The sequence below is a fragment of the Ammospiza nelsoni genome, chromosome Z (assembly GCF_027579445.1).
Source record: "Ammospiza nelsoni isolate bAmmNel1 chromosome Z, bAmmNel1.pri, whole genome shotgun sequence".
Classification (NCBI taxonomy): Eukaryota; Metazoa; Chordata; class Aves; order Passeriformes; family Passerellidae; genus Ammospiza; species Ammospiza nelsoni.
Window position 1 is genome coordinate 79,887,711 of NC_080669.1, and position 243,793 is coordinate 80,131,503.

Sequence of the window (243,793 nt, forward strand, 5' to 3'; positions counted from 1 at the left end):
AGGGAAAGGTAGGTCATGCTCTGATGGCTGGAGACAGCCCAGCCCAGCACAGGCTGGAGCGTCCCATTAGTACTGGGCTGAAAGGTGAGGCTCCAGCATCCCCACGTCCTAGGGTGTTGTGGACAACCAGCATTTCCACCCCCTGTGCTCACAGAGGGTGCTGGATCCATGCCACAGCTCCTTGCTGTGCTTCACAAACAGGCAGCCTCCCAGCTGGGAATGGATCCAGGGTGTCCCATGCTGCAGCACACACTTGTGGCTCCAAGTGCACAGGGAAATGTGCCAGCTCTCACCTCACAGAGCCCTGGGTTTGAGTGCCCCCATTCCTATGAACCTTAGAGCCCCAAGAAGGACATTCTCAGGATTTTACACTTTTTTGTGTGTGTGTGTCCTGTTTTGCAGGCAATGGGTGAGCTAAAGTATTTTTGCAGTTAGTGTAGTGTTAAATAATGTGATCAGGAAATGTACTTTCAGGGAAGGGGCAGGGGGGCAGCATGAGGAACATCTTTCCTTATTATTTTTGGGAAAAAATGTAATTATTGCCCCTTTGGCCTGTCTGCAAAAAGGGATTAATAATGTCCAGCCTCACAGCTGTCAAAGCCCTGATTAATTGAGCTTGCTGTACTGAAATCTCATCTGTTTGTCTTGTGTCAATGTGCAAATTGAAAACACAACACAATATATCTTGCCAGGCATCCTGTACCACTCAGCTTATCGGGCACCCTCCTCCCACCTCTCTGCTTCCAAACAGCCTGGAGGACTCGAGCCACTGCTCTGCAGCCATGTTCAACCTGGAGCTAGCCAGTGTCACCCCTGCTGTGGGCATGGTGGGGTTGAAAACTCAGAACACCCCCTGCTTTGCAGCCTGGTGGTTGCTCTTGCAGGATGATTCTTCTGCTCCCAAAGAAGAGTCACACGGGGGCATAAGTTTCAGAACTGGTTTGCCACCAAAGTTTGCTTTTGGCAGGACTTGGCCCCACATCAGGACATTTGCCATCCTCAGGGTGCGTGTGTGCCCACCACTCCTCCCAGGCACAGCTGCTTGCTTCTGTACATGGAAAGGGAGGGAATGTTGCAGGATGTGAGTTCATAAATTATGCCTTGCAGAAGCCTGTGGTAGGGTTAACATAAAATAATTTTTAGGCCACAACTTATCCATCCAAAAGTCAGAATGTGCCCGAGCATGACTGGCTGCACACCTGGGAGAGAAGCTGTGTCACACAGCCCTGGTCCCATCAGCCTGCAGGCTTCAGGAAAGAGTCTGAGGGTATCCCTGGTGGGATTATCCTTGCCATAATTCACAGAGTCACAGAACCATTAGGGTTGGAATGGACCTCTGGAGATCACCCAGTCCAAACCCCTGCCAAGACAGCATCCCCTGGAGCAGGTGACAAAGAAACACATCCAGGTGGATTTGAATGTCTCAGGGAGGAGACTCCAGGAGCTCCCTGCACAGCTGTTCTGCCATCCTCAACATAAAGAAGTTCTTCCTCAGGTTGAGGTGGAGCTTCTTGTGTTTCAGTTTATGGACACTGCTCCTTGTCCTGTCACTGGGCACCACTGAAAACTCTGTCACCATCCCCTTGTCACCCACCTTTGATATATTTATATGCACTTATGAGATCCCCTCAGTCTTTTCTCCAGACTAAACAGGCCCAGCTCCCACATTCTCTCCTCAGAAGAGAGATACTCCAGACCCCAAATCATCCTTGTGGCTTTCACTGGACCCTCTATGGTAGCTCCTTGTTTTCCTTGTGCTGAAGAGCCCAGAACAGGACACACCACTTCTGATGTGCCCTCACCAGGGCTGAGTAGAGAGGGGGATTTCTTTCCTCAGCCTGCAGGCTGCCCTCTTGCTGATCCATGCCAGGATATCATTGGTCTTCCTGGCCACAGGGACACACTGATAACTCATGGTCAACTTGTCACCCACCAGGACTCCCAGGTGCTTCTCCACAGAGCTGCTCTTCAGTAGCTCAGCCCTCAGCCTGTGCTGGTGCATTCCTCCCCAGGTGCAGGACCCTTCACTTGCCCTTGCTGAGCCTCATTTGGCTTCCCTCAGCTCAGCTTTCCAGCCCATGGAGATGTGCCTGAATGGCAGCACAGCCATCAGGTCTATCAGCCACACCCACCAATTTCTTATCATCAGCAAACTTGCTGAGGGTTCATTCTATCCCTTCATCCCGGTTGCTGAAAATTGGGAACTGACCCAAGCTGATGGAAAGCAAGGGCAGAGAAGCTGCTGCAGAAGTGTTTAGGAGTTACTCTGCCCTGCCCAGCACAGTCCAGCTGCAGGATGAGACTTTTGGCTGCAGCCTCAGCACCAGCTGGTGCCTTTGCTCAAACTTTGGGCCATGAGTTTGGTCTCAAAGCAAGACTTCCATCTTCCATTGTACTTCCACCAGTACCACTGAAGGGATGTGAGGTATTTTTGTCTGTGAGGCAGCGTGCCTGCCCCTTGGTGCTGAATAAATAAATTACTGTGATGGTAAAGGAGATCATTGTTAATCAGAGTGCATAAAGAGCCTGAGAACCCTCCAGGGGAATATGCTGCAATGCACTGAGTGCAAATCATAGGCATTTTTTTGCAGGGACATGATATTAAAGAGGAATAGAATTCTGTGCCAGTATTGTCTCTGAGAGAGAATCCACTGGGATCTGAGACCCCATCAGGATCTATCCCAGGATCTAATCCCTGCCCAGGAACAGGCCTGGAATCTGTTTGGGACTTCTCTGTCCTCTGCCTGGCATCCCATGCCCAGATTAATGAGAATTCCAAGGAACAAGCTGTGCTAAGCAAAGTTAAAACACTGTAGGGATGTGCCCCTGTCACTTCCCCAGTAAAGTAATTTCTGAACCACACTGGAATGGGATCCCCCCAAAAAGACCCTGCAGAGACTAAAGGCAGGTGAAAGACAATACTCTAATTAAATACCCTATCCCTGTGGCTTCAGCTGATGCTCACAGAATAAAAACAAGTGGGAAACTAGCAAGAACACTGTTTACTGTTTCTCATTGTATAATATGCCATGTTTTCCCAGCACGTTTCCAGGAGACGAGCGGCTGGGAGCCCAGGCTGGATGAAAAGGGAGAAAGAACAAGGTGTTAGGCAATAAATGCTGGGGAGGTGGGGGGAGTAAGGTGTCCCTTTGTAGCCACCACACAGCACCCTGTGGCATTCACCCTAGCAGGAGGAGAAGCTGTTCCCATATCCACCCTTACAGTGGCTGCTCTCAAAGGCACTGGGGTGTTTGGTGCTGCTGGTGCCTGAGCACAAACCATCTTCCCACCTCCCTCTTTTACAGAGATGTCAGGAGGGATGGAGCTGGGATGGCCAGGCTGTTTGCTCTCCCTCTGGGATTGTCTCCAATCCCTTTACAACTTACTGGACATGGTTTGGGCTTCCCCTACCTTGCAGCTGGACTGGGGTCTCCATGGAGGGTCCTCCTGGATCCTCTCCAGAGTGGATCTCTGTCGCTATAGGACATGAAAGAACACAAGCTCACACCACTGTTCTCAAGGTGAAGAAAAAAGGGAAGTTTATTTTCTGACTCCACCATTTATAGTTTTCCAAGAGTGACAGTGGATTGGAGGGTGACAGTGCCACCTCTCCAATGACACTGGACAAACTAACAGTCCATCAATTCTTTCTTCTTCTATAAAGGAATGCAAAACAATGAGTTATTTACAGAAAGTGTGTGAGAAAGTTCACTACAAGAATGTCAACATCAGAAGGCTTAGAAAATCTTAAAAAACTAGGGTGACGTCTCCTCATCAAGAGGCTGACCCAGCACCTCCAGATCAAGTGTGCACCTTTGCATTCCTCCTCTGCACAAGTTTTACCCTTCCTTGCTCAGCACAGCCTTGCTCAGCCCCAGCAAAGCTGGGACCCAGATCCCAGCAGCTCACAATCCCTGTCCTCCACAGCCTCAATCCCCATCACCTCTCATTTTAGCAGGGACACCCAATGGTTTTTTCCATCAGTCTCCTGTGGGGCCTGGTGAACAGGGTGGGCATGGGCTGCTGATGCTCTAAGTGATGGCTCAGGTGATGGAAAGCAGAGGATACGTCTTCCATCCACAGGCATCAGCAAGCTATGAGGGATTTCAAGGACTGGGGAAGGCAGGATTTTAGAATTTAGAACAACTTCAGCAAGCTGGAGGAACCATCTCAAAAAATCCAAGTTGAAGGGTGGAGTAGCTAATTCCCCAAGCCTCAGGGGGAGGCATTTTGCCCTGAAGGCAAAGGACCCATGTGGGCTGCTGCACCTGCACAACCTTGACATGGGGACAGGTGTGCCTGATCCACCCTGGGGAGATTAGTTTGGCAGCATCTGCAACAGGAAACCAAGGCATAGACAGGAGCCTGAAAGGAGCCTGGAAGGGGCTTACTCTGTGAGCAGGAAGGAAAGTGGTTTCTAGAGACTCCAGGGGACTTGAGGCTCCTCTTGGTCCCCAGCCCCTTTCAGGAAACTCCCCCTCATGTGTTGTTTGTGTGATCTGCTGGAGCCTGCACCACACTGAAGCCCATTAGACCTATTTTCTGCAGCTGAATAATTTTAATTTTCTAGTCAGTTACCTTTTAGGTCTTGCTTCCCACTTTTTTGTGTCTTAATTGTCTGTTCCATATATTGGTGCTTCTCTGGAATTCTCTCCTCCCTCCTGTGTGCCTGCCTACCTCCCCTACCCTCTCCCCCTCTCCTGCCTGTCTCCATTTGCCTAAACCCTGTAAGATTACTGCATCTGCCGCCCTCCAACTGCTCTGTGCCATCCCCACAGTGGCTGCAGCCATGTGGGTTGTTGTGCCAAGGAGCTTTGTCCTTCCTGGCAGGAGATGGACCCTGGGATCCAGGGTCAGGCCAGTTCTCCAGGCCCAGGCCCTTGCCTCATCAGTGCTGCTGCATCCCAGATGACAGCACAGGCATCCTGACTCCAATTTCTGTGATGATGGTGGGAGAAACAATGCCCAAACCGAATCACAGCTGTCTCACCCATCTAGGAGCAGACATAAGCTGTTGTAAATCTCCCCCAGTGGCTAAAGAACACCTGTCTTGTAGGCACATGGAACCCTGGAAAATGGCATTTTGTGCCTGCAAGCAAGCAGCACGCAGCACACCACGATGCCAGGGTGTGCTTGGGGAGCTGCACCAGGCATCTGAGCTAAACAAGAGTTGGGGGCTCAATAGCCAAAGTGCAGAGCCAAGTTCCCCCCAGGACAGAGCAGATGGAGGGGCATTGCCTGTCACTGCCAGGCTGGGGGACTCAGTGCTACAGTGCTCCCTCCTCCTGCCTCAGCTTGGTACATTTTCCCATCCCAAACCCAGCTGACACCATGTCCTGGAACTCAGAGCTCGTATACAGCACCCACAGCACATCCTGCATCCTCTCCACTCCCAGGGAGATGATTTTATCCTCACATATCCCCTGCCTCTTCTGTTTGCAGGCAGGTCACACCACTCACCTCCTGCTCCAGGGGCGAGAGGAGCATCCCCAGGTTTGGGCAGGAGCTCCAGTTTCAGTGCCCTGTCCTAACCTCAGTGTCCAGTCTCCTGCTAATTTCCATTCCTGTCGACCCATCTATGGGAAAGAAAAGAGGTCCCTGTCTTTGCTCGAGGTTCCTGAGCTGTGTGTATTGCCCTGCTGGGTAATGCTTCCCCTCCTTTCCTTTGAGGAATTTCTCACAGCACGGCTCAGTTTTTCTTTCTGCAGAGGCACAAAGTGAAGGAGATCAAACTTCAGGCACACACACTCCCAGAAATCCGTCTGCCAGCAAACCTGGGTGTGGAGCTGGCTGCATCCCTGGTACAGTAAATCAAAGGAAGCAGCTGAAACATAGCACAGTGCCGAGGTCAGGGGTGTCTTTGCTGTCGGAAAAATGGGACAAGAGGAAACAGCAATAATCAGATCACTCAAAAGCCTCGTTTACGCTTCACCTGGTTGCAGGGCTTCTTTCCCTGCAGCACGTAGGGAAAGAAACTGTCTCATGCTTGGCTGTCCCTGCTTGAGTGCCTGTAGCTGAGACCACAAGGGATGGGGAGTAGGGATGGGGAGCTGCAGGGAAACAGAGGTGCCAAAAGATGCAGGAGACAGAGACATCAGCAGCCCTAGGGGGCTGCCAGGGATGGCAGCTGGCAGCAGCAACCTGTTGTACCTGCAGAGAGCCTGTGGGAACAGAGAGGATGGGGAAATATGCTTCAGGTGTCTTCTGGAGGAAGTTCTATCCCAGAGATGCCAAGCTAGACATGGATCCTCGGGATCAGAGCCTGCCCCCTGGAGCCTGCCCTCTCTGAGCAGTCTGAGCTGTGTGCAATCACCAGGTCTGTTTTTCAGAGGAGAAAAGCAAGGTCTGACATCTCTCCACTGGTAATAAACAGGGGCTTATCTCTGCCTTGCACTTTGCTCTCAGCCAGGCCTTTGACACCCTTGTGCACGCAGCCTTATGACTCAAAATGTCACACGGATCTGTGGCAATTCTCATTTCAGCTGTGGAAGTGACACCTCCGGGGCCACAGGACTTGTCTGCACACAGCACCCAGGGCTTGCTCAGCCCTTCTGTTCGCCCAGGAGAGACGTGCAGCCGTGCTGCTCCTGATTAGATTTGTTTTCCTTGCTAATAAGGGACTGAGCAGCAATCTCTCACAGCAGCCTTGTGGTCGGCAGGGGTGCTGAAGAGCCAATGAGTCCATGGGTCAGCAGAGTGCAGCTGGGAGGAGATGTGGGGTGGGATGGCACTGTCTGCACTGTGATGGGTGCACAGCAGCACTGGGGATGGTCACTGTGCTGAGGTGACAGCGTGTGGGATGCTGTGGCTCTGTTTGCTCCTCTGAACGTTTCAAGAAATGAGGTGATGTATATGTGTGTGATAAGTGGAGCAAAACATTCAAACAACAGGTTCTGTAGGCTGGAGATGTGTGTTTGGGTGCAAAGAGATGTGGGTGCAAAGAGATGCTCTGGCAATGCATTTAGGCAGGAGGGCTGTATGGCTGTATGACAGGGAATGTGGGTGACAGCTCTGCATGCACAGTTGGTGTGGGATGTGGTGTGAAAGGCTTTTGTCTTGTGTCTGTTCATGCTTTGGGGGGTGTGTGTAGCAGTTGTGCCTTTGCACCCCTACACCAACACACGGGACAGACATTCCCCCCCAAAGCCCTCCCTTGGCAGACAGGTTGGGGTAAACCAGAGACATCACTGCTCAAATACTGAACGAGGTGACCTGTCTGCTAATCCTTAAAAATAAGTGGCATTTTATATTCAAGCACTGGCCTCATTTCTAAAACCCTATTAAAAAAAAAAAAAAAAAAAAAAAAAAGACAGCAAAAAGGCCAGGAGGAATCAAAAGGCGAAGCTGACAGGGAAGTGCAGCCCTCTGAAGAGGACACATCTCATCTGAGCACAGCACTTCAGACACAGCCCTGCTAAGCAGCAGACATCTGAGTGCTCTGGGTGTGTGATTTCTACCAGCTCCCACCACATTCCTGAGAGCAAGCCCCTGGCCCTAAGAACCTGCTCCTCTGGGTCTGGTGGGATGGGACAGGGGGCTGTTGGCAAGTCAAGGCTCTGCACCTCATCTCAGGCTCCTCTCCCCAGCCCAGTCAGATTCTGGTAGAATCCAGCTAAGCACAAAACACTTTAGGAGAGGCAGACAAATAAAACAACCCTAGCCTGGCATCCTGCACAGCTGGAGACCAAGGGGATGTCCCTGAACTGCTGGAGAGCAGAGTGAGTCACTCAGCATCCAACACCAAGCTGACTGGTGTCACACAAGCTGGCCACACATAGTGGGACCATATCCTGGATGTCAAGGCAGTGTTAGGAGAGAGCTCCCGGGGCACGGACTTACCTGATGGTGTGCCCTGACAGCCCCTCAAATTGTCTGATAGGGACCCTGCAGCTGCCACAGGTGACACATGCCTGTGGAGGACAGCATGTTTGTCTGCCAGCCAGAGGCACACACAGCAGTGCTGTGTTAGGCATGCATGGACGTGGGCAAGGAGGGGAGGAGGTGTAAGAAGGATCCATCCTTGCCAAGGCCAATATGGGGCACGGGTCTGTATCTGGGGTGATGGGACCATGGAGAAGAGCGGCATGCATGGGCGCCCTCCAGGCAGGAGCAGGGAGAAGGGCAAGATTAAGGGAAGGAGAAATTAAGTCCTTTGGGGTGATGGCTCATCCAATTCCTTTCAGCCTCCTCTGGTAGGGATGGATCACTCTCTAGGCTGTTGTTTTTTCAGTGTAGGCATTCAGTGTCACCCTGCCCTGCTGCCTCATTCCCCTGCCCATCCCACACAGAGGCAGTGTGGGGTCAGGGTGGTTAGGGCCACTTCTCATCCTCCCTCTGCCCTGCCAGATCCACAGGCACTGCCACAAACCCTGTGAAAAACACTCCCAGGCACATCCCTGACACTCCTGCAGTGCCATTTAAATATCCTGGGCAGGACGGCTTCTGATTGCTTTTATTATCAAGATAATCTATCCCTCTGATTTCAAGAGCCCTCCTGCAGGTGTGCCGTGATATCGCTGAAAGAGGAGCTGAATCCCCAGGCCGTGTTGGCGCTCTGGAACTCTCTCGGCATTCCTGCATTCCTGCGGTGTCCGCACGCCTGCCGGAGCGCTAATGTCACCCGGGAGCAGCCGCTATGCGCTGCGCATCGCAAAGAGGCAGCGTGGAAAACTCTGCCTCCCGCTTCCACCGAGCCTTGGATAATGAACTGCTCCGGCAGCCTCCCCGCAACCTCACAGGCTGCCTCCGAGCCGAAGGAGCCGGATATTTCCTAGTCAGGGAGGGCTGGCCACAAAGGAGCCCCACTTCCAAGTGTAAGCAGCTGCTTTCTGGTTTTCTGCCCTTTGCTCTTGGGATCCTGAGCACAGGTATCACGAGCAGTAGGTGTTGGCTCTCTGGGTTACTTTTTCCCCAAACATTGCTCAGACCTACAGTTCATATCACAAGGATAAGACGTATTTTTGGCCCAGAAGCCCCTTTTTAGCTTTTAAGGAAATAACACAAAGGGAAAGCCCAGAGTATGAATGCTGAAGCCAAACTTCCTGTCCCGAAGTCAGTCAAGGAGCTCTTTTCTCATCAAACCCAAGGAATGTGAGCTGGAATGGAGATAACCTGAAAAACAGGAAGTGAGAATGGTTTGCTCTGTACTATAATGCATACTAAAAGAAAGCTGCTGTGTCAAAATATGGGATCCCATTAGGGCAGGGCCACATTACCTGGGAGGAGGGTCTGAGGGACAGAAATAGCAAAAAGCAGGCTCTGTTGCCCCATAGGGTCAATTCAGAGGAGTCTGAGGTTCATTTTCAGAAATTAACTGAGCCAGTGCCCTTCCTTTCCTGCCCCTGAAAAACAGACGTTTTCACAGGAAGGAAACATTGATTCCGGACCCACTCTAGCAGCTCTCCTTTCAAACATGCTGCTGTTTTTCTCCAGTTCATCTGCAGGTGCCCTCAGCTGCAGTGTCCAGACCTGGACACAGCTCAGACAAAGCAGAATTGCAGATTTCAATGGCTTACATCCAACATCCAGCATTAATGCATCCCAGGAGGTGAGCTGCCCTTTTTGCTAAACCATCCCACTATTGACTCATGCTAAGTTAGTCATCCATCTGAACCCCCTGATCCCTGCCTGCCATCCTGCTGCCTCTCCAGGCTCTCCTGTCTATGCATTCATGCATTCATTTATCCCTCCCAAATGTGGTACCCTGTGCTCTCTGCACTAAATTTCATCTGGCTGATTCCAGACACTCTCTCCCATCCATCCCGGTTGTTTTGAATTCTGAGCCTGTACTCCAAAGTTCTTGCAGCACCCTCATTAATACACAGCCCTGGACTTATTTAGCAGATGCTGATATCAAAATGCATATGATTACTCCCAGTTAGCAAAGAAGTGTATCTATTTAGCCAGCAGGAACGTTTTTATTTATAAATGCCTTGAAAAATCCTTCAATTGCTATCACTCACACTGATAAAAATCCAGTGTAATAACTATTGACTCTAGCAAAGATACTTCAAATTTATTCTGGTAAGTATTTGAGAGCAGAGTTGGGCCCATTCTTGTCATCTACCCAGCAGCTGGCCATACCATCAGTCTGTGAAACACCCGCAGTAGGTGGGGTTATTTATCCTCACTCCCCAATGAGGGATAATTGTTATTCCTCTTTTTTTCTTTTTCTTGTTCCTGTCTAAACAGTTCACAGAAGAGCTGCCTAAAATGAAAAACAACAACAACAACAACAACAAAACAAACAAAAAAGCCCCACCACCAAATCAAACAACTTAATAACTTAAAAAAAAAAAAAAAAAAAAAAAAAAAAAGAACCCATAGCTCTAGAGGTGTCACTTGATAAATCGCAATCAGCTGCTGCTCAGAAAAATGAGGCTGGTGAAAGAGCTGAGCTCACTCTGGGCACGCTTGATGAGATAACACTCTCTAAGACAGCTCTTGCTATGTTGCAGCAGCTTTAAAATGTATTTCTTTTGATACAGAGCTATTTGTGGCCAACACGCCAGCAGTGCCTGAGCAATGTTTCTCAGTGTTCAGTGCCCTGCCTCGAGTCTGCAGAAGAGAGGATTTTGATGAAATGGAGGTGGTGGAAAGCAGAGAGGGAGAGGTGCTGGCTGAGGAGGGTTTGTGTGCTGGAGAAGCCCTCCTCAGCACCGAGGTTTGAAGGGTGAGGAGGGTTTGAAGCCCTCCTCAGCACCAGTGTCTGAGTGTTTGCTGAAGATGCAGCAGATGCACAGCTCAGGGAATTCCTGAGCAAGACAGAATTCCCGTGTAACTACAAACTTCTCTTTTCTATAAAGCTGCCCAGCCTTTCCTGCCATCCAGGTAAGCATCTGGCATCCATGGCCAGGTTGCTGAACATCCACTACTTATTGCTGGAAGTATTTCTTATTTACTCTGGAGCCTGGCTCCACTTTGCTTCATCCAGTGGATCCTTCTCCTTGCACCTTGCCCGCCTGGTTCATGTCTTGAATTTATGAGGAATTCCCTTACCGTCTCACATCCTTGAGTTTGACCAAACTCCTTGCAAACCACAGGTTTCCAGCCCATCACACTTATCTCACAGGCTGATGTTCCTGTAATTAGCAGCAGTAAAAAGGCCAGCACTCGGAACAGGATTAATTAGCCCAGTGGAGAGGATTCAAGAGGGAGCAGGCAGGAGCCAGGAAAATCATGGTGGGCACACACCATTGGATAATCCACCCAGGGAGCTGAAACTGAATAAGGGCTGGCTCAGCTGAGCATCTCATGGGACACCAAGGGGACAGGGGATGTGCAAAAGGAAAATCCAGGCTGTGGTGGTAAAATCACACTGTGGTTAGCCCACGGCAGGCAAAGACCAGAGAAACTGGGTGAGGTTCCAGTGATCCTGCATACACAGCACTCCCATCTCCACAGCCCCAGCTCCATGAGACCCAGCTGAGCACTGGTCTGTGTGCCAGGCCAGCCAAGGAGCATCTGTAGCCACCCATGCTCAGGTAAGGGATAGGGAGGCAGGAAGGGCAGAGCTGTGTCTGAGCAAGGCACCAATGGCAAACAACCTCCTCCCACCACCAGTGCATCCCAGCTCAGACAAACCCACTCCAGATCCCAGCCCCACACACCACCCAGGTCCCCTCACCCCATATTGGGGCAGGAGATCCGCATCATGCATCAACTGCTGGGAAATTAATGTCTCAGGGTAGGAAGGGGAAACCCAATTCTGCAGGCTGGGATGAGGGGGGCATTGACTTGTCCCCCTTGTCACTGCTTGCAAGAACAGGAATTGCACCCCTAAACTCCTACCCCACTGGCCTCTCATCCCCTTCTATCTCACTCACCTTTTTCTCCCTTTCTGATAGGTCCCAAGCACAGGAGGGAGGGGGTCTCCCCCTAGCATCCACTCCAGAGAGCTCTTTTCATTCTGCATTTAGAAGGGAAAGAAGAAAAGGCAGAGCAAACCTGTCTCGCACGTAATCTGCTGCACAAATGCCAGCTCTCAGCAATCGATTGCAAATGCTCCCGGAGGGCTGTTTTCATTTCATAATATTTATTGGGTTGCTTTATTGTCAGAATCATTACAGTTCAATGTACTGCATAGATTTTATGCCAGCTGCGTTTAGTTTGTCTTGTTTTTAGCACTCCACATGCCTTATGTGGGGCCATGGTTGCACCTGGGCTCGGACTGCTCCTCATGTAGAATCCTCTGTGCAGCATGGGGCAGGTTATTTCCTCTCCCTGTGCCTCTATTCCCTGCAGCCCCTGGATAAACTGTGGCTTCTGAGCTATCCATAAGCTCCCTGGGCAGGGATAGTCTCTGCATACACAGCATCTCTCAAAAATGAGTGCTGGTCTTGGTTGACCCATTGGATGTGAAGCAATCGAAGGAACAGAGCCCAAGCCATGACATGATAACAAAGGAACTGTGAGGGAGGAGGAGGGAATGAGGTTACAGAAGGAATTAGCAGCAGCATCAGATGTTATATATAACCTCTCCTGAGGGCAAGAGTCCTGGTGAGAGGGGCTAGGATGGCAATTGGGCCATTAAGTGGAGGAGTTGCTGCCCTCCTTGAGATGCAGATGCTCTGCAGATTCTCACTGGTGCAACCTCAGGGCCTGACTGTGTGCCGGTTGACAGTGTGTAGACAGGACCCAAGCAAAGCAGTGGGATGGAAAGCTCTCCCAGTCTCCATTTCATTGCCACCACTTCCTTTTTTGTCAACTGTCCTGGTTTAGGGCAAATGTGGGAGAGAATCTCCAAAGGGGGGCCCCTCCAGAAAGTAAACCCACACAGCCCCTCCCCCCAACTGGTTCCAGAAGGATTCCTCAGAGAGAAGTGGAAAGAACCTGTTTATTTGACAGGCACAGCAGCCCCCAGCACACAAAATGAACAATACCGGATGACACCACTCTTTCAGTGCTCTGAAAAAGATGACAGATTCAGAAAGTCTCTCTGGGGATGGTCGCTCTGTTCTCAGTCCCTCCGGTGCTGGGGCAGCTGCTGCCCAGAGTAGGCCCCGCTAGGCCACAAGGTGCAAACTCTCGGTGTTTGCCAGGCCCCAGCCTGGAGCAGGTTCGAGTAGGCCCAAAAAAAGAAAGGAGAAACAGTCCAGGAAGAAATTTAGACTGTTTAGCTAAACTAGCTAATGAGCAGAAGCAAGAGCAAGCAGAAACAAGAGCAAGAGCAAAGCAAAAAGCAAAAGCAGCACCATGTACTGCACCATCTGTGTGTCCTGCCAGCCGTGGGGGAGTGGCTGATAAGAAACCCAAACAAAGCTTTCACTCTTCAGAGCCAGTCTTGAAGGCACAGAACATAATATCCAGCATAAGCAGAACACATGAATGGGGATGCAAGCATCATAATGTCGCCCTAGTACATCAAGACTCCTGGCAATTAGGTGGTGAAGAGGAGGAGACCCAAAGGCTGCCCAGTATCCCCAGTTCTCCCCCAGGAACAGGGAGCCAGCATGGTGTGAGTGAGAGGAACTCTCTGCAGCAGGCAAGATGGTCTGCTTCCCCTGAAAAGAGGGACCCTCATCACACCTCATGAGCTCACAATGCAAGGAAATACCTGACCCCACAGGAGGAGTGCCTCCCAGACAAACGGCCCAAAACAAGCCCAAAAACACCTGCTTGCACACAAGCCACAGGAGAGCCTTGGCCAGAGCTGCTCCCAAGTGTCCAGGGGGCTTACTGAGGACAAAGGCTGGACCCAGCAGGGATGTCAGGAGCAGTGGAGAAGGATGGGATGCCAAGGCTTTTCCCAAGGAGAGAGCTACAAGGAGAAGCAGACGATTGACGAGGGATAACAGCATCCTTCCTGCAGCAGGTATTTAGTGCTCCTGCTCTGCAATAACCCATAATTTGAGCTGTAAAGGGATCTCTGGCACTAACTCAGATCCAATAAATGCCTAGGGGTGATCTGAGGTTCATCAGGCCCAAGAGAGCAGCACTGTGAGGAAACACCATGAGGAATCACCACAGGAGATCCCTGCCCTGCTCCCAAGCACAGAGACCCCATCCCAGTGCTGGGGGTGCCAGGGGTCCCCAGAACACAGCACAGGGCAGCTCCCACCCCAGCCAGGGGTTGCCTGTTGCTAACTTTGTGATTCTGTGTGTGCTGGGAGTTATTATGCTAGAGCTTTGGCTGCTCACTTGTGTCTCACTCTTTTCAATTACCACCTGCACGCTGCCTTCCCAATTGCCTGGCAGGCCTTGACTCACCTGCCTGCTGAACATAATTTGTTTTTAATATATGGCTCTGGCAAATTTTCTCTTCCTCCTGCCCTTTTTTTATTATTATTAAACAGAATTATATTTTTTTGTAACTCATGTTCGTAATTAATTCCTAAACACTCAATGTCTCACCAGAGCAAGGAGGGCTGAGCTGAGTATCCTCAGGGGAGCAGATACTCAGCGCCTACAATTAACCTGGTGTGCACATCCATCCCCAGAGACCAGTGCAACATCCAAGGATGAGCTCTCCCCGGAAGCATTCAGCCCTACCATGGCACAAAAACCTACTGTGGCTGCATAAAGCAGTTCAGCCTGGCTCCAGTAGCCCAGGGCTGCCAAATCTCTGCAGACAGAGAGAGCTGTCACTCCATCTCTGATGGGTTTCTCTAAATACTGCTGCACTCTTCCTTCTCTCTGTGGGCTTCTCTCTGGGGCTTGCAGCCCATCAGGATCTGGGGGCTAGTTTACTGAACCTTTCTGAACCCTTTCAGCTACTACAGCAGGTCTCTGTCTCCATCTGTACAGTGGGAATATGCTCTGGAGAGGCCCCTGAGGGCTGGTTTGAGGTCCCAAGAAGGACAGGGAAAGGAAGCATCAGTTGGGCTAGAACACATCCTGGAGTTTGTCACCAACTCCTGGATTTCTGGCAGCAGCAGCTCAGCTCCCCCAGGGCATGAGGGTATTTGTGGCCCCCATATTTGCACCCTTGCATTGGTGGGTGGTAGTTACAGCCACTTCTCTGTCCTCAGGGGTGAAGTCTCATCTGGAAAATTACAGCTCCTCACTGAGGAAGGAACCTGATCTGGCAGAATGTCCCACCAGGGTTTGACCAAGCAGGATAGGGCTGCCTCACTGCCCCCCAAGCAGCCCCTCACCCCCAAATCCCCACGTGATGCTCACAGCTGGGCCAGCACAGATGAGCCCTTCACACCTTCAGCCCATCCAGCTAAGCAGGCAAAGCTTGGGAACACAAACCCTGCCTTGGAAACTCTCTCTAAATCCCTCTGCACCACACCTGTGCCTCTGCCCCCACCAGGAGCTCTGTGATGATAAAGATGCTCCATTTGCAGCCAGGAGAACTATTTGAGCACCCGCAGGATCAGCAGCTGATTGACGCAGAAATTATTGCCCAAACCCACTGCTGTGCATGCCAGCCAGGACACAGCAGGGCTGTGCTGACCTCCCCCCTTACACCCACCAAATCTTTCATGTTTTCAAGTAGGTTCAATGGCCAGAGACCCCCAAAATACCTTCACACAGTTTCCCAGAGGGGCAGGAGAAAAAATGACAACAGAAATTCCCTTCAAAAAGCAAGTCAAGGAGGGAAACAGCTGCTCCCAATGACCTGATCCATCAAGCGAGCACTGGCCCCGTCATTTGCTTCCTAAAAGCTCCTGATCATCAGTGATTATCAACGCTGGCCATGTGCATTTTGATCAGGCACAATCAAAGCTGAGTGCAGCTGAAAGAGCCATAAAAGCCTGTGCAGAGCAATTGGTATGGAGCCCTGGCTGGAGGTCAGGCTGAGAGCTGGCTGCCCACGGGCTGAGTTCCTGCACTTACCAGCCAGCTTGCTTTGGAGCTGAATGTAAAAGAGGAGAAATTATGTGGGTATCCGTGGTGTTTCATTGAAAAGAGACTTAGAAGAGTCTTGGGAAATGGCCTCAGGCACCAGGCTTCCCTAGAGCACTGGGATATGGGACCTGCAGGAGGGGATAAAATGCATCCCCCAGGTGACAGGAGAGCCCACATTACACACACAAACTGTGGCAGGAGAGGCTCAGAAATGCTTTCTCATAAGCCATCACCACACTGCAGGCAGTCCCATTTTGCCTGGCCTGAACTGCAGTGTTTTTCTTCCAGTTGTTCTCTTTCTGGTGAAAATGTTTAGTTTTCCAGTCAGAAAGTTTTGGCTGGAGAAATGTGGGTCCAACTTTTACTCTAAATTTGCTGGTGCTTTTTGTGAGTGGTGGAGTTGGTGCACCTATGGGGAAATCCCCAGGGCAGCCACTGAGAAAATATCCCACCCTCTCAATTGCAGTTGCTGCCAGGACAGTATGGGCTGGAAAACAGTCCATGAAACATGGCCTGTTTTGGTCACTGGATTATTTGAGGCTAATGAGTTAATTTGCTCCATGTTTAAAGCCTTGTCAGTAAAGCCAAGTTAATGCAAGGAATAAAATTCGCTTGGAAAGGGAGATCTGCTTCCACAGCTCAGTAAAAGACCTGGCAAGTAATGTGGCAGAACGAGCCTGATGCTGCCTGGGCATCTATTCAGTGCAAACACTAATAAGATCATAGTAATTATAGATTCATAAAGAGATGAATATTGGGCAATTAAATAGGTAGTTTGAGGCATGCTGGTTGAAATGAGGTCTGTGTGGTGATTGTGGATTACAGGCTGCCCAGGAGGTGGGTGTCTGGCTGCAGCAAGGAGACACCCGGGCACAGTTGCTGCTTTGAAGCACAATTTGCTATTCCTGGTTTTGTGCCCTCAGTTTTGAGTGCCAGATTAGCCCTGCTTCAGCTGAGAGAAAGGTTAGGTTTGAAATGGAAACCTGCCCTGGTGCTGATGCAGGATTGAGACCATGGAAGAAAATTGACAGAGATTTGCTGCTTCTTAGGGAGGGCTCCCTGCATTTCAGGAGGTGTTTGGTGCAGCTCAGAGGTCTGATTTCCAGCACTTAATCTCCTCTTGTTAGAGCTTCCAGTTGTGCTAAAGACCATCCTGTTATTTCAAGATTCTCCACATCTGCTGCATTGCTGAGTGCTGAGAGGAGACAAGCAGAGCTGAAATGGGCAGGCAGAAGAGAAATGCCAGCAGGATTCAAGCTTTTCGTGCATTTTCACCGCATGGACACACAGTGCCATGTTGGATCAGAGCGCTGCAGCTCTGGCTCTCAGCCTCCCCTCTGCCCCACGCCGGCCTGTGGCCAAGCACTGTCCTCCCTCCAAGGAGGAGAAAAATTGTCGCCCAAGGTCGTGGAATGAGTCAACAAGGAGGTTATTTCAGGAATATTAACACATTCTTTAATTAGTGCGCTGTGCTTGTGCCCAGGAAGCTGCGAGTTGCCTCGAGTGAGGAAGAAGGGAGGTGCTGGCGATGGAGTGGTGAGGCCAGCAGGTCCTGCCCGGGGCTGTCACCTCCCCTTCACAGTGCCAGGCTCCCTGTCTTGGTGCCGGGCCCGGTGATGGGGGCACGCAGTGCCCGAGGGGTTAGCAGCGCCTGTAATTAGCAGTTAATGCATTTGACTTTCCTCCTCCGGGCTTGATTATTTCAGTGTGATTAACAGGACCTGTAGGATGCCACTGCAGACACAACATCGGCTGTTCCCTGCCTGCTCCGAGGCGTGGATGCCGAGGCAGGGCTGTCTCCTCTGTGTTTGGTGGAGGTCACCGCGCTGCGAGTGATCACGGCAGCCCCACGCTCCTGCCTGAGTTGAGCCAGCACTGCCCAGCAAGGTACGGGATGGTGAGACCTCCTGGCACCTGATTCCTGTGCCGTGATGCCCATTTAACTGGCAAATGCCCCCTAATGTCTTACCTAAACCTTCCCTGCTGAGCCTGCAGTTGGTTTTGTCTGTGCTCAGTGGAGCTGATCTCTGCTTATTCCAGTCCCCTCTGCAGCTCCTTTCTATGTGTCTAAACACATCTTCTCCCCTCTGCCTCCTCCTGGAGGCTCTGGATTAAGCTGTCTTTATTTTTGCAAATATTGCCAAATATTACTTCTGCTTGATGCAAAGAGCTGTAACAGGAAATGTGCAGGAGAGGGCTGAAAAGATGATTTCCAGCAAGGACAATCTCTCCATCTCTTCAGGAGATGTCCCCAGGATGCTGTGCTAAGCAGAGAGGGTGCCAGGACACCTGAGAGTGGAGTCTAACTTCTGGAATCCTCTTATTTGCAGTAAATTATCAGAATTCAGCTGTTGACCCAGAATCATTGGGAAATGTTAGGTTTGTCATTAACATGATTACAGCTCTAACAAAATGAGACAGAACGAGTGGACCTGGTCAGCATGTTGCCCAAGGCACCATGATATGCAAAGAGCTTTACACCTCTTCTGAAAGAAACAAATCTTTTCCTTTCTCTATGCATAGATCTGGCCCCAGGAGGAAGCTGGAACAAACTGAAATTTCAACCCTAGATGCATTTACCTCCACTCAGAGCTTCCCAAAGAACCTGCGTCTTATTGGATAATGGCTGCATTTTTCATGTTGGGTTCCTGTTTTTATCTGTGGAGATAGGTTATCTCCTGCCTAATGATATTAAAATCACAGCAGCACAGTAACATCCCCATGGGGGTCTCTAATGTGCCCTGCCTGGCTCCCACCATTGCTCCTTGATGCGTTGGTGATGACTTGAAGTGCAGGTGAATGTGAGCAGCCACTCATGTCATATGGCCCAAAGCTGTGGTGCCACTCCTCTGTGGTGCTTCAAACTTTTCATGGGGAAATGTAGGTCAGTATTTTTCCTGCAAGTTTTCCTGCTGAGAAACATAAGGGCAGCTTGAGGGGCCCACAGGAGGAGCCATGGCAATGGTCAGTGGGCTTTAATGCACCAGAAATCTGCGGGAAAATCTGTTAGGAAATGTGTAAAGGTCCCCAAAATAAATTGGTTCGAAATGTGGGGTTTTTTCAGGCTGTGTGGGAAATGATTTGATTGTGGCCAGGCTGGCTAACAGCAGCAGCAGGGCGTGAGGCGCAAGCTCAGAGAGAAAAGCCCTGGGAGGGCAATTCCAGCAGAACCTGGCGCTCCCAGGGTACCCAGGCCCCCCTGGCTGGCCTGCTGCCCCATCTCCTCTGCCCAGCACCCCCTACACATACCTGGAAATGGTGGATCCATGGATGCTGCAGGGCAGCTGGGTGTGGGCAGTGCCTGCAGCCGTGCAGGGACCGATCCCTCCCAGGGGCAGAGGCTGTGGGCAGAAACATGCTCTGTGGTCCCTGTGTGCTGCACCACCACCAGAGCCCTGCCCCAGCGGCCCAACAGCCTGTCCTGGTGCACACAGCCTCGTGAACAGCCATGGACTCCAGCCAGGATGGTCCAAAATTAAATTTGACTTTAAGGAAATTTGTCTGTTGGCGTGGATTGAGGTAATCCCAACAGTGGCACAGATGAGAGGTGGCTCTGGTACAGGCCAATAAGACCTCCAGGGAGGCAAGGCCTCTGCCTCTGCAAGCTGGGATATTCACCTGGTGTCCCCAGCCAGGGGATGTCTGGCTGGAGAGTCCCAAACACACCTGATCTGTGAGGAGAGAAAAGAGCCCACGACCCCACACCCCCTCTTCTCTGCCTATATACAGCAATCTGGGGCAGACCATCTCCAGTACATTTCCATCTATCTCCAATATATTTCCATCCATTTTGTGCTCCTTGGAATTGAGCTGGATGTTCCCAAAGCCCACAGCTTAGCAACACATCCCTGTCACTAAAGCTTTAATGCTGCTCTGCTTAAGGGCTGACACTCGGAAAGGATGTGGCCACAGAGTGCATCTTTCAGTGCCAGGCTTTGCAGTTTGACAAGCTGCCATACCTAATTGCTAATTAATTAAGATTTGCATATGCAGTTTAATTCAGCTGGCTGCAGCCCCTCCCTAACAGGACCCAGAGAGCCGAAAAACATCCCTGATGCACAACCAAAACATCTTGGCTCCTCTGCTCAATCAAGTGAAGTTATTTTAGTTCAGCCATTAGCAGGAGGTATTTCAGAAGCACCATGGAACACTGTAAATAAGTAATAAAACTTTGAAAAATCTAATCCATGGAAATATTTGAGATTTCAGGACTATTTCCTAACTTGTGCTGAGACAAAAATTTGAGCTCTTTTGCCTTCTTACTGGTACTGAGAAGCTCATAATTCTAAGGAAGAAGGAAGGGAAGAACAGTAGATTGGTTTGATAACTTCCAGTAGTTTCATGCTAGTCTCAATTTACTTGTTTGTCTGTCTAAATTTATTCCAGTGTTGAAATGGGACCATTTGGATTCATCTGCAGCTCTCTGGTTTGGAAATACATTGGCAGGCAGTTTCATTTTAATAGCCATTGTTGCTTTTGCCCCCAGAAATTTCTGAGCTGGGAAAGTTGGGTTTTTGTGACTGACTTTGTTCTGCAAATAGTTTTGGTTTTGCTGAAGCAGCATTCTGGGCAAATGAAACATTTGAAACTCCAGATATGTGGCGTGTAAGTGTATTTCGGTCTGTGAATACAGACATATTTTTATGTGTTTGCTCAATTGTGTTTATTTTAGGCAAGAAATTGAGGATTTAATATCAACTAGTTGCACAGAGCAAACTGGGAAGTTTCCGTTTTGGACGCTATGGTCTGATGGTGCTGCTAGCATTCCACACTCCCACCACTGTGGCTAAGCCTGGGAGATGCTGGAGGCCCTGAGCACCTCCAAAGGGCTCAGAAGGAGCCCCTTTTTTCCAGATGCAGCCCAGTGCCCTGGTCACTTCACCCAGACCATGTCACAACCAGCTTGGGACTACTGAAGAACGAGTTACTGGGTAGGTCCAAAAAAAAAACCGGCAAAACAAATGCAAGAAAAGGGCAGGCATCCATACATGATGCCCAGATGCTAAGCAACATCTTAGCAGACCCACAGGATGGCTGGGCCCTGGAACAGCTCCCCAGGGAAGGGGTCACAGCACCAAGTCTGACAGAGCTCAAGAAGTGTCTGGACAACACTCTCAGACACATGGTGAGGTTCTTGGGGTTGTCCTCTGCTAGGAGTTCTATTTCAGTGACTCCTTTTGGGTCCCTTCCAACTCAACGTATTCTATGATTCTAAACCCACCTGGAGATATTCTTCACCCTCCATAGGGATGTAGTGGTGGGAGGTGGCCTGTGGCTACAGAAAAGCATGGTCCACCCCATGTGTCCCATCTGGGTGGTTTGTGCTGCCACACTGACTCTGGTTGTCCCTTGCCTGTGAAGCCCAAGCCTATATCCAGTTTGATTTCCGGGGCAGTCATGATTTTTGGGAGCTCTGAATTTTACCTTCTTCAGCAGGAAAACCCCAAAGGTGACATGCACTCAAAAATGTGTTTTTGCCTGGATGGCTGCCTCTGCCCAGAGAACAGGTTGCTGCAGCTCAAAGATGCTCAGTGATCAGTGTAAGATGTTCCTGGGCTGGGTGAGCACAGTGGGAATGGGAACAGCTGGAGGGATTTGCTGCTCAATCTGAGGATTTCGAAATCTTCACAGAATTAGAAAATGCAGCAGAGAGCTGAGCTGAGGCTGGGATCCTTTCTACAGCCTGCTCAGACTGTTTGGTGAGCTTGGGGCTTGGTGTCTGCTTGGTTTTGCTCTTGTGTTGCAAGATTAAACCACCCAAAACTCCACCTGGCTGCTGGTGGAGAGAGCCACAGGCTTGACACACAACTGCTTGGGATAAAAAAGGCCCTCAGACTTAAGTGTAGAGCACCCCAAGATTTTTACAGTGCTGAGGCAGAAATTTATCTGGATACTGATCTTTCTGCAAAGGCCATTGTGGATATTAAAGTGAGCTGGGGAAAGGAGGAGAGAACCAATGTGCAGAGAAAGAGGCAGTGCTGGCTAGGGATGGGGTTTGATCTCATCAGGCTGTCTGGGCTGCAGTCAGTCCTGCAGGGGCCAAATGCAGCCCCCAGAGCTGGATGCAGGACTGGTCCTTTCCTCCGTTGTGACACTGCACAGGCAATTCTGAGATGCCCCCAGCCTGCATGACCAAGAGGCAAATAAAACTCTGAAAAAAACAAAAGCCTTTTATTTTTCTATCATGCTCCATTTCCAGCCTAAAAAGTGGGAAAAAAAAGTGCCTTTTTTCTGGGAATTTTCTGACCGGCTCTAGCTGCCTCCCCTGTTCAGCTGCAGCCAGCAACAGGCTTAGAAATACCAGGTTTAATTAAAACAATCTTTTATGTTCTGATGCAAGCCTTATTTCCTCTACCTGGTGAGAAATGGCTCTTGCCTCAATCAGCAATTGAAGTCTGAGATTGCTGCGCTGAGCAGAACAGCAGCCACTTTCTGTTAATTAAAGCTCAGCTCGGGCGCTGCCACCCGGTCCCAAGAACAGCTCCCAAAGATTGTCTCCAGCCTCACAGGACCAGCAAAGGGACACAGGTGTTAGCAGGATGCTTGAGGAAACCTGCTGGCTTCTGTCCCATTCTAGTGATTTACAAACCAAAATATATTTAATTTATTTGGTTGGGGGGTTTCCTATTCTGATAAGAGAGCTTTCACAGCTGTTTGGAGAGCCTGTGTGAAAGGGATGTCATTTCTAACTGCTCACTCTGATTTAGCATCATCAAGTTTTGCTCTCAAGCTGTATTTCTATTCCCCCCAGGACTTCTCCCAGCCCAATTTCTGGTTTCCCACTGGATGCCAGACACTTCTCACTGCGGTGTCTGGGAGGTCCATCTGCTCCAGATGGTTCCTGTGCTGCCCTCAGCTATGTGGGAGCTGAATTTGTGGGAGTAGGGCATTCCCCATGTTTGGTACGAGGAGGGGAAGGTAAGAATGTCTCCTGGCTGGCAGATGGCTCCACCATGCCAGCTGGAATTAAGGCTGAAATGATGGGATCACTAAAACGAGATTTACAATAGTGGAATAAAGTTACTGAAAGATGAGTACAACTCTATGCATTATTAAGAGTGCTTAACAATAAAGATCCTCACTGCATCAGCACCTCGTTTAGCTTCTTTCTTCTTCTCACCTAAGGCTGCAATCTCTATCAATGCAAGACCCAGTTTCTTTCTGTAAAACAACTTTTTCTCTTCACCAGTCTCCAGCGTGGGAAGTTGAAGATGGAAAGAGTCCTGATGTCTGTGTTGCCCCAGGTGAAAATATCCTCATCCTACTCTTTTCCCCCAGGAATTTGGCTGCCCATGCAATGACAGGAGGGTGAACCCTGCTCTTCCCAAAGGTCTTTTGCACCCCTTGACAAGGGGTCCTGGCTCCAGCTCATACCCTGCTGCAGCCCCCTGAAAACACTATTCATTATCATTGGTGATCCAGCTGTGAGGACAACTGAGAGCTTCCAGACTTAATGGTCATCTGCTAACAGGCCCAAGGACCTGGTGCTTATGCAGGCAAACCAAACAGTATTTCCCTCCAGGTGGTGGGAACCTGGATGAGCATCCCCTGACACCGCTGGCATTTTGGGAGGATTGCATAGGACTGCAGGGAAACCCTAGTTCAGTACTGAATTTGCTGGTTGGTGGATTTGCCCCTTTGAGGTTAATTCAGACCCAGAGCTGCTCCTGCCAGGCAGCTGTGAGTGTTGGCATGAGTGAGATGTGAGCACACAGCTTGCGTTTTTTCTGGCCTCAGGCCCTCCTCAGGGGCTTAATTTCCAGTTTCCAGCCCCAGACCGGTGGCTTTGTGCAAGACAGGTCAGAGGAGATGAACCAGTGTGCATGGGGCACACAAATAACCCATGCCCAGGTGGTGGGACTGGCAGAGCTGAGGTCAGTGCTGGCCACAGGGGTCACATCCATGGGGAACTCTCTGTTTTCACAGCCTCATCTACTCTTACCACAGGTGATCAGGCCGTGCAAACAGCAGGAGAAGAGGTGAGGAATTGTTTTCTATAAATATTTACAGCGTGTGGGGTGTCACTCCCCTCCAGCATGAGCAGAGAGCAGCTTCTCCAGCAGGTTTGGGTCAGCTGGAGTTTCCCACAGCTGAAGAGCCAACAGGATCCCACATCTCCCTCCCACCAGCTCTTTCTGTCCTCTCACCTTCTCCCCCTCCAGCCATGGGTTTGGCAGCTTCATTCTGTTTTTTCCACCCCAGTGCCCATGTCCAGGTGTGGCTCTGCAAAGCCATCACCACAGCCTGAACTCCGCTGTCACCCTGCAAGGCACAGGGCTCCCATAATCTCCCAGTTAATGCCATCCCACCTTGCTGCTCTCAAAAAGAGGGAAAAATGACAATGCAGAGTTCTGGGCATGATCTTGCAAGGTCATTCCACCGCATGGAGCCTCAGCTCTACTGGGATGCTGAATAAGGCAGCACGTCCTGCATTTGTCTACCCTGCTCTCTCCCAGAAGAATGGGGAAATTCTCAAGGCTTCTGGGTTTTGTTTTTGAAGAACGTACACTCATTCAGGGTGGGTTTGGGAAAAGCAGGCAGGAGCAAAGTTTTGCAGCTGCAGAGAGGGAAAGGATTTCATGCCATGTGCAAGGGCAGGCAGCCCTGTCTCCACTCCACAGTAGCCTGTCACTCCTTCAGGCCTCCATAACTCACCTTTGGGCTGAATTTGTTTCCTGACCAATTTTTGGCCAGCTTGGCCACACTGTTATCTACTCCTCACCTGTGGTAGTCTCTTAGGTCCTTGAGTGTGTCAGAGTCCACACACACCTCCATGAAAAGGGGTAGCTCAAGATGCCTCTCTGGTCCTCCACCTCTTCTAGAGTTAGCAAAAGCTTTTTCCCTTGACAGACCTTTCTCAGCAGAATTTTTCCTACTAGTTTTTTCCAAGCAGAGCCCTGCCTGCAGCAGGAGATCTCAGGTAGCTCTTGATATTTGCTGCCCAGAGATGCGTAGGATGTCTTTGCTTCAGCCCACACAGCTGAAGAACGAGTCTGGACTCTTCACTTTTCGGTCTTGAGGTTGTTTATTATCTATAAAATTTTCTTTCTGCCCAGCCGAGATCTGCTCAGCAGGGCAGCCACAGGCACTCTGACCAACCCAAGGTGGTGCTGTCTTTTTATACTACAAACTACATTTATCATATTTACACTTAATTCCCAATACCTATCACCTATGTTAGACAGTGCACCTCTACTCTAAACCAATCCCAAAGTGCCAACATCACTGCAGAAAATGGAGAACAAGAAGAAGAAGGAGAAAGGCTAGACATGCTCAAGTTCATCCATCTTGTCCCCATAACCCCCATACCAAAAATCCTAAAATCTACATTTTCACCCTATGAATATTTTATTATTACACTATTCAAACCTGTGTGACTTTCAGGTCCTCATACAAAGTTGGCAACTTGCTCCAGGGGTCAAAATCAAATCTCCAGGTGTTCTGGGCAGCATGCCAGGGTCTCTGAGCCCCCCAACAGGGTCCTTGGCAACTTTGGACACCTGGAGGGATGTGCTGAGTTCCGACAAGCAGACACACCCCATTCCCTGGAGCACCCAGGCAGCTCTGCAGTGCAGACCCTGCAGGGAGCCTCGGGGTGGCACTTCCCAAACCAACTCCATCTGCTCCAGGGAGAGCCTGCAGCAGCACCCACTGCTGTGCTCCCCCCTCTGCTGCACAGCCCAGAACACAGGCACCTCAGACATATCTGCAAGAAAGGCAACTGCAGAGGCACCTGCCAGCCCCAAATATACCTGGGAGGTTCAAGTTTGCCTCTGCACTCTCTGGAAATTCATTGAAGAGCTTCTCTACCCCTAAATGTCCCTCAGAGGTCCCCTTGCCGAGCACAGGCCAGGTCTACCCTACCTAGAGAGCTGGAGCTGCTGTCAGAGTTGACACTGAGCAAGATTTACTCCATCCTGCGTGAAAGGAAAGACCAAACCCTCACATCTGAGTTAATGAAACAGTCTGAGGAGACAATAGTTCCTAGCACTGCAAGAGCTTGCATTAGTGAGCCGGGGTTATGGAGAGCTCTGATCAATAAATATGTTGCCACAGCTTTTTGGAGCATCCATCACTTGTCAGGAAATGCATTTAGGCTAATACCTGCAGAGGGCATAAACCAGCCATAGGAATTAAAACCTGCCACATGCCAAATGGTAATGCACAATTTAATGATCACAGGATCTGATAAATAAGCAAAACTGTGAAATGAATAAATACACTCTGGCATCAACATCTGCAACCCAACCTGACCACATTTAGAGGCTCAAGATTAACCTGCAAGGTGCTTCTCTGGGCTCATCTATTTTCAGTATGTGGGCAGCAAAAGCAGCAGCCTGAAACCCTTTCCCAGGAGAGCACAGAGGACTTTCAGAACCAGTGTTTCTTGTCACCTCAAGCACTGGTGTGAGTAGGAGATGAGCAGGATTCCAGTGGAGGAAAAGCTGCAACCAAAGTCACAACAATGAGCTCTGCTCCATGGCTGTGCTGGGCAAAGCAATACAGGGAGGGACTGAAGCTGCAGCAAAGAAAGTTTAAGCTGGACAGCAGCAAAAATAGAGCAATTGGTCATTCCTGAGTCTCAGAGGTGAGAAGTGAGGGGGATTTTAGGAAGAGGGCAAGCTAAGGAGAGGTGACCATGGGACCAGAGGCTTCAGAGAGCCTCCCCTTGAGGTTTATCCTGTGCCTCTCCCAGCACTACCAGCACAGCCCAAGGCTCTTATGGCATAGCCTAGGAGCAGGTAGAATGAGACAGGAGGAAAGGAACAAGTCCTAAGTGAGAAAGAACCCTTAAGAGAGCAGACTGAGAGAAAGAAATGCTGCTCCTGTCCTGCTTCAGAGCCTTTCCAGGGGAGGGCTCGGTGTGGGAAAGGGAGGATAAGCAGCATGAAATTAAGAAAGGGAAATTCTCAGGTCTGTAGCAAGGAAAAAAAAACGTCCTGACAGGAAGATTTATGAGGCTGAGGAGAAGCTTTTTCCAAGGAAAGCCTGGGGCATTTGAAACTAGATTAAACAGTGGATCCAGGGATGCAAACAGGGAAAATATTTGTGCTGCAGGAGAGTTGGACTAGAGGGAGCTGAGTAAGGCAGTGCCCATAGCTGATTTATTCCTGATCTGTTGTGCTGTCTGTGCATGCTCTCCCACAACACCCATTGTCAGATTCTCCCTGGTCCTTGAGAACATGGAAGGTGGCCTCCCTGGCCAGCATGGATCATCACATATCCCTTTCTGCCAGCTTGAAGAGCAGCTCAAGCATCTCCTTGGGGCATCTTCAATCAGCTCAATCACAGCCCTACAATTCCCCTGACAAGGCATGGCATGTGCTCCTGGCCAGCAGCATTTCACCAGCACTTCAACCAGAGCTGTTATGGTGCAAGGAGATGTTGGGAGTAGATTTAGAATAGATATTAGGAAAAAAAAATCTTCACCGTGAGATTGGTTAGGCACTGAAAACTTGCTCAGGGAAGTTGTGGATGCTCCATCCCTGGAAATGTTCAAGGCCAGGTTGGATGATATTTCTACTATATACATTTCTACTATACATCCTCTGAGCAATCTGGTCAGTGGAAAGAGTTCCTGCCCATGGCAGGTGGGGTTGGAATGAGATGATCTTCAAGGTCCCTTGACAACTGAAACCATTCTCTGATTCTCTGATTTTATGAGACCAGGCCAGCTGGATTTTAGGCAACCCCAGGTCTCTAGGCCAGAGTCAGTGGTGGCAAAGGGCTACAGCAACACACAAACTTCACAGGGGCAAAAGGAAAAGGGCCACATGCCCTTTGGGGCTAGGGTTGGGCACCTGTCCCTCAAAACTGAGCTGAAGTCACCTCCTCAGTACAAGCCCCTGGACAGACACTGGAGGCTGTCATTCACCATGATCTGGACCACTTCTTTCTCCTGGGAGTCCCCATGTCAGGATCTGTCCTGCAGCTGCCCTGGGCATAGCAGGGGTGGACAAGGCCAGCACATGTGCCAGAGACCTTTTCTGAGCATTCCTCAGCTCACTGCAGGCCCTCACAAGCAGCTCTCACTACAATCCCAGCCAGCCTCCATTCCAGGCTCAGCCAGGAATGCCCAGGCACAGGATGTGGAGTGGGGAATCCAAGCCCACATGAACACAGATGCTGGAGCCACAGGGGACAGTGTAACAGCAGGCTGGGCAGTTCAGGCTCTCTAACACTTGTGCTGCTGCTGGTAGCAGCTCCCTTAGAGCTCTGAGGGAGCTCCTGGCCCAATAGAGAGCAGCAGCAGCAGGTTTCAGCTTTGGCTTTGCAGCCCACCAAAGCTTTGGAGCTATTCCCACCCAGTCCTTTCCTGCATCCTTCATCCCCTCTGCTTGACTCCACTAGTCATACCACGGCACAGTGAGCCTGTTCATGCAGCTGATCCATCCAAAATGAACCTGGCAGGCCCCACACCACCCAAAATAGGGGTTTTAGCCAGATCAGTGCCACTTCATGCAGTCACAAGAGCACTGGTGATGAGTACGCAATGGAGTAGAATTGGTTTTGGCACAAGGGCAGTACCTCACAATCCTTTCTCAGTTTCTGACATTGTCTCACTTTTTCCAACGTGGAAACAACCAACCCACATGGTCATTCAGCAAATCTGGGCTCCCTCACTGTCTCTGTAGAACACGAAGGAACACAAACCTGCCTTCCCTAATGAGCCCATGAAAACTAAGGTAGAAAAAACTGGAAGAAATGTCTCAATCTCTGTGCACAGCACATGTTTGAGCTGGGCTCTGTTAGCCAGACTCACTGTTACTCCTTGGCCACCTGCTTGCCTTCCCTCAGTGATGATGAGCCATTTTACAAACAGCCCCCCCACACACACACACTTTGCAATGTCACCTCCAATTCTCACAGCAGCCTCTCCCTGATTTGATTATATCACTGGCAGTTTGCTCCCTGATTAGCCCTCCTGCTGCCATCCCCAGAACAATCCCACTGCACAGTTCTGGGTGGTGAAGCTCCCCAGCCTGATCTCCATCAGGATGCTCTATAACAATCCCTACCCAGTCTGGGAGGGCAGGGCAGGAGCAGGCCCTGCCGAGGGACAATGCCATCAGGATGACACCCACATTTAGATTTCTGGGGGAGATTTGCTTTTTTCCTTCCAGTTCAACATAAGATCAATTTTTGGCTCCTGAGGATGTCAATCTACCTGAGAGATCAGGATGTCCACCCTTGGCCTCTCAACACAACTGCAGGTGAGCTGCAAAGACTGCAGCCCCTGTGCATGCCTCACTACCAAGTCCCCTTCCAGACTGTTCCACCTATGTGGAATAATTTGTGAAAGCCTCTTCTGACACCATGTAATCAAGCAGTGATATGTAAGAGGGAGCTCTCGTTCCTCACTCCTGTGTCATGACAGGTGACGAATTAGGAAAGATTATAACCCAGCACAGAATCAAATGAGAAAATTGCACCCTGTCTTTCCAGAACCCTCATCACTGCAAACACAGGGATGCTGCCTCCCCTCCCAGCTTCAGCCTGGAACAGCAGAGGGGAAGTGGGTCTGGAAACACCCTCACCAGGCATCGAGGCACATGTCCCTGCCACGAGATAAAAACTGGGCACTGAGCTCATGCATGCCCAAAGCACATGGCACAGCCAGCCCTGATGTGTAGCAGTGGGAGGGGAGGGCAGCAGCCCCAGTTCTCATGTGGAGCATGAGATGGAAGCAGCCACTCTGCTGCTGTGTTTGTCCTGTGTCAAGCCCATGCTGCTGAGGTACAAGGGTGTGGTGGTGTGTGCACCCTCTCCCTGTGCAGCCCCAGCATCCCAGCAGCAAAGGAATGAACAAATCTAGGGATACTCACGTTGTGTGCACAAATTCAGAACAGATGTTCCAGCAAGAACCCAAAAAAAAAAAAAAAAACGTAATTAAGAAATAGATAGAGGAATCCTGTTCCTTTTTACTTTGGTTTTTTTTTTCCCTGGAAAGTGCTCTCATGAGCCTGAAGGCCACGCCAGTGGCTTCCTGCAATGTCTCATCATGGAACGGGTGAAATATCCCCTTTTGGGACGAGTTATTCAAAACCTGGACTCTTTTGTTTGACATCTGCTGCAAGAGAAGCCAATGCAAGGAAAGGAAGAGATCTTCTGTTTCACCATCTTGCAATAATTCAGGACAATTGAAGGGACAAAAACCAGAAAACAACCCCAAAACCCGAAGGAGTGGGGGAAGAGAGAACAACTCACAAGAAGAAAAAGAATCAGCCATTCCTAAACGCAGAGCTGTGATGCAGCCAAACCAAACAGTAATGATTCATGGACCTGTCTTCACCCTTCATTTTTCCTATAATGAGCAAAGAAACCACAGAAATGTGGAGCAGAGGTCTCTCTCCACTCCCAAGGAATAGGGATCCATGACACTACGCTGCCCTTTGAGGGGTTTCATCGTGGTCCAGCTCCTGTGTGCTCAGCCCAGCCCCACCACCAGCCTCCTTGGCCATCTCACCTCACCTCAATTCATCCACTGTCCTTGCTGGGCTGGGTTCGCTCTCCCCCTGCACCAGGGAGGTGGAAGCAGGTACCACAGCCAGGTCTCTGCTCCTGCCTTTGGTGGGGCCAGCTGGACAACAAACACATGATGTTGTATCATCCCCAGCCAGCTCAGCCTGATGCCACTGAAGCCAGCAGGAGCCATCTCCTCTCCAGGCTAGAGCAGGGTTGGCCTGGCAGCTGATGCACACCTCATTTGGGAGCCCCAGCTGTGCACAGACAGGCAGCACCCTCACCCCAAAGCTAAAGAGCCACAGCTGGGGGTCCCCAGGGAGGGATGAGACCAAAGACCACAGCTCAGCCTTTGAACATCACAGAGATCCTGAAAACTATGGATGGACTTGTTCTATGCAAATAGCTGCAAGAGCTCACAACACTTCTTCCCCCATCCCAAAGGTGCAGGAGCCCTTGTGCTTCCTGCCTGCAGCTCAGCCAGGGAACAGGGGCTGCATTCTCACTCCCTGACCTGCACCACACTGAGCCCCCTGGGCCTGGCTGAACAGCTTTGAAGAGGCAACAGAGTACACCCTGAAAAGTAGGATGATTCCTCTGTCAATTCCTTCTTAACAATGGACAGTGCAGAGCAGCAGCATCTCATCCTCACCTTCTCCACCCCAGCCCAGCCTTGCATTTCCATACAAGCTCCCCCAGTCACCACGGTGGCCACCTACAGCCCAGGGCTTTCAGGAGAGGAGTACCCCCAAAGGCTCTGAAATTTTGAGATTTTGCCTTCCTCATTTCACCACTGTGTGGTGGCAGGGGCTGTCTACCACACCCCCACACTGTACCCTGCAGAGGAAGGATGATTCAGATGCCTCTGGGCCCATGCTCACTCTCTGATTTGCTTTGGGAGTGGCTCAGAGCCCTCCTTGAAGCCGTGAGTTGCTTCTCTCTTCCTCTCCAAAATGTTGGCAGCCCTCCAGGGCTTACCAGCAGGTGAGCAGCTCAGAGCTGAGTCAAATTCCAGGGCATCCTAAGAAAGACATTCAATCCAGGGACAGAAAGGTCTGTCTCCCAACACAGTTTAATCCCAGGGGTGTTACCTACAGCCCATCAACCCCCATTAGGAGGAATCACAGCAATGGGGCAGCAGAGAGCTCCTCTCCACAGACACAGGATATGACTATTCTCTGAGTGTGTTACCAAGGCAGGTTTGCTTTCAGCCTCTATCCTTTCTTCAAACATCTGCTGCAGTCTCCACACAGCAACAGAGAGCTGGCCTTGCCCCCCGTTCATTCAGCAGTCTGGGCCAGACACTGCCTGGATCTCACGAGGACTGGTCCTGCCAACTGGCCAACCATGTCCTCTCCTGCTCAAAGCAGCGCTCCAGTCACTGTAGCCCTTCAGGGATGTGAAAAAAATTCAATCAGATCCTGCAGCTCAATAACACTTTGCCTTGGACTTCAGCAGATGAGCGGCAGGGACCGGAGGGAGCAGTAAGAGATGCAGGAGAGCTGAAATGGAGTATTCCTCCTGGTTATATTTCATTTTCATGCTGTCTCTGCAGCTTCTCATTCAAGTCAGGGAGCAAAGAGACAAATTGCTGAAGACAAGCCACTTTACAAGGGTTTCTATTCCCATTTTGTGGCCCCTGGGGATTCTTCTTGCACTGCCCCCAAGCCTCCTGGAGAACGGCTTGACGTTTGCAAAGGTTGCTCACCTCCTCTGAGTGGAAATGCAAGTGTTTGTTCAGCTTCTCAGGGGGCTGGTTATCTTGTTAGATTTGTAAGAGCATTTAACAGGTTGCTTAGCTGCACGCCCTTGAAATATCTAAGGCAGCATTTTTCAAAAGTACCATCAGCACCATGCTGGGCTCAAGCTAATTATCCCCATCTCCCAGCAGGGCAATTGGCTCAGTCCAGCACACAGTGCTGACCCAGCCACAGGGCTGCCTCCACAGGCACATCTGGGCCTGCCTGTCTCAAACCTGGGCAGGCACCAGCTGGGCATTCCTGCTCCCCTCTCATTCCTCACCGTGCCCATATGTGGGGGTAGCAAGACAACCACTGTGCAGATGGACACCTGTCCAGACCAAGACTTCATGTCTCCTGGTGTTGAGGCTGTAACCCACAGGAATAGCCCCACAACATCCCAGGTTTCTAAGGATGTTCTTTGTGTCTCCATGCCATTCCCTCTGCCTAGGACAGAACTGGCATGTCAGAGTCCCTCAGGACCACAAGAGAGCTCATACTTCCCTGTCTGGCAAGCTCCATCCCACAGGTTTCCCTTGGGCCACCACAAAATTTTTCCTTTCCCTCTTTTCTCCTTTGTGCCCATCTTGGTGCCCCTTCTCCTTAATATCATCCACTGCAGTACTTTCTTACTCCTCATTACACTGATTTTTTGTCTGCAAAAGCCACCTCCTTGTACCTGTTATTATCCTGCCAGGCCTCCTCATCCTTTCCATGCTGAAGTCCCTGTCCCCTAACATCCAACCCTGCTGCTGGTCAAGCAGACCAGAGGATGGCAGAGTGGTCTTGTCAGGCTGGCCATGATAGTCCAGGAGGTGCAAGGAGCCATTGCCGAGCTGAGCTCTGTGCCTTCCCTCCCCACAGGGCCAAGGCCAGCAGACAGCTCTGGCAGGGCCCTCAGAGCAGCTGGGGAGCAGGAGAAATCCAGGAGACATTACAGCCATGTGGGACAGGAGCAGGTAATGTCCCCGGTGCAAGTCACACATCATTGCACCCTTGCTAGCAAGATCCAGCTCACTGCACCTCCCGTGCAATTCACAATCACTTAGCAAAGCCTCTGATGTCAAATTAGCCAAACATCAGTAAGCAGGGAATGGTCCTCACATTCATCCTGTTAACCGGTGGCTAATTATCTCACTGTGCCTCCCATGTGCTAATTGCAAACTAACTGCTTCCTGTGGCCCACCAGTACCATTCAAGCTTTAGGAAGGATCAAGGCAGCAGATCTGTTCCTCCAGTGCTTTTCATGCTTCTGTTCCTACCCTTGGAGTTCCAGTTGCAGTATCAAGGAGGTGGCCCCTCCCCATTTTTACTAATGGCACTAGATGTTCAGAGAGGAGTTTGCAGCTATTTAGCTCCATCAGGGGATCAGGGGATGGTGTCTGCACCCCTTTGCACAAGAGAGGGGTCTGATGCAAAACCAGGCTCAGGAGTTGGTGGCAGAGCTAAGGGGCTCCAGGCTGCAAGCAGCTGCCAAGCAGCGAGTGCAGGCAGCAAGGACCTCTTTGCCCAGTGGATTGCAGGTTACTGTTTACAGTACCTGAACACCCTGCCCTGTGCACAGCTGCTAATCACAAAGCCACAGAATGGCCTTAACTGGAAGGACCCTAAAGACCACCTCATTCCAACCCTGCCACAGGCAGGGACACTTTCCACTGCATCAGGTTGCTCAGAGCCCCATCCAACCTGACCTTGCACACTCCCAGGGATGGGGCATCCACAGCTTCTCTGGGCAACCTGTGCCAGTGCCTCACCATCCTCACAGCACCCTGGGGCACAGGGCTGGAAATGCATCTCAGCTCTGTCCTGGGTCTGGGAGGTGCTGGAAGGCAAACCTAGGGATATCTCACATGCTGTGCCAAACACCAGGGACAAAGCACTGCAAACGCTGCTATTAGCCAGAGATGTGAAACTTGCCTTCAGGACACTCCAAAATGCAGTTTCAGGCAATGCAGCGCAGGCCCACAAGAAGGGCAATGCTCCACAGCCTGACTTTTCTGTCCCATCTTGCCTCCCCACCACCTTGTGTTACCATGTTGTATCTGGTGACTGATGGACTCTCCTGGGCTCTCAAAGTCTGGAAGAGTAATTTCCCCACCTGGGCCAAGAGTAAGGGTCTCTCCAGGGTGTGCAAATGGTGACACACTGGAGGGAAGAAGCTCTGAGAGAAGGCAAAAAGGGAAGGGCTCCTGAGAGTATCCTTGATCACCAAGGATAATTAAGTGGGCTTCCTGCCAGATTCTCCAGATGTCTAATTAATACAGTAAGAGCACTGCTCATCAGGCTGATCCCAGGGCAGAAGGCTCCCCAGCTCAGTCTCAGCTTGCTTTTGTGATGGGGTGAAGGCAGCCACGGAGCTGCTGGGCCCACAGCTCTTTCTGCTGGCCTTTCTCCCCTTGCCTGATCTGGGTATCCAGCTGAGGAAGAGTGGGATACAAACCTCACCATGCAGGCCCCAAGGGAGCCACAGCAGAGCCGAGCCCAGTCCTTGGGAGGGTCCACACCTGCTCACTGCACTCACTCTGGTTTCCAAAGGAGCCCTGAGGACCAGCAGCATGTAGGAAACACTGCTGTGAGCAAACCAGTGCTGTCTCACAGAGAAATCTGGTAAATCTGCCAGTCAGGGTACAGCTTGCCATGAAAGCATCTCACCTCTCTGCTCTGGGACTGCTGCAAGTGCACAAGAGCACGAGCAGTGCTGGGGGAAAATCCCTGGCACAGCAGGCTGGTCATGGGGGACTGCCCAGGGCAGGAAAACAGGCTCAAATACTGCCAAGCTGCTGGAGAAGACAACTTGGCTGCTGCACAAGCAAAGACTAATAACAATAAAATTGAAAGAAGGTTCCATGCACGTTTCCTCCCCAGGTACCCAGCAATTTCTGCCACCTGGAGTGCCACTTCCCTCCAAAAGACCACCGAGACCTCAGGGATCCAGCTGGATGCGACATTCCTGACATTCCTCTTCTGACAGAGCAGCATTGCAAGGCTGACAGGGGTGTGTGCTGCACCCTGCTGCAGTGCAGGACCAGCCCACCCTCACTGCTGTGGGTCCAGAGAGAAAAACAGACCTCTCCTGAGGGAGGCAGTGAGGAATCACAGAATCCTTTAGGTCAGGAATGACCTCCAAGATCAATGAGAGCAACCTTTGACCAATCCCCACCTTGTCAGCTAGAGCACAGCACAAGCACCATGTCCATTGGTTTCTCAGACACCTCCAAGGATGGTAACTCCACAACTTCCCTGGGCAGTCTGTTCAAAGGATTGACAACCCTTTCCATGAATAAATTAATGAAAACAACACCATTGTCAATTTCTAGAAGAACAGCTCCAGGCTCCCTTCTTACTGTGGCTTCAGGAGATCTCTGAAAAAAAATAGCGTTTCTCAGCCATTTCCCTGTGTGATGCTGACATGATATTTTTGTTTCTAGGGAGAATTTTGCACAAAGCGCTTGGTCCCTGAGCTCACCAAAGAGGCCATGAAACTTTGCTCTGTCCTCTGAGCCAACAGTGCCCACAACCCACACATGAGGTGCCCATCACATACATGTATGGATGGCAAAATCCCCCTTGCCAGTCTTTCCTTGGGAAAAGGGAATGACATTGCTATGAGGACACTCATTAAAAAGAAACAAAACTAGAAAAAGAGCCAAAGAGATGAATCCTGTGCAGGAAACATAGGGACTGGATAAAAATAGCCTTTTGGAAGCTCAGCATGGGCACATTCCTCTTCATAGAAAAAGCCTTTTGAAAGGCCAGCTGGGTAAAACTGCAGAGCAAGGAAGGAAAGGGGGCAGATTTCACATATTGAAGGCTTGTTCAGCTAAGGAATTTTTAAAAAGCACAGCCTCCGGCAGGTTAAATGTAAATACACAATAAGACAGCCAGAAAGGAGCATGAAGATCAATTTGCCATTACCATAAAAATGAACAGTCCCTCCTTCAAGGGTGCCTCAGGGTCCCTGTTTCAGGTGCAGCAGAGTCTGCAGGACCATGAGCTCAGAACTCAGAGAATTCCAGAGACTCATGAGACTCATGAGAGTCACAGAATTCCAGAATGCTGGAAGGTCGCACAGAGGGGCCACCTGCTCCCACCACCCTGACCATCCTAGAGCACGTGGCACAGGATTGCATCCAGACAGCTCAAGAGTGCCACCAGTGAGGGGGACTCCACATCCTCTCTGGAAAATCTGTTCCAGTTACCTGCACAGTAAAGAAATTCCTCCTCACGTTCAGATGGAACTTCCCGTGCATCAGTTTCTGCCCATTGCCTCGTGTCCTGTTGGGCAAAACCACTGAGCAGGGCCTGGTCCATCCTCTGACACCCTTCAGATACTTTATGCACTGATGAGGACCCCTCTCAGTCATCTCTCCTCCAGGCTGAACAGGCCCAGCTCCCTCAGCCTTTCCCCATAGGAGAGATGCTCCATTCCCTCACAGCCCTCTGCTGGGTCCACTCCAGGAGCAGCCTCTCGTGTACTAAGAAGCCCAGATCTGGACACAGCACTCCAGATGAGTAGAGGGGCAGATTCACCTCCCCAGCCTGCTGCAATTCTCCTCCTAAAGCACCCCAGGACACCTTCGGCCCTCCTGGTCACCAGGGCACTGCTGGCCCATGGACAGCCTGGTGCCCAGCAGGTGACCCAGGCTCCTTGTCCTTCTGCTTTCCAGCTGTTGAGCCTCCATTCTGTGCTGGTGTAAGGGGTTATTCCTCCCATGATGCAGGAGAGGATGAACTGAGGACAATCCCACAGCAGAACAAAGCAGAGGACCATTATTATTCAAACACACTGCAAGCAGGTTTGGAAGGGTTCCCATCCCACAAGGTTTTTTATGGCTGATCTCCAAACAAACCTGAAGACAAGCAGCAAAACAACCCCTAAAGGTAGCAGAAGAGCAGGGAGGTTTTGAACCAGTTAGAAATGGACAAACAGGCTGGGATGCATGGCCAGTTTCTCAGCAGAGGGGCTCAGCCCTTGAGGCAGGGAGCACAGGCACCCGCCCTGCTCAGTCTGTGCATGAGTGAATTAAGGAAGGGTGTGGACACTGAGGTGACATCTTCTGCTAGCAGCACGTGTGTTCAAGGTAATCTGATTTCTAAAAGCTGCCAAAAGACCTGCCAAAACTGCTTATCAGTGAGATGACAAATGAGGTATGGGGTTGATTTACACAATGGAAATAAACTGTTTGGGGCACTGCCAAGTTCATGAGCTAGGTGCTGCTGTTCCAGAGCATGGTACCAGTTGTCAGGAAATAATAGCAAAATACCAACATCACCATGTAACAATGTACATCTGTATACATGGACAGTGTGTATGCTCCTGCTCTCCCAGATCCCCAGATGGAGACAATCCAAGGTCTGGGAAAGCTTCTAGAGGAACTGGTCAAGTGGAACACTGTTGCCTGGAAAAGAGATTTTGTACAGCCAGGAGAAACAGAGGTGCTTAAAGGCATGGAGAAGGTGCAGAGGGAGTACTTAAATTCTTCACTGTTTTTTGGTACAAGGAGTGGTCAGCAACAGAAGTTGCCATGCTTCAGCAAACCCAGAGTTTGTGGTAGGCTGAAATATTATTTGGGAGAGGGAGCAGGCTTTACTGGGCATGTGCTAGGCATGTGCTACTGGAGGAGCCCAGGCAGTGTGTTTGTCTTCCCTCCCAGATGGATCTGTGGTCCAGCCTGGATCTGATGTGTTCAGAATGGGCCACCCTTTAAAAGTGCCTCTCCTTCCTAGCAAAAATAACTGTACCCTGGAGGGCAGGGCAGGAGGAGTTTGGAGCAGACTCCAGCAATATATCCCTGCCTTCAGAGGGAAGGGATGCCTGATTTTCCCAGAGCTCACAGTCCCCCTGCTTGCCCTGGAGCAGACAGTGATAATGTGCTGAAAGCCCAGAATTCATGCCCTCCTCTTCAGGGATTTTACTCCTCACATCCCATGGGCATTCAAGAGGCTGCACAAACACCTCCCTGGCTCCATCCCAGCCAAACTGGGATCCCAGCATCCCCATCCCAGCATCTCCTCTGCATCCCCCAGCACACTGCAGCTGAGACCTGCTGCAGGCACCTGGCAAGTGCCCCATTTTTCCACCCCTGTGAGGTAGGCAAGGCTTTGGGTTTTGGAGGCAATGAGCTCATGGTGACAAGCTGAAGCAAGATTTCTGGCTGCAGCTAGCCCAAGCACTCAATTAAAATGAATCCACTCTCAGTTCCAGTGCTGGGCAGCTCACAGCAGCATGGTTGGTCATGCCTGTGAAGGAGCTTGTGCCAGTTTTGCCTGGACAGTAATGCCTGGATCAAAGGAGCTTGTGAAAGAAATTAAATACAGTGTAGATAGGTTCTCTGCGCCTGCCTGTTATAAATACACACCAAAAATGTTAGCTTTTAGGCTTAAATTCCACCTTCCAAATGAGCTATTATTTCAGCACAGCCAAGCAGTCAGACTGGATTCTTGCTTTTTTATTTTCATGATTAAAGACAATCTGACTCTGATGCAGTCCAGAGCTATTTTCTGTACCCAACCAGCCACAGCCCCTGTACCTCAGCCCTAATGTGGAACAGTGAGAGTTCTCAGCTATTGATCAGGGAGCCCATAACCTTTTTTGAAAAGTGGCCACTGTCCTCAGAGAGCAGCTGGGGCTTTGTCAGGACATCTGTGGTGCTGGAGGCACAGAGACCATTCTTTGCAGTGTGGCCAGGAATAGTGCTCATGCATTTTCCAGGCCAGCACATCTCTCCCAAATTAGGATTCCTCTCTTTCAGATTAGGTGTTTAAATTGACACCCCTGAGATGCTGCTTCTCAAAGAAGCAGGGTGATCATGAAGTTTGCTCTCTCAGGCCCAGGATGAGGCATTTCTGGGGTGGACCCCACTCTCTTTTCAGGGCAGGGAGCCCTGAGGAGACAGGACTGACAAACTGTCCCCTCCACCAGTCATCTGTCCTCGTGCTGCAGCTCCTGGCCCTGCTGTGCCCTGTTGCCAATCTGATGGTGAGGATGATGATGGTGAGGTTCAGCACTGTGCATTGCTGAGCTCCTTCCTGAGTCTCTGCTCAAATACCCTGCGAGCAGATGCCACTATGACCTGCAGAGAATCACCTGTTTTGACAAAATTCAGCCCTGAGGATCCAACCTTGCACATCACTTGAGCTCCAGCTTTCTCATCTTTTTTACCAGGAGCTAAATCCAGCTGTGACACAGACCAGAGATGCAGAATCAGACCCTGACAGCAGGCCATGTCCAAGCAGGGTATGCAGGAGGTTTCATCTGGACACAAGCCCCTGGCCCTGTGCTTCAAGGTCATTGCCAGGGCAAAGAGTTACTCACCACATCTTTTGGAGTAGAAATGCGAGAAGGGTCAGGACAGGTGACAAGAGCCCAAGTGCTGCAGAAAAACATCTTACAAGCCAGGCCCTGCACACAAGGTGCTGCAGGAGGCTGGTCTGCACCTGCCAACACTGACAGAAAGGGTAAGGTTGAGCAGGGCTTGGGGATGCCCTTGGGAAATGGTTTTACCCAGAAAATTCTTGAGAGGAGCTGCACTGGTCCACCCTGGGTCTCTATGAGTGGCATCCATGGAAAAGCACCACTGAGAGAAAAGCTGAGCCAAAGGCACATGGGGAGGCTGCAGAAAAACTAAACCTGCCCTGTTTTGAGGTAGACAAAAGAGCAATCAGGAAGGAGAAATATTCCTAGAGCCGCTCCAAAGCAGGCTGTAAATGCATCTGTTACTAATTCATCAACAGCAAGGTGCCACAAAGAGGGGAAAGCCCCTTTCCCAAAATTTCCAGGGATCAGGCACTGCAAATAAGTACCTCTCCCCAACTGGAGGGACTGCTGCTTCACTCCAGATACACAGTCCTGGAAGCAACAGCAGGATTCAGCCCTGCAGCCCATTTAATATCAAAAAGAAACATCTGTTCCTTTGATTAAAAAAAAAAGGCAAAAAAAAAAAAAAAAAAAAAAAAAAAAAAAAAAGCCAACCAAAAAAACCCCCAAACCAACAAAAAAAGAAACAAGCCTCAGATAACAGCCTGAGTGGCTTCTTGAAGATTTGGATTTCTTTCCCCTTTTTACAAATGGTAATTTCAGGCTGATGAAAGGAGAGTAACGTGACACATTGACTACACAAGCTGTCTGCACAGAGGGAAAACAGCTGATGCCCAGAAATGTAGGGTGCTGCTCCAAGCCTTCCCCACCTATTGATACCACACCATTGCCCTGGGCCTCAGTTTGCCCCTGTGAAAAAGGATTTTCATTTCTGAAAAAAACAGCGTCAGGCAAGGAGGTGGTTTGGCAGCTACTTTTTAATGTCCCTTCAGCTCTCAGAGGACATTTCACAAGGCAAAGCTTCCTTCTTGGCACTTTCTTAGCTTCAGGAAAAGCCTCTAGCCTCACCCCTTGGCAGGGATATTTCTCCTTTATCCTGCCCTTCAAGTCAGGGAGATGATTTTAGCAGAGACTGATCCTTAGGAGTCAGAGTGCAGCCCACCAATTCACTCTGACCACCCCGTGGTGCAGGGATTGCCAACAGCCCTCTATCCCCGTGTCCCTGTCCTGCTCCCAAGAGACACCCACCCTCTGCTACCAAAACTGAACATCACAAACGCTGCAGCTTGTTTTCATGTCCTTGGGCTGGTTTGTTTTTCCATGGGATATTTTTATTCTTGCCCTGATCCCAGTCATACTGGGGATTTAAAGTTTCAGCCAAAGCAATAAGAAGTAAAGAGCAAAGAAAGTGAATTGAGATCCAGAGCATTTCAATAAATTAAAAGGGAAAAAATTAAAGGATAAAAAAAAAAAAAAGAAGACATAGCCCAGCACAGAGGAAGCAAAGCAATCAGAGCAAAAGCTGTCAGCTTTGCCAGTTCCCCTTTGTTCGCAGATCAAATTCACTGCCTCTCTCCTCCAAAACCAACAACTCCTAAGTCTCCCTCATGCTCCCTAGGGAGGTGTTTTCTATATTGGAAACAAATCTATTTTGACACTCCTGATGCTGTTTTACCCAAATTGCCCTCTGTCAAGCTGCTTCTCTCGTTTCCCTTTTGTACCACACCACGCTCCTGGTTCAAGCCCAGTGCCAGGCAGTGCTGGCATCAACGCGGGCTTGCACTGATCCAGACAGAGGTTACTGCAAGGCTCCCTACCACCAGCGCCCTGTCCTACCCACCTCTCTGCCCTTGGGGAGAATCTCACCCAAGCCAAAGCTTATTTGGCAACTGAGTGCTGGATTCTGCACAGGGAAGGGTCTTGGTGCTGAATTCGAGCCAAAAATGTCTGCTCAAATGTCCTTTCAGTGCAGCACCCCAGGATTCAGGAAAACCTGACTCTTCCCTAATAGGGATGACCAGACAAGGGAAAGAAATTAAAAGGCTTTAGAAGCAAAAGGATGGAACAAGTCCTGAAAATTCATGTTGGCTGCAAACACCCTCAGGGCAATTTCACAATTAAGTGTCTGACTAATTCTTACAGGAGCCTTCCAGGCGGGAATTTCAGTCCTGCCCTGTGTACCTGAAAGGGATGATCTCCACCCTGGGAGGAAAGTCTTGAAGCATCCCTGCTGCAGCAGTGACCTCCCTGTGTTGAGACAAGAGGTTTGCAGGTCATCAGTAGGAATGGTCATGTAGGATTGTCCTCTGTATGCAGTTCAGGGATTTCAGAGATGTTCCTCGTGTACTTGAGGTGCCAGTGTTACTGAATTATGCATGCTCTGGGGGCTCAGGTAGGATCATGCCTGGCTAGGCTGTGAAAATTGAGCAAGATAAAGTCTGGCAGATTTTCCTGGCCCAGCTGAGGACACAACAGCAAGAACCCTTGTGATGGAGGCTCCCATCACCACCAGGCACTGACCAACCAACCTGTCCAGCAGACTGATTTCCCCACACGACATTTATCCTGTGCTAACCCACATAAATTAATTTGTTGGCTGTTTTTCACCTGAGTTGCTGTGCAATTTCTGATACACACACCAACAAAGCTTTTCTCCTGCACACAGACCCCCCTACGTCCCCAGATTGTTGTCTTTCTCAGGTGCTGAACTCATCCCCCAGAACCCTTCAGTAGAATTAGGATTCTTCTGACTTGTTGCAGGCCCAGCCATGCTGAGCCACTGCCCAGCCTGGTTTTCACTGTCCCAAAGCTATGGGGTTTTGACCCGGTTCCCCCCAGGCACAGTTTGCATCTGATCTGGTTTCACCAGGGTCCTGCATGGTGGGGATCACCCCCACCACCTCCTTTGGTCTTCTGTAGGGATCTGCTCAGCGCCAGTTAGGCTGAGGCAGAGACTGTAATGAGGAGAAAATTAAATCATGAAACACTAATAATTATCAGCATCCCAATTAGCTGACACTGATGGCAGCCAGCCATCAGGAGCTGGGGGAGGAGGGCCAGCATCCCTGCAGCTTCTGTGCCTCAATGGCCACAGAGCTCATCTTCACCCTGCACAGACCCATTCCTCTCTGAGGGCAGCCACGGGGGCACATGTGAGGACAACTTTCTCTCCTTTTCCTGGCTTTGAGACAGCATTTCACAGCTGCAATTGCTGGACTGGAGTTTGGAGACCCGCGACGCCTTGTCTGCTTGAGAGCTGTACTCTCCTGGTGAGTTGCTAACAGCTAAGGGATAAGGAGGAAGCAGAGGAGCCAGTTTAATATCATTTTCCTTGTTATTATCTCTCAGCTTTTCCCCAGCAATTTGCTCAAACTTGTGTAAAACTCCTTGCCAAACAAGCCCCTGCCCAAATAGACCTTCATGTCTGCAGGACTCTATTTATAACCAAGATCCCATTTAGCAGATAAGCCAAGGGAATTCAAGCAGGATTTAAGCTAAGCAGTTATCTGTGACCAGCGGCCACAGTGTGCATAGCGTCAGATTTACTGGGGATGGGAAGGGTGGAGGGGCAGGAGAGCAAACAGCCTCTGGAGCAGCCAGCCAGAACCCCCAGGGATGCAATCGCTGCTGGCACGGACACTGCTCACAGAGAATTTGTGAGCAGCCAAAAAGCAGTGAGCAAACCCCTTTCCCAGGGATCTGGAGAGATTTCTGCACACCCCAGGATCCTGCAGGTATCAGCACCACTTCTCCTCTCCTTCTCCAGCTTCACACCACCTTCCCAGGCGTGTATTGCTGGCAAGGGTTTCACTTGTCTTCCCAGATAGATATTACAGCCTAAGACGATGCACTTAACAGGGTTGTGAAATCTGCCATAAAGTTTACTGCCCTACATCAATATAATGCCCTGCAAAGTTAATATGGAGGTACCTATTTTATAACAAGGACAAATAAAAACAGATCCCATTAGCCCACGGCATTAGGAGCTGCATTTCTGATGGCCAGATGCTGCAATGAAATGGGTGGAGAATATTAATACAAGTATTATGGAGCTATGCACATGTACATACACACACATATATATATACACCTATATAAAAATGAGAAACTATTGAATTTGCTCAGATGTTCTGTAGTGTTTGGAGGGCTTCATTTCTACGCTGCAGGAGAGATTGGCTGCAGATCCAAAGCCATTTCTCTGCTATTACACCATGTCAATTTTTCACCATCTCAGAGGCCCTTGTCATAGAAAAAATTGATAAGTTTAAATTGATCCAAGATCAGAGTTAAACACCTGGACATAAATGTGGCAGAGAGTAAAAAGCAGAGAGGAACCAGTGACTTCCCATGCAAAGCAGTGGCATTGGGGTCAGACATTCAAGGTGGAGAATCTGAGAACACCTCTGGCCTCTCCAGGAAAGTAGATGGCTCCTAGAATTAGAAATTCCCTGCGTACCTGTGGGTATTTCCATGCTGAAGGGCAGTGAGATGGAGCACTGTGCCCCCTGGCTGTTCTGTACTGATGCCCGTGGGGTTCAGCTGGCAGACTGAGCATCCCTGGGATGAGATGGGGCTGCAAACCCAGCAGTGCCAAACTGGACCAGCTCTTGCAGTCCCAGACCCTCACCAACGCCCAGACAGGCTCCAGCCCAGCAAAACCAATATGCACACCCTCAGCTCCCCTCTGCCCCAAAGATTTTGACAGACATATTCCTAAATTCTCCATTTCCAGCCCCAGCATGTCCCTCTGGTTCAGTTTGGCTGCAGCTCTTGGGAGAACTAGTGAGTTTTCCCAGGATCTCTTCCAGTGCCTTCCCCAGAGGACAACAGCTGTCCCAACAGCCACCAGGAAGGGACTGGGTGACAATCATGGCACTGCTTCTCACCCCCAGAGAGTGGACACGAACACCTCAGCTTCCCAGTCCACCAATGTTTCTCTCAGCCCAGGTACACCCACAGCATCATCCCCATCCCAGGCCGATCTGTTCTCTCCCTCCAGACACCATCCCCTCAAATTGTTATGGATATCATATTGGTCCTATTGTAAAGTGCTGAAAGATGTGAAATAAAAGGTATTAAATGCAGTCAAAGAGTGGAAAGACTGTGTCAACTAGACTTGCAGGAGTGATAAGAGGTTTTGCTTGTTTTCCATCCACACGAAAGTCTGCACATGGTGCGGTCTGGAGAGCACAAAAAGGGGAACAAGGACCAAACCCTGACTGTGTCCACCCTGGCAAATATGAAAAGAAAGTCTCATGATGTGGTGAGCCCCCACTGGAAGCCCAAGAGATGGATAACATCAACCTGAAGCTGAATAAAACATTAAAATCCTCCGATAAGAAAACACTGTGAGGAATTACTTATACATCACCACCACCTGCTGGGTACCTCAGGAAGGAGCCTCAGACACGGCCACCCCCCCAGGCAAGGTCACCCCAAAAAGTATGAGGGACCCCACAAAAGCAGCTGCTTGCCTCTCTGGCAGGGATCTCAATGCAATCAGAGCAGTCTCACACCGGCAGTCTGCAAGCACCAGGGGACTAAAAGCATTTGTGAAGCCAATCTATTCTGTCAGTACAAGAGTCCCAGGCAAAATAACAGGCAGCTGGTGGAGGATGGGATTAATAAAGAGTTAAAAAAAGGTAAAATAATTAGGGTCCTGCTCGTGGGGCATATGGAGAATGGGGCTTGTCAGAGCAGCTTGCTCTAATTTTTCATGGAGATTACAAATTTTAGTGAAGAGAGATAATAGCATTGCTGTAACGTACTTAGGCTCTTGTAAGCCATTTGATCTGCCCCTGCCTGACACTCTGATTAATAAACCAGAGCGACAGCGAATCGACATACCACACGAGATGTGCAGGAAAGCAGCAAATGAGGACAGCCAAATGGGATTAAAGGAGGGAAACAGCCTCCAAGAGAGCGTCTCCTGGGGCATCCCCAACTGCCATCCCTCTCACATGCACATGGGATGCAGGAGAGGAGATGTGGCCCTCCTGGGACTGGGCTGCACTGACCATGTGGGCCCCTGGTTGGGGGCAGCAGCTCTGCAGGGATCGGTGCTGCCCCGTGGGATGTCCAGCTCAGTCCTTGGGCTGTTGGAGCTGAAAAGGCTTTGTGCAGCCCTGGATGTAAGGCAGGATCATGCCAGCACAGAGGCACGCTGTGTTTCTCCAGCCCCAGGGAATGTGCATTGCCAGGATTTGGGTCTGGGGAACCTGCCAAGGGAGACTCTCCCAGGAAGAGAGCTGTGGATCACACCCAGCAGATCTCCATCCCTGCTGTGCCCTCACAAATCCAAATGCTCCTGCCTCGAAGCATAACTAGAAGTGGTTGCTAATTAAGGGTTTACACTAAGGCCTCACCAGTGGGCTGCCCTCCTTCCTCGGGAAGTTACACAGAGCATGACAAAGTCATGAGAGATGATAAGGGGTTGATAAGGAGGAACTGGGGAGTGCTGTGCTGGAGGTCTGGGCTGTCCCATCTAAGTTCCGCTTCCCTTGCACCACTGGACTCCTCTCACCAGCAGCCCCAGAGAGCCACAACACCAGAGCTGCCCCCACCACCTCGGTCTTTATGCCCCAGGTTCTGGCTCCAAATCTGCCACACCAGTCCAAGCACCCTTCCCAGAGCACTGGAAAAATCCCAAAACCAAGCCCTGTCCTTCTGCAGCTCACATGGCCCCTCTGCTCCTGCCCTTTCTTTGGGGAAGGGCCAGGCACTTTGGGCAGAAATGCTTTTTCATCCAGAAAATGCCAGTTCATCAAAACACTTCCTAAGAAAAGGTCACTTCAAACAAATTTCTCTTTCCAAAAACCTTCTGGGGAAAAAAAAAAGAAGACATGTAACATTTCAGCTATCCTGTTTCAACAGCTTTAAATGAAAAATAAATATTTTCTCCCTCACCCCACCCAGGTGCCAAATGATTTCATTTGGAAATGCAAGATCGTTATCTTCCTTCAAAAAAAAAAAAATCAAATAAAAAAGGATGAAATCAAAAGAAAATCTCTGGAAAAAGTTAAAATTAAACACTCCACTGAGTCCAATGCAGCAAGTGGGAGTTGGGCTGCATTCTGCCAGGTTCCCTGGTGTGGCTTTCATCCCAGTTCGGGGCAGGACAGCATTCCCAAGCCTTAACAAGAATCCCAGGACAGTGGAGCTTCTTCTCATGACCCACACTAGCACAGGCTTTGCAGGACACGGTGACACAGCCAAACATCTCCCAACCCATGAGGTTGCCAGGAGCAGAGACCCCACACCTTGTGACATGCCAGAGCAGCAGAGTTTCGGGGGCAAAAAGTAGCAATGGGGCTGAGGGACCCCAAGGGGCTGGGTGTCTGTGGGATGCAGCCCAGCCCCAGCACTGGAATGGGAAGCAGGAGGCTGGTGCTTCCCTTACAGCCTCCCCACACGTGCTTGCAGTGCCCCGACAGCATCCCCAGCCCTCAGCTGTTACAGTTTAGGCTGCATGGGGAGCGGGAATGCCAGCAATCAGGCATCCAGAAGGGAATCCAGGCCCGATTCAATATTGAAAGAGGAAGGGCTTTGAAAGGAGTATGCTCATTTCCCTGTTTTGTCCTTTGCCAAGAAAACAGGAGGGATGGAGGAAGGGGCAAAGGGGTGGGGGGAACAGTGGAAAAAATGTCTTGGCTTGGCCCTCTCTGCCTTTTATCTCATGGGCAGCCTGCCGAGACAGGGTCTTCCCCCTGCTGAGCCCTCTGGCAGATCAAATGAAAGGAGAGAAGAGTTATAACCCCCCTGACTGTGGCCTCCTCCCTTCAAGGAAAAGGAGAGGAGGAAAAAGCAAATGGCCCCATGATGCCAACAGTTCACACCCCAGCTGGATGGGAAACATCATGAAAAGTCAGCTCCCCAGCATCCGTGGGGGGCCAGGAGACAATCTCCCCAGCCAGCAAAGGGAAGTCCAGAGAGATCCAGTCATGTCCCCATGGAGGGGAGAGCACTGCTCCACGGCCTTGAACCAAAGGGGAAGGTTACCAGTGGTCCTGGCAAGTATATAACCCACAAGGTTCCCACTGTGCCTGTTCCTCCATCATGCCAGACCTTTCAGAGCCAGCTTCAAGCAAATAGCCTAATTAAATGCCTTTATTCCAAGGACTCCCTCTGTGTGTTTGTGTTTTTGTGGATTAGCAGTTAATACAGTAAGAGGCTTTATTGTTACTAAATTGATTTCATCTTTTTTTTCCCCTTCCTTCTGGAGGCTTTTGTCCCATCTTCCCACTCCCCAGAGTGCTCTCCCTCATCACAGGTTTTCCCATGCTGATCCTCACCTGCACTTCCAGATGGCACTGACAAGGGTGTGGTGGTGAGGAGATCACAGCAGGAACCCCTCCATCAAGATCTGAGGGACTAATGACGTGGAAGGCATTCTTTTTTAGGGTAGACATGTAAGTAAGGGAGCACTGGCTGTGTTATTGTATAGGGCAGAAGAGACCCCTGCTGTTAACGGGGTGTTTGCCTTGACAGCAGGATGGACACAAGCATGATGAACACAAGAAAAAATCTCCAACCATCCCCAAACCAAGACCACCACATTTCCCAAGGCAAGGAGGTCACAGTTCCCCAGAGGTAAACATCAACTCCAGCCCCACCTGCAGACCCCTGAGGATTGCTTGGCAGGGTCTGTGCAATCCCACCATCTTCTCCTTCCCAGTGCAATTTAACTTCCCTACATTGTCATTAAATCATTAACTGCCTGTAGCATGTTGGCCCCGTGTATGACTGCAACATACCCATGTGGAATTAGGATCAAGGAATTCCAGACTTTGATAGCCCATCACCCACTATGTCCAGACTACTCCAAAAACTCACAGTGTTCACAGCTTCTTGCTGTGGTTAATTAGAAATCAGTAAATGCAGTCATTATGAAGTCTGGGACCTGGATACCCTTCTGGGCTTCCCAGGATGGGCACACACCTGGGCTTCACTTTCCTTCCTTTTTTTCCTTTGCCTCTTCCTCTTCCTTTTTACAGCCTGTCCGCTTCTTCCTGCTTTCCCTCCTTCTCACTTTCCTCCTTCCCTCCTGTTCTCCCCTTTCTCTCCATCCTTCTTGCCCCATGTTCCCTGTCCTTGCACACACCAGCAGAGCTGCCCTCTTCCCTTCCCCTCCCTGGGTAGCAGGAAACGAAGTCATAATTAAACTTGGCTGGGAGGAATGTGAATCAAAAGTCTGTTAAAAAAGAAAAGAAGCGAGGGTACCTGTGGGATTACGTGAGCCAGAAAAATGCAAAGCCGGCTTCCAGCCGCCCATAAAATAGATGCCGTCTCCTTTCCCATTGGCAGGGTTTGGCTGAACACAAAAGGCTAAGAAGAGGATTTTTATGGGAGTTATTTATAGCCTGGATGAATAGTGGTGTGTCTGTCAGAGTGTTTCTGCCTCTCAGCATGAGCCCAGGGTGCCAGCCTCGCTGGGTGAAGCCAGTGGGCTTGGGGATGGCACCTGCAAACGGGAGACCCAGGCAAACCTTCCTCCAGGGACAGAGGTGACGGCAAAAGAGGATAAATCAGGACAAGAAAGGATGGGAAGCAGAATCTGAGGGCAGATGTTGCTCTACCCCCAGCAGCTTCACGTTGGCCAATGTCACATGCACCTGCCTGGTGACAAGCAATGGGCTGTTCGGCCCACAAGCCACTACTCCAGGTGGATATCCCTGGGACATCCATTGTTTCCCCCTTCTCTAACCTCTTCACTTCTAGCCTGGCTGCTTTTCCTCTCCCCTGGTTTGATGGAGATATCTGACAAGCCTTCCCCCCCATTTGCACCAGGTGCCAGCTCAAAGATTCATCTCTTTGTGAACGAGATCAGTTTAAAATCATCCCAAACTCCATGAAAAGCTCAAAAGTTGGCAGTTCAAGAAGTACATTCATTAAATAAAGAGAGGGAGAATAAGAACAGGCAGAGAGGAGGGGGAAGAAAAAAAAGATTACCTTGCTGAATTAATCAGGCTTCTCTATAATGTTCAGCCTCAGATTTTATTTCCTGTAATAAGCCCATTAATACGGGTGTCTATAGCAGGGGGCTTTTAGCAGCAGGCACCATTAGTGTAACGAGGAAGGGCTAATAGAGTTTTATTGGAATTTTTACTCCGACATCACAGCCTTTTAAAACAGCTGTCTCAATAGGCATTATTATTCTGATTAACATTTAGACAGCACAAATCATAGTGATGCCCTTGGTGTCCCACAGGTTTTATCATAATCATTCCGAGTTCCTGATGTGTCGGCTAGTCTTTTCCAGGGCGGAGGGAATTTCAGACCCCAGCAGAGGCTGGGGGTCATTCCTTTTCTCCTGTGCCAATGCATCTGCTACTTCTGAGGTGACCTGACGGGCTGTGATGGAGCAGGGTCCTGCTGCTACTGAAGCGCAGTGGAAGCAGCTGGAACCAGACAGATACTTTTTGAGCATCTCTGATCCCTAGAGGAATTTGAAAGCGGGATGGGAAGGGTTAAAAAGCAAGCTGGCATCCTGGGGACCCATCCTGGCTTCGCTCTCACTCTGTTTCCTTCCTGTGTGAGAATTAAAAATTTGATTTTAAAAATTAAATTAAAACTAGGTATTTTTATTGTCTGAAATTAAATATTGAGTCAGCAGTCTGGGCGTGCTAACCCAGGGGTTTATTGCACAGCGCTGTTTGGGGGCAGCAGCCAGTCCCAGTGATGGGAAACCTTTTTCCTCATATCTGTGCCAGATGGGACAGAGCCATCCAAGCCAGAGGAACTCAAGGGTGTCACACTGAGGATATCCCAAGGATCCTATAAAAGCCCTTGCAGAGCTGTCACAGGGGCCCCCACTGCCTGGTCACAGCTGATGTGGTCTGGCCTCTGTGCGATTGATTGTGTTTGAGCCATGGGGAAACTGAGGCACAAGAGGGTGGCAGTGCCTTTTCCACAGGGACAGCACAGGCACCCAGGAGTCCTGTCTCCCTGCCCAAGCACAAAGCCATGAGGGAGTGGAGGACCTGCCCTGATATTGAGATAAATGCAGGCAAAATAAGTGAGGGATTAAACACTAGAAGCTAACAGGCTGCAAATGGACTTTTGGCTTTTATTTGTCGAGCTTTGTTTCCTGAGGGCAATTTATGAGGATATTTTGTGAGATTGAGCCTGTCACTATGTGTGGGGAGCAGCAGCTTGTTCATCTCTGCTCCTGAGGGGCTCAAATCACCTTAGGTACATTGAAGCAGGTGGTTTGGCTTGGAGCTGGGCAAGGGAGCCCCAGGGGCACCAAGGAGGCTGGAGATCTACTAATTACTCGCTTATTAACACCTAATTAGTATCTCTCCACTTCCTCCTCTCTCCCAAGGGCTCTGCTTCTGGCAGGAGTCACCTCATGCCCAGGCACACCGCAAGGGATGATTTCCCACCTCCGATCCATCCTGGCATTGCAATGTCTTGCTGCTCCTGGGGCTTTGTAGCAGACTTCTCAGCATCACTCATGATAATTAGCAAATATATAGAGATTTCTTCTCTGGAACATCAGGATGAAGGGAGATCCCTCCCCACGGGGCAGGCACAGATGTCTGTAGGCTTTCACAGCTGGCTCCAGCAGCAGTGGTGTGCCAGGAACAGCCAGGGTGCCCAATCCCAGCCATGCCAGATCCTGGGTGCTTGCAAGGGCTCCAGCTCCTTCTCCCAGCCTTGGCACTGCTGGTGGATAACTCCCTTTTGCAGGCAAAGATTACCTTCCCTTTGGCTGCCCCCATCCCAGGGCAGTCCCCTGCTCTCCCACCCACACCTGCTCCCCTCTGTCCCCAGACAGTTTTGTTTGGGTTGAATCCAGCTGGAATCTGGATGCTCCTGGTGTTTCTCTTGCTCCAAACAGAGGCTGCTGACTCTGGGATGGGTTTTCAGGATGGGAAAGGCTCAAACCTCACGCAATGACAGGACCCCACGGCCAAGAGCTGAAGCCCCAAGGTACCTCCCCAACACCAGGCATGCAGGAAATTTGGGGGGCCAGTGCTTACTGAGCACATGGATGTTGTAATGTGACAGTATAAAATTACATGTATTATCAGATGATTAACCAACTAAATTCCAGCCTTGGGGCTGCCATCCTGAAGTCCATGCAGAGCTTGCTAGGCAGCATCCAGACATCCCACTGTGTCCACCTGAGACCAGCAGCCATCCCACAACTCACGGTGCCCAAGGGCTCTGAAAACACCTTGCAGGAAGGACTCAGGGACCATCAGCAGAGGAAACATACCAGCTGTCTGAAACATGGGCAAAACACCACCAAAATTGTTTCCTGCTAGTCTGAACTCCTGCCAAGGAAGCTGCCAAACCCAGGGAAGGTGCACCACGTGGCCCAGGACACAGTGGGTGCTCTTTGCTGTCCCAGCTGCTCTTGCATGGCCAGCTAAGACAAGATCTAAAAGGGATCTGAGTTTTGATTTGCATTCTCCTGGCACACAAAATCTCCCCACTGCATGGAGCCTGCCTGCTTCAGGGCACCAGAGTGTTTAGCATCTGCTTAAAATTATTAATTGTTTTCATGGTAAGTGCCTGATGATGTCTTTTAAATAGAAATGTGAGGGATTTAGTTTTCTCTCCCTTTCTGTTTCCCACCTTCCTCTCCTTTCTTTCTCCCTCCTTTCCTCCATTTCTTTCTTTCATCCTTCCTCTCTTCCTCCCTAAAATTTTACTAATTTCTTCTAATTCCATTGCCAAAACCCCCAGTGGGTGACAGCAGGAATCCTTGCAACTCAAATTCTTCTGGAATCAGGGTTGCAGGCAGCAGCGGACAAGAAGAAACTCAACAATAAGGGCAAATCCAATAGTAAAACTGGAATGAAATGACAGCCATTAACCTGGTATCAGGAAGGACAGTAAAACTGCAGCATGGCAGGAGCCAGCAGGCCTCAACTCGTAACATTTCTTTCTGATTAAAACTCACTGGTCACAGATTACCTTCCTTTGCTCAATATTTTATTGTCTCACCTGCACTGGAAGGCAGGGGGAAGAGGAGGAGGGGTGGGCAGGACAGGATCTGCAGCCTGTCTGCAGCTCTGCAGCCTGCGGCAGGTGCCAAGGACATGGACACCCAACCAAAGGGCACAAACCTTCCCCTTGCCCTCCACCATGAAGTGCTCATGCCAAATGGTGCCTGTCCACCATGTGCCTCCCAGAATGGCACCCAGGGCTCAACCAAGGCCACAGGAGCAGTCAGTGTCAAAGCTGGGAGTGCTCTGAGTCTCCCAAACATGCACAATGTTGGACACAGCCACTGCTACAACCTGGGCAAGGACATTGGCTCATTTCAGTAGAGACAAAGCTTCCCAGGAGCTTTGGGGAAGTCACATCTCTTGGCAGATTGACCAATTTCTTTCAGTGGCATCAGAAAATGGGACAAAAATGAAAATAAATTCCTGGCCTCACCCCCACCAAGCATCTCTGTACATTTGGATCCCCAACTGGGTGTATCCCTTGCTCCTGGCAGAGCATAGCTTGTGCTAGCCTGGCACAGCAACATTCTGTCCCTTTCCTAATCCCTCACAGACCCATTAGCACACCACAGAGGGACCTATCCTATGGGACCCCAGTGGATTTTAACTCATTAATTCCATGCTTGAGTTCCTTTCACTCTCCCTACCCCCTGCCCTGTTCATTCTTCCAGAGCAGCTCAGGGCAGCGATTGCAGAGGATGTTTCTGCCCTCATGCTGGGAGATGGAGATGCAGGACAAGGATGACCCAGTCACAGAGATACTTCTCCCAGGATTTCCAGCAGCTCCCCTGGAGAAATGAAACAGCATCAAGGAACGTCCTTATGGAGAATCCCAATGGGCCTCAGCTCCCGGGTCCAGAACAACAGCTGGGTGCCCTGCAGGCCCTCCACTCCCTCATCCCTCACCAGCTGGACTTTTTTAATCTCCTGCAATAAATCACTTTTTAATTACAAGTGGACTGCAACTACCAAAATATAAAAGGCTTGGGGCTTTACAGCACACCAGCGATAGCTCCTATGAATTGCAATGCCTTTGAATCCCCAGCAGCTCCATTTGCACCACCCTGATGCCTCCCTGTGCCATGGAAAAGGCTCATTGCTCCCTTCCAGCCTTACACAACCCTGTGCACAAGCCAAAAGTATGAGGGCAAGAGGAGGCTGGAGCTGTTGTGAGGAAGTGGCGAGCTCAGCATAACCAGGGTCAAGCTCTTACACCTGGCACACTCCCTCCTCTTCTTCCTTCAACTGCTGCTTTCACCCTGTTTCAGATTTCAGAGGGGGATTTTGTTTTAACTAAAAAAAAAATCCACCGTCAAACTAATTCTCAGGCCATCTCTGAGATTTTTTAGCAGCAGATAAACTTGGGCAGCTGGTACCTGCAGCAGAGGGCACCGTGGCACGGGCACCAGCCCCCCTGAGCACACACTGCTCCCCAGCCTCCATCCTAAATCACAACACAACAAACAGGCTGTTCATTAGGTGCTGTTTAATTAAGCAATATGGATCCTGCCTCGATATTTACAATCCCACTTGCCCTGATTTATTGAAGAGAGTCCCGTTTTCAGAGACGGCGACTGTAAAGTTTAATACCGCTTGACTTAACTGCGAGTTTCATTTACGGCCGCGGGCCGAGGCGCAGCATCCCGGGGCTGGGAGCCGCCGGGCCATTAAATCACAGCTAACTGCCCGTGCCGGGAGATGACTAGCTTCGTTACAACCGGTTCAGCGGCTAATTACCCCGAGCTGGATTGCCACACTTAAGGCAATTTGTTGCCGCTTCCCCAGGACCCTGGAGAATAAGCGGGGAAGTTGGGAAGTTGGAGCAGAGGCACTTGTTGCAATGGAAAAGGCTCATGATCGGGATGGTGGCAGAGATCAAACGGACTCTGTTTGTCCCAGGAGGGGAGAAATCAGTTTTGCAAGAGGCCAGGCTCCCAGCTGGGCAGCCCCGATGCCCTGGTGAGGGGTGCTGTGTACAATGATGGCTTCAAGCTCAAGGGTCAGCCACCAGCTCCTCCCCAGAGCCCCAGAGCACCTGGGGAGGGCTGAGGTCAGGTGATGGCATTTGTGGGCTCTGGGATGAGGCAATCAGACAAAAAGATAAAACCAGCATGTAGGAGGGCATCCAGCATCACACAGGCAGGAGGCCCTTCCATCTGTCCCAGCCCCACGGGGAGCGATGCACGGATGGGGCACGGGGAACACGGCCCTCCCCAGGGACTGCCGTCTTGGAGGCGGGAGGAGAGCACTTCTCTCGTAGCAAGGTATTTCTAGACCCCAGGAGCACACTCACAAACTGGACAAGGAGAGGGGTCTCATTAGAGAGCTGTGAGAATGGCTCATTAATGACAAATAAAAACTATTTGTGAAGGTGTGAGGGTTCACAGTGCTTGGCATCCCCCCATATCAGCTGTGGTGGCATCACTGTCCATCACCTACCCCTGCAGAGTTCCAGGGCTTTCCTGGAGGGAAAGGGAGGAGAGCAAAGACAGAGGTGAATACAATATCCCCCAGCTCAGCCCAGGGTCCAGGCTGCCACTATCCCACCCCATGGGTGGGCACAGCAGCACCAGGAAGAGTTGCACCACCAGGTGAGTGATGAACCATTCCCTGGCTGCATCCCAGCAGCCCCGTACCTGTAGCAGGCAGCATGAGGGCTGCCATCAGCAGTCCCAGCCAGAGAGGATGAGGACGAACAGCTCCAGGGCTGACCAACTCAGCCAGCAGCCCCCGTGCAGCAAGGCTGCCAGGGCTCAGCCCTCTCCCAGGAGCTGGCTAGGCCTTGGGCTGCATGCATTCTTCCTCTGCTTCCCACTCCTCCAAAGCCTGCAGCGCTCAGAGACAGACTCAGAGCTCCCCCCAGGGAGGAAGAGGAGGCAGCGCAGAGGCAGGGACACAAGCAACAGGTACTGGGCTACCAGCACAAACCCTGAGCCCCGTGTTACCGCCCACCTGGGGTCTTCACCAGAGACCCCAAACCTCCCACCTAGGGCTGAGAGCCACGAAAGCACAGGCAGAGGCACTTTGCTTCAGGTTTTATTGTCCAGGGGGGTTGTGCCCCTCCACGGGGCAGAAGAAATCCCAGTCCCACCAGTGAGACTGGACTGGTAAGGAGGGTAAGCCCTTTAGTGGTGGTAGGAGCATGGGGGCAGAGACAGAGTCTGGGATGGTGAAAGAGACAAGGAGCACCACCTACACAAGAATGCCACAGGATTAGACCCTGAGTCCCCAAACAGGCAAAACCAGTCCCAAAACCCAGCCAAACTGTGACACGGTTCAGGAGAATCTGGGAGTTCAGAGGACTCACAACCGACATGAATTCCCAGACCTCAGTTGTCACCACTCCCAGCTGACTCGTGGCCTCACTGAGCACACCAAACGATAAAATCTGAAACCTCTACTCTTAGTGCGGCACTGTGAAGACCACCACTAAACCACGCCCCTAAGTGCCACATTTACTTTTTTTTTTTTTTTGTTAATACTTCCAGGCTACAGGGATTCCACCACTTCTGTGGGCAGCCTGTTCCCATGTCTGACCACCCTTTTGGTGAAGAAATATTCCCAGCATCCAATCTAAACCTCCCCTAGCACAACTTCAGGCTACTCCCTCTTGTCCTATCATTAGTTATCAGCGAGAAAAGACCAACCCCCACGTGGCTATGACCTCCTTTCAGGTAGTGCTGGGAAGCAATAACAACCCCTCTCACACTCACATCCGAGGACTGGGTGCTCTGCTGCTCCCATCACACCTACTCAGCCCTCTTCTTGTAGTGCACCTCGGGGAGGCTCCTCAGGCGCTCAGCTGCCTGCAGGGCACAGCACAAGGGACAGCCGGGGGCTGCTCGCAGGCACAGCCCTGGCACACAGCCCCCTGGGTGCCCCAATCCCCCTGAGCTGCACCCACCTGCTCCGGGGTGAGGTCCCTCTGCGCCTGTGCCAGCATCTCGTACCCCACCATGAACTTGCGGACGGTGGCGGAGCGCAGCAGAGGGGGGTAGTAGTGGGCATGGAGATGCCAGTGCCTGCAGTCCTCCGCCAGGTAGGAGCCTGTGGGGGCTCCTGCAGGGGGTAGATGTCGGAATTCAGGACATCTGGCTGTCCTGGATGGCCAGGATCCCTGCCAGGGGGCTCAGAGACCCTGGCACAGAAGCCCAAGACACCCGTGACTTTGATTATGACCCATGGAAAAAGTTAACAACTTTATATGAGGATCTGCAAGCCACAAAAGTATAAGTAGAATAATAATCAGTTTGTCATGGGGAGAAAAATAGATTTTTGGGGGTTTTTAGAATGGGGGTTCAGGGGGCAAGATGAAGGAATCTGGGTGTGCCCAGCCTTCCTCCTACTTCTTCTTGGCTTCCATCTTCTGCTGTGATGTTGGCACTTTTAGATCAGTTTAGAGTAGAAGCTCACTGTCTAACATAGGTGACAGGTATTAGAAAGTAATTCTAAATATTGTACATGTAGTTTTTAGTATAAAAAGATAACACCACCCTGGGGGAGGCAGAGTGCCTCTGTCTATCCTGCTGAGTGCACCTTGGCAGGTCAGGAGAGAGAATTTTATATATAAGAAACAATAAACAACTTTGAGACTGAGAACTGAAGAGTTCTGACTCCTTCTTTGACTGCCTGGCTGGGAAAAGAGACTTTCTAACGCATCTGAGGGTCACTCTGACCAGCAGAGATCCCGAGAGGTAGAGGCACTGCATGAGCCACAGGGAAGAGACAAGGATGGGGATGAGAGGCTTGCAGAGCCACGCCACTCACCGTGCCAGCCCATGGAGTAGGGGAAGGAAACTTCGAAGAGGTTGTCGTACTTGATGAGCAGCCTCTGCATGATGGAGGCCAGGCCTGCAGGAAAGTGACAGTGGTTCACACGCCGAGCTGGCCAGCAGCTTGTCAGGTGTGCAGTGGGGTCACCCACAGCACCGTCCCTGGGTGGACATCAGGGACAGGCAGGAGGGATGCACTTGGGAATTCTCACCCCTCCCCACTCACACAGGGAGCCAGAGCAATGCAGCAGAAGAAGCCTCCCACCAAAACAGGGAGCACTATGTGCTTCATCACCCCAAAAATACACAAGTGCCACGAGAAGTGCTAGTTCTTATCCTAACAACTAGTTCTTATCCTAACAAATCAGAGGTGCCATTCCCCTCCCCAGCTAAGCTCGGCAGCTCCACCCCAAGGACACAAGCCCTCCAGCACCAGCATGGCTGCCTCATGACAAAGGTCAAGCCCAAAGGATGTGGGATGGGGTACAACAAAGCTCAGGGCCACTCACTGTCCCTCTCACTGTCACTGAGGTCCTGGAGGCGACAGACATGGCGGCGAGGCAGCAGCAGGGTCTCGTAGGGCCAGGTGGCCCAGTATGGCACCACGACCAGCCAGTCTGCATTCTCCACCACCAGCCGCTCCTGCAGAATCACAGAATCAGCCAGGTTGGAAAAGACTTCTGAAATCACCAAGTCCAGCCTATGATCTAACATCACCTTATCAACTAAACCATGGCCCTGAATGCCACACCCAGTCTTTTTGACTCCACCACCTCCCTAGGCAGCCCATTCCAACGCCCAATCACTCTTTCAGTGAAGAATTTTTTCCTATGTCTAGCCTAAACTTCCCTGGCACAGCTTAAGACTGTGTCATCTTGTCCTGTCACTGCTTGCCTGGCAGAAGAGACTGACCCCTCACTGACTAAAACCTCCTTTCAGGGAGTAGCACAGAGTGATAAGGTCTCCCCTAAGCCTCCTTTTGTTCCAGGTTAAACACTCCCAGCTCCCTCAGCTGTTCTACATGTGGATTGTGTTCCAGATCTTTGACCAGATGAATCTGAGCATCTCAACATCCTGCCTAAATTGAGAACCCAGAACTAGACACAGCATTTAAGGTGGAGCCTCACAGTGCCAAGTACAGGGAAAGAATGGTTTCCCTGGTCCTGCTGGCCACACTATTCCTGATCCAGGCCAGGTGCCATTGGCCTTCTTGGCAACCTGGGCACACTGCTGGCTCATGTTCACCCAGCTCCAACCAGCACTCCCACATCCCTTTCTGCCTGGTCACTGTCCAGCCACTCTGTCCCCAGCCTGGGGGGTGTTACACACAGTGCTTGATGGGGACACACAAAGTCCCAACTCCCCAGGGCATTCCTAGGGCCCATCTCCTGGGGGCTGGGGAGCCCAGCCCAGCACACACCCAGTTCCCAGGGACGGGACACAGACAACATCCATGCCTTCACCTTTCGGCGAGCCTCCTGCTCAGCATACTCCAGCAACATAGGCACGCCGTGCTGGCTCAGGTGCTGGCGCTGGCTCCGGTCCTCCAGGCTCGCCTCGTTCGGGAGGAAACTGCTGGCCCACACCTGGGAGGGACATTGGGGCACAGGACTGAGGTGCTCATAGTCTCATAGTCCGCACTTGCAGGGGTATCCCTAGTCCTGCTGCTCATCTGGAGGTCCCTGCTGCCACCAGGTGGAGAGTCTGGCATGTGACAGGCACAAGGGAAAGTCCTCAGAGGGAGGGTGACAGGACAGACATAGGGGAATCCTCACTGTAAAAAGCTTCGGGACCAGGGTAGGGTGACTGCCGTTCACATCTGCCCCCAGGGTTTGTTGTAAGGTCACCACAGGGACCTGTAGTTTAGCCAGGTTAGAGGTGGGACAGCCTCACCTGGCAGTGGGGGTGCGGGTTGGAGCAGCCCATCATGGCTCCCTTGTTCTCGAAGATCTGTGAGAAGAGGAAGAGGTGCAGCCAGCAGGTCCCAGCCACAGGGCCCCCGCAGCAGGCTGTCCTGGTGTCCCCAGCACAGCAGGGAACCAACCTGCAGGAGGACAGAGCCTCACACCCAAGGGTGTGGAAAGGCTCAGCAGGGCTCAAAGGGCACAGAGGACACAAAGCAAAAGGCCCACACACAACTTGGATGCTCCCAACCCCAAGTACTGCCAGAGTATCTAGTGCTGGCCTCCCACCTTCACCCACCAAAGAGCAGCCCCCAGCAGCCCCACACCTGCACCCAGGGGTAGGAAGCACCCAGTTCCGTTGCCAGCTCTGCCCACGCATCGACGACAGCCCGGATCTCTGGCAGGGACATGAGGGGCAGCGTCAGGTCCGACCAGGGGTGGAAACACATCACCTTGCTACAGAGGAAACACACTTAGCTGTGACTGCAGGTGTCTCCAGAGACCCTCACAGCTTTGCTGGGCGCAGTGGGATGAGGAACAAGGGACAGGGCCAAAACCCCCAGAATGACCCCAAAACTGAACAGGTGCGTACAGTACAGGCACTGCATGAGGGGAGCAGACCCAGCCCAGCACCATTCCACAGCTTTTTGACAAATTGTGTCCCAAACCCGCTGGAGCCATGTAGGTACTTACCACACACCCCGGGCTGAGGCAGCTCGAAACAAGGGGTGATCATTGTCATCTGGGGAAGGACAGAGAGGGGACAGAGAGAAAGTGCTGAGGCAGAACCCAAGCCTCTCCAGGCTGCCTTGCAGCAGCACTAGGCCCCAAGTCGGGGGGTCCCCAGCAGCCTGCTCTGCTCCCCAAAGTTACCAGGCTCTGGAGCATCGGGCTGCAGTGCAGGGAAGTCATTTGGGAAGACGAAAGTACCCTCGTACTTGGGGTTCACCTGCCGGGGTGAGAGATGGCATGAAGGCAAGAGGGGGTGGCAGGGGCAGCCCGGGTCCCTGTGTCCTTGGTGGTACCTCGCCGTTGGCCCGGGCGGCCCCCGGGCAGAGGGGGTTGTTGGGGTCCCAGCGGGGCACATCCTCGGGGGGAGGCTTCTCAAGCTGACCCTGCCACGGGCGCTTTACCCGGTGGGCCGATACCAGCACCCAGTCGTCCCGCAGCGGGTTGTACCGAACGTGCTGGTGCTCTGTGGGCAGGGAGAGCAGTCACAGACCCCCCCCCGCAATGGGGGCACACGCACCCCGCCCGCCAGGCCTCCTCACGGGGCAAGCAGGACGGTCTGCCTTATACACGCCGCCTGATGCCCTCCCTCAGCTTCACCCCTCCCTCAGCTTCTCCCCTTCCTCCCTGTCCCAGCCCGGGAGCCCCGCTGCTCTGGGCAGGGAAGGTCCCCGCAGCTCCCGTCCTGGGGCCGTGCTGGGCCCCGCCGGGGGTCTGAGAGGAAGGACGGAGGAAGGCAACCCCATCCGTACCGCTGGCACGGAAGCTGTCGCCCGCCTCCGCAGCCCCTGCCAGCGATGCCTCCATGCCTCCCCACTCCCGGAAACCCAGCGGGCCCGGCCCCCTCAGGCTGCCGCCCCGCCCCGCCGCGCCGGCGCAGCCGCCCGGGCCGTGCGTGGCGTGGCCGCGACGGGGGCGGTCCCGGCCCGGGTCCCGCTCCCGGTGCCGGGGGCGGCGGAGCGCGGCATGGGCGCGGCGTGGGGGCGGCGGGCGCTGCGGGCCGGGCTGGCGCTGGGCGCGCTGGCGCTGGTGCTGCAGGGGCTGCGCGGGTGGCTGGCGGCCAAGCGGTACGAGTTCAGCCCCGCCGAGATCGCACAGCTTGCCCGGCACCACGCGGGTACCCGCCGGCCGTGGGGACGCGGAGGGGCGGCGGGGAGCGGGGCCGAGGAGGGATGGCGATGGGGATGGGGATAGGCAAGGGGTTGGCGAGGGAGAGAGAAGCCGGGGACATGGCGGGGAGCGGCGGCCTGGGCTGTAGGGGGGAGGCGTTGCGGGGACGAAGGACCGAGGAGAATTCGGTACAGGGGGATCGGGATCATGGGGGGAATGGGGAATGGGGCTGGGGTCAGGGAGAGGCAGGGAGCTGGACCTGGGCAGCGAGATGGGAGAGGGAGGGGATCGGTTCCGGGGAATAGCAACAGGAAAAGCGGTGTGGAAGATGGGACTGGAGCAAAGGGGAGCAGGGCAGCGGCATCATCCAACCTGGTTGGGGCTGAAGCTCCAGGTGGGTCAGGCCCGGAGCTTCAGACGAGGGCTGTCCCTGTCGGGCACAGGCAGTTTGGCCAGAGCTGCATGTCACCAGGTCAAGGACACTGTCACGTTATTTAGATTTCCCGTATTGCCCAGCACCTGGGTTGGGCTGTAGGACTGGAGCACCCGGTGCTGCTTATTCTCCGTCACCATCCAGGGAGGCGGTGGAGCTGGGTCAGCGGGAGCTGAGGGCTGGAGGGAGGAGATATCTTCCCAAGGCAGACCTCTCCAAGGGTGCACTGAAACCCTGTGGCTGTGCAAGGGATTCGGGCGTTGCTTGGGTGAGGTTTTTCTGCGCCAGGGACTTACAGTGGCCGTGGGTGTGCAGGGCTGGACCATGAGCTGGCTTTCTCCAAGATCATTGTGGAGTTGCGAAAGAGGCACCCAGGGCACATCCTGCCGGACGAGGACCTGCAGTGGGTGTTTGTGAATGCGGGTGGGTGGATGGGCTCCATGTGCCTGCTCCATGCCTCACTCACCGAGTACGTGCTGCTCTTCGGGACAGCTGTCGACACCGGGGGACACTCAGGTAAACAGGGGGACCGGGCTGCTGGCAGGGGAGTTCTCTCAGCTATTTCTACTCCATTCTTCAGGTGCAGCTGGCCATGGTGTGCCCAGCTCAGGGAGCCCACTGCTTCACTACTTGTATGGGGTGAATGATGCTGGCCAAACCCTCCCTGCAAGGGGACCAGCCCCCATAGTGTCCTGCAGCATCTGCAGGTCCCCGTGTGTGACATGCTGTGTGGCCAGGACTCTCCGTATCCAGCTGGCAGGCGATGGCAGACATCTCATCTCCCAGTGCTTTAGGAGGCAGCAAATGCCAAAGAAATTGGAAATAATGGGGCTTAAGGACACTGAGCAGCCCTGGCTGGTGGTGTATGGCTCTTCACACAGACAGTGAGGGTACCACAGCTGTTGGTGCTTCTTGGTGTATTGAGGCAGTGGGGTTGCCATCCTGACCCTCCTGCTCCGCGATTCAGACCTGGGCTCCTGTGCTGTCCCTGGCAGGGAGACTGAGGCAGTGTTGTCTGTCCTCCCACAGGTCGCTACTGGGCAGATATTTCTGACACTGTCATCTCGGGGACATTCCGGCAATGGAAGGAGGGGACCACCAAAAGTGAGATCTACTATCCAGGTAAGTGCAGCACTATGGTGACCTGTGGGCTGCATCCATGTCTTTGGGGCACAGCTGCTTGCTGTCATGAGGCCCTTCCTTTGAGCTGACAGAAGCCAAGAGCTCAGGGCAGAGCAGTTTGGGTCCCCAGTAGCACATCCCAGCATCTCAGTGGGTGGCAGGAAGAGAAAAGGGAGCATGGCTGGGGTGGGGTGGGCTCAACCCTGCAGGCTCTAATCCCATGTCTCACATTTGGGTGTGATGTGGGGCAGCCCCTGGGAGCTGTGCTGGTTGTGTGTTTTGGCAGGCGACACCATCGTGCACCTGGCGGGAGAGGCCACGTCAGTGCAGTGGAGTGCAGGCACCTGGATGGTGGAGTATGGCCGGGGCTTCATCCCCTCCACGCTCGCCTTCGCCCTGGCTGACACCCTCTTCAGCACTCAGGACTTCATCACCCTCTTCTACACCCTGCGTGTCTACGCAAAGGGGCTGCTCCTGGAAGCAAATGCCTTCTTCAGCACCTTTGGGTGCTGAGCCCGTCTCACCAGGGCACCCTGCTGAGCCCAGTTGGCTCCTTTCCTCCCAGCCATTCTCTCTTCCTCCCCGAGCCCAGGTTCTAGAAGAGGCAGCAGGAGATCCCCTGTGCCTTCCCCAAATTGTTCTGTCCTTTCCCCACAGGCCAACAGGGTGCCAGGACAGAGGGACCTTGGCAGTCCAGCAACACAGAACGTCAGTTCTCTTTACTACCTGCCTGTCCCTCCTTTCTATCGGAGTCACGTCCTGCTTTTCCATCCCTCGGGGCTGGAGTGGTCTTGCAGTGTACAAACACCCCTGTGTGCCCTCAGCATGCAGCAGGAGAGAAGCTGGAGCTGGCTGTCCCCGGGCCCCAAAAGATTTCCTCAGCTCCTGAGACATCAGGGGAACGATGCTGCCCTCAGGGCAGGGTGCACAGGGTAGGCCAGACCAGAGCACCCATTGCAGAGGTCGGCCAGTGAGTCCCCCTGTCTCTGGCAGCCTGCCGGGACTGCGGGCAGCGCAAAGTGCTGTGTCCAGCTGGCAGCGTCTCCCGTGGCTCCATCTCTGCTGATGAGGGTTGGCAGCACACAGTGTCACCCTGGCACAGGGCAGGATCTGCGCTGAGACCCCCTGGCAGTGGGGGGATGCCCGGCTTCTGTGTTGGAGAGCCCCCTGCTCCCCTGTGTGTCACCTGCCCTTGGGGATAGCTGGGGCTGGAAGAGGGTCACTTCCCCCCAGCCTGGCTTCTGTGCTGGAGGGCCCCCTGCTCCCCTGTGTGTCACCTGCCCTTGGGAGTGGCTGGGGCTGGAAGAGGGTCACTTCCCCACAGTGCTCTCCAGGCAGTGCCCCCCAAGGGGGAAACCCACCGTCTGTCGCCTTAATGGAGACCCCGTTCTGCGTGGCCTCTCGGCTATGCACGCACCTGGTGTCCTTGAGTGCCCAAATGTCTGCACTAGCTCAGGATGGGATCTCGCCCCTCAAAATGCTTCCCCTGGCTGTGAGACCCCCTGGGGACAGCCACTCTGCTCGGCTCCCGGCATGGGATCCCGGCTGCCAAGAGAGTGCTGTAATCCTCCAGCCAAACCCAGATGTGCACCCTGCTTGCACCCCTGTGGTCAGACCCGTGTGAGCTCACTGCTTGGTGGAGGGCTTTCACCTCCATTCTGCTGCCAAACACACGAGTGTGTTCCTGGCCACCCAGGCCTGTAGCATGTTGATTCTCCTGCTCCCCGGACTGTCCCTATTCTGCTGACCAGCAGCCCTGCACACGGGCTAGTTCTTAATTTGCTACCTGAAAAGAGATACCAGTAATAAAGTTGTTCATCCCACATACTTAGGTTTCTGGGTGAGTCTCTGTAGCATGCTGAGCCCTGGCAGAGTGAAGGCCAGCTCCAGCCTCAGCAGCAGTACTGCTGACGGCTGGGTGTCCCTGGGGAAGCTGGTTCATCACCCCATTCAAGGTCCCGGGAGCTGGGAATATATTGCTGGGCAGGATCAGCCCTGCCTCAGCTCCCGGGGATTGGCAGAAGATGGTGCTGTTACTCCTCTCGCCACCGCAGTCACTGGTGACCAAATGCCTGGGCTGGAGCCAGGTGCCTGCTTCCATGGGCAGTCCTGGAGCTCAGGGGGCTTCATCCTTTTGAGGGATAGTGGCAGTGCTGAGAATGGTTTGGACCCACACACAGTGGGTGGTTTTGAGAGGTTTGCACACACACACACAAGAGCTGCACATATATGGTGTCAGACACATCACGCATGTGTGTGTTCACAGATCGTGTGTGCATTATAGGTAGAACAATTTTCAGGTGGGGCTGGCACACATTTAAAAATGACATCACATTTATAAACAGGCATTTATCACACATTTATAAACAGGTATCTCCATACAGAGCAGCTGCAGGTGTGTGAGTGCTGGGGCACATGTGGGTAGGACATGTGTGTGCGTGGGTGTAGCCAGAAGAGTTTTGTTCCTCTGTGTGTGCGTGCCCATGCAGGTGACACGTGTGTGTCACACCTGTGCGTGTGCACAGCCTGCAGTACACATGTGTGCTCATGGATGGGCAGGCTGTGTTTTCGTGCGCGCGCGTGTGTGTGTGTGCACGCGCACACGCACAGGCAGGCTCTGTGTGTGCACATACGTGTTTTCCTGTGGCTACCAGGCCTCCCTGGCCCACCCCAGGCTGTTCCCCGGGGTTTGGCAGGGCCCCGTTGGGGCACACGAGCAGTCCCACCCGAGCTGGCCCGCGTGGCAAGGCGCTAACTCAGCAGCTCGTATCAATACCACTCCACTTACAGCGAAGGCCGCGTAATGAAAATCCAATGGGCACGCTGGTGGGAGTAAATAAGTATGCCATTAAAATAAGAAAATCAAAGCTCTGGACAGGTCTTTTCTCTTGCCCATTGATTTCTTTTATTACGGAAATATTGCTGCTAAATAACATTAGTGTGAACAATCTCAGCAGTGTTTTCTGTAGCGCCCGTGTCAATAACTCCACACCAGGCGGGGGATCCCCCCCAGCCTGGCTGCAGGGCCAGCAGCCCTGTCTGGGGGTTCCTTCCTCAGCATTCCCAGCTCAGCTGGGAAGAAAGAAACCATGACAAGCAGAGAAACCACATAGCACAGGGTAGCTCAGGCAAATGCCAGCAAGGTGGAGCTGGGCATAGACCCAGGAACCCTGGCTGCTCTGCTGCAGCAGGAGGGGTTGTCCCCATCGCAGCACAGAGCACTGAGTGCCAGACATTCATTAAAGGGTCACAGAAAGCATCCCTTTCATGTTTGCAACCTCTTAATCAGGTAAGTGTCTCCAATGACCAGCAAAGAAGGGATGAGTTCTGGACACAGCAAGTTCTGCAGGCTGTTAGTGCCTCTGCTTCTTCTTCCCGTGCATCTTTATCCATGCCCAAATCTATGCTGGCCTGACCCAGCTGCCTGCAGCATTTGGTTCTCATGGAGAAACTGAGGAAGAGGTTGGAAGCTCATCTTCAGTCACCCAGCTGCAGCACAGGGCCAGGGCTTGCCCCTTTCCCCCTTGGCTGCCTGGGGACACAGCATCCATCAAAATGCCCACAGGCAGCAGGTACTCCTTGGAAAGACAGAAGATGTGACCAGGACACACACAAAATACACACCCTTTGGTGTCCAGAGGCCACATGGGACCCCAGGACAACCCCAAGGGCCACCAAACCCTTATGGAGTGGCTGGAGATGGGCAAGGAGTGTCAGCCACGGGCACCTGCATCCTGGGTCTGACTCTACCCCCATCCCAGCTGAAGCAACCATGAGGGGCATCTCCCCAGAACTGTCACCAGGAGTAATGCAGATCGCTGCCCTCCTAACACCTTCCCCCTGCAACTTGCTTTATCTTGCTGTCCCTCCACATGCAGTGGGTATTGATCAGCCCTCAGGATCTATCTCTCGATTCCTCCTGCAGTATCTCTCTGCTCCAAGTATCTCTCACTCTGCTGTGCTGTCTGCTGTGCCCGTCTATACCCTCACTATCCATCTGTGCCGCCTCAGCTGCAGCTGTCAATAGCCATTTGGGGAATTTCTCTCCAGCTGGGACCATCACCAGACGCCATGGGTGCGAAATGCTGAGCAGTGGGGCAAAGGGGACATGGTCCTTCTTGCTTGCCCCAAGGAGAGCCTGACACTTCATGACACATGTGCAGAACCCCAGAGCTGCTGTCATCACTGTGGAGGTTCTAGAGAGGAGCTGAGTAGGACAGGTCCCTTGGTGGCCATGCCCAAGGCAATGGGACACACTGCACCCTCTGGAGACCTTGGTGCTGCCACTAGCTGGCCTGGGTGCTAAACTGACCCAAGTACCCCAACCCCTCTGCCTTGCAGAAGGGGAGCTTCCCCAAACACTTGGATTCCTGTTGGGCCATGGAGAAGTCATCACGTCTGTCTCACTCCACCCAGCCCAGCTTTCAGTGTGCAGGGGATAAGGCACAGCCCAAAGCAGAGGGTGCAGCACAGTGGGGTGCAAGGCAGCAGCACTGGGAAGGGAAGCTGGAACCATGGGGTCCTGTGTCATAAGTCCCAAGGGTCATCTGGCCCTGTGGATCATTCTGAAATAGGGCCAGGTCTCATCTTCCCAGCAGCAATTCAACAAGAGTGCCACACTGACCAGCACTCAGAGGGGCTGGCAAGCACCAGGAGGTCCCTGCCTCTGCCGCAGCGGGATGGGATGGGCCAGTGCAAGCTACAGCTGTCCAGCACTGAAATAGGATGGCCGACAGCTAATTTATCTCCTGTGCAAAGATAAACAGCGCCTGGGGGCCCTGTAGGGTCGGGAGCTGCCCTGCGCTCCCAGGGAACGGTCGTATTTTTCCAGGAGAGCCTCCCTGGTGAGTATGGTGCACTGTGTCACACGCACTGAGGCTGCAGGAGCTTAAGGAGCCCTGACAATCATCAGAGCCATGGCAGGACATGGGGTAGCTGCTCAGGAGATGCTCATAGGGAAACTGGAGAGCACAGAAGCAGCAGCTTTTCCCCACAGAGGGAAGTGGTGAAGGGGACAGAGCTGGGCCATGGAGCCTGAGAGCGAAGTCAGCTCCTGCCATCAGCATGGCCAGCGGCTGTTTTTCCTCAAGACTTCCTTTCCTTTCTTTGCTTCAAGGAAAAGGGAGGATTTGGCTCATGCTGGCTGCCCCTGGCCCTTGCAGCACACAGGTGGCCATGGAGGGGCCAGAGCCACCAGCCCTTGCCACCCAGCCTCCTGTCATCCCATGCCACCAAAACCCAGTGCAGCAGTAGGAAGTCTCAATGGCAAACTGCCCTGGCTGTGGGATGGAATCAAAGCCACTGTCCCTTGTGTCCCAGTGTTGCGGGGCAATGCTGGTCCCTAAGCTGCCCTGGCCAAAAAAAGCCCAACGAAGAGCAGGTGCCTCCTTTGCCTCCTGGCAGTTTCCTCCATAGAGAAAGCAGTCAGGAAAATCTGGCAGACAGGCAGGTGGAGGGAGAGTAAGGAAACAGTCAGGGGGTGCTGCCTGCTGGCAGCACCCACGGCAGAGAGATGCCATGCTCTCACCTTGTCCTACATCCTTGTGTGACATCTGCAGACACACTTGATGATACACTGGTGCCACAGTTTACCCCACTGCAAGCAGGGACACAGGGCAAGCCAGGAGCACTGAGCCACTCCAGTGACAGAGACACTTGGCCTTGTTCTACCCATGCCAGGAAGCCTCTTTGGGCATCCAGGCCACATTACAATCTGACCCCTTCAGCCAGGAGCCAGGCACCCACAGCACCTGCCACAAAGATCCCTTCAAAGTTCCAGGCTGGGGGTCATGGATCACACTGCTGTGATACCCCAGCCCTTGAGGATGGAGCTCAGGATTCAGCACTTGGAGCTTGCCCCGAACACCCCTTTGTGCCTGCACATGGATTAGTAGCATGAACACACACCCACCTTTCCCCAAAAAGCACGTGTGCACACTCCTGCCCCTCCTAACAGAGATTGCACACACCAACAGGTGAACACACGAAACACACACCCCCAAGTTCCCCACAGACACAGAGGGCATTTGTTATTGTCCTATAAGAAAAAACACACGTGTGTGCACACTGCAGGTGCTCAGCCTCTCTGACAGTGCACGCTGCTTCTCACTTGCATGTGCATGGTCACTGCTCCAGTGATGGACCCACATTCTCCCCACACACCACCAGGACATACACACCCCTTAAACCCCGGACACACTCCCGATGGTGTGTGGGGGCTCCCACACGTTTAATGCACTCACTTCTCCCACTGTGCACAGGCACAGGGGTGCTCAGACACCCTGCACACACACGTGTGGGGGAGGCTCATCCATCCCACTGCACACACGCAGGCAATGAGCAAATACACACACGCTCACCCTCTCCCAGCACACGCAGCTATCCACACACACACAGCCAGACCCTCTAAAAGGTGTGCGATGGGTGCAGCACCCTCTTACACACGTGTGCACAGACCCCTCACACACCCTCCCTCCTTCACGCTCCCTTCTCCTCACACGTCTATGTGTGCACAGCCTGCACACACCCCCCCCCCACTCCCCTCGTCCAGCACCCCCACATGGACACACACTGGGGGTCTCCCAGCCCGTTCCGCCCCCGGCCCGGTCCCGCTCCCTCCCGCCGGCTCTCGGCGGGCCGGTGCGGGGCGATCCCCCGGGGCTGCCGTAAGAAGCCCAGCCCTCCCCGGGTGACCGGGTGACTCCCTAGACGTGCGCTAGCAAATGGGAGCGGGGAGGGGTGTTGCTGTCTGACTGCCACTTGTTGCAAAAAAAAAAAAAAAAAAAAAAAAAAAAAAGGAAGAAAGAGAGAAAGAAAGAAAAGAGGGGAAAAATCCCACCCACCCTCATCTGCTGCGGAATAAAAGAAATATCGGCGGGCGCGGCGCCATGTGAGCGGCGGGCCGGGGCCGGGACCGGGCGGAGCAGCCGGCCGTGCCCCCGGGACGGCGGGGCGAGCCCCGGGCGGCGCTCGGAGCCGGCGGCATGGTGGAAAACCCCAGCCTGGCGGCCAAACCTGCCCTGGTGAGGAACGGAGCGGCCGGAGGGGCTCCGGAGACGCGGGGGTGCATGGCGGGAGCGGGGTAGGGACACCGCGTTGGACAGGGAGCGGGATCGGGGTTCCCGGTGGGAGCGGGAGGGGCGTCCCGGGAGGACAGGGCGCCCGGCGAGACCTTCCGGCGTGATCGGGACGGGGTCCCCGCGGGGACGGGGCGGTGGAGGCTCGGTAGGAGAGGGTTCCCCGTCGGGGCGGATGTCTCCGTTGGGACCGGGGGGAAAGGGCTCCTCGATAGGACGCGGTTCCCAGTGGAACTGGGGCGGGAGTCCCACCAGGACACGGGTCCCCAGCGGGATGGAGGAAGGAGGCTCCTCGGGTCGGACCCGTGTCCGGCAGGAGCGGGGACGGCGTCGCCGGGAGGAGCGGGGCTGTGGCACCGGAGGGCTGCGTTCCCCGCGGGGCAGGGTGCCGGGGTCCCGGCGGGGGACGAAGCCCCTCCGGCGGCGGGAGCGGCGACGGCTCCGCGGGCAACTTTCGGGCAAGGCCCCAGGGAGCGGCGGGGAGAGCGGGTGGGGTGGGGGATGCTTCCTCCCTTCCCTCCTCCTCCTCCGGCCCCGGCGGCAGCGCTGAGGCCGTGCCCTGTGCCCGCAGCCGGCCGCCCCGCCGCGGGGGCCGGGGCCGGCGGGGGGGCTGCGCTTGGCCGCCGTGATGGAGAGCCTGCAGCGGCAGCAGGCGGCCCGCCTGGCCCGCGGCCCCGACGGCGCTCCCCGACGGCCCCCGCGGGAGCCCGGCCCCGGTCCCGGGCCGCCGCCCGCCGCTCCCCGCCGCCGCCCGGCCCCCGGCCCGCGCCCGCCGCTCGCCGCTGCCGGGGAGGAGGAGGAGGACGAGGAGGACGAAGAGGAAGAGGAGGAAGACGGGGAGCCCCGCGAGCCACCGCCGCCACCGCACCACGAATGGACCTACGAGGAGCAGTTCAAGCAGGTAAGGAGGCATCGCTGCCCCGGCACCGGCTGCTCCCGGCAGGCATCCCCGGTGTCCCCCCAAACTCGCGTTCAGCTTTCCCTGAATGGACAATCCTTATGCCCCCCACTGCTCCCAAACCCTGTCTGTATCCCACCCTGAATGGGCAGCACCATGCCCCAGCCCGGACCCACCCTGAGTAGACATCCCCCATATCCCCATTAACCCCCAGACATTATTGCAATCCCACCCTAAATTAAACCCCACCAGTACTGTCCCCAAACCTCATCCTCCCCTAAGTGGGTACCCCCTGAATGCTCCTCATGTCCCCTATCCCTAAGCCCTGTCTCATCCTATAGGCATTGTCGTCATCCTGTCTGCTCCCCATCTCCCTGCTACCAAACCCCATTTCAGCCCTGCTTCATGACCCCACCTCGGTGTCCCCTGTGCCTGTCCCCAGGCCCTGCATCATGATAGGATGTCCTGTGTCCAGGCATCTCCCTGTGCCCACCCTGATCTGTGCTCCATCCTGCTGCTTTCTATAACGAGTAAAACAGCTGACCCCTGTCCACGGGGGTTTTACAGAGATGAAAAAGGGCAAGGGCTCTGGTGTGTGGTCACCCCAAGGAGCTGGCGAGCCGTGGAGCTGAGTTCTTGTGTCTCTGCAAGGGCTAGGGTGTATTACAGATGGAGAAAATAGCACATACACCCTGTCCCCTCATTCCTGGTGGGTGTAGGGGAGACCCTTCTGCAGCTGAGGACATGGGGAAAGGGCATCAGGAGCTCGTGTAAAGGATGGAGGAAAAGTCCCCCTGTATTTAATGCGTGTGGATCTCGTCTGAGCCGTGTTGTGCAAGCTCTGGTTTGCACACAGTGGGTGCCTCTGCATGCAGGGGTGTGGGCACGGAGTGCACAGCGCCAGGGCAGGTTTGTGCTCTCAGCTTCCTTGTGGGGGAGAGAGAGGCACAGTGGGTGACAGGGAAGATGTGGTGAGGGGGTAGAACACACAGAGATGTCCCCATAGAGCTGTTGTGTGGCTTTTTAGGACGGTACTGCTCAGGGACAGGAGGATGAGAGCACTTTGGTCTCATCCAGTTCTGGCAGGAGAGCAAGGGAACAGCAGCAGGGACCCAACTTTTGGCTGCTGCGGGGGTGTGCTGCTGCCTTTTCTGTTTCAAATTGCTCAACACCTTGTTATTTTGGGGGTCCGTGGCTCATCCCCTGCCTACAGGGCAGCCGGTAGAGGTGCAGACAGGGTACGGCAGCACATTGCCCCTGGCTGTGCCCGGGGATGCTGCCAGAGCCTGGCGCTGCCTTGGAGCAGCCCGGGGTGGGTGAGCTGCACAGGCCAAACAGCTCGTCCGGGAAGTGTTACATTACACCCCGCTGCACAGAAAAAGGCTGACTGTCCGGTTCCCGGGGTCAACCGGGAGGTGGGAAGCAGCTCCTCCCTCCCAGGGAGGCTAGGAAAGCATCCCCGGCATTTCTCGTCCTTCAGCCTCCCGCCCTGCCCCTGTCTGGGGCTGCCCAGCTCCTTGTGCAGGGCAGGAATGCTGTGAACAGTGGGAGAGAGGTGACAGGAGAGGTTGGGGTGCGGGATAAATCCTGCCACAGCTTCCCAGGGTGAGAGCTGGATCGTTCGTTGTTTACTCTCCTTGGGTTTTTTCAACCCTGATTGGAAAAGTGACGGACCTCTCATGTGGAGACCCACACCTGTGTTTCCCACCTTGTGGCGTGTCCCAGACAGCCCAGGGAACAACGGGATGTCCTTCTGTGGTTTGGAGCAGGTTGAGGTGCCAGCTTGCTTTGGGGTCTGCAGGGTGGCTGTCACTGCTCTCCCTCCCCTGGGATCATGCAGGAGGGGACATTCCCCTGCCGGGGAGGGACATGTCCCTGCTGGGTCCTCCACAGCTGCAGGGCTGTGCCTCACCCAGCCTGGGGAACAGGTTCTCCGCTCTCTGCAGGGACTCTGGGGAGGGTGGCTGTGCTTCAGCTTTTGGAGGTTTCCCAGGGGTTGGGCTGTGATACTGTGGGGGAGGTGAGGGGGCAGCGTGTGTCTGTCTGCTGGAAAGCTCTGGGGTAGTGGCAGTGTGTTTGGGAGGGTCCTGGAGCTGGAGAGGGACCCTTGGAGTAGCCAGAACTGTATTTTCCACCAGGACTCCCTGCTTGAAACTGCCCAAACCATCATGCTGTCATCCAGGGTGGGATTCAGGGCTTGTCCCTGCTCTCATCATCCTGGATGGGGGCACAGCTAAGTGAACAGAGACCACCAGATCCAGGCTGTTTGGCAGAAAGTGGGCAGAGAGAGACTTCCCCATCTCTCTGCAGTGGAGATGATGCCTTGATGGGGATAGGGTGGGAGGTTCGTGCAGGACCAGCCCGGGAAGTCCAGCATTTCCACACAATGCAGTGGTGCTAAAAATGGGAGCAGAGGACGAGGTGGTTGTGTCAAAACCCACCGGGTTAACAGGCAAATGCTGCTTTGCACACAGGAGCTTTTTGGGGAAATATCCCACATGTGTGCTGTAGTTTTATGTGCTTCCTGAGGTGCTGGTTGGGGAAGGGGGGCTGGTGGGACCTTTGCTCTGACTGGGAGCGCTGCTGCAGTGTTAGGAGGCTGAGAGACCCCCTCACCCCTGCCTCTTGCATCAGCCCCCGGCGCCGGTTTATGTACCTTGATAAGGACGCATGGGTAGAGACCTGGGCAAAGGTCTGGGAGGTCTCCACACCCAAGGCTGTCAGGCAGACCCAGCCCTGGGGTGGGGGGTACCAAGTGGGGTGTGATTATGCATTAGCCATGAACCCCAGCTTCCCCAAGGGCTGGGATGCCTCCAGGTTTTGATTCTGTAGTGCTGCATTATCTTTTACTTGGAGGGCACGGGTAAGAGCCTGGCATTTCTGGTGCCAAGCTCAGCTCCATGAATTCAGCTTTCCCCCTAGAGAAACCATGCGTATAGACAGGGATGGGTGCGCTGGTTTCCTCCAGTGATAGAAGAACAGCACCAGAACCTGGGGCTTTCTTCTCCATTCCCTGGGGTGGGAGGGACTCAAACATCTGGGCTTTGCATCCAGCTCTCTGTTAGTAGAGTGTTTGCTGGCAGGAGATGCCCTCCCTGCCAGGGCCCCTCTGGCATGTTCACACCCATCTGTGACTGGGGGGATCAGGATCCTCTGAAGCTCCTTCCCCCTTTCCCAGGAGCAGCTTCAGGAGGAGGTGAGCCCCAGCCCGCCCTTTAGGAACTCCAGTGACTGGTAGCCTCAGTGGTTAATTTGGGGGTGGCTGGTTTTGCCAGCAGCTGTTTGCCATTGTCCTTAGCCTAACCCTGGAGTGGCTGTTCCTCCTGCCTTGCTTGTCCCTGATGCCAGGAGTTGCCTCTTGCACCCACCCACCTGTCCTTAAGATGCATTTGGGGAGGGCTTGCCAGCTGTGATGTGTGCACTCACGTCTCAGAGCATGGAGGTGTGTGTGCCCCTGTAGACAAGCACCTCCTCGTGACACAGAGAGTCATCCCAAAATGAGTGGTGTGCACCCTCCTACCTCTGTCCCTATTGCTTTCTCCTGTGGTGTTGTCCCTGGGGATGGAGGAAATAGAGTCAGGAATGTTCCGGGAATGGAGGTGGCTGAAGAGGGGGACTCTGAGGAGAGGGTAGTGGTCTCCATGCTACAGTGCCCTCCTCACCGTCAGTGCATCTTCAACCTAAGGGCAGGACCAAGGGCTCCCAGGGCTAAATTAGAGGGTCCTGATTAATCTGCAGAGTCACCGAGGGAGAAATGGACACATTGCCCCATCCATGTCTGCCTGGAGACTTTTCTCCAGCAAACCTGTGAGCAGAGCTGTGCCCCTGATCTGGGACCACCTGCAGCGGGGAGGTGGCATCAGCAGCAAGGGTCAGTGTGCCAATCCCTGGAGCTCCAACAGCTCTGGCAACCCAGCAGCAGTGGAGGGCACAGGACAGGACAGGGGGGCTGCTGGGATGTGGCTGGAAGGGCACACAGAGGTGTTCTGGGGGTGTGTGTACCCACAGACCAACCTGAGTGTGTGCATCGCTATGAGTGCACGCTGTCATGTAAGTGCACCCCACATATAAGTGCGGGGGTACGTGTGTGTGTGTGGACCTACCTGTGCCCCTGTGTGTAGTGATCCTTGGGAGGCCCTGTGTGTCTGTATGGATGCACAGGAGCATGCAGAGTGTGTGAAAACCCATGGAAGTGCTGGACTGTGTTTATAGGTCTGTATGAGCACACAGGTGTGCATGGATCCATATGGCTGTGGTTCTGTGTGTGTGTGTGTGCCCACACGAGTCTGAACACACCCATGTACATCATGTACAGGCACATGTGGGGTGTCCCAGTGTGTTTAGGCATCTGCATGCCTGTACCAGTGACACAGTCTTGGAATTGCATGGACCCTTGAGGCAGAGTTTGAGGGCTAAGCCCCCTCCAAGGCTGCCTCTTGCCCAGCACACAGTGCTGAGCAGTGGTGCTGGTGCCAGGCACCTGCTCCCTTTGCTGCCCCTAGGGCACTTCCTGGCCCCACTGGAGCCTGTGGGATGCTCAGAGTCTCGGAGCTGTCACAACACTGTCTTCCAGATGAGGGTCCAAAGGGTTTGGGAATGGGGCTCCAAAGAGGAGGTGTAAAAACTAGTAGAGGGTGTGAGAATACCCTCACTGTGGAGGGGAGAGGAGCACCATCAGGAGCTCACACTTCCAGCTCCCTCCCCAGCTGCCTCCCTGAAAGCAGATGCCCGTTGAGTCTTTGGGGAAGATGCACCCCCCCATCAACTTGGGCCTCCAATAATCCACTAATTGGGTTAATAATGGAGGTAAATCTCCTGTGCTGCCGGCCAGCTGGGCAGGTCTGCAGCGGGGAGATCGGATCTCAGGTGGTGGAGTCTTGCCTCAAGGGGCTGGATGGATGGATGGATGGATGGATGGATGGATGGATGGATGGATGTGTGTGTGTGTGTGTGTGAAGAGTTTGTAGGGATACATAAGCGTGGATAGGATCTGTGCAGAGGGGGAGCACATACAGGGGCTGTGTGAGTGTGCTTGCTGGGGCTGTTTGTCCAGGGTGAGGGTGCACGAGGAGAGCATGCACACACGTGTGTGCATCTGCAGAGCAAGCTGCAGTGTGCATGAATGTGCAGAGGCTGAGCAGACTCTGTGTGGGGGCTCTGGAAATCTGTCCCCTGGGGCACAGGGCACCCACTTGAGTTGTCTCTGTTGGTGAGGCTGTGTTGTCCATCATGCTCCAGAGCTTACATCCCGTGTCTGTTGTGGAGAGCCTGGTTCAAACATGGCTTAAGGAAAGAGGCCATGAGGGTATACAGCTGATGGAAAAGTAAAAGGCAGCTGTAAAGCAGCAGTTTCCAGGCTTGATTTTGTAAATAACTAGGTTTCAGGCACCTTTTTTATAAACAGCAGGATTCTTAGACAGTCTTCTCATAACAGTCCTTGGCTGCTCTGGGAACAGATATGAAGGTTTTGAGAACTTTTCATATCACAGTGAGAACACTAATTTTGGTTTCAATAACAACCACGGGTATTGTAAACAAAAGGAGGGGTTAGAGTTTTCTCTGTAACCTATCGTGAGCTCGGATTTTGCAATATGCATGAAGTTAATTAACACTATTATAAAAGATTACTGATTTGATCAATAAATCGGAGTCGATGCTGATCAACAACAAGATGGGTCATCTCCCTTCGCTTTCAACAGTCTGTGGGAGGGCACGAGTGAGAACCAGGCCCCAATGCTCTTTCTGCTCAGGCACACAGCTCTTCCAGTAGCTGAAGTGAGGGCTGGGGTTGCTTTCACAGGGTGTGGTTTGCAGTGGCCACCAACCTTTCCTTCTGCATTGTCCCATCAAAGAAGTTGCAGGAAGGGGATGGGGCCAGAGGTGCATGGTGGGGAGAGGGATTGAACAGCCCATGCACATCCCAGGCATGCACACAGCCCCCCGTGGGTGCACCCCATACTCACACAGCCCCACAGCAGCTGTGTGCCTGCATGGACCTGGCGCTAGAGCATGCCCTGTGTGCTCACCCACACAAGTACCATGGGGGTGCCTGTGTGTGTCCCCTGGGGACACCTGGGGTGGTGCTGGTCATGGACAGGGTGCCATGGCTCCAGTCATCTAGTAAGGGATTCAAGGGATCGAAGGGTGTCTCACAACTCCAGTCACCCATGGAGGGATCAGGGGCGGGGAGGGGGACAGGAATGGAGGGGGAGGCAGACACGGAGAGGAAAGCCAGGATGGAGGGGGAGGCAGTGGCGGAGCAAGCGCCGATGGGTCAGGGAGGTTAACCCGAACAAATCCGCTCATTGACTCCCTGCCTGCTCAGCCATGAACGAGTAACAAGGGCTGACCGTGCGGGACAGCCAGGAGCTGGGAGCGGATGGGACAAGGGCCAGCCCCCAAATGGGATGAGGGGCCTTGAATGCTGCCCATGGTGACTCCACACAGCCGTGTGCTTCCTCTGCCTCCAGCCTGTGCGGGAGCCATGCCAGCACCCCCTGCCTCAGTTTCCCCTCCTGCAGAGTGTGTTGAGCAGAAGGCTTGCACAGAGCGCCCCACATCACACCGGGGCCAGGCTGTGGGTGGGGGGCTCTGTCCCAAGGCCAATGCCTGCCAGCCAAGCTTGCACGAGGCTGGGTTAATGTTTGCAGCAGGCGGGCAGCCCTCCCGGGAGCAGCAGCAAGGGGGGTTCTAATGACCTGCCGGATCCGCCGCATTATCAGCGCTGATTAAACCTGCCTGCTCTATAAAGCACCGTTAAATATTAAGCGTGATGACAGGCTTTGAGGGGAGCCACGGTGCTGGGAGAGGTCCCCACACAGAGGTGTCTGGCCTTGCTAGTGGGGTGGCTGCTGGGGCTGGTGGGATGTTGGGATGGGTGGGCACCCCTCGGGGCTGTGGGCTCAGGGGAGCAGCGTGCCCCACGAGCCAGTGCTGCCTTCCTTCCAATGCAGCTGGCCGTCCCAGCACGGCCGTCCCGTAACCATTAACTTATTAACAACTGGTGGAAGAGGAGAGTGGTGGCTTGCAAGGTCAGGGGGTGGTTTGTGCCTGGCGGGGAGTGAACTGCCCCCCAGCTCTGGCTGTGGGGATGGGGGAGGGAGCTGCAAACCCTTAGTTTGTTGTGTGTGCCCCATGGCAGGGAAGGCTGTAACTGTGGATACTGTTGGGATCCCTGAACCCCAGTGTGCTCAGAGCTGTGCCTCGCCTGGGAATGGCCAGATACTGTGATTATCTGCAGGGTAAACTGAGGCATGCCAGCAGGGCACAGGGGAGGACACACCAGTGTCTGGGTGCTCGGCTGTGCACCAGCCATCCTCCTCAGGAAGGATCTCAGAGGCAGCAGTCGAGCTCCGGAGAGGTGCAGTGACTCCAAAACAGTGCATCAGCAGTCAGCCACCCGTGGTGTGTGGCTGGAGGGTGCAGGGAGGTGAGCATTACCTGGGCGTGCTGCGTGAACAGTGGCCAGATGGAAAAATTAGCAGTGTGGCTAATCAATGTGGTAGATATTAAGCAGCTCAGGGCTGGGGGTTTTGCATGGTGGGGGGGAGCTGAGCGGGGTCTAGGATCGATACAGCTCATATTAAGTGGATTAAATCCTGGCTGCTGATCTGAGCCCTCGCTGCCAGCAGGAGGTGGCAGCTGAGCAGGGACTGTGGGGGTCCCGCTGAGATCATTTCTCTTGGCAGCAGGGCCCAGGGGGGACTGTGTGGGGACTCACCAGGGCAAGCTGAAGTGCCTGGTGGGTGGCTTAGCACCTCCTCACATCCTTCCTCTGTCTAGTGTGTCAGCTAGACTAAGGGGACCCAAGCTTCATATCTAGAAGCCCTCCTGGCTCCAGCAAAGTCATGTCCTGGGTGAATGAATGGTGTTTTACTTAATCGTGGGGGGGAGGAGGAGGAGGAAGCACAAGGCCTATTCACGTCCTGTTAATAAACCATGTTCGACCCACTGACCTTTAACCTGCCTGACAGGCCCCATTATCCCCATCCCTTAAAGAATATAGACGTCGCCATGGCAATGGGATGACAGGAGGGAGCAGGTCCCAGAGCTGCACCCAGTGTGGGGTGTGGGATGAGGACACACCGAGCCAGTCCTGCACCAGCACCCAGCCAGCAGGGCCAGGTGGAGCTGGGGTGCTGCTGCTGGAATCCCAAAGCCAGTGGGGTGGCCAAGCATGGATGGGTCCCCAAGGCTGGCAGAGCAGGGCTGCGCTGCACACTGTCGGGATATTGATCCCGGGGCTTGACAGTTTAATACGTCCGTTTATAGAGGAATATAGTTACATCGATGGCGTTAAATGAGTTACTAATTATATCAATACAAACACGATTAAAAGGGTCCTTGCTCATAGGTCACCACAAGCAGGAGCCGCTGGTTGTGTTGCACAACTGCCCCTGGGCAAGGCTCAGACCACTGCTTAAAGCGCATGGCAGGGGGATGCTCTGGGGCAGCATTTGCCCTGTGGGATCAGGGGTGCCCATCCATGTGGAGTGCCTGTCTGGGGTTGTACATCCCCTTCTGGAGTTCTGTGTTCCTGTTCAGGGCTCCATGTCCCCATCTGGGATTGTGGATGCACGTACAGGGTTTGTGTGTGCATATATGGGGTTGTGTATGTCTGTTTAGGGTTGTGCACGCATGTGTGGGGCTCTGTTTGCCCGTTTGGGGCTGTGCATGCATGTATGGGGCTCTGTTTGCCCATTTGGGGCTCTGCATGCCTGTATGGGGCTCTGTTTGCCCATTTGGAGCTGTGCATGCCCAGCTGGGATTTGTGTGTGCTGTCAGGGTTGTGCTTGCCTGTCTAGAGTCGTGTGTTCCGTTCTGGGGTTGTACATGCCCCTCTGGGGTTGTGAGTGCCTGTCCAGAATTGTGCATGTATATGTGGGGTTGTGAGTGCCTGTCTGGTGTTGTGTGTTCCATTCTTGGGTTGTGGGTGCACATACAGCAACGTGCACGTTCCATCTGGGCTGTGCATGCACATTTGGAGTGCGTGCCCATGATGTGTGTATGGGGTTGTGGATGCTCCTGTAGTTTGGAGTGTGTCCGTGGAAGTCTGGGCACATACCAGAGTGCTGCACCTGCCCGTGAGAGGCTGTGCACTTCCAGCCCTGGCTGTGTGTGCCTGTGTAGGGATTTGTGCCCCTGTGGGTTGTGTGTGCATTTGCATCACAGGCTTTTCCACACTCCCGTGATGTTCTATGTGTCCCTGCAGGGCTGTGCGCACCAATGCAAGGTTGTTCAGGATTGTGCATGCCCATTCCACTTTCTGTGTGGCACTAGGGGGATCTGTGTGGCACTAGGGGGTTGTGCTATGCTTATGTGGAGCTGTGCAATGCCCACAAGGGGCTGTGCACGCTCCTGTGGGGTCGAGTAGACCCACATAAGGCTGTGTATGCTTGTGGGGTTGTGCAAGCCCAGGTGTAGTTGTGTAGGGTTGTCTATGCTCCCGTGGGCTTGTGCACCCCCACATGGGATTGTGGCAGCCCATGTGGGGTTATGCACACCCACATGAGGCATGTGTCCATGCACAATGACTGTATGTGACCTGGGAGATCTCTTCTTCAGCCTGGGCATCCCCAAATCCCAAGGAACACCCCGTGCATCCCAGGCGTACCCAGGGGCCATGCCAGCTTGTCCCCAGTTACTCAGCTCCACTCTCCTCTCATCTCCACTTAAAAGCTGACCTTTGCTCCCCGTTTGATGTAATGTGTTTTTGCATCTCAGTGCCCCACAGATAAAAGGTTAGAGGTTAATAAACAGTGGAAAAATAGAACCTGGCCCTTGGAGGTCACACCTGTTTTGCGGGCTGGAGTCAGTAGCGGCCTGCTCTAGGGGGGAATCCTGCCTGCATCCATGGGAGGAGAAACACAAGTGGCACCCAGGGCAGAGGTGTGTGGGTGCTGAAGCCCATCCACTAGGTGACCCTCAGGAAGGCCATGGCTTCACCTTGCAGTGGGATGAGTGGTAGTTGCCAGTTCTGGGGGTTTGCCCCTGCCTTGACAAGCCAGATGTCACAGCGTTTGGTGTGGAGGCCTTCCAGAGGCAGGGACAGGCAGGAAAATGCAGGCAAAGCCTGGCTGACGCAGCCTTCCTGGGGCAGAAATCAAACCAGCCTCCTGGAGCTCTGCTCAGAGCCTGACCTAGTTACTGCAATCAATGCTTCAGGGACCTCCTGGAAAAGAGCAGGCGATGGAGAGCAAAGAAGGGAACACCGCGGTGAAGAGGGACACAGTACTGGCACCCAGGGGTCAGGGCATTCCAGGAGCACCCAGCTGCAAGGAGGGGATAGGTAAGTGGGATCCAGAGAGTGGAGAAGCAGTGCAGAAGGAACTCCATGGAGCAGGTGCTCAGCACCTGTGGGCAGGGTGAGAGTCTGGCAGGTGTACCCCTAGATAAAGTTAGGGACAGGCAGTTAGCACCGATCCGTCACTGACAAGGGACAGGCAGCTGGCACCTGAGTTAGACAGGGGACTGTGTTAGGTGTGTCTATTCAGTGGTGTGAACCATGGGGTCTGTAGAAGGATCCTCACATCCCTGTAGGTCCCCACATTCCCCCATCCCCACATCCCACATCTCCATGTCCTCAAAGTCTCTACAACCCACATCCCTACATTCCCGTGTCCCTGTATGTGTGTCCCCGTTGCATCCCTGCATCACCCCATCCCCGTGTCCCCTGAATCCCTGCAGACCCATATCCCTACATTCCCGCATCTCTGAATTCATGTGTCCCCATGGCATCCACCCCCATCCCCACATCCCCCTGTGCCTGCAGCCTGACGACCCTTAAGCACTGCTCCCTTTATCTGTCTGGTGAATAATGTTCTGTGTGGAGCGGGGGTGTGCTCCCTTCCTATTGTTTTTTAACAGCCTTTCCCAGCACAATTGTTTTTTAAACGACTCTATTTTGTGCCTGACTTTGTTTTCCAGCTTGCATTTCTTTGTATACGTTTTTGAAATCCATTCTGGACTGCTGAGTTTTGTTTCTTTTCAATGGCTTTAAATTCTTGCCGGGCTTGCTGGAAGGAATTGGTGTCTATAGTGTCTTCGATTGGTGCTAATTTTTCCTTCATGTGCTCTGACTTTTACTGCTGGGCCATCGATCTGGCAGGCTCCAATTTGTCATGGTCACTCAGGCGCTGTGCTGGAATCAGGCGAGCCTGGCTTTCACAGGGATCCAGCACTTGGTGTCTGTGGTGTAGGGGCTCCACTCACCTCCCCAGTGCTGTCCCTCAGCTCAGGCTGTGTCCGTGTGTCCAGACCATCCACCATAAGTGTCTTCACAGCCACACATGTTTGTGTCTGTGCAATCCTGGGCACATGGCAGCCCCAGCACTTGCAGCTCCCTTGATAGTGCCCAGGGGTACGGTCGAGCCAACTTTTCCTTCCCAGGGTGGAATCATCCCCCACTGCTCAGGTGGGCTTGTGTTCCTGTGAGGAATGAGGGGTGATGAGGATGCTGATACCATGCTGGGGCTTGGGAACACCAACACTTGGCAGTGGCAGAGCAGAGCTGAGCATCCTGATCCTGAGCTCCTGTCTGGGGCTTGGGGTTTGCTGATGCTTCTGGGCTGTGATTCTTGCGTCTAAGAGGGCAAGGGGCCGGACAGACTGAGGCACAGACCCAGCATCTCTGCAGCAAAGATTCAGAATAATCATTGGTCTGTGGGGAGCCCATGCCAGACCCGAGGCAGAGGGAGAGCCCACACCCAGGCAGAGGATGTGTCAGGGGATTCAAGGCACAGAAAGCCTCTTGTTGCTGGCAGGGCAGGCAGGTGGGGCCAGGGGTGATGCCAGGTTCTGGCACAGGCCGTGCTCAGCCCCAGGCACTGCTCCCCTCCCCATTCTCGCCTGCATGTGCTGGAAGCACTGATCCCTCTCTCTCTCCTGCCTCCAGCTCTATGAACTGGATGAGGACCCGAAACGCAAGGAATTCCTGGATGACCTCTTTGGCTTCATGCAGAAGAGAGGTAAAGGTGGGTGGCTGGGGTGGGTGCTGCTCCAGATCTCTGCAAATCCCTCAGGCAGGTGTTGTGGTGCTCCCCCTGGGCCTCCCCCACAACCCCAAGCTGGGGCATCTGTCCCAGATATCCCATTATGGATGCCCAGCAGGGATGCCCGCTGGAAACACCTGGTGGGGATGTCCATTAACATACCCCCTTGGTGACAGGCATTAGCAACACCCCTTAATGATGCCCATTAGCAGTTTTCAGGACGTTTTGGGGATGCCCGGTGGCAATGCCCTTGGCAGTGCCCTTTAGGGCTCCGTGTTAGCAGCGCCTGGTGAGGATGCCCACCATCAGCACCTCAGTGATTTGCGGAGCAGGGCGGCAATCCGCGTGGCGCCGGGCGCCCAGGGGTTAAGGGCTCGCCAGCCAACCCATCCTCATCGGAAATCTTTGCTATCGGCATGGGGAGCCGAGCCGGCTCCCGGGGACTCGATAAATGCTTTAACCTTCGCCCTCCCCGGCCGGGCCTGCGACAATTAAAAGTTGCCGAGCGCGGACGTGTGGCCGGCCGTATTAATTAGAGCCTTTTGCTGGTGTGTGGATTAATGAACAAGCCGCTCGATAGCCAGTAAACCCCAGGCAGAGGTTAATGCCGAGCTAATTAACAGGGAAGGGCTGAGGGGGGTGCAGGAGCTTTGGGGCTGGCTGTGCATGGGGTGAGGGAGGGCAGAGGGGGCAGTCACCTGCCTGCCCTGCACACTGGAAGGTTGGTGAGGGTGCCCACCTGGCTGTGGGGCTGCAGAGATTGACTTTTGGGTTGGCTGGGACACCACAAACCTGTTGCAGTCACGGGTGTGTAGTGAGTGGCTGGCACGGCCAGAGGGCTCACCCTGGGGCCAGCTGTAGGTTGTGGGTGGGCTGGGTGCTGCGCCATGGGTGCCCCCCTGGCCCTGGTGCAGAGCTGTGGGGAGTGAGTGGGAGCATCAGCACTGCCTCGGCCCCCCAGCATCCATCAGCTGCAAGATTCATGGGCTGTTCTGCAGCTTCATTATCTCTCTCTCCAGAGCTAATTAACTCCCTCGCTATTGGGGCCGGGGCTAATTAAGTAAGTGCCTGCTGGTGTGGGGAGGAGGGAGGGAGCCTAATGCTTCCTTGACAGTGCTGCTCCACATCCCTCTGTGTCTGGATGTCCCACTCCTGTGCCCTCCATCCCTTCTGTCCTGCGTCCCGTCTGAGTGGGTGCCATCCCCCTGGGCAGGACAGGCAGGGTGTGGGTGCACAGGTGCAGGTGTGCAGGGATTGGTGTCCATGAATCTTTTGGAGGAGACAGGGATTTTGGACTGGGGTACCAAAGAGAAAGGGGACAGAAGGGCTGAGGGGCAAGGAGAGCATCCCACGGGTCATCAAGAGCTGGGTAAGAAGCAGCACCTGAGAACCACTGCAGGTGCAGCTGGGGCACCCAGAGGTGCATGGGCAGGGGACTGTGACACCCAGGCTGTGTCCCCAAGCTCTCCAGGAGGGATTGACGTCCACAGAGTGAGCCCTGCTGAAAGGGACTGCATCCCACCTGCTGTCTGTTAGGACAGTACCAGCACTGACATTTGTCAGCAGAGTGGAAGATTTGTAGGGCTGAAGAATGGGTTGGGGGGCAGACCTTCTGAGGCAACCCCATGGCACAAGGGCACAGCTGGCCCTGGTGGCTCATGGAGGCCATGCCACCACCACCATCAGACACAGGCAGTGGGGCAGCTCATAGTCGTGCCCCAGCTTCTGTGGCACCTCAAAGGCAGTAATCAGGGACAGAAGGGAGCTATTTCTACATTTACTTCTACTATTTCTACATCTACTTACTGGGGTGTGCAGCCCCCCCCCCCCCCCATTTCACCACCAATCTGCGTGCCCTGCTGATAACACAGGGCTATTAATCAATCAAGGTGCTAATTGCAGCCCCACAATGGCTGCATCACCTCCCTGGGCTTTTGTGCCCTTCTCCCTGGCTAGGGCTGGGGCCATCACTCTGTGGGGATGCAGACAGGTGCCTTTGTCAATGGGACAGGCATCAGCCACACACTCCACACAGCCCTGAGATTAATGGTGAGGTACTTTTGTAAGCCACCAAGGCTGGAGATGGGAGAAATCCATGGGCCATTGGCTGGGGGCTGAGACCCTGAAAACTCACTGTTTGGGGGTGAGGAAGAGCCCTCAACCACCCCGGAGGTGATGGGTCTTGCGCCAGCAGCCCCGAGCAGAGCTGGTTAGGTGAGCTGCTGACAGCAGATGTCAAGTCAATATCTCTGCCTTTCTCCCAGGAGGATAAACTCCTCTCCCCCTTCCCGACCTGGTGAACAACACAGACACACACAAAAAAAAAGTTAAATGAACTCAGTAAAAGAATAAAAAGAGCTCATTTTTCAGGCTTATGTGAAGAAGCCAAGCCAATATCAGGGCCATAAATTAGGGATGCTGGAGGATGGCGGTGAATGACGGCTTCGTTTGAGGGGCGAAGCGCAGTGGTGACAGCCTCCCTGGGCCAAATGGATGGCTTTCCAATACTGCCTGTGCCCCGCCACCTCGCAGGAGGAATAAATAGGGGATGGAATGGCACAGGCTGGAACAGGGTGGGATGGGATGTGGTGCTTGTCCCTCCTCTGCCCAGCTTCCAGCAAATGCCCAGACCATCATCCTGAGGAGGCATGGAGCACAGCAGGGCTGTGAGGTTATTTGGGGGTGCTGAGGAAGTGGGGAGGGGTTTTTAGCCAGACTTGGTGGCTGTGGAGACCATGCTGTTCTATACTGGGCTCACAGAACCCCGGTGAACTGATGTTCCCTTGCCCCATAGCCTTGTAGAGGAGGGTGATGGTGGGGCACCAGGGGTCAGGGTCTCTGCTGAGGGCAGTTGAAGAGGATTTGGGGTCAGGTTTCTTGAAGCAGGACACTAAGGTCCTTTAAGCAGAGGAAACTTCTGGGGCCGTCTGTAGGGTTAAGAGGTTTTTCAGGAACTCTTTGAAAGAGTCTGGAGCTGGAAGAGAATACCTCTCCATGGAGAGATAGTGGGGTGAGTGCTCCCAGAAGGGTTGTGAGGATCATCCCTCCTCAGAAAGGTTATAGGATGGGTCCCTTTTTAAAGTGTAGAGGGAGTCTCTCTTTATGGGGCTCTGAAGGAGCATTACAGAGTGAATCACTCTAGGATGCTCTGAGAGATTTCATAGATTGGTGCTGTACAGATAGCTCTGAGAATTGTAGGGACACAACCTAAGGGTGTCTTTGCCCATCCCACTGAGGCTCCATATCCCACATGAGAGCATACCCAGCTGCACTGACAGCTCCATCAGAGGTGACCCTCTGCCAGCATGCTGGGGTCTCCCTTGCTCTTTGGCACAGTGCCACTCTCCCAGGCACCCTGAGGTCCTACCTGCACGCCAGGTGCCCATGGGTGCTCACCTGGGCATGGAGAGATGTGCCTCCCATTGTGGGTACCTGCAGTGGCAGTGGGGACAGGGTGGGGGCTGTGATCCCAGGCACAAAGGGCCCTGTGGGCAGCCCCCCACACCCTCTTGTGTCTCTGTGTGCCTCCTGAAGGAACACCAGTGAACCGCATCCCCATCATGGCCAAGCAAGTGCTGGACCTGTACACGCTGTACCAGCTGGTGACAGACAAGGGTGGCCTGGTTGAAGTCATCAACAAGAAGATCTGGCGGGAGATCACCAAGGGCCTCAACCTACCTACCTCCATCACCAGTGCTGCCTTCACCCTCCGCACACAGTGAGTGCCTGGCAGCATGGCAGGTGGGGAACACTGCTCCTGGGACACCCTCTGGCTCAGATGTCCCAGAGCCTTGGATGGGGTCGGACATGGAGTACCACAAAAGTGGTTGGAGGGCTCTGCTCCTTCCCAAGGGCTCTTTGCTTAGCACGGGGCTGGCTGGGAGGTGCACAGCCGTGGATCTCCCCCTGGCTCTCTCCCCGTGCAGATACATGAAGTACCTGTATCCCTACGAATGTGAGAAGCGGGCGCTCAGCTCTCCCGGAGAGCTCCAAGCTGCCATCGACAGCAACCGTCGGGAGGGGCGCAGGCAGACTTTTGGCACGGCACTCTTCAACTACTCGCCAGCCAGCACCCCAACCCTGCTGGGCACCCCCAAAATGCCTCTGCCAGCTCTTAGCATCTCCACTCACAGCTGTGGCCAGCTCAGCCAAGTGCACAGCGTTAAGAAAGGTGTGTGAGGATCCCGTCTTCCCAGAGATGGACACTGCTGCAGCAGCAGGGATGTTTCCCTGTCAGCTTTTGACCTTTTTGCTGGGGGAAAATAGGAACAGTGTTGTTCTTTTAGTCCCATTCAGGGTGCGAAACCAGCGTATTTTCCCTGGCTTTGGAGAAGGACCAAGCCCAGATTTTGGGAGTGGTGGCCTGGCCTGCCCCATTGCTGGTGGGGTGGAGTTGGCACCACTGGGGGTGGTGAGGTGGGGTGATGATGAGGGACCCACTGAGCTCTCTTGGTCATTGCAGAGGACGGAATGCTGGCAGCATCAGTGCCGGGGCGCATTGCTATCCCAGTGGGACTGGCCAGCCACCATCTCACAGCAGCCCAAGCAGCAGCTGCCTCACAGGCAGTGGTGCTGGAGCAGCTGCGGGAGAAGCTGGAGACAGGAGAGCCCCCAGAGAAGAAGGTGGCCCTGACAGCAGAGGAGCAGCAGCGGCTGGTGCAACACGCGCTCCAGCACAACCTCCTGGCCATGGCCTCCCAGTTCCCCATGAACATCAAGATCTCCAGCCGAGGTAAAGACATGCAACACCTCAGCCTTGGCCATCCCTTCCTCTGGCATCCGAGGTGGAGGCAGCAGCAGCCGCTGGAGAGGAGCATGGATGCCCATAGGGACTGCGTCCCGGCTTATCTGTCTCAGACAGGTTCTTGTTTCTGTTTCGCTTAACACTCATATTGGTATTTCCTTTCCCCAGATGACAGACAGGAGACCGCATTGAACCTGTCCACCAACAGCATTAGCAGTATCAACATGTCAATAGAAATAAATGGAGTTGTCTACACAGGTAAATAGAAGGGCCGCTTGGCCCGTGTAATTGCGGCCAGGAAATCCAATAACTTATAGCCACTGCCTGGCCAGCAAGTCCTTCCTTCAATCTGATGTCTTTACTATAAAATCCATCGTAATGAAGTGGCAGGGCTTGGGGAGAGGGGGCAGGAGGAGGAGGGGGTTGACAAGGATGGAAATTGGCCCAAAGCAGGTGCTAGCGATGAAGGGCTAAAGTGGGGGGGGAATAGATGGACAGACTCTGGCTGAGAAGTGACCCTGCACCTAAGGTCATTCCACACCCCAGGGTCCCAAAGGCAGGGCTTGGATTTGTGATCAGCCCAAAGCTTGTGTCCCCAGAGGGTCTCTGGCTGAGTGTGGGGCTTGGCTGATTGCAGAACATGGTGCACAGAAAGATGTTGGGGTGCTTTGGTGGAGCAGAGGATCCTTTGTGGTGCCAGTGTGCACCCCAGATCCCCATCCCATGCTCCCCAGATCTATGCCTGTCCTGCTGAGACACCCCACAATTAAAATCAATGGCTTTGCCTTCAGAATTTAAATATTTAATGAGCAGGAAAGGTCAAGGCTAAGCCTTATGTGGCGCTGCCAGCCAAGAGGGCCCTGGGCCACCCCACAGGCTGCCCCATGCAGGCAAGGATGACTGGGTTGGGGGAGACATCACAAGTGATGACAGGGAGCTGAAGCCCCCATGAGTCTTTGTCCCACCCTCCCCAGCCTGGGTGCTGGGAGCCAGGTGAGTTGATCCTCCAATCCTGGGCTTGCCCTAACCTGCTTGTTCTTGTCCCCCAGGTGTCCTGTTCGCCCGCCGGCCCTCAGCCACCCTGGCACCTGGTGGAGGGAGCACCCAGACCCGTCCAAACCCCATGCCTGCCCCAAACCCCCTGCTCCCAGCCTCCTCTCAAAGCCACACTCCCACTACCACCTCGCTGTAAGGCAGATGTGCCCCCACCCTGACAGCAGCTAGGGGTGCCCAGAGTCTGGGGGTCTGAGCTGTGGGACCCAGCTGGGCCACCAGGGTGGGATGGGGGACCCAAAGGTGCCTCTTGCTGCAATACTGAGCTGTGTCCATGCAAGGCTGTGAACACCCACGCGGGCCCTTTTGTCCCTTTTCCCCATGTGTGCCCTCTGACACACACACACACACACACACACGCACACACACATTCCTTCCCAAGGCACCACCCCCAGGTGACCTTCCCCTACATCTCCTGCTGCCCTGACGCCTGGGGGACCCCCAGGACCTGCATGCTGCATCCCCTACATCCTGCAGCCCCTAACCCATCTCGCTGCACGCACTGCTGCCCCTTTACACCCCTCAATGCATACACTGTATCCCCTGTACACACCCTTGGTGCCCACGCTGCCTCTCCCTACACACCCTCCATGCAAACACTGCAGGCACGATATGTGCAGCCCCTATAAATTGTAGCCCCTATACACTGCAGCCCCGATATTCATACTGCACCCCCTGCCCACTGCAGACACCCCTACCCAGTCCTCCTGTGCTGCCTGGGCTTGCTGTCCCTGCCCTGAGACACCCCAGGGTGGTGGCATCTCAGCCCCCCAGGTCCTCAGCTCAGGGGGATCACCCTGGGGGGGGCAAATAATGGGGATATTGGTGGGAATGGTGGGGGTGAAGCTTATTGGGGTGTGGCTGGGGTTGGGGGTTTATGTTGGGGAGGGCAGGGTTGCCCAGCAGAGCCCCCCCCACCACCAAAGAGACTGCTTGGGTGCCAGGGTCCCCAGATGGGTGACAGGGGGAGAAGATGGCACTCTGAACTACCTCGTTGGGGCTGGGCAGGCGCCTCCTCCTCCCGTGTGTGCCCCAGGGTGCCAAAGCAGGGGAGCATGGAGTGGTGCTCTCCTCTACCTCAGCGCGAGGGCTCGCGGCGCTGGCTGCTCCCCGCGCTCCCACCGCAGCCGTGACTCCGTCTGTCTATTAAAGGAAACAAACTCCTGAACCAAACTGGTGCTGACGGTTGTATGCAGGGCATGGTGCCACCCACTGAGCCACAGGGCCCAGTTTGGAGGTGCAGGAAACCCCAACATGCTGGGGTATCACCTGTGGTGCCTGAGGTTTCACAGCCCACTGTGAAACCTCAATTTTGGGGAGCTCTGAGTTGCAAACGGGTGCCCTATGCCCTATGCCCACCAGACATGGGCTGGATCAGACAGGGCACCAACTCCAGCTGTGCCAGCCAAGCTGTGGGGCTTGCCCCTATGAGCCCCCAGTGGCAGCTCACCCATGGGTGGGCATCCTGTTAGGCTGCTCTGTGCCAGGAAAGGAAATATGACACTGGAGCTGCTGAGACCATGTCCGTGGGGCTGTCGGGTTGGACCTGGTGAGATGCCAGCAGTGATGCACCAGCCTGGCACCTGAGCAGTGCCCACAGAGGACACTGGTGACCGTGGTGGAGCTGGGAGGTGCACATACATGTGGGTGGTCACTTGTGCTCCCTTGTACAAACTCAGTGGCATGTACACGCAGACTGTCACACTGAGGCTCGCACATGGGCTTCCACACGTGTGCAGACACCTGTAGATTTGAAGATGCACAGAGGACTCCCGTGGGGACAGAAACTCCTGTTTGAGTCCCCCACTGAGGCCAGACTCGGACCCCTGGGGACGCCCAGCTTCCCGGGGACAGCCGCAGTTCCTCAGGTACAGCCCCACCTCAGCCCCTCGAGGACAGCCCCCAGTCCTCCGGGAACAGCCCCAGCCCTTCGGGAGCAGCCACAACCCAGAGTCCCGCCGACATTCCCAGGGCAAGGGGGGACCCCAGCCCGGACCCCGAGCCCACTCGGGGAGCGGTGTTGCTGTCCAGGGTGCTGCAGCAGCGCTGCCGGCCCCAGACCCAGCCTCGGGACACGGGGGTGACACGGAGGGTCGGGGTGTCACGCTGGAAGGCCATGGGGGTGACACAGAACCCCTGCAGAGGAGGATGGTCTGGCGAGTCCATCCCCGTGTTCCGGCCACCGGGGATGGAGGAAGGTTCATGAACAACAAGGGGTGTGTGCGTGTGTGTGTGGGCTGTTTGTGAGTGTACCAAGCAGAGCTGGAGCGGGATTGATGCAGCCTTAATTGAGGTCTCGTGTCCCTTTGCACTGCTCTGAAGCGCTGGCCGCGGCTCATCGAGCAGCGCAGCCCCAGGGAGCCGGCAGGGCACATGCGGGCCCGCGTCCCCACTCATTACCGGGCTCAGAGGGTGATGTGCGCTTCCGTGCTCCCTGGGGAGCTCGGGGACACAGCTGCTGTCACCTGAGCAACCAGCCCTGATTGATGCCTGCTTCCCCGTATCCTGCAGGGACTGTAATTGAGCACGAGAGAGAAGGTGGAGGATGAGGGGACAACCCAGCCCAGCCGATGGAGCATTGAATCCAGCTGCAGCGCTGGGCCCGGGGCAAGTGGTTGAACCAGTGTGCCCCTGCAGGCTGCAGGGATGGGGATGTGGCCAAAGGCCTGCTCTCATTCCCAACGAGCAGGGAGCAGGCTGCATGTGCTGGGCTGTGGGCAATCAGTGCTGCAGCTGCAGCTCCCTTCTGTAGCTATGATATTTTCTGAAAAATATCATGATATTTTCTGAAAATATCTGATATTTTCTATGATATTTGCTGAAAAATCCTTTCCTTAGGATTTTTTTTTCTCCTGAGAAGCTGAGAAGCCTCAAGAACAAAATGTAAACAATAATTTTCTGCTGCTGTGGAATGTGATTGGTCTCATATAGTTGTTTCTAATTAATGGTCAATCACAGTCAGCTGGCTCGGCCTCTCTGTCCGAGACATAAGCTTTTGTTTTCATTCCATTCTTTTTCTATTCTTAGCTAGCCTTCTGATTAAATACTTTCTTCTATTCATTTAGTATAGTTTTAATATAATATATATCATAAAATAATAAATCAAGCCTTCTGAAACATAGAGTCAACATTCTTGTCTCTTCCCTCATCCTGGGACCCCTGCAAACACCGTCACAAGGTGTTGCAAAGGATGGAACTCTGGATGGAACTCAAAGGCTTGCAGACTGGATGGAACTCTGAAGGGTGGATGGGGACAGTCCCAAAGCCCATCCCAGTGCTGCCTGAGTGCCTCAGCTCAGGGTGCTGGGTGGTCTGGGACCCTCTAGGACAGGCATTTATGTGTTTGGGGCATTGGCCATCATGCTGGGCCCAGGCCACGGCAGGGCTGGTTCCCTCTGAGCACAGGCCATAGCTTAGAGAAGCAGAGGCCATGGCTGTGTGCCCAGCCCTGCCCCCCTGCAGCCCCCGGCCCTGTTGCAGCCCCCGGGCACTCCTGCTAATGAAGCCATTTCTGTTTGTCACCTTTGTGGAACAAAGCTCAGCTCCTCGCCCTCTGAAGAGAGAGAAGGCATCGATCCCTGGGAAGAAAAGGCAGCGCACACGAAGCCTCAGCCTTCTCCTGCTGCCTGAGCGCTCTGCACAGCTCCTGCGGGGGCTCTGGGGGGGCGTGAGGGCTGCTGGGGCACTGGGCCACCCCACAGCTCCCGCTTGCATCCTGTACCATGCTCAGTAGGAATGCACCTGTAAGGACAATGATTTTTCAGAGCACAGTGGGTTTAGCTTTCAGCAGAGGGCAATGGGAGGGTTCCCCAAAGCCATGCAGCCCACATTATCAGCGATGTTAGCAAAATACCTGCTGTTGGCTGATGGGTTTTATCTAAAGAGTGGCTTGGAACCTTGACATGGTGTTCCCTGGTGGCTGGGCTATGGCAGTGCAATACCCAGGCCCGTGTTCACCCTGGCACTGCTGAGGAAATTTGTACATGATGGGGCTGAGTCCTGGGATACAGAGAATGACATCAGAATGTGCTTTGAAAATTCACAGAGTCACAGAATCATCAGGGCTGCAAGGGACCCCTGGAGACCACCCCCCTGCCAAGGCAGGGTCACCTGGAGCAGGTGACACAGGAACACATCCAGGTGGGGTTGGAATATCTGCAGAGAGGGAAACTCTGCAACCTCCCTAGTCAGCCATTCCAGTGGTCTGTCACCCTCAGGATAATGAAGTCCTTCCTTCTGTTTTAGCTTATGGCTATTGCTCCTCATCCTGTCACAGGGCACCACTGGAAAGAGTCTGGCACCATTCCCTCTGACACCAGCCTTTGATACATTTATATACATTTATGAGATCCCCTCAGTCTTTTCTCCAGACTGAACAGGCCCAGCTCCCACAGTCTCTCCTCAGAAAAGAGATACTCCAGACCCCAGATCATCCTTGTGGCCTCTCTGGTATCTTTTTATTTTCCCTGTCCTGAGGAGCCCAGAAGGGGACAGGGCACTCTCGATGTGCCCTCACCAGGGCTGAGCAGAGGGGCAGGGTCACCTCCTTTGACCTGCTGCCCACAGTCTTCCCTAGGATACTTCTTGCTCTGTGGTTGGGAAACCCTCTGGACTTTTTCTGTGGCAGTTGCTGCTACTATGAATTAGTTTCATCCCTGTCAGAAATCCGTGTAATTGTGAGTGCCAGCATGGCTGGGGTTGGCTGCACCATTCATTAGTGCTTCTCTTCTTCACGAGTGTCACCTGTGGCAGTCGATAAGAGAAAGGTGAACGCGGGCAGACAGAGGCCTGGGGGAAAGCCGGCGGCAGCTTCCCGGATTTCAAAGGGCCTGCATCCACACGGATCGCTACATCAATTCCTTTTAATACATCCCAGCGCCTCTTTCCTGGAGGACCACGCAGGAATGAAGCGGCCATCGACTGCCCTCCCAGGCGGCGGGAGGGCTGCACGCCTCCCTCTGCAGTGCAAATCGCCATCGACCGCGCCGCGTCCGCCGAGAGGGCCCCGCTCCGCCAGACGCGGCCTCCCCTCCCGCCTCCATGGCAACCGCGGTCCTTAGCAACGCGCCGCCATGGCAACCGCCGGGAGCGCCGGAAGTGAGGCGCGGCCGCTTCCGCCCGGCACGAAGATGGCGGCGGGCGCTGCGGAGCTGCGGCGGCTGCAGTGGCGGCTGGAGGAGCTGGAGCAGCGCGTCGGCCTCGGCGGCGGGGGCTGCGCGCCGCGAAGGGTGCTCGGGGGGGAGCTGCGGAGGGCGGCCCGGGGCCGTTTGGGACGGGCCGGCGCGGCCTGGGGTGCTGCTGCCCGGCGGGGCCTGACAGGGCCGTCCCCTCCCTCTGTGCCTTTGCAGGTGGCGGACGAGCTGGTGAAGGTGCAGGTGGCGCTGAACAGTATCGCCGGGAAGAGGGAGAGGATCAAAATCCTTTTTAAGAAAAGTGAGCGGCTCTTGCGGAGCGGGAAGGATCGCAGAGGGCGGGACGGGGGAGCTCCAAAGCGTTTCGCTGCTATAAACAAAAGTACCATCCGCAATCTGCTTGTTTTGGGCCTTTATCTCAGTTTGTTTGGCACAGAAATAAGTAACTGGGAGAGGTTTTTGTGCTCGCGATCCTCCAGCTCAGCAGTCAGAGATGGGAAACGGGCAGCTGGAGGCTCTTATTTGCTCAATTTCCATCTGCCCATGTCAGTGCCGGGATCTGCTCTGGCTGAAGGGCAGTCCTTGAAGGCTCTTGGAGCATGAGCTTCTTGAATGAATTCCTGCACATTTGGACTTCTTGGACATGCTGAAGTAGCTCTGCCCTCTGTATGTAGTGGGAGCAATAAAGTTCACACTCAGTGGGCAGAACTGGGGAGCTGCCTCCAAACTGGGTGGTGCTTTATCGTGCAGAGCTGCATGCTGGCCAGGTTTTGCTCTGTGTTGTCACGGGAGGGGCAGGGAGGGTCGCTGTGGTCCAACTCTGCAGTGGCTGCTCAGTATCACAGAATAAATTGCATTTGTGGATGATTTTAAGGACCAGATGGGGGCCTGTTGGCTGGTTTTGTCCTGAGGATGGGAGAAAGCAGATTTCACTCACCTTTGATAATTGTTGTCCAGACAAAAAGCAAGATTTCCTGTTGTCCCTAAAGCAGTGTTTCCTGGCTTGAGCCATTTGTCAGTTCTTGGTCACAGAGCTCCAAAGTGACATAGAAATTAATTAATTTGGGAGAAAAAAAAAGGTGGCCCAGTGAGCAGTGTTTGCACAGTAATCTGATACGTAGAGGGAGGGGAAGCTGCTCTTGTGAATGCCATAACATCTCCCCTAATTTTTGTGTCCAAACCTGTTCATCCCTCCAGTTGAAGATGTAATAAAATACCTTGACCCCCAGTACATTGACAGGATGGCTGTTCCAGACACTATGAAGCTGCAGTTCATCTTGGCAGGTATGGCATGAAAAAATGAGAGTAAACAGGAGGCTTTTGTAGCACTGCAAAAAAAAAAAGTGTCCTTTACCTAAGATGGGTCAGGATGGATTTCTTTTCTTCAGTTGTAAAGATGTGGCACAGCATGCTCCAAGGAGGTGTCAGAGAGGGGTTTGTACAAGGATGTCTGCCACCCTCAGTTCTCCCTTGTGCACAGCCACACTGTATTTTTATCAGCTCTGATCTCTCCCGTATTGATCACTCACTGTAGCCCCAAATTAATCAAAGGCTGGTAAGAAAAGCTGGAGCTAGAATGGTTTCCTCACCCCACTTCCAGTATTCTCCAGGCTGGGACAAAATCAGAAGACATTTGGGTGTATTTTGACATTCCCTAGCCTTGTCCTTTCTTTACCTGAGGAATTCGATCAAGCTGCAATGGTGCAATCTGTGAATGGAATTCCATAGAGTCATGGAATGTTAAGGGGCTGGAAGGGAGGTTAAGGACCATCCAGTCCCAACCCACCCTGCCGTGGGCAGGGACACCTCCCCAGCTATCCCAGGTTGCTCAGAGCCCCATCCAGCCTGGCCCTGAGCACTGCCAGGGATGGAGCATCCACAGCCTCCTGGGCAACCTGTGCCAGTGCCTCACCACACTCACAGTAAAGAATTTCTTCCTAATACCCAGCCTAAATTTCCTCTGTTTCAATTTGTACCCATACTCCTTGTCCTCTCATTAAAACTTGGTGGAGATTCTCCGGCATGAAATTGGTGTGAATCAATACCCAGGGATGAGCAGCACAAAAATGTAAATAAAATCATGAACTAATTCCTTTCTGTAAAGGCAGATCAGCTGGAAAAATTACCACTATTTGTGAAGAGCCAGAGCAGTGTTTTGTGTTTACTGATGTTGCTCCTTGTCCCCCCCAACCAGAGGAACAGGCCATTCCTGCCCGTGCAGCCCTTCTGGAGCAGGTGAAGACCCTCCAGCCCATCCTGGACAGCCCCAGTATCCAAGGTATGCATGTTCTGCAAGCTGGAGCTGCAGATGCCACCTGCTGAGCTGTGGCCTGTCCTGCTTTCTTTGTTTTGTCTTCAGCCTGGGACTGGAGAAGAGGACAGCTTAGTGGGGTGAGAATAAACTGAGTGCAAACTTGGTCTGCCCCTTCCTCATGCTGCTCCAGCCTCCCTTGCAGGGACAAGGAGGTGATAGAGCTTGTGGAGCAGCCTAGGGAGAGCACCATGGCAGAGAGGGTGGAGCCTGGCAGGTCATTCCTTCCTGTGAGCTCTTTCACATCCAGCACATCTCTGCTCCTGGCAGGTGGTTTGCTCTGATGTAGTTCTTGATTAGCCCTCACTGTGGGTGGGCATCCCTGAGCTCATAGCGTAGTTAAGTAGGTTTTTTCAATCCTGTGTGACACTTGCACTCAGTGAGTGGAGTTCTGCCATGCTGTGCTCATGGAGGAGGACTGGGCTGTACTTTGGGAGCTGTTCCCATGTGCTGTAAAACAACCCAAAGTGATTTCTCCTCTGTGCTTCCAGCGGTTCCTGACCACGCAGCCAAACTGCAGCGGCTCTCACAGATCCACATACAGCAGCAGGTACCGTCAATATTCTTATCAGTACTGACTAGAAGGGCCTAGGAACCTTTTGCCAGTGGCTGTACTGACACTCCTGTATTTGTATTTGATTGAATTGCTCATTTATGGCATTTTTTGCAATCTGAATTTTCCAACTATGGTCTTAAAGAAGTTTTAAGTACTCCAAGGGGGAAAAGGAGCCAGGATTTCTGTGAATTGAGTCCAAGTTGGAAATTTGCCCACCATAACCCCACTCAAAACAGCTTTCAGTGACACCTAGTAAGTGACAGTAGGTTCAACCATCTTGAATTCCCCCTTTTACAGAGACACTGAAGTGAGGCATTGCTCTCCTCCAGTGTCCTACTCTCTGCAGTGTTGTTGACACTGTCACCCTGTCCCTTCACCCTTTCTCTCCCTGTATGAGCACTCTTGGAGCTGGCAGTGAGTAGCCTGGGCAGTTCCTAATGGTCTGTTTCAGCATTTTGCTGTGAGTTTCAGTTCTGGAGCAAGCAAATCCTGGATACTGAGGAGAGGCAGGCAGCAGTGCAAGCCTGGGGGCTTTGCTGCCTCATGGGACCAGTCCAGCTGCAGTGAGCACCCACAGCCAGGGCCTGAGCACTGAGTGCTGGCCTTGGATGAGTTTCCTGCCATGCTGTCATGGACTGGGAAGGGAGAAATGTCTTCACCTTATTTTTGCTCATGCACCGTGACTCCTTTGTTCGCAGGAGAAGCGTCACGATCTCACTGACAGCGTCAAGACACTCCTTGAGGATTACAACAAAATGGTATCCTTTGAACTTTGGGCTTGGAACACCTGAACTGACCCCTTCCCCTGGCTGATCCTGTTGCATCTCCAGCCGGGGGTTTAACAGCCTTTCTGATGTGGTGACACCTGTGTCCCTGTCTTGGCTGCGTAGGATCCCAGTGCTGAGGCACATCCCAAAGCCACAGTGGGTAGGGAAACTCTGTAGAAAGCCCTTGCATGGCAGTGGTATGTGGTGTTCACAAGTGCCTCCTGGACTCCTGTGGGTGTATGGTGCTGTGCAGTGGCTCAGCCACTGGGTGGATTGCATCCATATAGGCTTTCAGCAGCCTGGTGCCCTGTGCTCTCCCAGGGAGTCAGGGGTGTAATGGTGCTGTCAGGATGCTTTGACCTGGGTTTCTTCCTCGCAGTTTCCACATTACTTTCCTTAAGTATCATGTCCAGACCCTGCTTCTCTCCAAGCAGTTTGTGCAATGGAATGAAATCCTGACACGTCTGGAAGTGGCCAAGCAGGCAAAACCTGTGGCAGAGTGATGGCAGAGCTGAGAGCACAGCATGCCCAGGGCTCCTGTGGCACAGCTTGCATCCTGCTGGTCCCAGCCCCTTCCCGCTTGGCACGAGCATGCTGAAGTGACAAGGAAGGATCCTGGGGCACCCAGCTCTGTACAGAGCCTTGCCAGCCCCCAGTCAAAGCCACACTCTCCTTAATCTGCCACCGTTTGCAAATCTTGCACTTCTCTGAAATGCATGTTCGTTTTAACGTATTTCAAAAACGCGATTTCTGTGCTTCCTTGTGGGCTGTAGTAAAGTCCTGAAACACTAACTGCGTTGTCTGTCTCTCCCTGGGTGTGAGGAGTGCTCCTGGCACAGACTGGGGATTTTTCCCCAGGCAGTGATCTCTTGGCAGCCTCCAGGAGATGGCCAGTGGTTCCTTTCAGCCTTGGGCCAAGGGTGGGTAAATTCCTTCCAGTCCCACACTCTTGTAGACTGCCCCATACTCCTGTTCGTGTGAGTTGCCCATGCTCAGGGGAATCTGGTCTTGTGGATCTTTTCTGCCTTGAAGTTCTCCCATCTCTGTGCTGACAGAAGGAGTAGCTTTTGCCTTTATCCCGCCTCTGCTTTCCTGAGGCTGCTGCAAGAAAAGGCCCGTGCTGGCTCTTTCCCTTTCCAGTGAGAGGCACAAGCCATGCCTTGCTTGGTCTGGCTGTAACATGGAGTTTCCAAGGCCATGCTTTTGCAAGGGTCTCAAGCCCTTCAGGTTGGTGAGACACTGCCCAGCTGAGTGTGACTTGGGAGTCCTGCAGGAACGGGGCAGAATCCCCACAGGAATCCCTGAAGAGCTTGCCGGTCCCTGAACTCTCCCTGATCAGCAACCTCGCTGTTTTTTAAAAAAACCTGCTCCCTGCAGCTGCCTGGGGAGCTCAGGTAAGGGTGGGAGCTGGCGTTCGGCCTTCCGTGGGAGCGCACAGGGACTCTGCGTCCATCCCCGGTGCCAGGAGAGCGGGATGTGCCCGTGGGAGCGCACAGAGACACTGTGTCAGTGCCTGGTGCCGGGAGAGCGGGATGCGCCCGTGGGAGCACACAGGAATGCTGTGCCCGGTGCCGGGAGAGCGGGATGTGCCCGTGGGAGCACACAGGAATGCTGTGCCCGGTGCCGGGAGAGCGGGATGTGCCCGTGGGAGCACACAGGAATGCTGTGCCCGGTGCCGGGAGAGCGGGATGTGCCCGTGGGAGCACACAGGAATGCTGTGCCCGGTGCCGGGAGAGCGGGATGTGCCTGCGGGAGCGGGGAAGCCCCGGGGCCGCCCTGTGGGCGGGGCCGCCGTTTGCCCCGCCCACTACGGGCACACCCGGTCATGTGGCTGATGGGCGTGGCCCCGGTATCGAGCCCCCCCCCATCCGCCTCGCGCTTGCGCGCGCCCGGCGCCGGCCGCCATCTTGTGTCGAAGGGCGCGCTGAGGCGGCCGCAGGTGAGCGGGGGTTCCGCACCCCACACCGGGGCATCCCTCACTCCCACCCCGGCATTCCCGCATCCCACCGCGGCGGCCTGGCTCCCCACGGGCCCTCCGGCACCGATGCGGCGGTGGCCGTGTGGGGGTGAGGGCCTCGTGTACTCCCAGGGTTCGGAGCGGGGTCTCCGCGCTGCCGTGTCCCTGAGGAGGATGGGGTGCGGGGTGCAGGGTCTGGGTGCAGCGGGACTCAGGACCCTGCGGGAAACAAAGTACTGCGACCTTCTGCACCTTGAGCTGTGCGTGGGGACGTGGAGTGCCCTGCACAGGGTCAAGCAGACTTAGGTCAGGATGGCACCTGCCTTGGCTGAGGTGGCAGATGGGAGACTTGGCCTTTCTGTCTTTTACTCGAGGAAAGCTTTTTTTATTCCTGCAATCCTTGGCTTGCCATCTCTCTTGTGACACGCAGTGTTTTACCCTCAGCTGGGCTGGCCAGGTCCCCATGAGCTGTATTTGTACACGAGTGCACATAAACTCTGCTTGAATTTATCCTGAGCATTTTCTGGTGCAGCTGTGGCCAGCATCCCCAAGTTCTGTTCTTAGTCACCCCTTTTCACTTGTTTGTTCTGCATTCTCTTGAGATACAGCAGTGTTTTTCATGTCACCCTGCTTAGGCGCACAACACTAAAGCTGTTTTTTTCACAGCCTGCCTGCCAAGGCTCAGGCTGCCCTGTGGTAACATTCGTAGTGTAGGTATGTCCTTATGAGGACTGGGCTAATCTTTTGGTTATGCCTTTCCAGGATTCCCAATCCTGACAGTTCAGAGTGCCTTTCAAAGGAAAGACTGTAGCTAACTGTGGTGAGAGTTTCTTTACAGCTGGGTGTTCATGGGTCTGTTTTCCTTTTCAGTATTGCAGAATGGAGAACTATAAGAAGACCAAAATTGTGGAGAGACCTTGTCCTCTTCCTTTCACTGACCTGCCCGCTGATATTATTGAAATGAAGGTGAAGGACGGGAGCAAAATTAGGAATCTGATGGGCTATGCCATGAGCAAGATGGAGCAGGACTCGGTGAGGCAGATTCTATTCACTGGCTCAGGCAAGGCCGTCAGCAAGACCATCACCTGCGTGGAAATCATGAAACGAAGGCTGAAGGAGCTGCACCAGATCACCAAAGTGCTCTTCAGACAGATCGAAGAAATCTGGGAGCCCATTGTGCCTGAGGCAGGCCTCGATGCCTTGACAGTGAAGAGGAACATTCCTGCCATTTGTGTCCTGCTGAGCAAAGATGCCCTGGATCCCCAGGAGCCGGGGTACCAGGCCCCAGGATCTTTCGATGCCTTCTGGACTGAGGCACTGAAAGCAGAATCGCAGGGCCAGATGAAGAGGAAGCAGGGCGGAGGCCGGGGAGCTGCCAGCACGGGGAAGCACCCTCGCTCCACCGGGGGAGTGACGGGCGGGCCCTGAGGCGGCGGCTCCGCGTGGTTCAGGGGAGCTGCAGAAACCAGCCCGGGGCTGCGGCTGCACAGCTGTTGCTGAACACGGGGCTCACACAGGTCTGAGGGGAGGGCAGGAGGAGCGGACTGTTACAACTGGGCGTGATCCTGGCTGTCTGAAAATGGGTTTTGACAAGTTCCCTTGCCAGAGGCTGCCGGGCTGTACTTCTTAGGGGATCGCGGAAGATGGGAATTGCCTCTTCTTGAGCAAGAACTGTCGGTGTGCTGTCAGCACACCAACCAACAGTGAGGTTTCAGGTGCCTGGCCGTGCAGCAGCCTGGGCAGTGGGACAGACACGTGTCTGTGTGCCAGGTGCAGGTTGCTCTGACCAGTACAAAGGGGAGACAGGACCTGATGTGGAATCCCTGGGAAGCTGCCAGCACCGCCCTGGCTCATGAACATACAGACAGCAGGGCACAGGGCTGGGCCAGCCATTTCTGTGCCTGAAGAGTCCTGCTGAGCCTGTCGGGGGGGTGGAATGTAGGACTGCCAGGATGCAGCTCTGTGTGGCATCATGTCCAGGTACCTCCTTGGCTCAGCAGAGCTGGTGGTTGTGGATCTCTCTCCAAACAGGCAGCAGTCGACTCGTGTTGTAACCAGCCTGAAATCCTGTGGCTCTGCAGCTGTCCTGGGGTGGTGGTAATGGGAAGCTCCAAAGGATCCTGTTCGTTCCCCTTTCTGCTCCTTGATAATGCACAAAGATGGTTTTAAAATAAAGATGTTACTTCATGTAACTCGGAAATTTGTCATGTCTCACTCGTCCCACTGGAGGTCACCCTGTAAGCATTGGTGGTGGGGTTGCGGCTGCTGGCTGAAGCTCTGCTCTTCCGGCCCTCCTGCTGCACTGTTTGTTCCTTGTGTGACTGTAAATGGACCCTGATCCAAGGGGAGGTAATTATCCAAATACTAACGTCTTTTCGCATCCAAAATAGATCAAGGTTCTGTTTCTTTTCTGTGAAGTTTTTTGCTATTTTTTTTTCCGTCCTTTAATAAACTGGCTGGAACTGCAGCCTCAAAAAGACTCGTCCTAAACTCTGCTAAGTGAGGCAAAGGATGGACCATCTCTTGTGCAGTAGTTTCCGTCCTGGAGCAGGTCTGGTCAGTAATTCTGGGCTGGAGAGAAGGGCTGTTCCTGTGACGGGCTGGGCTCTCGCCTTGAGAGCTCACACGTGTCCTGAGCACTCCCTGTCCTGCGCTCTTCCCGTGTCGGTGTTTGCGCGGTGAGCTCCAGCTGGACACAGCACTCTGCACTGTCAGTTAAAGAGTAACAGCACAAATGTTGAGAAATTTTACCCAAGTGAGAGGTGCGGTGTGTTGCCCATGCAACCAGACAGGACTTGAGCAGCCTGCCTGGCGCACAGACACCTGCCTTGCATCCAAACGAGCGCCAGGAGCCAGGGCTGTGCCAGGCTTGCACGCCTCCTGCCCCTCTGGAGGGCTTGCTGCTTCCTGCCCCACTGCCCGGAGGGAGTCAGGGAACCGCTTGGACCTGTCTGCTGTGCAGGCAGATGTGAGTCCCGCGGATGGGGCAGAGTTAATCTGTTTTATCTTAGTGCCGTTCCCAGCTGCTGCTCCCTCACATCTAAGGAGGAGACCGCTTTTCTCGACTAATTAGCAGATTAGCCATAAATGCCAAGGAAGATGCTCGAGTGTCTGATCAGATGGCTTCTGACATTTCGGCTGGCAATGTGTCTATGTTTACTCAAAACACCCTCTTAGCAGAGAGTCGAGAGCCAGATCCTCAGGCAGCCTGTGTAACCCTCCCTCATGGCCGTGGCACGTTTAAAGCCACCTCATCAAAGCTGCGAAGTGATTGTTATTTTTGTTTCACTAGAAGTTATCTTCAGCTGACTTGGTGGCTCTCCCTTCAGAACTGAGCTTTACCCAACCATCAAACCCTTACTGGATTTGGGTCAGCACAGAGATGTCCCAGCTCCCTTACAGCTCTGCCCTTCACCCATCCTTCATCCGGCTGCCTCTTCTCCCACGGAGCCGCACCATGTGACACCATGCCTGCTGCCACAGACCCCGGTGTCACTGCTGTGCATCTGTGTCACCAGGCATGTGTGGCGCTGGAATGTGGTTTTTCAGAGCATTTGCAGGTGCTGATCCCTGCGGGTCTCCAGGAAGCTCCCCGAGGGCCCCTCCAGCCCCCCCTCCTGTGTCCCAGCCATCTCCTTTGGGTGCCACACCTGTGCCCTTCAGGAGGGGTGCCCCCCTTTGGGGTGAAGCCCCACACGAGGGCTTCTCTGGCTCCAATGCCCGTGTGGAAGCTGGCAGCTGTGCATGGGGTCAGGCTGCCCTGTACCTCAGTTTCCCCACTGACAGGACAGGGAGAAGCCGGCGATGCCAGTCATCTTGCTTCTTTTCCAGATACTGATTTTCCCTTAATGTCCTGTTGCCTCCTCTCCCTGGGCTATCATGGGGCCCAAGCCCACCCCTGCCTGACTGTAGCCCTTGTGACCTGGGAAGGAGCCCAGCCCTGCCCTGCCCTGGCAAGTCCATCCTCAGCATCCCCAAGCCCCGATGTGTGTGGGACCAGGTGCACGTGTGTGTGTGTGTATGTGTGTGTGTGTGTGTGTTTGTTTGTTTGTTTGTGTGTTCGTGTGTGTTTGTGTGCGTGTGTTTGTGTGCGTGTCTGTCTGTCTGTCTGTCTGTGTGTGTGTGTGCAGGGGCAGGCAGCAGCACGGAGAGCCAGCCCGTGGCCCCGGGCACGAAGGACAGGGCAGGCAGGCAGCACATGAGGGCAGTGCAGCGGGACGCGGGCAGGGCTGCACCAGCAGCGGTGGGAGGGCAGCACCGGGGCCAGTCCGGGCAGCACCGGTGGCACTAGCGGGGACAGTACCGGGGGCACTACCAGGGGCAGTTGTGCTCGCAGTACCAGGGCACTACTGTGGCAGTAGTGTTGGCAGTACCAGGGGCAATTGTGCTGGCAGTACCGGGGCAGTAGTGGGGGCAGGACCGAGGCAGTACCATTGGCAGTACCATTGGCAGTACCAGGGCAGTACCGGGGCAGTACCGCTGGCAGTACCGGGTTGTACAGCTGGCAGTACCGGGGCAGTACCGGGTTGTACAGCTGGCAGCATCGGGGCAGTACCGGCGCAGCACCGCTTCCAGTACCGGGGTCAGTACCGGGTTGTACAGCTGGCAGTACCGGGGTCAGTACCGGGGCAGTACCGGGTTGTACAGCTGGCAGTACCGGGGCAGTACCGGGGCAGTACCGGGGCAGTACCGGGCCGGGTCCCGGGCCGGGCCGGCAGAGCGCGCGCTACCCGGCGTTCTCCCCCCGCCGCTCACGTGGGAGCCGGGCGAGGGGGCGTGTCCCGAGGGAGGCGTTCGGCCAATGATGGGCGGCGGGCGGAGGGGCTGACCAATGGCGGGGCAGGGGCGGGGAGGCAGCAGGGCCCGCCCCCCGGTGCCGGCGGGAGGGCGCGGGCGGCGCGCGGGGCTGCGGCACCCACGGGCGGCCGCGGCGGGACCGCGCCGGCTCCGAGCGCTGCCGGGGCCGCCCCGGGGCCGCTCCGCGCCGGGACCCCGCGCCCCAGCCCGCTTCCAGCGGGACCCCCGCCCCGGCAGCGCCGCCCGCCCTCCCGCCGGCACCGGGGTCCGATCCCGGGGGAGAAGCGGAGGCAGGTGGGTAACGCCGGGGCTCCGCGGCGGGAGGCGGAGTTGGTGGGACCTGTTGCTGTCCGGTTCCGGGGGCTCCGTGGTTGTCCCGCTCCGCGGCGGGCGGGGGTCGGAGGCCCCGGGGGTCAGAGGCGCAGCCGGGGCTCTCTGCCCGACCCCGGTAAAGAGCACAACGGGGCTGCCCTGGCCCCCCGCCTGCTGCCACCCGGCCCGTTCTGGATGCGGGACCTGGCAGCGGCGTCCCGCCGGCAGGAAAATGAGTTGGAGGATGGAGAGGGGATCGGAGCGGGGCCAGGGCTGTCCGGAGTCACCCGGGAGTGCACGGGAAGGAGCGTCTGGGCCGGGATGAGGCGAAGGGTCTCCCACTGGGGACACCTCCAGCTTGGTGGCCCGTGCGGGGGATAAGGGGCAGAGCCAGGGCTGGAAATGTCCCCCAAAGAGCATGAGACCTGGGAGCCGCTGCAGGTCTCGAACTCCAGCGGAGCCCCGAGGGGGCTCTGGGGCAGCTGTCCCCTGGCACCGCCAGAGCCCGAGGGGGTCACAGAGCCTGTCCCTTCATGCCACGGTGACTGCGACTTTCTCTCTTCCAGGTGCTGGAGGCAGAACAGTGATCCCTGTGTCCTCACTGCCCTGCCGGAGGAGCGGAAGCCGAGAGAAAGCTTCCCTGTGGTGTGGTGCAGCTCGGGACACAGGTGTGAGTGCCCGAAGTGATGGGGTGACACTGTCCATCCCCGTCCCACCGCCAGCACCACGGCCATCCCCTTTGTCCCCTGCCAATGCCAGCAGTGGAGGCTGCACGCTCCATCACTGCCCTGGCATCCCGAGCGTGAGACCGGGCTGTGGGCGCTGCCGATCCCCGCGGGACCGCAGCCATGGCACCTGCTCTCTCCACCGGAGCCATCGTGGCAATTTCTTTTAACTGTGTCATTGCGCTGCTCATCCTCATCCTCTTCCTCATCCTCTGCAAAGCCTGCAGGACCCCCTCATGTCCCAAGAAGACCCCGGCTTCTGATGTGGATGAGTCAAGGAATGAAGAGAAGTACCTGCTGCAGCCCTGATCTGCCTGGGGACTGGGCTATCCAGCTGTGCCGAAGGAGCTGTGCCACACTGGATGCCTGTGCTGGGACTTGAGTGCTGGACCAGGCACGATGAAAGCTGAGGGGACACCCAGCTGCTTGCAGGGGCTGTGACAGGGGGCACAGTCTTTTGCCTTTGTGGTTTTGGTGTGTGAAGTTCCTGCGAGTGCCCACAGTGGTGATGGGGATAGAGAGACAACTGATGGGGATATGCTACAGGGACAGCCATGCCTGTCCCAGCAGCCAGTGAGCACAGCAGGAGCTCTGCCTTCAAGTGCACCCCTCATTTGGGAAGAGTTTGCGGGCCCTTCTCAGGTGCTCATGGCCTGGGAGAGTGGCAGCAAAGTCACAGGCCTGAGCAGCTGGGGGCCTGGAGAGGGGAGGCAGCAGGGCTGGCACAAGTGCAGGCTGGCAGGGTGTGCCCAGAGAAACCTGAGCAGCCCCAGCCCTGCTGGCAGAGCAGGGTGTCACCAGCCCAGATGCTTGGGGGTGGCCCTGGGTGCTGTGTGCCCTCAGCCTCAGGTGGGCATTTGGCAGATGTGTGCCCGAGCAGCGGGTTTAATGAGGCACAAGAGGGCCTGCATGGTCTGCCCGATCATCCCCGGCCTGTCTGTCAGTCCCCTCCGGCATCAGCACCAACGCTGCTAGGCAAACCACCCTCCTCCTCCTCGCTGGGTGCGTGTCCCTGCCCTCCCCCTGCCTGCTCCCAGCTGAGGTCAGCCGTGTCACTCGCCCTGCCCGTGGGCAGCAGACGTGCCCCTGCAGGCATCCCTGATCCTGCTGAGAGCAGCCTGGTGTGGCTTTTTCCTGGCGAGATGAGGGTGCCTGGACAAACAGCTCTGAAGGTTCTTTGACCCTGCCTGTTCCCTGGGGATCACAGTGGCTCTCTTGGGAGGGATACTGTCGTCTGGCTTGTCTGCAAGCCTGACAGCTGCATCCCCCTGCCCTGCCAGTGGGTGCTGTGGGTTTTGGAGGGCTCTGCCTTGCCTTTCCTAGAGCCGAGCAATAGCCACAGTCACCGCTGGCATGGCCACTGCAATAAGGGGACAGAAGGGTGGGGTGGGAGGGATGCCAGCCCGGGGTCCTGCAGAGGCTTGGCCAGGCCTGACAAGGCCTGCGGCTCCTCCCTGTGTGAGGTGTAGCAAACACATCCCTTTGCAGCCTTGTTTTTACTAGACTAATAAACAGATTGTAGGACCCACCTTGTGTCTCTGAGCTCTAGCCAGTGCCTGGAAAATTTGTGGGGAGTGGAACGTCCTGCCATCCTGGAGGGCTGAGGAGTGACTGTCCCGCGGCTGGGGACTGATGTGTCCAGAGGACTGTGGGTGGTTTGCTCGGGGATGGTGATAAGGAAGGGCTCATGTCCACATCTGTCTGTGGCTTTTAAATGCTGGGTGAAGCCTGACTGGGTATTTCCTGCCTGGGGCATGTGGGAGTCAGCAGAGAGCATTCCCCAACCTTTGTGCCCGAGGCTCACAGAGTTCCCAAGCTGTGGCCTCACTTTCCAAGGATGCTTGTGGGAGACAGGCCAGCTGAGCATATGGAGGACACCTGCCACCACACCTGTCTGGTGGCTTTGCTCCCCAGGCCTGGGAGCTGTGCACAGAGATCTGGTGGTGACAGCCACCACTCATCAGCATGCTGTGAGGCACTGCTGCTCCTGCTGCCACCGCAGCCACACAGCAGCTGATCCTCTGCTGCACACAGAGTGGTGGCAGGCTCTGCAAACCCACGGGCACTAGCTGGGCAGAGGCACCCCAGCCCCACGCTGAGGTCCCAGGGGAGAGGGGAGCTGTGAGCCTGGGGACGGGCAGCTGCTGCCATGTGCTGTCTGGAGGCATGGAATGTCTCTCACACAGTCCTGGGGCATCAGGCCCGGTTTCTAGGCACCCTCTGGCTTAGGTTGCCACCCCCCACCCCAAAATCCAGGAGTGCCATTCCATTTGACTTGCACAAATGCCTGGGGGGGTGTTTACAGCTCAGAGCTCAGTCTCTCTGGCCAGCACTCACACAGTGGGACTGGCTGCCATGAAGCTGCAGCCCTAAAGTTTTCCTAGGCCCCCACTCCTGCCCTCCATAGGGCTCTCAGCTGGTGCAAGCCCAGTCAAGGCTTGGAAAAGCCAAGGGCCTTGTGGCTCTGGAGGGCCAAGCATGGTGAGATTTGCCCAACCCAGACATGGGTGCTTACCACAGCTCTCCCAGCACCTCAGTTTATTTGTCCGGGCATAGAGGAAGTGTTCCTGCTGTGCAAAAAGTGGGCAGCAGGGGCCCGTGGCTTGCATGCCAAGCAGTCACCGATCAAAGCCCAGCTTGTTTGGTCAGAGACTGCCCACAGAGTCATCATTCCCCCCTCTCACTGCTCTTCTTTCTTCCCTGGCTGTCTCACCAGGCTAAGCAGCTTCTCCATTTTTGCTATTTCCTCCTCGGGACCTTTCTTCACCTCCTGGCCTTTCTTCTCCTGCAAAGAGACCAAGCAGGATAGAACTGTGAGCAGGGAGGAAAGCAGGGATGAGGAAGGGTGTCCAGCACAGGGACGGCTGCTGGCGTACTGTGTCTGAGCTCTCACCCCTCACTGGAGGCTGATCCACAGGGGGATGCACCTGCTTACCCTCATTTTTCAAGCCCAAGGTGCCATGAGATGTGTGAAAGCTCCTATGAGCTGGGAAAGGACACTAATGAAGTGTTTGGATGGGAATGATAGTGGATCTATTGATCCACAATGACTCAAAGCCTTTTCTACCTCTCTCTTCCTAGACCTTCTTAGCCCCACATTCCCCCAGCAGCTGTCCCAAGCATCCCAGGGACTCCCTGCCTGAGTGCTACAGCAAAATACCAGCATCTTGAGAAAAATCACATAGCACAAGGGAAAGAACCTGCTCAGTTCAGCCTTCGCTTGTCTGGGTGCAGCAGGAGCTTTCCAGGCCTGGCAGAGGATGATGTCCCTGCTGAAGGCACAAATTCCACTCAGTGCTTTGGGCAGAACATGTTTCTGCTGCGCTGTGGGCTGCAGCATTGCTCTCAGCAGAGTTCTGGCACTTTGGGAAAGTGATTAACCGGGCTTAGGCTCTCCAGGTTCTCATCACGTAAGACACAGCTGCAGCAGAGGAATTTTCCAAGCTACACTGAGCCCACCAAGCCCTCCCGCAGCTGAGCGTCTATGCCATGGGATTGCTCCAAAACAGCATCTCCACAGTCACCACTTCCATCATGCAGTGCTGCCTTTCAGTCCCAGCCTTCCCCTTTGCCAGCCTGCTGGATCTCGCCTTGCCTCTGGATTTGGTGGGACACCCCTGCTTTGGGGCTGGGGAGCTCCTCTGTGTGCAGCATGGCTCTAGGCACCCCAGGAAGCAGCTGCCCAGCATAGGTGAGCAGGAGGGCTGGCACAGCCTGGCAAGTGGGCTCAGGAGAGGTGGCAATGGGCCTACAGCACCGCAGCAGAGCAGAGGGAAGGGAACATCCCTGGCCACGCTTGGAGGCAGCCTGCAGGAAGCTGCTGTACAGGCTCTTCTTGGCATCCCCAAAGCACAGCCACTGCTCTCCGTGCTCTCAAAAGGCCAGGGGCAGCACTCAGCACCGAGGAAGGAGGCTGCCAGCTTTCCTCTCTCCCCACTTAGAGCTGATCGATTCTCCAGCCCCGCTAATGGCCGCGGGCGCAGCAATTACAAACACACACCCTCCCTTCAGCGCACAGCACCGGGAAAGTTCTTATCCCGCATGGATCTCGCTGCGTGTCTCCAACAAACGCGGGCACTGCTGAGTGATGACAAGGGGGAAAACACCAGGGAATCCCTCCCTGTGTCCTCCCTCCTCCCAGCCCAGCACAACCTCGGTGGGGCAGAGGTTTCCTAAGCTGCCAGAGGACACTGCTGAGATGAAAGCAGTCCTGAGGGGAGGATGGGGACAGGGATATTTGGAAACCCCTCTGCCCCCAAGAAGAGAGCCCCACTGCTGTTCTGAGCACTGGGATGAGCCCAGGTTCTTTCATTTACTGCGTCCATAGTCTCCATGGTGGGACAGTGCTGGATTGTGTTAATGCCAGCAGGTGAGCAGCACCCTTTGTGGCTCTGGTCTGGGCCACAGTGATGTTTGTAATGTCTGGACCAGTGATGTTTGTAATAATGGCCCACACCACAGCAGAGCATCTCTCTGAAAGAGAGCCTTGGCATAAACACAGCTGCTCGAGGTATTTCAGGACCTAGCTATTTCTGCAGAAAAGCTATTTTTCTGTCTGACAGCATTCAAACTCCTCCCTTTGGCACTCTGTGTCACATACAGCACCACACAAAGGTCCTCGAGACAGGCAAAAGAGGCACCTGCTTTGCTCAAATGGGAAGAGAAGATGCTGAAGACACCTGTCACCAATCCATCTCCATCCCAAGTCCTTTGACCTCTCTACTGGCAGGGTCAGGAACACACCCTGCCTGATGTCATGCAAGCCCATGGGAACTGTGTCTAAGCCTTGCTGAATTCACCAGCCTCAGGCAAGGCTCAGCTCCTGGTCACCAAACTGTCCCTAAAACTTTGACTTTCACACTGGCTCAGCTCCTTTGGTGCTTGTGAGCACGCTGTAACAAAGCCACATGCAGGCCTGTAATGAGCCGTAACTGAACCAGAGCCCTAATTTAACGCCACATAACCAAGCAAGCAAGATGACACAGGGAATGGAAATTACAATGTCCTTTTGGGGGCACTGGCATGGAAAGTTTCCCTTTATTCTGTCATCTGCTTCTCCCAGGGCACTTGTGCTTGTGAGCTGGCTAGGCCGCTGATGGCACCAGCACAGCACGGAGGGATCTGCTTGGATGCATGTGGCAGCTTCCTGCAAATCCAGGGACTCGGATTGCATCAGACCTCTGAGGAGCAGTCCTTCTTGGAGCAGAGCTATTTGATGTCCCAGGGCACACACGAGGTGGGGAAGTGTCACTTCCACACATGGCTGCCAAAAGGTTCTGCCTCCAGCAGCTGCCACAGCCAGGTGTGGAGAGGGCACTTGTGGGGCTGTGCCACCATGTGTGCAGCTGAGCCTGCCCTCCACCTACATCCCTGCTTACACCACATCCATAGGGCTCATCAGGAGCTGGGAATGAGCCAGGGCAGATCAATCTTCCCCTTGCAGCTGCTGGATGCAGAGCTGAGGTTACATGGGAGGTCTGTGCCTGAGCAGCTCATGGAAGGGGTACTGGAGCTGCTCAGAGCAGCATTTGCATTGACTTTACTGTTAGCTGCTTCCAGCTGGAGAGCAAAGTGTTCCTGTTGATATGTGACGAGGGACATGGCAGGAAAGCTCAGGGCAAGGCCAGGAAAGGTGCTGTGTGGGGATGGACTCTGCCCTGCTTACAGAATGTGACCTCAGGGAGGAGAGATGGGGAAGAGACCCCCTGTTTGTGTCCATGCTGCTGTATTTGTTGCCAGGTTTCTCACAGCCCTTATACTCCCTGTACCTCACATCTGAGGTCTTCCCTGGCTTGTCAAACAGGGAAACTGAGTCACAGAGCTCAGGCTTACAGGCAGTGTGGAGGACTTTTAATGGTCCTCTCAGCCCCAGGGTGAGCTGGCACTGGAAGTGAAGCAGGAGGTGACAGATGACTGAGGGAAGCCTCAGGGGGAAGGGTGGAGTGAGAACTAGGACAAAGATGAGGATGAGGCCTGGCTGTTTGAAGATTCCTTGACCCTTGGGAGCCTCAGCCCCACCCATCCCCACACTGGCACATGCTGAACTCCGCATTCAGGTTAAGGGACTCATTTAAACTGGAGTCTTGGCTAATGCCTTCATTCCCTAGTTGAACAGTATGCCACTGAGTTAATAAAACTCCCATAAAAGCTGTGATGCTGGCACTTCTCAGCTTCCATGTCTTTTTCCCATTGGTTGAATAATCATGAAACATCTGCTCCGAAGTCTTGATTAAACAAGGCCAAACATGTTTATATTTTAAAGCAGCAAGGAAGTCAGCCATGCTGACATGAGCATAGTCAGGAAAGTCCCACAACTTCCTTGGGAGCAGAGGTGACCCTTTACCCTGCTGAGCTTGGCCAAGGGGCACAGGCCTGTCTCTGCCCTGCTGCTGTCATGACACTGATGTCATTCCTTACACCATGGGATTTCTGGATACAGTCATGCTGGAACAGGACCTAGACATTTTATAAAGCAGCCCAGACATTTTCTAAATCAGCCCAGACCTAAGAACTGGCCTCCTGTGCACAAGGGTTTAAGCTTTTACAGAGTTGCTTTGAAGGGGGTGAGAAGCCTCAAGAAGACATTTAAAATTGCTTATTCTTATTATCCTCAGTGGGAAGGGGCACACAGCCTGCCAGCTGTTCAGAGGAGTACTTCTTTGAGAGAAGATCTTTTCTTGTTCCTTCTGCTCAGGTTAAGGTGACAGTTCCAGGGTAAGGGCTCCTCCACTACCAAAACACACTAGTGACTGGCCTGGTGAACTCAACAAATGAAAGCAAAGGTGATGCTTCCCTGGAGCATTTCTGTCAGGAAGGCCAGGGAAAGCCAAACTCCTTCACGAACACAGAAAAATTTTCCTCATCATCTCCCTGGGCTTCTAACAAAACATTAATGGGATCAACAGGAATATGATAAGAGCTGCAGCCCTGAAGCCTCCCAGATCTACTTCATCATGGTCCTATTGCAACCCAATGCTGCAAATGAAGCTGGATTTGTGCTGAGCTGGGGATGATGTCTGTGCCAGGACCACTTCTGGGCTCTCCAGAAGTCCATTTGCATGAACAGCAACATGCTTTTCTACCACAGAAAGCCTTGAGGTACACCCACAGCCTGATCTGACAGCATCGGTCCTGGCCCATGGAAGGATTAGCTGACAGACTGGAGATAAGGATTTAGGCTTATTCCACTACTGTTTGGAAATAAATGACACAGTAAACAGCTTTTTTGCAGGGAATGAAGCCAGCAGAAAAGCCCAGGAGATGGCTGGGTCATTCAGGTGACAGCAGCCACACAGGATCACTGGCCTCAAGGATGCTCTTACCTCCAGCTTCAGGTACAACCTGTGCAGCTCAGGGCAAGCACCCTCACCTTGCTCAAACTCACATCCTGACTCAGAGACTTTCCCTGGAATCTGCACTGGCCCATGCCAAAGCACAGCAGGGCACACGGGTCTCAGGGCCCCAGCTGCCTGCCTTTGCTTGTTGGAAGTCACCATTTAGATTGGGTCACAGTGCTGGGACCAGCCTGTGGCTCAGCAGCACACATCTGCCAGGAAAGGCATGGGAGCAAAGGTCAGGACATCCAGCAGGCAGGAAGTGCAAAATTGGATCAGACCTGGAAGCGGATGGGATTGTCACTAGAAATAAACCAGAAGGAATTGGGCAGGGCATGTGGGCAGGGGTCAGTTGTCCCCAGACAGTTGTGTACCTGCCCAGAGCACACCACAGAGCTGGCCTGTCCACAAACATCTATGGGAGAGGGGAGGGAATGCCTGATGGAAGCAGCAGCAGCAGCAGGGAGCTAAGAGCCTGGTCAGATCCATGGCCATCGGGGAGCACAGCCTGTGCATGGTCACTGCTGTGTGCCTGCCCTGCCAGGGGCTGGCTGGGACTCCCCCTCCTTGCTCACCCCCCCCTGCAGTGTCCTCTTGCCAAGCAGAAGTTGTGCACACAGCAGGAGCTGTTCCCTGAAGAACGTTCCCTGTTCTTGCTAACTCCAGAGCCTCGAGCAATGTCTCTTACAGACCACTAATTTAGGCACCTAAATTTAGCCATAAAAAGACCACATTTAGCATGAAAACTTCAGTGAACAAGGCCAAGCTGAGTGCAGATTTGTCTCATGGCAGTCCCCACAGCTCCTCTGAACTGGGCATTACAATGATTTGTTACCTCCTTCTGAATTTATCCCTGTACCAGCTGCAGAAACCCACCAAAACCATTTAAAACTCTCAGTCTTCTGTCTTTTCCATTGTCTGACACAAGTTCAGAAGAGGGGTGTTGTCAGGACCCACAGGTCATTAATCACCAAATAAATAGCTTTAAAGAGAAAGATAAGTTTTAAAGTAATCTTAATACGTTATGGGTCTGAAATGAGCTAATACCATAAACTCTACTCTGCACAGATGCTGTGACTAGGAAACATCAGCAACAGGGTCCCAGGAGGTCACACTGTGTTTTGTCAGCCTTGAGGACAATTTAGCTAAACTCTAACTGTGAGCTCTGGGTGTGTGAGATGAACAATAGCTTCTTTTGGGTGTCATCAGCCTTAGTCACTGAGATGAGCCAACATCTATAGACTCTACTCAAACAGAGCAGCCTGGTGAGAAAAAAAACTCTTCACAAGGTACATGGAAAAGATTTTCAGTCGTATCACTTAAGTGACTTGTACTAAGCACTGAGAAAAACCATTGTGTGCTCATCGTGCAAGGCAATTATCCTGTCCTGGCACACTGAGACCTCCTGAAGGAGTCAGAGTGGAATAAAACCCCTAAAAGCTTTTTCCTCAAGCCCAGGGAGTCCTGGTGGTGCAAACCATCACTGGGATAAGGACAGAGGGAATGGGATGCCCTTTCCTTCACCTCACTGTGGGGACAGGCAGCGCATCACCCACTCAAACCCTGCATCCAGCCCTACTGGATTCAGATTTTCTGAAGTGCCATTTGGCTCATCAGGATGGGATAAATTATTTCAAGTAGCTTTTAACATTTTGGGAAGCCCCAATTGTCAAAGCCTGTCTACATGCCAGGTGTTATAAAGGCCTGGGATGCAAAGGCTGGTGGAGGCATTAGTGCCCAGTGTTTAGCTGTGAGATCTCTCAGACCCAAGCAGTGGGGAGAAAGGAAATGAGATTTTAATTGAGATTATCCATAAAACCCACCAGACAGGCAATACCTAGTGTTCTACCTTGACTTCAAATATTGCTGGAATTCCAGTGACACCCAACACCAAACCTCAGGGTAACCTAGACAATCCAAAAGCTGAGCAGGTTTCCCTAACTTTGCACCTGCCATGAGGGGCCACATCTGCAGCACCTCTTCACCTGGGTTGGCAAACCTGACGTGAAAGGCTTGGGCACACACAGCACCCACAGGCACGTACAGCAAACCCATCTAGAGGGATAAACTCAAGGATATGCCCTGCAGAGTGCAGTGACCTCAGCATTCTTGAGCTGCAGCCCTTGATTCCTGCCAGGCAGCACAGCAGCACAGTCAGCACTCAGCATCTTTTTTTTTTTTTTTTTTTTTTTTTTTTTTTATTACTTCAGCTTTACTTTAGCATTTTGGCATGCCAGCTCAGTAAGCTGTTACTGATTAGAGTTTAATAAAAGCAATCAAACACAAATGTGAATATGCAGCTCCTGCAACTCTTGGGTGCTGCTTTTATATCATAGAGCACAGCATCTCCTGAGACAACATTTGCAGTTGTATGAACAGTATATTTTAAAAAGTTGGAGCTTTCTCAATGCCTTTTTCTCTGGCCACAATTGTTAACATATACATATCCACCTTAATCACCTTTTAATTGCCTTAAGAAAGTCCACTTGCTGTTTTCCTTTTAACACAGCACCTTCTTTAATTTTTTTAATACAGTTCATAAAAGCATTTGTATAGGAAATATATTCTTGGTTGCTACTTTCATGGGAGAATGTGAATATACTTCATTTTGGATAAGTACAAGTGCAGCGGAAACTGGATTTTGTTATTATTAGAAGTAAAAATAAATGTCCGTGCTCAAAGAAGCCTCATATGTAATAACATTAAATGCCAATGGCATGAAAGATGTATTATGACTGATACTCTTCTGCTTATGAAAAAACTCAGTCTGCAATTTAATGTCAAGCTACATTCCTCTCTTTCTCTTTCCCACTCACCATGACTGAACTCAGGGATGCTTCAGAAATTGCACTAGATATTTCAGCTATGTGAACAATTTTGTCATCTCAATAATGCATTCTCCTTGTGTATTTTTAATTTAACTCACAGAGTCACCTGAGGCTGACCTAGGAGGGGTTAGTTCACTAGTGCACTCTTGTCCATGGTGGGAACAGCTCCTCTTAAACTGCTTGTCCAGATGCTTGTCCAGTCCTTGGGGTGCCAGCACAAGAGGCCCCATGCAGTGGATTGTCCCACTCTGCTCCCAACACCTGCACAGCCATTTCTTTTGGAACCGCCCAGGAATGGTGCTGCCAACCTATTCTTGGAGATGTCTCCAAGATGTCTATTGGAGGAGCATGCCCCTCTTATGCCCACTGAAACCTTCTCCCTCAGTCTTTTCCTGCTGTCTTGTTACCTCAGAGCACTGCCTTCTTTACCCTGCCAGCCCAGGATCTCTTTGGCAATGCTCACCTCTCTCAGCTCCCTGATTCCAGCCTCTCAGCTGCTACTGAACCAGTCCTGGGTTGACTATATGATGCTGTTATCCCCAGTCGTCTTGTTCTGCTAATGCTGAAGTTTTGGACCTCTAAGACTTGTTCCAGAGAGTGAAGGGGGGAGAGAAGAAGGGCGCAGTTTGTTTTCAGACACTGCACTCCCTCCTCCTCATTCCTGATCCTGACTGTGCTATCTGAGGATGGACAGACAGTGGGAGAGAGCTCTCCTTTGCTTTTAGTTAGTTTTAGCTAGCTGAGGCAAAGAAGTTCCCTTGACTGTGTTTTTTTTTCCTTTTTCCCTTTTCTTTGGACCTGTTGAAACCTGCTCTGGCCTGAACACCCAGGGGAGCACCGGCAGCTGCAGCTGTGGCCCACCGGGCTGGGCCGGGCCTGCGACAATTCCAGCACTGAGGGACTGATCAGAGACTGAGTGAGCTGAGCTGCAACCCGGGGAGGGACTTTCTCAGTTTGTCATCTCTTTTGGAGCGGAAAGGGGTTTTATTGCTTAATATTGTTTAGGTTTTATTGTTTAATAAACAGGTTTTTTCCACTTTTCTCCAAGGAGGTATTTTCTCCCGGACTGGCTGCGGGGAGGGGCCGATTGAACCTGCTTTCCTAGAGAAGCCCCTTTGGGAATTCTCTCCCAAATTTGCTCTGAACCAGGACAACTGTCCTTGCTGTTCTCCTACTCCTCATGTGCCTCAACCCCAGTACCCAGAACTGGAGCAGAGGCCTTTGCAGTGCAAAGCAGTGCAGCAGGATCAGATCGTGTTTCCTGCTCACCCCCCCACTGCCTGTGCTCTCTGCTCAGGTAAGTGAGACCTTCCTCTGTTCACCTCCTCAGCCAGTTATTCCAACCTCCTTTCCCTCTGCTTCCCTCCATCCTCATCGAAGTGCATCCTGTTTACTTCAAACTGAGTCTTCCCATTTGCCTCAGATTAAATGGCTTGCACAGCTTCTCTCCACCTGCTGCACAGGAAACCGCCAGGCAAATGATGAATGCCACACAAACACTCCCAGGCCTGGGAAGCAGATACCCTGTTAGCCTGGGCAGTGTGGGACGTCACGCTAAATCACATCAGCCACGACTGAGCTACGCTGCAGCATGCAAATCAGGGCTTAAAAGAGGTCAGCCGGACGCAGGACAAGCACAGGAAATCCTGCCGCTAGAGCTGTTGTTCTTCCCTGGGATTTCACGCAGTTATGGCAGCTGAGAAATCCCTTCCTGCTCCACAGACAGACAGACAGCTGTATCCCACCACAGGGGGCTCCTGAGTGTTGCTGGTGTCAGTCCTCTCCTGGAGTGGGCTTGGCATAGTGCTGGTCCGTGTTTTCTGCTGCCTGTTGAGACATCTGCCCTCTGAGCCCACGTATCCTGCAGTGATGCTGGGGTTGCGTTACACACTCCCCATCCATGCACACTGACCCAGCTGCATTGGACTGTCCGTGAGGGTCTGAGCAAGGCTGTGCAGGGAACAGCATTCCTGCTCATTCGACTGCAAATGCAGGGCCCAAGCACTGCATCTCAGCCAGAAGCAGACAGGATAAAACAGTGCAGGAGAATTCCAGCAACATGCTGGGAAGCAGTTCAGGGAGTGCTCCCCTGGGGCACAGGCACACACAGAAGCACTCCTTTCCTTCTGGGAGACACTGCCAGCTGATATGGCCTGACCTGGCCAAAAGCTGCTCTGCAGGAAGGAGCCCAGGATGGACCTGGATCCCTGGCATGCAGTGATGGGGATGGCAGCAGGGCTGGAGGGGATGGGATGCTCCTGTCCCACCAGCACACACACATTACCACATGCACTGGTGATGTGTCCCTACCCATACCTCACCCTGAGCCTGCCACCCAGCAACAGGGGGTCTTCTGGGTCCTGTCTGGAGACAAAGATGAGGTACACCCTGAATAAAAAGCAAATCTGGATTCTGTGTTTGTGTAAGCTGTTCAAGCAGGAGACAGCCAGTTTTAACCACAATCCAGTCTTAAGACGCTGATCTGGCTCCAGCCCAAGTCTTTGTACTAAGTTCCTTGACATCCTGTTTAGAAAAGCATTATTAAAATCTAATTGCTTCATGCATATATTGCTGTTTTAATTATAACAGAAGCAGGAGAGAGAGATGTGAGCAGTAATCCATCTCTGATGCTAATACATTTTTGAAGAAGGGACTGGCCATGGGAAAAGCCAATCCAACATCATCTGTGGAAACCAGAGGGAGATATTCCTAGTGATTGTCCACACTGCCAACAGCACAGCCTCAGCGTGGCCAGGAGTGGCCTCCCTAAAGTCCTCTTTGCTTTGAGACACTGACTGGGATGCTGCACCTGAATTAATTTTACATGTTTGCTGCTGTGTCTCTGTTGTACCAAAATGTAATTACTTCAGAGCCATAGACCAGTTAAACCCATCTGCTCCGCTGGCTGCTGAAACTAATGGATATTCTTTGAAACAAAGTATTGCAAAATAGAGGCATGCTGGAAAGAAAATTATGGGGAAGTCATCAAGGTCCTTAAAGCAAGCACTTCCCAAAGTAATCTCTCCACTGCCAAGCGAGTCCCACAAGTACCAAGGACAGAAGAAGCTTAACCAGCAGCCGGCAGTTTCATCAAAACAGTGGCAAAATAAGCTATCTGACAAATAATTGCAGATGTAAGGACTAGAGGGGACCTGTTGTCAGAGGCTCACTGACATTGATGCACATCCTTAACACTCAGTGGATAGGCGCACTACAGAAAAATCCTTCACCAAAAAGGCTTGTCAAGCACTGGAGGAGGCTGCCCAGGGAAGTTGTGGTGTCACCAGTGCTGAAGGTATTTAAAAGGTATGCTGACACTCAGCGACATGGTTTAGTGATGGGCTTGGCAGTGCTGGTTAACAGCTGGAACTATGACACAAAGCTGGTCACCGTAGTGTCACTGAAAGCCTAAAAACACCAGCAAACACGGCCTGATCCTTGCCTCACTCTTTGTATTGCTGGAGCTGGGACAGGTGGACATGGCTGGGGCAGTGCTGCCAGGAAAACAGCCACCATTCCTCCTGGGGGCCCTTAAAGGAGGTATCCTTAAAAGAGGTATCCTCCTTAAGGGAGGGATCTCCTTGATGGAGATGGCAGAGGTCTTCTCACATCTGGATACCACTTCTGGCTGCAGATTCCAATGGCATAGTCAGATCATCATCTCAGGAGGGCTCACTTCTCCCCAGGCTCTCTGTTTCTATTCTGATCTGAGCCCAGGCACTGACTCTTGGTATCACCCTGGTGTGAGGAAATCCCTGAAAGTCAGATGTGTTGTCAGGCTGCAGGTCTGGGGGGAACTGGTAAGGACTGAACAAGAACCTGGTGATGTTTTCAGAGCACTCAAGGTGACAACCAGAGTTGTTCCTCTCCAACCAGAGTTGTTCCTCTCCACAAGCACAAAAGAGATGCCTAAACTTGCTTAGAGGAGTGGTGGAAGCAATTGCTTTGTAGAAATAATGTTGCCTCAGCCCTCCATACCCCACTGCTTCTCCCACAAAACAGTTAATCCTGTGGATCCTGCATGTAAAGTGCTGGGAGATGCAGTCAGCAATGCCAAGGTGTGGTGGTTTCTCCTGGCCCTTTGCTGATCCAGCTCTTCCCTTCCCTGTGAGGGAAGAGTCACCATCACTTGAGAGCTGGGTGAGACACAGCCCAGCAGGGGATGAGCCCATTTCACTGCTGCATGCCTGGCATCAAGTACAATCCTGGAAAGAGACGTTTTCACAGCTGGCAACCAAGCAGGAAATAAAAGGAAGACAGAAAGGAGGCACTTGTGCTCAGAAAATTAAATCCAAACTACAGTAATTATACTTGCATTGATGCCCTCTTTGCCATAAAGATGCATAACATCCTTAGGTAAGAGCTGAAACTATCCTGAAGGTGACAAGAAGGTAACTGGAGAAAGAGTGCCAGCTTCTCCCTAGCTTTTAAAATCCGTAAGAAGTCTGGATCATCATGAATGGTTGTTTGCAATTTAAATTCCCCAGCAACCACCTGTAAATGAGTCAGCAATCCAGCAACAGCAGCAGAGAACCTGCAACAGAGCTGATTTATTCCAGCAATCCATGATTTAACCATAAAGGAAGGCATTGTTTTCTATATGACAATCTGGGGTTTGTATTCTACTGTGGTGTACATAATATGAGACAAATTCTCACCTCACTCCATGATTAAATCATATCCTGTTGGAGGCATGGGATTACTGACTAAACTGGGCTCATTAGCATAATTCTGAGTCTTTGGATCACAGAAACTTGATTCATGTTCTGTACCTATGCAGGATCAAGCACAGTGGAGACCAGCCCTGGCAGATGTTGTTGGTACTTTGGTCTTCACTGAAACCACTTCCTCAGTTTCAGTTCATATCCCCATGTGGAGATCTGGTACAGAGCCTTTCAGAGCCCTTGTGACCTCCATGCTGCCAGGTCCTCCCAAGACTTTTTAAGTGAACTCTCTAGATCAGCTGAGGAATGAATAAGAAATTTGGAATGCCAATGAGGACACCAATCCATCCTCCCAAATAAGCCTGCAGACTGCTCTGAGATTTCATCCCAGTTTTTTTCACTGAGAACTGCTCTTTTGTGGTGATTTTTCAGATGGTTACTTTTCCTGTTTCTGGCATAATTTCTGCACTCTCTGCACTCTCCTGGTTTAGCTCAGACATGCACTTGCCATTTGGCTTGGCACCAGAAAACAAATACAGAACCACAGAAGGTTCCCTGAGGAGAGACAGGTAAAGCCAAGGATGGCTACAGAGGCTGAGGGTGAGAACAACACTCAGCCCCTGTATAATCCATGGTGTAAGAGCAGCTGTCAGTCTAGCAAACAGCCCAAATGTTTGATATTTCCTGTCACACAACAGACAAGAGCTTGTGTGGATTTTCTGCAACACAGGCTGGCAGTTCCAAGCCAGAAGGTGCTAATTAAGAAACACTAGGTGAGTGTTAATGAAAGAAATTTTGAGAGGTGAGAGAAAGCAAAGAGGATGAACCCTTCTCACCTCCTGTCCCTGGTACTGTGTGCCATGTTCTTGGTCACTGAAAAAAAGGGAAAGGAGCTTTCCAGGAAGGAAAGAAATAAGGAGATGACAGCTGTGCTGGATTGGTGTGTCTGTTCTCTGCCCTGGGGATGAAAAACAGGCTCTGAAAGGTCTTCATTTTCAGCTAATGGTTTCACCTACAGAAATAGAGGCAGAAGGCAGTTTAAGGGGTGAACAGAGGTGCTGATATACCAGACTGAGTCCAGCAGAGACTACCAAGAGTGTTGATGGCTGGAGGCTTTGCACTGAACAGATTCTAAGAGTGCTGGGCTTGCTCAGCCCACAGCAGATGCAGTTCTGGGTGACCTAACAGGCACCTGCCGGCACCCAAGTGGAGGATATTAAGAAGACAGAAATGGACTCTCTGTAGGAGTGCACAGCAGGAGAATGAGTCACAACAGCCATAAACTGAAACAGGGAAAGATTCAACGTAACATAAAAAGTTTTTCTCCACTCTGACACTTAGTCATTGGAACAAGACTCCTGAGTGGCTGTGAGATCTCCAGCCTTGGAGTTTTTCAAGAGAAGTCTAAGCTCTGAGCAACCTTGTCTGATCTCAGGGCTGTACTTGCTCTGAGCTGGAGGCTGGACTAGAAGTGTCCCAACAGCACCTCCAGCCTGAAGGTGCCTGTGGCTTTGCAATCCCAGGATGTTCTTCATCACCAAGTGTAAACTGGAAGATGAGTCTTTCAGCTCTACCCTACTCTGCTATCATGTTCTTATTGCAGACAGCATTTCTAAGCAAATATCCTCTTAAACCTTGTATGGCTCATAATGTCAGGAGCAGTGCAGACCAACACAGCCCTCAATTCCCAGCTCCTAGAGAACACTGGCACAGAGGGAGCCAGGTCCCCAGCACCCTGCTCCCAGGGTATCTAGATGCTGTGGAAGCTACACACCAATTTGAATGTTGGTGTCAAAGAGGTAAAGAGAAGAGAAAGGTCCTTCAGTGAAAAATGACAACCAGGAAGCTCTGGAGAAAACCCATGGAGAGCAGAAGCCTGAGGCAGATGGTGACAGGACCAAGGAGGAAGCTGGACTAGGAGTCTGTGAGAGCTGGCACCACAGGGGTGAGATTGTTTCCCCATGCCTACCCACAAATTGAAAAGCTGATATAAGAGGGGAGCTTATATAATCCCAGACACAATGGACAGGTATATGTTATCCCACTATGCTTAAATGAGTGGCAGAAAAAACAATAACATGTGTTTAGTGCCAATAAATTTCCACTGTTACTGTAGCACCTTGTTGTTGCTGAGGGCTTGCAGTTTGATTGTTTAACACACAGGCTAAAAACCAAGCTATAATCAACAAAAGTGAGGAGTTGAGGAGTCTGTAAATGCAGCTACGTGGCCTGTTCTGAGCTGTCATTACCCCTTTGTAAAAGCTGTGAATCTCTCTCTGTAATGCTGCCTGACAATTCCCCCATCATGTCAGTTAAGATCAAAAGGTGGAAGTAGATTTTATATCTTTTTAAACCCAGAAATAATGATTATGATTCACACAGCTTCAGTCAGTAACCTGAACACAACAATGACTCTTCCTGGAGCTAAAACAGAGCTTTCACTAAAAGACAAGGTGTTTTGACCTGAAGGAGTGTGAGGGATGCAGACAAGCTAGTGCCATGCTAAATAGGTGTGCTCAAGCCCTTGTTTAATTTGGTCAGCTGCCAAATCCCATTATATCTCTGTCTGCTGATTTTAAAGAGCTTTCCTTCATTGCAAATCCCTCCCCACATAGGTGCCTTTAGGATGAAATCAAATTACATTTTGTTAAAATATATTTAGATATCACATAGAATTGCATTACATACTATATATTATAGAATATTTGATATATGCATACAATATAGAATATAATTGCATTACATATACAATCTTAAATTACATATTTTAAATTATAAGTTATAAAGCTTAATTTACTGGCAATGTCCTCAAAACCTCCTTGAAATTATGTTTCCTAGGCCTTAGGTCAACCATCTTTGTCTTTCAAGACTTACTTCCCATTTCTACTTCCCATCAATCAGTCAATCAATGTGTCAATCAATCAATCAATCAGTCAATCCCCTCCACTGCAGAGTCAGCCCTGGATGTGTGCAGAGACCCCTTCCTAGTTACATTTACAGTTCTGCTGTTCCCAGCTCTCTTTAACAGAACCCACACAGGTGTTTTGCAGTGCAGGGTGATTATTTCCAGAGAAAGTCCATGTTCAACCATTCTTTGAGGCATAAGTAGTATCTTGACAAGAGTTCACCACAGGTCTGAGCCAAACAGCAATTGTTAAGTAAGGCTGAAAGCCCACGGAGTACCACGTGTAAAAGGGAGCGTGGTGGTGTTGAAGAGATCTCATGTTGATAGACAAGTGATTCTTTCTGAGGCAGGGGAAACAGGTCAATTGCAATGTTTAAAGTTTCCCCTGAGTCCTTCAACCACATCACATAATGTGTGGCATTTCTGTAGCACCTCCCAGCCCAATCCACACAAGCCTTTCCAAAACCTGGGGTTACTCACTCAGGGAGAGGCAGGGGCAAGGTGCACTCAGGGGTTTCACTAAAGCCTGCATAAAGCCAAAAGCACAGGCTGTGAAGCACAGGCACAAAGCTGTACCTCTCCAGTGAACCCCTAGGGAGAAGATACGGATTGGAAATACCAATTGCCTTGTCTTGTTAACCCCTGCTCAGCCTGCCACCACCACTGAGGATTTCAGAGATAAGGGAACTGAGGACTGGAGCTCTCTCTACCAAGCCATATCTCTTTTTTCCATTGCAGGTAAGCACTGGTGGTGCCCCATTTCCTTACTGCTTTTCTAAGTCAGAGCTCAGACTAACCTCGACTTGACACGCAGGTCTGATTGCAGGAAACTTTGCCTACCACACAGGTATCTGAAAAATCATGGCTGGCAGCACATCCCTGGCTATGAGCAGGGTAAAAGCACTCTCAATTCTCAAAAATGAAATTTCCCCACACAGCAAGGCACAAGCAACTTGGAGTTTTCCCTGTCACTGCAGAAGGGATGGCAGATCCTTCTGCAAGTCTTTACACCCCACAGCCAGTCAGGATTTCCATCCCAAGGCACTGCACTTCAGGTCCAAGCTACTCCAGGCTCTCCTGGCTGCAGAATCAGGACCCACACTCTTCTCTTTTGCTGGTGCTTTAAGCTGGAAAACCCCATGAGGTTGAGCTGAGTGACACAGCACCTCCACAGCCCTGCCTTTGGCCTCATGGCAGCAGATAAGAAGAGGTTTGTCAGGGTGGGCTTCCATTTCACTTGTGCTGCCTAACTTTTTCAGCCCTCAGGTTGCAGGAGTCATTTGGGCTGCAGTGTTTTCACAGCACAGGTTTTTATGCACAGCTTTCCTTCTTGAGCAGGAAGTTCTAATTGAAACCAAATCCATCAGCTTTTTGCTCAGCTCTGTTACAAACTCAAACCAAGAGGCAAACCCTGGCATGCTCTTGTTGTTGTTGTTGTTGTTATTGACATGAAATAAACAAAACCATTAATTTCCTGCACTCCCACTGAATATCCATTGGTTGGTCAGGCCAGATAAAAGGAGAGCCTTTGAGTTCATTGCCCTGGCTGAGCATGTTGCTTCAGTGCAGATCAAAGCAGGAAAACTTATCCTGGAGAGGGATGAGCCTCCTCCAGTCTCACAGCTGCATTTGCAAAGTTGTTCCTGGTCAGTTTGCTGTCTAACTGTTTTGGCATCTTACTTCTGACAGCAAGCCTATATAATCATCAAAAAGTCAGATGTGGCAAAAAAATAAGAAAGCAGTAACTGAGCAGTGCTGATATTCATGCTCCCTCCTGTGCTTCTGGGAAGGATCCTTTCCCCTCTCCTCAGGATATAAGAGCCAACACCAGTAACCACGTGGGGAGATTTCTGGTCTAGTTGAGCAGGGTTAGTGTGTATCCAGACAGCACAGGCTTGCAGGGAAAGACAATGACTTTTATTAACTCAAATAATACATATCTGGAGAATAAAATACCAGCTTTAGGGCAAAAGCGCTTCTTTTTCCTTCCCAGGAATAATTATTTCCATAATAGAAGGTGCTATCTGTACCCACATACTTTGTTTTGATTACTGTGTTTGAGAGCATCCTGACCACAGCAGCCCCAGCCCCCTGGGAAGGGCAGCAGTTACTACACCTGATCAACCTAACAGCCTTAATCTGATACATTTCCTGGGGGAATTTCAGGAGATGATAGGGATCAGGAAGCTGAAAAAGGTAAATGCAACAACTAGTCAGCAAAGAAAACCTTTCCGTTTAATCTCACTTTTCAGAAGATGAAAAGAACAAGTCAACAACCTATGAGTGCCTGAAATGCATAATTCCTAACATGAATTTACACCAAAGAAGTCATGCTGCACCAATCTGATTTCTTTTTGCAACAGCAGAACACACCTTGTGGACTGGAAAGGCACGGAAGTCATTAACCATGACCTCGGGAAGACTTCGCCATTGTCTCCCTTGATATTCTGATCCTGAACTGAGACAATAGATCTACATAAAGTGAGTAGAAACTGGTAAGACCCAGCTGAATATTTGTACCCAGAGCTGTCAGCACTGTGATGTGTGTAACTCTCACAGCTCTGGTGGGGATCTGGTCAGAGTTTCTGTTAGTGCTTGGATAGTGGGACAGACGGGAAGGCTGCAGGTGTCCAGGAAGGCAGGACTGGAATTTGAAATTACTTTGCTGGATCAGAGATATGATCTGGAAAACCTGCATGTGAATTAGCAAGGACACACACAAGATACTTGAAGTGAGCAGGAACAATCCCTAGCACAAATACAGGATTATGGGGATGGAGTGTTCTGCCATCAGGGTTGGAGTTAGAGAGATAATCACCTGGATGGGACCTGGCTGTTTTATTGTTTCACTCTTGTGAAACAGTAAAACAGCCAGCTCAGCCACTGCAGAGGAATGGGAGCATCACGGGCAGGCATGTGAAGGGATCTCTTTTTGCTGGGGAGGGCAGCACCCACAGGACATGGTGCAGCAAGGGCACAGCTCATGGAAGGTGCTCTGGGGGATAACAAGATTTCAGCCCAACAGGTGGGAGATCGGAAAACACGACATTATCCTGGCAGAACAGGTCTCTGCACTGACCAGACCCTGTGAGGGGTGAGGAGGTCAGGCACACCTTAGATTGAGAGCAGTGGGATCACTGGCAGCTCCCTGGTGAGATACGGGAGTAGAGGCAACCAGGGGATGTTTACCCTAAGACGGCCTCATGCAGTCCTGGCATCCCTTCTCGCAAAATCAGTCAGTGAATTGGAGCATAACAGTTTCCCTCCAGGAGAACCTCAGAGCTGCTTTGATTGTAGCCATCACAGCATCTTACACAGCCAGCAGGACTGTAAGTCAGACCCTCTTCTCCTCTGCTTCACAAGGCTCTTCCTTTTCTCCACAGGATAAAAATAATCCTCCTGTGTCAGTTCCATCTCTGTGAGCAGTGAGACATTTTATTCATCGGCAATCCCTTCCCTTCTCTCATTTAAACAATTCTGCATTGACCCCATCAAATCAATTTGTGCAAGAGGCATTTATTTGCCCTGCCTGCAGGTGTAGGTGTCTCCGTTTCTTTTCTTTTGGAGAAGGCAGGGAGGTGGCCCAAGCATGAGCTGGGGAGAGGCTCAGGAAGGGCTGGAAGCAGCACGATGGTTTCGATCAGGGCGTGCAGGGGCAGGAAGGGCTTCAGATGGATGCTCCCTGAGTCACAAAACCCACAGGTGAAGTCTGCAAGCAAAGGGCTTTTTACAGCAAAGCATTTGGGGTGTGTTTTACAATGGCACAGACACAATCTCCCAGGCAGGGAGCTGCCCTCTGTGTCTCCACAGGCAGCCTCAGCCCTTTCCAGCCCAGGCTGGCTGTTTGGGGAAGGCTGTGTCAGGCTCTGGCAGAGGCTCAGGAGGAGTTGCAGGAATGTGCCAGATATCAAGCTGTTCCTTTGGCTCTCATAGCCGCATTTCTTCCTATTCCATGTCATGACAAATTTCCTGCATTTGTCACTGTAGCAAATACCACCAGGCTCTGCAGCAACGCTGTCCCAGAGCTCCCAGTCAATGCCCAGGGACAAGGTATCACAGAACCACAGAACCTTTAGAGGTTGGAAAGGACCTCAAAAACCATCCAGTCTCAACCCCCACCCTTCCATGGGCAAGTACACATCCCACTAGATGGGGCTGCTCAAGGCATTATACAACCTGGCTTTGAACACTGCCTAGGTTGTGGCATCTGCAGCCTCCCTGAGCAACCTGTCCTGTGGTCTAACCAATCTCACAGGAAAAGAATTCTTCCTAATAACTAACCTAAATTTCCCCTCTCAATTTGTATCTATTCTCCTTGTAGAGCTCCAAGAAGAGTAAAAGCCCACCTTCTCCAAGCTCTGGGACATTACTGGATTCTGTAAGGCAAGGCAAAAACATGATGGGAAAGTGTCTTGCAAATGAAGACCAGTGTCCTGTTCTCCATCCCTGCTGAGTGAGTTTTTAGGTGCTCAAAACACTACACAACCATGAGCTGGAGAGAATCAGTTACATTTCTCCACCTTAACTGCATGACCAGTGGATGCCATGGCAAACAGAGGCCAAACCTACACTGTGGAGGTAGAGAGCCAACAAGGAGCTGCTGACCTACATTCCAGGATGTTGTGTGCTTTTTTGGCCAGGTCCCCCATGGGGTGCCTGCTCCTTCCCACTTGTACTATGATCCAGCTTCTCATCCCTTTGCTCATACCACTGCCATCAATTCCCTCTGCCCCTGGCTCCACTTCCTAATTTTCTTAAATTTTTCAGTGACTTGGCTGGCTCAGCTTGGAACCTTGGGCTCAACAGTCTGTGACATTGTGCAGAAAGATGGCAGGAGAGCCTTCCAGGATCTGGGCCCTGGTGGGACAGGGCTGTCCATCACTGCATCCCAACTGCAGCTCCATTTCTAAGGTATGACCGTATTGGATGTGTCAGCAGGAGGGAAGAGGCTGTAGGAGAGTAGATCCATGGTACCTATGGAAAATGTCACTTGGCTGCTGTGGCTCCAAGGGAGATGAGTGTCCTCATCCAACATGGAGAGGAGCTGTGTCTCATCCAAGGACATACAGAGGCCAGGACCATGGTTGGGTCTCTGAGGCCCCAGGCATTGCTTTGCACTTTGTTCTCATGAGAAGCCATCACCTTGTCCTTCAAACTCCCCCTGTGGCTCAGGGGCTGAGTCAACAAGCTTTCCTCCTTCATTCCCCTGTGCAGAGCCAGTGCCCAGGAATAGCTGCACTCCTGAGAGCGGCTTGGGGCTCTCTGGCATGAAATCAGCTCACCCTCAGATGACCTGGAGGATAAGCACACGTGTTATCTCCTTCATCAGGCCACTCTAATCAGCTCTGGCAGACGGGCTGAACACTGAACTGTCTCTGCAGAGCAGGTTGATGGCTGGCAGTCCTGCACTCACACCCAGGCATTGCTGGAAGAATAAGAGCCTCCCAAAAAGCCTCCGCTGCTGGCTCTGCCAAAGCCATGCTTAGAAAACAGCTTGTTGCCCTAGGGGTCCCTCTGCCCTCTGCCCCCAGTATTGGGGCTGTTATTCAAGCAAAGAACTGGTGATTTCTCAGGATACCCCAATTTCCAGGATGAAATTTAAGTCATCTGCAGAGAAACAAATACACAGAGGACAAATAAAGAAACAGGAAGAACAGGTGAGCCAAGCAGCTCCTGTGAGGCTGAGCAGTGCCTCACTTGCCATAATATTGCCCTGTGCTTTCTGCCAAGGCATCGAAGAAAGATGAGGCCCTGGCTCAAAGAGCACCTGTGCAAGCTGAACAGGCTTATTCAGACAATTGCAGATCTAACCAAAATGAAAGTCCTTTGAAAACATAAGGCAAGGCTCCTTCTCATGCATTAGGCATTTCCCAGGACAGGCAGCAATGGGCTCTTCAGGCTGCAGAGGAGCAAAGTCCAGACTGGTGGGACTTGGGGAGCTCTAGGATGGCAGACACCAAAGAACAGACACAATCTGTGCACAAAGGAAGAGGATGCAAAGCCTGCAGATAAAACAGTGCTTGTAGCAGCGCAACAGCACCAATGTGGAAGGAAATAAAAGGGAAGGTATAAACAAGGCACAACTAGAAACACCAATTTTGCTCAGCCAAATTGAGATCTCAGTTACTAAGGACAGCAAATCCAAGGACACACACCAGATTTATGCCCAGGCAGTCTTGACTATTACTGATCACAATACCAAATCCCCCTAGTATTTTTCTCCAAACCACTAGTATTGCAAAATGGAGCACTCTCACATCACTTTCAAACATAGGCAACTCTTTTTATTATACAGACCTTCAAAGAAAAAACTAAAAAGTCAAAGCCAGTCTTCTTGTCTTTGTCAGTATCCCCTTGACAGCACACAGCACCTCACAGAATGAGACTTGCACTTTAGAAATTATTCATAAGTACTATGGATTTTTTTGTAAAATGGGACCTTTTCTTGCTTCAGTTGCCAGTGTTTCCATTTAACGTACTAAACACATTTCACCCTGACCACTGGGAATTTACTTAAAATAACTTGTAAATATGCTGATGTTCTCTCTCCAACAACTGCCAAACACAGCAGCCACAGAAAGGGACATTACATAACAAAAAAAGGTTGAAGATGTGGCCAGCAACAGCAAAAGCAAGAAAAATTCCAGCTCTTGACCTTGGGGTTCAACAATGCTTCTGCTACATGGAGCTGTCTTCTCCCTTCACATACATTGATGTAACCCAGAAGTTATTTCACCAAAAGTAAAGAAAACAGATTTAATGAGAGTATTCAAGTCCTGTTGAACTACCCCTGCTAGTTTGGGTTAGCTCTCCAAGCATGCTGAGTATCTGAGGCTGCCACACCTCTGTTCAGGATCCAGAACCCTTTGTAACTGTGGAGCAACACTCTTGGACACCTGGATTTGTGCACAGTGACTATGCCCAGGGTGTCCAGGTAAATATCCAAAGGCTTCCATTTTGCCCAGGAACTGTAGCCTGCTGGCACATGGACCATCTCATTACCCAAGTAACAGCTTCCCAGGCTTAGACAGTCCTTTCATTTTATCTCAGGCTGTGCTAAACTGGGAGGAACCTGATGTGGGACAGTGGAGGGAAAAGAGACCCTATGGGGATGCAAAGGTCTTCCTGCTAATGGTTTTCCTAGCACAGTGTCAGGGCAGGAACCCGTGGAGGGCAAGGAGAAGGCAGAAGGGGCACGGTAGCCTGTTTGCTGTGCTCCCTTTGGTGGTTGCTGATTTACTGCTATGAGTCACAGGTCTGTGCAGCAAAACAGCCTCAGGCCACAGGCAGAGCTGCTCACACCCTGGTGAGCTCCACACCAGTGGCACAGCTCCTGCTGGTTCCTGCATGCCTTGAACCCAGGGACTGCCACAGCAACCACCTCCAGACCTTCCTGCTCCAAGGCAGCCTCAGAGCCACCTGGGTGTACACGTCTCCAACCTCCTCTTCTGAAGGCCTCAGCAGTGGGTTAATTCCCACACCAAAGAATAAACACCTGTGCATATATCCCTACATGGCCTACAAAAGTGGCACAGAAAGCTGTGCACAGTCAGACACAGGATTTCACAAGTCCCTGGGTGCACCCCGTGTTCCCCAGCTCTCCGCCTAACAGTACAGAGAGCAGCTACCTGCAACTAGGCTAAATAACAGGGGAGAGACTGAAAAGAAACCAAAAAGCATTTTCAGATTTCAGAGTAAGCCATCAAGCTGCAGGTCAGTTTTTATGAGACCCAAGCTCATTTGTAATGTGCTTCCTTATCCAGAGGCCAAACTGGCTCTGGAGGAGGCAATCCTCATGAAGGCAGGGCACAGCAGCAAACCAAATTCCTCCAGCACTGCTTGTGCTTTGTGCTTCTGGGTCACTGAGCAATTAGCCAGTTCTGAAGAGACACTGAGAAAATTGGCCATGGCTGGAGCAGCACAGAAGGCTTTGAGAGAGAAGCATTTGCATGAAAACAGAGGGACTAAGAATTACACTGCTAGGAGAGCAGAACTTGACCTGTTTGGAGAGGAGAGACAAGTGCTTTTCCCTCATACAGAATGAGAACTGCTGGGATAGGAAGTACAGGGACAAAAATGCTTCCCTCAGTACTAAACAGATCACCAATCCAGGACTGACGTGACCTTGGAGAATGGATCTAATCCATAGCTTCCTTCCTTAAATACAGTCAGATGTGCAGACAGACTGCACATGTTGTGACAGAAGGAGGGAGCTCAAGTTTGTATTTCTGTATTTACATGCTGGTTGGTTGATCCCTTACACCTCCCACAGCTACAGAAAAACACTAAGGACAGAAAAAATCTCCTGATCCTTTACTCCTTCAAGTTACTCCCTTTCACCCAAAGTGGTAGAAAAACAAGGCTACAAGCAGTTCATGACGAAGCATCCCACTCTCTGTTCAGTGTGTTCCAGGGCTAGAACCTGCTCTGGACATCAGTGGCATCTCAGAGAAACTGGGAACAGGCATGAAACCAGGGTCCCTTCCTGAGACCACCTCTGTGCAGTGGGTGCTGCTGGGGAGTGTGAAGAAGGAAGAAATGTCAGGCCTCAGGAGATCTCTGTGCTGGGATACAGTGTTGGGGAGGGGGATTGAAGAGGTTGAAGAGGAGATTTCAATCACTCTCCTGTTGTCTCCTTTAAAACTTGTGTAAAGACACTTACACCAACTTTCTCCAAATCCCCTTCCCTCTTTCATCTCCTTAAAACCCCAAAATCCTCCCATGGTCCATCACAACTCCCAAATCTCTCCCAGATCCTGCCATCAGCTATGGCCAAAAAGCCACAGTGCTTCAGGAAACAAAACTCAATGCTCCTTCCTTGGCTGAACAGCCTTGGGCAGGATCTGGCCAAGGGCAAACTTGTCAGGGCTGCAAAGATGCAAGGAGTCAGAGTCCAGAGGTGACACTGGCTGGTGTGATAAGGCACAGAGAGAGCAGAGCAGCTGCCCAGCACGTGCACATGGATGTGAAGGCTCAGAGCCACCCCACACCCCTTGCTATCCCCACATTACAAGCTGGTCACAGGCACACAGCATCAGACCCACAGGTGTGTGCCTGCAGCTCCTGAACATGCATAGTCCTGGCACTGTGTCCTGGTGTGGGCAAGCAGCTGTGTTCCCCTTCCCACTCCTCTCCTGCCCAGCTAGACCCAATCAATTAGGATTTACTGCTGGGAAGAAATTCAGCTGTTACCAAGAAACAGAAAAAGAGATGCTTTGCATGTGAAGAAACCAGTAGCAGGAACAGAGATTAACTTCCTAAATAATCCAAGATAAATATCCAAGACAAGCATCAGGCCAAGAAGTTGTCTGCCTCCCTGGCATTCATCCTGGGTACTGGCCAAGAAATTTGCCTTAGCCTCAGCAAATTCTGAACGGCAACTTTTATTTGATCTGCTTTCTCTTCTATTCCTCTGCTGTGCTCTCCTAAAATTTCTAAAAAACATTGCACACTGTTTTTTTCACTATCTTCTGTTTACTTTTGGCATTGGCAGAGGTTAAGCCAGGCTACTTTCGCAGTTTTAAAAAATAAACCAAACATTCTTCTGACTGTGATGACAAAATGCTTTAATTTCTTCCAACCCTCGAACGAAACCCGGAAGGCTCACTAATTAAACAGCTCTGCCCCAAACTGATTCTTCTTACAGCAATGCTTCCCTTGGGTGAACTCAACCACCAAGGTCGTTACAAATTAGAAATGATACTTTATTAGTTAAACAATTCCTGCCTGACATCCGCTGCAATATTTAAAGAGCGCTTGTAGTCTAAAAGTGGCTTGGATGACAGCAGAGAGTCACTTGTTCCTACTGCTGCATCTCAAAATACTGCAGGCATTTCTGTCCCCCACTTCTGAGCAGAAGCACCCAAACTAGTTTCACCTCACGGAAATAAATACAGCTTGGGGCAAGGGGATCTCTGTGTCCTGCCCCAGAGACTTCAATCTGTGGGGGTAGGGCAATATCCAGGACTCAATTCCCCATGGCACAGGCACACGGACACCCACTGTGTTTGACATCTCTTGTACCCCTGTGCTCTCTGTGTGCTCTTGACACAAGTGCCTGATGGGTGGCACAGACTCTGTCCCCAGCTTCCTCTCAACAAGAAATACACCTTTTCCCATGAGCCACTATGAGTTTAGGATGCCAAAACTCACAAGGAATTTTAGACCTTTTTTAAAGATTTTACTATGTGTCTTGGTGAAAGTTACTTCTGAAAACACCACCTGAGCGCTTTTGAGAAGTCTCCCCCTTGGCATATTTGTTCTGCCAAGTGTTCATAAATGAGACTGTGCTAATATAGCTGACAGCAAAACTCAGACTATTAAATAACACTTCTTAAAGATCCCCAAGTGTTTTACGAACATGAATTAATTAAGCTGCAGGCCAACCCTGCAAATTATTTAAAGAGAACTTGAACCTTCCTTCCTTGCTCAAGGACATGAAGAGAGGAAGGGGCCAAGGTTTGATGAGAACCAAAGCATCCTTATCATTCCCATTTCCACTTATCCACCACACCAGCTTTAACAGCCAAAACCCAATAAACTCAAAATGGCTGAAATTTCACCAGGATTACATTAATTCAGTCACTTTTGTAAGCTCTATCTTGCAATAGCTAAGGAATATGCAGAACATGAAGCAGACAGCACTGTGTCTATTTTTAGGGGAAGTTTAGGGTTTGGAATGATGTGGCTAATTAGAGTTCTCCCAAAACAGGTTGATTTGTCTGAGAGTTTTACTTGTCAAAAGCAATTGTCCCAGCTGTTTGAGAAGGCAATCCCCTGTGGCACCAGTGTGAAACAGAGGGGTAGTGGGACCTGGATGGGCCCCTGACTGCCCTGTCCCTTTGGCATCCTGGGTTCTGCCAGAACAGCCTGGGGTACCCAGGTACCGAGCCAGGCATGGACAGGTTTTTCTATGCAAGGGGGCAGCTGGGATGTCAGGACTCCTCTGCACAGTTTAGTTTTGGACCCTCTTAACTTACAAAAAGCTCTGGAAGTCCTGTGACTGTCAGCTCCAGCCTGGGGAATCCCAGAAAAGAGGGAAAAGTTGAGTAATTTTACAGAGGAAAGCTGGTTGCAGAGTGTAAGGGTGTAAAGAGCACACTGATCTGATCTTTGGAGGAACCTGGATCAATACTCTGGGAATGTATCTGACTTCATACCATGAGATGATATTCTTGCAAACACAGCTGGAGGCTTTCTGCTAAGGACACAAAGGCCGGTGCTGGCAAAGGAAGGAGATAGACAGGAGCACACACTGGATGGCACAGCCTGTTCTGACAGGGCTTGATGTCCCTCTGCTAAAACATTCTCTTCCATCAGCTAAATATCCTCACCACTTGTTCACTTATGGCACTGAGCAGGCTAGGCCAGATCCTTCACTTTGCCACCACACTGCATGTCATCTGTTTTAAATCCTTGTACCTTTCAGGGTGGCTGCAGTCAAGAAACCCCCACACACAACCAGTTGTGCCTGAATATCCCTCCTTCCTCTCCACATGTGTGGGAAAGTTTTAGTTCAGTGTTCAGTGTCCTTCCAACCTAACCAGGCCAGCAGAAGACAGATAGTTTAATAACATCAGAGCAACAGAGCCCATTTCCACCCCATTTATATCTTGTGTGGGATGTAGTTACATGTTGGTTTACAGTCAGCAGCAAGCACTGGAGTTACTCCTAAACTCACAGTTTAGATTGCTTTGTCAACAACATGCAATTTGCCTTTAAAGAAGGTCAGCAAAGAGAAATGACAACATCCATAACTGCGTGGAAGGCAGCTGCTGGCCACCAGGAGCAGAAGGAGACATTTGAATTCACACCTGAAGGATGGGATGCCATCCAGAGGGACCCAGACAAGCTCGAGGGGTGGCTAATGGGAACATTATAAAGTTCCAGGCCCTGTGGAAGGTGCTGCACCTCGATCAGGACAGCCCCTGGTACCAGCCCAGGCTGGGCATGAGCAGCCCCAGAGCAGCCGTGCCCAGAAGGACTTGGGGGTGCTGTGGGTGAGAGGCTGCACATGGCCCAGCCATGGCACTCCCAGCCCAGAGAGCCAAACGTGTCCTGGGCTGCACCCAGAGCCCCGTGGGCAGCAGGGCAGGGAGGGGATTCTGCCCCTCTGCTCTGCTCTGCTGAGAGTTCTCAGGAGTTCTGAGCAACCTGGTCTAGTGGAAGGTATCCCTGCCCAGGACAGGGGTTTGGAACTAGATGTGTTTCATGTGTTCTCCCAGCCCAAACCCTTCTGTGACTCTGGCCCACAGTGCAGTATTGCTGGGGGCTGATCAGTCCACAGCTGGGATAAAAAAGAGAGCAGCCTCACTTGTGTGTGTGTGACTCCTCTTCCCTGCTCAAGTCCTGTACAGGCAGGGTCCATGGCAGACACACTGTTCATCCATGTCCAGGAAGGACTCATAAATCACCAAGGAAACTTATCCTGAGCCAAACTAATGACAACACAGAGAGCTTCGACAGTCTCAGTCTCAAGTTTTGCAGGAAATAGAAAAGTGTGAAGCATATCAGAGATTCTTCTCCACAGCTTCCACAACTCAGCCTCAGACAAAGTGCCATGTTACTGTTTTCTATGCCCTCTCTGCACCGGGAAGATTCACATTTCCAGTGGCAGCCAGCTGCAGGAACCTTTTAAAAATAATTTTCAAGACTCTGGAGTGACACTAGTGTGATTAGTTCCTGGCCAAAGACCCTGCCTAATACAGTAGATAAGTACAGTATATAAAACATTTGGGAGCACATAAATAAAAGATGATCCTCTTGAGAGATTGCTTTCTTGGATCAGTTCTAAAAAGCCTGAAACTGAAATACTTCACTTAACACAAGACAACTGGATATGAGAATTGCAAGGGCGTAAAAGGACATTGCATTTACAGCCATTCAACTCATAGCTGGATGAAGACCAGAAAGAAAATCCAGTAATAGGTCCACGTAAGAGATGCTATCATCCTTCACAATTGGCCCTCATGGATGGGTGAAAAAACACTTCACCAACCCAGAGAGGCAAATGTATCTCCTTGCTGTCACTTGGGACAAGGATCCCAAGTCTCCTTACATGTTAGATACTGCTTGCTCATTTACAGGAAAGTTGACATGGTGGTCAGGGACAGGCTCTGATGCAGGAGCACAAGGAAACAGGCAGCATGGTTTGTGTGGGAGGGCTTGGGCAAGAGTTGGGTTCTCCTTTACTTGATTTCAAGGAGTTTTGCAAATAAAACCCAAAACTCATAAAATGTGTGAGCTTTGGGAAACAAATGAACATCTGCAGAGCTTCTGGACCAGAGCTTGTCTGGACCATGGTGATGACTGGAGGCAGCAAACCCCCTTCCCACCAGTCCCCACTCCTTACCAGAAGCAAACTGAGTCCTCTTGCTCAAACAGGAACAGACACAAGGATTTAACATCTCAGACATCCTACCCAAAAAGCTTGAGGTAATTGCGAGAACCTTTCTAAAGAGAGGAGCTTTGCCAACAGCCTTGCATGGAAGGAGAGGGTCCAGTGACAAGGCCTGCAGAGGCCTTCTGTGGCTGGGGGAATGCAGCTCACCCTTACCTTGGGCTTCTTGCGCAGGTTGGGAGAGAGCTTCAAGCAGGTGATGAGGCCTCGTTCATCTCCAACAATGATTACAGGGTCAGCAGGATTAAACTGCACGTGTGTTGTTTTATTTTTCTTCTGGGTCACCACTAGCTGGGAGCAGAGAGGCTCAAGCTTATTAACGTTCAGATCAAACACATGGGCCTGGGGAAAAAGAAAAGCAAAGAACACAAGAGGGATTAATTAGGCAAGAGCATCTCTCGGTGACAGAATGATGGCTGGAGAAATCAGAAAGAAAAGGTCCTGTTGAAAAAACGTCCCAGCCACAGCACACAATTACCATCTGTGCTCAGGGTCTTCTTTAAGTAACCAGTGTGCAGAAGTCAGCTGCTGCTTTGAGAACTGTCCCTCTCCTGCAGGGGCTCACAGACAAGGACCACTTCCCTGCTGTGGGTGCAAGCCTTGGCAAGGCTCCAGCTGATCTGGGCTGGAGAAGGCTCAGAGCCAGCACTGCTAACCCCACAGACCTTAATCTCCCTTCTCAGTGTGAGTAATGAGACAAACAGGCATTAAATCAGAGTCTAACACAGATTGATGCCCAAAATGGGGAATGCTGTCAGAAATTGTCATTACTGCTTATTACAGAACTCACTAACATTTTCAACTTAATAATAACAATGATAAAGGCACAAACCAGTAAGTAACGGGGAAGTGATGGGGACAGCCATAGTATGATTAGAGTGTACCCTGGGGTAATGCTAGCTTGGCAGCTCACTCTACACCTCACTCAGACACTACACCTGCACACATGTCCTTCTCCCACAGCATCAGGAAAAGTGCCAGGAAATTAGCAAACAGGAAAGGTGAGGATGGAGGGAGAGGGGCCCCAGGACCCACTCAGGCAGGAGCCCACTGGCAGGGACTTCAGACCTCTGGCCCAGTGGCACAGACTTGCCACATCCCCAGCTGCACAATAATGCACATTTCATTGTGCAGAGGAAAGAGTGGCAGTTGCTTGAGAGAATGAATTAACTTAACATTATCTCCCAATAATTGCAATTAGCTCCAGTTACTGATACAGGCTGCAGAGGCTAATAAAACATGATGTGCCTCTCTCGCCCAGGGCTGAGGTGAGCCATTTCCAGCCTCCTGAATTTCCACCTGATATCCACCACGAACACTTTCAGCCTTGTTTCTCTTCCCTTTTCTGTCTTCAGAAAAATTAGGAAGCAAATGCTTTATGCTAACAAGTACAGTGGGAATATAGAGGAAATTAGAACTGAACTACTTGTAAACCTCCTTCCAGCTGTGTCTTGTTTACCAGCACTTACAAGACAAAGGAAACATGTAATTTCAACAGTATGCCATGCTGACAATTTGAATCTAGGAATTATCTGAAATCAGACAATGCTGCTCTACAAAAGCTTATTCCAAAGAGTGTGGAAGGTATCAAATCACTACATGTACTTTCCCATTATGCACCAATGAGTCAGTGAATTTTATCTGAATCCATTTATAGCATAGAGCTGGGCCAAGTGCAAGCACATGTCCCAGGCAGTTCATGAGCTGCTGTGTCTTCACAGGAGTAAAAGTCTAGGAATTTGTGATGTCCTTGGTCTGAGCAGGAGAACAAAAGTCTTACAGTTGCAAAAAAATAAGAGAAGGAACACTGCCTCCAGACTGAAGTAAAATAAAATGGGAAAGTGCTTGAAGAGTGGACAGGGTTGTCAAGACATATTTTGAAGAAATCCATGACAGCAGAAGGGAATAAAAAGCATCAGCCACAGACAAGGATTTGCAGTTTGGAGAGCCCTTCCCTAGTCAGCAGAAGCATAGGTGAAAGCACAGCAGCATTTTTATCTGTTCAAATTACTAGATGCCAGCATTACATTGTGAATTTTGACCTGACACTTGAGGTCTCAAAGTCCAGCAGAGGTAACTTCAATTTCCTGCCTCTCAACATAAATCAAGGTGGCTCTTCTGGCTTGTATTTTACACCTGCTGTCTTACTTTCTCAGAAAATAAACAAGCACTCTTTCAAGCATATCAGTATCCCACAAGCCACACTCATTAAAGATCTGATTTCTTGCCTTCATAGAATACATTCTATTAATTTAGTAATCTAAGAGCCTGGGAAATGCTCACTGATTGAGTAGCACCATTTAATCTAGGGGAAAAAAAAAAGTGGCAGGGAATTAGTGGCTAGGTTTCTTCTTGGCAGCCAGGTCTGCACTGCTCTCTGTAAGGCTGTCAATACTCCCCTCACACATCCTGCCCAGCCCTGCACTGGAGAAAGATGGCATGGCCAAAGGCTCAGTGCTGGAGTGCTGAGCAATTTAAATTACTCTGGGTGAGGCTGTTTCTCAAAAATGTCACGAACAGCCCAGACAAGCACAATGCCTGGGACAAGAACTTGAAACCATCAGCAATGTGGAGAAGGTCAAAAGCAAACAAGTTTATGAATGTTCCTACTATAAAGCTCCTCTTTTATGAGCTTCTAAACAAATGGGCTTGTTTTCCTTTGCCAAGGGAATTGTGGAAAAGAACAAACTATTTCAGTCTTCAGCTGGAAACATCAGCCTCCTATCAGACACACCAGATGGAGGGCTGGGCCACGGGCACTGAGGAGGAGTTCAGAGGCTCTGACTTAAACACTCACAGCTACTCTTAGGAGAAAGGGAAATAGTGTCAGAGCAGCACTGCTTCTGATGCTTTGGGATTAGCCTAAAAGAAGCACAGGGCTTCCCACAACACTTGAGGCAGGTTAACAGTGCTGCAAAGCAGCAGAGCTACATGTGGCCAGCGCCATCTGTAGAGCTGCCTTTTTGCCCAAAGAATGGAGACTGAAAACCTGCAGCTCTCATTGAGACTCAGTCCCCTAGTCTGAGAGTCCCTAGACCCTGCTCTGCTGGCTCAGGCCCTGAAATTAAGGATTATGGAGTGGGATCCGGCTGGATCTCCCATCACAGAGAATTACTAACAACACACAGTTTTCTCTCCATCCCACTGTCAGGGTGGCCCCCGCCCCAAGACCACTGCCTGCACACAGAGATGGCCTCTCAGGTCTTGCCAGATGAGCCCTCTTAGAGTCTGTGACCCAGAGAAGAGCAACCATGACCCACAAGTGCTACCCAACCCCAGGTGACTCAAGTATTAAACTCATGGGGAGCCAGGATGACCAGAGTCAGAACTATGTCCAAGCCCTCCTTCATGGAGCACAGGTTCCAGGGCAGGCACCCATCCAGCAGCACACAGACAAGAACTGATACTCAGACACTGTCAGGCAGCTGGTACAAAAGGGCATTTTTATAAAATGTCACTTGTGTCATTATCCTTTCAGAGTTTACAAACCAGTGAGAGTCCTCCTCTTTTCTGCCAGCTCTGCATGCCTCTTCTCATGCTGTCAAGGCTGGTCCCTCCCTGCAGGTGCTGAGACCTGGGGCCATCACATTTGCTCACCCACATTTGCTCATTCAGGAGCAATTTAGAAACTAAAGAGTGAAGGTCTCAAACCTCTGGTTTTCAGACCTCAAAAATGTTTCCATTTTGGTGTACATCAGCAGGGAAGGAGGCAAAAGCCTCCTGACAAGCTCATTTCAATACCTTCTGCAGATTTCGTAGAAACAAGTGAGGAGTCTGGAGCGCCTGCTGCTTGCAGACCACAGCAGACACTTTATGTTTTTTCTGCTAATGAGCTAAAAAACCAGTGAGTAAGGGCATTTCAGTTCTTTTTTACAGATTACTTAGGAACAATATGTGGTCACTTGCTTAAAGGAACATAAATCAGACTCCAAGAACAGGAAACATGGAAAAAGACACAAAGAGAGACGTAAAAAAATAGGAAAATGTCTGAAATAGGAAAGTGCAAGAATTCCCTTCTGTTTCACCCATAACTACAGGAGAATAAAACTCTGGACAGTACCAATTACTGTGACAGTAATTTTATTCATGATCCCTGTAAACCTCCGTGCCTGTTCCAAGAAAGCACAGGAGAAGATGCAGCATCTTCCAAATGAAGCCCAAGCTGCTGAGTTAAGCAGCTCCTTGCAGCATGGGGATTTATGAGCGGGTATCAACCACAATCAAAAGAAACCTGGACCCACAGTACTGAAGTGCTGGACAGGCTGGTAGTAGATAACCCAGGCAGATGTTCAAAGCAAATTTCTTGATGGAAGGGCAGCAATTCTGCTAATTCCCTGAAAACAAGCACTGAGCCCATCTTCCTCTGAGGTGGGACCAAGTGAATTCTGCAGTTTCTGATGCTTTTTATTCAATTAGAACAATTTTAAACACAGTATCATCAGCCATCACAGTAACAACTGAGTTCCTCTTCGTGCTTGATGTACAGGCAATAATGGATCTAAGTCTATTGTGTCACTGTTGCAGGAAATGTTTGACATAAAAGAGCTGCTTTGATGCTTGACTTTCAAACAGCCAGAGAAGAAATCCAGCTCAGTCTTATCCAGACCAACAGCTTCTCTGTCTATAAGTCATGTTAATGCATTCCACCTCCTAAAATCCAGCTGTTCCCCACTAAAGCTCCACACAGCTCCTCTGCAAGCATGGCACAGTGCATGTCCAAGGCAAGTACCACAGCTCCAGCACCAAACAACATTCAGAATTTTGGACTTACTTTTCCCCACCTGCTCTACCAACTGCACTTACAGCTTGAAACCATCCCGGGCTCTCATCTGCTTGGCACCTCTGGGGTGACTTGAGCCCCTTTTGTTCCCTGCCCTGAGGCAACAGGAAGGCAAATGCAAGGGGATGTGGGGGGAAGCAGAACCCTTGGCAGAACTTCTCTGCCAGCAGAACAAAATACTTAATTTTTGTGGCTCATGAAGAAGGGAGCTGAAGGGCTACTTTGACTGACACTGTCTTTATTTGGTCCTCAAACCCCTACTGAATCTACCATGGCTGGAGCTTTTATTCCAGTCTTGTAAACCTTCCTTCCCCAGCAGTGGGCTAGCATGTTCAAAAACATCCTGATGGCATCCAGAACCAAGACTGGGGGGAAATATATATATGTGTGTAAGAACAAGGCAGATATGTCTGGTAACTTGGCAACAAAGAATAAAATCAGTGTAAGAGCAAAAGGTGGGGGATAATTTAATACCATGCTGCCCTTTAGCAGTTGACATCTCTTTTAGAGCTTGGCTTTCACTGTCCTTTTGATCGATTTACCTCATTTTCTTGACTGAATCATGATCCCTCATCCATTCGCCAGCTCCACAGATGATTTGTTTCAAACTCTCAGGTAATACATTTAACAAGTGGGCAGGCCACCCCCAGACTCTGTCTAGCACCATGGCAGCTACTGGAGCATGCCAAAGGCATGGGGCAGGCAGGGCAGCCCAGCTTGCTCTACACTGGAGACCTTTGTTTGTTTGATTCTAGATTCTATAATGCCACTGTAACAAGAACAGGTTGCAATACAGTTAATTTTCCCGAGCAGGACATTTTTCATTTACAAATGAATGTTGCAAGACAGTTCTTGGTCCCTCTGACACACAGGGCAGTCTGGGTCCTGGCAGGAGTAAAGGAGACCTGACTCAGAATCTAACATTCATTGCCTTCTGCAATGACAACACAGGAATCCTAAACCTCAGTGGTCCTGATCATAAAATTCATGGCCTTTCTTGGCACTTTCATGCTACTGGTGAAAAAACAGGCTCCAGCTCTGTTACAGGTATGTTCAGAGGCAGCTTTCTGCTTGGAGGATGAGGAGGCATGTATGAAATCCACCTCTTGGGCTGAGCCAGCCAGGAGCCAGCTGCATGTTCTGAGGTATGGGAGAGGGCTGAGCACATCTCTCTGTCCTGCAGCATCCCAGCCCGATGCTTCAGGGCACATGACACAGCAGGGAAAAGAATGCCTGTCACCTGATTTAACTGCATCTCTTATCCTTTCCTCATTCAGCAAGAACTGGGTCATTCCCAATTTGACATGGTAGGGAAACAGCATCAGCCTTAGGTGATTTGACCCAGCTCCCACAAGTCAGTAAGAAATCAAAGCCTAAGCATGTAGAAGGGCTGCTATTCATTCAGGCAAGCTGAGGACCATTTGGCCTCTTCTGGAAACCCCAAGACATTGTTTTGCAAGAAAGTGCTTGTTTATCCAAGCTAAATTCCTTGTCAGTCACCAGTTCTGCCAGCCTGGCTCCCCCTGCATGCCTCAGTGAATAGGATAAAGCAGTGTTCCTGAAGTTAACCTATAAGCAAGGGCTGCATCCCCTTCCTCTGACCTACCAGCCCTGTTACTTTTAACAACAGCATTTGATTGGTTTAATGTGATACAGCTTTAGTGAAACCTTACTAGACTGCCTGCTCCTTGATCTACCAGTGCTCACAAACAGAACAGCCAATGCTTCATCCTGGGATCTTTCTGGGTACCTTGTTTAGGCTGGCTAATCTCTTCTGCACTGTCACAGCACTGAATACTGGGCAAAGAGTCTTTCTTTCCACTCCCCTGACACTGCCCTATTCTTACATCCACCACAAGTACCTAATAAAGAACAGGGAGATGGTTTCAACCAGTCCTTTAAGTGCCCCGGGGCACATCTCCCAAGGCTGAGCTGCCTGAATACACACCCCAGCTGTGCCAGTCCCCCTGTGCCCTCCCTGCTGTGACCCACAGTCATTCAATCCCTGATGGCAGGCTGAAGCTTCATCTCTTCTCATGCTGGCAGGGTCTGGCCATGCCAGTGAGAGTCAGCACTGCAGGCTGGGGCAAGGGCAGGCAGTGGCACAGGAAAGGGCAGCACCACGTCTGCTGGGAGAGGCACTCACTGGTCTCTGCCCCCTGCACCCCATGGCAGGCCAGCAAAACTGCTCTCAGGGCAGACACTGAACTGCCATGGTTTGGAGGCTGGCATTTAAAATGAACCTGCACAGATTGCAGGTCATTATCAAATGCCAAGCAATAAAGATCAAGGTTCAGGAGCTGCTATCTCCGTACAGAAGGATTTGACAGACAGCTGGAGGCTCTCAGTGGCCAAAACAACAAAAATCCAAACTTGCAAATTCAAACCTAAGTGAGAAGTCATTCCTAGCAGTGAATTAAATAATTAATTAAGAACAGAGAGGGGCAGCTTTATAAACTCTTGCAGATTCTCCTGATGGACTCTGAGCCCCCAGTAGGTCTTTATGCAAAGTCTAACAGATTAATCAACACACAAAATCTTTTGAGATGCTGTCGAAGTAATTTTTTTGATTTAAACACCCATGAAGCAGAAAAAGGCAAACTTGGCTCCTGTGTGCCTGAGTGAACTAGTTAATCTCAGCGGATCAGTTTTGTCAAAATGCCATATTTCATAATCTGAAAGAGCAATGACTTTAGTAATGAAAAATTGGCCTCTGAGCCTCTCTGCAAAAAAACAATTCCTGTAAAGCCATCAACAAAAAGGGGTTTAAATTTGACTTTGTGCTGAAACCAACTACAATGCTGAAAAAGTCACCTCACCTGCACTCAGCAGCTAATGGATGTGAGTGAGCAGTAGTGTCCTGAGATGCCTGATGCTTATTTTGAGGCTTGGAGACCACTAGGGCACACCATGATGGGAGGGGGGCTGCATCAGTATAGGAGTGAGGGCTCAGAGCCTGCCATAGTAAACCAAAGTCTTCCAAACCAGCTTTATTCCCTAAAAATAGCTGCTAGTGGAGAGAAATGCTGATGTACAAAGAGTCTGGTGGCAGAGGGAGGAGAATGGGGAACAGTCTAATTGGCACAAAGTGAAGGCAGCATTAATTTTGGGACTCTGACCATCTATCTCATTGAGCACTGACATGCTACCAGCCCTTGTTCTAAAGCTGACTCTCCAGCAGTCCACATCAATCTCAAAGGTTCAGCAGGGAATAAGAATGAGCCTTTTAGGTTTTGCAGCAGAAGAAAATGAACAGTTTTACAAGAAACAGCCACTTATGCTGCAAATACAATTTCAAGGCCATTTTAAGAAAGCTCCCACCTGCTTCAGCCTACTCAAAGGTCTTTTGGGTGATGGCAAAGAGACTTATGCTCATTCAGTGTCTTTACACCCCTGCAATTGCCCTGGTCACAGTGCTGAGGGCCAGGAAAGACCCTGTCCCAGCCCTGCAGAACTAATGGTAGCCCCACAAGGTATGGATAATCCCCCTGGGCTACTGCAGAAGGGGAGGATGAAAGATTCAAATGCAGCAAGGGCATTTGTAGTCGTGTTCACTGCCCTGACATCTGGGCAAAAGTATCAGCAGATGAGAGACCTGCTGGCACTCCTGATTCATGTCCTACAAGGAGAGGCAGGACTAAGTCAATAATACCCAGGGAAAGATTTGCAAGCCTGAAAGGTTTAACAAGCCTCTTGTCTGCAAAACCATTCATGCTTTGAAGATAGAGTTTGACTTTTGCTTCAAGTCCACGCTAAATGGGCAGCAAGTTTCTGCAAATTGCTCTGTGTACACTCACACATGTGCCAGCACTAAGCAAATGCTTCTCTCTTCACTGAGGAAGGATGGCAGCAAGACCAGCTGGCAGAATAACCTTGGCATGTTATCCCGTGAGTTAGATTCAACAGAAAGCTGGTCTTCAAGGCTCCACATTCAAAACAGTTGTACAAACAGTAAAAGAGGTTTATATAAGCAGGAAAGAGCACACTTGCTTCCTGAGCAGCAGCACAAACCATTAACTAACTTCCTGAAGGTTTGGGTTGTTTAAAGTATTTCACATCTTGAAAGGTCAACAGTTTCACTAACGGGGAAAAACCCTGGAGCAAATGTCTGACCAGTTTTCTCTGCAGAGTGAACACTGGGATGGCATTTATCTTGAGGCTATCAATATTTACTACAGATGGTTATAACAGGACCCTCCTCTTGCTGCACTAGTAATGAATTATACAGCCCACAAAAACAAGACAGTGTACAAGCCTGTGGCAAAACCCCTGGGATCCTCCTTTTCACACAGGACATTTCATAGGGTCATAGGATTAGAAGGTAATTCAGGTTGAAAGAGACTCACAGAAGTCCCTAACCTTCTGTTAAAGAAGATTCAACCCTGAGGACACATTTGGTTTTAAGGGGTCTGTCCAATCTGGTCTTGAAGCCTTTCACAGGCAGAACTGCACAGCCTGTCTGAGCAAGCTATTTCACCACCTGACTGCCTTCAGAGCTAAAGCTTTTTCCATATATCCAGCCCAAACCCCTCATTTCAACTCACTTCAGCTGTTGTGTGTCATCATCAGTTCATGTGCTGCTGTGAAGATCTTGGCTCAAACTTCTCAGTGACCTCCTTGAAGGTTCTGGCAGGCTGCTGAGCTCCTTCTCCAGGCTGAAAAAGCCCAGCTTGACCACACCATCACACCCATTGCTTAGGGCAGCTATGGCCCACAGCCTGGGATCCAGCCAGGGGCACACTTGTGATATGAATCTTTGGCTTTTTTAAGAGGTGTAACTATTCATGCATGAATTCTGCACTCACAGAAGTGTAGAAAATGTCAACATCATTTCCTTCTTTAATGAAAGTAAAGTAAAAGAAGACCAAGAGAAAATTTCAGGAATGAATCCCAGTTTTACATGTTTCAATTATTTTTTTATACTTTAAATGTAAGTTTAAGATGGACTTACAGCAAACTCCCAAAAGCAAATACTTCTAAATGCTGTAAGATTGAATTAAATCCCTTCAATTTCTCTGCCCTCTGTCCTTACAATAAGCTGACCAGTATCTCCACATTTCCTGTACCCTAAATGGAAATGTCCAGATATTCAAATCCACCACCATTTTTTTTTTATTTCCAAAGTGAGTCTCTCAGCCCAGCTAGTCTTTTTCTTCCTGACAGGCTTTTACCATCTCCAGCATAAGGTGTTCTCTTTTATGAATCTCTGTTTATGATCTTTCTGAAATAAAATGATCAGCAAGCAGAGCAGGAAACTAAGGAAATTAACCAGAACATGATGGAGAGCAATAGTAGCAGTCATTATCCACTGCACCAGCAGTGGAATGTGCACACTTGGGTTATTTATGAAGAGCAGTGCTGTCCAAAGCAGATGCCCAGCTGCCAACAAACACATTTTATCATAATGACCCTGATATTTACAGCTTTTATTAAATCCCTACCTCCTGGATTCATGGGGATTGAGAGATTTTTATATACTAAAATGCCCCAATTTCCAAGTCAATCTTAAGAGGCTCGTACATGTTTTGGACATATAGCATGAGCTCCAATAAGGAAAAGTGTATTACAGAATGTACCAGGTATCTCTTGAAGACTGCAATTAGGGCCTGATTTTAAAACCACCTCCAGGCAACCTTCAAATTTTGCAGGCATGATTATGTGCAGATGCCAAGACAGAGGCTGTTCACAAACAGGAGGGCTTTAATGTTTTATTTTCTGGCTTCATGTTCTGTATTTTTCTGTTCTGGAGAATCATAGAACATCTTGTTAATGCAGATTTTTTTCCCCAGCATTAATGGAGCCTGCCCTTTGCAAAGCACTGAGTTATTCACAAGTGCACTCTGCTACAAAGTGGAATATGTCCAGAATAGAAAAAGCTGTAAACAACTATTTATTCCACTTCCACTGCAGATCTAGAAGGTTCTGTTCAACCATAGCAACTAAGCTACGTTTCAGACACACCCTCCTGCAGCCAGCATGGTTGGTGGCTAACACAGAGACCCAATATTCCTGTCAGCATCAGCCTGGCCAGCCTGCTGCAGTAGGAAACCAGCTCCTGCCTGGACCTCTCCTGCTAGCCAGCCCAGTTTTGGGCTGCTCCTGGTTGCTGGCCACTCTCCTCAGAGTTTGGGGTACAAGGCATAAAGCAGAATTAGATCCTGTTAAATTAGGTTCTGTTCAGGATTACTGAATTAGATCCAAGGATAGCCAAGTGAGGTACCCTAGTGCAGTGCAGCCAACTCAAACAGGCTTTTGCCTTATCCGCAGCCTCACACAGACTCCAGGTCCATGGAAGCTGTGGCTGATGTGGCTAGGACAAGCCGAGGGTGGGATGGGAAGACCCCACAGTGCCAGCTCTTGCCAGGACCACAACAGTTTCTCCGCAGTAGGTAAAGCTCTGAGAAAGAGCCCAAGTGGCACGAGGCATCTCTAGAGATGAACTCACTGCCAAAACTTGACCATGTAACTATGAAATCCAAGTACTCACAGAGTTTACCCTCCATCTGTTCATGCTGCCCAGCACATATCTCTGCCTGCAGACATCTCCACCCTTTTCCCCACAGGCACCAGGCCTCAGCTGGGATTCCCACAGCTCTCAGCCCTGCTTACCCTAGCACTCAACCAAAACTGTGACTGCCAGCAGAACTCTTGCACACACAATGTCACTTGTGGAAAACAAGCCTGAGGATGTGACTGATGCACTGAACACATTCACTGCCTCCATGCAGGCCCTTCATTTGGTGTATGGGAGACTGGGGACAGACAGATTCACAAAAGAAGGACCCAATCCTGACCCTGGCTGGGAAGGAAGAGCATCAACATTCCCTAGGCTGTGGCATCCTGAGCTTTCCAGGGACTCAGTGAAGAGATTTCTATTGCTTAGGAGAGACAAATTCACAGCCTGAGCCAGTGTATCAGTGAAATTATTTTCTTGCTATAATATAAAGGTTAAACTACAATAAAGTGGCCAAGGCATCAATTCAATGATAGGGACACATAAAGGCTATCCTTTTGCTGGAGCAATTCTGGCCAAACTGCACAGTCTTTCTAATTTATAGCAGCTAAACATAAAGAACATGGTATTAGAGCAATGCACTCTTACAGTATTCAACAAGTATTGATGGATAGCTGCATTTTCTGGCTACTTGCCAAGCCCAAATTAACCATCTGAGCTACTGCAAGACATGGCTAGAGGCAAAAATAAAACTGCCATCATGCCAGTATTAGGACTGATCTACAGAGTTCATTACCAAACTATTACTCTTAGAGACAGCCTCACATGGTGGAAAAATGTTGATTTTATCTAACTGGAACAAAGTTCTATGGGCTGACCCTGGGCATATTACTATAAATGATTTTTAAATATCTGTGTAAGTATATTACCACTTTATTCTATTGTTGCTCTACACCTTTAAAGCTCACAATCAATGCCCTGATGTCAGCTTGTATAGGGGAGTTCTCATCTGGAACATTATCTCCCCATCTCCAGGGACGTACTGGGGATTTAATACTGAGGGAATTCAGTGTTTTAGTCATGCATAACCATGTGCAAGCTGCACACCTGCACTCACATGGTTAACAGGAAAGCAGGGAAGGACTTGTATGAATTTGAAACACCCACTTTGAGAAGGACTGAGAGATTAATGCCCAGGGATGTGTGTGTCAAAGGCAGGAAAGCATAGGAAAGGGTGGGTTCCTACTGGTGGCTCCCTGATACGCCTGGCCAGGACTGGGCTGGCTCCTTCCCATGCTCAGCTCTAATCTCCTTTGATTTTCTCTCAGCTCAAATCAGAGCAGTGTTGCTCCCAGCCTCTCACCTGGCCATCAATGGTGACTGCAGCAAACACCGTGGAGGAGTAAGGAGACCACGCAACATCCCCTACAGCAGTAGCCAGGTCATAGACAAACAGTGGAGTCCTATAAAAAAAGACACAGAGAGAAGAATTCATGTAAACACATGCCACTGTGGAAGTGTAACACTGAGTCAGGAACACCTGGCTGTTGCAGAAGTGGGAGATGGGGTATTTCTCTATGTCAGATATCAGCCAGGGCTGAGCCAAAGGCAAAGCTGAGCACCAATACAAATGGGTCAGGATTTCACCTGCTGCAATGAGAAGAGAGGCAGCATCTTTCTTTCTTTCTTTCTTTCTGAAAGCATTTTGAAAACTTCTTCCCAACACACACAGCAAGATGGAGTCTCTCTGGTTAATATTAATAATCATATGGGAAAAAATTATCTGTACTTCCTCAACAACATTGAATATTAATAATTATATGGGAAAAAATTATTTGGACTTCTGACAACAACATTGAATATTAGAGCAGTATTGGCAACAGGAAATATGTGACTCTGACTGATTTACAACAAAATCAATTTCCTGATTGAAACCAGACATTCCTTAACCACTAACCCTGAACTTCAGTCCATATTTTAAAATGTTCCAAATCTGGCTTTTTTTTCTTCTCTGGCTCTTAGGAGGTTTCTGGTCCCTGAAGCTAGAAACCACTCCCTGACATCTCTCTGTAGCATTTCTCTGCCACAGTAGGTCCTGCCTGAAGGAAGCTAGAGCTGAAGTAAAGCAGTCAGGCTCTGGACTGACTGTGTTGCTTGGCAAGTTACTGGAGCAGCCGATGCTATATCTTATATCTCATACCTGGGGGTACAAATCTGAGTATAAAAAATAAAAAACAATTAGCATTATTAACACATCAACACCTGGGAAGGAAACTGAGGCTAAAGTATGAACAGGGTCAATGTGTGCTGCTGGCATGTCAGGCTGGACCTCCTCACCCACACCAGGACCCAGCAGGACCTACTTGATGGTGTGATCCCAGATCTTGACTGTCCAGTCAGAGCTGCAGGAAATGAAGACTTTCACATGGAAGGGATTCCAGCTGACTGTGTCCACAGCCATGTGATGGGCTTCAAACACATCCAGAAACTGGTTTGAATAATTTTTTGAACACTGCAATGGAAAGAACTACTCAGTAATCAGAGCTAGACCTCCTGAAGCTTAAATTCATGTTGGAAGATGCCTCTGATTACTTGTACAGCCTCTCAGGATCTTCTGGGCTGGCTGGGAAGCGGTGGCTGTACCCAGAGGTGCTACAGAAAATCAATAATTTAGCACATGCTGTTTCACCCCACTTGCAGGCAACATCCTGGTCCTCCCTGCAACACACAGAGATAGAAACTGAAGTTGTTTGGTTGGATTTAAACAACCAGGCCCCTGAGACCATTCTCCACTGTGGGAGCTATATTGCCTTCCTGCCAGCCTGGGCTCCTGCTGTGCTTCTCCTGCATAAAAGGTTCACAAGAAAGGCAGGGGAGAACGTCCCTGTGCTGCTCAGGAGCACTGTGTGCTCACAGTACTGTGCTCTGCTCAGAAGCACAAATCCTCACAGCGTTGTGTGCATTTGAAGTGCCACAGTTAAAGCCTCCAGGAACAGTGCTCTCAGCACAAGAATGTCTTACCAGTCCCTTTGACTGTAAATACTTTGGAAAGATGCTGTCAGTCCTCTCCTGTCACCACCCTGGACAGCCTGCTCAGAGAGCCTGCCCCATTGTACGACTCTGCAGCTCCTTCTGTTCTCACACTTCCCAGAGCAGTGTGAGAACCACAGAGGCTGTCCAGGGCTCAGGCATGTCCCTGCCAGCCCAGGGGACCCCACTGAATGGCAGCCAACAGCAGCCAGTGAGCTAGACAATGCCTACACAGACACACAAGGGTCAGACCAGCAGCATCACAGCTGTGGGTGCTGCTGAATTGCAAAATGAAGGTTGTCTTTAAGAGCTGGAAAAGGAAAACATTTGGGACCCTTGGAAAAGTCACTTTGCGTGTGAGCTTATGAAGCAGGGAGAAGTTACAATCTAATTGGCTGCAAGGGGACTTGATCCAGATCCTGTTAGTTCTGTGCACATGGAAATTTGAGGTTATCTTCCCCAAACCTCCTTCCCTCCAAGCACGTCAGAGGCTTTCTTTACTAGCAACAGAGACTCCATCTCACATGAAACATCCTTTTGCTTGTGTTCCCACACAAGCTGTATTCACACAGCAGCTTGGAGTTAGTTTCAGGATTTTCTGTTAGTTTCCTCACTACTGTCACAGCAATGACTTTTCATTACTCCCTACTGAATGCACAGTATCTGCACAAGCAGCAGATTGCTGAAGTGTTATGTGACTTTAACCCTTGCAAACCAAAGATCTAACTAATCTTAAGGCTTAACTGTTTATCACAAGTGACTCTTACTGTCTGGGTACTGTTCACTGATGCAGGCTGTTCACTGGAATAAGGCTGCTAAACCATTCCACAGTAGCAGCTCCTACATCCCTGAGAGCCTTGTTGTGAAAGGAAATGGAAACAAGAAAGTGGCTCCTATCCCATTGAGATTTACTGACAGCGTCTATAGCTTGCTAATAGTTTATTGCACTGTGTTGCTGCCCCTGTATTTAATTGTGGGACAGAAATCTCCTTTAATGCCATGTTTTGTAACATTACTTCATAATTCTTAATGTTCAGCCATCAGGAAAATCAGTACTTGGCTTGTTTTGAAAGTCACTGCTGGAAACAGACAGGATGGGTCACAAGTAATTAACACAAGAGAGAAGCTCCTTTGTCCATCTGTCCTTTCAAGTGTGTGGATTGAATGTCCCTAATACCTGAGAACTTTGAAGAGTGAGATGTTAACCAGATTTGTCTGCCTCCAACAGAACTGTAATGGTCAGTGTCCTGTTTTCAAAGGCTTGTGGGGGCTAAGCCCTTGATCAGTGCAGCTCTCTGGGCACTGGTACAGGAGATCCATCCTGCTCTGGGATGTGCTGATCTACAGAACTGCCTTTGCAATCTCCACCACAGGAAAGGGATATGAATTTTTTTCTATGAAATCAGCAGCAAAAAGATTTGTGTAGGGCAAACTCCCACCTGTGTCCCTTGTGAGAAATGAACTTGCATGTGTGCTTTAGCCTAAAGGCATCCACTGTGCTCTGGCAGTGCCTGCCAGCCCCACACCACATTAACCACAACCCTTATCATTATCTCTGAGTGCAAGACAGGGCTGCTTTCTTCCCAAGATGCATTTTGAAGAAACACCACAAACTTGAGAAAAAGCTCAGAAAAGTAGTATGACTTTAACGAATAAAAAACAGTTTCTGAGCTAACTAGAACTGCTGGCAAAGTCTTTCCCTACTGTTCAGTTCAAGAACCCTACAATTATTAGATATGTCAGTATGAAAACAGAGCCACTGGAATATGTGACACCCAAGTCCTGACAGGAGAGCTTTGAAGAGGATGACTAGATTCAGAGAGAATGAATTTGTGCAGCCTCTCTGATCTTCTAGAGCACTGCTCAAATTTGCTGGGAGTGTTTTTCTCCTACTTAAATGATGGCAGATGTGTTTGAACGGTAAACAGTATTTTTACGATGAGACAGAAATGCAAAAATATGTCTGTGGCAATACAGGAAACCAGTCAAAGATGACTCTTGACAAGGCTACAAAACATGGGGGAGGAATGCTGTGAGAAAAGGAGAACTCTGAGGACACAAAACTTATGAATAATCTTCATCAACAGCACTTCAGTTTACGCTAGACGGTAGTCTGACACAAAACTCTCCCACATACCTGGTGAATTGGTGGTTATTACTGTCCTTATAAGGCAGAGTTTCTTCAGTTCACTAACAGGAACACAGAGAATCTACGCAATACAGAGATCCAAGAGCAATTTTTTTTCAGAGAAGATTTGTATCCGGCAACAGAAAGGCAGTACTGCCCAACACTGGCACTTTCTCAGGACATCCAGATGCTCTTTAGAAACCAGACACAAATGTGTCCCATGTTGTGGTGGACAGGCTGTCACCAGCTACACCAGATGCTCTCCTGGTTTTAGCTCAGTGACTGCTTGTACAGATCTGTAACAGAAATGCTGAGTTTTGCAGGAAGGCTCACAAGTAGAAACCAAGGCACGTGAATGCATAGGGAAGAACAGTAGGAAATTATAAGAGAAAGAACCTATGGTAATTGATGAAAAATTCAGTGTGTTTGGGGACTAGACAACCAGACAGAACACAGACAGAAGCCCCAAAGATAAGGTGGTGAGAAGAGGAAGAACAGAACTTAAATCACAAAATATTCAGACAATGAAAACAACTTTGCCTAATACAAAGCAAGGCTAAACACTGAGGCAAATTATTTCTCTATTACTAAAGGGTCACTGGAAGTCAGAGCCTGTTCAGAAAACAGTTTGTCATCCAGTTTTAGGGAAATCTCAAGTGATGTGATAAGGATTCAACAACCACCATCCTTTGTCAATATTATTATTATTATTATTATTATTATTATTATTATTATTATTATTATTATTATTATTATTATTATTAATAATAATAATAATAATAATAATAATAATAATAGTTCTGTCCCAAACAGAAAGACACAAATGTTCTGGTACGTAGTATAAGAGAATGAGTATGAGTGAAATTAATTTTGTTTAAAATTAGAATAACCTTTTCTTCTAGTCAGTCTTGCACTAGGTTTTATTATATTCATTTGTTACTCTCAAGAAAACTGCCTAACACTGAAAAAAAAACCCAAAGCCTTTCTTATATGAGTGTATTCAAATTTCTTCACAATTTTTCTATTGAAAGTCTGTTTATTGGAAGTTATTCCGACCAGAGTCTTAGAGTCACAATGTTTCAACACGAATCTCAGAGACCATACTTTGTGATGTCAAGCTGAACAATTCCTAAATAGCAAGTAAGATATGCAAGAAAGCATTCAGAATTGCGTTACAGAATCATATTAATTCAGAAACAGTTTCTCCTCTACAAAAAAGGGCAATAGATTAGTCTGTGTGTAATTTAGATAATGATTTCTTGGCTTCAGAAACACTATTAACAAAGCCATTTTCAGAACTTCACCACAATTGTTCTGCAGCTAAAGAATTAACATATTATCACACTATTGGTGGGCATGCCTGCTTTCTGGGGAAATAAAAAAAAAGTTTCTCCGGAATTCACTTTCCAAGTTATTTAATAAATAATCTAAAATTTAGCCTGTGGGGAGAGCAGCCCGTGTTTGATCCCTGACTCAGACAGCACGTGAGCAGTCTGTCCATCTCACTCCAGATGCAAGAGCAGCACAGAGATCTGAGCAGCTCACTCCTGCTCAGGGCAGCCACAGGACCTGAGAGCTGCTCAGGCTGCTGTGGGACGGCCCCTGCTCCCCATATCCAAGTGGAGCAAGGCTGCAGGAGGCAGTCCATGGGCAGCTCCAGTAAGGGGCTCAGATGTGCAGTGTTTCAGTAAAGTACGTGATGAAGGTGTGTGGTATTCCTTGAAAACTGTCTGGAGCAGCAGCTGACCCCAAAACTTCTGAAACTGCTTGTAGCAAGCTCTTGGGGGATGCTAAGGGTGAACTCTTCCCCATGTTTTTTGTAGATACTGTGAAAGCCTGTTCAGGCTACACACAAGATTTCTCTTCCCTGTGGTGACCCTGACTGTCAGATTGAAGGTAGGCTCTTCCTGCCTGTGGGAACAGCAAGGTTTTACAGGGATGGGTTGCACAACGTGAGAATGGTCACTTTTCACTGAGGCTCACCAATGCAAGAATGTTGCTTAGCAGTAACCCTGACAATAAAAGGGAAGATATGTATCAGTATCTCTCCACATTTGTCCATACAAGAATGCTAAAATGGCTGCATGGCTTCATGGCTGGGATCACTTCTTATGTTAAAACACCATCCTACTTCTAGTTTCACTGAAAATTATCTAAGGCAGAAATAACTACAGCTTTTTCAATGCCAAATTGTCTCCTGACCAGTGCTCCTCCATGAAGAGTTTAATTTCCTGCGTAACTCAGCCAGGACGCAATCCTGAATATTTCTCCTGAGGGCCCCCATCTCACACTGACACCCACTGCCACACTCACCTACATCCATCACTCACCCAAACACAGAGGAATTTAAAACCTGTGGTTCCTTCCTACCTTTTGATCAGACTAAACACAACAGTACCCACCAATTTAGAGTTCAATACCCAGGGTACCAACTCTTTTGGGTGACCAGACTACTCAGAACATCTGCACATGACTGTATGGACGTTTTGTGTTCTGAAACCAACAAAAAAACAGTGCACCTACCCACTGCCCACTGCCAACAGCTCAGCTGCCCACTCCTCCCACCTCCCTTCTGTACCTATCTTGTCCAAAGCAAGTGAGCACTGCTCAGAAATCCTCCCTAGAAACTGCCTGGCAGAGGGAGAGATTTCAATCAGCATCATCACTGTGCAAAGGATACATATTTGTTAAACATATCTTGCCTAAATTATTGATACTGATTTCACGATATGATTTCCTTTGGGTAGTTAATCTGTTACAGGTTCATTTTGCAGGTGGGATACGGGGGAAGGAGTTCAGATCATCCTTAGGGATGGCTGGATGCATCTGCTCTGCAGGTCAGCTTCCTGCTGATTGTCCACCCCCCCACGATGAAGGGCTGTGGCTACAGACTTAACAGAGCCCCAGAGCCAGCTCAGAGGAATGCTGTGCAAATAACAGCTGTATTAGGAAGGCACTACTGGCTTTATGTTCAAGGCTAAATACAGCAGAACTCAAAACTTCCTATTTTTAACCCAATTTCTCAAGAAAACACGATGCCTGTGTCCTTCTGTGTGCTCATCTCTCTTCACAAACAACTTTTGCCCTCACTGGCATTTTCAGCCAAAGCTGGCTGCATGTGGGATGTGGTAACATTAAGGTCTTACACATTCTGTGAAAAGCAATGGCCAGAGAGGACAAAACACCTGGGCAGTGTCCCCAGTGTGGGAAGGGCAAGCACAGTGTGGCTGCTGCTCTCAGCACACGGCTGGAGCTGGCTGGCTCACAGCTCCTGCCTGGCACTGGGAACCAAGGCACCAGCAGGGCACTGCAGGGAGGTGGTCAGCAGGAAACAAGGGTTATAGCTGGAGGTGGGATCACTGAGCTGGGAACAGCGTGGGACGATCAGGAGGAAGGTTTGGATACGTAGCGATGGACTGGAGGTTCCTACCAAGAAGAAAGCAAGAAGAAAGTGGGACTGGGAAAGGATCTAGAAAGATCTTAGATGCCTTTTCCAACCTAAATGATTCTATAATTCTATGTGATTGTGGAAGGGAAGGGCTGTAGGATGCTAATCCGTAGGAAATATGGCTTCATTAGCCTGGCTGCTCCCAGGATATCAAGTCTAAAAAGGAAAAGAGCTGATATTTTTCCTGCCATTTCCCCACAGTCATGGGGACAGAGGATCAACGCCTTTTAACTTCTGCACTGATCCTACTTAGCACTTCACTTGCACAGCTGCAGTCTGCCAAGCATTTTCTGGAATGCAGTTTGCATGAAAAAAATTTCTGCAAAATAGGGTCTTAATTGGGTCTGTTCAGAGAGCTCCCTGTGACCCTCTGCAGTGCTGCTCTGCTCTCAGGCTCACCACAGGCATCCCAGGGCAGGACCAGGCTCTGAAGCTGTACTTTGTTATCACCTGAGCAAACAGTTCAGATGATGAGCCTCAAAGACACACATGGGTCAGAGGATGTAAAACAAAGCATAAAGAAATATTTTTTACCTTATAGATCTTGCCCTCTTCAGTACCAACGAGAAACAAATAGTCTATCTTTTTGTGAAAATCAAAGGATATCCCACTGCCTGTTAACAAAAAAAAAAGGTCTGTCACATAGAGAATTGGTTCAGCTGGCCAAAACATGCTTCCTGCCTATGGTAAACACACACTGCCTGTGTTTTCAGAAGTGATTTCTTAGCCAGAAGCTCCCAAAATAAATCAGACACCCCTTCTGCTAAGCTTTCCAAGCTGTGCGTGTCCCCAAGACCTGCAATTTGAACAGCTACCCCAGAGATATGTAAAAGGGTACTGAAAGAACCAAAAGGTTACCAGAAACCACTTTAGCCTAGGATTAATTTTACTAAGAGTCAAAAATACCTGGTGCAAACATAAATATTCTAAGGATCTGGCCACCTCCTGCTGGGGAAGAATAGATCTTTTCTATTTGTTTAGTATTCACAAAAATGTAAGTGGTTTCCTATGCATAAAAGAGCCGAGTGAGAAAATACCCCACCATACCTTCCAGTACTCTTTTTTCCCTTAATTCAGAATCCATTTAGCAGGCTCACTTCAGTAAAGCCAATAACAAAGGATGTGATTTGGGAAGAAATCCTCTGCTAGGGACAGAAGGATCCTGTTAATGTCAAAAGCCCTGAATTGTGCAACATTGTGAACTATGTTTAAAACAGGTGTCAACCACAAACAGGATGTGACTCATTGAGATTTTGTGGCTTCTGCTCCTGAGGCAGATGCATCACCATCCAAGAAAGCCATTTCACATGTTGGTGAAAGAAAATTTCAGCAGGGTTCTTGAACAGAAGATGGGATGTCTGTTGAGTGCCAGAGCTCCTTGAGGCTGTCCCTCCCAGCAGGGATACCCACAGCAACCATCAGATGAGAAACAGGAACGAGCAGACAAGGCTCAGAAGCACACAGTTACAGAAACTTTCTGCACAGGCAGTCGTCTCAAGCATTATGTCTTTAACATTAACAAAATGTAGTTCTCAAAGGAATTGTTAGGGTAATTTCAACTCTCTAATACCATCTGCATTTTTAACATTCAAATAGATTGTTTAATATTCAAGACAAGTCTTTGAAAATCCATTTCCCAGTAACAGTAACAAATAATCCCAAAGCCCTGAGAGTTCTGCAGTGTGCTGCTTTAGCTGGTTTCTTGCAACCTATTGTGGCACTGCAAAGCTTCCCACAGCCTGTTCAGCAGTTACTAGCCTAGAAACACAGCAATCCTTAAAAACAGAGCAAGGCTCTCCTCCAAACAGAGGTCCCATCTTCTCAGCCAAAAGCAGGTGTAGAAGGATGATAAGAGGATTCCTCAAGGACTTCCTCGGGCTTAGGACCTCCAGAGCTGACTCATCTCAGCTGTCTCAAGCGCAGGATGATCAGGATGAGAGGATTCAGCCTGGAAGGACTGCACTGACTCCACTTTGTATAGAGGAGCCTAACATAGTAGCTCAGAATAGACACTGTTTTTACAGAGCCCAAACTCGAGGAGACACATCCCAAAGCTGGCTGGGTGAACTGTGCACCCAGTAAAGGGCAGAGGTTGCTTTTCACCTTGATTTTGCCAGTCCAGATCAATGCCTGACAAAAAGAACAAAACTGAGTTTTGACACAAACAGGTATGTGCTTTATCCACACAGAGATAGCCCAATAAAATGGACATTTCTTGAATTAATGTTCAATTCATCTTTTTATGTACGTAAAGGCCAAATGTAACCTGCAAAACTTGACTCAGTGGCCATTGCTCCAGACAGACTTTGCCCTAGTGCATGATGAAAGCAAGGAGGCGTAACCCTCCTTTAGCTCCTTTCCATCTCAACACCCTGTTCCCAATTCAATTTCCCAGAATGACTGATGAGAGACTTTGTGTCAGTAATTAATCAGCATGGCAAGGACTTGGGCTCTTACCAAGCGTTTGCAGCTGCAGCCCCTCTGGCCCCTGCATCGTTGTTTCATCTGCTGACAGCTTGATGACATCCATGTGAACCAGCTCACTCTGCAGGCAGAGGAGATTCGACATGAATAGCATGCTTTGCAGCAACAATACAGAGACATTCAGTACTTTGAAATGGCAGATTTTATGGAGGAATTTTAAAAAGCTGCCCAGAAGTTGCTTAATGTTTCACATTTGGCAGTTTGTAACATGGTGCTTTCCACAAAACCTTCAGGAAACTGATGCTTTGGTACACTGGAACTGAGAGCCACTGGTACATTACCTTGACATGTGCACTTGACCTGGAAAATTTTGAATTTCAGGGTCAGTGTTTTTTAGTGAAAGTTGGCACAGTTAGCTTAAATGATAGTGTTTAGTTAAATCACCCTGTGTGATTTAAGATGGATATTTCATATTCGCAGGGAGCTAACAAAAGCCCCACATTAATGAATAGCAACTTCTCATCTTTCCAGTTCTGGCTTCTTAACATCTTATCCCCAGAGCAGCCTCATTTCAAAATACTCTCAATTTCATGGGCTCTGAGATGCCAGCAACATCTAGTAAGCAGTTTGCTCGAAGAGAAAACTGCCCCATGTTTCTGTTCTCAGCAGAGTTTTAAAGAACTATCATGACACTGCTTTGCAAGGTGGTGAACACAGGGCCAAAAGGTTGGGTCCCAAAGAGTTTACAGTCAAGGTGGGAGACCAAAGACAGATGTAAATAGACATAATGTAGGTAAATATAAAGAAGCTACTGGAGGGAAAGTTACATTCTCAGACTGGCTTTGGGAGTTGGAATACCACTGCAGAATGGAGTTAGTTGTGACTGTAAAAACACCCTGGGGCTCCAGAGGTCTCTGCCAACCCCAACCATTCTGTGATTCCCTGATTATGTGATAAAAAGAACAAAAACTAATGATTAGTGAGCAGTATGGGCTGTGGACTGGATGGTATAATATGCAAATATCCCACTGAAGCACCACTACTTAGCTCAGTGAATTAAACTGTAGTTGAAGCTTCTCTTAGCCCAGAGCAGCACTCAGGTGGAAAAAGAATTCTGCCTGGCAAAGTCAATCCCAGGAATTTCCATGCTGAGGAACGTGGGAGATCTTCTTCAGTACTGCAGTTGAGAGAGGACAATGTTCTAGAAAGCATTTCTATCATACTCTGGGGGTACAAAGTTACAGAAGATTCAGAAAAGGTCAAAACTCCAAAATGTTCTTCCTTCTCACTAATTCTCACTGCTACACACCCACATGTGCTGGCCTATTGATGGTAGTAAATTTTTCTCCAAGAAAGCAGCAAGAAGCAGGACAGACTCCTAAAGAGTTCCACCTTAGCAGCTCTTACAGCACATTTCAGTGGGTAAAGGCAGGAGAGATGCTAAGAAAGTGGCCACACGTGCTGGTGTACATGCGCATGAACTGGAAAGAGCAGCGCCCAGAGGGATCAGGAGCACAGCATGTTCCACTGCATGCCCAAGTAGGAGTGCTGGTGGGTTGTTGGGAGAGCAGACAGGACAAGCTAAGCAGGCACTTACCTCTGCTCAGGCTCCCAGGTCTGCCTGCTCTCCAGAAAGCATGTGCCCTGTCCTAGACATGAGTCTGGTCTGAAGAGCAGCTTTGGAGCTGCCTGCAGCAGGTCACATTGATACACCCAGTGGAACAGATGTGTGATTTGTGCAGGCCCAGAGATGTGCTAGCACACTATCTCTGTGTTCTGGTAGAAGGGTAAACCTCAAGGGACCTTCTTTCTAATCACACACCTTTCTGCAGCCTTCCTCTGAAGGTTTCTCCCAGTACCTTCACCTGGCAGAGGCCCCTGTGGACAATTCCTGCAGCCCCTCTCCTTCACAAAGGACCCTGCTTGTGCAGACTTCCCTGCTGTGCTGGTTTTATCTTGTACCCAGCTTCACAGCATAAAAAACACTTCTGTTCCTGGGGCTCTTTGTCACCAGAGCCATTCACATATACCTCTGGGTAAACATGCTGCTGACAATTTGGCTTTCCAGGAATACCAAGCAATAATATGTTGCTTCTGCCTAATAATTGCAGAGCACTTTGTAAGCATTAGTGAATCAGGCCTTACAGCTGCTGCTTTCCCCTTACTTCTTATTAGCCTTAAGTGATGAAGCAGGCCCAGAGCTGTTCAGTAATTTAGCTGTAGGTGACACAGGAGGGGGTGAACTATGACTACTAATCAAATATGGGATTGCTGAGCATCAGACTGAGAAGCAGTATCATGCTGCATCCCAAACAATTCTTTGAAATGGCTGAGACGTTTCTCCCTTTTGATAGGAAATGTGTATACCACAAGGAGGGGGGGCAGAGAATCATCCAGCAGAAGTCCTGCATCCTTCCTTGATGTTTTACACCTTCATGAGGACCCAAAGTCAAGACAGTCGAAGTACACAGAACTTATGTGCTTTTTCATGAAATTTGTCCGAAGTGATTGTGCCCATTTCTAACAGAAACAACCACTATGGTCAAGGCAGATCAACTGTCCCTGGCTAACATTTGACAACTCTTCTATCCAAATCTTGAGTGCGGTTTGCCAAATATTTGTCTGGAAGAAATAATGAAATTATTCACTTTGTGCTCTCAGCTTTGGAAGTGTCAAACAGCTAACAGTGTTTGAAAGAGCTTTATTTCTGGATAGCCCTCTCAAAAAGATTAGCAAAGCACTCTTTCATTTATTCCCTGTTTGCACCATGGTTTTGTAGAATAGAAAACCTCTGGAGTGTTTTCAGTTTTACTCCAAATGAAACCCAGAAAAAGCTCTTGTGAAACTGGAATTCAAGCAGATTGTCCATTTCTCCTTTGTGTATAAAAAACCCCACAGATTATAAAAAAGCATTATTTTCATCGTGGTTTTTGTTTTCTCTGTTGAATATCTGTCCCCCGCAAAAATGTCCAAAGCAGACAGCACCTAAAACATTGCTGTTTTCCACCCCTGCCTACTAAGTAAATACTAGTTCTGGCAATTTCAGAAGTAATTTAATCAAAAAAACCCCTAAAAACCCAAGACTTTTCACATGGGTAAGGCAAAGTTCATTACAGTAATGTAAGGAATAAGTAGAAATTACAGTGGGCTAAGTGGATGCAGATCTTAGAAGTCATACTAAGGATACATAGAAGGAAATATCTATGTGCTCAAGGGATAGCAAAACTACAGATTATTAAGTGGAAACAGTTATGCACTGGTGCAAAAGACCCTCTGCTGGGTGAGCTGCTATCAGAATCCATCTGCAAACACTTAAGTCATCCCAGTTGTGGCATTTCTATTAAGTAAGAGACTTCAGCCAGGGTTCCCTGCCTCCTAAGGGGGCCATGTTGAGCACACTCAGTTACTGGGGCTCAGTTGCTAAGTGTACCCTGCCAAATCACCTCATCTAGATGTGTCTGGCTGCAGGCATGTACTGCCCACTTCAACCCAAATCTTTTGGGCATTCCTATTCAGGGGATAACACAGGACCTGAGTGCTGAGACACTCTTAGTATGTCCCTGTCTAGGGAGCTCTTTTGGGAGAAGGACTTGGGATACATTTGCAGAAGGGATTTTTGATTCTGAAGCTGCATGTATGAACATGGAAAAGTCTATAAAAAATAACTTCATAAGCTGTGCCATCTGCCTGTGCTTACACTGTTCTTTAGGAGATGGTCCTGTTCCTGAACTGGACATGAGGCTAAGATTTACATGTAATGCTAGAAATTAATCCCTGCCATGGCAGCAAGGCCTAAAAATTTCAAAACTGGAAAGCTTTGGTAAAACAGATTGAAAAATTAGCATCCTAGGATGTAAAGAAATTTCTTCTTTTGTTGGGAAATAATGGGACAGCTGCTTCAAACTCATATTTAGGGCAATGCAATTATTTTTTAGCGAGATTTGAAATCTTTAAATGTAAAATGAAATAACCAACAGAAAAACCCACACATTGGGATTCAGAGACATGAATCTAAGGGTCATTTGGGGACATTAATTCTAGGTTTCTATCAACATATTTCAACATACTCCAAAAGGAAAAGTGAACAAAGGCAGGGCATGCAAACTAGTTTTAAAAAGTTGTATTGGATGTGTATTGGAGTAGGCAATGTCATGGCAGGGAGAAGCCCTCTGCCTGTCTGATAGCAAGCTGCCATCCCACTGCAAATGCAAACTTTGTACTACTCACTCTGTCCCACATGGGGAGAAATTTAAATTGACCCTCTCCCAATTCAAATTGCAATCTGTAGGGGAGCATTTTGGGGATGAGAATCTGGAAGCTGTGAAAAAAAGCAGATTATTCTGTTCTGTGTCTAGTTGACCCTTCTGGGACAAAGAAAGTGTGAGAACAAGGACCAGGCTTGAATCCCTGCTGCTGCCAAGCAGGAAAATGAGCTCTCATTTTCAGGCCCATGGGGTGCTACAGGTGCAGGCAGGATGAAGGTTAGGTCCTGACAATGAGTAGGCTGACCCTGCTTCATTTCAGAGTTTAATGTGCAGCCCCAGATCCAGCTGTGACTGCACCAGCTGCTATTGCTAACATTTCTTTTCAAGCTCATTAGAAATAAAAATAATACTAATGAATCACTGAACTTTTGAGAAAATTAGGTATAATTTCACTGGAAAAAGAAATTGCCACCTACTGTTTACCTTAATTAAAGTCCATGAAACAATCCGCCCATCCGAGGAGACAGAGAAGAAGTTGCGGTTGCTGTCCATGTCATCCTTCTGCCACTTGACCTTAAAACAAAAAGAAAGAAGAAGACAGTCCCAGTCAGCACAAGGTATTCAGCATTAGCAGGACAGAGTCCCATGGCCTAAGCAAAGTCTTCTGAAATCCTTCCTAAAGAGCAGCTGGTTTGCATCCTGGAGGCTCACTGGTGTGAACACTTATCTCCACCAGCAGGAGCAGAACTGTCCTGAGCACTCTGGTCAGTCACTTTCCTGCAGGATGCTCCAGCACAGGAGTAAAGCCCCTCTGTACCCACCCACGGCCACTAGAGCACTGCCATCAAGGACAGGCCTTATGAGGTGTCTGAGCTGTGCACCAGACCTCTACACTGTGGCATAGCACCATCCCAGAGACCCCTGAGACATCTCCAAACAGCACCAGTGGAGCCACACCAAGGCCCCCAAGCACCAGCCTTGCCTTTCACATTTGACTAATTACATTATTCATTACATTACTGCAGTGCCATATGGCTGCCCTTCAGCCAGACAGCCTCAAACTAGCTTTCTGCCCCTGTGTGGGGTGCAGGCAAGACCTTGCAAGCAACATGTGACAAGGGTCCTTGGGGCACTTCTGTTTCAGGGAGATGAAAACTTCTCCATTAAATCTGAAATCCTCCCTACACCTTCAGAGTATCTGTCTGCCTCGTAAGGAGATTTGCCTTTCGACTGTGACAGCTCAGCAGGAGAGATAAGAACTCAGATAAATGGCTTACAGTTTAGAAGAGACATTTCAGTTAGACCAAAAGCATTAAGAACACTCGATTTTCAGATCTGGGAATTCAATCAGACTGAAGGGAAAAGAATGACTTGTCACTGGGTCTGTCAGCACACACTCCTGTTGGCATCTGTCAGATCAGGATGGGGACAAGCACTTTAGAAGGTTCTGAGAAGCTTTTCAAAGGTATATCTGTTCCTGTCCAAGCAGTGGAGCAGATGAAGTTCCCTAAACATCATCCCATAAACATGATAAATGGGTTTGATCATCCCAGAACTTACCAAATACTCTATCCATGACCACTTATATAACTCATACCTAGTTCAGAAAACAAACAGCCTTCTCAATACTTTAATTACACAGACTGGGTATTCGCGTGACAGGTCCTTGTGAATAACTGTTAATTCTCTTTTGTAAAATTGTTTATACTGTGAAGTTCTGTGGAGCATGAAAATTAAGCAAGAGACTCAGCAGAGAGCAGTTAACCCTCCACTGAACGTTTCCTTCCTTTTCTGAGGAAGGAAAAATAGAATGTAAAAGGAATCCATCTGAGAATACCTCAAAATGCCAGTTTCATGCCTATAAGACACAACTGAAGAGCTTTGAGTGGCATATACCTTTGAATATCCCTGCACAGGTGAAATTGTAAGTCTCTGTGTGGAACTACTTCTGTTATATGGCATTAAAGGAATAACATAATTCAAAATGACCCAGAATAAAATGATTAATGATTAAAAGGCAGGTTCAACAGGACAAGGATTGCCAAGGCTGACCCACTGTGGACAAAATGGGCTGGGTGTATCTGTTCCAAGAACATCTCCCTGTGAGCATGAGCTACTGCTGACAGTGATAGTCACCAGCAGCTGCTTCAGATGAAGGAGGTGGTGTAGTGAGAAGTTTTAATTCAAGGTGAGAAATGCAGAGCTCAGGGACACTGGTTACAAAGACGTCCAATCTGCCTCGTGCTGAGCGCAGAAAAAACATCATATTTTGAATCAAAAGTTTTTTAAATGTCACTCTAAAATGGTCTGACAGTAAGATGTTTTTATGTGTGTGTTCTCCTCTAACTCATGTTCTTTCTGTCCAGCTTACTGTCCCAAATATTTGGGGAAAACTTTGCAGACCATGAGAGCACTGGTAAATGCACGGATGAAGGTTCAGCAGCTGTAGTCCATCCCCACCATTCTGTGCATCCCCCACCGTTCTGTGCAGACACAACTTCTGAGTCCTGATGTGAACACCGAGTGTTGCAAGAACCTCGTCCAGAGGTGACCAAACAGCATAAGAGCTATCATAAGTTCATGGGGGGTTTTCCCAAGCTAATTCCTTTCAGCATTCCCAAAGCAAAGAGGTTTTACCCCAGGGTTTGCCTACTCCAAATAACCTCTCTCTGATGGAGATCTATTCAAGTTTTCTCCTCTTAGTTAGGTGTCTAATCCATTACATGGGTAGGTGGGGTCACCAGCCCCAAAAATCAAGTAGGCTGAATTGCTTGGGGTACTCTTCCTCCTCTATTCAGATCAGTCACCAGTACTTGAGTTGGGTAGTTTTTGTAGACAGCTTGAAAAACAGCCTCTCAGGGACACCAGGCTCTGCCCTCAGATGACTATTAGCTGCTCTCAGTGATGGTAGCTTGAATTTCAGAAAACAGAAATTGGCATTTAATCCTTTCAATTTTCATTCAACACCTCTGACACCTTAATCGTGTTTGTGATCCCTTTCCTCCTGATCTCTGAATCCCACAAATGCTTATTAGAGTAATTAGACCTCATGATACTGCAATCAAATCGGGCATCTGCTCAGAACTGGCCTTTTCCTTGCTCCCAGAGGCTTGTCAACATGGCACAACCTCCCACCATTAGCAGCATCCGTGCTGAGAGGGGTGGAGCATTTGAGGAGAAAACCAAGCAACTGTCTGCACAGTGGCATGAAGTTAATTTTTGCCCTGAAGCATGTGATAATCAGCCAGGGATTTTGGCTGTGTGAAACTATTTAGAGCAAAAGTTCAACTATGATACAATCAGAGTAAAGAAGCACATGAAAAAGAAAAGTGTGTAAACAGCAGAGAGGAGACAAGCAAGCAAAAAGCAGCAAGCATTTTCTGTCCCTGATCATGATGAGAACTGTAACAAAAACAAGCAATTTTTTCAGTGATCTTTAACCTGACTATTATTGCAGTGCAAAATTAGTGGGTGAAACTCATTGCTGTAAGAACAGCCTACCACTTTTTCTTTTGATTTCTTAAAGCTCATTTATTTATAAAGAAGTTGAGACAATTCAAAACGGTATTTAATACACAGAAATATAAATATTAATAACTCATGTTCATTACTATGTACAGCAGGTTAGCAGGGTGATAATCCATTCATTTCCAGCAAGAGAATACTATCACTTTTATGTGTGGCAGCTGGTAATGGCTCCTGCCCAGCAGGAGATTAGACCATTTATCCAATCTGATTTGAAAACACCCATGTTTCTGATGCCGTTCCCATGAAATATATAATGCTTGATCCGTTTTCATGGGACACAGGCTGTAAGTCACTTGCACTGACACAATACAATTGGTCAAAATCACCCTGGCCCAGAGTCTGGAGTGTGGTGCAGGCACCAGCTACTGCAAACACAGATCTGGCTGGCCCTTGGCTCGCCAAAACTCAGGAATGGGGTGCCACATCCAACACATGCACATTAACTGATGAGCAATTCCTTCCCTTTCCTTCCCTATAATTATCCTTCAAGGACGCCTTTGTCAGCATTGCAGTACCACAGCCCTGCTGATACCTGCCCTAAGTGAAATAAGGCAGATTTTTTGTAATTTAGGGCCTAGAAAAAACTAATAAAATCTGCCCCAGCTAGAGAAGAGGAAAGACAAGGGCATTATCAATCCCCCCTGCACCCCCAATTCACCCTGACATGAACTAGCCAAGTAAGACATTCAAATAACTTTGGCATGCAAACATCTCCTTGGGATGCTGAGGAATGTTCATGCTATTTTGACCTGGGGACAAATTCATTCCAGTGCCAACCTGGCTATCAGTAAACTCCTAGGCAAAGTCATCATGGCAATGCAGGGTTTGGAGTGACCCAAAAAGCATATTTATTCTCTTCTGAGGTGAAATCAGACACTCCCCTGCCACTGGTGACAATTCACATAGGTTGCTCTCACAAGTCTCCAACAACAGGTACCCAACAACCTCCCTGTAGATACAGCTGTGCTTAATTGCGCTTATCAGAAGATTTCCTCTACCAAGAGTCAAGCCAATTACTCCTTACTATCTCCCCAGTGGATGCAAAGAACAACAGCTTATTCCCCTTTCTGTAACAGTCTTCAAAAGGGCAAGAAAAGTTTGTGCCACTGTTCCCTTTTCCCCTCTTTCCAACTCAAATCAACTGCCCCAACTGTTGCGTCCAGGTCCTGTCTTCAGGACCCAAGCTTTCACCACTCTTGTTCTTCCTCTTCAGCCTGGCTCTGCTGCTGCAAACACATGGCACAGAACTACCCTGAGTTACAACCTCCTCTCTCTCATATTCTTGCTAATTAATTAGAATGACACATATCTTTATACAAGAGTATTCCATTGCTGATCACGGGTGGTGATCTGCCATGCTTCCCCTCGGGCACCCTGCTGCCTAACCAGCAATCTCCTATTTCGTATCTGTGCATTTAATTTCCCCTCTCTAAATGCAGTATTTGCTCTTGTCTTTATTGAATTTCATCACATTGATTTTGGGCCTTTCTTCCAATTTATCAAGATCATTTTGAACATAATCATGTCCCGCAAAGTACCTTGTCCTCCCAGGGGCGCTTCCCTATTCTGTAATTTGAGTTGTTAATGAAAGTATTGATCAAAAAAAGACCAGAAGTGACAGCTGGAGAGTCTCACTTGTAGCATTTTCAGAGTCTGACAGTGAGCTCTGTATAACTGCTCTTTAAGCACACTGCCTGAGCCACCTGAGCAGCCTCTTTATGGCCATTTTACCTAATTCACATTTCTCTGCTTTGGTTATATGTATGTCACTGTGTAAGCCTGGATCAAAAGCTTTAGTCAAGTCAAGATGGATTGAGATGATAACCTTGATTGCCTCTCCCTTATTCATGAGGCCCGTTTCTGTGGAAAAAAAGGAAAAGAAATTGGCTTGATAATCTATTCTGGACAAATCCATGTCAGCTTCTCTGAATCACCTTATTAGCCAGACATTTAACAGTAGTGTTGCCATTTATTCAAGTGCTTTTCCAGTCTTTGAAATTGGTCTGACTGGTCAGTAATTCCCTGGGTCCAATCCTATCATTTTCCTCCAGACATTTTTCCACTCCTGGCCCTTTGAGCACTTTCCTCCTTTCCCTGGCCCTGCTGGTGCTACAGGCCAGCGTGCAGCTATTATTAACTGCTGTGCTATTATCCACACTTCTCAACCCCCTGTGGCTGCCCAGGGATGCCTCTAGCTGGGTGAATCGTCCAGACACTGTTTTCTGGGCTCTGGTACTCTGTCTGTGCCACTTTCCCTCCTGCATTTAAGGACAGGCCCTTTTAAGAAGGAATCTGCGGATACCTTTCAGCAAGATATTGGCTCTACAGCATCACTGAAAAGTGTATGGGGACTGATGACAGTAGGCTATCATACTTCAGTCTGCCTGTGTCACAGGTACATGAATGAGTGTGAGTCCATAGGTGACAGCAGAGTGGTGCTCCCCTCATCCATGCTGCAGAGCACACGCCAACCCTGGTCAGGGTATTCACTCAGATCACATGCTGTAAGTGGGCTTGCATATAAACTCCAGCCTCTGCCTAAAACACAGGACAGATGTGGTCCAAAAACTCTCTGAAATGCATATAATGGCAAGAAATTGGTCTGGTTATTTCTTTCAGTGCTCCAGGGTATGTTTAATCTGATTTTGCTGATGAGCAAGAACTTATCTAAATTCTCTTTAATATGCTCTTTCCTTATTCTGACCTGTGCTTTTATCCTCTTGTTATATTAAGCAGACAATCTCAGACACTCACTATAAGATTAAACAATACAGCATCAAATATTTCATCCTTATTCATAACGCTCAGTAGTAGCTGAAAGCTTGCATTAGTAATAAGTCTGTTTCTTCATTCCTTTAACTACTTAGATGCTTCCCAAATGCTTCCCTTTCCCTTTTATGACCCAGAATAACCACAGCTAACTTAACTCATTCACTTCTTTTTATTAATTCATGTTTGTGCTTTTCCCTAATACTCTGCTTTAGACATGTCTTTGTTTCTGTGCCTCAAGCATTTTTTTGTAAGTCGCTGTTGAATTGTAGATGCAGATGTAAAGGCCCTACTCAGAGACTCTGCCATTCTGCCCAGCCCAGCAGCTCAGGGATTTCACTCATCTGCCTCCTTAGCTGAAGAGAGACACAGACCTGCAGAAGTCCATGTGAGCACCAGAGAAGCACAAGTGCTTCCCAGCCCTGCTGGGCTCTTCCAGCCACCCTCTTTTGCCCACATCTTGGTCGCACAAGGTAAGCAGTGGGATAGGACCCTTCTCCTTGTATTCACACAGGCTAAAGACTTTTACTCCAGGCTTCCCACAGGCAAACATCTGCTCCTTGAGCAAGGGAACCAGCCTCAGTTCTCTCTTGCTGTGCCTGACCTGGCAGCCAAGCACAGACACAAACCCCCTGTCCAAACCACATTTCCTGTGTCAGAAGCACAAGCCTGGGCCAAAGCAAAGTGCCAGAAAAGCTCTGGGGCACTCTCGAGGTGGACAAGCTGAACATGTGCTGGGATTTAGCAAAAGCACAAACTCTCATGGATGCAGTTTGGCTGCATCTATTGCACAATGGCTCAGCTCACCAGCTGGCAGGTGAAAACCTTATGGATTCTTGCAGAGAGAGTTGGACAGACCAAACTCCAACTGGGAATACCCATCTGAACCTGGGCACCCTAGTCCACTGGGCACCTTTGCTCTGTGTAGTGGACACTTTCTCCATTTTGCAGCTAGCCTGCCTTTTATTCTGCCTCAGCATCATGCTGAGGGCTCATGCTGAAGTGAGGATCTACAATAAATTGCTCCACAGGTCACATCTTCGGAAGCCAGTTTGATTTGCCCTGTGCTCTAGTAAAATATTCTCCTGGACTACCTTACAGCAGTTTCTGATTTGAACCAAGAAGCAGTTCTATTTCTTCATGCTGTCACCCTCAAATGTGTTTCTTGTTGGTTCCTGACAGCAACTTTCAGCAAAACAGCATCCAGAAACATCAAGTCATTACCAGCAGAGAAGAAATCTTTCACTTTCCTTTTCTGTCAATGACAAATCACATTTTTTTTGTTTATTCTCCTCTCTGGGTCACTTATCTGTGCTGTTTGCCAAGGGATCTGCTGGTGTGAAAGTCTGCCTCTACACTCAGCTTATCCAGAGTCCACCGACTTTTTGTTTTGCTAAAGCAAATAGTTTGTCCTTCCTTGCTGCTGAGACAAAGCAATGCATCTACAACAAAGTTCCCAAATGTCCTCCATCAAGGACATTGCCAGCTATTCTGCATTTGTTGCTTATCATGTCTGACACAATAAGAGGACCTTAACACCTTCGAGAGGATCCCCTTCCAGCAACCACAAGCAAAGCCAAGGCCAGGCACCCTGAGGAGTGTAAGCAAAATGCAAGGCTGCTCTCCTGCAATCAGTTACAAGGGACACCCCAAAATTAATCACTTGGCCATCTAGAAAGCAGAGTACTTAACTCACAAGGAAAGTAACTCCAGCATCAGTTTCTACATATCAAGAGACTGGAAGAGCAAGGCTTGGAGGTGAGGAACAGTGCAGTGCCTGGAGCCCTTCCTCAGTGCCAACTTGGACAGCAGTATAAGTTATCCTGTGTAGAGGTGGGAGGAAGGAAGACAGAAAACTTCATTCTTCACCATGGTTATTTGAGGTAAAAGCAAAAACTGAGCTTAGTCCAGATTACTCATTTTGACTCAAGGCAGTAATGAAGATTTTAAAGGGCTGTGATAACTGAGTGCAGCCTGGTCAAAGGTCAAAGCAGCCCAGTCAGACTCTATGGCTAAGCCTATATTTGGTGAAGAAAGAGCTCATGGGTCCTGCTTGCATTTGGAGCATATGATATGACTGTGGAGAAGATTTAGCTGTGCTCTGGTTCTCTGCAGATATGGAGCTCCTGCCAAAGGTAAATGTGGGCAGGCAGGCAGGAACCTTAGTAGGGTTCCAGCTGGTCCTTCAGTGAGGGGCACCAGAACCATGAAATCACCAGCTGGAGCCAGCATGGCAGTGTGCAGCATGAAGGGCTCCTGTCCTGTGATGCACCCTGAGCAAAAGAGATTGCTGCTCTCTATCTGCACTTTTTGTCATTCCTGTCTATTACCTGGGAAACAGACAGCATTTCTGCTGTGGAATGTATAGCAAGAATGAAAGATCTCAAAAAAATTTTTTAAAAGGTGTGATTTGGTCAACAATGTCATAGAAGGTATTACTGCTTGATTTTTTTTTCCTCAGAAACCCTGCTGTGAAAGCACAGTCCCTGTCCACACCTGCACCCCTGGGCTCTAGAAAAATACTGGTATAAACACAGTGAATCCAGCCACAACAAAAGAGGAGAAGCCATCCCAGAGGTGAAGAATCAGGCCTGCCATGTGGTGAGAGCTGGGCTGTCACTGTCACACTCCAGAGTCTTTGCACATCCAGGAACTTCACGGTAAAAAGAGTCCTTGAGTTGGGGTCACCCCTCTGCCACTGCCTGAGATATCTCCATGGGGAGGATGCTGGAGACTGTTTTGAGGCAAACATGACTTTTTAGCCCAGGAGGCTAATGCTGGCAAGAGAACAAAATCAGATATCCCAGAAAGGCTCTGGGCCTCTCCCTCCTAGAATCCATTTATTGTTTAAAGGAAGGTAGGTCCCACATTGAGCTACCAGTAAAACAGAAGGCTGTATTGAGGCTGCCTTTCTTTCAGTGACATATAAAAAAAATAAACTGTAACTAGATATTTAACAAAACTAACTCTAAGGAGCACAGGCAGATATATCTGACTCTGTAAGGCCTGATGAAATTCCATCTAGGGTACTTAAGGGAGCAGCTGAAGCAATCTCTGAATTTTATAGCAATTAGCTACGAAAACTAGAAGAGAGGAGATGTCCTGGGGGACAGGAACAGAGAAAAATGCCCCCAGGAAACACAAAACAAACCTGTCTTGAAGGATAGGTTAAAGGACAGTGGATGAGTCAGCCTAATGCTGAACTTTGAGAACTGGAACAAAGTGTTAAGTCATCTGTACATATGTACAGGATAAGAAAATGAGAATCAGTGAATATGGTCTCCTCAAAAAAAGACTTTGTCAAATAGAATTTATTTCCTTCTTATCATGGTAACAAGTCTAAAAGAAAGAGTTGATTTGTTATCTTTAATTTTGTAAGGCTTTTGGCATACTCCCTGTGATGTCTTCAGAAGAAAGATAAGAAATTACTGTGAAGTGGCTGAGTGCTTGAAAATAAATTCCCAAGAATTTAGACAGCAATGTCTTGACCAGATGGGAGAACATCTCTAGATGGTTCCGATGAGGGACTATCCTTGTTCCTTTTAACGTTTTTAGCTTTATTCTTTAAACTTTGTCTAGCCTCTGCTCTAGATAGCCTCTCCAAGGCATCAGGCTCAGTTTTATACAATATTTTCATTAGTAAGTTGCGTACTGAATTGCAAAATACACAGGACATTTGCAGATGACGCAGTTGAAAGACATTGAATTCCATTAGGATAAGGACTCTAAGTTATCTTGAAAAGCTGGAGACGTAATCTGAAAATAATAAGGTGATGTGATAAAGACAAGGGCAGTGGGACTGACAGGAGCAGGAAAGCATTAAATGTGTAGAAATTAGGGAATTTCTGGATAAGTGACTGTAGTGGAGGAAAGCATCAGTGGCTGGTGAGGGAACCAGCAAAGTGATATTGCTGGAGTGGCACAGAAATATTTTTACTTGTATTAAGAAGTGCATACCATGTAAGACACAGGAGGCAATGACTCCAGTCTGTTAGTACTGGTGAAGACAGCTAGACTGCCCTGTGTCATTGTGAAGAAAATACTTCAAGAATGATAACACAATGTCTGTGAAGCCACGATGGGAAGAGGACACTCAAGGCCTCTGCCACTTCTCATTTCTGTCATTCACAGTTTCCCAGTTGCAGAAAGGAAAGTTCAGTTTTATTTTAAATCCAGTCTCACCTCTCACATGTTTACTGTGTGTCATGTTCAATCACATTGTGACTGTTTTGTTCCCTGCAATAGATGAGACTGCTTTGTATAGCAAACAAGTCTTTCGAATGTGAGTAAAAGCTGATGGGGAGAGATAAATGAAAATTACTTGTTACTTAAAAATAAATCCATTGAAAAATGTTCCTATCTTAAAATCTGGGTTTTCTTTTAAATGCAAATGTTTCAGCTATGACAGGAATCTGCAGATAAGGGAGCTGCTAAGCAAAGGAGGGTTTTCAGTGCTGTTTAGTCTTTTGTAGAAAAATTTGTTGACATTTTACCATTAAATCATGCAACAAGACAGAACGGATCAGTTCAATTTGCTGAGGAAGTAAACTTGCCTCCATGACAGAAGCCATTGAAAAGGTAAGGTCTATAAGGAATAACTCCTTCTGAGGTGAGTCAGTAATATTTAAATATTTGGCTGTAGTGTTTGCCTTAGAGAGGAAATGGTTTAGACATCTGACGAATATCAAATAGTTCAAAGATTCCAATGTCTCTCAGTCAGTTTAGGCTTCCTGCATTTCTCTTACATCTTTAATGAGCAGTGCTGACCTAAAGGACTCCCTGCCATCCTATCTGTAGCAGAGGCAGGGATCTACTCAGATAACTGTATGTTTGTGATGATGAACACAGCAGTTAGGAGAGTCAGGGGGGCTGACAGCCTTGGTGACAGTAAATAGGTACTGAAACAAAGTCAGGTGCTTCATCTACAAGAAATCAGGCAGCAACCAAGGCAGCCAGCTTGGCAGGATCATATGTCACCCAGCAAAGATGCAGGAGGAAGAATTCTTTAAGAATACCTACGATAATGAAAAGCATCTCAAAACCCTCTGGAATAGAAGACACAGCCCAGCACTGCCTGGATGCTCCAGGAGCAGCCCTGGAGCTGCACCAGCTGTCAGGCACCCTTGTCATGGGCATGAGGCTGGATGATGACTTTATTTATGGGTACCACTAAATGCTGGGCCTATCTGGTGGAATATAGCTGTTCTGGCTACAGGCAATACAGGAACTCCCCATCCAATGATTTTGCAAATTATTTCTCTCCTTCTAGCAGCATATGTCTATTTACAAGTTTTACTACAAGCATTCTCAGGGTTGTTTCCTCCAAAGTTCTTGAAAGTTTCCTGATAGCTGAGGGAAAACAACTAGATGAGCTCAACAGCAATGAGGAAACACTCTAAAATAAACCCCCACACATTTAGTCCCATAAAAACTGCTCTTTAGAAAACCACTCCTCTCCTACACCTTGATGGGATCTTCCTGGGATTCAGAGGACCAGGCTCCATCTCTTCAGTACAAGTGAACTCAAGGGTGCAAGGTCAGCCAAGAGGAGCAAGGAATTGGGCCTAATGCATCAGACCATTCACAAATTTGGGGTGCAGAAAAAGGGTAGCAAAACCTGTCCTACCAAAGAGCATATGTGGTGGTGGTGGGAGGGAGGGACTCAGCAGAAAGCAGAGAGCATGGACATAGGAGTGCCACTGAAGCAGGGCAAAGGCCCAGCCTGAGGCTGAGCATTACTCATGCTTCAGAGACTCAGATTTATCTGAAGGAAGCAGAGCTCAGTTATAAATAGCACTGGATAAGGCTGGTCCTACTTTCAGTTTGTTTTCTTCCTGCTGGGATTTGGATGCTGAGTTTTGTACAGTGTTTCACCAGGAATCTATGTGCTTGTTTCCCTCACAGCACAGCCCAGTGAATTTATTAGGCTGGTATACTAACAGAGGAGGGAGGAAGCAGACATTAGACTGTCACCTGCTTGTCCTGTCAGTGGCTGTGTTCCCATGTCAGGCACAGTATGCAGCTGAGCAATGCATGCCAGAGGCCAACAAAGCTCCAGGGCACCTCACCAGCTGCAATTCACAGCTCTTGGTTTCAATTCTGACTGTGCTCATGGTGCAAGATTCCCAGTTTACAATAGACAAAATACGAAGTTTCCCACTCTCTGTGCAGGAAAAGCAGATACACAGGGCTGGCAGGTTCATACCCAAACCCCCAAGCTGCCTGATGTTGCTACATCAAAGAGAGTGTCTGCAATGCCTAACAGAAGATTCCCATCACCACAGGATCAAGTGGATTGCAGCAGGGATGGGGAGAGACTCTCCTGGGGCCAGCTGGATGCTGAGAGGCCCAGACACAACATCAAGCTGTGGCTATCAAAGTGGGAGAAGGGTGGGATTCATGCCAGCCCCAGCTCCCTGTATCTCACTGTGTATCAATGTGACCTTGCCCGCAGCATCCCTGCCCAACTCGCCTCCAACTCTGCCATTATCATTCCCTTGCTTTTATTTTATCCTCTTCAGAGCAGCATTCTGTTGTTTCACAGGCTGTGTAAGAGCCATTATAGACCCATCAGTGTATTTATATCTACACTATAAAGCAGCAGAGCAGAATTCAAAGACCCAAGCAACCAAACAAATGCATTACTACCTCTCTGGTATTTTAAACCTCAGGCTAACATCTTCTAACATCCCAAGGCATAAAGGGACTTCTAAATTTTATAAGTGAAATTTTCTCTACAAATTATCCCCAGTGCAACTAACAGGCAAAGAAAGTTTCTTGTATGTTGCTTGGAGAGACCAGGAAAGAAATAATCAACCTGAAAACCTACAGAAGGATGGTTTGGATCTTAAGTAAAGGGAAGAGGGTAAGAGTAGCATGAGATAAGAATCTATTTAGCAAGAAACAGTGAGAGTAGAAGGTAGAAAATAAGTTCAGCATCTGAATGAAGTACAGAGGGAAATGCAGCATCAAAGCAAAAAGAGCTCATTTTTAGACCAACATTACATGATCTGCAATGGACACTTTGCTAGACAATTTCTAACCCAAAAGAATCCATGCCCAAGGCACAATTTAAAAATAACCATGAATAATTTCTGAATCTCCAGAAGACACAGATACCATCTCAAAAAGTACAATGCTGAAGTTATACTTATACTATCAGAGATTTTGTTCCTTATTGTCAAAGACATTTAGGAATAAGCATTTGGATGTTTACATCTCCTCACCTACAGTGGCTTAAAAAATATCCAACAGTTCTGGACAAGGTATAAGCACACAGGAAAAATTTTATCCAGCATTTCTCCCACCGGACTACCTTGCAATTTCCACCACTTCTACCATGCATAAATGACCCCAGAGCTTCCAGATGAATTTCTGTGGCTCAGCACAGCCTTTCCAAAAAGTGGTAGAAGTTAACTCTGTGGGAGACAGGATTTCCTCCATTAGGGCTGTGCCTGTAGTGAGCTCTCACAGCAACTGAGGACAACCAGAAAGCTGCTGATCTTGACCCTGATTTCTACAGCAAGCACAGCCCTTCCCCTACAGCTCCCTCTAGGAGAGCACAGGGACACAGCTGATGCCAGTCAGTCACTAAATGCCTCATGGTGCTGCAGTGAGGAGCCCAGTGTCAGGTGCTCAGCAGACAGGACAGCTGCTGCTGCAACAGCCTCTTACTGGACACAGAATTCAGTGTAGGATTGCAGCTAAGGACTGCAGGAGTGAAAATTACTTTCAGCAAGGGAGTCTCAGACAGACTGAGATCTCTGGACCCTAAATGCATGCTCTCTGGTCCATGGATGCTCCTCCTACTGCTTCCTACTTCTGTGCAAGTGCAGAATGAGTGACGTCTCTGGTCTCTTCTACTTCTGGGGTGTTAGAAGCTAATTCAGCTTTCTGTCCTATTTGCACTGGGCCAGGTATGCAAGGCACAGATGGTGGTACAAAAAAGCTGGAGCTGAGGAGGAAGGTCCTCCATGCAAACACTGAACTGACCCAATATGAGAAACACAGCTGTCTTGCATTACTGAAGAGGTTTGATGCTAAATGACCCTCACAATAAGGTTTGTGCTCCATTTTGCTTTCAGGCTACATTATTTCTCCTTTCTTGGGTTCAGATTCCTTGGCTTCCAGGTCTTTTTTGCTTTCCTTTCTTCTCCAGATTTGTGTTTCTCCTCTGTAGTTATCCCCTAGGACTATCATCATAGGGTTGAATGAGATTTTTTTTTCACTGAACTCTCCTCAGCAAGCACCTATTTTGTGCTTCTTAGTGAAGGCAACAGGAGGGGTGTTGAGGCTGTTCTGATACAGCTGATCTTTATTCTGGCCTTGATAGCAACGCTCTGTCTTATATTTTTCTTGTATTTCCTTTGCATTAAAAAATTTGTGTGCCTGAAGCCAAAGGAACAAAATATTATGTGAAGCAGTAACATCTCAGAGGCAATGCGAGCAGCAAAATCTATTTGTCTGACTGCAGATGACAGATTTAGGAGAATGCTCACCATCAGAATGAAACAATGTGCTGGTGTGACACAGGATTATGAACAAAATCCTTTCTTTTTTTTTCTCCTAAGTGCAGAAAGTATGGTCAGCTTTTCATAAAGATCTTTCTTTGTGGAGTTGTGTTTGGAAGCACTGAATGGGGTAAAGAACGCAGGCTATGCTTACTTTAAAGGGATTTTCATTTACTTCTATCAACAAAACAAGAATTCAGTGATGGCTTCACAAACTACAAAAGTTCAGTGTAGATTTATTTAAGAACTTAGATTGGAACAGAGAAAATAGATAAATAGAAGGGATCACACAATTATGTGACAAAGTCCAGTGAGCAATTTCAGGTGTGTTTTGTCAGGTTGACACTTGAGATGGCACTTCCACAAGTTCTGCTAGAAAACTATTCTGCAAGCTGACACTCCTTTTAGTTTCCTTTGGCAGTTTGCAGGCTATTACCATCTTGCCTTGACTTCTTTGTCCAAACCATGAGCACCACATCTAACCTGACTGGGATTTGGTGAAGAATTAGCCTGCAATAGCCAGCCCTTTCTCTTCCCATGTACAAATACAGGGCAGATAATAATTCCCTCAGGAGGCCATCTGAAGCTCCATGGTATCAGCTCCCCAGGGAGGCCAGATCAGCTTCAGTAAATCAGCACTGAACAAAGCTGTGTTTCTAACCAGTAAGGTCTCCACAGCAATCCAAACCACACTGTCCACACAGGCATGCTTGTGACAGCCAATATTTGCTTGAAGCACAACTAAAAGAAATGTTCCATTTGCAGATCCTAGGGTCAACACTCTGCAGTGGGAATTTTGTCAGTAATTCTGATAGTGAGCAAGTAAAATAAAAAATTGTTTTCAACCCTCTGCAGCAGGATTGGCTCTGCGCTAGTCTCAGCAGAAATAACATCCTTTTGGCTTGTTGTGAAAGTAAAATAGAAGCTCACAGTGAAAACAAATATGTCAAATGAGATGTGCTTTAGGAAGGAGATTGAACAACAGAAACAAACCCTGACACATAGTTTCAGTTATCAATTCCTGATTCTGAACTACTCGAGCTTCCAAATAGTTCAAACCTAAAATATTTGCTATATCCTGTGAAAAAGGTAACAGAAAAATCACTCCTCTCAGCTGTAAATAAACCCTAAACATAAACTTTTTAAAACAAAGGAGAAAGGAAAAAAATTAAAGCTAGAAAAAGGAGAGGCTCGGTGCTGAGAGCCCCTCCCAGCAAGGTATCCCTTCTTCCCACAGAACACAGCTCCGGTGGCTGCCAAAGTCTAGCCCAGTAGTTCCACATGGGCCAACCTCATTAACCTCCAGAGCCAAGCCCTGGGACTGAGCCATTGCTTCAAAAACATACACTGCTCAGGGACTTGCTTTGTAGGTCTACTCAGAGATGATGGGAGTGTGAGGATTTTGATGCCTAACTGAGAACTATTGTTATTAAAGAGGAGTTTAGGTTAATGCCACACAGGTTTTTTTTCCCAGAACATGACAGGTCTGATACAGTTTTTAAGGAGGTCACTCCTTTTAAGCTGGTGTTTGCATTCAAAGCTAGAGGCCTGAATTCACCGATGTGGGAGACAATTTCTACTTCTATGATCCTGTGACACCTGAGTTTTGATAGTAGTAGTTACATTGCACTGCAGGCATATCCATTCATATGCCTATGTACCTGTTTATTCCTCTCTGTTTATTCCTCTCTGAGGATTTGGATCCTCACCAATTAGTATTAAGCAATTAGAAATGTAAAATTTAAAACAGGCTAGAATTTTCCATTACTTACAATGCAGTAGCACTTAACACATGGGAGATAATTGACAGATCTATAAGAAACCACTGCTATGTTCTTTTAAAAAATAGGGAGTGGTAAAAGGTAGACAAACTCTTTCTTAGGTAACAGAAGTAGAAAATTTGTATTATTTTATTTTGCTCTTAACAATGGGAACATTACATCAGCTGTGTTTTATGCAAACGTACTTAGACATTACTAAGTCACCGAAAATGAAACAGCACAAGAAAAGATCTGTCAGTCTGCTTTACCCACTTCCCATTTTGTTTCCATTGTGAAAGGGCTGCATTGTTTCAAAAGAAAAAAGCCAGGCAGTCCAGAGAACAAAGGCTCTTAATTGTTCAGGATAACATTGTTACTTTTCTACTTTGTTCACTTTTCCTACAAAAAAGGGGGATTTTTTTGAGGTCTAGTATCTAGACAAAGACTGGCCCTCAGACTAGTGGGGTGGTGGTGGGGGAGAATAGGGAATCTTTGAGCTAAATATGAGAAAAAAGGCATCACTTTCTAGAATCATTTGATGCTGAATGAGGAATAACAATCCAATGTCTCAACCTAACAGATAGTCTATGCTGCTTTTCATCACACAGAATGGAGTGCAAATCTTTTCTAAACCTTTTGGCTGATATTGACAAATGCTTACACTTCAGATCTTTCAACAGAGGCACAAGCTCTTTGGATTGCTTTATAATCACCTAACTACTAACTTTGCTTGCTAGTTTTGTAGAAGCTAAAAATTCTAAAGTTTAGTAAAATATTGGTACTTTAATCAAGAAGCACAGAATGGTTTGGGTTGGAAAGTTGGAATGTTCTGTTCCAACCTCCTTGCCATGGACAGGGACACCTTCCACTAGAACAGGTTGCTCAGAGAATTTTTCTTATTGCCAAAGAAAACTAACAATTATGATTCTCAGCACTCAACCTGTGGAAATAAAAAAGCAGGTACTTCTTTACTCACCTATCCATATCCATGGAGTAGTTTCTTTCCTTTTCAGAGCTATCTTCCTAGAGTGTCTAATGATTGTTACCACTGCTGCCAAGTGGTACATGAAAACCTACCCCTACAAACCCCACACAGAATGCCTCCACTGCTGCATGTACCTACTCCTGGTCTGGGAACCTGCTGCTAATAACACCCCTTCAGCACACAGTCCTTTCCTACATCATCTGGGGCACAAGGGATCTGGGATTTTTGTGTCTCTAATGTAACAGCTGCAACTTCCCACAGCATGCTGCAGCAAGACCATAAAAAACTTCACATAGGACTTACTATTTTGCTAGGCTTATTTACTAGAAGCCTAAATGGCAATGGGAAAAGCTCAGAAGTTTTCTTTTGTGTGTGTGTGTGTGTGTGTGTCTGTGTCTGTGTGTGTGTGTGTGTCTCTGTGTGTGTGTCTCTGTGTGTGTGTGTGCGCGCACCCAGGCTACTTTGTTAACCTCTTATAGAAGAGCTATAAATATCTGCTAGAGGAAAAGCTTTGGGCAGACAGGCAAGAAATATAAAATTCATGTCTTCTCTGAAATGTTACATTTGCACAAACTCTCTGTTTCTAGCAAGCAGAGGTCTTGCTCTTGGAATATTCCACATTCATCTGTAGTCCCATCAGGTTCTCTTGATCTCCTGGAATTTACTGGAAGATGGAGCCATGTCTGGGACACAATCCATGCAAGGCATGTGCCGAAGTTCAAGGAACACTGGCATGAGAGTGTATCAGTCAGCCTAAGTCAGGTGACAGCCACAGTCACTGCAGTAACATCTTTAGCCCAGGCTAACAAACAAAACACATTCCCCTGTCTCAAACACACCATGCTGAAACTTGTGCTGCCACACTTCTACTGCTAAGAACAAGATCAAAACACATGTACCAGTGCTTCAATCTGAGCTCAGATTACCTTGCAGACACAGACAGTTAGCTGGATGTAGCAACATATTTACCCTGAGCCTTCACAGCACTACCCATCTTTGTGATGGATGCCAGAGTGGCAGTAGTTTAAGAACATTACCTGCACACCATAGTTATGAATTCACTAGAGTACTTCAAGGTCAACCAAAAATCACCTACACGGTAGCATGTCTTGAATCCTGGTGGCAGCCAGCTCCGCAGGCAGCTGCCCCTGAACTTACTGCACCCAACAGAGCTCTCTTTTAGGCTGATATACTTCTTTGACTTGTTTTACTTGTTTTTATGCACTGCTCATCCTGTGGTGTTCTGTTTGGAACACAAATAGTGCGGCATGCTGGTACATACAGAAGATAAAAGTTCTTCTCCAAAGAGAAGTCAACTATAATAATGAAAACTAAGGAGAAATAATTGTTTACAGCAAACTTTTGCTCACATGTTCAGTGTCTGCTGAGGACCAAGGATTCATGCAGTCGCTTTGCCTTTTGCATATTTAAACATTGAAATACAACTTGAATATTGAAATACAAGCTTGAAATACAACTTAATCAATCACAGGGACTAAAACAGCACCTTTCCCCTTGCAGGACTTTCCCTGCTGTGCCCAAGCTCCATGCAACTCAAAGCCCAGTCACAGGGCAGGAAAAGCACCCTTACCTGCCACACTGGCTCTGTGTGCTTTCCTGACTTAGCACTGCTCTTGTAGCTGGGTTCGGGGCTTGCCCTCTTCAGGTTGTAGACAGCCACGTTGCCATCGTAGAGGCCTACTACAAGGAGGTGGGGGTGGTCCCCGTGGAAGTCCAGGCACATGACACCGCTCTCAGTGCTGAAGGAGTACTCGGGGAAGGAGGGGTTCTTCAGCGTGTACAGCAGCAGCATGCCGTGGCCCTGCTTCATGAAGTCATCTAAACAAGGAGAACCCAGATCAGTTTCCAGGACCCTCAGCTACTGAAATGCAGAAACAGACAGCTCTCACCTGTGCCTGACACCTACCTGAATGCAAAGTTACCAGCCACAGGACCACATGGTCATTTTGATATGCCCACATCTGAACAGCCTTGCCACCCCCAGGACATAGGCACAATGTATTTATACAGAAGAACTACTATTTTGGTGTGCTTTTTTTCCTAGGAGAGAGAGCTGTGAAGCCCTGGAGGAGAAGTATGGAGGAAAGGAAGAATTTTGTGGACACTTCTTTCCTTGGGCTAGGATTACACTTCTTTCTGTGGGCTAGGACTTCACTACACTGCAGACATAAAGGCTGAACCAAGGATAGCACCATTTCAATTTCTGTATTGGCAATATTTGATATTTCAGTCTCCACTACTTTTTCAAAGAAAAACATTTCATTAATGCATCTGTAAAGCATTTTATCAATTGCCATTACTCATGAATGTAAAAGTCACTAGAGCTTTATTTTCTATTTATGTCCAACATCTCCCTGCTTGGCACAGAAGCTCTTTTTTTGCCTAGACTTTCCAATCTTTTTTCTATTTACTTTCACCTTTTCTTTGTGCTGCCTGAAATTAGCTCTCCCTTTTCTCAGTAGGATCATCTTTCTTTTGTGTTTTTTTGTTATCATGCCCTGACTGTCTCTGCAATTCTTAGGGTATTTCGATCATGTAAAAAAACAATTTCCAAATTCTCTGAAAGGGAAAGAAAAGCTGTTGATGTAGATAAGCTCTCCAGAAACAAAGAAGGAACTTTGCTAATCTATGAAAACAATGCTGCCTCTGAGAGCTTTCTAGCCATCCAGTGCTTTTTATTACTGCCAATGCCTTCAGGCACACAGTATATGGGAAATAAATGTACTGCTTTCTGTGCTTCAAGTACTCACTAGACATTCTGTTTCCAGAACAGTCCTCTCCTTTTAAAACTGCTTCCTACCTTTCTTAACATTTTGTCCAACCTGCAGGATCAGGTTTTGGTAAATGTGTACTCCAGTGATAACACTAACTTTAGAGTTTGTAGCAAACTGATTCCAAGTCAGCATGCAGGTACAGACATTGTGTACTCCATGTTTAGCAGGGCCACATAAAAGCATTCAAAGAACCCGTAAAGAAACACACATTAACAAAACTATTACTGCTGCTTTGTACTAGATTATCAAAATAGAATATTTTCACAGGTCTCTCTGTACTGGGGGTAGAAGAGGAAAATGGCTTCTTTATTTTGCAGAAAGGCAAGATTCCAAAACTGGCATGAAACATATCTGACCCCAAATAATATTTCTAACTTTTTTTTAAAATAAAGGGGAACATTCTTCTTGGAATTCTTGCTGAAAAGGAAGTGAACTTATTTTCTCCATCCAAGATTTTCCAGTTCTTTTAATCACAGAATTGTCTTTGTTTTTAGCCAAATAATGTCATTTAACTGATATTTAGTTGAGGTCCATGCATGATGAGGACGAATCTGTGCTCTCCTCAGAAGCAAAAACAGTTGGGAAGGCTGTGGAAACGACCACCAGGAGTGACTCAGAGCAGAATGAAGTCAAATTGGTTGGAAAGCCTTCAAATTTAACCTATTTCATGCTCTTATTTCTCTTGGAGTGGGCTGACCAGCCAGGCATATTCCCAAAAGGTCTGTAGGGTACATTAATTTTCTATGTGTTAGCACTGTGCTGAGGAGCCTCAGAGAGCTGCCTCCATGCTCCGTGCACAGACAGCAGAGGAGACACCTCTACATGGGGTGATTCAGCCAGAGATCTAAGTGGGGTTTTGGAAGTGGTTCTCTTCCCAGTGACCTGACAGGAACAGAGTCCACCCACATTGCTCAGTGAGAGGTGATAGAGCAGGCCTTCATCAGGTGAAATGGCTCAGCAGCTTCAGCAATTCCACCTGAGGGTTAGTCTGGCAGGAGGAAACCAAAGCCTTGGGAAGAAGCTCTGGCAGAGTGAAATGCAGGGTCCACTTTGCAGCTCATGACACCCAAATGTAGGTCTGTGAATGCTGGCTGTGCTCTCAGAGTCCAAGCTCTGCTACCATCAGTACCACCAGCACCTTAAAGGGGAGTTTTGTGTGAATGCTGCTTTAGTCTCCAGGCTCCACTGACTGCAGTGGCTGCTACAGAATGCTAAACCCAGCTTAACCTAAGAGCTGAATCCTACTCATATTGTCTCCTTTATGTTATCAAATACCAGGAATGTGGGTTAAATCACAGATGTGTGGATACCACACATAAGGCTGAATAATATGATTGCTAAAGTACAGCCTATTCTTGATGAAAGGTAATGTGATGAGAATAACCCACAATTAACACTGAAGCATGACACATAAACCTCAGCAAAACACTAACCTGCTGAGCATAGGCATATCAATCCATTCCAATGTACGGTGAATTCTCATTCAGAGTACTCACCTGTGACATACCAACATATTCTTTAATGAATAGTTTTTAAAAAGGGCTTATTTCATTAGTGATATTCAGTGTTCCAGAATGGCAAGCACAGCACATACCCACAGCAACGCGTCTGTGCTATAGCTTTGAAGAGTAGCATTTTCAAGGAAAAGGTTTTTAGGTTTTCAGAAAAAACAAGCAGAGTACTGCACTTTGCCCCAAAACACTGGGGAAACAGGCTCTCAGGATGAAGGGTGAATCAATGCTAGAAGATCACAGAGCACAGCCAAAAGGTGCAAAAGGCACAGACCAAGATCTGGTAATGGTGAACCACTGTTGGAAGTGAAGGCAGCAGCTTCAGACCTGAGACAGCTGCTCTGCACCTCATGGACTGGAAGAATAGAGAATATCTGCCCCATGCAGATCCACTAAGTGCAACATGGTGTTTGGTTTTTTTTTTCCTGAGATTCAAGGGCTGGAGATATTAGAGATATTGGACAGTTTTTCTGATAATCAGAGCCAACAGAACTTGTTCTTTACAGGAAGACACAAAGCAGCACAGCAAGAAGAAGAGAATGAACAGACTCTTGCTGCCATGAGGAGCCCTCAGTGTTCACCTGAGCAGAGGCTAAATTTTAGACCCTGACATGTAACAAGTGTATGTAGGAAGACAAGTTTTGCTAAGGAAAGATGCAGATAGTGTGATTACTGGTCTCAACATGGAGAACTGAGCCTGTAAAATCACATGCAAACAGAAATAGGTTTCAAACCAACTATGACCACTGTCTAAAATATGCTTCTGAATATGCCTTTAAAGCTGAACAGATTCACCCCAAATCCTTTTCAGAAAAATACTGTAGTGGTAGAAAAGTACCCCAGAATATCATTGTGATATCACCAAATAGTTTATGCAAAGTAATAATCTGAAAAGCATTTGAATCTTTTATTCTGATGCTTACTAAGTAGCAGCCATGAGACATACATGGTCTTCTTCCATTTCCTCCAAAATACTTAGGCTGAACAGGTCTTCTTCCATTTCCTCCAAAATGCTTAGGGCTGAACAACTATGCTCAAAGCAACATTGTCCTCAAGGTAGAAAGCACAATGCTTCAGGTAAATCCTGCAGCCACATAATAAACATCAATGCGGGGACCCTCCACAGGCATGAGTTAAAGTCAGTATTTTTACTACAGAAGGAGCCAGTGCTACAGTTTTTTGAGTGATAAACTGGCAAATTACTTTCTCTTTAAAGGATTTAAAACGCAAAAAACTGTAGCCTTATATCTTAGATCCTGTGATCCTGTGATGGTTTTCTAAAAATCAAGTCTGCAAGCTGTCTCACTGACATGGCTTGGGCCTAGATATCATCAACCTAAAAAGAACTGCTGGTACCTAAAATCTGTCTTGTGTCCTCCAAGAGACCATCTGGGAAGGAAAAAAAAAAAGCAAAATGAAGCAAATTTGTGAACAGATTATTATTTCTGAGCATCACAGCTACACAAGCACTTCTACTCTCCCAGATACACTCATGCTTTGAGCTGGCTAGCTAGGGCTCTGTCCTTTAGGACTGGTTTGCTGAGAAGCCAAGGGAAGAGGCTGGCTGTGCTCTACATCTGGTGAGATAATCTCCTCTTTGGAGGTGAGATCAATTTCACAAAATTGTTGGTAGCCAAAGATATATCTCAGCTATTTATTTGTCTTTCCAATATTTAATGTGTAGACGACAAAAAAATAAACCAGCAAATTTTCCCTAGGAAATTGGAAATCTTCAAAACCCTGAGTGCAATCTAAGAATATTCCTGTACTTCCATCTGCATGGCATAGACGTGATGACTGAGCAAGTCTCAAATTAGTGAATTTTCAATACAATTTATTTTTCATCAGTGAGCAAATCCTGTGCAGCAGAGCACCGAGCACAGGCTAATCTAACCCACTGTGAAACAAGTTGAATGACCTTGCACTGCTCTAGCAAGACTCTCTCCTGGCTTATTTTAAAAAGCTGTGCCAATTCCACACTTTGCTGCAGTCGCAGAATTGGTGTGCTGTAAGAAAGGAAACAGCTGGCACTTCAGCCTTAACTGTATGCCAGTAGTTCCAAAAAATCAGGAAAGAACAAATCTTTCCAAGAGCTCAGAGAGTTTAGGCATGGGCTGAATGTGTTTTCAAAACTCTTCAGGAATAACAATAACATCGCAAAGTTTTATAGCACTTGAGAGTGCTTTAACCTTGTATATGCAGCATTCCTTTTTACAGAATGAGAAAGGGCAGCAGAGGGGACTGCCAAAGACACTGCAGCAAGCTAGAACAGGGAACAGAGCTGGGACTTCAGAGGGCTCTGCTCAAGCAGCTGATCATCCCAGGATCCCTGAGAAATTTAAACTAGGATCGTTGGTGCTCAATCTGTTCCTATTCCTTTAAATGCTCAGAGCACTCGGGTACACTTTACTTGTGTACAACACAATGCTGTGTTGATATATCCCACATCACTATGGATCAGGCTGTGAACCATATTGTGGGCAATGAAAATATGAATATTGGTCTTTCAAAACAGTCCCTTCCCAGAAAAGAAAATGTTTTGAGAACTCATTACTTTGTAACTCAAGGCCAGAAAGCCTGGCCTCCTCTTTTTCACAGATCCAAAAATGTTACTGGCATATCCTGTTTTGAGCCTGATAACTTGGTTTTGGCAAGTAAATGCATACTTCATATGAAGATCTCAAAAAACAGAGCAGCCACTGTTTCCTTTTGTAGTTTGTTTCAACATTTAATCACTTTGAGTGATTAAAAAGCTGCATCTAATTCCTTACTTCACTTACCTGGCTCGCCACTGCTAATTCCTATTATGCCTACCTTGACTGGATAAAGGGCTTCCTTCATATCTGGTGCTTCTCTTAATTAAGATACTTTAAAAACTGAACACTAGCCACATTTTAGCATACTTTTGATAACCATCACAGCCTGAACTTAAAAAATCCCATTTATTTATTTTCACCAGCACAGCACAGTGCTGCTTCGCAAAAAGTCAGGAACCAACATAAACTTTGCCACATCCAGTGAAGGGCACTGCCTCCACAGCTGAAAAGAGAAAGCCACTTCTCAGCAGACATGGAGAAGAGTAGAATATTAAGAAATTTTCCACAAACAAGTGGAGGATATCACATGGCTAGGATTTGTGCGAGCAATCATATTATTCAGCCTTATGTGTGGTATTCACACATTTTGAGTCCAAATTTCAACTGGATGTTGTTCTCTCTCCACATTTGGGGCATGCTCTCCAACTCTTGAATCAACCTGGGGCTCCTTCTGAACTACCTACAATTTTTCTGCATGCTTTGAAAAATGTTGGCTCTGGAATCAAACATAATATTCCAGTATTAGTCTCACTAATGTTTAAATAATATTTCTACTGCTACTCAGTATTCCCTGTTTGCACACCGGAATCATGTTCAGCGTCCTTGCCAAGTTACCACACTGGGGACTCAAATTTCTCACTTGTACACAAAAGTGGGGTTTTCCTCCTTTTTTTTTTAAGAGTTGCTGCCTTCTAAAACACAACACTCCTTTTTGTCTAGAGAGGTATTATATTATGTTTGACTGCACTAAAGTGCATTTGCTTTGAATAATTCTGGTTTACCACAACATTAATCACTCTGTATGACAGCTTGGTTCCCAGCATGATTTACAACTTCACCTGCTTTTTCATCAGTCACACATTTCATCTGCTGTGAGTTTATATTCCCACCCACAGGACCAATGAAAACCATGCCTAGATCCAGGGCTACTACAGCACCCCCTCTGAGACACTGCCTCAGATGATAATTCCACCAGCATTTACTTTCTGACATTCCTCAGTGGAAGCTGAATGCTCCTGTTGAGACCACCTGCATAGGCCTGAACTCCGTGAGCACAGGCATTTCCTATCACAGGGAAATATGTACCTTCCAATTAGCAGTGTTGGTACTGCAAGATCTGCAAACGCGGAGCAAGTCCACCAGAGCAGACGAGGCAAGTGATAGGTCTTTTTGGCTTATGCTGATTTAGATGCTTGAATGTCAAATTTAACATTCTGCTTGACACCTTTCACCGGCTGCTTGGCAAATCCCTATTACTCCTGATCCATTTAACATTTTTAGCTGGGGCTCTTAGGAACTTGCAGCTTGGATAAGACAGGTACAAAACCAGAATTTCAAAGTCTTCTGGATATTTTAGGGAAGACAAAATTGACAGATGACAAAGCAAGTTGTAATTTATACATGGCCCAAGGCCTTGTTGCAGTCCTAATATGTGCTGTGGGCTCTGCACATCTCAGAGGCAAGACACACTTCAGAAGCAGAGATGGGTAGATAGAGATAGCCTTTCTTACTCTAAAATACAGTCTGGCAGAGTAACACAAGAGAAAACACAGTCAACCAGGCCAACAAAAATGAGTACTTAGGAACCACTGGAACCATCCACTGTTTGTCAGAGCCTGTGAAAGCACAGGCTCAAAAGCAAACAAAAACAGGGGAGAAGGGGATGAAAAGATGTAGCAGTTCCCTGAAAAAAGCAGAAGGATCTGGCTTTCATCTGAGCTCCCCTGAGAGTGAGGTGAGCAGGTGAGCAGTGCAAAAAGAAGGAATATGAAACTTGGCTGAGTTTGCAATGCTCTGTATAAAACCAGTTTTCTCATTCTGATCAGACAGGCTTTTTCATCATGGGTCTAGCACACCCTATAATTCTTCCTTAAATTTTCTTCTTTAAATAAATGCTCATAAGAGCATGATTTTACAATGTAAATAATAGTGGTGCAGCTGCCTGTATGTTATGAAAGCTAACATCAGGTTGAAGATTCTGGCCCTCTGCTCTGCTGCCATGAGACCCTGCCTGGAGGGCTGCATCAAGCTCTGCCGTCCTCAGCACATCGGATCCCAGCCTGTTGGAGCAAGTTCAGAGAAGGCCACCAAAATGATCAAAAGCAGGGAGCACCTCTCCTCTGAGGAAAGGCTGAGGCAGCTTTTGTCTCTGCAGAGCACCCTACAGCTGGGAAGCCGGATGGGTGCTAATCCTCTCCTTACACACCGGGCAGCATTTGCCATCATCACCTCAACTTTTGCTCCTGCCTTTCTTGTTTCCATTGATATAAGCTCCGATTTTGATTGTATTTCACTCTTTATACCTGAGGCTCTGTTTCCTCTATCCCTGTCCTGTGAAACTAGCACATTTGATTGCAACCAATTAAATATTTAAGAGTGCCATCAAGTGGCCAAGTGAGGGGCTTCCAGGTGGCACGCAACGATTAGAAATCCCCAGGATCGTGCCACAAATGGATATCTACAAATGTGCTGCCTCGGGATAATCACACCAGCCTGCAAACAAGCTAGGCTGCCAGCACTTTAGTATTCCTGACCAGAACAGCTCTGAGGGGGATGCATACACTGCAGGAGATGCTTATGTATTCCATAATTAAGAGACAGGAAAGTTAGTGTTTTATGGCAGCACTGTGGTCTCTTGGAAGCAGACAGATGATGCCTGATGAGATGGACATGTGCAGCTCAGGCCATTGAGGAGACAATGAGAAATGATACAGCAGCTCTGAGAACATTTTTGAAGACATTTGGCAGAAGACCCAGATTTGAGAGAGGAGCAAGGAAGAAGCAGAGTCATACATATGGGCATGCAGTCAATTTTGCACTAGCATGCACCATGAAAATTAAGAATAGTCATTATAAATCCAACACCTGCCCCTAACCTGTTTGCAGAAGTAGTTAACATCAAATGTTCAGGGAAAAGTATAAAAACAGGACATAAAACCAGTGATATTTCTTCTAGAGGACTGCCCAGGCCCCTACTAATTTGTAGTTAAGCATCTCCCAGGTCCCTAATGGATCACTTCCCATTTTTCAGTGCAGCCAGCTACTGAACATTAAATTTGGTCAATATTCTTCAGCATTCCTCTTTGTATAAGGCTGAGATATAAGCCAGATATTCACTTCTTTGTCAAAAATTGTGGGGGGTTTTGCTTCCTTTTATTTTTAGCATATGAAATATTATGTATCATAGCAGGTATGTTGTATAATTGGGGGTTAGCATAAATTGATTTTAAGAGCTACTAAAAGTAGATTTCAGAGAAAAAATAGTAAAAAAAAAAAAAGAAAAAAGAAAGAAAGAAAACAGAAATACCTAAACATTTGTTAGTCTCAAACAGAATCATAGAATCATGGAATGGCTTGAGTTGGAAGGGACCTTAAAGATCATCTTGTTCCAACTCCCCTGACATGGGCAGGGGCACCTTCCACTAGACCATCTTGCTCCAAGCCTCATCCAACCTGGCCTAGAACATTTACAAGGACATGGCATCCACAGCTTCTCTGGGCAACCTGTGCCAGTGCCTCAGCACCTTCAGAGTAAAGAATCTCTTCCCAATATTTAATTTACATTTATGCTCTTTCAGTTTAAAGTCATCCACCCTTGTCCTGTCATTATATGTTCTTGTAAATAGTCCTTGGAGGCTCCCTTCAGATACTGGAAGGCAAGAAAAAACTCTGAAGCCCTCTCCTTTCCAGGCTGAACAGCCCAAATTATCTCAGCCTTTTTTCATAGGAGAGATCTTCCATCCTTCTGATCACCTTGGTGGCTCCTCTGTGCTGGCTCCAGCAGGTCCCTGTGGTTCCTGTGCTGGGAGCCCAGGGCTGGATGCAGGGCTCCAGGTGGGTCTCAGCAGAGCAGAGCAGAGGGGCAGAATCCCCTCCCTGCCCTGCTGCCCACGGGGCTCTGGGTGCAGCCCAGGACACGTTTGGCTCTCTGGGCTGGGAGTGCCATGGCTGGGCCATGTGCAGCCTCTCACCCACAGCACCCCCAAGCCCTTCTGGGCACGGCTGCTCTGGGGCTGCTCATGCCCAGCCTGGGCCGGTACCAGGGATGTCCCATCCCAGGTGCAGCACCAGCACTTGGCCTTGAACTTTATGATGTTCCCATGGACCCACTCCTTGAGCTTGTCTCTGAATGGCATCCCATCCTTCAGGTGTCAAAGCACCACTCAGCTTGGTGCTGCCATCAAACTTGCTGTGAGTGCACTGGATTCCTCTATATATGCCCTTAATGAAGATATTAAACAACACTGGTGCCTGTACGGATCCATGAAGGACTCCACTCATCCAACCAACCAACTCTGGATGTGATTATCCAACCAACTCTCTGGATGTGATTATCCAACCAACGCCTCACCCCCCAACAGTCCATCCATCAAATCAATCTCTCTCCAATTTATACAGAAGGATGTTGTGGGTGACTGTGTCAAAGGCTGTACAAAAGTCCAGATAAATGGCATCTGTAACCCTTTCCTTGTCCATCCCTGCCATCACTGCATCACAAAAGGCCTCTGGTTTGTCAGGCAGGATTTACCCTTGGTAAAGCCATGCTGGCTGCCTCAATTCACCCCCCTGTCCTCCATGTGCCTTAGCAGAGTTTCTAGGAGGAAAGCAGATCCCACGATCTTCCCAGGCACAGAGGGGAGGCTGGCAGGTCAGTAGCTCCTGGAGTCTTTCTTTCTACCACTTCTCCAGAGAGATACAATGGCTTCCCTTTTCCAGTACCTGGGACTTCATTTTCCTGATACAACCTTTCAAATATTGAGAGTGGCTTGGCAACCACATAATTTCATTGGGTCTCAAAACTTATGTACATTAAGATTCCTCAGGTGGGGGATCTGATCTTCTGTTACAGTGGGAGGGACTTTGCTCCCCCAGTCCCCATGCTGATGTTTGTCCACTTGAGAGGTGTAGAAGAGAGGTTGCCATTAAACACTGAGGGGAAAAAAGCTGCTGAGTGCCTCAGCCTTTTCCTCATTTGTTGTTATCAGTTTTCCATAATTTTTTTATTGGGGGGGTTGCACCTCATTTGACCTTCCTTTTCTGGTTAATGTACCTATAGAAGCTTTTTTGTGTCCCTTGCCAGGTTTAGTTCCAGCTTCACCTTGTCCTTCCTCACCCTAAAATTGCCTAAATAAGATAAGTTTGCACTGTATACTGCAACAAAGCAGTAGCTTTCAATCCTTTGACCAAGTCGGGGGAAAAAGATGGCAAGGTTGGGGGAAAAGAATAGTTGAGGCAAAAGGACAGAGGGTCCTTCACAGTGAAATTTTCAAAGAACAACAAACTGCTACTAGGGAATGGAACTGGTCCAAAAGTTTCATATAAAGCATCAAGTATCTATGCAAAACATAGGGCAAATTTTGGCTTACACTTATATATGATGGATAAAGGATGAAAAAGAAAGAAAAAAAATCACAGAACCACAGGATACCTGAGATTTTAAGGCACCTCTAGTCCAATTCTTAAAGCAGTGTCAGTCAGAGCTCGGTGTCCAGGATTGTGTTGTCACATTTTTAAAATCAGCCTCTCTAGACTGTGGAAATACTGCTCTTCTGCTCAACCACTCCCAAAGTAAAGAAGTCCTATATTACATTTTAAGGGACTTTTATCTATGTCTGTTCACTTCAATTGACTTTGGCCTTTCATTTGATACCACTGAGAAGAGTCCATCGCTGTTTCTGTCATTCCCCTCCACCAGGTGTTTATCCACATAAGAAACTTCCACCTTTCTCTAGAGACAGCCAACATTGTAGAGCTGCAGCTCTGAGATACCTAAACCAGATCTGGCTCTGGCCAACACATGGATCTGCTGCGGGAGTTAAAGGGCAATTTATGTCCCCATTATCTCCCATCTCTACCAGCCAGGTTGCTGTTGGACAACCAGCATCTCTGCAGCACAGGAAGAAGCCTGGGACTCCACAGCATCTAGAAAGCATGTTCTGCTCCATAAAATTCCTCTCCTGTTCAGTGGGAGCCAAGGTAGGGATCAGTATCAGCATCTTGAGAATCTACTGTGCCGGCTTCTCTTTTGAGGACTCACCAAACAACACAAGAGCTGATACAACTGTCCCTCCATGAAAACCTCTTACACAGTAGTGGAAACCACTTCATCACACACTACTTGATGGGAGAAACTGGAGAATCCCAGCCAGCTATCTCATACCTGGAGGAATCTGATAAGAATAACTCAGGACTGAAAGATTTTGCAATACCTGCCGCCTTTCTTTTATTGCAGGTGAGCCTTTTTCCCAAGAGCAGTCACTTGCTAAATATCATCAATTATTTAAATCCAGAATGATAATGTTGAAAAATTGAGGATGCATAGATTGTACAGTCATACAAACAGAGTGAGCCTCAAGTTCTTCACACAGCAAAGTTGTGTTCTGCTTGTCTCACAGCCAGGAAAACAGAAGTGTAAGGATCAAACAACTCAAATCTACTTACATGATTCACCACTTTGATCCTTCACTGATACAGTTAAGCATCTCTGAATACCTTTTTTTCCTACCTTCCCTAGTTGACTTCATTTTACCCTAAAAAATATTCAGTTTTATCATCTCTCACATATGCTACAGCAAAGTGATACCCATGAGAACACACAATGAAAATATTTTAAAACACACACACACACACACACACACACACACACACACACACACACACACACATACACAAAATTAGTTGTTTTCAATTGATCTGATGGCAAAAGATTCCAAAAAATGCAAATTTGATCTGCCCTTATTTTTCAATGGCCAGAATTTTCAAAGTATTCCTGTCAGAATCTTATCCTGAAGTGGCCTATTGTATGAATCAGTGGAGGTTGGCATCCAAGTATTTCTGGTTATATTCTACACTTTGGCAGCCTCATAAGTATTACCAAGCATGAAGAGAAGAACTGAAAAAGTATGATTGAGTTCCCTAAGCATGGACAAACAAGGAAGATTTTACATTGCAAAAATTGTGGTTTTGCTTTACAGCAGGAAGAAACCAAAGGTAAGCTAAGAAGCGTCTGAACTTCTTACAAGTTTCAACTAATGAAAACATTAAATTAGATAGATTTCCTTCAGGTTTTTACTAATGCATTCTGCTGAAAAATGATCCACACTCATCCTCAGGACAAAAGACAGAAAAGTCTTTGGAGAAAAAGTCTTTAATGGGGTCTTTTACATTTTCTTTGTACCATTCTGCCCTAGGAATAATGACAAGCCATCTAACTTCAGGAGCTTACAAAGTAACTTACATATTGCTAGAATTAATGATGGAATGTGTTCAATGCAGATTTGTAAATTCCAAGACTAAAGAAGATAGTTGTGATGAATAAATCCTTTATTTGTTCCTATGCTTAATCACTTCCACCATTAAAAATTCATTTCCAGCTTTCTGAGATCTCTGAATTCTACTTCCAGTTGCTAGATTCTGTCCTAGATGAAAAAGTAAGATGAAAGAGTTCTTTTCTATAAGATATCTCCTTCCTTTCCCTTCAAGTAATTAATGGACAGTAATCAAATCACTACTTAATCTTCTCCTTAACAAGCCAAGTTGAATTGTTTAAGAATTTAACTGTAAGGCAGAGTTTTCAAACATAAGTCATAATGTGCTTCATCTCTGAACCATTTTCAATTTTAACACCCATTTTGAAGACTGAACTGTTAATAGCTGGATACAACATTCCAGGGGAGATCTCATCAGCATCATACACAGAAGTAGCACCTGTTCCCCCTGCTACTCTCAAGTATGAGAATGCATGGGATATTCCATGTCAGACCCCCTTACACGTATTTCTGCAACTGCTTTTCCAGGTTTAGCTGGAAGTTTTCTTTCTCAGAGTGTACATCAAGATAGGAATATATTTTCAGGTCCAGTTTCATGACTGACACAAACCAATCTAACTATGGGCAGCTGCTAAAAATGCTGATCTCTCTTTCCCTCTGCCATTTTTTATTTCCCCCCTCTGTTCTCACCCCAGTGGCCCTGTGGTTGTTGACCTGGTTGAAAAATAATAATTTTAAATGACACTGCCATCTTTGGGTACTGATAGCGACATTACACTTATGTAACACTCAATCTATATAACTAGTAATTCCTAAAATAAATCTAAGAAGTACTAGGTCTTTAAAGCTGCCTGGTGACCCAGCTGTCTGATTGAATGCTAGCCAGCAAAGACAAGCCAGCAAAGCTTTCTGAGTTGGAAAGCTTCCTGCTCTTCACATGGGATGGTTGGGAAAAGTTAGGGGCTGTCCAGAACAGAATCACAGTGTGATGGCACAGGTCTGGGGAAGTGGCAATCAGGATTGAATAACATATTTGAAAAAAAGTGTCTCTTGAGTCACTTCCCTTCTGTGGGAATTCCGGGAATAGAGCCTGCTGTTTCTAGGACTGCTCTACAGGATGTGAGATGAATGTTGATCTCAGTATTTGCTCTTTGCTGTGAGCCCCTTGGCATAGTTTTTTCATCATTAAGAAGTAAAGCAGCATTGCATGACCTCATCTGGAAAGACAGAGACTCTCAAGGCAGAAAGGAACCTCAGACATGACAGCAATGAAGACCATGTAAGTAACTAAAGCAGGCAGGCAGAAATCCTGCCCACTCTGCAATCCCAGGTCACTGTGAAGGAGCTGTCACATCCATTGGCTCCAAAGTCAGTCTAAACAGCAAAGAGATAACTGCAGCTCCTGGATGGAAGAGAAAGGCAATTAGAAAATAGCTCTGCTGAGAGAAGTGCAACACAAGTTACCCAACACATAAGTATTTCCACCTTAACCATTCCTGTAAAGTATGTTTGCTCTAGAGGAGGGCCGGAGCTTCTCGTTGGTTTCCTTGTATTCTGTAACAGCTAGATAACATAGCTAGAGCAGAAAGGGCTTCAAATTAACAGTAGAAAGCTGACCCCTGGTGTTGGGAACAGGGATTCTGATAGAAGACAGCAAGGGAGGGAGGCTGCTGTGCTCCTGAGCACTGCCTCGCAGTCTGTGTAGCTCTCCAATAAGATTAATTCACGAGCATTCCTTCAGATGAATGAATAAAACCAGCTGATGAATGAAAGCAACAGGCTACAGTGCTTGGCAGGAGTGTTGCTGTTTTCATTTCTACACTTTCATATCAGTTCCTCCTCCACAAAGCAACTAATCAACCAATGCTGTACAGCAGAAAATTAATGGTTTCCTTTAGGGAGCTGCCTCACGATGCCAGAGAGTACAATGGAATTGTTTGTAAATATTTGGTTAGAAAAAGCAAGTAAAAATGGTATGAACACATGCAAGAATTAACACTGTGTGACTATCCAGTGGGATATTTATAGTACAGAGGTGATGCCAGCAACCATTAACACAGGGGGTACTCTGCTCATACAATATCAGGATTCAGACAGATCCAATCTGTAGACAGCTGATTAACAGCAGCTACCACAGTTTTCAAAGGATACACTGGGTGTTTTCTTCTACTCCATCTCTGCACAGCACACAAAAGGGAGAGCGATGAAGCATCTTCAGAGTCTGTATGTAAACCCTCAGCCCTAAATTTTCCAGTCAAAACAGGGGATAGTACTTAAGGTCAGAAAGAACCCTCCTTTCTTGATACTCAGTCCTTTTAAAATTTCCCAAGGGGTAGCAAAAAACTTGATGAGTCATTAGCCCACGCATGCTCCTCTGTGAATGCTTTAATGCAACAGAACCCTATTTTGAAGAGGACTTCCAGGACTCTCTCTCCTAATAGAGGGAAATCAGTAGGGCTGTGATGAGCTTCAAGCTGCTGTACATGCACATCCATACAAGGAATTAAAATAACTCTGCAGAAGAGCCACGGAGAAGGAAGCTGTTCTCCAGGAAAATGCATTCTTACATGCCTACCTGGCTGGAGTGGGAAATCCCTCATCTAATTCCCAGTCCAAGGTGTCTCCCTGTACTTCTGAATTTCAGCTTTGGAGCTATAACAAGCCCTCAGGCAAGGTGTGCCAGGTGCACCTGTGCAGGTTTTTGCTCCAGCAAGTGAGTCTGAGAATGGTGAGACAAGCTGCTTAAGAGGAGATGAGGCCCTATCCTCTTGAGCTTTAAGACACTGATTTTAAGTGTCACACATTTATCAGAAGCCATTAAACAGACTTAAACCTCTCCAGATAAAATTAGAGGCCCATTTCAGCCAGATCTTATATAATTCTTAAAACTCACACTTACTGTATGAAACTAACACTGCAATAGCCAAAATCAAATCAACATGCTGATAAAAAGATATTTTCAACAAACAAGGAGAAATTTTATCTTGTAATGCAGAAGACAGACACCATCAAACACCTTCCAAATGAACAGAAATTAGATATAATTTCATAGCCATAACATTCTAGTAAACCTAGGCATGAAATCAGAATACAATCCGGCAGTATTTTATAAACGTTGCCCAAATGACCTCTCCTACTCCAACACAGAAAATACCCGTAAGAAGTGGTATTACCCTCATCTTCCCCACTGGCAGAAAGCTTTCACTGCCCAGTTGTCTCAGACATGTGGTTTTCCAAATTCCTGACCTGGAGCTGTTTGCTGAAACTTCTTTCCGCTGCCAAACTTTTTTCCACTTCATCTGGAAGCCACATTCTGCCCTTTCTCTTAACTAATCCTGCAGTTATGTAAATATGTGTGCTAAGTAAAAGTCAAAATGCATGATTAATCATGCAAACACCACCCAGTGCATCTTGGAGAAAAGCTGATGATTCAAGAAATTATAGAATTTAAATTGGGAAAACAATAGCTTGTTAAAATATGAATCAGCCACTGCTCAACATAGAGCAGGGTCCCAACTGACTGTCATTAGCAAATTAATTGAGATTTCATTTTGGTGGCATCCACCTTGGAAGTCCAGTTGAATGAATTTATACACTGCACCACAACTCAAGAAATAGAATTACAGTCTTAATATTCAGGCTGGGACTTCATGCTGTCAGTTGTAACACCATATGCAAGAAATGATAAGAATTTGTTTCAAAGAAGAAAAGGAAATTGCAATTTTCAGAGCATGCTGTGAAGCCTGGAAGGATTAGAGGCTGTCAGAGATCCTGCAGTACAAGGGGTGTTTAGGAAGAAGCTAAACTCTGATGCCTTTAAAATATGGAAGATCCCACTGGGGCTTGGGGTTTCAGTGCAAATCTTGAAAACTCTTCTGCAAATCTGAAATGTATTTCAAACTTGCCTTTGCAAAACTTAATTAACTTTTCTCAGTGGGAATTCAAATTTGGAAAATTACATTAAAAGCCATAAATAATTCAGCCACAAGAGCAATTTAATCTCATTACAGACAAACTGAGGAGCTTTAAAAGAAGCAAATGAAAAGCAAGGAGCAACAAACTAGCAAAGGTAGACCAGACCCACGACTTACGGGAGACTTCCTTTTGTACTCTAGGGATCAGAGGGGAGTAGTGAACCAGTCTCTCAAGATACATGACATACAAAAGTTGCAAGTCCCAAACCCACTGGGATTTACAAAGACCCAAGCCCACTGGGATTTTACTAAGGTCACAGAACCCTATTTTTTTGAGAATCACTGCCTCTACCTTCATGAAGTGACACTGCTTAGAGGGTCATGCAAGGAGAGACAAAAGTTGCAACAGGGCTGGCAATTTCCTGAAATCCAGTGCGCTGCAATAGCAGGAAGTTTTCTTTTCAAGTCTCAGCTTTATTATTTAAACAAAATTCTGCTTCTGCTTTGTTTCAGACCAAAGCACTGCTAGCCCTCATGGCAATAAAGGAAGGCTTTAAAACAAACAGATTCCACCCTGAAATTATAAAGGGCAAATAAAAAGAAATAAAGTCTTTCAATTAATCACTAATCTCATAATGCCATGTCATCTCTGAATGATCAGACCTGGCAATACCATGCCACACTCAGGGAAAAATGTCCTAGCTACCAAACAAAATTTACCTACTCCCTGAGAGACAAACTCCCAATGCTTTTCAGTATTACCTTTTCCACTTGAAGTTCTTCCTGTTTTCTCACTTTCATATGTTAAATAACTCTGCTGAAGACATCATAAATCCTTATGTAATTTGCAAAACAATCTTAAATATATTATTTTTATCATAGACAAGAAGATTCCATCACTCCCCATGTCTTTAATCTCCGTCCCAGTGACTGTTTTAAGGGCATCTATGAAAAGAAACAACTTGTAGTTAATTACTTGTAAAGTTACTACATAAAAATATAAAGATATTTTGCCTATAGTGGTTTGTAACAAAAGCTATTTACATACACAGTCTTGCTTTTTAGGGTAGCTAATGTGTCCAGTTTAGCAAGGGGCAGATCAAGGCATATAGAGAAGATGCACAGGGGATATTTTGCATGCTTTATTATATGCGTTCTTATTGATTATTTTCTGCACTTTAACATGACACTGGAGTGTTACTGACAAAAGTCTTGCTGAAGTCGAGGTAGACAATATTCACTGCTCTTCCCTCATCTATTCAGGTAGCTGTTTCATCACAGAAGGCAACCAGGTTGATCAAGCATTATTTATCCTTTGTGAATCCATGCTGACCACTTGTGACCACCTTCTTGTCAACCATGGGGTAAGAGATGGCCTCCAAAATGAGGAGCTCCACCATCTTTCCAGGACCGAGGTGAGGATGACTGGCTGATGGTTCACTGGGTCCTCTTACTTGGCCCTTCTAAAAACTGGGGTGACATTTACTTTCTTCCAATCCCCAGGCACCTTTCATGATTGCCATGACCTGCCAAAGATGATGGTGAGCAGCCTCACTACAGTGTCCCTCGGTTCCCTCAATGCCTGTTGATGGATTCCATCAGGGCCCAGGGATCTGTGCATGCCAAGATCGCCTACGTGTTCTCGAACATGATCAAAGGAAAGCCTTGCTTCCAGCATTCCTTTACACTGATTTTTTTGGGTCAGAGATCCCTGAGGGCTGTTGTAGCCAATGAAGACCAATGCAAGAAGGTGTTCATTAACTCTGCCTTGCCTGAATTCTCTCTTACCAACTTCCCCTCCTCCGTTAAGTAACAGGCCCACATTATCCTTTGTTTTCCTTTTGTTACTGATGTGTTTGAAGAAGACCTTCTTGTTCCTGACATCCTTGGCTAAAATTAATTCCAGATTGGCTTTGGCCCTCCTTGTCTCATTTTTACTTGTTCTGTTAACATTTCTATATTCAGTCCAAGTGGTCCATCCCCACTTCCATCTCCTGTGTGTTTCCTGCTTATGCCTAATTAATGACAGGACCTCTTTAATGATCCATGCAGGGCCTCTCATCTGCTTTGCCTGATTTCTTGCTCATCGGGACGCATTGTTCTTAAGCCTGAGAAGAAGTGATCTTTGAATATTAACCAACTCTCTCAGACTCATCTTCCCTGCAGGATCTGTTTCCATGTAATTCTTCCAAGAAGACTCCTGAAATCCCCATTCTACTCCCAGGGAGCCACTTGCCAAATTGCAGCCACCACACAGGGATTCACCACTGAAGTACATCCTTAGCTTGAAAGACTCTGAATGCAACTGAACAATGCAGATCACCCAGTCGTATCTAAGCCTGCAACAATAACCTTTTAAAAAATCATAACAGAATTCTGTACAAATTATTTATATGATCAAGTTTTTCAACAGCAATGCTTCACTACAAAGGCTGCACTCCTGTAGTCAGGATAGATTAACAATAGTTCTATCTTCTTAGCAAGGATTGAAAAACTTTTGAGCTTCAATAGCTGATTAACCACAGGAAAGTATGCACTCACTGATAAATAAACCTTATAGAGCCAACAGCATTTCTTATCTGTGTGGCTGATTTCACAAGCATGGTTGCATCTCACAAACAGAGAAAATGGAGAAACCTCTCAAGGTCACTGGATCCAGAGCCTTTTCTTGGGAGGCAACCAGAACAAATCCGTAGCATACCAAACCCTCCCTTGAACCAATGCATCTGCCTACACAAGCCCTAAATAGATCTTATGCCTCCTGACATTCATCAGCCCTGATTCACTTATGGAGCACTATGGAGGCCAAACTAATCAATTAATTTTGTTTTCCCTTACATGGACTCTCTGGAATTCTTCTGAAGAAAGTGACATACAAATCTGAACTACTGTGAGGTAAAAAAAAAAAAAAAATTAATTATTATTTTTTGTGAATCTACCCAAGTTACCAAACCTCATAACCTCATCCTCAAAGTTCTAATGCAAAGAGTAAAATAAAGGCTTAACCTTTGGTCTTACTACTGTTATCTCTCAGATACAAGTCAAAGCACTCAGATTAAGATATCTACTTTATACCCCATATCAAGGTTTCAACTATGAAATATAGAGCAAACAGAAGGAAACCAAGCCTTTTTAACTACAAAGTGAAATGGAGAAGTATTTAAGTATCTGGCAGGAGTAAATACATTACAGTTAAGTAACACTGGCTTGTGTTTTATCCAGATTTTGTTTTGCTATTTATTGACCTAAGCATTGGATTATCAGGAAAACAGGTCAAGTGTCAGGGTTCCATGCAGGTAAGAGATAGGGAGCTGATACCCAAGCACAATAACGCAGCCAGCAGTACAGAGGCTCTGTGGGAAGTCAGGATTCATTCCACTGTTCTGGAGAAGATATGATGGTGAAGATGGTCAGGACCACTATAGCATCAGGGCCTGGCAAAATTTTGACTACTTAGACTAGAGTGTGAGAAATAGAATTCATTCAAGAACATTTGCTACAGAAAAGTCAAGCTGTGGTGAAAATGTAACCTTAGTATTTGGAGGGAATGCAAAATAAAAACATATAGTGTTTATGTGATAGAATGCAGGCATAACAACAACTGTGTGTGGGGAAACAAATATTTTAAATGAAGCAAACATGATCCTTTTAAGAAAGAGTACTTAGAACTGTTTTGCCTGTCCTCAATACCTGTAGACTGTCTTCTCCTAGTGAGTCAAGGGGTGTCTCAATATGGATGGTTAGAAAATCTTTTGGCAGATTTTCATCACAAGACCATCCCCTTGGCATTGACGACAGAGAGCTAACCTGTCTATCCTTGAATGCTGCTGTCCAAATGCTAAGAAAAGAATTCCCACAATAGCTTAAGTGGAGCCATTTCCAGAGACAAAGCTAAGAAAGGAAAGGGGTCAGACTAGTTTTATTGAACAGATAAGACTCTACGGTACACAAGTGTTTAGCCTCCTGTGGATAAAAATGCACTAATCAAACTAACTAGTCTACACAGAGAGGTGGGTGGGTGGAATTTAATGGCCTGCAATGCACTGGAGACACAACAGGATGTCTCAGCAGCTCCTTTGATGCCCAGGCTCTAGAAAATTTGTAAATACATTTTTTCCCAAACACATCAATGGAGCTCTTTACTATCTCTAGCATAACAAAATGCTACACCAAAAGTTAATATTGTGAGTTAATTGAAAATTATATGTATTAAAATGTTAAGGTTCAGAAAAACCAAGCAAAGCTCACAGAAGTTATATTACAAATCAGTAATTAAGTCCCCATATTAAATTCATCTTTCATGTGATATACTTGATGCATTATGGTTATTAGGTTATATTTATTAACAGAGTTGATAGTGTAATAGGTCCTTTCTCTCCCTGAATATGTGATAAGCGATATTCAGTATTTGGAAAACAGATTCTAAAGTGTTATTTTCAGTGTAATTATGTTTAATCGACCACAATTGGTGATCTCAATAAACTGGATGTACGATGGCTTAAATTTCTAACACTGATTCCACTAGGGAGGTTTTTCAAAGACTGTCAGACCATGGGGGAGGATATAGATGTTTTGCAAATGAACTCTGAAATTTCAAATGGCATACAGTACAGAAAGAAGCCCATAAAAAGGTTAGAAGAGTGAATAAATCAGACTTCTGAAAAATATAAAATATCAGGGACACAAGATTTCACTACTTTAAATCTTTAAATGAAGAAATTGTATCTTCAACAGACCAAAACTTCAGAGGACAAATATCAAATCTTTAAAATTTCCACATTTTACATTTTCCAGAAGATGGTAATTTACCACATGCCAAAATTAATTGTTCTCAATTGCTCATCTGCTATTAAGATCCACACATTGTCTGGCCTGATTCATGTAGCTCCAGCTTTTCTTTGATCTTGTTACATCGTTTGTCTGCCAGATTAAAGATCCCTTTGTTACATGATCTGCTTTCCCAATACATGGAGTTAACAGACCACAATCCAAAGACTTAATAAGCTTTCCTTTGACAAGCTGAACAAACCTAATTCCTTAAATTTGTTTCCCAGGTCAGTTGCCCCGCTCTTAGATCATTCTTTCTTTTTTGAACCCTTCCCAGTTTGTCACCCTTCTCCTGGGCATGTCACCAGTGATGAGCTTGCCTTCCCAGGGTAATCATTTCAGCATTAAATTAAACACTTCACTTAAAATTTCTCTCAGCTCCTCAATTCCTTTGCAACTCTTCCTCTCCACAGATCCAAGGAACTCTGATGAAGTTCAGTATTGGAGTTTCTACACAAAACTTTTAAAAAATGATTGCTCCTGAAAATATGGCTTCCCTCTGTATGTGTACACAGCTTGACTTTTTTTGAACACCGTAACATAGAGTGATGCCTTGTATTCTCCTACAAATGGGAACTAAATTGCTCCTAGAATGGTTGCTCCATTTCTTGACACCTCACAGACATTTGTCTCCTCAAAACTTTTTGTCAGCAGTGATTTCATGGATAAAATAATAGAATAGCATTAGACCTCGTTACTAAGGGCTTTTGATATGCTTGCCTAAGAGGCATCTGATTGCTACATTTTATTTCCTATTTTATTCCCCAGCAGCCTCTTCTAATTAATACAATGTATTAATGCAAAATTCCTTCCAGCTTTTAAAAATCACATAGTACAAATAGCACTCTTAAATTAGTACATAGCAAGCCCAAGTCCTCCAGGGTGTTCCTGTTTGATTGTGGGCATACTCAGTGCCCATACAAATGTTCTACAGCAATTCACAAATAAAACTTACAAATTCCCTTTTAATTCTTCTTTCTCGTTATTCTACTGATACTTTTTTTCTGTATTGTAATATCCTCCTACAGTAGCAACTTAAATATAATCAGTTAAAACCACTGGTGCCTATAAAATCACTATGTTTTATTTCTGTGATTTTATTCTTTTTTTCCTCAACATAATTTCACTACTGATATTTAGAGATCACTAATTGATATTTCGATATCACTTGTCCCAACTACCATTAATAACTGGTATCACAAGCATTTGAAAAAGGGGACAGTCTTTCAATTTACGGTACAAATACCAAAATATCAATAAAAATTACATTCATAACTAAAAGGAAACACTCAGACACTATGGTGGTACAATGCAGTTCTCAACCTGTAACCAAAAGCAGAGAGGGAGCCTCGTGGATCTTTTACCACTGAAGATGCATTTATCAACTTGCATGCTGGGAACATGACTGAATAAAAAAAATTCTAGTTTTTCCAAAGGCTGGAATCTGTTACAGCATACAAAATGCCAAACAGCAAACAGAATCCAGACTGCAACATGAACTTCTCTTTGAGTGAGATGTGTGGGCCACATTAATTTCTATCAGTCTTTTGTAGCATTTTACTCAGAAAACTTCAATAGCTTCACTGTGGGGTCTAAAAGTCTGACAGTCAGTGCTGCACCTGGTCCAGCACACAGGCCATTATGTGACTGGGGACAAGCCACCCCTCCTCTCCAGAGCACTCCCCTCACATGAATTGCATGTACACACAGCCTCATACTAGGCAAAGAATTTCATCCAAGCAATATAAAATGTTTTTTCTCTGTCTGGCAAGGTCTTAAATCTCTATTCCCAATATAAAAACAAGCTATGTAGCTTAGAGAAAGATTAGTAGGGATTTCTGCTCCCAGTAGTCTTCTCTGCCTGTTCTGGGAACATAATTTAAATACATAAACATATTGGAAGAGACTTTCTGAGAGCTGCTTCAAAGATGTGAATTTTTTAGGCAGTATTCAATCCACTTGGTGCTTTTACTTGAAGCTCTTCGGTCATTCATCAGAAATACCAAATTTAACTGCAGCTTGTTATATAAATCCTTTCCAGACTATGTTCCACATTCTGCATCACAACCTTTAAATCTACCACTGCAGAGAAGAAAACACAAGCAAACATCTGGCACATTTTGTAACACTGAGCCTTCTTAAGCCCACAGCTTGTACTGTTAAATCAAAGTTTTCAGGCTTTCTAATGTTCTGCTTCTCAAACATACATTTCTGTCCTTGTCACAAGGCTTGCCTGTCATCTACAGGGGTGTGCTGTCAATGATGACAGGAATTATAGGGCATGCAATCATCATTAGGTGGACTAAGTTTAGACCTCAAACCATGTTTTAAATAAAGAATTATCTTGCATGAAGACAGACTAATAACTTTCTAAAATTATTTTCAGTTCTATTTTTTTATTATTTTCTAATGTATCAAAGAGCTGGACTCCCTAAATATCCTTTTTGGACAAAATGTCCAGTCTGCAGATAGATAATTACATCATGCAGTGGGTGAACACTGGCTGATGCATAGAACACAAAGGGTTATGGTAAATGGGATTACCTCAGGCTGACACCTGGTCTGTGGTGGGGTGCTTCATCTTGGGCCCTGTGCTCCTCAGTGTCTGCACAAACAACTTGGACATAGGTTCTCAAAGGACTGTTAAGCAAGTTTGTCCATGATAGTAAATTGGAAGGAGCTGATGTTTCCCTCAAAGGCAGAGAGGCTGTGCTGAGAGACCTTGACAGACTAGAGAAATGTGCAATCAGCAACTGTATGAAGTTTAACGGAGACAAGTGATGGAGTCTCCTTCTGAGATGGGGCAACTCTGGTTGTACAGACAGACAGGGGAATGAGGGGTGGAAAGCAGTGCCAGGGAAAGGGACCCTGGGGATCCTGGTTGATGAGAAGCTGGACATGAGTCAGCAGTGCCCTGGCAGCCAGAAGGGACATCCCTGTCCTGGGGACACCAGGCCAGCTGGGCAAGGGAGCAAATTGTCCTGCTCTGGGTGCAGCTTTGGGTGCCACAATAAAAGAAGGATATAAATTCACTAGAGAGCATCCAAAGGAGGGCAGCAAGGATGATGAAGGCCTTGAGAGGAAGCCATGTGAGGAGGGGCTGGGGTCACGTGGTCTGTTCAGCCTGGAGGGCAGACCTCATTGTAGTTACAACTTCCTCATGGGGGGAGAGGAGGGACAGGCACTGTCCCTGTCACTCTGTGAGCAGTGACAGGACCTGAGAGAATGGCTGAAGTTGTGCCAGGGAGGTTTAGGTTGGATATCAGCAAAAGGTTCTTTACCCAGAGAGTGGCTGGGCACTGGAATAGGTCACAGCATCAAGCCTGACAGAGCTCAAGAAACATTTGGAAACACTCACAAGCACATGGTGGTGTTCTTGGGGATCATCCTATGTAGAGACAGGAGTTGGGTTTCCATGATCCTTGTGGGTCCCTTCCATTTCAGGACATTTTATGATTCTATGGTTCTCAATTGTTATTTCCATAATTTGACTGAGATCTCATAGAAAACTTGAAGGATTTCTCTCCATTTCAGGAACAGCTAACAAGTAGTTAACATTAATTAATGATCACAGACCTTATCTGTATGCAGTGGGCTTCTCTCACTGTAGGACTCCAATCCTGCTGAATTATTCTCACCTATTATTTGGATCCCTAGACCTAAGGAGAGGGTAAATGTCTTGTCAAAACTACCATCCCTCTTGTCAGGACAACTGATAGAATAACTGTACTAGCAAAAGTATGAATGCAATCATTCAGCATCCAGTTAAGTATATACTAAGATTTGATTTAAACTTAGATGGCATTGAATCAGCAGAAAACACTCTAACTGAATTTAAAAAATCTCACTGCCAGAGCCTATATCTTGGCTGTTTAGAGCATTAGCATGTGCCACCCTTTGGGAAAACACTCTCAGAGATCAAGGAGTGAATAAGAGCTGGGAGACATTTAGATACATTTTTCTTAGAGCGCAAGAGCTCTCAATCCTGATACTCAAAAATTTGGGTGAGGGAGCCAAGGCTTAGCCATCATCATCACAATAATCTCTTCCTTGTCTCCTCAACATTTAGCATTTTCCACCCCATTTTACACTGCCTGATGATCAACTCTGGAGGCCAAGGAAGAGATGGACCTGTTGGAGTGAGTTCAGAGGAGACCACAGGCATGATCAGAGGGCTGGAGCATCCCCACTATGAAGACAGGCTGAGAGAGCTGGGGTTGCTCAACCTGGAAAAGAGAAGGCTCTGGGAAGATCTCAATGTGGCCTTCCAGTACTTAAAGCAGGCTTATAAAAGAGATGGAGATACCTTTTTACATAGGCAGATAGTGATAGAACAAGGGATAACCTTCTTAAACTGAGAGTTTTGACTCGATATTAGGAATAAATTCTTTACTGTGAAGAAGGTGAGATGCTGGGACAACCTGTTGTCCCATCCCTGGAAGTGTTCAAGGACTGGTTTGATATCCTAAGCAACACGATCTAGTGAGTGGCATTCTTGCCAGTGGCAGGGGGATTTGAACTGAACACTCTTTAACATTCCTTCCAACCCAAACCACACCATGATTCTCAAATTTGTATTTGGCTGAAAGATATTTTGCTAGAAAACAAAATACTTGCCTAGAATAAATCTCGGGGGCTTGAAACAGGCTGTGTACAAACCTAAGTGGTGTAACATGAAGCTCATCTTTGTTTTTATTCAATCTTTTGAGTGAGTAGTGGATTGGGAATTCACTACTAATTATTTTTTCCACTATTTGTTTTCTAGATAAAGGGAAATAAGGCATCATGAAGAAAAAGAGGAGGCAAATAGCATATCTCTATGCATATCTCCTCTCAGTCCCTGCAGAATGACTTTTCCCTCTGTGAGTGTGCTAGTTTTACTTTTCATTTTCTTGATTCTAATCTCTAATTAAAGTGCCTGATTCTGAAAATGCCTATAAAGTAGAGAGGCAAACAGGAAAAGGCAGTACCTTGCTGTAAAGGCCATTTGGTTTATTTTCTCCTCTCACTGAAGCATCCTAAGCATGTCCTATTTGGGAATACCCTTGGGACATACCCATGGGAATACCCATTTGGGAATACCCAAATTCCTATTTGGGAATGCAGTGACCAACCATCCATCAGCCTCACTCAGTGCAAGGCAATACATAAAAGAATATCCATGGTCATTGGGCAGTTCATTTGAGAAACGGGAAAATACAAGACTGCCTAGTAAGTATGCCCAATCTCCCTGTATTTACTTGTCTCTATGTTTTAGGAGAGTGCAACCAGAGCTGCTCCATCTTCTGTGTTCCACACTTACTCTTCAGCTTTGGGGAGCCTCAGGACATCTACTAAGAGACAGCTCACCTCCATGAAAGCTCTGGTCTGGATTTGACACCAATTTAGTTTGATCACAAAGTTGCAGCAACTCTTGCTTTGGATGCAGTCACATCAGTGCAGGGACCCTGTGCCAGCACTGCTTATGCTGATTTTACACTAGAAAGTTAGAACAGTATATGTATCTTTATGTGCTTTTCTTCTGTCTACATAGAGCCCTACTTCAGACTGTGAAGAACTGAGTAGACATCTTTGCCAAATACCTCAGATTGCCAGTGCTTTGTGTTTGAGTCTGTACTCTTCAAACATCCTTGAGTGGAAAGTTACGTCCATTAAATCCAAAGAAACTGTGGGATAAAATACATTGGCCATAGAGAAAATGTTATTCCCGACTCAGCTCATGTGCTGACAGTTGGAGCTGCACATAAAAAGCCACCTCTGAAGCCTGTCAGAGGCACAATTGCTTTTGGAACATGAATTGAGGTGATGGCAAAGACCTGAGCTTGTATTCATAGTATTCCCATCAGCAAGGCAGAACACAAGCCCAACACCCACTAGTGGCTCTGAACCCTGAACTGCAAGCTGTCAGTGTACCCAGAAACCCAGCAATCTCATTTATGCAAAAATAAAAACAGAAAGACAGCTCCTCCTCATGGGAATAAAAATTAGTTCCAGCCAGGCAGCATAAACCCTGAATTGCAAATTACGATGACAATATTTCCTTGCTCAGAAGAGTCTGTCTCAAAGAAACACCATTAGCATCAGAAACCCCATCCAAATAAATCACTGGAGCAGACTGCAGAAATAGGGTACAAAAGCAAGGGAGAGGCTAGGACCCTCTCTGTAAAGAAAGAGTCTGGAGTGGTGTCAACCCACAGTAAACAAGGGATCTTTAGTTTCAAAAAGTACATTTTAGGCAGCAGGACAAATGTGTTACTTGTATTTTGGCAGCGCTCCCAAATGCCTGCTGCTCAGAAGACTGATGATGTAATTATGGCCACAGCAGACCCAAAGATATCCCAGTCGTTGTGTGACTATAGGATCATTTCCTCTGGGCTGGATTTATCTCATCTCACTTTAGTCGTTTAAGACAACTAAAGTGAGGTGAGATGAATCCAGCTAGGTGCTCTGCCTCAGCACACTTGTGAGGAGGGATCAGCCCTTCCAGAGAGCCACTTAGCTCCTCCCTTGAACATCAGGATGGATGGCCTCTGGATGTGCTGATCTCTCCGTGCTGACTTAAGGGGGAGTGGAGAGCAGAAACTCAGCTGTTAGTTGCCTTCAGCAGGTTGGGACAAGCTATGCCCTCTGTCCTCTACAAAAATGGGGTAAGAAGATTTCTGGCTCTCTTGTCACCTACATGGGAAACCACTGAGTTAGAGTCTTCCTCCCTTTGCATCTCTGTATTGCCTTTGGCACAACGGACCCTGGTAGAACTAACTAATACTTTTGCAGAACCCAGAAAGCATACTGGTCTTGCCTAGTGTACAAAGTGTATGAAATTAAAACAATTAAATGAATAGGTTAAGGAATAGGCTAAGCAGGGAGATTACCTTCCTTGAGCTTGTATCCCTCCTCTGCCACCTGGTTGGCAGGGCAGTGGGAAGGCATTACTAAATTCCTGCACTCTCTCAGCACAGAGAGTTGAGAACAATAAGATTTTGCTGCACTGTACAAGGCAAGGACATCCTGAGCACTTCACACCATGCTTTTTTTCCCTAAAGCTGATTCTAATCTGCTTTTGAGAATAGCTGCTGCCTGCTGAATTAAAAAGAGTGTCAGGCCAATTTAGGCATCTTGGCAAACTAACAAGAACATTTCCAGACTCAGATGGAGTGAAAGTCAAAAGAAGAATGTAAATTTAAAAGGAAAATGAAATTTTGCAACATTGCAAGCAAAGCACAGTCCTTACCAGTGTAAATGAAGACAACCCATCTGGTTCCATTGTCAGAGCACAGAAAAAGACGTAAGAATAAAGACATATTTGGGATGATATCAAAGACTCCTGTTGCTAGTCTAGCCAAGTATCTTACACCAACACATGTAGCAATTGTTTAAATTGAGAAGGTCAGTCTGTCCCCTTGTAAGTACTCAGCTCCCTGCAACTCACAGCTATCAACTTACTGAATCAGGTGATTTATCCCTCCAACAGCAAACTGGACCTCCATGAATCTATCTAAACTCTTTTGAAATCATGTCTATTTTTGCTCTCCAGACCACAAAGGAAAAAAAATAGTTCAGCAATTCCATTATGTATCACATTATCCTGTTTTAAATTTGGTTTAGTCCTACAGTAATTGCTGTCTATGCCTATGTATTTCTGAATGTTCATGTCATGGAATGGAAAGGCCTAATCCCTGTACGAGTCAAATCTCAACTTATTGATATGAAATTAAGTGAGTTCTTGCTACGAGATGCAATCCATGCCTCAGAGGATTGTCTGAATTGATCTCAGAACACTTGCTAAATATTTTAAATCTCTCAGTGATTCTTTTGCATTTAATACTTACAAGAACCATACCCCACTGCAAATAGGTCCTTGTACTTTGGATTCCTGTAATGAGAAAATATATATAAGATGGCATTTATTATTAACCACGTAGTTCCACAGCAATACACAGTGTTTCGCACATTAACTTCAGAGTTCATTCTCACAGGACTCCACTCAGTCTGAGGGTTCTGCCCTTTGACCATATGCACTAATAAAGTTTGTAAGCAACTCATCCAAAGCCATGATGCACAAAAAAGCAGAACATCAGAAGATCAAAACAGTAGATGAAAAAGATAAAAAGACAGACATGTCAATCTCCAGCACTTCTTGGCCTATCCATTTCATAACTGCAGGAAGTTTACTTTAAAAAATTAGATCTTTGAGAAAAGCAAAAAGACAGGAATACATAGGTTTCTATCTTTTAGTGGCAAGAATTAAAGAGTTTCTAAATCAACAAGCTCACTTTCTGTACCTGTTATTAAATTATGAGAGATGCTTTCAGAGACAGCTATCAGTTCATAAACTCATGATCACAACCACAGATCAGGAAGGGAAATTCCCTTCTGACCCAGCTGGTGAACATTGTATTTCCTGTGGTAAATACTGGCAATGAGCAATTAGCCATCTACTGTGTCTTCAAAAGTCCCTTTACTTGAAAAACATCTGCTCTCTCTACAACCTCTGCTGTGGGAGGTAGATTGCTGCAGGTAGGATTTCCATGGGACAAAGATCAGTACTGTTGTTACCCCTGAGCTCACACAGCACAACCAGTGCTGTGTTGTGAATTCTATTCCATTAAATGAACATATGTGGAAATTATCTATGAGTATTTTCTCTGAATTGCTACTGTGAATTGATAAAATAAACCCACTTCTCTTTTCATTTCTCCTTTTTCATTTGGGCTAATACCTAGGCATCCTAATGCTCTTGTTCTTTTCACTAAATGCACCATCACTGCTAAAAATGAGAGAATAAAAATTGAATTAGAAAAGCTTATTCCATAAAGCAATTTGGAGTAATTCGTCCACATTCAGAGTCATCTTTCTCTTATCATTTCCTGGAGATAAATTTAACAGCAGTATAAACTACCTATTAAAGATGCCTTTTCTCCCAATTTTGCTTCCCATTTTTACTGTTATCTGTAATTCTCACACAACTGCATGCATGATACTCTCTTACATAATACCACAGTGGCTCGAAAGGCAGAAGATGGCAATCCTGCTCTATCTCTCCACAGATTCTCCTTATCAAGGCACAAACATGCTCACACAAACAAGTAAGAGGAGGCCTAACTGCAGGGGAGCACGGGGCAGGGTCTGACTAGGTGCGTCTCATGCTCAGTGCATGAACCAAGCCAGCTCTGAGGAGCATCAAGCACGTTAAAAAGTGAAAGGACTCATTTGTGTTGGTGATAAGTGGGGTTTTTTTCCACAGCAATAACCATAGTAATAATATCTCAGAACAAAAGAGAGTAGATTTGCAAGTATCAGTGATCATTTTTGGCCTGACCAAAATATGTGAAAGTGGACTGCAGGGGAAATGCCAACTGCACTGAACTGTGCAAGATCCCAGTACACAAATACCTCTTTTGTCTGGAGGGGAAGCCCTTGCGTGGGGAGTGGCTCAGGTTACTTGGTCTGCTCGGACCTGAGAACCTGAGACTGAGGGGAGACCTCACTGCCCTCAAAATGTCATTGTGAGGAGGAGGGGCAGACACGGATCTCTTCTCCATGATGAGCAGTGACAGAAGCCAAGGGAATGACATCAAGCTGCATCAGGAGAGAGCTACGTTCAATGTTATAAAAATGTTCTTCACCCAAAGGGTGGATGGGCCCAAGAACAGGCTCCCCAGGGAAGTGGTCACAGTACCAAGCCTGACAGAGCACAAGAAGTGTTTGATCAGCACTCAAGTACGTAGCTGGATTTTTGGGGCTGTCCTATGCAGGGCCAATTCCTACAGCATACTGTAGGAATATACAACACATCTAACCAGCTTTTCCAAGAAAGGACTTTTCTTTGCCCCATTAACCACACTCACTTTTCCCCAGTGCTGCTAAGAGCCTGCTCTGCCTTCAGTTTCTGCTGAAGGGCACAAACCTGTCACATTCAGCCTTACACAATCTTCTCTGCAACCAGAAGCACCAGGCACGTTTCAGTGCTGCCCAAGCAGCCGACTGTAACAAATCAAATCCGTTTTCCCTGAGAAATCAGCCCTGCCTCATAAAATCCCTTTACATTCCATTCCACTCCCCTGCGCAACAGTCGAGATTAAGTTTGGAATGAAGAGACTTACCAGGAGAGGGCAGTAACTGCAAGTTTCTTGGTTTTTTCATACTGGAACTTCCAGAGTGGGAGGAGGGTTCCATTCTGGCCTCTGTATTCATCTGATGCATCCTCAAAATATTTAAAATCTAAACAAACAAAAAAATCAAGGAAAGGTCCCAGTATATAAATCAGAAATCAATCAGCATAGTTCAGTGTCAGGGAAGTTTTAAAAGACAATCTGTTATCCTCACAGCTTCTGCACAACCCAATTGTTAGTGTAAAATCTGTCTCAGTTCTTAAATCCTGACTGCAAACCAGAACTCAGCCCTTTAAATACATTTTAACAAGTTCTCTCACACATAAGAAAAATAAAAACCAAACTGATGATCATCAGACAAAGAATTAATAAGAAAACAGAAGCCCTGAGCAAGGTGTGACCTCAGGCCACTCCCAGGCTAGACATGGCTCTTCAGGAGGAAGCTGAGCAGATGCAGCAAAATTACTTTTGTAAAATGACATCAAGACTGAGGACATTGCCATGGTTGGTATGTGGGCAGGGATCAGCTCTGCTGTGGTTGCTGTCACTAGCACCTGCATCCAGGAGTGAAGTACCTGCTGAGGGAAGGAAGTGCTGCAGGGAGGGCAGTGCTCACCAGACCTGCTGTCCCCAGCCAGCTCAGAGCAAGGCTCATGTGCCATGGTCTTTGCTTGCCCATGGTCTGATGTACTATTTGCCTTGTGTCAGTCAGCAGGTTCCTAGACCTGCTCATTTTAGTTGTTTTTCTACTCTGTTCTGTCCTGTCCTTGCTGTGGCTGTAGGTACTTATGTGCAGAACTAACACTCGAGACTTGAGTTAGAAGCACCTCTCAGTGGGCCATACCTTGTGCAATGTCATCATATGTGTTCAGGTTCACCATCCGTTCCGCTATTTTAGCAGCCCTTGCAACCATGCTTAGAGAATCGACGTGCTGAAGAGAATAGAAAGGAAGAGAAAATGTATTTCCTGTCTGTTTACAGGTGCCTCAGACCTCATGTGACTGAAAAACCTGAGTCCTTTGATCTTGAATACAGATTAATTTGAAATGTGTCATACCAGAACCTAGTGATACAGGCACTTGAAAAAATGTAATTGCTTTATTATAAATTTAGCAAGATGCTGTCCACAGCTGAGCTGCAGTAACTTCAGTGTTTGCTTCTGATTTAGCTCAATACTGATACTAACCTCTAAAGGTACATAAGAGTCTTGTCTTTCAATGTAATTCCTGGCAGGATGATCTAAAAGGACACAGATGATTCCTACCACATCTCACTGTCTAACAATTAATCAGATTTGGTGATGAAATCAGAGGGGCTTGGTCATGCATGAGCACTCTCTCATCTCTACCTGGAGAGCTCTAAGGTTTCGTGCATTAAGTAAATGTCACAGGATTTAGGAGTCCTTTGGTCAATCACTGGGTAATTCCAACCTGATCCATTCACACATCCATGGACACGTGGAGAAAAGAGAGCCCAGCAGGGGCTGTTTGTCTGTCAGCAGCTGGCTGGTTCATATGCCTATCTCACAGAGCCCTCTGGCTGATCACCGTATCTTACTAAACTCCATTCTCAACTATTTTTGTGAGTGTGCTCTCTATACTCTGTGTGTAAGTGTGATCACCAGTGAAATCCAAACTGGACTAACTAGAAAGAAGGACAAGAAGCCTAGGTGCTAGCAGTGGGAAGGACAAAGCCTGAAAGTCCACAGTGTTGACCATATAAGTATGTCATCACAGCTCTGTGCAATGATGTCAGAATGCCAAGGCATATACAAAGTGCTCTGAGAGCTTGCTGCTCCAAGCACCTGAATCCCCATCCACTACTGCTGCCCCAAAGCCCTACCAGTGTTTCAAAGCCTTTAATCTTAAAGCCCCTGCTATGAACTGATGGCTGCCAGCACAGTAAGATTTCCTTCTTAGTGACAACACTGGGAAGAAACACAGCTCAGAGTGTGCTCTGAATATGAAAAGAAAAATTGAAATGGGTTGACCAAACTACACCACACAGTCACAGTCAGAACTAAGAACATGACCTCAGATTATGTCTGTCCCTCTGCTTCTTTCCTGGGCTCTGCAGAGACTCAAGGGAGATTGAGTCTCATTCAAACAGCACAGAATTAGTAGCCTTCTACTGGTGCGTAACTGCATATCCAGGAGACAAACCCCACCCTGAAATCAGTGCAATATCCACGCATACCTCTAGCAATATATATACTGTGGCTAGAAGAGTCCTTGCTTTACAAAGAAAAGAAGCACAGTACAGGGCTGTTGTCATTGTTGCCCAGCCAACACCTGAATGCAAACACCAACTGTAAATTCCAAATAAAGTCCCCTAGCTGATAGCATGTCAAGCAGTTATTAAATTCCACAGCTGTACTCATCTCCTCATTTCCATTCTTTGCTTTTAATTCTGATAAACTGCAAACTTAATATTGAAGACAGGGGAGTCGGTAACAACTCTTGCACTCTTCAGGATGACCAGAACAGCTGAACAATAATGTGAAAATTAATTGCATTCTAAATTGACCTGTTACATGACAAATGACAGCCATCATCCAAGAGCTTCCAAGTGATATTTGTGACCCTGTGGGCTGTCTCACCAGGCACATCTCAGACAGGCATAATGCTATTATGAGATAGACAAGTGAGACAGAACATCACATGATTCAGGAATGCACATTTCTCCGTTAAATATAAATTTTGTTTGGACTAAATTCCAACAGTGGACTTGTCTCTCATAGCCACATCACAGCTCCCCAACCAACATGGAACTGCTGGAGAAACACACTCATATTTCTCTCTGTCATTACAGAGAGAAATGTAATGACAGAGAGATAAACCTGCTCCTTACCAAAGATTGTTTTGATACTCCAAAATGAAGTCTTCCACTCCACCAGTCCTTCTCAAGCTGTAATAACAACTTTTCTGGTCTATCTAATAATTGCCTAATAGCACTATAGCAATAGTTTTGCTATTGCTAAACAGAATTCCAGCCAGATTACCTTTCCTCTACTTTGCTTGTTCAAGAAAAACACAACTTGCTTTTCATTTAAGAAAGAGATGAGATTATTTGGACACAGCCTACCTTTGGTAAATATGTGCTATTTTATTCCATTTCATATTTAATCCCTGTTATGTATTTTTTCCCTCCTTATTAACTCTGTTGCCCCATGTGCTGGCAAAGCTTAGACTGAGGGTATTGATTTTGCCTCTCTTGCATACATGTCCTTGTTATGGTCTAATCACATTGCTCCACCCCTCTTTGCATAGATTAATTCAAAATCCTTAATGCCAGACTTGTGTTTTCATACCTTGCCATCTAAGGGTGAGAGGAGCAAGCCTGCACCAATTACATTAAGCTCCTTGCATTTTGCTTCTGCCTCAATACTGTCATTTCTAAGTCCATTCAAGAACATAAGGAGGGTTATGGGTCAGACCACCATGTCTCTGGGTCAGAACTGTGGAATCACAGAATCATTTGGGTTGAAAAAGACCTTTAAGATCATTGAGTATCCTCTCTGTAATCAGAGCCATAAACAGATGGTACAGGAACAGAAAGAGCAGGACAGGCAGATACAACACTTCTGTCTAGTTATCTCTGCTTCCAGACATTTTCAGCTCAGAAAATTTAATATCATTCCAATTTGGTATTCTGTGTTATCCATGGTCTGTGTACTGCCTTGATTAAATACTGAGGAAAAGTTCCAAAAGTTGTATCACTGTTATTAGATGTAGCACACCCTTTCCCCTCTACTTCCATTTGAGTGAGAGGCACATGGAGAGATTTCTAGGAGTTCCTCATTACAGTCTCCAGTCAAATATTTTCTATTATTCCAACTTCTTCTCCCTCACACATCTTTTTTATAAAATTCTCACCCTTCCTTCTGTGGAAATTCTTGGTTATCTCCCTTCCTTTCCTGTTGGCTGCCTCTATTGTCTGTTTTGCTAAACCACATCTTTCTTGCTTTTCCTAGCAAGAAAGCTGCAATGCATAGCTTCGTTTTACTTCTCCTCCTTTAGTGAGAGGCTTCTGTCAAGAACTGCCAAGGCTCTCCTCTCCTCCCTTCCCCTTCCCTCTGTTCTTCTCTGCTTTTCCAGTCATGCACTCCTTTGACCTCTTATTCAGCACCAGTATTGTTTTCTCTCTCTTTTCTTTCACTACATTTTTAAATCCTCATCTAACTCCTACCATCATCTCCAGCTGTGGCTCTGGTTCTTGGATCGTCTCCTTTATGGCTTCCTACCATAGCAACAGCTTCCATGAGAGACCCACCTGTGGTAATAGCCACTCATTTTATCTTCTTCTTTCCCTTGGGTTAAATCTGGTGCTATCTCATTAGCTATCATAGTTTTTCTTGCTAATACCTAGCCTGACCAAAACAATGGTGGAAATTAATTGTGGCTTCTAGCCATTGCAGCTTGATCCAGATCAGCCACGTCTCCTGCTTGATGTTCCACAGTTCCCTTCAGCAATGATCAAGCACAGTCTGGCCTTTAAAAGCACTCAGCTGGAAAAGCTCTGTTTTAATTAGCATGGTGTAACAACATATGTAACGTGTGAGTTAGCAGCTCCACAAAACCTACTTCTCCATTTGCTGACTTGCGGCCAGAAATACAGATCCTGATACCATCAGCTTTTAATTTCCATATACCTACATCTGAAGAGACATAATAACTGTTTTAAGTCTGATCTGAGCCTTGGAGTACTTCAGGTTGCATTTTTTTTCCAGTTAATGAGTCAGAATTCATCAGGTTTTTCACACACTTCAGGGTTGGTTGATCAGCCTCACAGCAGACCTCAGTTTGGGACATCAGCTCTATATAAAGAAGCTTTTCCTTTCACTTATTGAGTGCATCAACTTTTTGGTTTCCCCTCAAGCCCCATGGAAAGTGTTAAGCGTGAAAAGCAAAACACCAAAGGGACAGATAGCATGAGTGACTGGATTTCAATTTCCCACTGTTGTCAGCAGAGTGAGCAGCAGGTGCTTTACAATATGGTTTCACTTTATTTTCATTTTGCTTTTAGCAGTCCACTTTTTAAGCCTGTAATTGCAATGTTGACTTGAGGCCTAATTCTCCAAAACACACACAGGTGAAAGGATCACTGGTTTTCAAAAGGACTGTGAATTTCCATGGCACAATTCACAGGAAGAAGCCTATCAGAACATGTTCCTGGTCTCTTTATACTGTAAGGTTTATGCTGGCACAGTGCTGCCTCGTGGCTAAACCAGCTAAATCCTCTGCAGTTGTATTGGCCATATGGTAGGAAAGAGCTAAAGCCAGTTTCAGGAGTCAGCTCTTATTAAACACCCACCCCCACACATACACACACACACACACACACAGACAGACACACACACACACAAACACACACATCCATCCATCTATCTATCTATCTATCTATCTATCTATCTATCTATCTATCTATCTATCTATCATTATATATATATGTCTACACCTATTCTAGGAGGAAGTTACGAACTGATTTCCATGATTCTGTATTATAATTCTCAGAGCATCTTGCTCCAGTCATTAAAGAAATTATTTCAGTTTGCATTCTAAATTGTTTACCTTAGACTGGGGAAGAAAGAACCAGCCAGTTAAACCATAATAGAAACTTCCTGAACCCTTTGAAAACATTTTGGAACATGAAGAAGATCTCTCAGGGTTGCTATATTGCCCTATATATTGTACAGTCAGTGTCTGAAGTGGGATCATATTTTTAAGATGGGGATACTGTCACTTTGATAGAATGAACAGTCGTTCCCACAAGGCACTCCTAGGTTACTCCTGAATCTGGATTAGGAGTCAGTATCACACTCACAGCAAGTTCACAGCATCAGGTCAGGGCATGGCATGTGTTAGGACACCTGATATTCTGAGAAGCATGCCACTTAGGTATCTATAATTAGAAAATGCATAAATTGTAATTCAATAAAATCAATAAAAATTAAAATTAAAAAATAGTGAGAAGTGTTTTACTACAGTGCTGTATTTTGAAATAATCATAAATTTCAGTGCCTTTCAGATTGAAACATTGTATGTAAAACCATCCTCCCTTATAACTCTTTGAAAAATCACAGGGTGTTTCTACCTATTTCATTCTTTTATCTCTCACATAATAATCAAAAATGTGAAACAAACACAGCGCACATAAGCCAAGAGCTATATATCTCACTTGGAAATCTGGCTTGAAACTTAGATTATGCAAAATCAAAATCCTGTTTTATATAGCACAACAGAAATCCTGTTTTGGGAATTCAATTTCTAGCAAAAATTAACTTTTGCATTTCCTAAAGGTGTTTTTTTTCTACTAAGACAACAAGCTACACTGCCAACATGATTTACTTTGACCTGACTTGCTCTACAGATGCATCCACCAGGACTTTGAACAACCTTTCCTCCCACATTGTGAAACATACCGGTATCTCCACAATGGATAACTTTCTTCCAGTTTTCTGATCATCCTTCTTTACTGCCACAGGTTTTGCTTTTTCTTTCTCTTTTGCCTTTTCCATTCTGTCAAGTTCCTCCATATAGGAATCATAGATAAACCACTGAGAGACAGACAGAGGCAGGATTTATCAAGAGCTGATCATATTCCTTAGAACAGCCAACTACACCATCACAAAAAATATTATAGTCATCACAACAGTTCAACTGTTCCCGGAATTAGCTGAACATCTGTCTTCTTCACAAAAAGTGAAGACTGAAGGTCTAGGATTTTTCAAGAATGATGGAGCATGTCTTATTTTAACAACATTACAGCATTCTTAACAATTTCTTTCCTCCAACACTCTACTTGCTTATTTGATTCTGTCTGTACCTTTATTTTTGCAGGACTTTGTGTTTGCTAATTTACCAGTATTTAACAGGAAACATGCATTAAACATTTGCTTTATGACATTTCTCATGTGGTGTTGAAAATTAAATTGTAGAAGCTTAACACAATTTAAATTTGGACTCCAACTCTGCAGCATATGATCAAATGGAAACTGAGAGCAGTTTAACATCTTCTGCTCTGCCACATGCCACACATGTCTTACTTGAGTAGATCCAAAAGTAACTTCTCTTCAGAATTATTCATTAGTATTGAAATTCTAGTATTGTATCTGAGGCCAGTACATTTCATTCAGGACAAAACAAAAGGCAATCTGACACATTAGCTTAGGATAGGGAGTATGATTCAAATATAGACTATAGACTAGAACATTGAAATAAAGGTAGCAGAACTCTTTGGTAAAAAAAACAAAACCAAAAAACAAACAAATAACTGTATTATGTTGTAAATTTGCAGAAATAAGATGGAAAGATGTTCCAAACATCAGGGAAAGCACAAATAAGATGAGACAAGTATGAGAAGGAGTAGAACAGAAAAATTTGGAATAGGAGATTGTGAACATAAGGAAGAACATAAAGGAAAAAGAGCTGAGGGGGAAAAAGTGTTTATACAAAAACACTATTTTAGACCCACTGAAAATTTCAACAATATAAAAAGAAATCAAAGGAAAACCTTTCCTCTTAGCTTTCAAACATTTAATGCAAAATCTTAGTCAGGGGCTAATTATCTTAAAGATCTCCATTCTAAGTCTCAGGGCATCTCACTGTAAGGAAAAAAATGGAAGAAAACTCCAGCTGGAGGGAAGGAAGATCTCAAGCCAATTACTCTGTAATTTCAGGTTTAGGAATAGAATAGATTACAGTTTTTAACCTGACAGAGATACTTCCACTCCCCTTCCTATCATTTTCCTATACCAGCATTTTTTAAATTGCTGCCATTATGTTACACTGTCTTCTCCCGTTCCTCTACTCACTGGTACCCAAATGGTATTTTCAATACCAGTTTGATACACTACTTTGAAACTATGTTTATACCTTTGACAAACACAATTACATTTTACAAATATCTGAGAATTAATCAGCAAAACTGGCTGATTCCCTTTCCACTGAAAGATGTAACATATTTCTTGGGTGAAATTTCATCCAAAATAGTTCATTTTACATTTTTAAGGGATGCAGAAAAAGCTACAGAGCCTTTCACCATGAATAGATAGGCACATTTCTGCTACACAAAGCAGAGTTAAGTCTCTTGCAACAGTTCCTTTTGCTGTAGTTCTCACTTGGTTCAGCTTCAGGCTTTAGAAACCTGCTTTTGCATACTGCTAAACTTAGTCAGAGTAAAAACCCAAGCGCTGTATATGCCAAATTCCTAACAATACTCCAAGAGAGAACTACGTCCCTAGAGGAGCCAGTACCCTGCAGGCTGCAGCCCACCTCTTGCTGAATCCAAAACTATCCTCACCCCATGGTTTCCCCATTCCCACTGCCTTAAGACTCTGTAAAGCAGACAGGTCAGGGTGGCTGGCAAAAAATAAACCAGTGAAAAGCATCTAAACTGAGACACTTAACCTTAGAAATACAAACCATGAGCAAGCTCACCCATTAAGGCAGAAGAGAGAGTCATACTAGTTTGCTGTCAGAGTCAAATAGGAGACCAAAGCCACAGTAAAGGAATTCATTCCACTGCAAGGAATGTAAACACAATAATTCGGTTTTAACTTTCTCACACCTCAATTTCCAAAATGTAGTCTAAAATAACTTTAAAGATAAAAAGGAGGTAGATATAGATAGATATAGATATAGATATAGATATAGATATAGATATAGATATAGATATAGATATAGATATAGATATAGGTATAAATTTACCTGGTTAACATTTTCTGAGAAAGTTCCAAAAGGTAAAGGGTCAGTTTGCAATCCTTTTTCCTGAAAAAAGAAAAAGCTCAAAGAAGCATAATCTCAGCATTGAAGCACCCTGCAGTACCACAGTCTAGTTGTGGAAACAGTCTGCATGAATAACTTGATATCCAAATGACTCCTAAGGCAATGTACAACACTGTTGGTGATTGTGCAACTATAAAAAGATTTTGTTGTGGGCCAAAAGAATGTTCACAAGACCTTCTGATTTTTTCCCACATACTTCAAATATTTCAGCAGTTAATTTTGAAGGAATTCATATGGGTTTTTTTCACCTCTGTTATTTGAAATGTTCTGGTTACCAATTCTGGTATCAGTTATGACATCCTACCAAATTTGAAAAGTTTTGTCCTATATATTAAAAAGCCAGTTGGATACAACAATCAGAACAAAAGAATTGAATGGAGTCAATTCATCTGATGCTACTGAAATAATATTTTTACCATCCTTACATCAACATTCTGAAATAAATTAATATATTTCTATGAAACATTCCCTTAAAAGAACAGCATCTTTCAAAAAACTGTTGTGTCAGAAAAATTTTAGGAAACTGCCTGTGGCATTTTACTGACCTCTGAAATGAAGACATCTCAGAGGTGGAAACTGCATATCCACTACAGCATAGAAATATTATGCAGCTATTTAAGGTCTGTATTCTGCTTTCAAAGGCAGAATCCTACAGAGACACACAAGCTTCTTCCAATAAAATCATTGGGAAGAAAGAATATTCAGATCTGGGAACAAAGTAATAAGAAATTCCACACCTTCCAGTGGGATTTTTGAAAGATGCAGAATCTAAGCTCAAACTTCATAGCAAGCACCCCACTGCTGGACAAACTGTCCTGAGATCAGTCTCCAGCAGCACAGTAACTCATATATCTCTCTGAGCCCTTCATATGTAAAGACATTTAACCCTCGGTGTAATGGCTGTAAGACAACAGACAGGCTCTTTGGGGAAATACACATTCCAATTGTAGCAAGGAAAACAAAATAATCTTATCTCTGAAACTTGTATACCTGGTGTAGGAAACTCCTTTTTGAACACTCTGTCAGGAGCCAACATCACCAGGATTGCTCAGTCAGAAGGCCCCATGAAAACATGTTCACAGGGTATGGATGTAGGTTCAGCAAAAAGCTTAGGGAAGGAACATAAGGGTTTGGGTCTGTACTTATTGGAAAGTGCATGCAAAGTGGGAGGGAGATGTACCATGTACAAGAAGTACAGATTTATCACACTTACATAAGTTTGTTACTCTAGTACCCATGTTAATACAAGCCCAAACATATTTGTCCTTTTAATATATGGAGATTATATCTTATCTATTATATCTCTGCTCCATTAATAAGAATTGAAGTACAAAACCATAAAAGTACACAGTGACAAAGAGAAATTGCTTTCACACATTCCAAGTACTCAGCTGCTACCCTAACATTGCTCCATACATTTTCAGATGAGAAAACAGACTTGAAAAATAGAACCAAGTAGAGGCTTAAGGTTTTACAGAAGCCTCAAAACTTTTTGTAGACTGTCCAAGAGTTCATGAGGCAAGAAATTTTCTGTCACCATTGTCTTTACAACAATTGTTTTACAATAGTACAACCACTATACCTTTTCCCCTAATAGTATCGATAGATCACAGGATATGATACAAACACAGGTGATCTACATGCCCCCGCCAAAGGAAAGATCCTCCAAGTCACTGAAGGAAACAGCAACATACCCGCAGAGGATAGTGGAATGTAGTTGAACCTCTCTCAATGAAGTTGAACTGGTTTTTAAGCTTCCTTTCTGGCACTTTTTCAGGATGAGGCTCTTCCTCTGCTGCCTCAGCTGTTTCAGCTTCATGTTCCCCTTCTCCCCCTCCTTCTCCCTCTCCTTCTCCTTCTCCCTCTCCCTCTCCTTCTTCTTCAGCCTGCAAGAAAAAACAGCAGTGACTTCACCCTGAGAGAATCAGTTATCTCTTTCCTTCTTCTCAGACTGCTGGCTTCTGCTGCCTAGTGAAGGGGGCTGTAACTGAAGAATAAATATTTAAGATGCAAATTAGGAGACTTCCAGCACTCAGATCAATGAGATTCTGAAATTATATCTGAACGGGAATATATACATTCAAGGACTGAAATTATTTTAAAACCTGACATAAGAGAGATACCTGATGCGGAGAGATAATATAGCACAGCTGCCTTTGGTAAAATGGACTCAGGGACACCAAGATTTTGTTAGAGTCCCATTACCCTGTGTCTTCATTTCCTTGTTAGACAATGAGTTTCACCTGAAATTCTGAGAATGTGGGTTCTGGCACCGTGTGGATAAGAACAGACATTCACAGGCTACTCCTTTCCTATCAGCCTTTAAATCAAGCCACCACTTCATTCAGTTATGTCTTAATCATCTCTTCAGTTTTTTGTTTTTCACCAACGGATATACTGTCCAGGAAGATTCTAAATCCCAGCAGATTATACTTTATTTTGATATAATATCTGGATAAAGACAGATCTGGTATGATCTCCTTGTTCACCTTCTATATCTGAAAAATGGCAGCAGGACCACAGCTGCCCAGGAGAACCTGGAGGTTCTCACCTACAGTACAGACATCTCAGACATAAAATAATCAATCACAGAAGCAAACCCATTTTATAGTAATGTAATTTAAAAGCTAATACTAAAAATAAAATGGACAGCTCTTAGCTGGCTATAGAGAATTACCTCAGCTTCTTCTGTGGGTTCTTCATCTTTAGTCTCTGCCTCTTCAGTTGGCTCAGCAGCAGCCTCCACAGGAGCCTCTTCATCCTCAGCAGGAGTCTCTTCTGATGACAGAAAGGATACATGACTGAGACCAGAATAATAGGACATCTTATCCAATAATCTACAGATCCTCTATCTTCTGGAGCATAGATGTACATATGTACCCTTTCCTAATGCTGCATCACTAGATGTGGGATCTCAGCACCTCAGGATGGAGGTGCAGAGAGGCCGAGACCACCCTTGGGGGGCTCGGGAGTCCTGGAATGTTGCCAGAAGTGTCTGGTGGCAGGATTTTGATCCTACACAGGAGACGAGACCTGTATGAGGACTGGGAGGAATTCACTGGGTGAATGGTGAAGGGATAAGTTAGTTAAAGTGTAAAACACAGGGTTTAGGATTTTGGTACAGGGGGGTCTAAAGAAGTAAGATGGAGGAATTGGGGCGTGTCCTGTTCTTCTTCTTCTTCTTCTTGGCCTCCATCTTCTGTGGTGGTGGTGGCACTTTGGGATTGGTTATTACTAAAAGTGCACCGGTTAATAAGGGTAGAAGGTATTGGGGAGAAATTATAAATATTGTACACGTAACTTAGGGTATAAAGATAAGTGACCGCCCCGGGGGCTCACAGTGTGCCCATGGCTGACTTGCTGTGCAGACCTCTGTCGGGCTGAAAGAAAATCTTTTAGATAAACAATTAATAAACACCAAGGCCGAGACAAGATCAGAAGTCTCTCCTCGTCCTTTGAAGCGCCGGGCTCTTCAAGGCCATCCCTGGGCCTTTCCAGGCCACCTAAACAGCACAGAAAACCTTACAAGTGGCGTCCCTGAGATATCTCCGGATATAAATCAGCCGGGAGAAAAACATGAAAACCTTACAACTAGACAACACAGTAACAAATCCCCACTTTGGAGAACAATTGTTTGCTCAAAGTCACAAAAGGTCACAAGGGTATTTCTAGAATTCATTTGCAGTACTTCTCAATTAACTGAAATAAAAAAAGTAAATGTTTTAACTCAGAGCAAATTTCTGTAACCCTTTTGATCTGAGTAACTCTGTTTCTGGGTATCGCTTCAGCTCCAGACCTTTCTATCCTCCAGAATTTTCTGCAGTTTGTACAACTACTAAGAATGTTTTCAAGGCACACAGAAGTTATAACATGGTTGTTCTTATTTATATGGATAAAAATTAATATACGAGTTTTGTTTGACAATGATGGATGTCTGCATTCCAATCATAGCCTTGACTGTGTAGCCATGCTAGCATAGAGCCACTTGAAACTAATTGGTTTGGAATCTGTGAAAAGCACTGCCAAAAATCCATGATTTCCTGGCATTGAAGATCCCATTAAACACTTTGCCCTACTTCAAATCATCATACATAGTTTGTTAAGTGTAAAATAAAGGAGGCACTGACCCTCAGAAGCTCCAAGCAAAAACTATTCTCAGGAGTTTACCCAGTGTTATCATTGTGCCTGCAGTTACCACTTTGACAGAACACTCATTGTGACAGAAATTCTCCCTTCACAAACAGCTGAAATACAATTAAATCACTAGCCAGTACATCATTCCCTGCTGAAAATTCAAACCTAGAACTCTTTACTAACAACAGAGCTTTCAGTATCTGGTTAATGCATCTTTTTGTCCGAACACTTAAGAGTGTTGATAGTAGCTCAGATCAAAGGTCCAAGTAGTTCAGGGTTTTGTATCTCACATTGTCTGAAAGTATATGTCTTAGTAAGAATTCAAGAATTGGTCATGCATGTGATAGTTCCCTGAAAAATCACCCAGATTCCAAACATTTCTGCTTTGATACTTTAAATCATGTCTGAAACTTTCAAAATAGGCTAGGTAGTTTAGACATGTATGTCCAGCTAGAGGTAGTGAAAGATGTTTAAAAGACACTAAATAACTTGGAAAATTCCAGTGTTAGCATTCAAATAAAAAACACACACTATTTTCTAGACTGCAGCAAACACCTGGCTGATTATTTTTCTAATTTTGATTGCCAACAGGCAGGCAAGCCCAAGCAGGAGCAGTTTAATTCTGTGGTAATGCAGCATGATCATTCCATCGTGTTGAATAAGAGGAACTAGTGCCTCTTTGAAAATTATCGTAGTATCAGACAATAAAGCTACCTGCTTCAGTGGATGATCTGATACTCTGGCGTCTGCCTTCATCTGAATCTTTGTGTATCAAATATCCATTCAATGTGAAGTGAACGGCTGTATGATCCATATCATCCACCAGCTTGTATGCTCGTTCCTACAAAAGTAAAACCCAACAAAACCACAGAATCATAGAATCCTGGAATGGTTTAGGCTGGAAGAGATCTTAAAGAACATCTTGTTGAAACCTCCCTGCCTTAGGCAAGGACACCTTCCCCTAGCCCAGGCTGCTTAAAGCCCCATCCCACTTATGGTTGCAGAATCCATAATTTTTCTGGGCAACCTGTTCCAGTGCCTCATTACCTTCACAGTAAAGAACAGCTTAATCTGTATAATTTAGTTTTTAGCTGCACCTAAAAGCAAACAGAAGCCACCAAAGAACACAGATGCTTCAATAGCCCGCTTACTTTGATTTGCTTACTATGTCAATCACAGCATATCATTGAGCTCACTTCAGTCATTGTGGAGAATTTGAAGATATGGATTACTGATCACCTATCTATATACCATAAATAAGGAAAGCTTCAGCTCCAAATGGAAGAGAAGGACTTTTGTTTTTATTCCACAAGACTGTTTTCCTTTCTCTGGAATCTTGCGATGGTTGGTCAAACAAGTACAGTAGCACAGAGGTGAAACAGACGTGGGAATATTTTGCTTGGTTTTCTCTTCTCTTGGGTGTTGGTTTTGATAGGGATAATATTTTTTACAGTAGCTACTGTATTTTGGGGCTCTATTTTGGATTTGTACTGAAAACAGTGCTGATAACATAGGGATGTTTTAGTTATTGCTCAGCAGCACTTGCACAGTTCTGTTCACCACCCCAACTCATCACTAACTCACCCATCTGACTCCAAGGATATGCCATACCATATGGAATGCTTAGCATATAAATCTGGGGGAAAAAGAATGCTGGAGGGAAGAATAAGAATAAGGGGAGGGGATGTTTGGAATGATGGTGTGTATCTTACCAAGTAACCATTAAGTGACATGGAACCCTGCTTTCCTAGGGATTGCTGAACATCTGCCTCAAGTGGTGAACTAATTCCTTGTTTAGTTTGTACAGCTTTTGTTTTCCCTATTAAACTGTCTCCAACTCAACCCATGAGTTTTCTCACTTCTACTCCTCTGATTCTCTTCTCTGTCCTACCATGGGAGACTGAGTGAATGGTGGGATTTAGTGGCCAGCTGGGATTAAACCATGACACCTCTCTAAATCTGGGAATAATTCAATGCCAGAGTTGGAGGAGCTGTCTCCATGCCCTTTCATTCAGGGCAAGGCCATCACCCACCCTCCCTATTGTGTTGGTGGCTGTATATGGTAGTGGCAGAAGGCTGCTAGAGGGTATAACAGTGTGTGCCCTGCACATATAAAAGTGAAGGTGCGACTCTTGGATATTTTCTGGCTGTCTGTTGTTCACTCCTACTCATCATGAATAAAGCTGGACATTGATTTCACAAAACAAATTTTTTAGCTCTCCTGCAATTCAGTCTACAAGTGTGGATACTGAGACATAATTCTTACAGACTGAGAAAAACTTTACCTTTTGCCCTTTAACCACCAAAGAATGGGAAAAGTAACTACATGAGATTAGGTGCAATTTTTACCTTCACTGACAGATCTTGTACCATAATTATGATATCCTACTTATAAATAAATGAATCAGTGCTTTTAGATTTTACCCTCTACAAAACCCTTTAAGAACCATTGGCAGTAAATATGTGATAAGATGTAGCTGCATTAAAAGAAAATTTACCTGGTTATAAACCAAAGGAAAACACAAAACCAATTAATTGTGAAAAATTCCAGTTTTATACATCATGTCACACTTACTTTAAAGTTGAATCTGATAATATCCTGGGGAACATGGGGATTATCAGCTGTCAAGGTACGTATAATTTCCTGTTTTAATTCCTTTGGAATGGAAACAAAATAGTACTGTGAATAAAACTTCACTACTAATACAATGTACTGCAATAAAATCACCATGTTTATGCTCAGTTCACTACAGATACCACATATCTGAGCCAGGGGACATCCTGGCTCAGAGTGGAATCCAGAACAGTCATCCTGCTTCCGATTACAGTATTTCAATGGGCTTTCTTGATTTTAACTCTTATCTAAGATATGGAATCACTTGAAAAATGCTAACTGCATTCTATAGGGTGAGACAGACAATGCGTGTCTTTAAAATTTACACTGTCCAAAAATAAACAATAAGCTCAGTAGCAGTACTTTTAGGATTGACCACTGTGAACAAAAAAAAAATATTGCTAACTATATTTAGTGCCTGAGTTGGAGGACATGCATAAACCTTCCCCGTCACAGTGATAGTTTAAGGACAGGGAACAATGCTAGAGTTCTATGAGGCAGTGCGCAGAGAGAAACAACTGCAGTTGGAAGGGTGACCAATTGCAATGCTACTGAACCAACAGAAGAAATAGCAATAAAATTGTAGGACACTTCCCTGTCCTGTGTATTGCACACAGGCACCTGAAAGCTCAGTGCTGGCTCTGGGTCCTCCTTAACTGAGCAAAGCCCCATCCCCATTTTTGCTTTTGGATTATCTCCAGGCAGTTACAGTGCTTTAAACCCAGAACTGGTTTTCATAGCACATTTTCCCTGTTTTTTTGTTGAAGCCATTTCGTATGTTACTGCAGACACTGTACTTCAGCAAGTACTGGAGTTTCACTCTTGCATAATTTCCTCCAAAACTGATGGGTAGGCTTCTGCTTATGGAGTTTCACACACACCTCATGACAAGAGAGGCATTGCTTTACTCACAGCTTCAGTCAGCTCCAGCTGATCCGGGGATCTGACTGCAGCCCTTGCTGTCGACCCGTCCTCTCCCGCTTCAGGAAAGTCATCTTCATCCTAGAACAGGAATGACAAGCTCAGAAATGCAACAAGACTGACAGTTTTGCTTCTTGCCAAAGCAGCACTTCTTGAGGCACAGAGCAAAGAGATAAAAACAACATTCTCCCACCTATCTTTGCTTTGAGCAGAGCAGAAGAACACAAATGGCAGGCCAAAATTTGAGATTTTCGTATGGCTACACTTGCCAGCAGGAGTTCAGTGAGTTGGAGGAGCTGCACTCTGAAGATAATTCCTGCCCTGGCACAAAACTGGATTAACTCCAATAACAAAACTCAAGTGATTCCACTTCAATCTCAGTTTAAAAGTCGGCAATTCTGTTTCCCTTGCCACAGAATACCCAAGGGTATTATAGGACTTAAGGACTATTCAAGGGCACAAGCCAAGAACCTGCCATTACTCCTGGCTTGTTATTCTATAGGCTACTCTTAGAATTTAGTTTGAAATACAAAGCTGCAGGGATGTGGCTCCTGGAGGAATGTTAACCAATTTCTTGCAAAGGCCAGCATGTCTCCATTCTCCAAACAACGGGCTGCTACTCTCCCTGGGCTAGCACTGGGCTCATGTCAGGATATAAGGTCATTAAAAAGAAAATGAATCACTGCAGGAATGAATTTCAATTAATTGTCCTTACAGAAAAAACTGTCAGAACACAAAACTGCTGATTAAAGTGCTTAACTGCTCCAGGCAAAATTTCTCCCTCAGTTCAAATTGTGTAATGAGTTGATTTAAAATAAATCAATCATTCTTGTAAATACAGCTCTTTCAGGCCTGCTGACTTTACAGCCATACAAAGCTGAGGATGAGTCCAAGGTGTAAGTACAGCTTACGGCTGAAGCTATAGAGGCTGGACCCAGCAACGCTTTGCTACCTGCAGAGTACCACAAAGGTAAAAAGCACAACGCTGGGTAAAAATGTGCATTGGCTGAAAGTAACTGAGAATTTTGCATATTTCAAGAGCCCAGGGAAATTCACAGGCTGCAGCCTTATTTCTCTCCCCAAGGGAGCTGAAATGAGGCAAGCTGTAAGGAAGGTCAGGCGCTCTGATGCACGAGGGACGATGGCTGCAGAACAGTTGTTTGTGATTTAATGCTCCCCACATGAACACCTGCTTGTAGGACATTTATCACATACTATTTGATGCCAGTTAGTTCAGTGGCCGTTTTCCCAAGTGAATCAGATAAGTAGTATTATGGTTTTAACATTTTTATTTATGATTTTAATTTTAAAAGTAAATAACTTTCCATTTTTAAATGGTGAAAAGAGGAACATTCAGTGAGACTGATTTGTCCCAAGAAAGTGAAAAGCTGTTTAGCAATATGTCTATTTAAAGGTATGTAGACTGTTCTTCCATCCCTGTCATGGATCCTCCATCCTTCCCAGTGGAGCTAAGTAAGAGGAAAGTAGATGAAATCAAGGTATTCAAATAATTTATTTGCCCAATAGTAAAAAAAATATCATGAGTTATTATCAGCTAATACTTCTTTGATAAGTGAATATGGGCTATACTTTGAATTTTCTAAACTGAGCAGGCAGATTTTTCACAGTCTAAGTCAGCTAGTATTTTGGAATTCACATCCCAAATATCTTAATTTAATCTTTTCATATTGCATTTTACCCAAATTGTGCCTTTGTTCCAGGTGATACTTTTTGGCTTAACTTGCAGGTATATTTCGCTTCTCAGTGGAAACCTACAGCAACCTCTTACTGCTAAATCAAATTATATTTTAACAACTTTATAAAAAAACACCTCATTGTTCAGACTATATCTTCTTTACATCTCATAGCTGAAAAAAGAAAAAAACATTTTTTGAGACTTGAGAATCTTACCTTTTTTTTACTTTTACCAGCTTTTCCTGCCTTTCCTCCTGAAGGTCCACCTTGGCCCTAAAGTGAGAACACATCCAATGTAAACTTCCAGAGCACTTTCTTTCTGGATTTAACAAAATCAGAATAGAAGTTGGATGCTTGCTCCAATGGTATGTTTTAAAAGCTGAGTATGCCAGCAGCGTGCGTATAAATCATTTGAAGGAAAAACAGTCACTTTTACAACACAAGACAGTGATTTTTCAGCATGAAAAAATGCCAGGCTCTGTCCTAGTACAACACTACCAGTCTATCCTAGTCTGTGATACACTCCAAATGTCATACACACATTTTAGTGCCTTGGTCAAACACACTAAAAGGCTGCCCCTGTTTTAAGAGCTTACATGGCACAGGGAGCCCAAAGACAATAGATCTACACCCATAAAGTCATGAGCACTGAGAAAACATGGAAAACACTGATGAATAGTTGGGAAACAAACCATTGTCAACCCCCCTGCACACATGATAGCACAGAAAAATTATTTTGACAGGCTTTAAGGAAAACAATTAAACAATTGTTTATAGGGTGCCTTACAGAGGGAGACTACCCTACCCAGAGTCAAGGAATAACAGAAGGGCACCACTGACCAAGATTCGTGAAAATTTAACAGAAAGTAGGAGAGGAAATGAAGAGGATCCTTTTGAGGAGATGCTGAGGGACAGACAGGACCATGAATCCTGAAGGAAGAGAGAGACCTGGTAAATCGAGCAAAGGAAACAACATTAGAAACCTTGGCAAGAACAGTTTCAGGTAGGATCACAAATAATATTTGATGGTATGGATGAAAAAAGCAGAGGAGTTAGAAAAAAAAAGTGTTTGACTTTGTGACAGAAAAGAAGGGGATACTAGACAAGAGGGAAGGAAAACGAAGGGGTGGGAGAGCAAGCTCCCAAGGGCTGATTGATTTTCTTCAAAAGAACATTAGAGTGTGCCTTTCAGCTCAGATCAAAGGTCCACCTAGCCAAGTATCTCTCACCAACACTTCAAAGAAGTGTGTCTGTTCTATTCTCTCCAGGATGACCTCTTAGCTTGCCACAGGGACTTGAACCAGAAATGCTGTCCTTTTTATTCCATATCAGTGAATCTTTTTCTCCACAAATTTATTCTGTGATTTTGGAATCCATGCACATTTTTAGCATGCACAGCTTCCACAGCAAGGACTCCCACAGTACAACTACATGGTAATGCAAAGAACCACTGCTTACTTTTTAAGTCTGCCATTTGTTTCTCTCACCTGGTTTTCCACCTTCTTCTTCTGGAAAGCCCCACTTTATCACAACATCTATTCTTCCTCTTGTCTTCCATTTGTCTTAAGAACACTTTCAGGAACACAAGCCTCCACAGAGATTCGTACATGCCCCTCATGATTCCTCCTCATTATGAAAACTAAATATTCATTTCCACCACCTACTTTCTAGGTATTAAACAATTAAGCAGCCAGAAAGACTTTGACCCAGAATCCCAAAGCATTGCTCATCAAGCCCCATTTCTTGTTAAGTCTTGACAATAAGAACTCAGAAAAGAAATATTTTCAGAGGAGAACAAAGTTCCACAAAAATGTGAGACAGTGTCTCTGTGTTATTTCTCTTTGTACAAGCTAAGACACATAAAACTGCTGTTACTAAAGAGGCACTAGGGATTATCTTTATTCCAGAAGATACATATTAAAAGCCATGAAAAATGAACAGAATGACACATTTCTATGCTTAGAAAATATGCCTCACTTCAAAATACAAATTTTTGTGATGCAGGTGGAGAAGATAAAAGTTATAACATTTCCCTTATAGTCCCACCATGGGCAGATTGCAGAGCAGAGGCTAAGAGGTCCTGTGTCACAACCACTACTGAGATGACTGGATCATGCAGCTGGCCTGTCTCCCGCATGTGATTGCTTGGCAATGGGCAAAAAAGGGCTCTCCCTAACAAGGACCTTGTTATGTGTGAATTGATGTGACTTAAACAGATTTTCAGAGCAGAATTTTATTCTGATCCAAATCAAAATCAGATTCCTAATTTTAAACATGAAACTAAGTCTACTTACTATTATCCTTTGTAAGTGGGTCTACAAAAGCATTTATCCATTAGCAAAGGCATTGCCAAGGCGATCTGAGGATAATTGGTTTTAGCAGTTGCACAGATTTCAATTAACATAACACAAAGAGTCACCTGTGAATAAATACCTGCAACAGTATTAAAATATAAAAGTGAGACTAAAGAAAAGCTACAGCTATGAGTGCATGAAAAATTTTTCAAATTAACCAGGGACCAGTGGCTAGTTGGCTCTATTTCCCTTGTCTTTGTACACAACTATCATGGTTTTACAACTGGAATTTAATGATGCAGTACAGGCCTGGTATGATAGAGAGACCCTGAGGAGACTCAGGATATGGCACAGAGGAGTACAGGCAGGGCAGGATAAGACATGGAGCACATACTTGGCATCATAGATCCCACAGCTATAAGCATGTAACCACTGGCCAGTTAGAGAATTGCAGGTCTGCAAACAGGGGAACTGAAGAAAATCTGCTTTAGATGTAGCAAAGGAGGAAAAAAAATAGTATATAGCACACTGAAAAAGCACCACATGCAGTAATATCAGGTGTAATGTGGAGCACCAGACCAGTGGAAAAAGGGAAATATATTAGGTATCATATAAAAGAAACTGCAGGTAAAGAAGAAACTATCAAAATGGACATCTCAATCCTCCCCAAAGAAGGTCTCCAGTTGCTGACAACTTATCATAACATCCCCACCAACACCACCAGCAATGGCAAAATCAAACTTTAGGAATCAGAGCACTGGAAAAGCAAATACAAGAAAAGAGGTAGAAACTGGGAAGCTTTTTATTTTTCTCAACATCTTCAACTGCAGTATCACAATTAATGATTTTTTTTTTTTCGCACAGAAGTATTTCTTATTTTCTTTAATGAATACCTCTGGACAGACAATAATGTTTAGACTAAAATTTCTGTCCCACTGACAGGAAATTTTTAGTTTTATAAGTTACAGCTTCTCTTTGCCCATAAACAAGATTTTGAGTGCAACAAAGTTTACAAACTACTGCAAAATACAGAACCAGTCTCTGAAAGTCTTAGCTTTGACCCTATGCATGTTTTTAACCTTTATCAAAGGATGGCTGTTCTTTATGACTGGGAGAGGGTATTCAAGGAAGAGGTTTCATTGCATCTGTCAGTGAGATACACCAGCCTTCTCCATGCTTCTCCTTCTTTCCTACCAGGCTCTACTTGCTGACTGTGACAGTTTGCTTTGGGGCTCCCTGGAACTAAGCCAAGAAATTCCCTACAGCAGGGAGCAAGCACATGACTGACAGGACATAAAATTATTATGTCTGGTATTTTGAACTGAAGAAACTCCAACCACTCCATCCAACCTGAACAGTTATGCTTTAGAACTACTTTGTTATGACACAGATCCTTGGTCAAATGCTGCACTATACGGACATAGCCTATGCCAAAGACATGATAAATCTGAAATGGTAGGATGGGAGCCAGCAGACAGAGATCAGCGTGGGTCTGGGGCTTTCTTCTCTGTGTGCTCCACAAACGTAGGACAGCCATACCTGGAGCTGTCTAAGGAGTTGGTCCTTAGCTTATTCTGGGGTTGTTCAGCAAAACTCTTGTCTCCTGCCCAGATAAAACATCCCTCACAATGTAGAGGCCTACTTAAACAACAACAAAAGTTGAATGACTTTTTTGTTGGATATTCTGGACTCTCGCAAGTGAAGTTAGAGACTCTAGCTCCACTTGACTCAGTACTCTATTGAAGTCAGCATGAAAAGCAAAGACATACTTTGTTCTGCAAGCATCATTCCTGCTACTGCCACCTATGCTGCAGAAGGTGCATCCCAAAGTATCTCAGACTTTTGGAACCCAGCTGGAAGGTGGCACAAAGATAAAAAAATAAGATGAGGAAAGATGGGTTCCGAGTATTTTGGCAATATTAGCAGTATGTGAAAGTCATCAAAACTAGTAGATCTGTTTAAAACTATAACAAGAAGCAAGCTGGGGAGCAAATATAAATCAGTCAAAAATACAAAATCTTTTACTGTTTCCTAATGCAGACAATAGCACAGAAAATATTGCTGTGCTGCTTGATGAAAAGGGCAGTCCTGACATTCCTTTTTATTGGTGTATCTGTGCTTTGCTCTTTTGCTGGCTTTTTTTGCAAGCTCCTGCTCTCTGTAAATCTTTCCAAAGCCAGAACACTTTCTTTTTTAATACCTTTTCTTAAAAGTTCTCTCTGCCACATTAGCTGTAAACAGTCCTTAATATCACCTAGGTAGTTTGTGTCCTGTCACCATGGCTTCCCCATTTTTCTTTTTACTGTAACAATGCATTACTCATAAACTATGATTAAAAATGTAATCCTTTTGCTCTGACAGATACCTAAATATATCACACAGCGTTCATACAATAGGGAAGAATTCACAACCACATCTGCAATACAAATAAAAGACAAATTATAACTGTGAATCAACATAATGATTGTATATTCAATATTCACTAGTAAGATGCTTACTTGCCTTCATATGCATGTTTAAAATTCAACCACATTTTTGTGTCTCACATTAGCTATAGGGGAAAAAAAGTTAACTATTATTAACATCTCAAAGAGAAGCATTCAGAACTTAGAAAATGCGAGAATTAAGGTTGCCGGGGAAACATTCAATTCATTCCATTGGGCACAGGCATTATGATACACAGCTTAATTCCATAGTCCCACACTTTGTTTTTTTGTAGGTTTCCTGCCTCACTTCAGTCCTCCCAGGTCATGTTGCTATAGATTATTGGTTCATATTGTTCAGCATCTAGAGTGGTGGGGGGGGGGGGGGGGGGTTGTAATCCAAAGCCTAAATCAGACATCCAACAAGGAACTAATCAATCCAAATAGTTACATTTTATCAAATTCTAGATAAACTAAAGATGGTTTTGCTACAGGAAAAAAAAATCAACTGTCTTCCTAAATCTTCCTAATAAATGTGCTGCTATTCCTGCCTTTAATAATAATATTAATTAATGAGAAGAAGAGTGTGAATAATCATGAGGAATTTATATTAGGGAAAAAAGAGCAGACATAGTTGCTAGGGAACTAAAGAACAGGCAGGAGGCATTGAGGAGTTTCTCACCTCCGGGTCACTATCGTGACTCTGACCACTCCAGGAGATGCTCAAGTGCTCCAGAGAAAAATGCCAGAGTCAGAATTAATGGAGGCTAGTAATGTTTACTCTGATGACTATCTTACATTAAATAAATTAACAGATTGCCACACTTCCAACAGCAAAAAGATATTAGAAGCCTGCGACAGTCACCATACTTTGATAAAGGCTGCAGAAGACCCAAGTTACTGTTTCTTTCTGGATCTTTCTTCCAGGGTGTGTATGATATCAGCATATAGGAATTCTTCCCTGGGCCAGATGTCTACTATGCTACAAGACAAATTGACTATAGACTACAGCAAAGACACCATAATTCAATAGGATAATAAAAATGAAAAGAGGAAACCGATAATAAGCGATGTTTTAAATGCTATTTAATATTCCTTTCCCTTCTCACAGTTCCCTCGATCACAGAGGAGCCACCAAGAGGTACAAATAGATGCAAAATTAAGTCCTTCAGCAGGGAGTCTTTCTGCTGCTCAGCTATTCAACAAGAACTTCCAATTGTATTTTGGGTAGGATGTCTGGATAATATATATTTAATTTTTCTGTAGTCATAAAATAGGAAAACAAAAATGAGAAGAAACTACTGGTGACTTTCTAAAGACCATTGCTGTAAATGAGAAAGAAGTTTGAAAAGAAAGCCCTACCAGGCTGGCATTTCATAAGAGGTATCATATTTCTGCATCCTAAAAGAAAAAGACAGTGAGGGGAACCATCAAAGACTTGCAATGTTTAATAGAAGTTTTGCCCTCAACTCCCTAGTAATATTACCAGATTATCCTGCAACGAAGAAAATAAAAAAATCGCACTCAACCATATATTCAGGTCTTGTTCTGGTTTACTGTAACTACATTTTTTTCACATTGCTCTCCTTTTTGCTGGTGACATGACAGTCACTAATTGCTGATCTGAGAATCATTAACTGAATTAATATAAAAGAGACAGGACTACCAGTACCTATTGCTATTCTTGACTGAATATTAAAAGCTCTGAAGTTTTTTCAAGTCTGTTTGCTTCTGAACTGCTTTCCCTGAGCCTTGCTTTTCAACTATTTTATCATTTGCTGCATAAATCCTCTGACTTGTCAGTGGCAATTCCAGTGGTAACTAAATCATCCTGGTGACCTAGGAAGCACAGATTTACTCTCAAGAGCCAGTGTTCATTTAAAACCAGATTGAATCCTGAATTGGTGAGCATAGAAATCCTCCTGGAAAAACATGTCTATTCCTCAGGTTCAGCCCCAAGGCCAGCACTGTCTATCCAAACAGGAGATGCAATGATTGTTCCCACGTGTGCTGCACTGCCATCCAGGATAAGGGTTGTCACTGCAGCCTTTGCTGACTGGTACATATCGCCGAACAGGGTCTCTGTACAATCACAAACAGGACAGGACTGCTAGGAACACATCTTGAGCTGTTTTGGTTTTCAGCATCAGTTTCATTTCATGGTTATGACAATGGGAAGATGCCATCAGCTCAGGCAGCAGACTGAGACATCCCAGGCAGTGGACCAAGAAATTAATGTTACAACTTTAAAAGTTTTTTGACCAATCACACAAAGCAAAAGCACATTGACAGTAGTTCTATCCACCCACCACAAGCACACCTACCTTTCGTTAAAACAATGCTTGCTTATTTTGGAATACAATACCTACTTGCAAGCCTTAAAACATAATGCACAGAGCTCCATTATTAAGCTTAGAACTTCCTAATATCTCACTAGATATATTTTTCTGAAGCTTAGGGAGTTATTCTAGTCAAGCATTAATACACAGACCATTGTTCTATTTGTCCTTACTTTTCTACTTCTTACATAACTTTTCTGCTGACCTATCTTATGGCTACTGCTTATCTCTAATCACAGCTCTGCTGTCTCTGAGGCCTGCCTTCTGCAGCTTTCCCAAAACCCTCTGATTTTAAGGATTCCCACAGTACATCTTTCTCCCAAACTGCCCCTTTCAGACTAGATCTTATAAAGCGTCACTGTATGGTGAGGAGCCAGACACCACTATTCAGTGACTCCTTGAGAAATGTAAAATTTCCACCTTAAAGCATAAGGGTGGACAAGTAGACCTGGATTCACAGATCTAGCCTAAAATACCAAAGAACTCAGTAGCAGTGATGATGCATGTTGGTCACTCTGACAAGCTGAAGTTCAGTTCATATTAAGATAATTTTCCAAGAGCTGAAAATTGATTACATATTAATGAAATACTCATCAGGGCAAATGACAAACCTAGACTATATTTTTAAAATATAATTAAAGAGACATTCCTGCAGCCTTTTTGCTCCTCATGCTAGCTGTCACCATAATACAATCAGGCTACAAGGCTGAGCAATCACAGAATGCTCCTGTTTAGTACATCTTCCTGAGCAGCGACAGTAATTTCCACTTCCTCTACAGCACAGCACAGAGATTAACTAGAACTGTGGGGAAAATGTAATGTACTTGTAAGGTAGTAATGCACTTGTTGGATTCTAAAAGAAAGAGGTAGAGACATTATGAGAACTAAGCCTGGCACTTCTGTACAACAATTTTTTAAGTTTCCTGCTAGCTTTTTATTCCTGTTTTGAATATTAACAAACTCCATAGTAAACCACCAGTTGGCACAAGGAGCAAGAAATCACAGCATGGAAACAAAGTCACTTGAAGCCTGCCCTGTAGCAGATATTTATTTGCACACACTAGGGATGCCAATTTAAGAGCTATTTGCCAATACATTCTCTAATGCTTTCTGAGCAACGCTAAATGGAATGTTTGCTTTATACTCCATGGATATGTTAATGCATGTGTAAGAACAAGTAAGCACCTTTAAAAGCCTTCTCAGGGGAATAAAAAAATAGAAAATAAGAAAATACTAAAAAAGTAAACTGTGTCTCATTGTTTTCTGTATTTGGGGAAGAGGTCAATTTGTTTCTTTTGTGACTTGCTGAACAGCAAAGAAGCTGTTTCAATGTCAGTGGGTGCAAGACCACAAGGGTAAAAAGAAATGCCTCTCTGTCCTAATTCAGACCCCTTCTTAGCACTGCTTAAGTGATCTGTTCCAGCAGTGGGGTTAACCCTAACTAGTAAGATTGAACATTCTGGTTTTGTATTTTAAATACTAAATGCACGGAAGATCTGCTAAGGAGCCAAAACAAGATCTTGCTTCTCCTTGAGGTGGGTGCAGCCACTGAGGTACACACTAGCCCAGGGTGTTAACACAGCTCCTTGAGCTACATAGGAAAAGCACAGAAATCTGAAACAAACACTTCCAACCTGTCAAACATTCAAAACAACAATCTCAAAATCACTGGCCACTTTCTCTCCTCACCCAGGACCCCACACAGGACTGACATAAGACCAACAGAGTGCTGTTCCCTGCCCTAACACTTTTGGCTTGCCCATGCACATGCCACACATCTCTGCTGTTAACACCACACTTCTGAGTGTCCTGCTTGCCATGCTCAAGACCTCATTTTTCATGAAAGCTGAGAATCTGATGCACTCATTCCCTTCAGTCTGATGCAGGAAAGTTGGCCTATGCTTTTCCATAATTCCACATCCCTACAAAAATTGTTGAGCTCAATTGTGCATAACGTATTTCAGATATGAAAGGAATGGTGTTATTGAAGTACAGAACATACATAGGTGTTATTTCCAAAGCTGCGTTGGAAGCACAAAGATCCAGACATACAGCACTATTTTAAGACTTTGAACATTGAAACAGTAAAGTTTCTTATTAATGTACAGAAATATATGAAAGCCTACAGGCATTTATAAATAAGGCTTGGTCAAGTCAAGTAATTCATCTAGAACACCACAGACTTGAATTCTTATGATCAGCCCAACTTTGACATATTTTCAGCCATCAGGGGGCTGGAGTCTGAGCTGGAGGCAGAAATCATCTGGATAAAGAAAAAAAGGAGTGAAACAAAGCAAGAAACTGATGTTAGAGGAGAATGCAGATACAAGACAGGCACAGAAGAAGAGCAGACAACCCCCACATAAGGAGGAGAAAAAACAAAACAAGAATTTATCACTGAGCATGTGAAGAACGTGGAGTCATGAAAGCAGAGGAGGAGCTGGAAGTGATATATGGTAAAAGGGAACAGGTGAACAGGTAAGTATCCCAGCTTTTGAGAACAATGTCAAGAAAAAAATTTTCAAAGTGAAAGCAGTCAGCAGTGAAAAACATAATAAAGAATAAAGCAATATACAAAAAAAAAAAAAAAAAAAAAAAAAAAAAACAAAAGAAAAAAAAGCACAGGGAGAGGGGGAAAGAGCATAATACTACAGAATAATTCTTGTCAAGAGTTGGAATCTAAACCTTGACCCACCAATTAGTTTTACAGTAGCCAGTATGGCCAAGTAGATATCAAACATCAGGCCCTCAAGCACAAAGGCATTCACTCCCCACACTCCCAAAGCCACTGAGATGTCATCTGTACTCTGAGTCAGGGAACATGAGGGAAAATTGTGTAGTTGAATACCTCTGGACTCAGAGGTAGTTCCACTGAGTAATTCCTCCACTGCAAGAATATTCTAGCAGATAAAAGGATGTGAAACAGCAATCAGATTTAACAAGCTCAAGGCAAATATAGGAAATGTAATACAGGACAAGTTACAATTATTGCCTTTTAGGTTATTGTGATGAAAATTATGTGAAAAGTCAAACATCCTCAGTGTTTAAACAGCTTATGATGTTTCAAGAGCTTTAAAATAAAAGGAATGCCTTTACAGCACATTAAGTTTTTCAAACATGCCAATCGAAGCCTCTCCATTTCAGAGTATTGAGATAATGGCTACTGAAAATGATTGAAAATATTTATGTGGAAATTCTGAAAATAAAAGAAACTGAAATTCAGAGCAAGAATTTAATCCCCAGTTTAGTTCACATCATTATTAATGGGTTTTTTACAATTTTAGCATAAATAGTTTTATTGTCTAGGACTGAATGTGGGTTTTGATTCTGAGTTTGTGCCCTTTGAAAACTTTATAAAGCCGTTTGTATCTTGATACTTATTAGTACTTACTAGGGGACTAAGAATGTCAGAATGATCCTCTCACTCTTGCTTACATGCCTGCTAACCCTCCTCCCATCAAGCCTAACATCAAGTGTGTTAGGATTGATCTAAAAATGTTAACAAAAGGGTTTTATCAGCCAGGCCACCATCCACTTTTAAATTAAACCCTTTGATAATCCAGTAGCAGACAAGACCCAGGAATTATTCAAATTAACCTGAGATTTTTATCCTAAAATCCTCCTAAAAGAGGATGCATGCAGACATGCCTACACAGAGCCCAAAGGATTACAGTGAGGTCTCACAGACAGGGACCCCACAGCAGTCTAGGTTTATGGCCAGGAAGGGTAGCAAATGACCCCCTTTCATTGCTGAAGCTGAGCAAAGACCAAATAGCAAAGCAAAAGGAAAGAGACAAAACTCACAGCTGGGTATAATTAAAATAATTTTTAAAATTTTTGCAAGAAAAAGGATTTTGTCTGCTCAGTGTCTCTGGGAGATCCGCAGGCAGGCTGGAGACACCTTGAGTGCATTATGCCCTGCCTTGGAAGGGGTGCTGGATACTGGAAGTGTGATGAAATGGCCTGACAGTGTCTGAAGACTTTGTAGTCTCACAGGGCTGAACAGGATGGTGACAGAGTGAGGGGTGCTGCAGCTTTGGGACAGGCTGGTTTGAAGAGCTGTGTAATGCCACAGAACTCTCAGGGCGTCACAGGCAGCTGAAGGGACAGCACGACACAGCATGACACAATATGATGTAGCCAGGACTCGACAAGGCCAAGAGGGGCTGTGCTGACTCCAGTGCCACAGCTCTGTGGGGCAACCTAAGCTGTCACTTCAACCCCTCAGCTCTGCTTAGTAGCACCTGGGTGTATTGGCAGATTGTGAGGTGACCGTGAGCCCACAGTGTGCCCCTGCTGCCAGTGATATCCTGTGGTGCATCAGGTGGCCAGCAGGTCAAGGGAGGTGACCCTGCCCCTCTGCTCAGCCCTGGTGAGGGCACATCGGGAGTGCTCTGTCCCCTTCTGGGCTCCTCAGCACAAGGAAAACAAGGAGCTGCCGGAGAGGATCCCGCAGAGGCCACAAGGATGATTTGGGGTCTGAAACATCTCTTTTACAAGGAGATACTGCATGTCCATATGCACTGCTGGCCCTGTTCAGTCTGGAGAAGACTGAGAGGGGATTTTATTAATGCGTCTAAATATATCAAAGGTGGGTGACAAGGGGATGGTGCCAGACTCTTTTCAGTGGTGCCCAGTGACACCTTGTCCAGTGACAGGACAAGGAGCAGTGTCCATAAACTAAAACACAAGAAGCTCCACCTCAACCTGAGGAAGAACTTCTTTACGCTGAGGGTGGCAGAGCAGCTGCGCAGGGAGCTCCTGGGGTCTCCTCTCTGGAGACATCCAAGCCCCACCTGGATGTGTTCCTGTGTCACCTGCTCCAGGTGGCCCTGCCTTGGCAGGGGGGGTGGGCTGGGTGATCTCCGGGGGTCCCTTCCAGCCCTGATGGTTCTGTGAACGCGGAGGAAAAGATATGTGCTGCACGCAGTGACGTCACGGGTGGCGGTTTGGGGAACGGTGACGTCACCATTGGTGTCACACCACGGACACCGCTCAGAGGAGGGACCGAGGGCAACAGGGTCACACCGGGGCTGGACAGCGACCTTCCCTCTGCTGGGCTGCCGCCTCCCACGAGGTGCCGCGGTGACGCCATGCGGGTGTGACGTCACGGCGCATGCGGTGACGCCACCACGGCGCTGCTGCCACCACAGGAGAGCGGCAAGCCCTTACCTGCCGGCGCTTGTCGGCCGCCTTGGGGGGCATGGCCGTTCCTCAGCGCAGCGGACGGCTCTCGCCGCAATCCCGCGACCGCCCGGCACGCCGGAAGTTGATGGCAGCAGCCATGGCAACGCGCCGGAAGTGGCGGATGGACCCGGCCATTCCCCAACTCCCCCCGCTCTCCCCTCGAGGGAGGAAATGGTACATCCCAGCTGCCGCTGCAAACAGAGCGCCCCGGCCCAGAGAGACTGACGGCAAGCCCCTCCCCTTAATGAATATTCGAATTGGGCGGAGCCATTGGAAATGAAACAGCTGGGCCTCGACCTGGTGACCGAGGTCCCTCCCGCTTTATGAATATTCAATTTGAG

General features: G+C 48.1%; 6 protein-coding genes across 9 annotated transcripts; 4 read left to right on the forward strand and 2 right to left on the reverse strand.

Moving 5' to 3' along the window:
- Nucleotides 1-55,300: 55,300 nt before the first annotated feature.
- GALT (galactose-1-phosphate uridylyltransferase) lies at nucleotides 55,301-60,498 on the reverse strand. Its single transcript, XM_059492530.1, has 12 exons — nucleotides 60,435-60,498; nucleotides 59,979-60,148; nucleotides 59,827-59,902; nucleotides 59,647-59,695; nucleotides 59,280-59,409; nucleotides 58,943-58,999; nucleotides 58,513-58,635; nucleotides 57,559-57,691; nucleotides 57,045-57,128; nucleotides 56,182-56,336; nucleotides 55,991-56,083; nucleotides 55,301-55,469 (listed from the first exon to the last, which is right to left on the reverse strand). Exons 1-11 carry the CDS (start codon nucleotides 60,487-60,489, stop codon nucleotides 56,027-56,029), a joined length of 1,089 nt encoding a protein of 362 aa, XP_059348513.1. The 5' UTR covers nucleotides 60,490-60,498; the 3' UTR covers nucleotides 55,301-55,469; nucleotides 55,991-56,026.
- Nucleotides 60,499-60,648: 150 nt separating this feature from the next.
- SIGMAR1 (sigma non-opioid intracellular receptor 1) lies at nucleotides 60,649-64,174 on the forward strand. Of its 2 annotated transcripts, XM_059492141.1 has the most exons (4): nucleotides 60,649-60,799; nucleotides 61,541-61,741; nucleotides 62,255-62,347; nucleotides 62,634-64,174. In XM_059492141.1, the coding sequence occupies exons 1-4, from the start codon at nucleotides 60,649-60,651 to the stop codon at nucleotides 62,858-62,860; spliced, it is 672 nt and encodes a 223-aa protein (XP_059348124.1). In that variant the 3' UTR covers nucleotides 62,861-64,174. The 2 variants fall into 2 exon arrangements, with proteins under 2 accessions (XP_059348124.1, XP_059348125.1); XM_059492142.1 differs by lacking the exon at nucleotides 60,649-60,799 and having other exon boundaries at nucleotides 61,643-61,694.
- A 4,994-nt stretch (nucleotides 64,175-69,168) lies between these two features.
- ARID3C (AT-rich interaction domain 3C) lies at nucleotides 69,169-88,923 on the forward strand. Its single transcript, XM_059492663.1, has 8 exons — nucleotides 69,169-69,369; nucleotides 69,995-70,324; nucleotides 82,215-82,287; nucleotides 85,846-86,029; nucleotides 86,238-86,482; nucleotides 86,774-87,043; nucleotides 87,224-87,313; nucleotides 88,105-88,923. The coding sequence occupies exons 1-8, from the start codon at nucleotides 69,331-69,333 to the stop codon at nucleotides 88,245-88,247; spliced, it is 1,374 nt and encodes a 457-aa protein (XP_059348646.1). The 5' UTR covers nucleotides 69,169-69,330; the 3' UTR covers nucleotides 88,248-88,923.
- Nucleotides 88,924-93,180: 4,257 nt separating this feature from the next.
- On the forward strand, nucleotides 93,181-97,666 carry DCTN3 (dynactin subunit 3). Its single transcript, XM_059492349.1, has 7 exons — nucleotides 93,181-93,336; nucleotides 93,457-93,541; nucleotides 94,438-94,524; nucleotides 95,435-95,518; nucleotides 96,043-96,101; nucleotides 96,806-96,865; nucleotides 97,288-97,666. Exons 1-7 carry the CDS (start codon nucleotides 93,181-93,183, stop codon nucleotides 97,375-97,377), a joined length of 621 nt encoding a protein of 206 aa, XP_059348332.1. The 3' UTR covers nucleotides 97,378-97,666.
- A 387-nt stretch (nucleotides 97,667-98,053) lies between these two features.
- RPP25L (ribonuclease P/MRP subunit p25 like) lies at nucleotides 98,054-101,023 on the forward strand. Of its 3 annotated transcripts, none has more exons than XM_059492267.1 (2): nucleotides 98,054-98,268; nucleotides 99,702-101,023. In XM_059492267.1, the coding sequence occupies exon 2, from the start codon at nucleotides 99,711-99,713 to the stop codon at nucleotides 100,257-100,259; it is 549 nt and encodes a 182-aa protein (XP_059348250.1). In that variant the 5' UTR covers nucleotides 98,054-98,268; nucleotides 99,702-99,710; the 3' UTR covers nucleotides 100,260-101,023. The 3 variants fall into 3 exon arrangements, with proteins under 3 accessions (XP_059348250.1, XP_059348249.1, XP_059348251.1); XM_059492266.1 differs by lacking the exon at nucleotides 98,054-98,268 and adding an exon at nucleotides 98,756-98,813; XM_059492268.1 differs by lacking the exon at nucleotides 98,054-98,268 and adding an exon at nucleotides 98,902-98,940.
- A 6,195-nt stretch (nucleotides 101,024-107,218) lies between these two features.
- Nucleotides 107,219-237,991, reverse strand: DNAI1 (dynein axonemal intermediate chain 1). Its single transcript, XM_059493115.1, has 20 exons — nucleotides 237,932-237,991; nucleotides 231,426-231,482; nucleotides 229,506-229,595; nucleotides 228,555-228,635; nucleotides 226,694-226,820; nucleotides 224,523-224,623; nucleotides 223,540-223,731; nucleotides 221,768-221,827; nucleotides 219,481-219,615; nucleotides 213,904-213,991; nucleotides 213,051-213,168; nucleotides 210,777-210,820; nucleotides 181,408-181,655; nucleotides 162,748-162,837; nucleotides 158,093-158,180; nucleotides 156,170-156,249; nucleotides 149,393-149,541; nucleotides 148,393-148,492; nucleotides 135,952-136,137; nucleotides 107,219-107,450 (listed from the first exon to the last, which is right to left on the reverse strand). The coding sequence occupies exons 1-20, from the start codon at nucleotides 237,989-237,991 to the stop codon at nucleotides 107,346-107,348; spliced, it is 2,199 nt and encodes a 732-aa protein (XP_059349098.1). The 3' UTR covers nucleotides 107,219-107,345.
- Between the last annotated feature and the right edge of the window lie 5,802 nt (nucleotides 237,992-243,793).

Excerpts from the sequence above, each read along its gene's own strand:
- GALT (XM_059492530.1), bottom strand. The coding sequence starts at position 60,489 with ATGGAGGCATCGCTGGCAGGGGCTGCGGAGGCGGGCGACAGCTTCCGT. Across the intron at positions 59,410-59,646 it reads GCCTCAGCCCGGGGTGTGTG|CAAGGTGATGTGTTTCCACC; the intron begins GTAAGTACCTAC and ends TTTCCTCTGTAG. Across the intron at positions 57,692-58,512 it reads AGCAGGAGGCTCGCCGAAAG|GAGCGGCTGGTGGTGGAGAA; the intron begins GTGAAGGCATGG and ends GTGATTCTGCAG.
- SIGMAR1 (XM_059492141.1), top strand. The coding sequence starts at position 60,649 with ATGGGCGCGGCGTGGGGGCGGCGGGCGCTGCGGGCCGGGCTGGCGCTG. Across the intron at positions 60,800-61,540 it reads GCTTGCCCGGCACCACGCGG|GGCTGGACCATGAGCTGGCT; the intron begins GTACCCGCCGGC and ends GTGGGTGTGCAG. Across the intron at positions 61,742-62,254 it reads CGACACCGGGGGACACTCAG|GTCGCTACTGGGCAGATATT; the intron begins GTAAACAGGGGG and ends GTCCTCCCACAG.
- ARID3C (XM_059492663.1), top strand. The coding sequence starts at position 69,331 with ATGGTGGAAAACCCCAGCCTGGCGGCCAAACCTGCCCTG. Across the intron at positions 69,370-69,994 it reads TGGCGGCCAAACCTGCCCTG|CCGGCCGCCCCGCCGCGGGG; the intron begins GTGAGGAACGGA and ends CTGTGCCCGCAG. Across the intron at positions 87,314-88,104 it reads AAATGGAGTTGTCTACACAG|GTGTCCTGTTCGCCCGCCGG; the intron begins GTAAATAGAAGG and ends CTTGTCCCCCAG.
- DCTN3 (XM_059492349.1), top strand. The coding sequence starts at position 93,181 with ATGGCAACCGCCGGGAGCGCCGGAAGTGAGGCGCGGCCGCTTCCGCCC. Across the intron at positions 94,525-95,434 it reads GCTGCAGTTCATCTTGGCAG|AGGAACAGGCCATTCCTGCC; the intron begins GTATGGCATGAA and ends CCCCCCAACCAG. Across the intron at positions 95,519-96,042 it reads GGACAGCCCCAGTATCCAAG|CGGTTCCTGACCACGCAGCC; the intron begins GTATGCATGTTC and ends CTGTGCTTCCAG.
- RPP25L (XM_059492267.1), top strand. The coding sequence starts at position 99,711 with ATGGAGAACTATAAGAAGACCAAAATTGTGGAGAGACCTTGTCCTCTT.
- DNAI1 (XM_059493115.1), bottom strand. The coding sequence starts at position 237,991 with ATGTACCAGTCAGCAAAGGCTGCAGTGACAACCCTTATCCTGGATGGC. Across the intron at positions 223,732-224,522 it reads AACCCACAGAAGAAGCTGAG|GCTGAAGAAGAAGGAGAGGG; the intron begins GTAATTCTCTAT and ends TTTTTCTTGCAG. Across the intron at positions 149,542-156,169 it reads AAGAGGGCAAGATCTATAAG|TGTTCAAAAAATTATTCAAA; the intron begins GTAAAAAATATT and ends TTTCCATTGCAG.